This window comes from Anopheles ziemanni, chromosome 3, assembly GCF_943734765.1.
Source record: "Anopheles ziemanni chromosome 3, idAnoZiCoDA_A2_x.2, whole genome shotgun sequence".
NCBI lineage: Eukaryota > Metazoa > Arthropoda > Insecta > Diptera > Culicidae > Anopheles > Anopheles ziemanni.
Genome location: NC_080706.1, coordinates 29,023,206 through 29,311,563, shown reverse-complemented (window position 1 = coordinate 29,311,563; position 288,358 = coordinate 29,023,206). Strand labels below are relative to the sequence as shown.

The window sequence follows — 288,358 nt, the reverse complement described above, 5'->3', positions numbered from 1 at the left end:
GGTAAATTACCGATTCAGACTGAATAGTAGAGTTGTGTAACTCCGATTCAGATTCATGCTCTGAATGACTCTATGTTTCGTTTGTACGATTCATAATTCTTTTAATGAGAGATACACAAATCTCAACGATACATTAATGTTAAACGAACATAAAAGTTTAGCCCGAAACAAGCATGAAATAGGAAAAAAGTACCCCCTTCTTTTTTGGACGCTTAATCCACGTCGATGAAAGAGCCATGAAGATTCGTGAAAGATTCGTTTCGAAAGATTGATCAAAGTTTGAAGATTTGAACCCAAATTTATTAAGAATAATTAGTATTCGGTTTAAATAATCATGAAATAGAATGTAAAATAGACTATTATATATTCGTGGGTTTCTTGTAGTTCTTTTCACCATTCAATCTACAAATGTTCATGCTCTTGATTGAGTATTTCCCAAGACTCCAATACTCGTTCCTATGAGTTATTCTTACAATCCGAAGTTTTTTCGGATGGTTATAATTCATTGCATCTACAAAGTTTTGTTAAAAATATTGTATGTATATATATAAGTATATTTTCTTTTTGTATAACTATCAACAATTATACTACGAACAAAACATAATGATAAACGATAAAGAGAATCCAATGTCTCTGACATTTCCTCCTAATTCACTAAAACACTAAAGAGTAAACCCTAAGGCGTAGTAAAATTCGTGTGTTCTGTCCCTTCCTGGGCCGCGTCACGGGTTGGGGTAAGTTTACTTTTTCGCAAACTTCGCCTTCGACTCGTCCGCCACCCACGACTGCTTGTGGACGTTGAAGAGATGGCCGAGCAGCTGGAACCGGCGCGGAAACCGCTTATCACACTGATCGCACGGAAACGGTCGCTCGCCGGTGTGCGTCCGCATGTGCTCGCTGTACGCGAACTGGCTGCGAAACTGTCGATGGCAGATCTCGCACCCGATCGCTGTCCGCTGCCGTTCCCGCGTCCGGCCACGCGACCGTATCCGGTCCTGGTGTGCCGCCAGCAGATGTTCCTTCAGCTGGTGCAGATTGTTCTGGTCGGCCCCGCAGATGTAGCACGCGTACGATCGCCGCTCGAGCGCATCGATTTCGTCCTCGTTTCCACCGCCACCGCCGGCCACCGGTGGTGGATTGTTGTTGGCGGTGGTGGCCGGGCTGTGGTTGTAACCTGCCCTCGTCGCTGTCGCCACCAGCGGGGAAGGCGCACCGGTTTCCTCCAGGTCGCTGTGTCCTACTGAGCTACGACCACCGTTTGCCAGCGACGAAGAAAGTAACGAGCCTGCTGGTGGTGGTGGCCCTGCTGGGGGTAACGTGGGTGGCATCATGTGTGTTCGCATGTGCATCACCAGCTTCGTCCGTCCCGCAAACGATCGGCCACAGAGCAAACAGGGATACTCCATCCGCCGCCGTTTGTTGCTGCTCCGCGAATCCATCGATTCCGTGCTACGCCGGCGAACACTCGGCAGCCGGTAGTCTTGCGGCGCATCGTCCGAATCGTCCGAGTCCGAGGAGAAGTCAGCAGGCGCTTGTTGCTGCTGCTGCTGCTGCTGATGTTGCTCTTGCTGCCGTGCCCTTATCTCCTGGAACATCGTGTACAGTAGCAGCTCACGCTGATCCTCCGTCGGGGGCGGTTCGCCGTCCGAATCGGAATCGTTTCTTAGGAACAGGCTCCGTATGTAGGACACTTCCGGTTTTTCAAAGACCGCCGCCGCCGCTGCCGCTGCCGCAGCCGCCGCGGACGTATCCTGCTTCTGCTGGGGCGCTGACAATGCCGCGGCTCGATGCTGCAAAAGAATCGATCGTAACTGCGATGCGAGGGGGGTTTCAGTTGAAGGCACTTCATCCTCGGGCGGACACGGTGGCGACGGCGTACCGGTGGCACTCAGTGGCTCGTGCTTGGTCCGCTGATGGCCGGACATCCCCGTCTCGGGGGGTCCCAGCTCTCCGGAGGTATTACTTGCGGTTCCACTGCCATCGAGCAGCATTCGCTTCAGCAGCGATGAAGATGATCCGCCACCGGCGGGGGAGTTTGTGGCGCCCTCGGAACACCCACCGCTGGGCCCTGCCTTAGGAGGGGAACGGGCGGGGGATCCTTGCTGGAGTAACATTTGCTGCAAAAGCGAAGGCTTCACGTCTTCCTCCGGTGGATGCGTTGATCGGCCATCCTCAGCCGAGCCAGCCATGGGAGAGCTAATATTCGCGGTTGGTGGTTGTGGTGGTGGTTGAGGTGTCTGACGAGCCGATTCCGGTTCCGTGTTGGGTGACGATCGACTTGTCGTGGAATCGCGCGTTTGCAAAAGGATACTCCGCAGTATCGACGACGTACCGCCCTCGGAATGGGTTTCGTTTTCGATCGCTGGCTGCTGCTGCTGCTGCTGCGGGTGTATGTGATCTTCCGCACCATCGGTACGCACCTCTTGGCCTCGCTCGTCCCCGTCCCCTTCACCTCCTCCATCGTGGTCTAACCGTTCCACCGAGAAAGCGGGTTCACTCTTGATTCTAATCGTTGGCACTAGCAACGGCGACGGGGACGATGGCTGGGACCGTCGGCGACTACTTTCTGTTTCGACAGCTGTGCCACTGCTACCGTCGTCGTTGTTCTTATGGCCTGTGGTCGTTGTCGCCGCCCGTCGCTCCGCGCGAAGTATCCGATCGTTGTGCAGGCAGCGCCTCCGGTACTGATAAAACTTGTCGAGCGTTTCGACACACTTTTCGCAGACCTTCGCGGGATAGTCCTCCTCCAAGGTTATCTGAAAATGTGTGCATACACACACACACACCCATGTGGGGGGGTAAACGGAGAAACAAAGTCAGTCAGTAAGGGAGCGAGGCAGACAGAGACAGAGTGAATGGGTACGAAAAAGATTGAGCCATAAGTATGTCGAGGCAAGGCGAGCGCCCTGCGCGCTGCGTTCGCGCGCACGCTGGTGGGGGTAAAAAAGGGGTGAACGGTCGAAGGGAGGTCGTCGCACGTATGTACCGTCGTCCCCGATCTCGTCCGCAACCGCATGTTGCACCGCAAACACACAAAGAGAATGCGCGCTAGTTAACCTCGAGCGCGGCGGAGAATCGAATGCGCCGCACGCTCACGCGCTGCACGCTCGTCCTTGGAATGGTCACACAACGTACACACACACGCCTACCCCATGGACATCATGGCCCAGACATGAGCCACCGGAGTGCTCGAAGGTAGGCGAACGTGTGATGCGAGATCGGACCGAATGTCCGGTGGGCCACAGTGGCTCAAAGGGCGTACTTGATGGTTGGCATTAACGAAAAAAAAGAAATTTCACAAAATAAATGCCTCCTTGGATCGAAGGTTAGAAATACAACCTTTAACATACCGCATACCATAGCAACGTGAAAAACAACGGTCTCTTGTATAAAGTTTTAAATTACTTTGTTGAAATTTAAGAAGCCTTTTGAGACATCATAGTATGCTTTAATCATATTAGAGCCAGAAAAAAGGCTAATCGACTGCTTTTACCCACTTGAATGATTTCCCGAGTCGTTACAAAACGTATTTATTTGACTAGAGCTTTTTCTTCTAACACATTTACTAAGTGAAGACAGTTGTGCGGTTTCTTTGTCATGAACAAGATTGAAGAGAATCCTTGACGAAAACTTCACTGTGCGGCCGGCCAAGGACGGTCGACGGAGCAAGGCGATCGATCGTTCCATGTACCCCCGTGCCTCTTCCTGGCGTCCACTCCTCACCTGTATTGAGGTACACTCCAAAATCATCTCTAGCAGCTCGGCGGCAGCCCGGACCGGATGCTGCTGATCGGTCGCCGGATGATGCGCGTCCGGGAACAGGCTGCAGCTAAGTTCGTCCTCGTCCGAAAAACACAGTCGGCACCGCGTTTCGAACTGGTGCGTCGGAGGCAACACTTCTTGCGTCATGGTCCCTCCTGCTGCCCGCACTCATTGCGCTTTGCCACCCGGCCGTAAAGTGAAAACCGCCAAACGCCGGGGCCCTTGCAGTTCCGGTTGCGCTCGCGCCCGGTCAGTCGATTGAATAAAGAAATCCTTGAGACACTTCCTCGTCGGGTGCAGAAGAGGTGCATTCATTCATTCACTCCCAAGACACAGCACCACACAGCCACACGACACATTCCCTTTTCCGCTCACGATCACGAGCACACGATTCGGGATCGATCACCTTTCGCTACGTGCCGCGGAGGTTCACCTGGTTGAAGGTGCGGGATGGCGGTTGACTTTCACTTGGCACACCGGCGGAGAGGAAGAAGAAAAAGATGCACGAACCGTGTGTGCCTACGCTCTAGGGGTCTTAGCCTAATCTGCAACCCGCTCGAGCGGCGGAGGGGATGTTTTCCGCGAAGTTGTTACTGCGCGTCAATTGTGAGGGGATATGCAAAACGCTGCTGCGACTGCTGGTGTCGGGTCACACTTTTTCACACACACACACACACGCGCTTAGACCTAGCGATAGGCAAAGGAAGAGGATGTGTCAAATTCAAATGCGCGACAAACAAACGGCGCCACCGTCGATTGACAACGGATCCAAACAACACCACTACGAGATCCACGACGTCCACGACGAAGCCGACGACACGCAAACCCACAGGAGGCACGCGGGATGCTATGGAAACGGGTCGCCGCAGGCGTTGCAAATGATGTTTTTCTTTTCTACCTTCCTGTGTTTACTGCTTTTGGCACCACACTCTGGTTTGGCGTTCGCGCCGCGCACTCCCGGTTTCGCACCCGAAAACTAATCCCAAAACACGGACCAGCGGCCTTTTCTTCGCTGCGCGTAGTCACTTTCCACGAAGACAGATTACTACTACTGCCTACTCTAGCTGCCGCGCGGCAATGACGACGACCACGACGACGTTCCGCCAGCCTTGGTGGTGAAGGAGGCCTTGGTTGCCGTTGTTGTTGCTGGTTTTGTCCTCCGTCACCGTCAACACTCCGCGACGACGACGGCGGCGTTTGCTTGCTCGCTCTTCGCCGTGCTGTGTGCACTCTTTCGCACACGTGTGCTGACCTCGCCGAGCGCCCTGTTGTTGTTAGTTCATCGCTACTATACTACTACTTCTGTGTTGACTCGCGAAGCCTTTCGTTTCGCCGTTCCAACTGCGGCGTACAAAGCGGCACCGCCGCGACCTTCCGGACCGCAACCCCGACCGCCTCAGCCTTCTTTCCCCCCGCACGCTCACCGCGCAGGTCAATAACAAATAAATGTCAAATTTATTCACTACACCCGCGAGTCACCCACCCTCCCACCCATAGGACGAGACAGGGAAGGTTTTTGTCGGCGGTTCCTAATAACAACACGAGCCGATACGTCACCACAATTATATGCAACTTTGCCTCTTCCTCAAGCACCCGCTCACTTGCGCTACGGCTGAGGCGAATTGCATAGCTCTCGAAACGGTATGCACCACCACGTTGCTCCTCCGGCCCGACTGCCCTGGCGCCGCCAGGTCATCCGCCGCTCGCACAAACTGGCACGACGAGACGCACTTTCCTTCTGCCGTAGCAGCGATGATGAAACACTTCCCACACCGGGACACCGATGGACGGCCGTATATCTTCTGCTTTCTTCGATACGGTGGCCGATACGATCGTCAGCGAGCGGTTCTACGTACACGAATACGGCAGACGTTATGAGCGATCTGCAACGCTCATTTCGCACCTCGAACAAGTCGACTAGACCTCTGTTCGGTTCGTTGACCTCTGCTGGTGTCTAGTGTTGGCAAAGTCAGTAGTCGATCCCTCGGCGGACTCCATCGGATTGGATCCCACTTGACGGATTCAATAAACGTTCGGTAAAACCAGTTTGCCTTATCGTCAGAACTACTGTGAGCATCACAACTATATGCTTTTCTTCGAATTATCAGTTTCTTTACACAACCGTGCTCGTGCCTTCTCGCATTTGCTCTATTTAATGGATTGTGATTTGGATTTTGAAATTTCAGTACACCGGATTTGGTTCGAAAGATTCGAATCCTAGCAGGGATTCGCTATATCCCACCTCTACAGCTGTCATCTAGGATTGTCAAGCCGAATGCCAAGTGTCAAACACAAAAAGTTCCGATGTACCGGTGTGGGTTCAAAACCACTGGGTTCAAAATCGGAAAACATTGGATTTTTCTAGTGTTGGGCAATTTTTATAAATTCAAACTTTTGAACGAAAGAATTTGAATCTTTTAGTGTAGGAAATATGAATCGTGGAACGTTGTTGAAAATTCTCCATAAATTCACATATCTTTTATTATTTAGTATTCACACTTCTTTGGAGAACCATTAAGCTTTGATTAATCGAAACGAAACGTAAATGCAAGAAAAAATCATCAACCTTTGGAAATTGGATTTGTACCGTAGCCGAACATTTTGGAAAACCGACGTTTCGCACCCAAAGTTTGTTAACTTATCAGAAAGTAACAGCTCATATTCGGATAGGAATATTTCAAACAATCCAGCTAAGTTAACACTTCTAAATAGGTTTATTTTCTCCTGCCCTGGTGTTCACGTTTAATGCACATCCGTTCTTCCACCAGCCCAGCGCTATTATTGTGTATTACTTCGCTCACACCGCATGATACAATTAGCTAATCAATGGTACGTGTGAATTATATTATGCTCGTGTGTGTTTCCATTTTTTCCCCAAAACACCTATATTCTACCATTGGGGGTACGGTGTTTGTCGCATTATCAGTAAAAAATAAACGTAAACGTTCTACTACAAATCATCCACGCCACCGTGCGCTTCTGTATGCTTATGTTGTAGCTATTGTTCCTAGGTTGTCTCTAAAAGTCTTACAAGTTTCTTATAGCTTCTACACATGTTGCCTCTAATTCGTGTGTTGAATAAGTAGTATCTGTTAAGCCTGCTCGTTTCGTACGTTGTTGCTGAATTGCGTGTATCTTGGTTTCGTTAATTATTAAGTACTTTTTGGCTGCAGTGTTGACGATCGCAGTTCCTACGATCGCCCGCATGGACTAGAATAGTTGGTTAATCTAGTGAGCAGTTTCATGGACAGACTTGGAGCACAATACTGAACTAGAAACAACCTAACGAGTACTGTATGGCTTTGTAGTTAAAAAGTAATTCAAAATGGAAGCATTCAAACGTTCGCAAACCATTCGCTTGATTTGCACCTTAACTTTCCTTCGCAATCACGTAAAAAAGGACATTAACTTAACAACCTAATCGGATTTTGTACAACGCGCTATGGGAAAGAAAGCGCAGCATTCTTGTAGGAAAACTAGTTTACACTTCGAGTTTGGACCAACGTTCCAAGTAAACTAAGAGACAAAAATAATCACATATCCAGCTGCCGGTCCTGCAACTGTCCCTCACTGTGCGTCGTAGCGTCCAAGGGCTGCGTAGACTTCGGCCCGCTTTTCGTCGATCGCTGCGTGCATCGCCGGACTGTACGGATCAAACTGCAGGATGCGTTTCTTGCGCCGATAGATCCCTTCCTTCCGCATCAGTGCACAAGCGAGCAGCTCCTATGGGGGAAGGGAAAAGATAGGTTAGCTTCGTTATCGGCAAACCTGGCCCAGGGGGCTCACCTCGTCCGGCGTGTGGTTGAGAAACTTCAGAATACTGCGTAACGTTCCCTCGACGTTGGCGACCAGATCGTCGTAGAACACGAGCCGCACCTCGCCGGTAAAGTTTTTCGCCCAGGAGAGGTTCGTTTGTTCCCACGCCCAAAGTTTATTTTTTACAAATTGGGTCCAATCTAGAAAGCGCACCGGAAAAACTTGTTCAGGTGAAATTGGGCAGCGTTCGGTCGGGCGCGCGCCGGCACCATACTCACATCGACCCTTGGTCCTACGGTAGCGGTCGGGCGAGGCAAATCCAACGTGGCCGCCGGACTGGCGGTTGAACTCGGCGAGGATGGCCCGCTCCGGGTCACGGACGAGCAGGATCGCTTTCGTGTATGGGGCCCAGGCGTTCGGGCCCCACTCGTGCGTTTTTACCACCAGCACCTAAGGGGGTAGGGGAATATTAAGTACGAGGGGAAAATTCCAAATTCCTCAGAGGGGTCTGTGGATGCTGAAGCATATTTTGCGAACTGGATCAGATTATTCATGACTTGAGGCGTGAAACAAATGTACGATGGGGAACGTAATTATATGCTGCAAAATGCCCGGATCTAGTTCTGAGTAATTCCTGCATAAACAAGGACAGTTGTCATCCTAGGGCTAGCTAGTTTTCTCAGAAACCCAGATTTGCTCTGCGTTCGTTGAAAATACGTTTCGAATGAACTGAAATTATTTTCTTAGGAAATCCCAGAGAAGCTGGGATGTTAATTGTAGGAAGTCAAAGGAATAATATGATGTCCAGTTTGGTGAATAATTTTGGATCCTAGTTCCAGAATGGCACTCACCGAAGAATTGGCAACGCTCTCCGCCGGGAAGCCACTTTTGAGGAGTCCATAATCTTTGTACACACTTCCTGTCAGAATACCTATGGAATGAGGAGAAGCGGATGAAACCACGACCCTTTTGCCCCACCCTTTCACCCATCGATACGTACCGGTGGCCTGTTGTAGGAGGTACCGCAGCCAGGTGTTGCCACTGCCCGGGAATGACACGAGCGCTGCCAGCTCCGGCTTCGACCTCCGCAGCTGCCCTTCGCTGCTTCTTACGCTATCACTATCCACTAGCTTACCACTAGGCGCGTCACCGTTGTTAGGCCAAACGGACTGCGAGGAACTGCTGGTGACCGGGGAGGCCAAACTGCCAACGAGCGGCACCGCACCTCCCGCCGGCTCGGGTACTGAGTGTAGGTTCTGGTTGTGCTGCTTCCTCAGGTCACCGTTGTTGCTGCCGCTGCTGCTGCTGCTGCTACCACCACTGCCACCCTTTCCCTGGTGATAGCTGTACACGCTGAACTTCTTGACGAAGTGTCCCGGGAATGTCTGCAGTAGCTTGGGCGGCTTGCGGGGTACCCGGGCGGGGGCATCGCGGTAGTGGAGCTCGGTGCACCACTGCAACGGGGGCTTCTTGCCCATCAGGCCCAGGTCCCGGTTGCGCAGCGTCTCGAACTCACCGTACCCGCGCGGCCCATGAACGCCCCGCTTCTGCTGCGGTCCCTGCAGGCTGACGAAGGACAGGACCAGTATGCCACCGACGTACACCAGTATGGTGCCGGCCACCCCAAACAGTCGCCAACCGCGCAGTGCCATGGCCGCATTATCGAATCTGGAAATGGAACCACGAATGGGCGGCGATGTGGTTAATGAAGATTAATGAAGAGATTATCTTAATTACGAAACGTTCGGCTGCCAATGAAGTCCACACGGAATCCAAGATGGATGAAACTGGAACTCCAAAGGGTAGTGCCAGCAGCAATAACAACAACGAGTTAGCTCTATTTAATAAACACTGAAATGAGCTCCACGAACGTGCGTGTGTCGAGTTTTGCCAACACTTTAGCTTTGGCACTGAGAAATAAGACCAGCGTTATCGCACTGAAGACGCTTACCACTTCGCCAAGCCATCTGTCCGCGACTACCTCGACCTCCCACAATGGTCTCCCCACTTTGATGAGCACTTCTTTGGCGCATTTCTGCTGCCCTTAGCCGTCTGCAACCCGGCTGGTAAAGAAATCACGCCCGGACAGAGTCAGTATTTATTGACTATATCGTGGAACCGCTCGTCGATCGCTCTACGTGGTTGTTTGCGGTGGATCAACCGGAGGTGCCGGGGGAGGGTGGGTTCGAGCGCCCGTGGCACACAGAAGGAATGCCAGCGTACGTGCCATCTCGCGGAGTAGTAAGCGCTCGAAGCGATGACCTCATGCGCAAATACTACGCCCTCTCCCTCCACGTGGCAAGAGACCTTCGAGCGACGGTGGCACATTTGGCGTGTCCACAAACGGAACGGCGTTGTTTATCGCTGCACAGTTCACGTGTTTTCCGTTTCGCGCCATACCGAAGCTCAACCGTTTGTCATGTTTTTAACCCTACTTAGGAGTTAGGAATCAAGGTTCTCAGAATAAACCGGTTCGAGTTCGAGATCGCTCTTTTATCCTCGAAAGGGTGCTCGTTTTTGCATGCACGTGTGAGTTTTCAGAAATAGAAGCCAACCGTTTACCGCCGTCGCACAAGCCCTTCGGTGTGCGATCAGCCGGGACCACTTAACCTACTTGTGCTCCCAAACTGAACCCCCGGGAGATACGGTGAATGGGTGTACAATGTCAACAGCCCAGGAGGAGGGCGGAAGCCGTATACAACGGGGTGGTGGGTCGCTGGCGTGAAGACAAAGTATTTTTTACCCCGCCTATGAATAGATCGTTATCTTCCGTTTGTCGTATGGATAATTATCACGTAATGCGGGTGTGACAAATGTCGACAAACAGCTTCGATGACCAATCGGTAAACATTGCGGTGGGCCCATTGTCAGCATAATTGGATGGGTCAGTACGGTGAAGTAATTTATGGTGTCGGTAGAGCCATTGCACGGTTTTGCAAATTATGGGTCATTAGATAGCTGATTAAAGCTACCTCAATATCAATTAAATCATTTTATCACCTCGTTTTAGATCGAATCAAAGCGATTGTTTTAATAAATCATAAAATTACCAACAAGAGGCGCACAAGTCTGGGGTCGACTTTTGCTATTATTAAACGGTTTTTACCGCTGGTCTTAACGCTGGCTTCGTTGTTTTGTTTTCTACTATCATCAAACGAAAAGGCCAACTTGCGCCTGCACTTTGGCACCAGTTTGAAGCATAGTTTCCCGAGGACGCGGTGCCCCAGAAATGCAAATTCACGCGAACAATGCAACCGAGTGGACACCGCCGTCTTTCGTGGCGTTTTGAGTCGTCGAGTGGTTTTGGCAGCAACGACGGCGACGGCGACATTATAGTTTTGAAGTAGTAAAACCTCCTCTTAACCGAGGAAATTTGCTCGTTGGTCTAGATTTTCTTCATCGTCGTAAAATGGTGAGTGTTGGTTGTGAGTTTTTGATGCAAAAGTCGACGAGGTGCATTTAACAAGGACCGGGCTTAAACTGAAGTTTTATGTTACGCCCTTCGTGTACGCTCGGGAAATTGGCAAACACAGCGAAGATGTGGTTGTTTATGTTTTAAAACGTAGAGATTCTGCTTCGGTGCAAGGCAACCTAAACCTTACTCACTGAAGTAGTTAAAATCTACTAGTTTTTAAAATTTATTGGTTTGTCGTTGTTTTCACAGTACTGTTTTATTTACTTAACCCTTTCACGACCAAAGGAAATATTTTTCCCATTTACAAAACTCGTTACTGTTTGTTCAACTATTATCAAAACGATGTTTTTGAAACGAAACATCAAAGAAAAAATTATATCAAAGGCGGTAAATGTCTTTCTGAACGAATAATGGTGGGAAAACCTCACTTATGGTTTAACTGACGATGAGTTTACATTTTCTATAAATATCTAGTTTATTATCAAAATGGTATTTATTAAAATAAACATTTTCCTTCATTAAACTGAGAGTTACAAAATCTTTTCCAATCAGTCAAATTCAACATTAAAAAAGAGAAATATTTTGAATCCCAATATTATGACATAAAAACAGTCTTAACATGCTGATGACTGTCGATGTAATATAAAATAAAAGCAGAAAAGAAAACCAAAATGATCCATTTATGGTAGATGATTAAATTGTTGCCAATTGATTTACCATACAAAGAATGAACGATACAAAAGCGCCCCAACTGAAAGCCAAAAGAAATAAATTCATTAATCGAATGGAATATGAATCGTTTTCCCGCTTTTCCTGTACACGGCCACTTTATTGGAAATTTGATTTATCTGTTCCAAACAGGTTTAGCGAACGGTGCCGAGCGATGAAATCACACACAGACACCCGCCATTTGCCAGTTGGACGCAAGGGCGATAATTAGGCGATAATTTGTCGATCGATTTTGGACAACCCGAGCACCGTCGCTCGTTTTGGGGGGGGTCGGCATCAGCTTTCGAGGGCACTCTTTCGATGGGCCTCTGACCGACACGTTGCCAACCAGCTGCTGCTCTAATGAGTGATCTCTTTACCAACCCAGGGCCACAAGGCTATCGAATGACACGATGGATGCTGGCCCGAGGGCACCAGCATACCAACGACGACGCTGAGGACGACGGCGACGACACAATGTTTCGCATAAAGAACCGGCTAACGAGTGTTAAGTGCAACCTGACAGCGATTTCCATTATAGGCACAGCACGGCATCACAACGCGACGCTGGTTGGTGTCGAAGTACCAACCCTCTCCGCCGGTGCCAGCGGGAGGGGACGACCCTTCGGGCGGTTCATCCTTGCCGGCCTTGTCGGCCGATTCGCCGTACAATGCACCGACGCGGCCACTGCTGGTGGCTTTTATTATCCTCCCTGGCAGCGCATAATGGCGAACGAGAGTTGCCACCGGCCAGTTAAGGAAGTGGATGTGCGAAAGCCGTTTCTTCATGCCGTGCTTCATCGCCTCAGCGCTGCGGGTCTCAAAAAGGACCCTCCCAATAGCCGCTGACACCTACCTCCCCTGGCCAGGGAAAAGTTGTCCCATACACTGTTGACTCTATCCGATGGATATCTTTGACGTGTGGATTACGGTGGCATGTCTAACGGATGTTTGTTGTGCGGTGTTGTCCAGGACAAGTACTGTTTACATTCAGTCCTTCCTTTTGTTCTCTAGCACTTTTTTTTAGATGTGTTTGTTGACCTTCAGTACCAGTGTTGTTGCCTGTTGTTGTGTAGAGAACTCCACTATGGTGCAAGGAAATGCGGGATGTTCTAAAGTAATTGAAAAAGGCCTCTTCGGTGAGAGATGACCATATCACTTCATCATCAATCTGATGATGACTTTTGGTAAACTATATTTATCAAATTTTATCATATACAAAACCAAAACATATTTCACTTGGCTTTTCATGTAGTCCAGCACTCAGTAGGTTTTCGTAAACCACTCTACATTGCATTGTAATACATTTAAAATTAAATTGTACAGTCATAGCTGTCAAACAAATCTATTATAAAATGATTTTTACATTTCAAAATCGGGTCGGCCAAGACATGATGAGCCAATTTATGAGCATTAAACTGCAGTAAACAGATCGTTTTTAGATACTTTTATTGAACATAAGTTGAAGATTCGATAGTATATAAATATGGCAAACCGCTAAATGCCCAGTAATGGAGATGGAAGCATATGAAATATTATTCGAAATTTCATTTTACAGCAATAAACGGGCCCTCCAGATAGATATTAACCAATATACTTGAGTGTTGAGCCAACTATAAGGTAATAAAACATATTTACTTCGAGGAATGACGCATAAAAAAATATCATATAAAAACCGTTCCCCGCCATGTTGTTGTCATCGATGAGTACGATAAAACGGAACTGTTCTTGGGAACCGACAAAGTTTCAAAAATATATCGACGAATGATGGCCACCGTCCGACTACGATACCTTTCAAATAAAAACAGAAATGTGGTATCAAAATTGCAAAATATACCAATTTCGCGTGAGCACGGAGGTTCTTGGAGGACTGGTTCTCTTGAGGATTGATGTTTGGCAACGGTCCTTTTTCTGTCACGCTGTCATTGGGGAGTGTACTGTTTTTTATTGGTTGTGCTTGAATACGCCTGCCTTTGAAAAATGATTTTCCAGTCAAATATAAAGTTCGTTAATAATTGAACACTGACGCAACGCATTGGGAACGCGCGAAGGGAATTCTCTTGTTTCCGTCAATTTACGGTCGTCTGTTTGAGTGATATATTTTGTTTTAGTTATTTTTCTCATGTATTTGCCCAGCGAAATGTTGCCTGCTTGCCACCGGCCCTATATAGACTCTCTATAAACTTTAACATGAACGTCATTTTTCTTACTAATTCATAACTTAAATCTCTTTAGAAAATAATGTAAGTGTTCCCTTGAAGCGCACCCCGAGTTTTCCGAAATTTCTCGAAAACTTTACGTGAAATATTGTGCTTTGAAATATTTTTCGTTTCTAACATGAAAGTAACATTAAATTACTATTATGGCTTTAGAAATACTTCAAACTGAATGAAACCAAAAATCACTCTTGGACTGGAGCGAATTCTTTGTATATCAGGTCCTCTTAAAGTTCGAACTCCTTTCTCCGTGTCGGGTCGAGACAGGAAGCGGTGGTATTCAGGTTGAATATGATTCAAAGTTCCACATTCCTAGAAAATTCTTTTTTCATAACACGTAAGAAATCGGAAAATAAATCTCGTTCTGTGCACATAGAATATATTCGACTAAATAGTTATGAATTACCCTGGAAGTGAATACATTACGCAATCACCTCCCCGGCTCAATCAATCTTATATAAACAGGGTGTAAACTAGAACCGTTCGTTGTATTTTCCCGGCATCGAATTGCCAATGGATCCAATAAATCATACGCCTCCGTCGCTGCAGAAAACTATGCAGCTGGGCCCGACACGAACCGGCATTCCATCCGGCCCACGAATAGGAAATCTGCATGTTCATAGCCGCAGCGCCGGGCATGCTGCCACATCCTGCCAGCATCGAGATAAGTAGCTAGCTTGGCTGCCGAGTGTGCAGATAAGCCCGTGCCTACGTAAGAGAAAAATGGATATCACTTCCAACCACCAACACCACCACACATACACACACACACACATCCCTGCTGGGGAAGACAAGCTTTCAATGTTTCGTCCTATAATATAAGTGTTGCAAACTCGCACATTGTGGGACCCATTTCGTTGAAGAAAATCTTGCTTTAGGCAGCAAGAGAGTGTGAATGAAGCTACTTGGTGGGGGCAGAAGGGGGGTACTGGATACCGGGACCCCGACGGCTGAGATGTTATTGCAAATTGCGTCGGGTACGGAACGACTTATGGGTTTATTGAATTTTTTTCTGTCTGCCTTCTCGCAAATAAATGCAACAGAGGCAGAATGGAGACAAGAATGGCATTCTCGAAGACAGCGGCAATGTTTTCCCGTGTCTCGTTGCATAAGGTAAGTTTTTTTTCCTTCCATTTGTCACTTTTCTCGTTTGAATTTATTTTCACTTCTTTCGGCCACCCCCTTTTCAACGTCCTATGTTTTATGGTTGATTCATGTCCCATTTGTTGTCAACTTAGGGAATTGTTTTGTCGTTGGTGCGACTTTTTCTTGAGAATGCTGTTCGTCTACATTTTGTACGGAAGTTTTTAACTCTTCGGGTTTATTGCGCAACTTGATGGTGGCTCTTAGTAGTTTATTTGAAAGCCTTCGTAGAGAGTTCAACAATAATCTAGGTTTATCCAGGGCTATTGGGGTTTAAATTTAAATAAAAATGAAGAAAAAATCTTAAACTTTGCTGGCTACATTTAAAATGTTGTAGCAATTTTATTACCTACAATCGATCAACCACTTTCCGTTTCGTAGTAGCGTGTATTTCCCCTTTAAAATGAACTTTGCGAGCACGTTCATTCGCAAACATTTTTCCAACCTTCGCCCATGTCGGATATTTTACACTAAAGATCGAACAATATTTCAGCAAAACCGAGCTTTTGATGCTTTTTCGTTGTTCGGTTTTCGGGAAACCATAAACACGACATTACGATTTATTGCTCGGCAGTGCACGGTACCTGTTTTCGATCGTTCGTGTGCTCCACGGCGAGGCGTGCCACCGTTTTCGGCAGTCTTTTGAGAGCGTTTGAGTTTTATTCCCTTCTACCACTTAATAAAAAAACTAAAATAAATAAAAATAAAAAGGTAACCACCGGGTTTGTGTGTAATAATTTTCCCAACACGAAACCGTACCCACACGTGCCGGTGTATAATCGACCAGGCGCCTCCATCGAGGGCACGGCCGATTTTGCCGATTCCATCATCCAAGCAAGCATTCGTTCGGTAACGAGCGTAAAATTGAACACGGTTTCAAATAAAAACTTGTGTATCGTAATGTAAGTATTAGAGGGGGGAATAACTTCACCTTTGGATTCGGACCAAGCTTGAACGTGGGGTAACAGGTTTTGATTTTACGAGATGAAAGCCGGACTTATGAGGTTGGGTTTGATTGGCACGCAGTTAAAAGGTGAAAGCTTTTTTAGATTACTTCCACATCAAACTGTTATGCATTAAACATGATTTTTACCTTTTTGTCCGTTTTAAATTCTCTTTAATTAAAGCCTCATCCTTCTATAAAGTTTGCGTGTCTGTCAAACCCAAAAGTAGCTCAAGCCCCTCTTTGTGTGAAAATATCGTGACGAAGCGTCATTGCGGGATCACTTTAATAACTTAAATCTCCACGAAATGTGCACTCCGGGTTGCCCTCTGCAACGTTCTCTGCGCTGCAGTTTGTATTCTTTATCACCGCTGCACTTCCGGCTATTTATCCCGGTCCCATCTTGACACCAGGTAATTAGAATTCTGTCCAACTGGTCCACCTTCCGGAAAGGGGATTTTTTCACTCCGTCTCGGTAGGTTAAATGGTTACAAATGTCTGTGCCACCTTCGGCCTTCTGCTTTCTCTCCGTCCCATGTTCTGGTTTGCAACGACGTGACCATCGTGGACGGTAGCGCGCCCCTTCCGCCTTCGTGCCGCATGGAAATTTTCGCATCAAAAGAACAGGACGAGCACATTGTTGTCGGTCACAGCTGCCACCAGTAGCGCCACCGAGGACACTAAGCTGAAGCTTTATGGGGCTTTACGACTTTTGCTCCCGCCCGTCGAATTGGTTGCCGTAAACGGTGAAAAGTGTCCGCTTGTTTTTTTTTATTTTAGTGGGTCTGCATTAATTCGCATTTCTCCGGTTTAAATTTACACCGATAAATAAACACCCCGCTGGCAGCTGCTGATGCGACCTGAAATTATTCGTCATCGGGAGTGAGTTTTCTTTTTCGCAATCATAACGGGCTCGGGACGGAAGTGTATAAAATAATGAATATCACAGGCCGGTGCTGATGGTCCATTTAACTGCACGTTTCGATGTCGTATCGGAAATTAATTTTCCATTTTCGACCGCACGGTTCCGTGGAACGATAATTATGATATCGAAAGGCTGTTTCAGTACAGGGGTAATAAATGTAACAATTAATCAATCCATTATTTTTATGTGTCAGCTCGGGTCATATGGGTCGACAGTTTTATAAGCTGTTTATTTTGTAACACTATACTGGAAAGGATGATGCACAATTGATCTTTCAGCGTTCATTATACAATCCACTTGTCGTCCGATTGCATGCCATTTAAATTTTATACTATCCCACCGGGAACCACCAACCAAAGTGTATCACACTCGCACATAATCATTCCCTTGGTTTTCCTTTTCCCTCGACACTTTAGTACCCCACCGGGAACGGTCAGCAGAATTCTCCAAATCCCTCCCCCCGCGGCGGCTTGACCGTAGGAGGTATTATGTATCCGATCGATTTTCCCGACCCTTCCCGCGGATTTGCATAGTTTTGTGGTTGTTTTTCTGTTGGCTTTACATGTTGGCCGAGCGCTAATGGGACTTACTAAGGCGGGGCGATGAAGACACAGAACGGGGGCTGAGTCGGGGCGCTGATTGTTTTAGTTTTTTTTTTCGGGATAAGCTCCGCGAACCGTTCAACTAAGCGCCCTGCTAATCGCCTTAATGTGTTGGCCCTGCGGTAGGATAATGCCGGTCGGCAGGATGTTTTATAATATCGATCCCACCGGGGGCGGGTTGGGCGGATAGTATGCCATCGTCTTCGTCGTGGGGGAAACAGGGAAGAATCTCTTCACACCAGGCAAGCAAGCGAGGGGAGCCCAAAATTGACCGTGTTCCTATATTCCTGCGGTAGTAGCACCTGTAATCTGAAACGCGCAGGGAAATTGCTCGCCCCATGCGGCCAAATGGCACTTTATCTTCCCGAGTTTCCCCTAGGAGCGACTGAGGGGTTTTCATCAAGGGTTGGTGGCCTTTTTTTCGAACTTTGCGCAACCGGATGTTGTCAGGTGGAACCAAATTTGGTTACGGCAGTATCTTGCGGACCCATTTTGGGGGGAGGTGCCGACGGTTTGGGCAAACATTGATTATACGCTTACCTTCGGTGCGGCCGTGAAGCCGTGAGGCGACCCCTATGATATTAATCACGAAGCAATCGGGATTGGAGCGACCAACCTTTTTGTGGGAGGGGAGGATGGCGTCCGTAGTGAACCTTTCACGATGGAACGCACGGATGAATATTGGGAAAATTTATTATTGAATCCAAGATACCACCACCACCCGCTTTTCCTACCCTTCGCACTTCTGAATTAGGATCTAATTTCATGCGACCGGGGTAGTGCTGTGTGGCGATGTTTACGAGGGCACGTACCAATATGGCGCGTGTTTTCCTTCGACGAGGTAAAAGGTAATGCTGGTACGCTTTTCCTTCCCGTTCTTTAACTCCGCACCGAGCGGAGTTTGTGACCTTCGATCGGCGTGCCAAGTACCCTCGCACCATTAACGGCTGCCGAGCGAACAATTAACATTTCCCCACCCCCTCGATCGCGCTGTTTTCCACCTTTCGGGTCACTATTTGCCACTATTTCGTAATAAAAAACGGTATCTTAAGACGGTGGTGGGCATATTATTATTGTTGCCCTCCGCGAAGGAAAGCCATAAGCTAATGATAAACGAAACGGGGGGGATGTAGTGTCGACACGAAATCTGTCCCCGGTAAGGAAAAAAGGACCCCAACCCGCATCGTGGCGTGCGGGGGGAAAAATGGCATAAATAAACTCGATAAGAAATTAAGTATGGTTCGCCCGTTTTTATGTGCTGATAAAATTCACGATTTCTGAATGCCAACGTGGTCGGTGGAATCGGAATGGAGAGCTAGCGACCCTGGGTGAAATAAATAATATACCATTAGGTTAGCATTTTGATAAGATGTTCGCTCGATGCCGATTCTGGTTCGAAGGCGAAAGAGGCACGGCAAGGACTAATCGTAGTTCATGACGATTTTATTATGCTGTGAATGGGAGATTACAATATCATTTTCACTTCTGAGGTTTAACCACAACCAGCACCGCCTTACGCACTGGAATATGTAAATGTTACGTACCGAACTTATGGTGGCCAGCATGGGCTGGAGGTAAAGCAGTGCGTACTGTGCAATCAGGAGCAACTCTTGCGACCTAATGAATACGAACGTTTTGATAAAGAAATGGTACGTTTATGTTTTCGTTTCGTAACCTAGCGAGCTGGCGAGTCTCAATACCGAATCCACGTTTTTCCATGCCCGATCGCGCACATTTTGTCCCGTCGACGACATTGGCCTAGAAAGAGGTTCTCGTCCATAGATCTCTCCGACCGATCTGTTCGACCACCTTTTTCTAACACTAACACGGTTATGATTAATATCTTGTTTGTGCGGCACGCAACACATTCCATCCGCAGCCAACGGATGTGTCAGACCGCGAGACACCTCGTCGGGATGGGGGAGGTTTTTTTTCCCTTCCTTTTTCCTCCCCGGGTTGTTTGTAGGATTCTGAGTTTCACCAGCAGTCATCTCGCTATTTATAACTAGTAGTACACTACGCTGGATATCGTAAGAAAGTTGGAGGTAAAACGAACCAGTGAGGTAGTCTTCGTTAACTATCTCATTTTCAACACTGATATGTTAGTCCAGCATTTCTAGCAACCCTACGGATACTCCCACTTTCTTGTTGCTTAACACTTAATTTCGAATTTAATATCTCAACAACGGTTGGATATTTAAAAAAGGCCTTTCTTAGAATCAAAGCAACAGCTAAAATAAAAATTTAAGACTTTTCTATACAACCAGCTCGGAGAACTAACTTGAGCACCCTTATATTGCTTAGGCCGCCAACATTTTAACCACCCAATTTTTCTTCTCTTTTTTATTTTTTTTAAATATTTGAACCTTTTTTTTAATGACCAAATGGCTGCTTTTTAGTATATTTGTTGACTATCTTTTGGCGTTTTTTTTTATTTTTTTATGCACCTCTCAAGCTCGGTGTAAAGCAAAAATGAGCGAGTTGGAGTTGTTTGCAAACTTTTATATTCATAAAAAGGAATAACATAAATTCAAAAAAGTGTTCGCTATAAATGAAATCAATGAAAGACTGCTCAATTAGGCACAGCAGCAGACGGAAACAAGCTGGTATTTGTAAAATACATAAACAAAATATGTAAATATACAGAACAGAGTATACAAAACTAGAAAAGTTATAACGTCCAAAATAGAGCGGTCAAAATTACCGCTAAAAAGCATTATCGTAAGATTCCAAAGCAGTGTATTCTAGTGTTAAATTTGGAACTAATTTAACTGTTTCTTTCGGTTGCATATTGGATTAAGCCTACATACGAATTCGGTGTTTATAAATTCGCTTGTAAGAGAACATGTACATAATGGTTGGTACCAAAAAGGAAATAAACTCAAACAGTTAACAAATTAAACAGGTTAGTTGAAAATTTCGTTTCCAAAATTAGTAGAACGGTTTTAATGTTCTATTCGATAATGATCTATTGGACTAATTTCGATCAAAATTCCATTGAAAATGTTTAAAAAGTGAAACTCAAATTTGATTGACTTTTTCCACGCAAACTTTAATAGAATCGCAAATTCGCACATCATAATGTAATTTTGGGAAACCAGGCATTTCGTTTCTTGCTGTCCAGAGGTTCGTCCTAGGTGTAACACGTTTGTAATGCGAAAGGTCAAACCCGTATCACGTCGCCTCAACTGATCGAGATTGCGTGCGGCAAACATCAAAACCATCACAACCGGAAAGAATATAGCAAGAAAAACAAAACCAAATCGAACACGCCAAAAAAATAAAGGAAAAATATATGCCATAAAACACAACTCGCACAGAACACACTCGCTGCACTGGTAGTTTTTCCGCCCATAAGTATGCTAGCCACAGTTTTTTCCACCGCGGGTGGTCGGCTGAACATTGGTTGACCGGTGAAATGGCGTTGGGGAACGATACAGAAGGACCGGAGGTGGGATTTAACAAACCGCATAGCGTAGAAAGGATCCACAGAATCGACCAATAATTAAACTAACCCATCATCATCATCATCGTCCTCATCCTCCCGGGGCCGGACATTCTGGTCGAACCACGTCGTGAAGGGATTGAGGGTTGTCGAAGCGCAGCGCCGGGCAAAAAGGGCTCGGCGGAACCGGTTCTAGTTTAGTAGAGTAAACGAGCCTACTACAACCTTCCCATCCGGTCGAACCCCACCTTGGTGGGTGGGGGAGGGGGATTGGAGCGCCGGGTGGTGGGCCGGATTTGGCGATGAGTGTAACCAGTTACGCTTAATTAACGCCGGCTGAAAAAAGGACACCTCGACCGAGGCGGACCGTGGGATACTTATTAATAATCGGTCGAGGGTGATGTGGTTGCGCTGTGGTTTTTCACAAATTTTCGGCCGATTGGAAGTGCCGGCAAAAAGCCGGGTGGCGATGGATGGTGACGGCGTGGAGGGATCAATATTAATCGGATGATCTCTTTCAGGCAATTCGTTGCGAATGGATGAGACGAAATCGATTCGGATCAGCGGTAAACAAGACGAAAAGGCCATCAGGAATGGTTGGGGGGGATGTGTCTAACGATCGATCAAACTTTGCTCGGCCAATATTGCCGGAGAGGAAAATTCATTCGACTACACACGATGCGGTCCGGTTTTTCGGATTTCATATGGGACTGGAACTATGTATTATGTTTGGTGTTGCCTTTGGAGTTCCGGAGAAAACCCGAATGTGTGAAATGCGTACAACTTCTGTCCTGATCGAACACCTCCCCACCACAAGTGCGTATTACCATTCAGTTGTCGATATATAGATTTGCTTCAAAACAGATATAAAATTTTCCCCACCATTCCATTTCCTACTTTCTCTGCCCCCCTTTCATCGTCATCTCCCCGAGAAAGGGACCGTGTCCTGAGAAGAAAATCCATTTTTCATAAGACACCATTTTACTGTGGACGCAACGCAGCTAAAAAGAGGTGAGGGGTACGGGTGCGCGGGGGCGCATGTTTTTTATTGGACTTTGGGGAATGTTTTTATCTGGCCGGCTGCCAAATCGCTCCGATGAAGGGACATCCAGCCGTTCCGTTCGGGAAAAAGGGATAACGAAGCATCCGCCGCGGCGGGACGAGATTCGAATGATGAACTTTTGCCGTGCCGGGCTTGGAAAGCGCCCTGCGATGAAAACAACCGAAAATGGCGACGCCACCCGAAAAGGGCTCAAAGTCGTTTCGGTGGAGGGGGAGGGAGGGGTTTTCGATTATGTAATATTAAAGGCGAAGGACGCGACAAACTCGATGTGACCCTGGTACGTGTGTGTATGTGTGTGTGTATGAGAGCGCCCGAGGTTGTGCAGTTATGTGAGTTCAATTTATGGCTAATTTGTGCATTGGAAGAAACGAGCATGATCTGTGGAAGGAAAACTCAAATGGTGCTTCATTAGAGGAAAGTCATCGAAAAGGAAATTCAAAACTTGGCCAGAGTTCAAAAACACTTCCCTACGAACACTAATTACTGATTGGATGTCGATGAGTCTGTAATTTGAACAAATTCTGACAATTAAACCCTCATTTAAAAAACCCCTTTTTTCGTTACAGAATATGCTTCAGTGAAAAGATAAAGAACCTGACTTCAGATTAAAAACAACATCAGTACCCAATTACATCACTTAAAACGTGTATGAAAAAAGTTTGTTTTGGCGAGAAATGGTCTCGAAAAGCATCTCCTGGCATGGGGCCGAGCGCGCCACCGTACTTTGCCGGCAATTATGGTATGCTTTGATAGTAATAAAAAACATTGTTATACAAAAGTTGCTCTGGTCATCTGGTCTGGTCCGCTGCCGACCCCTGCTCGAGTCCGTGAAGTGAAATTGGAGAACAATGTTCTTTGTTAAAAAAACACAAAACAAAACAAAAAAAAAAAACAAACAAGCAGGAGGAAAAACTCTCACTTCTTCCTTGCTGGAAAGCCGAAACGCCACCACAACGGAAGCTAATGCGCGGCGTGGGCGCTGGCGTACTGTTTCACCAGTCGCCTGCTTTGGCTTAATTGGAATGACAAATGGCTGTCGAAGTGAAACTCTTCCCCGCGTCGACCGACTCGCCGCTACGTTCCCCACCACCGGACCACCGGATGGGTCAGAGGCGGGGCGTCCCCGTTGCCGGAGAAAAGTTCCGGGCGATGGCGGGACGGACTTGGGACGTTCGTTTGCGGTGGATGAGTTCAGCTCTATCACCATCGGCACAAAGTTACCGAAAACTCGCCCAGACTGTCGGACGAAACGGGGATCCAATTAATGAGCCTTCGTCTTTGATGCAGTTTGTGCTCGACAACGACAATGTGTTTCGATGGCGTGGGTTGGATGTAATTTAATTAGGCGCACGATCGCACACTTCCGCCAGGACACTGCTGCGGTTCGGACTGCTTCAGCAGGGAATTGGTAAGCCGCCTTGTCGGAGTCGGATATGCAATCAATGAGAATACTGATTAAAAAATAACTATGCCATATGAACGAAGGAAAAACCGTGAAGATGCTCTTGATGCAATCGAACATTAATACTCTTGTTCCTCTCAAGTTTCATCTTCTTACAGCAACCAAATGGTTTCATCGGATGTTTTGGTGGATTTTAACCGAAAGGAAAGAAAAAACTGGCCCACCCCTCGGAGTGTCATAAACACGAAGCACCAGTTTCCGCTCCGGGGTGGGCTGTGTTTTGCGCCGTTCAATTGCATGCGGCTGTTCAGTGCAATTTAATTAATGCCACAGGGAAACCCATCGGCATCGCATCACCATCATCATCATCATCATCATCGGCATCGTCAATCGGCTCGTTTGCCTCGGAGGAAACGACGATAATGCCATTTCTTTGGTCCCGCAAAACCATCCCTTGCAGAGCCGTAGGTGGCACAGTTTGCAAATTAGTTTATGCTATGCGCGCAGGTACTTCCTAATGCTGCGGAGTGGATGGAACACTAGAGAAGGTGTGGGGGAGGTGGTGGGTTGGTGAGTGAGTATCCGCCCGCGGAAATGGCGAGTTTGTGTGAAATTGGAATTTGATCGCAGTGCCGGAAAAGCGGCGGAACGGAATGTGTGTTTGGTCGTTCGGTTTGGAATGAGTTCGAGATTAGAAGCGATCAGTTCGGGTCCGGAATGTCGGCATAGTTGACTATGTATTTAACCACAAGTGCGGTTAGCACGGCCCGATGGGACGAGAGACCATTGAATTGATTGTTCTGAAACGGTTTTGGGTAGTTTCCGCTGCGAAATTGTGGTTGTGTTCCGTTATATATTCAATGATTCAATGATGATGGCATACAAAAGCGCTTGGATAATTAATAGCACGACGAACAAATTGTACTTGTAGTTTTGTTGTTGTTTATAGTACTTTCCCATGATTACCAACATGTTCCCTTTGTTTTCAGTTTATTTTGTCTACATTTTATAATATTTGCTCAGTAGTTTTTGACTCATTACCATAATGATAGTTTTAGGTTATGAATAGTTTGAGCTGTTCAAATTCTAACCTAATAATTGAAAACAGTTTCATGTTATATAACATAATTTCAAGGAACTGGTTACAGAAGTACTTGATTCGAATGTGTAGTTATGAATTTATTTATTGGGGTATGACGGACGCTGCCGTATTGTTAGAGCCAACATGCTCTAACAGACTTTTTTGTTCTTAGGTAGTTATGAATTTAATCAATTATTTTTTTAATCATTTTTACCTTTGCAGGTCTAAAATATTTCGTTAGAGAGGAGCAAGCTGAGATTTAAAATGAATTCGTCTCTGGTTTTTCTAGCAAATTTTATTTGCTTGCGTTTGCCGTTTACGGTTATTTAAAAACCGTATAATATTTTTTAATGCGGTATATTAAAAAAAAATAAAACATTAAAAACAAAATCTGTTGTTCCAAATAATGGTAGCTAGTAAAGATAATTTTCTTCACTGATTAAATTAATCAGTTTGTCATTTAGCAAACATGATTGGATAGAATTAAAATGATCTTTTGCACAACCTTCTTCCCTTTTTAGTACCGGGCACATATCTTTCCAACGTAGTTAGTATTGAAATAAAATGATGACGTTGATGTCCCGAAGCAAAACATCTGCTAGCAGCGTCACCATCTTTGAAAAAGAAAAAGGAAAAACAACCCGACACTTTGTCTGAGTGAAACCATGACGAACCATTTATTTTTGGGTCCATTATGAAAATGAAAATAAGGGACGTTTCTGTCTAAATAACCTTAGCAAATAGCGGTATAACCTAATTTTTGAATGGTTTGAAAATGAATTTAAAAAAAACATACGGTGCGGGTTTTCTTCGCTTCTTTCCATTAGTCTTCAAAATTTCCTCCGTCATCTTCGGTCCATTATGAGCAAGGTTTTTAGATATTTTTATCACTTCCTTGAATTCGTGGATGAAAAACCTAACTCGTAACTGCGAAAATTGTCTCGTCCTCGGTTTTACCTAATTAGTTTTGATCGAAAGCCTTAGTTTGAAAATGTTTGTTATTAATTGACGGGGTTTCCAGTACCGTGGGTATTTCTACTGGCACGATGAGTATCACGATGGTCATAAAAAAAGGCTATCTATACCGGAAACAAAATGATTGATTTAGGCACATTAACCCAAATTGATTGATGATCGAGATCAGCAGGATGTGTGGGACACATGTTGAAACAAGCAACCCGAGCGGTTTTATCTCCTGCGAGCAGATGGAGATTTCCCATTTGAACATCGCACTGGAGTGTAGAGAGTTTTTGTGACACCCGTAATGTTAGAGAGCGCGTCACTGAAACACTATGGGCTCTAAAAATAACACACTAATGAAATTGTTTTGCTTCCAGTCTCTATCACACGAGGTTGAGCTGGTGTTGTTGGTAGAAAATTTAATCAATGTGAATATAAAGTTTTCCCCTACGCAAAACGCTCCACAATAACATGCACAGGTTCAATAAAGTTCGGTGTGGAGGCTACGCTTCCTGAAGCTGTAGTAATAAATAGATGCTATTCTGTCGATAACCCATCCGTCTGGATGGCAGGCTGGCAGTACCACAAATGGAAACCGAAGCCTTTTCCCTAAGCCCGGCGGCCGGATGCTGTTTTGCTTTTGCGGACATCCGGCCGGAGCTGCAGTTTGGGTGTTATTTCGGTGCGTGTTCCGCTCGCTCACGAAACTCGTTCGGTTATAGGCAGCAACGTTTCGGGGTCGCACGTTCGATATCCCGGCCAAAAACGGCGATAAACGATGGAGTAATTGAATTTCCAGAGCCCATCATAAATTACACACGAAACCACTAACGCCCCGCGCGCCGCCTAAAGCAGAGCACTTACAGCACTTTTGTCAGGGGAAAAAGCATTGGCCGAAGTGGGTCGAGCTTTACTGCAGTGGAAAGGTTCAGTTTTCCGATGGTCGGAATCGGCCGGCCGATCGAAAATCCCCAGCACCTGGACCTTACCCTCCTCTTTTTCGCTCGTACAAGCCGGAGCAGATTTCAGCCGGTGAGCTATGTGTTGTCTCGAGGGAAATTTAATTTAATTACAACTGCATAAACTTATTTTCCAGACCCTTTGTTTGCCAGCTAAATGTGGTGCAAATGGGTACCAACGGAAATTTGTGGTTATTGATGGGGTTTGGAAAATGTCATTAATAAATTAGGTTATTTGCACTGGTGGTACTAGTGTTATAGAATAGCATGTTGGCATAAAACTCCTACTTATGTTTTTCTTTTGTTCGATGGAGGCGCCTTATGTTTCACTGTGCACATTTTGTGTAAACGTATCATTCAACCGCAAACAACTTTATAACAATTTTGGCTTCTCTGTTAATGACGCCAAACAAACAATGCAATTGATTCATGGTCACAAGTTCTAACCTAAACACGATACAAAAAATGTCTCAAGGCATCACAGCGACGGAAATCGAATGCAGCCAAAATACGATATAAAAGTTGAAAAATAAAAACAAATCTTGACGAAAAAGAAAAAAAAACAACAACAAAACTATGCTGCTTTCCAAACACACAAACGCTCCATCGGTTTCCCATTGTGTTGTGGCAGGTTGTGTTGTTGCGGTACGGTTCGAACCATTGTGCCAGTTTTTGCCATCCCAAACACTTCTGTTTGGGTTTCCCGCGCCAAAACCACTGAACCGTGCTCCGCTATCCGGAGTGCCGTCAGCTGCGTAGCCCGGCACAATGGACCACCCCGTCGGAAAACCGGTCGGAAAGAGATGATGGGACGCGACTTTTTACCGTTTCGCGATTGGTGAACAGACACACTACGAAACGTAAAACTGCAACCGGGTTCGGTTGACGTTTCTTTTATGATCTTCCCGAGCCCGATCGGACTTGTTTATGCAACGTTGATGCATACGTTCACCCATCACCACCTTACCAACCATCCACCCACCCCATGCCGTCGAACGTTCGGATCGTTCTGTAACATCTGTTTGTTACGACATTTCCGATTGGATTCTGTGCCGAGCATATTTAATGCCCTGGGGAATGCAAAGTGGAAAAACTGGAAACAACAATGGCTCATATTTGTTCACTCATCCGCGCTAATTTGGGTTGCTTCTTGCATTTGTCCCTTTTGTGAGCAGAAAATTGTGTGTGTATTTTTTTTAAAATATATTTTTCAAACCATGTGAAAACTCACCAAACACCGAGCAGATGTGTTCGACGAATTGCAGCAATATGTGTTTGGGTGTGTGTGTGTGTGTGGGTGGGGGAAATTTATTTTTTGCACTAACCCACAGTCAGTCAGTCATCCTGTCAGAGTTCGGTAGCACATCTGTATCCGAGCATCCGTTAGCATCCGGGCCGGGTGGAAAGGAAAATAAATAAAACACCAAAAACAGAAAAGCCAGTTACAACAAATCAAGAAACAGCACGACACCGTACTACCGTGACGGTTGGTGGATCTCTCATTTTTTTTGCCCTGTCCCTTTTTTCCGATCGACTAACTCCGCATCGACAAAAAAAAACATGTATTGCGTCAAGTTCAACATATGATGCTACCTACAGTTCGTGTGTTTGCCTCCGTAGCCAGATGGCGCGGTGTTTGGAGGAAAAAGTAAAAACAACCTGAATGATTGAAATCTGAAAAAGCAATCGATTATTGACGAGCGGAGATTTTTCTCGCTCCCGATTTGCCAACACACAAACAGTGAACGTGTGCTGCACGGACGCGTCGGTTAGTCACTGTCTAATTAAGTGTTGTGTCACTGCTACGTATCACATTTCCTAGCATCAGTTAGTATCTAACGTTCACAGATTGACATTTCTGTTTGCAAAGAGATAAAGTTCGAGTTAACTCGAAATGATGGGGTTCAAATCGCACCCACTATCGAGTTTCACATTGGTTTTTTGTACATTCTGGTAAACATTTTCATACTTATTTCAATACACTTGTATGTGCCTCGAGGCCACAAAAGGATCGTGCTCGGTAAACGTCTGTTGCAGCCGACATCAACCTGTTCCAGATTACACCAAAACCGTAGGACAACGAGAAACTCTCATCCTTTCGATATGCAACTGCCGCACGAGGGATGATGGGAACGGGACATTCTGCTAGGTCATGTCCTAGGCCTAGCGTCCGTGTGAAACGCACCGGAACTGACATTGGCAGTGTGTCCGTGATATCGTTCAACCATGAAAGCGCCTTCGGGGCCAGGACACCCGGGACCAGCTCCAATGAAACGGGACGCTATGGGTGAATATTTCACAATTTTACCTCCGTCTTGCATAAGCTGCACATGATGGACACTATTCTGGCGGCTTAAACCCGCCGCTACAACAGAGATGAACACTTTTCTCTACAGAGCGATGATTGCACGTTCGGCGAAAAAGTAGTGGAAGGTTTCTTCTGACGATGGAAATGTTGTATCTACCAGAATCGTACCATAAGGATGGGCAGACATGAAAAGATCAGTTTGCAGTAAAAAAGCTTCCGAATCTTTTATAACCTTCACAGGTTTAGTAAGCGTTCAGGTTTGGTTAGATGATAAAAGAAATTTCAATTTAAAGAACCGACAAGTAAACTTGACTTGTTTTTGGAATTTTCATCGAAAATTATGGAACACTTATGTCGATCAAGCAACGCCTGTAATATTTATTTTCAAAAAATAAAAACATGTTTATTAAACATCCTCCTCCTGTCAAGTAGAGTATTAAAAACGATTTTTCCTCCAATGCCATATGTTTCCTTCAAATGGTTACATGGAATTTTGAACTGAAAATATTACAGACCACCCATCCTTGCTTGCAAACATGTTTCGATACAGCCGCAACAGCAAAAGTTTAGTTCATCAAACCAATTGTAATGACACGTACCCCGGGCCCGGGTGCTACATTTGAATTCACCGGAAGAGAAGAAAAGAACATAAACCGGAGCCATCTTCCTTCACGGTGACATTTGACGGACACATTTGCATTGACATTTGCATTTGCGGAGCGCCGCCTGTCCGGGTTGCTCTGATCGGGACGATGAGCTTTTCCCGTTCCGTTTTCGTCGTCGTAGTCGTCGTTGTCGTCGTCGTCGAACGTTCGTCGTTTGCAGCCGGTTCGAGTTGGGCGAGGGGAAGGACATTTGAATGTTGCTGTAAGTCGCAGCACGCTGCTGGATGCTGCAGGACATATTACAAGGACAGTTTTCGTATCTACTCGCCACACACAGGCACATACGGTTCCCTTTACGGTTCGAGTTGTTTTTGGTTCAGGAGTTAAGGATGTTCGGTGCGCGGGGACAGGTTCGCACATGGTACCCAACCACACGCAGCCGGTGTCAGGTAACGGTAGTGTGATTTTATTTCATGTTCAAACTTTGACAGCCCGTGAGCTGCGGAGTGAATCTAATTTGCAATTTATTTCATTTCATTCAAATTAAGTGCAATAGGACGACCCCAAATGGAGCAGGCGGTGGTACAGGCAATGGGTTTCGATGTAACAGTCGCACGAAACTCCGGATGAAGGACACATTTAGGGAATGGCATGTGGTCTGGAAGAAAAATAGAGTAACCTTTTTGGGGAAAAAACCAGCGAACGCAATAAGAAAGGTCTCGGTAAAAGCCTTTTGATGTGCAATTTGATTAACGATGCTGAAGCGTAGATGGTGTTTTATCAATCACATTTGGTCAGGGATTGGGCTTTGGGGATGGAGAATCCCGCATGAGGGAGGTTTTTTCTAGGAAATCCAGATGTTTAGCATAAAGAAATATGCCACGGCATGTCCTTTCTTTCTTTCTTCATGCATTCCAACAGAATTATTATTAAGCATCTTTGCCAAAATACATTGATAAGACAGAACTAGTGTTGTGTCTTATGAATCTTTAGGCGGGATTCATTCATATGAATCTTTCACTTAGGATTGATTCATTTTGATTCATGAATCTTTTGAGTTTCGAATCTTTAAACATTGATGAATCTTTTGAAACCTTAATGAATCTTTCATGAATCTTTCACGGATTTTCATGATTCTCTCATTGGCAAGGGTTTAGCCACCAAAAGAAAATGGAAAAGAGGGTCTCTTCCCGTTTTTCCTATGTTTTTCTTTCCAAAAAGTCATTCAGATTCATGAATCGCAATTGGAATTACACAACTCTAGACATAATACATTGATTATATGTCTATAAGACCACAATCCACGTTAACGAACCGTTTCAGCTAATCTTTATCGTTTTGAAGCAAATGAGGCATCAAAGTACCATCATCAAGTGCCTCAATTGTCTACCCAGCAGTTCCATAACGATTTACATCTGTTCGTTGCCGGGGAAATCTTTCCTTCCACCTTAAGATACAGCTTGCCGGTCCTGGTAGCTTCTTCGTGGAATCCTGACAAACGACACAATAAGAGTGCGTAAGTAGCAAGAGAAAGAGAGAGCGAGCTTACAATATAGAAAAATCAAGTTGTATACGGCCCAAAATGGGTGAGCACTTGAGAGTCGTTCCCGCAAGCTGGATCGGCTCAGATACAACGAGGTAGCGCTGGTTGGATCAAAGGACGTCGTCCGTCACCTGTCGCCATGGTGTCAAAAGGGGGCGCAGATCGCTTCGAGAGGAACCGGTCTTGGCCGGAGTGCTTTTGATCCTCGGTCCCGGTTTCGTCGAAAGTCAGTTTGCTTCGGCGAATGATGAAGTTTGAATTGGGTCGTTAACTGGGACGCGCGTCATCATTTTACATTCGTTTATCGTCCAAGTACGGCTATCAAGTTGGGATCCGACCGGATGTCGTGGCGAGGGCAGTTAGTTCAATCTTTTACGGAGAAATTAAAGTTGTGCAACATTTCCCTTCTCAATCTCAGTTCAAGGTTGTGGCAGCATTTTGCTGGGTGGTAAAATTTCATAATCATCCCAACTTCATCTCACACAATACCACACACATTAATCATGGATGCGTACCGCTGAATCATGAATGACCACCATTTTCCAGTGAACAACGGACAAAAGAGTGATGATAAATTCAGTTCATCATCATCATTTCGAAAATCGAGCCTCAAGGGAGCTTAGAAATAAACGAATCCTGAACCAGGGCGGTTTGTCAGAGTTCGCCAACGAAATAAACATGAACAGATAAAGATTTCGATAGCGTTGTGCAACGTAAAAAATATCCTTCAAAATGTCTCTTCTCAAAAAAGTTATCCATACTTGGAGGATTGCGCTTACCCAGTCTACTGCGTGAAAACGTTTAATAGATTTGCCAAATTAGCTAGAAAAAAATTGAAAACTTCTTTCAAATGACCTCTCGGACTTTGGAAAATCAGTATCGAAAAACAAAAATGCATTACACACACTTTTTGGACATGGCGTTCCACAAACGGTAGGAAAAGCCAAATAGAGCGCAGTATTTCAGGTCAAGTATTCGTGGTGCTTCTTCACGTTCGGAGGAAAAGTCTGTCTGTCCAATTAATTTGCTGACCTACTTCGGCTATAATTGAGCGTAATGGAATACCGCGTAGCTATTAATTTTTAATTGGAATCTGCAGTCACGCATTGCAAAAAAAAAAAATGGAATGCAAAAGAAGGATGCATTGCCACTTTAAAACGCACTTTAGTACAAAGCTATATTGTGAATCTGTTCGAAAATAAAACAATGGTTGCCCCCTAAACAAAGCTTGTTGTTTATATTGTTTAAATGGAAATGAATCAAATATACCCCAAGGCACCCATTGCGCCAGAGAAGCGGACGATGGTTAACAAAATTCTACATCTTTTCATGATACAATGGAATCGAGGAGCCGTAAGATCGTCGTGCAAGCGGACCTGCAAGTTGTTCACCGCCAGTACAGAACCATACGTTGCACGGAAGCAATGGAAAAGCTCAGAAGATGGCTTCGGACTTGTACGACTTTTTCCACGACCGTTCCGTCCTTGACAGCTTCGAACAGTCTTTGCGACACGGATCCCACCGTGGCAGGATAATTTCCTCGCACAGCATGGAATGACATTACAAAGGAAATTAAAAACAGCACCGCCTGGAACAGCATCCCAGCATGCCGTGCCTCCGGTTCCGTTCCGGTGGTCGGTTCTTCATTTCGTGAAGAAAGAAAAATTAAATTCGCACCGTTTCGCAACTCCATGCAACTCCTCCATCCTCACTCTTTCTTGGATCTTACGCTAATGGCGCATGCTAGGTCCTGCGAGAACCACCCCCGGTGTCTTTGGGGAATCGCTCCGATCGATAACCAATCCCGTCGAATGGAACCGAGAATTTTTTTGTTTTCGAGCTTGCGACGTGTTGTAGGAAGGTAGAACGGAGTTCGCAATAGGTTTGGTGATTAAATCGAAAACGGAAATAATGCCGAGTGCATCCTGCCAGGAAACGTCCTGCTGCAGCTGCAGAAAACGGGTTGGAAAGTTTTCTTCTAATTCGAAGTTATCTAATCAGTTCTTTGTTAGGCTCCGCTGGATCGAGCAGATAGGGAAAGAAAACTTTGCCCCGAAAAGGATTACACAAATGAAATGAAGAGCAACGTCAGCATGAATTAGTGGGGGAAAAGGAAACAAAAAACAAGGCGGCAAACTTGCACGAGAAATCCGCAACCTTGTTCTAAAAGGCATAGAAAAGCCGACGCGCGGAAGTATTGAAATCCGGAGCACGTATAAAAGAACCTGTGGGCAAAAACTATCGCCACTGTGGTCTGGTGTGGAAAAACCCCACGTGAATGTAATTCATTGGGTTATGAAACGGCGTTCGAGAATTCCTTTATCTTCCCATTCGTCGCTTTACATTGCGAACAATTGCTCCGGGTCCGTTTCGTGCCATCCGAGTTTTCCACGGCTGGGCAGGAATGGTGTGGAAACGCGGTTCGGATGTATGATTTTTCCGGCTCGCTTGCTCTCCATTTCCACTGCGAACTGACGGTGGCTGTTTGAATTGTGCTTTCTTGTGTTTAACTTACATCCTTTCACCGTAACCCAAGCGTTAAGTTGCACGCCACACACATACACAGCCACACTTAAACAGTACCGCACACATGGTGGTAGTAGTATCTTGGAAAACTTAGTCGCAAGGATGATGATGATGATGAAAAAACTAGAGAAAAATCGAGCGGTGGGTTTTCCCCCTCCCATCTAGTTTGACATCTTTCTTTTTCCTTTCAAGAGTGTAAGCAAAAGTGAAAACAAACACAAACTTTTTCCTCTTACTTTTTTTTAGGCCGCATGGCTTTACTTTTTACACTGCCTTCATTCCTCTGCTATCGTCGCTTGTACTTTCCAACGTTTCCAGTTTTTTTTTTCCAATAGCATATCCATGAATTCATTAGGCGTGCTTCAAAAGTTTATCGGATTGCTTGCTTATTTTCGTCGGTAACGTCGACGCAGCCGTTTCGTATCATTTGCGACGGAGAAGCATCGTTGGGAAGTGTGGACAAAAAAAAATGCAAAACCCAAACGGAATGTTAAACGTGAAATTATGCTGCCATCTTCACTTACCATTACTTCGGCGGTAGACCGTCGTTTCGTTGCTGCGGTTTTCTTTTTGCTGTTTTGTGCGCCTGGAAGTTTCCGGTTCCTACTATTTATCGCGTGTTAGTGTGAGACCGGTACACCAGCCTCCCACCGGCCCACCGGTCCCTTTTGCGGCGACTGATTGATGGGCGATGAATCCAGTGGCAGGATGCAGGATAATCGTTCGGAAGGAAAACAGCTCCAACGAGGATGAGAACGATGTTTCGACCGGATACCGGGAGTATAGAGTTTTTCCCTTTGTCTCCCCCAACCGCACCAGTTTGCTGCCTGTTCGACGCGGTGGAAGTGTGTAAGCTGTGAAAATCACCAGCCGAACCAATCGCTTTAAGGCGGCCTCTACGTATCGCCGGTTAAGCATAAGCCACGAGACAGCTCTCGCCTAGGAACGTTGGTCGACGTTAAGCTGCGTTTTCTTATCTCTTTGTGGTGGACTTGTTCTGCAAAACAGAAAAAAGAGGAAAAAGCGTGAACTACATGGTGGGCAACAATTTTCACAGCAACGCTAAGTGCATCAGCATTCAATGCAATTAATTCATTCTGACGTTTTGTAAGGACGTGCGTACTGTTCGCGTACTCAGGATGGTTGTTAGTCCGAGGCGGAATTGCATTAGGCGGCGATACACCACGGCACAATTATACAGGGAGCGGGTTGGAGGGGTTGTAATTATTTTTTACAACCACTTTACAGTTCCTCGAGCGCGATTTCTATGCAAATGGTGTACGATGAGGATTACATTAAACGGAACAGATTGTGAAACGGAAAGCCGACCATAACAGCCGACACATTTGCTCAGGGAAAAAATGCATACTTTCCTACGCGTTGAGGGCACGGCTTTATGTTTCAGTGTAATGGTAAGCCAGGAATTATGATTGTTTAATTTATTTATTTCATAAAACCCGAAAACAAACACAGAAGCCAACTTGAAAAGGGTCGCTGTATGTTTTCATTAGGGACTCAACTCAACTTTATTATTGGTAACTTTTATTGACTTTACTTGACAATGAGCCTTGACTGTTAAGTAGTTGATAATGACTGTTAAGTAGAAACTTTTTTTTACACACCCTTTTTATAACCTAGTTTAACAGTACCGGGGTAACAGTAAAAGGGTACACCCTATTTTATAACCTATTTTAATAGTAGAACTAGGAGCTAATAATTCTTTTTGACTTATTCAAAAAGGATCAAATTATCCTCATTCAATCCGTCACCTACTCCGAAGCATTCGCAGCTCAAGTATGTAGTTATACGTTCTATTTTACCTGAAGGTGTGTCTATTATTTTGGATGATAATTATCCGATAGGATCCAAAAAAATATTTGTATAAAAAAGGCTTGGTCCGTGTTTAATTTTTTGCAACTTACATATTTTAAATTGCTAGCTAATACACCATAATCTATTATTAACAAGACATCCTCATACTGAGTTGGTTTTTGGTTAACCCAAAATCACGTCGACAGCATAAACCAGTGCAACGATGAAGACGAATCTGCTGTTACGTGCCCTTTGCTTCCCATCTATTTTCATCCACGTAAATTGGCGCTGTTAACATTGCACCGGCTAGCTAACGCACGTTTTGGCGCAAATGGCGGCGTTTCTTTCTTCGTCAGCCGCAAAACGCAAACCGTGAGCCGATCGCTAACATTGAACGGCGATAATGTTTTTGCTTCCCGAATCCATCGCAGTAGGATTCGATTCGTTCGGGGGTAAAATAAACAAACCATCCCTCAATCGGGTAGCAAACTCAACGCCCCCCACGGGGTTGGAGGTTGAAAAATCGAGCGCCACAGCCGGGACTTCGACTTGCTCAAACAGCATCGCAGCGTTCGGTTATCGGTTGTGTTTGCGTTACGTGAATTCTGCGAGCGGGAAGCGGTGGAAAAATCACTCTCCAGCCACCCCCAGGCCGGGTTGCGCGTGATACTTTTTCCCGACTCTGGGATTCTCTCCGCAACCTTGAAGAGGGCGTGTTGGCCAGCACTTTGCGGCGGGTTTCTTTGTCCACCGCTAAAGACGCGGGTGGCCCGCCTCGGAAGGAATGGTCGGGATAAATGTCAAACGCGCTTTTCTTTTGCGTTTGTTGTCTTATGTTTGCTTCGCTGTCTGCTTCGGCGCCGGAGAGCGGAGCCCGCAAGTGGATCCAAGAATCCAGCCAAGGACGCCCCGGCAAGGATTCGCGAGAGGACTTTCGTTGACGTTTAACGCTTCTCACCGTCGGTCGGTGGCCGTGCTGGTTGGCGCCGGAAGTCGGCAAAAACACAAAGCAAAAAGGCGAAACGCGAATCGTGCAACGAACGACGCTGATCCTAACGACGTGCTGCTAGCGCTGTGCTACATAACCAAACATCCGACACGAGCTCGCCCCCTGGCACCCGAAAGACAATAAAACGATGTTTTGACTTTTCACTATCCTTTTTGCCACTCGATTTACCTCTTTTCCGTACAGCTCTTCTGGCGAGGGGTGGAAAATGCAGCCAACGTTCACACGACAACGAACACAAGGGAGAGACCAAACGGGCTCGACGGTATAAACAAAATCTGCACCCTTCCGCGTTTGCGAGCCCTTTCTGTTTTCGATTGTCACCGTCTCCTTTCGGAGAAACAAATCTCACGGCCTACTCGACACGGTTCGCCCGGACTGGCGGAAAACACATTGCGTAAAGCAAAGGACAACCGAATTGAATACAGCGGAATTCACTGTTGCGAGCTGCGACCGTCCCCGAGGTCCTTTTCATTGCCGAACGTCCCTGTAACGCCCTAGTTGGGTGGATATTTGGGAGGTGCACACCACTTTTTCCTAACCTCTTACTCGCTCGCACTGCTAAGTCACAGCTTTGCACACACTTTTTGTTGGCACCGGCTGAATGCAAACCGTACGCATTACAATGTGAACAAAAGTGAAAATAAAAACACTATTACAAGCCAGTACCGACCACTCCCGCAAGGCGCGGAAAATCGGAAAACCTCTCCGCGGGGTTTCCTCGCGTAACGGGGACGACCGGAACCGTGCGCAAGACCGGCGTCGGTCGCTGCTGGCAGAGAACTGAACGCCCGAGCGTGGCCACCGATTGGCAAACTGCTCGGCGGATGGCAAAAGTCTCTCGCGGCGTACTCTAAATGTCTTCCGCGCATTCGTCGCCTTCGGGGGGTGAGTTTGGATACAAAAGGGCCACACTCCGAGACCGCATCTGATGGTGCTGGTGCCGTGAATAAACACGCTCACCAGGGAGTGTAGGTAAATCGCATGTTCGCGAAGCGGTGTGCATGGCACACAAATCTCAGCCGAGCGATGGAGCCGCCTGATAGTGTACGCCACGGCACGCTTGCACAGTGCTGCTCGCACGATTAGCAGTGAAAGGAACCTCGATGGCATTTGAGGTTTTGTTTTAAATATTAGTTGTTAGTTATGATTGTAATTATTTCGTATTTCATATATTCATAGTTAATACAAAAGCTGTAAATAAATAAAAGTTGTAAGTAATGTAACGAGTAAAGCTAAACTTATAACTATGTATGCTTTCGCCACACTCAATAATTTTATTTCATGAATGATTTATTCTCACCAATCTCATTTTTACCGTTTTCATGTTGAACAAATATTGTATTTTAAAAACAGCAACTGCATTTATTCCTACCTCACTGTAGCAAGCCCTCGTTAAGCCGGAAAATTGCGGACCGAAACAGTTTACGCTCGCTTTTCCGTCAGCGTCGATGTATTGGTAGCAGCCAAACTGTTTGCATGCGATTTTCCATGCGCACATTTTCGCGTTCCGTATCGTATTTTGTTTTTTTTTTTATATCACGTGACAGTATTGGTATTGGACACTTGTCCTATCCGTTTTCCATCTCCTCACAATTGTTTTCCACCCGATCACTGTTATCCTTCACAGATACCACTAAGAAGTGGGTACACAAACAAACAACAATGTGTGTGGTTGTGTCGATGCTGGGTGGGGAAAGCGTTACGGTAATGTTACGTACCGCTACATTCAACGGCTTGTATTACGTGTGTACCAATCCGCACCAGCACCGGAAAGAGTTTACATTTTGTGCAATCTTTCATTTGCCATTTTTGACCAACCGACCAGCCGACCGATAGTAGAACGTTGGTGCGCAACGAATGATAAGGCAGGCCAACCGGTTCGGCATTTATGTTTGTTTCTCGGTGGTGTTTGTGGAAGGATTAGGGCAAGATTTCCAACCCGAAGCACGGTGCTCTGCATTCTGATTGCAATGCGCTGCTTAATGGTGGCAAATTTATGTTTTTTTTGTTTAAAATTCAAGTCAGGTCCATGACGGCAGCGATAAGCACAAGTATTGGTGGAAAAAATGTTTGTCTCATTGCTTGCTCACCATGTGAAGCCAAAAGACTGTTCTATTCGTAGCGTACAGTTTTCCACAAGGAAACGCGAAAGAAAAATAAACATGAAAACGATACACTTTCATTCGCCCTCAGTCGCCCCCAAATTCCACCTTCAGCATCCCATCGAAGTGGAGCCGACAGTGACCTACATATCAACGATGCATTACTACTGTATGCTTGTGGGAGAAGGGACGGAACGGGGGGAAGGCGAGACAGAAGCTGCGTGTTCCTTTTTTTAATCTCGATGAGGCAAACGCTGTGATGCAAAGAGTTGTCTAATGCCACGAGATTGAAATGCAAACGTTAAAAAAATGATAGAATATAAAAAATACTTTTCCAATCTATTTCAAATACAGGTATTTTACATCGTTCAATTACAATAAGTTTAAATAAAATACTTTCTTTCGATACTTGAAGCTTAGAATCATTGTTGCAAATATAAAACATTCCACTTAATTGTTTATTATTCATGTATCAGTGATGCGTTTATGGGGAAGCTATGCTTTAGAGATATGAAAATAATTGATAAAATAAAAATACATTTTACTGCTAAGCTGCCATCATGATTTTGATTCAACCACCACAAAAATGTGAACACACACTCTGCTTTCTCTATGAGAAAAATTAGTATTATAAATTTTAAAATAAAAAATTACTCCAATACTGTTCAAAACTGAAATCCACATAAAAATAATTTGGAACTGGGTAGAATTGAAAGGATTACACTTATCCCTTTACCTGACCAGAAGTATCTAATCCATTATGTGATACAACAGCTGCCGTTTCTTCAGTTGATGTTGCTTGCTCTAGGCTAATACAAGTTTTTTCATCATGGCATGGAGAAGAACCTCCCGACTGATTCTTCTGTTGATTCTCAGATGCTCTTTTCGGTTCCTTATGGCATTCGGATGGTTCGTTTCCCGATTGCGGTTCGATTTCTTGAGTCGTTTGCTCGATGGCATGGGACTTGATTTGTTCATCTGCAAATTGCAACGGCATTTGATCAGCTTTCTCCTGTTCTTTTTCAATATCTTGATCGTTATGGCTTCCAATTAAATCATTGCTGGGTTGTGAAGACTTTTCTTCATTCGTTAATTGCTGGCCAATTTCAGTATTTTGCTCGCTGTGACTTTCAGTCGGCTCATATACCGGCGGAACTTCACCATCTGGAACCTTTTGCTGCTGGTCTTTTTCAATGTTTTCCTCACTGTGGCATTCCGCTTCTTCAATTCCGGTTTGTACATTGCTTTCTTGAACCCCTTCCTTTTGCCCAATGTCTTGTTCATTATGACATTCGGTTGATTCATTTTCCAGTTGTAATGTGCTTTGTTGGCCTTCCTTTTGGTGTTCGATTTCTTTATCCTGAATTTCATTATTACCTTGGGGCGATGCCTCCTCAATATTGGATTCACTTGCTTGAGGTGCTTCCCGCTGCCTAGTTTCCACCACTTTGTTCTGTTGTTCGCTGTTGGACGGAGCGGTAGTAGTAGTCAACATTTTTGTTCTTTGTCTAGTTACTCGTCCTGGGAAGAAAATATTGCATGTTAATAATAAATGTGATGTGGAAACAAAAAAAAAGTTATTTGATAATCCTACCTTCGCCAGCGTTTATGATGACACTAACGTCCAAGACTTTCGCTTCATTCTCGAGCTGAATTTGCTTGCGTAGTTCGCGGCACTTCTCAACCGTCGGCTCTCCCTGCAAGCCATTGTCCTGCAGAAACCGTAGTATTGCCTCGGCACGCTCATGAGTGGTGTGGCACCCTTCCCACAGCTTTTGATACCGCATATGCCGAAATCCAGCCGTTTTAAGGAACATTTTCATCGATTGCAATGAGTGGTGAGCGCCTGTCTCGTACCGTCCAGTGTAGGACGACGAAGGTCTATGAAAGGGAGTGTAATGAATTGAAAAATGGCTTTCTTCGAGTAATGTAGTGTTTGACGATCTGCAACATACCGATTTCTCGAAGAAGAGTAGTAATCAGATGTTTTTCGATGTTTCGATACCACCGCGGGTTCTTCGTCTGAAGAGCTGCTGCTTGTGTCGTGTAGGATATGTAGAGGTACTGTAGAAAGAAATAAATCGGTTACAAATCGGAATAATATGTACTACTGCACAATATTGCTACCATCCATGTTTTCAAAATAAATCTCATTCGGGATGTCCTGTGAGCGATCGTAGAAGCGATCACGTGTTGTCTGCTTTCTTTTCAGCACCATGGTTTGTAGCTGCTGTTGCTGATGGGCAGGAAGTTTGAGGCCTGCAATTTCTTCTACTTTTTTCGCCGCGCGACTATTCACTCGCGCGCTGGCATCATTCCGGGATCGTCTGCGTTTCGATTTCGTATCGCGAATGTCACGCAAGTTGTCATCGCTTACGATTTCTTCGCATGACAAACCCGACCCAGAGTCGTTCGATCTGTTAGGGAAGATAGTGTATTGTTGTAAAGCTAGAAAAATACTTGAAATTTAATTAAATCTCACCCATTATTGCTACTGGAAACTTGCTCGGACTTGTCGATGGACTCCTCAGAATATTGATCATCAATTTTCAGCAATTCCTTCTTAACATCCACGATTCTAATTGTATGTATTTTACGCCTTTTCTTGCGATGTCGAGATTGTTGGGGTATAGGAAGGTTAGATGATTCATCGAATTCGTACTTTGTACTGATTACATCTTTCCTTTCCTTTTTAACGATAGAAACATCCTCTTCAGAGCGAGATTCACTTGACCTCTTTTTGCTAGGTTTACATCTACGTACGGAGTTAGCGCACATTCTCTGCCTCAATTCAATCTCATCATCCGTCGAAAGCCCAATCATTTCACCACAGTCAGGCTCAAAAGCTTCCTCCTCTTCGGATTCAGAAAACTCCTGTCCAGTAGGATATTCGTCCATGTCACTGTGCGCCGTCGATTTATTCAAATTATCTGATTTCGTCGCAATGGTTGTATCTTCCGAACCAACATCCTCCCGTGGAGGAGCAATTTCGTCAATAATTTTTGTGGATTTAAGAATGGGCACTTCTAGAGGAACAATTGGATCTATTTTTGCCGCTTCTATTCCATCCAGAGCGTCATACTCCCGACACTCTTCTGTTTCATCGAGAAGCAGTCGGTCCGGTACAAGGGCTAGAATTTCCTGTGGCTCATCCTCCCGACCAATGTCATCGATACATCCACCAACGATCGGCTTAACATCTTCCACCGGATCAGTTTGCTCGAACAAAGAAGCCTGCACAATTACGGCAGTTTTTAGCAAGCATGAAACGTCGCTGGACTCATTTTGTGTCGAGTGTGAAACGGGAGAATGTTCATTTTCGCATTCATTTTCATTATTATCGTTTTGCGGAACCGGTTCTGCAACAGGCGATGCTGTTTTGGTGGGAACAAGTTCTTTTCCATCATCCGGATCAGGAGTTTTTCCATTGCAATCATCCGCTGGTGATTCTGGAGCTAGAATACTTTGCTTAGGAAGAGATTCTTCTTCAACTGTAGCTGAAATCAATGTTTTTTCTTCACACCCTGTCGGTAAAGATGATGGTGTTTCATGATTAGATGCTCCGTTTTCCATAGATGTTGAAGTATCATAAGATTTTGCTCCTAAATCTTGTTTTTCTGCGAATGACTCTCTAGATTCCAATCTAGCTGGCGTAAGTTGTTCTACAACTGTGATTGGCTTTGAGACCGAGGGGACGGTCGCCAATTCAACAAAAGTTTCTGGACTTTTACTTATGCTGTTATCATTGATTATTTTCGAAGGATCAACTATATGTTTTGCAGGTTGTAGCTCAGTGAATATGGGAACCAGTGGTAAATCCATTTCTGACTCAATTGTTGTGCTATTGCTCAAGGAGTAGTCATCGGATTCTACAACTGGTAATGGAAATGGCACAACGGTCATTGGATGCACCGATGCATTATGCATTTGTTCTAGCGACAATGGCACTCTGTCACCATCGTGTGGCACTTGCGGAACATGTGACGCATATGGCTGTGGAAAAGAACCTTCTACAATTGGCGTTGTAAGGGGTTGCAAAGTGTACAATTCTGAGCTGGCAGGCATACCAAGAACACTGGTATAAGTTCTATCGCTTGAATCTCCTGTTGCGGCATTGGCCGTACCAGGAACAAATTCACCGGGATAACCATATGTAGTCGTAGACGATGGTGGTACTATCGGGTTGGTGTAATATGGATGCACTGGTTGGTCTCCATTGACACTGGGACTAATAATGTTCTTTTGTGCATGCGAAATTGTTTCTTGTGGCGGCAAAAGCGAATTGGAGGTATTCTGCACCTGCGGATAGTCTTCCATCTTTCCTTAAACTGTAATATTCGCAGCTGAAAAAGTATGTAAACAAACGATTAACAATTGCCCCAATTCATCCCAGTTCAACTTACATCAATGAAAGTTGGTTTGATTTGCAACTATTTTAAGCACGCAACATAAATTGAACCGTAAATCCACGCTTTTATTACATTTTACTTCGTTTTTAAAAGAATTTTGTCTTTCAGCAATGACTGCGGAGATCTTGTGTGTTTGTAAACAATTATGATTTTTGCCTAGAGTTGGCAAACCTCATCTGGAACGGACTTATGGATTCCCGTGGCATTCCGGAGTAAGTCTATTGATTTAGTTCGTTAAATTTATTTAGAAAATGGCATTAAGCTAATAAGTGTTTTTACTCGTGATAGGTAACTCTATACTTTGAATTCATGCTGTATTGTAATCGATAAAGGTTGAGGGGTAAAAGATTCGAAACAAGGATTGATTTGGTATCGGATTGAGGAGTTCGAGAGCAGCTCTTTTCAATGATTCCACCGGTTTGACATTTGGTAAAGGAAATGCGTTTATACTTCTGGAGGTTCAAAAACATACAAAAAGCTTGAAAAATGAAAAAGATCGTTTATAACTTTTTGTGTGTTTTTTTTTGCAATGATTTTTTTTGTTTATCTACCCTAAATACTTTTACTCATTGAAAAAAACAATCAAAAAAAGTGAAGATAGCCCGTCTCTTTTTCAACAGTAGAACGGTTTCAAAAAGGTTTAAAACAAGAATGAAACGTGATGGCTTTTCAAAAGTAGCTCTCTTGAGACACATGACCACATTTTTCAAAATTCTCTCTCATCTCCAACTTTGTTGGTCTTGTTATTACACATATATTAGAGTGTTGGTAAGGTGATGCAAATGTAGGTGTATGAAATGCATGTGTGTTGGTAGCCAACACATAGAAAGGAGCATGGTGATTCGCCGAAGCGAACCGGTTATTACCGATATCAGAAACGCGATTTTATTTAGTGGTGGGAATGATGAGTTATTATAACTCATTTGCAAGATTGAAATATTGAAAGTTCGCGAAAATTTTTTGGAACGAAATACGAATTATGGAAACATAATGTTTTGAGTCCTTATCAAGCATTTGCAACCCGAAAGAGTGGACGATTTATTCAAAGAGTTATTTGTCACCACAAATTGATTAGAATGCCAACGAGGACGTCCAAATTACAAAAAAGAAACAAAATCTGTAGGTAATTGTTTAAAATTTGCAATCTACTAGTCAACATAAGATCAATCACTCGTCGTACTCAGTAAGCCCACCACTATATCGAACCGGTAATTAAAGGGGAGCTAAACCGGTAAAGAGGTATCTTTCTCTCTCTCTCTCTCACCCGGGCAAAACAACATCGTTCGTTCAGTTTTCGTTCAGTAGTCCTCAGAACGTGATAGTGAAAGGACGTGAGACGGCTACGAGATTTTCTCTTAAACCGAGTGTATCCGCCGAGTGTTGTGGGCTCAAAAGAAAACAGAAAAAAAATAATAAAAACATAAACTCTTCCGCTCCACTACCAGCGATTCCCTCCCGCCGAGTATGCTGCCATTCACTTTGTGTGGCAGACAAAAAAAGTGAAAAACCGCGGTAAACTACCGTTGCGTAGCAGGAGTGAGTTTGAAAGCGACAAACATAAGAAGGCAAGATAAAAAAAAGTGTCCAGACAAAAGTGACGCAGCTTCTTTCTATTTTGTTTTGTGTCGATTCAGTTTCGCTTACAACGACGCGGTGAACGTGTGTGTCAGTGTGACGATGTGAAGGTATGTTTTGAGGTGTGTTGTAAAGCGGGCTGGTTTACCCGATCGACCCCCCATCCCACCCACCTATCAGCTGTTTCTTGGTGATGCGGGGTTGGAGAGGGGGGAGAGGGATTAAGGTGGGCCCCAAGATGTTGTGTGAGTGTGTTTGTAAGTGCGTTTTTTTTGTGCCGGTTTTGACTCACGGAATTGTTGGATATCCCTCCCTCCCGCCCCCTCCCAGCCCATCGACTCATAGCGTCTTGAAGGTGTTCCTTTCCTTGGGACAAGCGACACACTCGTCCGGTTTCTCGGGCTCGGGTGGGACTCGGTTTGTCTGGGCTGGTTTCGCGTCTTATGTTGCAGTTATGCGGCAACCGTGCCCCCACTCTCCCCTTCCCTGCTTTTGCATCAAATTCTTTAGTCTGTTTATCCGTCTGTCGGCCGAATTTTAGTAGTTCATGTTTTGCCTCCGCTGTTTTCTCGCCGTCTGGCATTTCGCTGGAAACTTGTTTTCTAAATCAAAGTTCAACCAAGGACGGGAATGCTTTTATCGCAGCGCAGTGCCAGATCGTAGCCACCAAGCGTTGTGAAGCAGTGTATCTCTCGCTTGGCGTTTTATCAATTCAAATATAAACAAAAGTGATACGAACGTCCTGTGGTCGAAAGTGGTCGTAGTTGAGTTTATCCTCTCTGGTGAATAAATATCGCAAAAAAAAACAACATACCGAAACTTGAAAACTCCCCCTCCCAGGCGGGATGTGTTAATTTAACCTTCTGCATTAGCATACGGAAACCAACGATCATCAACGAGCGCGGGGGAGTTGGGGTTGAGCAGGCGTACCATAGAAACCATACGTCCGTGGGTGTATCGAGTCTGCATAATCGTTTAACGATCCAGATCATTCGTTGCCCCGATCGTCTGATGCTGCAAGAAAGATCAAATTGTCCTATTTTCGGTGCGCGATATTTGGCAGTGTTTGTGTGCTGGTTGTTGTGTGTGTGTGCGTTTATGTACTTTCCTGGTGGAGAGCACATTTCAGCGAGTCGATAAAATTAAAAACAAACAACGATACGGGCGTGTATGCCAAGCCCATCAAACTGTACTTGTGCGCTGATGCTGAAGATCGGCTACGCGGAAAGGTTTGAATTAAAGCGTCTTCGCTGGCCGAGATGGTGGATGCGAGCGAGGGCCAGCATAAGGTTCCATTTAGACATCGCGGCAGCCCCCAACGGACGGAAACTGGTTCAACGCGGATCGAGCATGGTTGGTGGAGGAACCGGTCCGTTCGTTTGCTGATTGATTAATGACTATGTTGCCGGCATCTTCCGATGGCGATCTACTTTGTGGCTCGCGGTTTTGTTGTGTTTTGCGCAACGAATTTGGCTTCACGTGATCGACACGCGCATCATTCGCGCCTCGAATCGATTTTTCACGTGGCGTTTTTCTGGGGTTGGGTTTTCGGTGTGCTCGAGTCGCATGGCACGCTAATGAAGCCGTGGCATGGCCGAGTGGCGCGTTTGGAAGGTTGACAAAATGTTTAGCCTTTTGTGCACACAAGGTGAGACCATGGACCGAAACTAAAACAACCATGATGTTGTGGTTCATTGTTTAACCAGCAAAGTTTGTGCTTTGCCGTGGAAGGTGCCTTTAACGTTGGTTAGAATGTTTCCCATATGGAGACGATTGTGGAATTTTTTTTTCAGAAACTTTGTTAATATGGGTTCATGCATTTTTAATGCTGATATTTCATCATGAACAATGTAAAGCTGGTCTAATATTGTTTTCGATTTTCCCATATCCATCAAAGGAAATACGGTTGGAGTACTGTTAATTCTTATTTGCTGTTATGACCTCAAAAGATTGTTGAAGAAAATTAACCTTTTTTTGTATTTATTAAACATCGAGATACGAAAAAAATATATTTTAGAATTGTTATTGTATTGGACAAAAGAAAGCTTATTTCTACCGTTTCCGAGTACGCTCGTCCAAGGGTATTTTCTTGACGTTCTTAAGCCATGATGCTTGATGAAACCAAGAAAGCATAAGTCCAACAAAAAGCAAAAACTAAAAAGCGCTCTTGTAGCCTTCGAGAGCCGGAAGCCATTGCTGAATGAAAACGATACCGGTAGGTGCAAAAGTGCAAGCGCAACATGAAGCGAGCCAAAGTGCAAGTGCCAAGTGGCAAGTGGCTTGTCGTGTAGGATGAAGAATGGGAGTCTTTGGCCTTTTTTCTGACATACATAATTCCATGCTTCCCGAGGGGGTGGAAATCGTTCGCAACCCTCGAGAAGGCGGAATTTGATACCCGTGCCTGACTGTCTAATGTGCAATTTGTATAATTAAGATTGTAAATCAATCCGGCCGTAGTTTGTCATAACGGGCGGATTCATTAACGAAGTTTCCACTTGGAAAATATCGCAATGTTATTGGATAAGATCATTTTACCTCTCACCCATTGTGGAATTTCGAAGCTATCACTTTATGTTTATGTTAGTGATAGCAATTTATTTTTTATTTCAAATCGTTGTGATATTCAACTTGTTAAATGAAGCTACCAAAAACTTTCATAATTAAATTGCAATGAAATGCATGTCAAATATTTGAAAAAGGCAAAACACAATCATTTCCACTTATCTTTTCATCTTTATCTTCTCACACATCTTTTAACACTGACCTGTTTTGATCTGTAAAAATATAAAATTGTAGCGTGTCTTAATTTATTCTCAAATATGCATTGTATTGTAAACAACATGAGTAGCAATAGAAGTGACTTTTAATGAAATAGAAAAACATCTAATTTTACTAAGAGTCGTCAGAACAATTAAAAAAAGTCGTAAATCTCATAGATTGTTTGTTTGCTGTTGCATTTCACCAACTCAAACAATTAATGGCACAAATTGATGTTTATCCTTTACGCTACCGATTTGACTTTAGTTTACGATCAACGTTCATCAATATTTTCCTATTTCAACGGTTTCTCTATCGCTCCTTCATGCACGATTGCCATCGGTTGGCGCTACGTATCGATTAAATTTGATTTACGATCGACTGCCGGTGATCGGTCGGTTGATTGCGTGGACGCCTTAAAGCGTTATGTTTTTAAAAGCATCCCATTTGCTGCTCGACGAGCCCACCTTATCGGGCGCCACTATCAGGACACGCGGTTAAACGAGCCGCAATAATCCGATGGCTGCTGCAAAGCTTGTCTTATTAGTTGGTTGTGGTTTGGTCGCGCTTGTGTAACGATGCGGCTATTTATTGTTGACAATTTTCTATCGAACCAACGGCTTAACGAGCTGTCTGATGGTTGCACATTGAGTGCAAAATCGGACGGACGATAAGCGATACTGCCTGCTTTTGGCTTTTACTAGCTAGTGGAACATATTTTAACTCCATTTTTGACGTGTAAAATATGTAGTATAGCGATATTGAAGATAAGAACTAGTAAATAAAAAATAGAGCAGTGGAAGAAAGAACAAATGAACCGAAAGGCTTTTGATTTCAAAACCTGTTCTTGTTTTCTAAAAAATAATGAAAGGTTAATCTATCAGGTGTCGTGAGTTTATGTTTGATTGTTAATTAAACTCATTTCATACATATCCTTACTATTATTTACCTTTTAATTGGTATTTGTCTTGTCAAGTTGTTTGTTTTAGATGATTGCAACAGATACCAGATGGGACCTTTTCTTCGCCACTTGTTTATGTAAAAGAGTATAATTGTACACATTATGTTTTGCCGCAGTTAGGTTTAGCTTAAATGCTCTTTAAACTGATTCATGAAGAAACACCTACCAGTAAACCTTTTCTCTAACTGAAGAAACTCGTTGCTGATCCTTCTAGTGGTTCTAAAAATACCTACGTACGGCGAAACCATACCGAGCAAATACGTAAACCACACCTGGTACCCATCACCGATGGCAAAATTACGAAATAAATCAATCTTTCATTATATTTCCCATTTCGAGACGACGCACCCAGGTTGGCAGGGATCCATTGCACGGCGCACATACACACACACACAAGAAGCCCCCAAAACCACCGCAGTCCACCGACGACCGCGGAGTCCTCTGATCAGAGAAACGAAATTTAATGACATAAAGATGGTTTCGGGAAGGCTTAATTTTATTGGTTTTTAATTGAATCCGAATCGATCGATTTAGCCCGACGTTTAGGTGACGTAGTTCGGGGCGACCCCGCGGAAGAGACAGGAAACCGACGGGACTCAAGGAACAGCTTTTCACTTTCGTTCGCGTTTCCTTGGACCGGCCACCTTTGGCCATGTTGAGCCTACATGTGTTGAATTGCTAAATCCACTAACTGATGGATGCTGGCCGGACTTGCGAAGGCTTGCAGGTATCAAAATGTGGGAAGAAAAAGAAAAGCTCGTTGAATCTTCAAAGCTGTGCTGGTCCAGGATAAAGACCAGGAGATCGGCGAGGATAGAGACGCCAACTGTCGGCGGGTTTACACGAGCGGGAAAGAAAGCCCAATGGCCAAAAAGCGAGAGAGCGAGCGCGCAAGAGCCTCTGGCCGGGGTGGAGAAAATTTTGGATTATTTTTGGATCTCTGGCTTCTCGAATTGAAATTTATGACACTGCCCGAACAGAACCGTTTTTCTCTCTTTCGCTTCGCTTTCCCGCCAGAGAACGCCTTTCGAACGGTGGGGGGGTTCTCCACCGTAGCTGTTGGTGAAAGTGGAAGATTTTGTTCCTTCTGTTGTTTTTTTTGGTCTTTCTGTGCGGCTGGCGCGTTTCTTTGCCAGCACTAAATTGATTTGTAGCCCTTGACGAAGAAGAAGAAATCATTTTCCGAACGACAGTCCGCGTGGGTGGATGCCAACCGTACGGTCAGCTTCTACTTTCCCATCTGCTGCTGACGCACTGGGCTGGGTTTTAGGGAACCGGCCGTGCCAGAATGGGTTTCCGTGCGATGCGATGGTGTGTGCTGGGGGGGTAAACAACACCCATGCCCGGTCCTAAGGCCCAAGGGCCCCGAATGCCCCGGGATTGAGTGGTCTATAATTTGGTTTGGGCCACGGTTTTGTCTTGCCCGATGATCGATATGCTGTGTATAAAAATATCTTTATCGAATCTTGCGACTGATAGCAAGCAGCCCGTTGTAGATGGGTGGTTGTTTATGAACGTTTGAATGTGTTGTTTTAACACGGTGCTGTATTTTTGCACGATGTTTTTCGCCGTTGGAATTCAATGCAATCGATTCGTTGGATATTGATATCTTGGTCAAGGGGTTCGATGGTATGATGAATTGCTGCTTACTTAAGTAACCTTTTGACCTAATAAATTTGTAGTATTTTGACAAAAATAAAATAGCAAAATATGTCGACACCCTATTTTATATAAACTTCCCGCTACAAAACAGTTCCACTACTCCTATTCCTACCGCGGAGAGTATTTAAAAGTCCCTTTAATTTGCAATTCCAATGCTCTAAAACTCTTCAGACACACACTTCATGCCCGGCTACGCCTTTGAATGGCAATGATTTATTTGATCTTTTTCTGCTGCATCTTCATTGTCTTCCCGGCAGCTCCTCGGCAGCAGCAGTTACCCGTTATTAGTCAACCGTAATTGCGCGTCTGCGAATCAGATTTCTGCCCGTCATTTGCAGCCCCCCCCCCCCTCCCCCCCCCCTCCGCGTGCTCTACCGCTTAATGGTTCGAAGAGATGGCCGAGAAGATGCTGCCTGGCCAAAAGTGTAATATATCTTTCGGAACCGTGCCGTGCGGCAGCTTAACGCCCATCGGTGGAAGGAGCGATACGGAGGATGACAGGCGCCTTCGGAAAACTTTTGGACGATTCCGCCCGGTGTCAGTCACATACACTCACGCAAAACATACTTTCGCGCCGTCGAAACTGAATTCTGTCACGTCCGGCAAAGCTGGGGGCTTGGGGGAAGGAAAGGGTGGTGGTGGTGCGAGGGTGGGCCTCGATTTGGGTGTATGTTCCCGGAGTCGGGCGCCATTTGGAGCTGGTCGCGTTGGCCGCGCGCTTTAATGTGTATTTTCAATTAGATCCACAAGCTCGGAAGCTTTGGGAGTGGAGAGTAGAATCGTCGTCGTTCGTCGGAAGGTACTGTTTTAGCGATTCCACCCCGTCCCACCCAAACGTTCGTCCCACGTGATGGATGCAGTCGCAAAACCATCGCTGGGCGTAACATCCCGCGCTTCTCTGTGGCGGAGGAAACTCCGTTCGGCCCCTCGTTTCCCCAGTTCCGGCGACCGGATGAGCATTATTTAGATTGGTTGTTTGTGGCCGAGGTCGAGGTTTGTGGCGGTGCGGTTTCACCACTGTATGTGTGGACCACAAATTAAATGAACCACAGGCGCACGCAATTATTTGCAGTTTCCCATCGTCGTTGGGTTGCGGGTGGGGTGGATGCGATTATGCGTCCCCAAATGCTGGGTGATTCTGCCCGATATTGGTTGATTGTCGCCAGGATTTCTCTGGAATTGGTCTCAAATACCGCGCGGTGTCGGTTTCCTTAAAATGGGTTGCCAAGTGTCCATTTTGTTCTCAGCAATGTTACATGGATGTGACGATTCGTCAGAATGCAACGTAGTCCTCCATTGATGATGGGACATTTTATGTAGTGCTTCGAATGGTAATTTTCCTACCACACTGTGGCCTGATGTACGCTGGAGTTTATCCGTTACGTACGACTTTTCCAAAACATGACCCCAGGTGCACCACGCACGGTAAACCAGGTAACGTGCAATCAAGGCGATGAATTGGATTTTTCGGTGGAACCCAGCCCCTCGTTGCCCCCCCCCCCCCCCCCCCCCCCCTTTTCGTCCCCTTTGGGTCGGTGTTAAAGTTATGCTTCGCGCCCTGCGCGCCCAGCACAACAACCGGAGGGCGACGCCGTTCTGCCGTTGACAGATTTAGGTGCGAATGAACAACGGTTTTCGTACGATTACAACATGGTGTACACACATCAACGGATCGACGGGGTGAACGGGAATGTGGTGTGGGCGTTTCCATTTGTACCTTCGAAATTACAATGGGTTTTGGAGGGAGGGCGGGGAGGTGATATTGAGTGGGAATAATTAATTTAGCATAACAAAAAGCACCCTGCGGAAAGCTTTAGAGAGCATAACAAAGATTAATTAATTCACTTATTTTGTTTGTGCTTTTCGTCGACTTCTTAAAGTAAGATTTGTGTCGTTTTGGAATTATTTATAGGACATGTTATGAAGAGAGAATAAACTCTTGACGTTATTGGATTTCTATCTGCACAAAGGAATGTTTCAATAGGTAGAGAGAAAGATTCCAAAAGCGTAGTAGATATTTTCAATCGATAGAGAGAACATTGAAATTATTTTGGGGAATGTATCAGACAGCTGGGGAAATGTGCATACCAAATACGCTCCCCGCTTCATTCTCACTACGACGCATACTTTCATGCTTACTACGACGGCTCTGTTGTTTGACAGAACCATCACAACTGGAAATAAATAAAGGTGAAACAATGTACTGTTTTTGTACTTTTTGTTTTTTGAAAAAACTTTCTTTGGTGAAAACAATCCTTTTTAAACGTTTTACTATCGACAGGAACATCATGTACTAACAAGGATCGGTGAGTTTTGCGAAGTTGGAAGTTTGCTTCCCTAACCGATTGCAAATTTCTCTGGTGGGTTTGCACGATTCCCCTTGCTATTTGTCATAATCCCCTGTATGATTGCAAAGTTCCCCGATGCGTCTGTAATCATCCCCTGCGTCGATGAAACATTCGCTCTACCACTTGAAATATTCCATTATATGGGTCAAAACCCTGTATTCTTAGACATCTATTTTGAAATTCAGTTACAGACTTCATCGTCTTCTTTTAAACGTTCTTCTCTCTATTCTGTTCTATTATTTGCATGAAAAAGATAATACTATCGACCCCGTTTGTCGTTGGAGGGACAAAAAAAATCATAAGCATATTATTTATATGTCTAGTCCCATCGGAAAACCGTTGTTACACCATCCGAGAACCATTTCGGCCCCCAAACTTTCTAAGGTTACATCGTCAGACAGCCGCCGGCGAACGGAGTTGAAATGAAACCGAGAAAAAAAGAATGGACACGGAAATTATGGCGCACGAAACAATAAAAAGCCCGCATCGAAAAAGCCTCACCGAAGGACCGACCGAAGGTCGCAGGCAAATCGCATGTAGTAATATTATAATTTACCCGCACAAAGATGGCCGCCGGCCCGTGGGGTCACCCGGTGGTCGAACGATGGTCGCCGACGACGACGACGATGATGACGGCGGCGGACCTCTTCAGGCGGGAAGCCGTGCACGTATTTGCCTTGTGCGGCTGAAATGGTTCGCCATTCTAATTGGCACCATTTTCTGAATCTCCAAAGCCTCGCACCAGACGCCGGTCGGTTGCGGTAAAATTACCCAAAATGGTATTGAGCAGAACTATAAACCTAGCGTCAAGGAACGTCGGCCACGATGCAGCACGGACCGAGTCCTCACCGAGCATCTTCGGCCCGTCTCAAACTGTACAGTGTGTGTAGTGTGTGACTCACGGCCGCTCTCGAGCGTGACGAATGTGCACCTATCCTGCCTCCCATCGGTGTTGGCGGTGTGGCGGCTGTCACGCGATCGAATCAGTGGCCATCATTTATTATGACGCCAGCGGGACGACGACGACGATGCACGACTCTCTGCGGTGACAAATGATGTAAAACCTCCATCCCGCGGCGGGATGAAGCAAGGCGTGCGGTTCCACACGGTCGTGTGTTGGGGGATTGCCTCATGCCGCTGGCTGGTGGGAAATTAGTAGGAAAACGGTGGAAAATGTTCCAACCCCTCTGCACCCCAAACGCACGTCACTGTCTGCGGTTGGCATTGCGTCAAAGATTTGCGACAGATTTTAACTGCCCGACGTCAGACGACAAGCTACATTTAGGGGGGGCGGCCGGAAAGTATGGTGTGCCATAGTTGATATGTTTATCAAAATACTGCCAATTACATTCGCCTACAAATCCGTGGCGATAACATTTCAACGCAACTTGTTATGCGGTGTGTAACGATATGGGGTGTTGTGACGTGTATTGATTGGCAGATGATTGGGATACAACAGTATTTTCTACAGAGAACCGAACTTAATCTCTCAGTTACTAAAGCGCGTGGTACTTCTCAATTGATGTTAAATTGACCCATCAACAGTTTGTTTTGCGTCACAAAATATTTCTACTACCAGCGTCAACCTAAAGTCGATGGTGTGTTAAATCGGTTCAGTTCTGTTTTCATTCGCTCTCGGCTATCGGTATTGCGCCACCGTTGCTCAAACATCGAACTCCCGCCGAAGCCAAAACGGTATCCGGTCGGGTTTTAGCGCCGTCGAATGTATTTTGCTTGGCCCCGACGGTTTGCCGCGAGATAAATAAACACGACTGATTTTAAACCATCCGTGCGTCCAAAATGATGTCACTCCGATGACAGCGTACCGTTCGCGTGGGGCACCCCTTGACTTTTGGGTGTTTTTCTACTACGAGGGTGGGTGGGTGGTGACTCCAAGGCGGCGGTCGGGGGTGAGCCTCCGGGAGGCGGCCCGTGCTTGTGCGTGTCAACTAATAGTTTGAAGTCCGGTGCAAAACGCCAGCTTTGGCTCGGAAGTGTGGGTGTGCTTGGGTTTTGCACTCCTGGCGCCTCATCTAAACCCGTTTGCCGATGCCTTTTTCCTAGCCCCGAGCTCCCGGCCGAGGTCAGTTCGCGATACGCAAATACTTTTAATACATCCTCATTGACGGAGGCGTGTTTTTTGTATGGCTTTTTGTAGGTGGAGGCGGCCGGATCGGCCAAAGATCAGGCCATTTTGTTGCCACTCGAGACACGTGTTTGTGTGTTTTGATGTGTAATTTGTAGTCAAATGGAAGGCGACCGCTCTCCGGACAGGGCGGCAACGCTATAAAAAGTGATAAACATAATTCGCGAACGGCGCGCGAGACTTTTCGAGATGGTTTTTGCGACGGCGACTTAAAAAAGTTTTAATGGCGTTGGTGTTAAAGACCATCACAGCTAACAAAAAACAGAAAAAAATTTCGTCGCACCATCAACTGACATGTCGGCTTTTTTTCCTGTTCAAATATAAAATGTCACCCACGGAAAATGCGGAATGGAGCGAACAAAACCAAGGAAATTAAACTTGGCGCTAGCGAACTGCTAGCATCGTTGGGAAATTACATACAGAAAATAATCAGCGTCATTTTCTGACCGCCTCTGGAACGCCTTCAGGTCACCGACACCGTTGGTGGTCAAACTATTTTCTTTCCTCTGTTCTCCCGTCGTCCCCTCCCCTCTCTTACCAACGGCTTTGGTTCGCTAGGTTTTCTTATAAAATAAAAAAAACAGCATCAAGAAATACTCACCACTGACGAGTCCCTTGGGTCAAGTGCCGGGGAATTACTTTCCGTACCGTAACTCGTGGCTTGAAATGTGAAGCTAAAGGAAATGAAAGTGTGCAGGCAAAAATGTGCATTGGCGAAGTTGGTCGGCAGAGCGCGGGAAATGAGAGAAAAAAAAAGCCAACCGACGTTGAAAGTAGTGCGGGAAAGGTCCTCCTTTGCTTATCGCAGGGTTTTCCAGGCTCTCCGGGACTAATGAGATTTTCCTCGGCAGCACGATGGAAAATCTTTTTGATCGTTATCAGCTTATCCTGAGCATGCCTGTTGTGTTTGCTTTTTGCGCTGGAATGTGATATGGTGAGGTTTTTTTTTCTCTGTCTCATGCTGTAGTGCCGTTTAATTGAAAGGAGCATACAGAAAATGATTTTAGAATTTAATTCCACATTCCGTCTTTGTTTATTCTGTGGTAGTATGGTATGTTAGTATTTCAATATTTCTATTTGTGCTTGAGAAATATTTTAAAATTATAATTTTGGTTTTTAGTATTTTTTCGTTCAATTTTTCTAGTTAAGTTAATTTTTCCTGCAGAAGTTGATAGTGAATGTAATAAATGTTAGCAAAAATCAAGATCAACAGATTCGCTGCTACGCCAATCATTCACGTGGCGAGCAAAATAAAAACCGTGTTCTACGGACAATAAACTTCTTGCCGCTTCGTGCGTTCCATACTTCTCCCCACGCCTGTTATTGTTAATGGGCCGCAGAAAGTACAACGAGCCGAGTTAATGTGGTGAAGAAATCGGTAAAAAATTACTACACCAGCAACAATCGCCCAATAGATTGCGATTTGCGAGCACAACAGAACGAAGTAAAAAAAAGAGGGAACAAGTTACTCTACTATCTGAAGTTGATGGAGGAAAGCTGCACCCATAAAGCTTACGCCCGTTAGAGACCCCGATTGGCCGCATGACGGTTCGCCAAAGCCAACAAGTAATGCGCCAATTAGTTCTGACGACGTTCAATAATGTGCCCATTTAAGGTTGTTCCCTTAGCGCCGGGCCGATGGGTTTTAACGCAAGCCGTTACCGTTTACGGAAAAGCTCGTCCACACAAAGTGCGTGCGAAGCAAACGGAGCGGTTCAAAATATCCGCCGTGCGCTGCCTTATCGTGTAGGTTTCAGTGTATCCAAAGTTGTAGGGATTAAGCAGCGAGAATTAAACGTGGGTGGGGAGGGAAAATGAATGTTTTCCTGCTAATTCTAAATACCTTTTTTTTAAATAAAAACCACCCCCTCCCTGTTCGAACAACAGTTTCGTGATGATTCGTCCTTGAAGATTTTCCATCCGGCAAGGCTTTGCCGGGTGAATGTCTCATCGTCGGCCTTGGCTGGAATCTGTTGATGAGTTCCATTAACGGCTGATGTTGTGTCTCCGCGTGGGGTGGGATTTCCCCGTGGTCCAGGTATTAGCGCTTCGTTCTTTTCTTTTTCTGCGATTTAAAAAGCAAAAAATATAAAAAATGGTTTTCTTTCGCCGCCGCGCAAAAGAAAAGCAGCTTCATCAGCTTAACTAGGCTTACGGCTTCGGAGCCATCCGGGTGGTCCTCGTACCAGTCCTGTGCACCTAACCGAACGCGAGGTTTCGGCCGAAGTGAAAACTCGTGCAAACAAGCTCGTTAAAGGAACTCGCGGAGCTTGTCGCGGAGGTCCTTGAATCCGCGGTTCGGTGGGAAAGGAATCGGTTCGTTTGAAAACCGAAGCCGTTCTGTGAGCCGAAGAAAGAGTATCGCGGAGAAGCAGAAAGAGGAGAAAAAAAGCACCCCCAACAAAATCCTTGCCAACCGGCGTCGTAAGACTTCGATATAATTTTCCGCTCGATTGATTTTGTTTGCGCCGGCTCAAAAACAGTTTTCACAGAATATTAAATTCTTTGCCAGCCTGGTTCGAGAACCTGTGTGTGTGTGCGTAGGGTATAGAGTGGAGAAGTATACTGAAAGTTTCTCCATTGTTCATTTTTGTCCGTGGGTGCATTTTGCTCGCGAGCTTAACCGAATGCTTCCGAATGTGCGTTCTCTACGATCCTTTGGCCCGGAAGTGGGTTCGTTTTTTGAACGCTCGAGCGAGTTCCACTCCGTTAAAGGATATTTTATCTATTTCGGGTTCGTTTTTTGATGCTTTAATTGGGCTTCTATTACACCTTTTATGGCGGAGCAGAGTATTATAGGCTCTTTGGCCCGTTGAAGGGGAAGGCGCGTCTATTTACATTCGGATCACCTGGCGGTTGAGAATCGTTTGAAGGTTTTCGTTCTGCAGATGTTTGGCCTCGGAATTGTGCGACCGGGGGGGCTTTAAGATTGCGTAACGTGGATGCTAATCCGAGTGTTCAGGTGGGCGAAGCAAAGGAGATGACAACGGTAAAGGTAAACTGGCATTACAAGGCATTAACCGGCGCCCGGGTCTGGAAGGCTAAAAATGTTCCGATCGAGCTCTGGGTCCCATTCTTCACCCGTTCGAAAAATGTTTCTCTCTCTCGCTTTGCTTTTCTCTCTCTCCCGGGAAAACTATGTGAAGGCAGGAATGTCCGGCGAGCTGACAAAAGGACACCCAAATGGTCGAGAAAATACTGCCAAACCGATCCTTTGATGTTTGTTCCGGACGGTTCGGTTAGATTGTGCGTGTTTGTGTTTCGCTTTTAACTCTCGTAACCTTGACTGTTCGAGGGGTCCGGTGTTGGTAGATGTTATTTCGCAATTAGCATCCAGGTGGAATGGTATTCGAAGGGGGGGGGGGGGTGTATTTTTGCGCGTCGTTTTCCGTCGGGTTGAGTTGGGTTATGGTTAGTTTTGTTTCCCTTTATTTTTTTCTTTCGCCCTGCTCAAGATTGTTTCGACAAATATTTTCGACTTCGAACGGAAAGGTGACAAGTTTTACGACGGTTTTATTGGGCGCCCGAAGCCGTTTCCTTAGAGCATGGGCTTCGGTTTATGACCCGAGATTTTTCGTTTGCATGCCGCACTTCGCAGTTTGATTGATCCGAGTAAATATTGTGGCACCCGAGATGTTGTTGGTATGGGTATTTTTGGACAGGTGGTTTTTGATGGTTATTCTGCTCCGGGTTTATTTCTACCGTCATTGGCATTCTGCTATCGTTTTATGTGTTTGAAGGTTTGTTTTTATATTTTTTTTGCAAGGAGAAATGCATGCCAAAAATGGTCTACGCATAAACAACGTTTCTTTCCATAATTCTCACGCAACAGACTCATGTCATTGGGGCTACTGGAGGAAAGCGTATCGATTCGGTTCGGAATTCTTTTCCTTCATCTTTAGGGTAGTCTATTGTGTTATTGTTTTTTTTCCAAAGTCCCATGAAAAAAATTATCCAAATAAAACCGTGTAGATCAAATTAAACTTTCACCATCAAACAAACTCCCAACTCGACGAAATGTAATCCAAGGATAACGGGCCTTCTTCCTTCTCGAGGGTCTTCTTCACTCTCGCCCACAACAAAAAGAAAAAACACACTGGACCCGTAATGTCCTCTGGCAAATATTCGATTACCGCCATCAACAGAACGGGCACCTTCATCATCGTTCACGGCCGCGTTCGGGAGAGTGATTTGAAAGTTTTTCCCGAGAGTGCAAAGAAGAAGAAGAAAAAAACCTCTGTGTATTTTATCAACTTTTAAAACATTTTTTTTCCCTGTCTCTACTTTCCAAAACGAAGCAGAAAACGCGAAACATAAAAACTCCAGTGGCCCACGCACCCATCACGCCGGGCGAGATAATATTTCGCTAATAAATTCTACTTATTCTATTGTTTTTCATTTCCACCGCGGCGTTCTGGCTGTTGCGCTGCCTCGCCCACAACCCCCGGGACTCCAAGCGCTTTGGCCCTTTTGGTTTTTTTCCGTCCCGTGCTTTGGCCCTGCGGCAAATTTTTGATTCATCTTGGTTTTCTTTTTAACTTTTCTCCGGTTCCCACCCCCCTTTTCCGTGCCCGAGTTGTGGACAGGAGCTGTACATTTTCTTCCGGAAAATTCTCTGGCTCCCCCCTCCCAGCCCGTTGTGGCTTAAGGGTCCACTGGCCCAGACTGCAAACGTGACTAGAAATCGAGTGAGCGGAAGAAACACACTGACAGATAGAACGAGGCTCCGTTTCGTAGCCACCATTATTGTAGAAAAGCCGGACACTTTTTTTTTGCATCCCCATTCCGTTTCAATGATCTAGCTCCAAAAAAATAAAGCACTGAAAAATTGACCACTACCATTTTCGTGCTAACATCTGCCGGTCGGACGCTTCGAGTGGAAATGTCTTCGCTCGATGATGTCCGCACGGACGCGTTCGAAACGATTGTTGCCGAATGGAGGAAAGGTGGAAAAGCGAAAGCAATAGAACTGTCTGCCATTCCAACGACAAGACCTTCGTACGCCGTAATAGTAACCGAGTGTGTGTGTGTGTGTGGGAGTTTTTGTTCCATTTTCACCATTTCCATTTGTCCTTTTTTGTTTGAGGTGCCAACGCTAACTGAGATTTTATGTTCGCTTTCGCACCTCCCTTCTCCCCCTCTCGCTGTTCATGGTCAAGCTCTTGGTGATGGAGAGCAATAGAAAAAGCTCACATTTGCACTGCACACCGCACGTACAACTAAACATTCAAACCATGTTTTTAAACACCAAAAGCTTGGTGTCCTTTTAAGGTTAAATAAAACCAGCAGACATTTCCATGGAAAACTTTATACAATTGTCACAGTTAGAAATAAAAAAGCTTGTATTCATTCGCTGTGTCGGTTACAACATCTCTCATCGTGTGCAGCACATACCCCACCCTGCCCGTGTTCGCTTTTGGCTTTTGGTCCACTGCTGATGCAAAGTATTATCGCCATAAATACCGATGACAGCCGTACGATGTTCGCCTGGCGCCATCCGTTCTGGGGGAAAAAAAAGGAAATCCCTTTCATTTCATTTTCCGTTGAGACCGCCAAACAATTTCCAACGACAACAACAACAACCGGCACATACACACACCCCGGGCGGTCAGTTAATCCTTTCTCCGATCGGATAGTGCTGGCGGGATTGGAAGTTCCAATGTAAATCAGAGGCCTAGTTTTCATATTCCCATTTTTTGGTTGCTCGGTTTTTTTCCCTTTTCCACTGGTTCATCTGAGAAAAAGTAATTAAATCGGAATGCACTACGCCCAAAATGTCCTTTCACTCCCTTTACCAGACGAAAATGTGGGCATGTTCCGTGTTTTTGAAAAACCATTCTGTTAATGTATTTTTATTTCCCCCTGCAAATGGCTCTTCCATTGCTCGTTTGATATGTTCGCCAAATGCAGCGAAATAATGGCACCCGCTGCGTGTGGAAAATGCGCCGATTCGCGATTTTCCACCAAACGCTCCCGGCGGGTGTTTTTTTTTATCACATTTTTGTCCGAACGAAAGAAAAACCAGTTTTTTAAATGGCACAAAAATCGGATGACAATTTAAACTCGTAAACTCTCGCATGGAAAAACGATCGTTTTTCCCGTGCCCGTCCGTAGAGGAGTTTTCCGATGCCCGCAAGCGAATTGTTACGTCACGATCGTCATTACCGGTATCTCCGATCGCATCTTATCTCATTAAAGATCGCCAGCTCGCCGGTAGTGTGTTGAGTTTTAATGCATATTTTCCGGCTTTTTCCTTCCCATTTACAGTGTGCAAGCGGTAGCAGTGATTTTCGTGCGGCTTCTCGTGGGTTTGCGCGAGGGCGTTTGGATTCGAGTACTAAAGGTGGCTGTTTGCGCAAAACCCGTGCGAAATGGAAAGTGTGTGAAGCTGCAAGGAAATAATTACGTCGGAAAAGGTGCCCCCATGTGAATGGTGGAAAAGTGTCTGTGTGGGTGTGTGTGTGTATGTGTGTGCGGTGAAGGAAAGAAAAAGTAAATAGCTTCTAGAGTGCGTGGAGTTAATAGAAGAGAGGTAGGAAAAAAAGTGTCCCCTTTGGGGTGTTGTGTAAGTGTTTCGGGTTGCGAAAGTGCGAAAGTGGGGTCGAATTAATTTCACCCAAGCTCACCTCAAAATAATATATATCAACCCTCGAGTAGGTGCGTTTTCCACCGGGCCCCGGGCCGGCCCCTGGCCAAACCCTGGCAACGATTAGCTGCGGTTTGATGGAAATTTATAATGCAGTTCCCACCGTCCGTCCGGTGCGGGTGCAGTGTCGCAAGGGACCGCCGGCTGGTGCAGTCTGAGGAAACCGTAGTAACGGCGACACTGGCCGCGTTGCGGTAAGCCACACCCCGGCGCACCAGAACCGATTTTCCGGGGCGAGATTGTTTTTTTTTTTTCGTTTCTCGCTCGATCTCTCTCACTCGCCACACACCGCAAAGCGATCCGGGTGCCAGCGAACCCGAACGGCATTACACGCCGAAGAGGTAGGTTGACTTTATTTCCTAATGGCGGCGGCCACCCCCGCATACACACACACACACACACACACACTCTTTGCGCCATTGTTTGTCTCTTTTTTTGTCGCTCCGAAGCCCTGGGAAGCGGGGCAAAGGTGACGATTGTTGTCATTGTCGCGCAGCAAGCGTGTTGCGGTTGTCACACGCCGTTACGTCAAACGTCAAATTGGGAGCAAACACTTTTCCGCCCCCCACCCAACAATGCACGTTTCAATTTGCCGGCGGACGATCTTGCCTTTTCACACTAACCCAATTTGGGCGTTTAATTTTCGCCCTTTACGTAATATTCCCAGATGGCCCAGAAGATTCGTCGCACCGTCGTAATTAGTTTAGGTGTGACCGATGTTGCTCTGGAGAAAGAAAAAACCCCTCCGTCAGCTTGAAAGAAAGTCACCGTTTGGCGGGCGGGAAAAACACATTACGCGCGCGGGCTTTTCCGAAACAGTCCGATCGATTTTTGGTGTTAATCCTACCGGGAATAATTTTTCCGTTCCGGCATTTCTATTCTCGACCATCGACCCGGGTGCGTTCTAATCTGTTTCGATCGTAAAACTGTCATCGGAAGAAAAAAGCGCGGTTCGCGTATTAGTAGAAAGTGTCGGATGGGGTCAATTGATTCCGGGAAAGCAAGCCAGGTCGTTAAGGGTCATAAAGGGACGGCGTTTGGTGGGTGGAGGTTCGTTGAACATCCTCTGACCTGACATTCGACTGCCATACATCACGAACAATGATTATAACCTCATCTTGTGTCTTGCAAATGGGTATCGGTGTAGCTCTTAGCCTTATCGCTTAGATCCTGGGAATTACCTATTTTTTGACAAATTTGTTTCGTTTTGGGAACAAAGGAAAATTTAGTCAATTTTTCATCCGAGTTAGTTGTTACAGGGTATGAGTAAAAATGTAACGTCAATCAGACGATCTTGAACAGGCTCAACGTAATGGAATATTTGATCTCTATGTTAAGCCTTTATTGCTCTTCAAAGCGAAAAAGAATACGGATGCAAACTGTTGCTCTTAAACCAACTTTTCTATCCGTTTTACTAATACTTCCATTAATTTTCATTTCATCTGAATCCTGTGATTTGATAGAAACACTTTAAGGAAATTTCATCTGCTATTAATTAGTTTAAATATTATTCCATAAATCCAAGCATTTATAACAAATGTTTTTCGTTTCGGACCTTTCAAACTAGTGTGCTTTTTGTAGGCAAATTTTAATGAATAATATTTAACTATGATTTTGTGTCATCCATCGTATAGCTGTTTATTTTCTTCAGTCATGAAAAGCGAATCTAGATAATTTGTTTAAATAAAGATGTACGGGAAAGAAACAATATAGAAACCCACCGAACCGCACTCTCGTTCGCCGAGTTGATAAATCATGTCACGAAGTCACATTACGGAATGCCGAATAGTTCACACTGATGTTCGGTTGATGGTGCCGAAAGCAGTCCTCGCTGCGGTTTGGCCCATTAATTCCGATCCTTTAACCAAGCGGTGAGGGACGGATCGGGGTTGGGAAAAATATCCCTCCCCCCTTGTCGATCATTTCATGGGAGTAGTAAGAAAAAATAAAAAAAACGATCCCCTATGCCAGGCTCCGCACACAAAAAAACCAACTGGCTACCGGCACAAGAAAAGCACATGCCGGGTGTGGGTGTCGCCCGCAGGCACCTCCTAGAGAATGGGTTGGTGGCACGCTTCGGTGCCGGTTAAATGTCACCGACGACGGAGGGTAATCAATAAAGCATCTTTTCGTGCCGTTTTTTCTTCTCTCTTCCTCGCAAAGGGTGGCTTAGGCCACGACGGTTCGACCTTTTTTTCTCGCCAGTTTGGTGGCCAGCTTCGGAGACCTGCCGGCAAGCGCAACTTGGGCTTGGTTGGTTGCGGCAAACCGTAACGGGAGAAAAACGGCACCGTGGAAAAGTAAGAGATCCAACCTGAAGCCCATACCCGGTCCTACTGTTTTCCCACGGGCCTGATTCGATTAGGACGTGCATAACCCGCTGCTGTTTTAGGGGCTGGGCTGACCCACAGGGCTAAGGGGTGGCTCGATGTTGAGCTTGACATTTTGCCGCCCGAGGACGGAGATGCAGCAGCTGGGGTGATTTCCTTCGTTCAGAACGGTCGGTGCAACAGCGCCCGACTTCGATGCTGGGCAAATATGAATCACGAAACTGGTGAACGGTTTTTTTTGTGCACGAAGCACGCGTGTGTGTGTGGCTATAGCTCGGTGTCTGGAGGGTTTCACTTTGAGGTCGGGGAAAATGGGAATCGGAGATCGATTTACTTAAATCACTGCAACAGGCGAAGCGTCGTGAAACGCGTTTGTGGTGATGGTCACGCGGTGATTCCACACACAACTTTGCCAACGTTAGAGGATAAAAACGTTGGAGGAAAGTAAATGTTAGTAGTTGTTCATTGTAGAGTGAATTATACTCGTGGGTTTTCAGTTTTTAGTTTGGATGGCGATTGACCATCAATGATTTTGAACGGTTTGATTTCAAAGATACTTTCGATATTCAGAAGGAAAAATGTCAACTGTTTAAGGATTGTAAGTATTGTACTGAAAAATCATGTTTTCCATTATAATACTGTCTTAGGTGTTTGCGTAATTTTATTTGTACAATTGTATTTCATTACAAAGCTTCAACAAATCAACGAATATGAATTCCCTTTATTGTTGTCTAGTAAAAATATTATCAAACATTTTCCTTTGACCATGACCGCTGCGATGGAAAACTGTAAAGGATCCAACATATAAAGCAAGGCGTCCATTTCGATCCTAATCTGTGCACTGGCGCGTTCGCAAACCGATGTCCTACAGCGCATTCGAAAGCAACATAGTAAAACGCACGCACAGGCAAAATCGTTACCGGAAAGCCGCATGTTAAAATAACTCAAAAACAAAACCTCTTCAAAGCAACAGGGAGCATAAATCTCCCAGCCATCGTTATTGCCCCCGAGGACGCCGCTTTCCACGCGTGCACGGAGGAGCAACGAAGGAATGCAAATGGTGGTGCGACGACGCGTTGCAAGGAGTTGAGTGAGGGCCCAGTCTCGCCATCCAGTTCGGTGCAGGGATATTCGGGTGAATATTTATGAGGATCGAATGTTTTGGATCGCTGCCTCAGAACTAAGCGTGTAACGTAGGAAAACGGGGAGGGCAGAGAGAAAAAAAGAGAGAGATGTTGTTTATCCCACCACTTACCCCCCGCCCTACCCCGTGCCGGACCACGGGGCTCTGGGACAACCTTATAGGAGGGAAAGGTCGAGCCCGTTTACCAGGCGGCCGGACGCGTGCAGTGAAGTTCGGAAAATAGATTGGCATGGAAAATGCTACACAAGTTGCCGAGGGAATTGACTTTGATTTTTCCTGTTGCTTTCCCAAATTGTGGTATTCCGTAAAGTTGTACCGCGGGCGGCGTTTGCGATGTTTGCGCTGGCAGTGGGCCGGTTTTTTTTTTATTTATTCACCAGGCTGTTCCTCAGGCGGCAGGGTTGGTTTTTATTATTTATTTTCCTCCCTCTCCCAAGCTCCATTCCCCATTTCGCCACATTTTCCTCTTACCATGCCAGTCCTCCGAACTCCGGATTGAGATGGATGATGAAGTTCGCTGCGTATGTTTATGTGTAGCTTTATTTTAGGAAAATTCCAGCGAACCACAGTTTCGATGTTTCCGTCAATCATCGATCGGCATCCGTGTCGGTCGGGGTTTTCCTCTCGCCGGGCAAATCGATCGACGCTCAAAGGCCGAGGCGAAAAGTACCTTCGGTACTCGGTCGAAGGGCGGTTGGCAACGGATGGAGAGGAACACAGCGCTGATGAGAGGGTGGAATATTGATTCATTTGAATATGATTTGCATTTCAATGAGCGAATGCGAGTGGTCCGATGGAAAAAAAGGCGGCATCGTGTAAACGGGTCCGGAAAAATCCGACCAGGTCGGAGCAGACAGCCCGGCGACAGGTTGAAAGATAGTCGTTCGAGTTTCGTGCCGTGAGCATGACAAGATGATCCAATATGCTGACTTTTCTTGCGACAGAACTGGGCAGTAGGCGGAGAGGGTGGGAGGGAGAGTGGGATATCATGTAATGAAGTTTTCCTCCGATTGCTGCCGTTAATGTAATTACATTATTTTTTCTCCTTGCTAATGTCTTCCGCTCGAGCGTTTAGATTTGAATTGAGGATTGATGGAGAGTGTTCTGGAGGAGAAAAAACCTTAATTTATTAAGTGGTGACCTCTGGCCACTTGACGAAGGAAGAATACATTTTCAGTTCCTTGATAACCACAAAGATGTCCCGAATGCGGAACGTTGAAAACTGATTTTTGTTCCATAAAATTCTCCCATCAATAAAAGTTGAAGTTTCATGTTTCGTTGGCCATTTTCCCGTTCCGTTCAACGAAAACGTTCGAGCCAAAGAAACAAAACTCGCCGTGCTGATAGTAGCCCGATAAGAAACGTATTGCAAGGAGCCCCGTTCAAAGCCGAATCGGATCGATTCGGGCATGCTTTCGTTAAATTTATTCATACACCACCCATTCGCCACATAGTTGGGATACTTGAAACGTTACGTTCCTTCTTAGCACTTCTTTTCTTTCCTCGATTTTTGATATCTTTTTCCCCCCCGGTATGTGACAGTGGGAGAGAAAAAAAGGGTTATGATTTTATTACGCACTCGGCGTAGTTTTTTTCCCCCCTGTCTTCCGGTTGGGGTGTTTTTTTGTTTTCTTCTTTCGCCCAATAAAGCGGCCTATTCCGCCCATTTCTCTGTGTATGGTCTGTCACCGAAGTTGCGACTGATGAGGCGGCAATCGAAGGACGTGCTGGTCATACCGATCGGAACGGACCCTATAAGGAGCAAGAAAAACCCCGATGTGCCAAAGTGAGGGGAAAAAAAGCGACGATGGCAAAGAAATTCGAACCGACGCCGCATGGTTGCTTGGGGAAAAAGAGGGAAAAGAAACAGTCGGGAGGATTAATAAACTTCCATAGTGAACGAGAAAGTGACGAAACGGATGGAACGGAGGGTGGGTGACTGGGGGGGGGGGGGGGGGGAAAGGGGAGTTGGGGAGCTTTCCGTCTTGTCCCTTTAACTAGCGAACGGATGAGCACGCCTTGAGAGAGTACGTATACGCATTCGGTCGGTGAAGTGTAGTGGAAACATATCGATTCATAACGTGGTTATGGTTCCTTTGGCCCGAAGCCCGCCGTGCTGTTTCTCGAGCTTGACGAGCTTTTGCGGTTTGCTTCGCATAAGTCGTCGACCCAGACCGGCCCCGGGACCCTCAGCAAACCGTCGCACAAAAAAGAAGAGTGTTTGTAAGTGGGACTGCATAATCTATTCCGGCACCACCCGGGGTCGTTTGAGATGCCGGCTGCTGGGAGGGGAGGACTGTACCATTTCGGAGACTTACCCTCAAATGAATGCCGACAGATAAGGGTGATGTTCGATCTGTTTATTAGAACACTTGAGCCGGTGGTGGTTTTTAAGGGCGAGCATGTTCTCTTTACAAATTGGCTGCAATAACAGCACGATGATGTCGTACGATTTGCAGTTTGTCTGGTGCTGGTGCCCGGGAAAACTATCGACTTTGGTTGTCACCTCACTTAAAGGAAAGTACTTTCGATAGGAGAAACCCGACCCGAACGACATGAACAAACAGTACGATGTTCGTTTTCACTTTTTTATTTGTTCGGGCTTGCAATAGCGGGTTTCGGATCAACAATCCATTTTTCATCATGCTCCGCCGTAGCTAATGTTAACCGACGCACACACGTCACGACTCGTTGCCTTAATCAGTCGGTCGTTCTCTTAATCAGTGTGAGAAAGTGCGATGTTTAACCGACGAGACGTGATGTGCCGTAGAAGGCAAACCCCTCCCGCTGCGTTCATGTTATCCAAAGTTTGGCGTTCCAATCGAAGCCCCCTCTCTAACGGAGTAGGTTGTTGGTTGCCTTTTTTGCCCCGTGAGCGAGTGAGCTTGTTTGAGTTATGCGGTGGGTAAATGTACAGTTTCGTGGAGCGATTGCCTTGAAATGTTTAGACATCAGTGAAATATGTAACCGCTGTTTTAGCCGCTGTATACTTTGTTGATTAATAAGTTATCTTTCTTATTATGAAGCATTTGTTGTTTTAGTTTTTTAATTTTTATTATTAAAGAGTTACACTATTTTTTATTTTTTTCAAGAAGCCATCCTCCGATTGTTCAAGTTGTTTGCAATTCAACAGTTGCTTTCAACCACAACAAAGCCGATTGAATTAATGTTTCAACTTCCGCTGTGACGAAAATCAACCGAGTGTCACACGCACGCACGTGTGTCTGTGTGTTTATTAGTGAGAATGGCGAAAGTGATCGGTGTTTGAACCGGGCAAACCGGAAGTAAAATTCGCATTCCATCAATCCTCAATGGCTCGCGCGGTGCATACTTTAGGGTGCCTGTTTTTTTTCTCATACCTAACCAAATGCTGATATGCTCTGGCGATCGTTGGCGCTTGATTGATTAACATTCATTGCGTGCTGAACGTTGCTTCGATCCCCCCTTCCGGTTTGTTTTCGTCTCCAAAGCACCGCGGCCATCATCTTCGGGCTTCGGTGTCGGTGTTGTGAACCGCCGGATGGTGAAAACCTTTGGAAGGCAATCCATCGTCGACCAGGTTTGGCTTGGGTAGACATTTTCGCCGGCTTTGGCCAATTGGAAAGTGACGCCGGTTCTCGCGTCCGGGGCTTGTGGGCCCTCTTCCAGCGTCCGGTGTCCAAGACGACGGGTTGCTGCTTCCCTTTAAAGGTTCCCGGCGACCGTAACTCGTTAGTTCGACGCACAGTTTCCGCATCCGAGCGGTACGGTACGGCTTTGCGGTTATTTCTCACAAGCCTTTAAATTTTTAACATACATTCCACTCAAGGATAGCGCTCTTTGTTTTCGTTCCGGGAACTTACCCTTACTCCTAGATTGATTATGTGTGGAAAAGGGAAACCTTTTTAAGTACCAAGCTGTCAAGAGGAGATAAGAAACTCTGGAAAAACTGGATGATTGATTCGGTAAAATAGGAGTTGGTAAAGTTGGAATTTTAAACGAACCTAATGGTATACATTTTGTATCTCGCCTTATCGGACCGTGATGTCGATTTTTCAAGCAGTTTTTGTGTAAAATTTTATTTGAGTCAGAAAGGACTGTTCTTCCTTGTTTTCCCATGCTCAAGTCGATTTTTAAATTTATAATCGATTTCAATTCATTTTCAAAGCCCCGAGTATTCTCATGAATTATTCTTCCAACGCAAATACGATAAAAAATTCAATCAACAAAATGAGTGCTACGCAAACTTTAATTAATTTGAAATATGCGTATCGCTTTGTTTCCTTTAAAAAAAAAAAAAAAAACACGAAGGCACCATAATTTACACCATCAAATATGCTCCATTCATGCAATCTGGATACCGTTGTCACCATGAATGTCGTGCTGCGGGTAAGCGTCAAAATTATGAATAAAAATTAAATTAAACAAGTGCTCCAACACGAAATTGTTTGCACTCTTCTTAATCCCCACCGTGCGGTGCCCGGTTCCTCTCCCCCGTGGCTGTGGCTGTTGTTTGTAACGGTTAGCCCACGAGTGGCCGTAAAGTGTTGTAAAATCCGGGTACTCATCGCCACTCCCCGGGCCGGAAATTGATCGATGCTGTGGCGGCAGCACCATCACGCATCCAAACAAAACATCACACAAGAAGCACAGGGAAGAAAAACAAAGTGGAAACATTGGTGGCGAAGTTGAGGGTAATGTGTAAAAAAAAATGTTAAAACCAGCACACATCCCACTGCTCTTTGAGGGACCGCTTCGGAGCTGAAGCACCACGCAAAACCTTCTCCCTCAAAGCCCTGGCAATGAGTTTTGTAATTAAATTTTAATCTGATTTAATCACGCTGTTGCATAATTTAAGACCATATTTACTCGGACGGGAAGCAGAGCAATGTTGGCAAAAGTGTGTTGCTTCTTTGCCGGTGCGGGCGTGCGCGTGTGTGTTGCCGTGCAAATGTGCGAACGCCTTGCAATGCCCGGGGGCGTTGTCTTTGAGTTTGGGTAAAAATGCTTCTGTTACAGGGAGCCCTCAATTTCGGTGAGCTTTTGAGAAGTAAAGCGAACGGAGGATAAGATTCGCACGAAGAAGCTGTATGTAATATTGGGATGATTATGAAAAAAGGCTACACCACCGAAACGTTTACGATGCCTTAAATAAATGAGTGAGAACTGGAAGAAGATGAAGGAAAAATGGTGATGGCACAATAAACTCATCAGCACAAACCGTCTTGTCTTGTGTTCGTTCCGACGGGTTGCGTCCGATTGCAACATGAAGGACAACATCACTATCGTGCAGAGCAGGTTATGAAGGTATCGTTTCGTGTGACGTGAATTTTAATAAAAAGCTCATTTTATTCGAGCTCATAGGCGACGGAACGATTTTTTGGTAGTTTCAAGCGTAATTTGTACTATGATGAGTATTTATTCCTTCTACTCAGCTATTTTTGTGACAAGTTTAGTTTCCAGATTGTGTATACATAGTTATTAGAATTTAATACATGTTTTATAAGAGACACTACAAAATTACACGTTTGTGATGAAAATGTAAAAATGTGTTCGCCCAACCTAGTAGACATATTAGGTTCATGCTGCATTCTTTTATTGTTAACTGAACCGTATTAGAGCCGTGTAACATCTGTTCCATTTTCCATATCGGTCATTGACATTTTCAATCTATGGAGTTATCAATTTAACGTTAGCAATGTCACTTGAATGTTGACAGGGTGAGTAATTTGCAAACGAGGCCTCTTGAGAGCATAATAATCTGTAGGATTACAAAATCTTCTCTAACGTCCGTCCTGTCTTTGACTTGATTACTTTATTTCCATTTCTTTTTATTGACCTCCGCATCATTAATCAACTAATGACGCGGGTGCATTAATTGAAACATGTAGCATAAAGGTTATCTTTCCGCTTTTGATTGATTTGCATTTCTATATGCGAAACATTGCATCGCAAAGATGAACCGTTGCGTCACCACCTGGTGATAAGCCGGAGCGAGCAAACACAATCTGTCATCGGATTACATAAGAATTCCGTGACACTGTCGCCACACCGCTTTACCACCCCAGCCCCATTCCGTTCCATCGTTAGCAAAACTGACCCACTTGTGTTTTCCTCGGTCGAAGACGAGCTAACCGGCGTTCCAAATACCATTACGCACCGTTGACTCCGGAGTTTGCCTCAAACGCTGGAAGGAAACTGAAAGTTTGAATAAATTACCGACGATTGCATCTCGGAGCTCGGGTGAACCGTGTAAATGGGGTGTTTCGTCGCCGGTCGGCTGCAACATCGTTTGAAGTAAACGGTTTTCCTTAGTTTGTTTGGTTTTTTCTCTCTCTTAATACCTCTTGTGGCTTAGGTTTAGTGGTCAGTTTAGTGGCTTGGATGAGTTGGTCAGCTGAGGGTGGTGCTGGGAATGCCTTTCCCCTTCGTCTTTCGAGCGATTGGAACCCATGCAGATAGTGGACCACTTTGTGCTGGAACAGTTTTGCAGCCGAACAATTAGTTCACCTTTACGTACATTGCGTCGTTAGGAGATTCCTACACGAGTTGCTTTGGAACGAGAGTGGACAACGTTCTCTGGCGATCGTCTACAAGACTGCGCGCGTTATGTAACACAAAAGCATGGACGACATGCTTTCCTCATCTCCAAAGAATCTTAATCTGTACAATGTTGTGCTGTCTGTTGTTACGCATGTTAAACTCGTTCGTTGAATCATGCAATCGGTTTGTTCCGCTTAGTTGCTGTGTTTGCTTTGCTTTGGAAAAAATTGAACGAAATAGAATCATGGCAGATTTTATTGCGACATTCTAAAGCGTCACTCACGGCATCCACCCACCGTGCCCCGTCTGCGCCCGACACATTGCTGTCAACTGGCATTACGCCGAAATACGTACTTCTCCGCACCCCGGGAGGTTTGGTTTGGCCTCAGACTCACACGCACGTCGTCTTTAATTCCTTGACGTGCCGGCTGGCGGGAAGCTTAGACGAGAGTGACAGCATTGTGGACCCAGTTTGTCTTAATTATGACATCTTCCATCTTCCGCCGCACATTTGTTTCACCTTCGCACAGCTCGACCTGTCAATTACCACTCTTTTCAACTTCAACCCAGCGAGCGCCCCGTCTTGCGAACCGCAATGTGAAAATCGTGCACCTTCTAGCGACATGTGTTTCCATCGGCGAACATCATACACAAGAGGTTGCTTCTACTTCTAGTATTCGGCCGCACGCCGGCTGAGGAGTGTCTTCCCCATTGGAGGCACAATTCCATAATTGGTTATGTTCGGATGCTGTTGCCACAAGGTGTGGGCCTTGATGCGGAGGCATCATCATTTCGAATGGCAAAGAGGTGAAAGATACCGGATGATATGCACCTGCAGTACAGGCACTTCACCACAAGAAAAGGGTGCTTGGAAAGGCTTCTTTACCATGCCGGCACGCATTAACCTATCCCAAAGGCTTTACATTTTGAGCTCGTTTTGCGCAAAACCACTCGACTATAGCCTTTTCCATCTAAAAATACTGGTTAAACACGCCCAATGTTGTGTTTATGTGGGCCTTTCATGTATTTTTAATCGATTGCCATTTCGATGCAAGTAATTATTTTCGGAATGATCTTTTAGCCTTTTTCGCCCCGAAAGTGGAAAAGGCTCGGAAGAGAAACGTCAAAAAGTTTGCTCGCAATTACTTCACTGTGTGTCCATGAGCCGGCGCAAGCAAAAGTCTACCGCGAGCCGAACGACTTATGCCCTTTTTCTCGAAGAGTAAGAGTGGAAAGGGTACCGTTTTGGACTCGTTCAGTTCACTCGTCTTATTTTTGATTAACCTTCAAGTGGTGATTTTTCTTTTGTTTCGCAAGATTGTCAGGCCCGGTTTAATTGAAGGCCCTTTAACCAACAAACCGAAAACAACGTGCACATTAACGAGTTTGTTTTCACTTTCAAGTAATTTGTAGCGTGATTCACTCGAGGAGAAATTGATTTTATTTTGTTGTTTATCATGAATCGTATGATGTTACGACATCAAGTTGTATGTGAATAATACTTAAACTGATTAAAAGTTGCAGTTGAAAATCAGTTGGACGTAAAAAAGAAACTATGACTTAATTACTGCGCAATAATATCTTAGTTTTGTATCAAATTAACAACAAAACTCAGCATTACTCACTGCTAGATAAAATGGCTACAATCCATATACTGTTGGAAATGATTCTGAATATTCGGTACAGCATCATCAACCCTATAGAAGTTGTGTATAAATTAACGAATCGTTTCACTACTCATTAACATTTCCACCGCCACATGTTTACTCCTCGTCATTGAGCCGTTGAAAATGGGTTTTCATCGCGTTCGTTTCCATACCCCCGGCTACCGAATTACCCCCCCCGCCGGGTGGAGAGAGGTGGCCTTGGCATCAATAATCGTGGGGCCAGAATTAAGCAGAGTAAATCAACATCCGACCGAGGTCCGGGGTCTGCACCGGGAAAGTAACAGTGGTACGCACAAATACGTACGCACTCCACGTCGAGTAGTGTGCTTTCCCAGCATTGCCCCCGATCGCCTGGGGCGGGAAGAGATGATGGAGGCCGACACATATTGCGATCGATTACGAGATGCTCGAAACAGAAGGCGCCCAACCTGTGGATGGTGGCATACACACAGGCACACACACGAAATGGTTTTTTTTAAATCACTCCCGCGAAAAAGAACTCGATTGAAGTGGTGATACCAGTTTTCGCTTCACCGTTCAGTTGCCCTTAAGTGGGTTTAAGCTCTTGAATCACATCGAAATACCGTTCAGACTCGGGCGTTCGGTGGGATTGTTGCCCTCCCTGCGAATCCCTGAATCCCCGTACCGCTCCCCACACTCCAACACTTCGGTGGGTGGCGGTAAAAAACCCTCCACGATCTCGAAAACCCTCCGCCAACCGCGATAAAATCCCGCGCGCTTCGGAAAGGCTCATTTGCTCGTGCTCGAAGTTCGTTCCGAGGCCGCCCTTAATTGTAACTGATCCTTATTTGTAGCATAAACTAGAGGGCTCGGCGTCGGGGCTTATCGCCAGCGTGGCGTATTCGGATCACGAAGGGCTTTACGGGGATGCCTGGATTGTACCAACCGCTTCTGAGCCCGAGGAGCGCATAGTTCAAAGGTTAACAAATTGTACCGCAACTGGTTGCAGCGAAGTACCGTGCCACGGTTTCTTGAGGATGAATTGTGGCAAGGAAGAATTATGTTCTGTTCGTGTGAATTTCCGTTAATATGGTTGGGATGGACGGCGAGTTATGTTTAGATGCACTTGATAAATTTCGAATAAATTCATACATTCTTTGCATTCTAAAATTACAATATTGGTGAATGGCTGTTTTTCGCCTCAAATTACCATTCCTTTCCGAATATTTTGACCTTTTCGTGCGTCTTCTGATGATGAGTAAAAAATAATACCCATTCCATCTGCGTGACTTGACCCGATCCCCGACTCCCGGATCCTCCCCGGAAAGCGTGCCGTAATTGCGTGAGCCATTCCCTTTTGCTTGCTCACGAAACCGAAACCAGCTTTGCAGTTGATAACTAGGTGATTCTACCGGCCCAATTTTGGTGGCCGGTGTTAAAATCGCATCGATCAAAACTTCCCTCCACGCGCTTCACCTTCGCACGCCGATCGGTGAACGGAATTGCGTTACGGATTGGCATTTTCTCGCCCTTTCAGCAGCTCGCCCGGTCTCGATCCGAGTCCGAGGCTCGGTTGCTAAATCCAACCCAATTCACAGCCGATCAAAATTAACCGTTTCCATGCCGGGTGGAGGTATACCTCTTTGCCATCTGATATTCGCTTGTGGTGATTTCAACAATTCTAACCATCACGCGGCACGCAACGGTCAGCACTCGGGGTTGTTTTGCGTTTGCCTTTTCCGTGGGGGGGGCCTTTTTTCTTCGCAAACCGGTGTAATCCCCCCCGGGACGCCGGTAGCAAAATGTGATTGGAGCTAATGAGTCGTTTGAAGGAAAGGCCTACTGGCGCTTGTAAATCATTAGCACTAATCAGATGAAATTCATCTTTGGTTGTGCATAATTTTCCAACCAATGCCAGAACCGAGAACGCTCCGAGCAACGACAACAGTAATTGTTTTCTCGAAGGAAATATACACTTGTCCGCACTTACAGGCAGGGACATTTCTCAAACGTCGTGTAACATTTTTATTTTGCCATGAAGAATAATTTTCTCGCACATTACACTTCATAGCAGCAGGAAGTAAAGGCGACATTGAGAATGATGTACGTGGATTCGTTTCGCTCAGTAACGGCCGCTTGTCACGAGTAATTTGTTGAAATAAACTGCTCAACTGCTGCTTGCGTACTTGCTAACAGATTGTTGAACCTGCCTAGGAACACGTTTTTCAAACGTTGCAAATTTAAAGTTAAACACTCGCGATAGTGCCACAAACATATCGAGCACATATTGACCGTGCCTTGAACCCTTAGGTCAGGGATGTCAAACATGCGGCCCGCAAGAACATTGGATGCGGCCCGCCACTTCTTTGAAACAATACATCGAAAGTTTGGATCCTTGAGTATTGACTTTGGTTTGAATAGCAAAATATGTTTTGTGAATGGTTTTACTAACTGTGAATTGCAAGAGAACTGAACGAATGTCAATTTAAACAATTTCTATAAGAAAGTGATATACAACATTGATCTACATCACGCCGATATAGAGCAGTTGACAAGAGCTTGGATGTTGTAAACATATTTTTGGAAACAAATGAGTATATAGTGTTCATAGAAAAAAAAGTGATGAACTACAAGAGCATTCTAAATAAAATAACAGATGTGGAGCAATAAGTTAGCTATAGTAATAATACACCTATACTTTTCTAAAATCTTTAGCAAAATGCACAATAGTTTTGAACTGGAACATATATTTAAATAAACTTGATTTGAATCCGTTTAAATTTGGTAAACCATTGATCAAGAAACCTTCTTTAACTCGAAATTGTAAATTTTATAAGAAGCAATATAATACAAAAAAAACGTGAAAGTGTAAAACATGATTGACTGTTAATATTTATATTCAACATTGTGGTCTTAACCACACTGATAAGAACATATTTTCATCAATACAATCAATTAAACTTTTTGGCCCGCGAACCTATTTTGTGAAGAAATGCGGCCCGCGAAGCCAAACGAGTTTGACATCACTGCCTTAGGCCGTTAGAATGCGTGTGACATTCACTACAGCGCTGTTAACGGGTAGGTCAAACAAATTTTCACGAAGTCTTCGTCGGTTCGGGCAGTTATCGTCTCGCGCACTTATTTCCAAGTTTGCACTACGTATCATCAAAAGCTTCGCCTCGTGGCTTAAAAATACGTGTTGCTAATTGTTTTGCAGGTTTGTTTGTGCGCTGCATGTGCTAATAGTTCGTTCCATTCGCCTTCCGTACGCTTGTGTATCCTTTATCAAATATCTACCGTCCAGCGAGCCGGAAAGAAGATGAAAAGTTCTCACATCACCAACGGGCTGGAAATGGGCGGAAGCGCACCTTAGAGTGTGAGCTAGAGCTAGAGCCAAGAACGGCAAGACACCGAGGTAATTAAACCGTGCCCGAGCGTGTTTGTGCGTTTGGCTGGCCGGAATGGTTTTATCATATCATCGGCCCCATAAATATTCCAATGACCTCGCCAGCAATATTGTTTTTAGCAGCATTAAATTCCGGCACCATTAGCACCGCGGCGTTCGGTATGTTCGCTTTCAAATCGTGGCCCGCGCTTGGGCGAGCATGAAATCATTGGCATCGCCGCCGCCGCGAGGATGGTCGGTCCGAAGCAGTTTGTAGGGAGCCCTTGATATCGCCGGGTGGAATCTCGGGTTTGGGGGGGTGCGTTGCGACCCCCAGATAAAGCCATTTGCCACTGGTGGTGGTATTTTGGTTTAACTGTTTTCGCCATTACGATTGACGTTGCAAATTGTTACAGCGAATGATAGACGAAGATGATAAGGGAGTAGATAATTTCGGTTTTTGCTCAGTTGTGGTCTTGATTGGTCGCAATATCAATTTGCACATTTATGCTTGAAATATTAAATGTTACCGAACGTTGAATGCTTTTAGAAGTAGGTTTGGTGGCATTATTTTACACATTTTAATTGAATATGACTTATGATACCGCTTATATAACGAAAATTATGATGATTTTTATTTCTATTGCTTGGTTTTTACTTTGTTGTGAAATGACTTGACGTTTTGACTTTTGAAATGGCTTTTCAAAATTATGAATTACAATGAAATCTCAATGAACAATATTCATTTCAGGGCATGGAAATGTTACACAAAGCATGCGATCGTGAAGATCAATGGTACGCTCTTGTTAATTGGGCTTCCCTTGTAGCGCCTTCAAGCGTTCGCAATTTACCCACACAAAAACATGTTCGTACGGTGAAGCAACAGTGGCCATTATGCCGGCCAGACAACCAATTGGAATTCCTCATAAGCTCTTCAGAAGCAACCAGTTTTCCAAGGCCCAGAGTCCCTGGGCCGGGAAAAAGACTCTCTCTCTCTCTCTCACTCACTCGCTCGCTTTCTTCAGGGCGGAAGGAAGTTGGCCGAAGCTTATCCACCCCTAAAACGGAGGAGTAGCAGGTGCTCATGTTCAACCACTTAACCTACAATCCGGTCGGATAATGCCGACCAATTTATGATACCTAATGCCCAAATAATGAACCTGCTCGTCGCAGGAAGCCTCCCTCTCGGCTTTCCCCTCCTCCCCCGCTCGGGGTTGCGATAAGTTTGGTTATTTCTTTCCATTCCTTGCCGAAGGCTCGTCCAGCAGCCGATCTTGGGCGCGAACGAATCACCCGTTGGGTGGGTATGATTACGAAATGGCTCGTCGTGGCTTGCTTGCTTGCTTGCTTGCTTGCTTGGATGCTTTGCGTGAAGATGAGTTTCGTACCAGAGAGCTGCTGGATGACGTGCTGTGCTGAACCGCGAGCAAACACAAACTGGGAAGCTTCCTTCACTTGACTCTGTTTATTTATTATAATGGCGCTGGCGAGATACGCGCGAAAAGGAAACAAACACGATGGAAAAATGTGAGGGCAACTGAGGGGGGCGGGGGGGGGGGGGGTGTGACGCAAAAACACTCAACACATTGAACATAGAAAAAAAAGAAAAACAAACCACTCCCGTTCCGGCAGAGAGCAGGAAGAGGTTTTCCCGGCTGGGGAAAACCGTGTCCGATGCTGCAGCATCTTATGCCGTTCGCGCTTTCAATCATGGCCGCTTCGCCCGGTTGGAATATTCTCGATTCATGTTTGTTGTTGTTGTTTTATAAGTTTTCAACAATAGCATAGCTTTATGCTGGTTAGCTGCGCTCCATCGGTTCCATTTGCACTGGAACTCCACCTTTCTTTCTCCGCCAAATTCCTATGATGTGCGCCCCCCCGGGAGATAATGGCTGCAAGAAGAAAGTAAAATCAACCTCCCCCCCACCCCGCGGCCCGTGGAATCTGGTACAAAGTGCAAACGCGTGCAGACGGAAAGAAATACATGCGGAATGGAGACGGCAGCTGTCGGAAGAATGCAACAGTAATCTGTAACTTTTATTTTCATTATTATCTCACATTTTGTTTTGGGTTATTCGTTTGGGTTTTGCACTTTCCGTTGGCGTCGCCGTCTTTCTTATCTTATTAATCTTGCCTGCAGGGGAATGGGTTGTAGTTGTAAAACCGTCCGCTTCCGAAGGGTTGGGAGGGCGCGTCGTGGAGCCCGATGTTCATAAAATTATCTCGCCCATTTTTCACACCCCCCTCGAGCGCGTGCTCTTCACCGGCGTAAGAGCACTGATTGGTTAATTTAACAAATCTGAAGGTTCCATTTCGACGCATCGCGCATTGGTGCGTGTACTCGGGTGGAAAACTTTTTACAACAAATTTACGTGGTTTTCCCCCATTACGTCTGTTGCTGATAAGATTTTAGGAACGGCAGTTACCATTTTTTTCGGAAAATGTTTGTTTACAGTAAGGTGGGGAATTTTTATTTCTGCACAAACATTTCATTTATAAATTTAAGTGCATCGATTTTAGCAAAACATTAATTAGTGAAAGATGTGTTTCGTAAATTTAAAATTGTCAATATCCTGTGAATATTTAGAGTCAAAATGTTTATCAAACCCTAATCTAAATTTTCGAACAGGAGCATTCCTTTTCCTTTCGGTTCTTGTGTAATGTTATCTTTCCCCAACACTGAGTTGTTATTCTCGGGCAGTGCCGTTTTGTTGAATCACTGTTTATGCTTGCAATTTCCTTTTGATACGAAGGAAGTACCGCCCACGAGCAGCCAACCGACGGGCAACATATTGCATTTTGTAATGCTTTCCTGTCGGCTTCGTCTCCCAAGGCAGGGCTGGTGCACACTCACACGTTCGAGAGGTATGGGAGCCCCAATTTCGCACCTCACACGACCCACTGCCGCCGCCGAATGGGGATAACGCAATTGTTCATCTGCGCGAGCATTGCCTTTCTTTCCGATGCCCCCTCCCCATTGTTTTTACCGCTACCGATTACTTCATCCACGCGGCTCGTTAGGAACAGCAATGTCCCGGGTTAAACAAGCTCCCGCCCCGTTTCCGGACGGATTGTTATGTTTGTTGGAAATCGCGGCGCAGATGGTTCGATTTGCGCGAAATGCGCCGGAAGAGCACGTGGACGCCGCGGGGGTTTTTCTTTTGTTTTTGATCCGCGAGCTTGGCTCGTGAGTTTCGTGTGTGCGGTGTCTCGTCTTTCACTGCAGCGTACGTCTTGATTTGGCCGCAGGCAGGATGGTATGATGAGAAATCGGATCAGCCGCGGTTCGGTTGGCACGTGCGTCGATGTGTGTTTGCTTGCCGAGCGGTACCAGAATCACGAGTGAAAAATCAACTTTCAAGCAACAAATCGTTCAAGAAATGAAAGTAAAGCAAAACGACTAAGACAAATGGCTTAAAAATGTTGAGTAATCGGACCACCACGCATTTAATCGAGATCGCAGATTGTAGCATAAGAATAATGACGATTTCCGGATGGGTCGAGGTTTTGGAATGAAAAATCATATTTTTATTACAGCTGCCACCGATGGGAAATGACTTTTGTTGCTTAGAACAAACGCAAGGGTGCTGAGTCAGGAAAAGAAAAACATTACTAGTTTTACATACATTTTTTAATTTAAAATAATCAGTTTAACAAAATTTCATCGTCAGCAATAGAGTCCAACTTCTTCCAGACAAAAAACAAACAAGGGAAAACCGATCTCGCGTGTTTTGTGTTTTGGGTTTTCCAGCTCCTTTATTGTTTCTCACTCATCGCACTCATGTTTACATTTGAAAAAAAAAAAAAACGCTCCTGAAAGTGCTCTCGCTTAGTGGATGTGGGCATGGATGTTGCTTTGTTTTAATTTTTAACCTTTGAAGGTGTATCGTTTTTCTAAGGTGCTTAATATTTTACACCAGAAAATGTGTTCAAATTATTCCTTTGAAAACATGTTTTATCCGGAATGCTTGTGTAAATAATTGCGATCCATGATGTACAAAATAAACAACCATGTGTTATTGCTCTTTTCCTTGTGCTTACAAATTCTCTTTGGCCACTATTTCCCTGTACCCTGCAGGGTGTGTTGTAGGTGGCCATTTTTCTCCCAAGTTTTTTTTCTACCACCGGAACAGCAAAACTTGCGCCATGGATCATGGGATTTTAACGAGCGCGGGGGAATCCTTGTTCTTTACCTTTTTTTTGCGCGGTATGCTTCTTGAGCGGGCGCAAATTGGATCATCGCGAATAACGAGGGTAATGAATGTGTAGGCGGTGGAAATGTATGCAGATGATGCCTTATGAGTAAGCTTGCCATGTCGGTGTGAGCTGGGTGCACTCGAGGAAACCGTACAGCTGCTTTTCTGCGGGTTGTTGTTGGCCTTAGTGAAGCCCCCTTGACCGATTTACCGCCATCTCAGGCTTTTTTACATTCAGTAATGATGGTTTCTGATTGAAATGCCGTTATTAGCTTGCATGTAGCAATAGAATAGTAGTAGTAGTGGAAGTATTAGTATTTTTATTTCCTACTTGTATTATTCACTTACAATTGTGGATGTTAACTTTAATATTGATGGGTTCAATTTCACGGTCTTTCCTCATTGAATGTTACGTCTGGCAATATAGTTTGTGCAGATGTTTTTTTGTGAATCATGGTTTTCCTGTTCATTGCCATAAATACATTTTTAGTTGAAAGTTTTAGTTCCTGGCGATACATAATGTATTTATTTTGATCTAATCTTATCTTTTTTTCATACCTTTCATTTCAGGTTGGTACACTAAAATTACCTGTTGAACGATTAAAATGTTACTGAACATGTTATAAATAAACATAATGTTTATTCGGGCTGTTTCCGTAAGTCGAAATTTTCTATACAATTTATTTTATTTGACATTTCCTTTTAAATTATTCATCAATTTAAAAGCTATATCGATTAAACCGTTTTTATTATGGATCTTCTGAAACTCGTGTTTAAAACATCTTTGCATAAAGTGCATGAACTTCTTTCAGTGTCTTCGAGTTTTAAGAAGTTCTATATCAACAACAAAGTCGAAAAGGTGTTTTTTAAACAGAGTTATCTGAAATAACACTTGAAAGATATATTCCCATAACTGTGTTACGATTTTCTGTGGGGAAAAGTCCATATCCTTTATCGTTTTCCGCCGCTTCATAGTACATCCTGTGCTTGGAGGTTATCGCAGCTCGATGTAGTAGCTACTTCTCGGATGGAAATTGGAATAAAAAAAACTGTGGCAAGTTTTCTCCATACCTTCGCGGCATGCAGGTAACACTTGCGGAGGTGTGAGTGTGTGTGTGTTTGAGTGCCGATATCACCAGAGTAAACTTCATTGTTATCGTGCTCGTTGTTTTTAACCTTCCGTCCCCGCCCAATCGTTTTTCTTTCCGCCGGTGCTGATGCGCGTCTGCCTTTTGGTGCTTGAGCAGCAAATCTTCTGTCGCGTACTGACTGGCAAACATCAAAAAGTACCCAAGCGCAAGGCGTGAGCCAATCTTTCGGTCGTTGACAACGCAAACGCGAGCGCTAGACGCAACGGCGTCGGAAGTGTTCGACGAGGTCGTACGGTTTAGTCGTACGGTATGTGCTTTTTTGTGGTTCCATTTTGGCCAGTCAGTTTTCCATGCTTGGAGAGTAAGCTTCGGCGGCGGGGGGAGTACCGTTCGAGGGCGTTCTTTGGGAAATTGAATTTGAAACACGTCCTGTCCATGCTGCCTTTGCTGCTGCTACTGCCGATGATAAAGGTTGCGGGTTGTGCTGGAGAGTTTTCCTAGCGTTTCCGATGGATGAGTTGGTACTGTAGTTACGAAGGTAGAGTAACTGGTTGGAAGCATGCTTCACTTACCGAATCCCTCATCGTGAGCGAGTGCCGGTCGGGAGGTATGATAGTGCCTCCTGCAGCAAGGCCGGATCGTCGGTATGCGACCGGCAACAAATAGGCAAACACAGCCGACGGTACGTGATCCCGTGATTCGGCTGTCGAAGGTTTCGGACGGGATGCAACATGGCGATACGGGCGTCGTCGGGCGCTACGCAATGATCGCACCAAGGCGTCAAATGATATTTATATTGATTGACAAGGTTTCAATTTTGGAAACGGGTTTGAACCTCCTTAGCATTCCGGTGCCCCGTCGTATTTGAGCGCTTTGCATTCCCATCCGACATGAGGGGGGTTTTCTTTCGATTTGGCACCGTTTATTGTTTTAGTATTCAACCCAGAAGGTGATCTATCTTCTTCTATCAATGATCGAAAAATAGGGATGTAACCCTGAGCTTGTTGGCAATTTCGTAGGAGCAATGTATTTCATGTAAGTGGATTTTCGTTTCGATCACTTGTTTCGAAAGCGACGTGTTTTGCAAATCGAAAACCTGATTCGTTCATAATTTGCATGAATTTTTCATCAGCTTCAAGAAATGTCATGCATGTCAACATTGTCTTCGAAAAAAAAAAAGGAATATATAAAACTACGAAATGTAAATTTTTTTTACTATTTTGAGTTTCATTTAAAAAATAAAAACTTCTTAAATAAAACAATAAAATTTAAATCATTGTTAAAATATCTTTTCCAATGTAATATGGAAGAGAAGAAGAAACCAAAACGTACGTAGAACATTTATCACCCGTTTGGATTTCATCGACAATCTAGAGATGATTTACCGAACGATCAGATTTGATGAAGATGATTTTATCCGCTTCATCGAAGATTAGCTGAAAACATTCACATATGTATATTTGAAAATTCGGACGCACGACCCAAGTTAACTCACGCGGAAAAGTAAAAGGGGAAAAACTGAGAAGAGATATTTACTCAAAATCTACGTTTTTCGTTCCATTCCAACCACCTTTGTGAAAAATGGTAGCGAAAAGGCCCGCCGAATTGATTTATTTCGTGTGTTTACCTACCACTTGAAGGGGAGAAGTTGAAACAAACACCACAAAGCGGTTCCGGTGGAAATGGTGCATCCTTGCAAACGATACCAACTCTCGGGGGAAGCTCTTTCTTTGCCATCTTAAGTTAAATGTGAAGAAAATCGACTGGAAGGCTTTACCGTCGACCTTCAATCGGTATCAGATTTCATTTTAACTAAACAAAAAAGAAAACGAAGGAACAAAGTATCCCTCCGGCGAAAGGTGGTGACGGGAGGCGGGCGTTAAAACAACGTTGGGGGGAAAAGTGGGTTGTAGACTTTCGTTATTTCGCTTTCGGTCGATTTTAGAGAATAAAATCGCACGAAAAAAGCAGCCAGATATGGGAAGAACGATCCCCAAAAAAAAGGAAAAAGCTGCGCAAATCTGCTCCCTTTTTTCCTCCCATCTGGGGCAAAGTGGAAAACCCAATCCGGCGTTCCGTTCCAGGTCTGTGCACTTGGGGGGTTTTTTTTTTGCTCGCGTATCGTGCGTTTGGACCGTTGGGGATGACTGGCTGGCATACAGTTCGTTATCCTGCGGCAGGAAACCCATCACGCCAACTTTCTTTTCGACAAATAAATAAATAAAATTTGTTCTGTTGCTTCACGCCCTTAAGCCTGCAGGCGAGCAGCGGAAGTACGATTTCACCTTTTCTGATCGTTTGCTAGGAGACGTGAGCCGTGCGTGAGTTTGTTTGGTTACTTAAAGCACGCTTTTTGACGTCCGGAAACTTACTTTTTGTAGCTGACTTGCAATCCAGGTACTATCAGGTATTTTTGAAGAGTGGAATGAAACAAATCAATTAGTAAAGTGTACATTGAAAATGTTGTTTGGTTGCAATCTAAGAAATTTCTTTTGAATTTAACTTCTGATCCACTTTTTGTAATGTACAAATCCTATCTACATTATTAACATGTTGTTCAGCAAAAACTCTTGAACTTCGAACCGTTGTTGCTTGGGAACGAGCCTTGATTCTGGCCGTCTATTTGCGTTTTTTTTTAAAATCGAACAACTTTGCTGACTTCGAAAATAATCCCATTCCGGTAGCGACATGTACGGTCAGTCGTATGTTCCATGCAAAACAAAATCCCCTACGTCAATGGGATTATCGTCGTGGGTGCAGATTATAGAGCAGCCGCTGCCCCACTCCAAGGGGCGATCATAAAGTCAACTTGGGTCGTTGTTAGGAGGACGACAAATCCTTTTAACTTTGCCCCAGAATGGGGCTACACGGCAGGGGCCACACGTGATGTGCCACTGATTTGCCATACACTCCGACGTTCGGTGAGATTTTTGCCGAGCAACCATGCAACCGTGTGCACCGTGGGTGATGCACCGCATCGGTTCACAGTTTGAACAAAAACACCTCGATGGCGCAGAGCATTTTCCACGCCTTGATTGGCGTGTGAAGTGGGAATGAAGTTAATTAATAAAGCACGAAGCTGATCGGTGGTGCGTCCAAATATGCATGATCCAATCGTGCGAGTGTAGGTTGGCGATTGGCTGAGGCATGATAGCATCTAGCTCGGCTCACTTCGGAGCACGTGTCAATGGAACGGAATGGACTCGTTTCCGCCCGCTGGGTTTCCGCTGACAACCGTTGACAAGTTGCTGCTGGTATGCTAAATCGGTAATGCTCTAAATTGATCAACTCGAGCGGATTTGCTTCCCCGTCGAAGTACGTCGATTCTTGTCGGTACCAAATCCTTTGTCACCTCTCGTTTTGAAGAGAAGGAAAAAGGAAATACTTAAACAAGTTGACAGGTGGGACCAACATTTTCCACGAAAACAGTTCTACCGTTCTGCTTCCGTTGGAAAACGATGCTCCAAACACCGTAGACTCAGCGCCGATGGGATGATGATTTCATTTTAGGTGACGAGCTATTTTAGATAAATTAAATCATTCGCGATTCGTTACGATCCACATTCGCTATTACAATACCGTGGTTTGTTTCAGTTGCACAAAACTGTCAACTCTCGTTTTGCTGATATTGTTTTTCGAATCGTTCTTTTCAAATTAGGTTTTTACAACAATCGACAGTATCTATTTGTGCTTGGCCAACAAGTTTCACAATTTTACATCGTCGAATTGTAAGCTTAAATACAATTGAAACCCCTATTCGATAGGGCTAACATTTACATCGTGTTTTTCGATAAAAAAATCAAACCAATCTGTTTGGCGGTATTTATGTGGTTAAGAAGAAGCAAATGATAATAACAGCCACCATTTAAGTTCATTATCAACTTCGGCACACAATTTGAAACTGATTTCGTTAGAAATTGGTCGTTAAAAAGTCGCTCATTTTTACCAACTTAGAAAGAATGTTTTCCCAAACCAAGGCTCCCCACTTCGGGAGTTGAAATCGGGAAGGCTACCGGCTAATTATGCGTCCTTTCCGCAGTACGACTCATAAAGCGAGGCACACGAAACGACCAATCTGGTGCGGAAGTTTGGCACAAGTTTAAACGAGTTCCATTCACGTTCACTCCAATGGCTCCCGGGGAGTTGGAAAATCGGCTGCATCTTCCGTCCAACGCCATTCCGGTGCGGTTGGTGTGGCAACTTGCACAATAGAGAGACAGAGTGACAGAGGAAAAATCCTATGGCACGATAGCGAGACAGAGATAAAGAGAGAGAGTCTCAAAAGTGGAGAAAAAGCAGGGCACTACAACTTTCCATGCAAAAAAAAAAAAAAAAACACCAGGATAACACTTGGCATAGGGATGTTTTGTCCTCTTTCGCCGGCGTCGGTGCTATAAATACCTGCAGCTGGAGTGGAAGGAAGTGTTTAATATGCTAATGAATGTTTTTAAAAAATTCACTCTTTAACAAACACATTCCCGCTGCCGATGAGGCTTTACCGAGACGTATGCTAATCATAGTCTTCATACACAAAGGGAAAACAGGATGGAACCACAAAAATAAACGGCAAAAACAGAGTGGAAGGAACGTGTTTTCAATTACAGAGCGAAATTAAAAACCACAAAGTGAATGGTGCATGCATTTCCAGGGACTCCATAATTGGTTCCTGTCCGCGGGTTCCTCGCGCGTGTTCTGCCGCACGATCTGTGGATGTCGGTGGACGAGATGATTCGAGTGTTTCAGGCGGATGTTTAGAAGTCGAATTTCAATGTGGCAAATTTCCGCATGGAGCCTAACCAATGCCAAAGGCAGTCGAACGTAAGGTTTCATATTTTTGCTCGGTGGCAAATGAAGCGTTGAGGATGTTGCATCGGAAAATTTGCATGCAGTTCCAAGGCATGCGGCTGAAAACATTCAATCGTTTATTCTGGTTTTAGTTGAACAAAAAAGTCATATTAGTTCGTTTGGCATGACATTTTTTATTAATTTAAGTTATTCTTCAACTATTGTATCTTTTATTCGACTATATTCGATTATTTACATGCTTTAAATGTCTGTACCTCTACTTGTTTTACAAGCATTATTTTAAAGTACACGATTCCGCGACGACCAATATTATCGTCGTCAGAATGATTTGTCTCATACAAGCTCCATAGTTCTCTTTCCTTTTAAAGCGTCAAGCGGAGTTTTCTTTTTGCCCGGAAAGACACACAAAAGCCTACACTTCCGGCCATCAGCTAAATGATGTGCTAACGTGCAATGGGGAGGCAGGCTGCATGGAAAATCTGCGAGTGAGGTTAGTGTAGCAACGGGTCGAAGAAAACGTCACCGAAGTGCATCGCAGACGTTGACAGCCTTTTACGCGTCTGGTTGTCTTCGATGTCAATAACCTTTTCCCACGGCTGTTGTCTCGGCAAAAAAGTGTCGATATGCCGTCGGTTGGATGTTGCGTTTCACGCTTGATGTGCATTTTCTTCCATTTCCCACTCTGGTTGCCGTTCTTGAAGATTTTTTTTTAGTCTAGTAAATGGATGCTACCACGTTGACAAAACAGTTCTTTGTGTTTGTCCTTCTAATGTGCAAAGTGTACTGATTACTAACGCACGCCCAAGAGATGTGTGATCTATCGACTTTTCACTGTTAGTTAAAAATACTGGCTTCATTTTTCCAACGGAGAAGGTTGTTTTGATTAATTTTCCTAACCTCTTTATTCTGTTTGGTACACGTTTCAAAGTTTTCGTATCGCAATTGGATGTTAGAAGCACTCGGTTTCTACTTTTTTGTCATTCCCATGTAAGCACATGTGCCAGTTGGACCACCATACCCGACCTGACTGCACTTTGTCGTCCGAGCAAATTATTTCCGATGACCAAACCGTCCGGAGTCGATGGGTTACGTCCTGTTGTGTGGTTAGTGACATAAATTAGGTAGAACCTCTCTTCGATTGCTGCTGCTCGATCGCCCTCTATTCGTTTGGTATGTGGTGGGTTTTAAAAGGGTTCTTTCACCAACCCTCGTGTGCAGTTAGTTTGTGTGATTGTACTCATAGTTCATGGACCGCAAAGGGTCACCGAATGAAAATTGTTACGACCTGCCCTCTTCTGAAGCTTGTGGTAGATAGCATGCTACGTATTCTGATTATATGTTTACGTTCTTTGATTATGCAATCGAGATAAAGTTTAGCGGTAAGACGATGGGCGTTGGAATTTTGGTTCGAATGAATCACTTTGAAATATAATCATGGTTATCTGAGCTTCTTTAAGATAAGTGAGTTTCATTTAGGTTTGTTTTTACAATATATGCTGGCATACATTTTTATGCAGGCTCTTTTCAAACATTTCTCGTCATATGTGTTCGTTAATAATAGATCAGAAAAATGATAGGAAATAACGTTTTCTTTGCCAAATCAAAGTGAGATCAAAAACCAATAAGGTACTTGTTTAGCCTGCCAATATTAGCCTATCGGGGCGCTTCACTGCGCTCTAGTACCTTTAGGTCCGACATTTTCCTGGCGATATAGTCTGGTTTTCTTTCGTAACTGCGAGAAAAAAAAAACCGGACGTTCCAGATTTTGTTTTCTCTACCGGTGTTTTCTCCTCTGATTCGGTTTCATTTAAAAGACTGCCCTGTGCTTTCCTTCGATCTCCTATCTGCTGGATCTCAATCACATTTTCATGACAGTTTTATTGGTTTGTTTACCTTCCTGCCCGGTTCCGTTCCGGACGGCCCGAGCTGCCGCTTCCGTGAAAGACGATTCGCTTTTTTTTTTTTAGGTCTTTCGTTTGTTTCGTTCGAGGCGGGATGAACCGAAGAACCGATATTATCTGTTTTGCCGCGTGTCTGCGCCAAATCGACCGCATTTCCACCGACTGCAGTCGAACGGTGCCTAAGGTTGGCCGGGCGTGTGGTGAAAATATTGCCCAAACTTCTAGGAAAATCTTGCCTCCAACGGAGGAAGCGAACGTCGTATCCAAACGCGATCCGGTTTCCATACGTGACTTTCGAAAATCTGTTCAGGAAGCAGCGGGCACACATATGGTTTCCTTGTGCTTTGTTATAGGCTTTGCCGGTAATCCCTTGGCGGAAGGTTTTCTTTTGCCGCCCGGCTGGAATAAAGGATGTGGCTGCAATGAATGGAATGTCTTCGTGTCTGGTCCAACCAGGTCCAGTGGAATGAGACACCGATGTGTCGACACCGGATGTTTCGATAATCTTCATTAATTGTTTTTCCGCTCCGAAAACTCACCAGATCTTCGGCCAATATTCGCGAAGAAAATACAACCTATCAACACAGGCTGTTCGGTGGACAATTTCCATACAAGAACCTACAAAACCGGAATGAAATTAGTGTAATCATGATGTAGCTGATGGTTCTGTCCTTGACGAAATTGTCTGTCATTAAAAATATTCCTTCTAGACTTCTGATTAATTTACAGTAGTTTGTGTAAACGTTTACAAATATCTTCTATTTTTTCTAAATATTTTAATAAATAAACCCACAAAAAAACGGCTCAAACTGTAGGTCCATGTCAAACAAGAATTAAATTCCAATTGTGGTTCAATCTAGGTGTTCATTGAAATGCATGACAACGTTTGTTTATCCGGTGCCGCGGTCGGAATTGGAAAATTTGCTCCCGTTTCCTCGGGCAAATCGTCAGTTTCGCCATTACACCGGGGTTTGTCGTTTATCATTGCCATCTGGCGAAAGGCGCATTCGGGCTGTCCGAGAGTGTGTGGTATTTTTTTCTTCGTTCCTGTGTTTTGTTGGCGCTAGATGCGTTCCACCGTAAATACAATCCACGATATCAGCTCCGTAAATCCTGCGTACATTTCCTGACCGTTTTACCCGTCCCCTTGCGGTACATAAATCAATCAATCAGCGTCCAGATATTTACAATTCATCGGACGTGCTTTGGTTTCGCTACATCTTAACCCCGTTCTGGAAATGACGTTCGTGGAGGCAGTGGCTTGAATGCGCCTCGATTGGAAACATTCCGTTACTGTGTGCCAGGATAACATTGCACGGGATAAATAGTTGCAAACCGCGTTCGAGCGAATTGTGGGTGCTCCGGAACATATTTTTTTTTTTTATTTGGCACGACATCCCCTAGTGGGACAAGGCCTCTCTCCGAAGAGAGTTTGTGTGACCGAAAGACGGTATATTATAGATCGGTGGTCAGCCGTTCGTAATACCGGAGGGTGCCTGACTCGAGATTCGATCCCACACCTGTGGTGTGGTGTTTCCTCGCGCTACCGCTGCGCCATGGGCACCCCCTCCGGAACATATGGGGTGTATTTAAGGTTGTTTTTTAAACTGTTGATGTGATTGTTTTTCGTAAAGGTTTTTGTTTGATGTTCTAACGGCAACGTTTAATCATTCACATGAATAATGCTTATGTTCAAAAGAGTTGTGACTATAATAGAATATACAAAATATACTTCTGATGTTTAGTATTTTATGATGTTTGAATAGTAAATTGTTATTTAATGTACACATGGTTATTTCTTTTTTGTGTTTGTGATCTTATGATGCACCACATCTGCAATTCGTGCATTTTGCAATCAAAGTTCCATGCTGCTGGTACATGAGAAACATTCAAAGATATTTTTCCCACTCTCTAACGACCCTCCTAATGATTTATCGAGGCTAAGGGACCTTGCAATTGTTTGCTGCAGTCAAATTGAAAAGCACTCAAGTACCGCAAACCACGAAGTACGCGACCATCGTATTACCTTACCCGCAAGACGCAGAAAAAAACCACGATAATTTGAGTGTAATGAGCTTTGGGACCGAGGAGCATTGCATGGGCTGCTTCGTTTCGTTCGGTGGCGCTGCCTTGTGTCCATATGGTAGCGTACCGTGGGACACCACCCGGTCCCGAGCGCCAACTTTTTCGATCATGTCCAAACCCAGCGCCACGGACCTGTGCAAAAGGTGACATCAGAATGGTGCCGGGATGGATGGAAAAGTGGCACACGTAGTGGATGTAGGTGCCTTGAAGTACCTACTTGTAGCAGCCGGTTCACCGACGCCAGTGCAATTTCGAGCGGACACACGTTGCTACCGCGCACGGTATTGGATCTGTTAACGTTAAACAACATTTAAATGCTTGTACACTATCGCCATGCTGCACGTCAGGCATATGTTGCGGTGGTGGGAGCTGAGAGGTGTGAGGGGTTGGGAAATGTCACCGACATTGTATGCAAAGTGCGACACACTTTCAACTCCCGACGGTTTGCTGGATGGACCCTGAGGAAGGTGCGGGTGCGTCCTCAGCGCAAATAATGAAAATTCTTCCCCCGAGTTCCGGCTCGGCTCGGTCGGTGGAAATCGTGAGGGGATTGAAAATCCCTAATGTGGACATCTCCAGCGGTGTTTTGTGTGTGTGTGTTCGGAGCTGTCGGAGCCGCGGTTGACCGCAACCAAAATTGGTGGTTTACTCTGGGTGGCAGCGCGGACGCAACAGTTGCATCCGAGGCGCAATCAATCACACCGTAAGGGAATAGGACAAAACCGTAACCCAAACCGTTCCAAACTTGTATGGAATCATCACGAATGCAAATCGGATTTTGATTTGGTTGTAAGGGAATTGAATTGAATTTTCGGTATTGAATTATTTGCAATATTCAATCATATTTTAAAAAGCCTAAAGCATTTGTTTCTGTGTTGTTTTGAAAAATTACTCTTTTTATTTGTTTTGAATGGTTACAACAATCATGCTTGACTATTATTTAACCCTTTCACGACCAAGGGAAATATTTTTCCCATCTACAAAACTCGTTACTGTTTGTTCAACTATTATCAAAACGATACTTTTGAAACGAAACATAAAAAAAAAACGTATATAACGCAAAGGCGGCAAATGTCTTTTTGAGCGAATAAACAAAAAAGAACTATCAAAATTAATTGCTCCAAAACCAAACCATTTGTGCGTTCAACCAACAACAAAAACTTAGTTTTTGGCAAGTTGATGAATTCATTATTTTTTTTATAGAACTGGCTAAGATCTTTTTTTCAGAATTTTTATTATGTAATTTGTAGTAGAAAGCAAATAAAATAAATTCCGATATCATAACTATACTGGTCACTTATAGACTTTTATGGTTCATAGGGAAAAATATTTCCCATGAAATTATAAAAAAACCTGCTAGGTTTTTCTGGTGATATTCTCTTATTTTACACCCCAAATAGCAAAAATATTGTGTTGTATTGCCAATTTTAGTCTTGAATAGCTTACGGTCCTGATGGGTTAACTGTCAAAAATTACGTCTCTCTAAAATGTGAATATTAATCATACCATTGTCTTCGTTCGATATGTTTTATTTTATTTCATTCATCGATATGTTCGATGATTTAAAGCGCAATGCAAGTATTTTGAAGATTTATTTTTCATGATTTGATTGATGATGATTTAATAATTTATAGAGGTTTTGAGCCGGGAGGCTTCTTTCACCTCTCCTTATTTTTCATGAGTTTTATAATCTCTCCACGTACCGCTTTAAAAATAAATTAAAGAAATAGCTCGTTCAATTTTTCGCAAAGCACGGAAGGCCGTAAAATATGTTTTCGGGTTTTCCTTCCCGCAAAGAAAACCTCACCGAGCCTCCCAGGTACGGTTTTTTGGTGGTGGTGGTTGTGATCAAACTTTTGCCAACCTCTAATCATGTAACCCCGATCGGTTTCGTATAAAGAACCAATCTGCTGCCGATGTGTACTTTGGGCTATGATTTATCATAAAACCTTCCCGGTAACCCATACGTGGGGTGCCTTTTTATGGTTTTCGCTCGTTATTTGTTGTTGTTTCTTCCTTTTTGCGTGCGGTGGTGGGGAAGATGTATGCCGTGCTTGCTGTTTGTATTTCCATTCGCCCGTGTTTGCCAATGGTCTTCGGTTGGGAGGTTCATAAAACCGCCAACCAACGGAAAGTGCCGGTGTAGAAAGGTTCGTTCGTAAAGTATCCTTTTCTTTTACAGAGCCCACCCCATGGCGCCGAAGCAGTTTTCCGCGTGGTCTAACGAGTCGTGTTTTCTCCACCCCCATCTGCCCTCACCCCCTTTCCCTCGCGTTAAAAATGCTTCACCGCATTCACAAATAACATCAGCGGGTCGGGCCGTAAGCCAAGTGGATCCTGTTGCTAAGATTATAGAAGAGAAAAAAAAAAGTTTGGTGAAGCTAGAAATGGGGAAAATACGCTTAGATAGTCACTCTCCCGCCGTTCGCTTCCTTTCGGTCTTTGAGCTGCCTCAAATGTCGTTACTCATAAGACACCTGCCCGGGTGGAAGCCGTCCGTACCTCTTCCACCCTGGCTTCTCATGAATATCAATAGGACCGCCTCCGGGGCGGTAAACTGCTGATTTGGGCGCGATTTTTCCTTCCTTGCCCGCCCTGTTTTCCTCCGCTTTCCGCAATCGAACGAGATTCGCCGTCGTCGTGATAAGCGAGAGCCACCAGATGGGGCAAAATTCTAATCACTATCGCCTCTCTGCCAGCGTATGGATTATGCCGTTGAAGGGCTTCCAACGGCCCCGATGGCACGGATGGGCAGGTTTCTTCTTCTAGGTTTTCCCTGATAAAAATACATTGCCAACACGGATATTATCATCATCATCTTCAGCCTCGACGATCCTTCTCGGGCTGTCATTTAATCTTGGCACACGGACTAGGAAAAACCCAACCTCCTCTTTTCGCTGCTAGCTCAGCGTCGTAGTCTTACGGGTGCATGGACCCCTCCGACACTAGTACGGCCTTTTGGCCCCAAGGATCACCACAGCCCAGTTGGTAAGACATTTTTTGTTTCGCTTGTTGGAACCTGAGACACAAAAGTAAGCAAAAACCTTCTTTATCCAAGTGAGCATAAGACGACGGTCTTCAACGCACCGCCGTGGTCGCTAGGTGTTATATATACAAATTGTTGCCTGAGTGTGAGTCGGAAGTCGGGACTCGGGAAGGATCAAAATGGCCAGAAAGCTGAACGATGGCACTGTGTCCTGCTATTTTTTTTTGTTTTTGCTGCTCAGGTTTTCCGCATTGAATGGAGTAATTTTAGCTTTAGTAAGCACTTGAGATCTTTCCCTTTCGTCACCATGTGTTTTTGTCCTGTTTTCCTCATTCATTATCCTTGCGTGGATAGCTTGGCCCGTTTGCTAAGCAAACAGATGATAATTGTAATAAAGTTACACCGCTGCCTCTTTTCGTATCCATTCATGGCGTCCGGGAAACTCCAGGCAGGCAAGGATGTGGCTCATTCTGGTATCGGTTGCTTGTTTTGCGCCTGATCCGTCGGTGGGTTTGGATAAAATAATGACCATAAACTTCATTTCCAGTACTTATCAGCACTCTTCTTTGCCTGCCTCTGTTGGGAAAAAAACTGGATAAATATGTTACATCTCACATAAAATGGGGCTAAGTTCAGCAAACAAACGAAAAACCACAACGCTCGACTACGATCGCAGTAACGGCGTGAAATCTTAGCCCCCAACGGCTTTCGGCCATTCATCAACGAGTTGATGGTTCCGCCAGAGGATGATGCGTTCGATGTTAATTAATCACATCATAGTTTAGTATTGGTAGCTTACCCGGCGAACGGCATGGGTGTAGAAGAAGAGCTGAGGACGTTCGCGGTATGGAACATCGAGCTGAGATAATGAAAGCATAGATGCTTCTCATTCCATCTCAATCCATCGGTTCGCAAGAGGGGTAAATGCTTTTATCGTATCGTTTATCACTTGATGTGTTTATGAATGGCCTAAACGATGCGAGTATTGGAAAATGTCTGATAGCACTACAATGATGAGGGAGTCTGGATTTTCATCAAACTCGTAATCATGTTTGTTTCGTTCCTGACTAAAATTTTATTAAATTCTCTTAAAGTAAACTCATCTTTCCCAACCTTCCTTATTTTTCCACCAAATCATATTAAATGGTGGCATAAAGTGTATTTTTTCTTCATCCTATCTTTCACTTGCTCGTATTTTTTCGAATACCATCGAACGGAGTAGGTTAGCATGCTTTACAGTTCGTACGATTGCGGTGAATATTTCGAGCACCTTGGATGACGGTTCAGAACCGATTATCCGCAGACATCGACTTGTTTCGAGTGAGCACTTCGCACCGTTGGAGGCGTTTTCCATCGACGATGGTTTTCCCCGGCAATGGATAAATTTCCCAATTGAACCGTAAAAACCCGGTCACAGGAAGAAATGGAGACCGAGTGTCTTACCGTGAGTTGGTTGAATTTTTTTTTAGGTTTTTTATCATTTAATCACTATCGTACTCTACCTTTTTTTTGGTCTAAACTTTTCGTGATTTTTTTTTTGCATCATTGTACTCTTTCTCTTTAAAATCGGCTGCTAAAGATGCTTGGGAAAAAAACCCACTCACCTACACGCATTCATCCACGTCCAGGCCACTGCTTCCGGAAAATGGGGAATCTTGTAGATACTTACTTTTTCATTTTCTTTCGGCCAGCTTTTTTTCGAGTTCCGTTTGCCAGCGTTTTCCTTCGGGATGACATTTCGCAGCGCACCGGAAAAAGGCTCTTTCATCATCGTCCGCCCAACCCGCGAGTGGTAGATCGGATGTCTTTTCCGCCCGTGAGGTTTATTTTCTCGCTTGTCATTGTACTACTCCACCCGGAGTGGTTTGCCGGGTTTTTCCCATTCTGGAGACTTTTTCCTCGCTGCAGGTCGCATTTTTATTGTCAAAAGGTGGTTGAAGGGAAAGAGGAGCACGCAGTGGGGCTGCTGTAAAGATCGAAGGTGCTATACTTACGTGTAGAATTGTGAAAGTTCACGTAGCTTTAAATATTATACGTAATAAAGAAAAACAAATTTAAACTACGCTTTTAACGGAAGAATAGCATAACAAATGTCGAATACATTTTAAAGTAAAAGTTTATTTATGAAACTGTTTGTGTTTCACCAATCATGCAGAAATATTACAGGTTATTTGATAAAAAAGCAACAGATGATTCCCGGAATCTTGGTTAGTGCTCACTTTAATCTGGAATGATTGAAGAATTGAAGTTTTTTTTCATTTACTCCTCACATTCTTTCAATTTAACAAATTGGCTTCGCCATAAGTAAAGTAAAATCCGAACAGCAAAGATGCACTCGTCTCGTCGGAAATCTAAACAAACAAATAAAAAGGATATAAACGCCGTTAACGAGATGCGCTTTGCAAGCAAGTTGGCGAACCTTGCTAACGAAATTTCCTGCTTCTATCAGACACGATGCTTTCGCTTCGGGAAGCGAACGTACGTTCTGTTTTTATCTCGTACGGTTACCCTTGCCATAGCATTGCCTTGAGCTAAACGAATTAGAGTACGATTTAATCTCGACGAAATGAGATTAGTGTTGGTTGAATCGCTACTGTAATAGAAGTCCTCCATGTTGTTCTATTATGGTCTGTGCTTTGCTGATGTTGAAGTTTAAATGAATTTGCATGTTTGGGGAATGTGAAATATTCGTTTGTTAAATCAGGTTTACAAAATTGAGGTACTCATATACAATGAAAAATATTGTCTTTAGAAATGTATCACAAAAGTTTATCATGTGGAATAGTTACCTTTTTCAACTTATTCGCGGAAGGAAATGTAAAAGAAGAAAATCAAAAGTACTATAATCTCTTGCGAATATTTGTTTGGTATTTCGAAAATAGTAAAATATGTTCCTCCCGTTCTTCACTTGCTCCTTTCCAGGATCAAAGCAGTACAACCGGCACTGATTTGACCCACTGGTGTTACTGTGTTGCTTTGATGTACGCCTCCGGTGGTCATAGGTCGACCATAGTTTCGTTCGTTCATTGTAGCGAAGTCGAGAACAATCCTAGAACTGCTTGCTCTCGGTTGAAGGTACGAGCGTTTCGTGGCTCGGCGTGGTGGCAAAAAGAAAACCATTGTACTTTCTGCGTTTACTTTCTGCGGTTAAACGCCCTCAGAGGAGCGCGGTACCTTTTGCTCGGAGAGTGTTTCCATACACCACCAACGGTTGGAAAAACGGCCTTTGATCTTTTCGGGCGCACGGTATGTTTTGCTTTCCTATGCCATTCGGATGAAAGTTTTCCCCGAGACACCGGTTTTGCTGCTTGCTGGGAGGTGATGGTGCTTTCCAACCAACTTGCCGGTTGTTCGCAAATTCACATATTTTTCATTTCGTCCAAGCATGGCGATAGATAAGATGGTAGCGTAAAGCGTGATACCGATCAAGGATGTTCGACAAAGATAAGGATGGATTCATGCTGTCATACTTAAGGTAATTCAAATAAACTAGTTTTAAAGATTTTCGAAATATTTGAGCTCGAAAACACGGAAATTGACTATCGAATGTTGTTGAATTTTTAATACAAATCTCTCCTAAGCTAGCTAAGTTTGGTCTCTCCTAAACTAACTCAATACATTTTTAATTATAAATGATAGTCCTAGAAATGGATATGGACCTAATTCCCAAGAGTCAACATAGTCTAGACACCGCTTGTACTCTCTTGGGAAATAAATCATACTAGACTCTCTGTCATATAATTCCCAAGGTACTCTCCTATTGAGTAGGTTTGTTTGAGTATTCTTTATTCTAATGGAATCTCAAATGAAATTTTCAGTTTAAATACGTTAGTATCTTTAATTTCAGTTGCTTGCAGATGATTTTCCATTATTACACTTTTGTGCCATAATTAAACTGGATCTACTTAATGGATTGCTGCTTCATGGTTGTATGCTCCTTTAACCATTGTTTTACATCACCTTCAAAGTCAAAGTACAGATTATCGAACAGATTTGAAGCAAACGGTAGCAAGAATCACGAACTTTTGAAGCAGCTGAACGTGCTACTCTATGCAATTACTGCACGTAAGGAATTTTGTAGGATAGAAGGATCGAACATAAGACTCAACCAAGCCAACCAATCAATCAGAAGCTTATTTGCTCTGTTAGGTTGGTCTGGCGCACCGAATCAAAGGGGAAAAGTTCGGAGTGGTTTCTAAAGGGCATGATAAGCAGCTGAAATCTCTTACCAGGTAGAAGAAGTTTACGGATAGTTTGGAAGAGAGCGTGCGGTTGGAAGTGAGAGCTATTGGAATTACGTTTTTAACAGCACTTAGCAAACTAAGCGACTCATAAAATTAGTTCATGAAAAGTATTTTGTTGAAATGATTTTAGTGCAACGAGAAATGTTTTTTATGTAAAAGATTATAATAAGTTTTCCATTATTCCTTTATTTTTCACAGCTTTAGACGCTTCGATTTTGGTTTAATATTCCTTTATGCCGTTCTAGAAACTCACATATTGTGTGCCCATACTTCCAACTGCTTGAAAGGTTAAGGAAATGGTTGCACCTCGGCCGTGTTTTCCACCATCGCCATCGATTGAACCGGAAAATTCCATCTTCTTCGATCGAAGACGGGCAGCGCCATTCAGCTTTTGCGCCTGATTGGACGCCTGGTTGGGCTGAGATAGTGCTTTGCGCTGCATTCCTTTAGGCAACGATCCGAATGTGGCGGCTGGTAGTTTCGTCTTGCATGTACGTGAATGCAACAGCGTCGGCTAACGGTGAACCAAATGGTGGCCCTCCCCTTGGGGGAAGGGAGTGGAAAAGTCCCTCCGGGGGACTCCGTGAGAGACGGGTTCTGATGATCGTGTACAAAATTGGTAAAATCCCTTCGCTGAGTTGGCTCCGAGAAATGGTGTCTCTATTCGTGCCGGTTTGTCGCTCATCCCTCCAGCTCTCCGTTTCCGACCCCTTCCTCCCGGAGTGACTCGAATCGACCGAATTCGACGACTGCAGCGACCCGGAATCGATACGACGACGCAGCGACCGACAATGATGCGGCATGATGCCAAGGGCCCATGTTTGGTGGTTTGATTCCGCCTCGAGGCTTGACTTGTGCGCACGGAAGCGACGTGAGACGTGAGGGTTGGGAGGATGAGCCCCGCCGACTCTATGCCGATGTCTATTTTCCGAAGTGCAAGCATAGACGCTGCGGTGCTACCGGTTTTTCCGGCACGCCGAGTGCATTCTGCGTGCGATGACGCTGCAACGGAGCGTGATATTCGGGTTTTTTTTCCTCCTCTCGCTCTCGAAGTATCTCCCATCGGAGATGGTAGCAGTAACGGATCGTGGCATCTACTGCCCCGGGGCTCGGTAGCCGGAAGATAGCGCGGGGCCAGAGAATGGATCCAAACAGTGCGGCTTCACCGATGAATGGAGGCTACCATTACAACATTACAAACGACGATGCAGTGAATTATGATGCAGCGCCGGTGGTCGGCTGGGTTAAAAGATTGGATCCTGTACCAGTGTTGAGGAGGGCTGCGCTGGGTACGGGAAACGGCGAGCGAGAAAGCTAGAAAGTGTACGTGCGCCGGGCGCGAGCGAGGGAAAATTGATAAAAGGCAAGAATGACATTGCAGCAGTATATCAAGGCGAGGCGATGAAATGCATACGGCACAAAATCGACCGGGAAGAAACCGGATAAAATCAATACTCTATTGAAAGTTGCCATGGGATGGGAAAGGGAAAACGCGGAGTGTTGACTTGTTCATAAAAGGTAAAAGGAAACATAGCACTTCATAGTCCGTTCGGAGAGTGCATCGTTCGAAAGTTGATCACTTTTGCGCCGTGCAACGAGTTGCACGCTTGCATGTAGATAATAAAAGCGTAAGGGTATATTTTCCAGCTTGTCGTCTGTGTGATTGGAAGTGGAGGTATTTTTAGCTCCAAAGATTGCCGCTAACTTGAGGTATAGGATGGATTTTTATGTGAAAACATTCCAAAGGTGGTTTAAATCATTATTCCAGAACGAACAATTTAAAAAGAAATACAAATAAACATATTATTTCAAATCGATTCAATAGGGTAGATCCCTCTCAAAAGTGATTGTTGGGAAAAATGCAAAAATCGAATTTTATTCTTTCTACGATAACTGGAGTGCCGGTTACAAAACACTGGCGAAAATTGAACCGGCTCGTTAGTAACGTTACTTCGCGTTGTTGATTGCGCGCTCCCTATCCATTTCCACCGCCAATCATTCGAGAAGACGTCGGAAAAAAGCGATCGTTCCCTGTTCGAAATATAAGCTGGAAAAACTTTATCTTGTCGCGGAACGATTCTGCTTCGAGGCAAATCGGCGAATATTCGTTGCTCCCTCGGTTGACTTCCGGCAGACAGTTTCACCTTCACTTGCGCCCCGATAAAAGGGTGGCCAAAAAATGTTTCCGCACCAAATATTCACCCTAGACTTTTGTTTTGCTTTCGGAGACTTTGAAAAACTCACCACAAAACAATAACTCTTCCAGAAGAGGTCTGAGCACATTTTGCAAACACAAATAATCTGTGGAATTATTTCGCGGAGGTGCCTAAACGGAACAACACAAACCGATTGCCGTGGATATTTTTTTGCGCGGGAGTGCCTTCACGTGGGTGCAATCGTTTTTGGTGCGTTATTTTTTTTTACCATCCTACTTTCGTTCGGCAATTGTTTTCGATAAACGGTTGGCGACGTAAAACTTGACTCATTATGCAAATTCTACCGTAACGCGAAAAACGCGGGTTTGAGTAGAAACGAGTTGGAGAAAATATTTATTTCCACCTCGTAGAACCACGAGGATGCGAAGAATATGGTAGCAAAGTACTTTGAGTTTAAATGTAGCCATAAAAAACGACAAATAGGTTAAACAAGTCCGTCGTATTTTAACAACCAAGTGAAAGTCGGAAGAGTGTTTCTAGGAGATGCAAATTGCTGTTCGGTTCCAACTAAAATGAGACCAAGTTGTGCAGGAGATGCACACGACACATTCATTTTCCCGTTTGCTGCTTGAACCGGATATGCTATTCGTTTCTGTTGATGTCATCCAGATGAGTATAAAATCTAGTTTAGTTTCGTTACACCGCCTTTCACAGACATTTTAATTTAGCAGCTAGACTTAATTTAGTTTTAATTTAATCGTCACGATTTTAATTGCGAAACTTGCTAGTAATTGATTCATGCAGATAATAACAAGAGCTTGCTGTTTTGTAGTATTGAAATTAAAAAATATTGTGAGGAATAGTTATATTCGAAAATATCAAAATTTAAGACAGTAATCAAAGCTGAAAAATAGTGATGAAGTTTTCCCAACGTCTTATCTTCGATCGAATGATCAATCCCGACCGATGATGAAGAAAAACAGGGCCGTTGTTTGGACGGAAGTGAGAAAAATCTGTCTGTCAGCAGCCACTCGAAGCCACTTACAAGACGGCATCTTTACACTTCCCGAGCATGGTTGTTTCGATAAAATTAATGTTCGGCTGCTTTCTTTCCCACCCACTCTTGATGCAAGCGCATGGTCGCCTGACAGCATGGTATCTTCCCCGCCCTTCCCACGGGTCTTGACGTTTCGGATGCACGAAGAACCACAACCAGAGCGTACCCAGAAGCGTGTGAGAATGGATTGCACGCTCGCACGCACGCACGCACGCTCGATTGAGTGCAGTGTTTGTCGGAAGTCGACAGCGTCAACCAGATTCTTGGCAGCGCGTATCTGTACGAATCGATTGGCGTGTTCGGTAGCACTCGCCGGAGGGTTTTTGGTGGGCTGAAAACGTGACTTCCCGCACGGATAGCTTCGCTGGCCCCCGATGATTAATCGCCCTCCGGTGGCACCAACACCGATTGGCCCGCTACCAACTGCTTGACCATTGAGTTTTCCGACGAAAACGTGGTGGGAAGTGGGGGGAAAAATCGGAATATACTCCCAATCGGCCTGACTCCATTTCGGGCGGATGAATGAAAAGCGAGGTTCTGACGGTTGTAATGCGACCCGTTGACGATGACGTGATCGATGAGCTTTTCCTCCCATTCGTGGAATGGAATGAGAACACTATGGGCTTTAGGTATAGTATAATTGAATTATCTAAAGAATAGTTAAAAAATCGTAAATAAAATATTTTAAAGTTTATTGGTATTTTTTGTGGATCTCATCGTTAAATTTTTGTTTCTTGTAGTATTCCATCGGGTTTAAACATTATAAGATAAACTTAAAATTGTGACCAACTCATGAGTCTCTTGCACGGCAGTTCAAAACATACACGGAGTCACCAACCCCCAACTGAGTGCCAGGTCAATGAACCGCTGTTGGCATTCTGCCACTAAAAGGATCCCTTCTGATAACCGTACCCTCACAACCCATATCGATTAGCCGTGGGTCGTTCAGTTGATTCGGGATACTTATTTGCAGATTCCCGCGGGTGTGCTTTCCATGTGTTTGCACTCTTTTTTCTCTCCTATGTTAGGCGGCGGATAAAGATTTATGTGCAACTATGCTACCTTTCTTCGGTGTCCAACAATCCCGAGCTGATTAATGATTGTCTGGTGTATTTATTCTTCCTCATACTACATGCTCGGCCGGTGTAGTATGTGAAGAGCTTTAATGAGAGAAATATTTAGTTTTTCTTTTCGTTAACCCACTTTATTGGGACTGCGTCGAATGTTCATGGATGTTCTCGCTTACCATTTGTAGTTTTTTAAATGCTCTGTTTTTTTATGATGTTTGATTTTGAATAACAAATGGACCAATTAACAGCTATTGAATGCAAACAGTTTTATACAAGTTCCTGGTTTGACTCGTATCAATTGCATCCTAGTCCTAGAATGCACCCTTCCGGTTCGTTGCGTTGCAAAACAATATGAAAATATTCAACACCAACTTTGTGTTCCCCTTTTTTGCAACGATTTTTTTGTTATCGTCTCAATTGAAATCAAACATCGCTTCGTACACTCGCACAGAAATCACTTTCCGTATCAATCACTTCACTCCACTCGCCCAACCGTTTGCCGGTTGCAAGGTAGGGTATGAATAAAACATTTAATCCTTCCCCGTGCAACGCTGAAATAACGCGATATTTATGCTAAACAAATCGGTGCCCGGTTTTCCGGTAACGTGATCGATAAGTGATTATCGAGAACCGTATGCGTCCGTGTGTGTTGCCATAAAACGGCGCGCTAAACAACACGTGAATCCACACTCTAATGTGAGGCTAACATCATGCAAAAATGCAATTTCCAAATGCACTTCGCATAGCATGTGTAGTTCCACCCCTCTTTGGGCTGTTTGCAACCGATATCATCGCCACAAAATCGCAAACTCCGGTGGAAACTCTTGACGGACGGACCAGATGGCCCGCGTCATCCGGTGATTTGTGATCGGTTTGTTTATTTTTCGATCTATCACGCATCGAACAAGCGATAGGCTGTTCCTCCCGTGCGCGGATGGTGTCACAAAATGGCGTTATTGGCATTTACCCAAAAGAGTGCACCAGCCCAGGGACTCGCCCTGTATCACGTTTACTCCAGCTGCAAAGGTTATCTGACCGACGGAGGCGACGATGTACGGTCGTGTCGGAATTCTCCGGCAAACATAGGGGGTTTGATTTTTTGCATTTAAACTACGATCCCGGCCCGGGTGACATCCGATACGATACGAGAATGTATTCTATTGCGCCGGACGTTTCGCCTTTGTCTGGAAAACAGGTCGCTCGGATGCTACTTTCAGTAGAGCTATCTGACGTTGGGAAGCGTTTCGAGACGATTCCAGCGACAAGATACCTCTGCGGCACGTGTTGCTATTTTCGGCTTCCATCCGAGGGCTTGGAACACTGGAGGAAGATTGTTTACACACGTTCCAGTTAATATCGGACGTAAAATCAGCTCGTCTCCCGTCCACGCCGTCGAGTGTGATGTGATGCCAGTGCGCCTCGATATGTCGTCTGTCATCGTCCGAACCCTCTGTTGACATGGTCGTTCTGGCTAGCCTCCTCGTCGGCTCATGTGCCCCCTTGTTCCTTATCCGGTGGCGGTGTATCGTGATGAAGATGTTTTCTGAAACTACCCATCGCCGACACGAGTGATTCCGGCGAGTGATGGAAGAACTGTTGTGTTCTGTTCGGTTTGGAAGAGTGGTGTTATTTTTCGAGCCCGCTGTTGGACAAATTGGGCGCTATCATGTTTCGAAGTGGAGGGGACCCTGCAGGTTTCCCTTTGGATGAAGGAACCAGGCATGACGTCTGGTAGTTTTTAGGATATCTTATCCCCCCGATCAGGGTCAGCTGCGTTCGGTGTTCCGCCGAGAAGTGAGTGAAGGGACCGTAATATATATGGCCTGTTTGAAAACACGTTATGATTTATGTTTGGTTATAAGTTTGTAGATTTTTGTTAATCCCATATTTATGCCGACAACCATAACGCGGAAAGTGTACTATCTTACACGCCGTGTGTTTTCCCACTTCGTTCCCGCTCGTTCCAGGTACGTTTGTCAGCTGGTTCTCATCAATAATGCGTCGTCCCTCCGCGGGCGGGAGCCGTTGTTTGGGTGCGTTTCGAAACCGATAAACGGCCTGCGGTAAGCATTCGGTTTCCTCACCGGCCGACGCCAGAATTTATTTATTGAAATTTATAAACTTGAACGCCACCGCAGCGACGGATTGGTGATTTATCGCTCCCGACCTCTCACCGGAACCGCACCGATTTGGTAAACATATTCACGCGCCGCTGGAAAGTGGTTTATTTTAAAACTGCGCCGTGTTTTACAACCACTCCAAACGGTTAGGGGCGACGAATATTTTGACTGACAAGTATATTTTGTTGTATTGAGTCGGATGGTATCTGAACTTGTTTAGTATGGGAGAAATAAGATTCCAAAATTATGATTTCAGTTTATTTTATGATTTTTCTGGGAGTTAAGAGCGAAGTAAAGTTTATGTTTAAATGAAGTATTCTATATTTTTGTGTCAGCATAATTATGTCACAAATGCTCATTGTGAATGCCATTCCATCATTTCAAACCATTATTTGAGCAGAAATTAAATTCTCTTCCGGGAATACCTACCCCAAACCCACTTCGAAGTGTAAATCATAATTGGATTTCTTTTCACGTGAAATTGCTTGTCAATCAACCGGTCAAAAACTAACAAATTTAATGGATAATTATAGTCCCCTCCCCCCACAAAGTACGGCATCGACGACCGTACGCATGTCCGCATGATTGACAGCTGCTTTCGGTGACTACATTTATCGGCTCAAGGGGTTGTAGGTAGAGACACTTCTCAGGCGAGTTGTGGAGGAATGAAGAGGATGTACACAACCAGCGACATTCTAACAGTACACGACAAAAACGAACAGTCACATAAATTTTGTCCATTCACAACTTGTTCTTCCCCACCCGTTCCCTTCGCCCGAGGGAAGGGGTTTCTATGTCCGGAAAATTGTCCCCGGTAAAACCCCCCCAAAAGCGGCGGGTCTCACCGATTTGACGTTTATTGTTATTTTTATTGCCGCTCGGTTTGACAACCTTAAATGACCAACGGAAGGGGAAGTCCAAAGAGAGGAAAGAAGTGTCTTATGTTGCTTACTTTGGTAAGAAGCGGTAAGAAATCACCCTCCGTCTGCGAAGCGCACAGACGCAAGCTGTCATTTCTGATGTCCGCTTCACCCCGAGCCATGTCTAGCCCGTAGCCCTACGTCACTTAAAAATACACCGATGGGTGGAGAAATGGTACAAACTCAACACGGTTCTTCTTGTAGGACTTTAAAAACCCTTCGTCGGAGCGAAAACGCAACGTGGCTAGTTGTCATTTTTTGTCAACTACGATGTCCGTACTCATCCCGACCCGACAAGTCATTGCTTTCGGGCGACTTTCGAGCTGGCTTCGGAACGCCTTGAAAAGCCGTGTTGGCTTGAAGTACTCCACCAACAGCAAGACACGGTTGGCACGTGACACAAAAACGCGAGATCAAATATGACGGTGTTCCTGTTCTTCTAAAGCACGTTGCTCTCCGGTTCTCAAAGGAAACGAAACGCGCCGTTTCACCGAACACATGTAATGGAAACCGGTTCTGGAGACTTCTTCTCCTGTTTCCCTATTCTACCGCCTTTTTCCCGGGAAGTTTGTTCCATCGGCATGGACCATGGATGTGAGTGTTACATAAATGGCCACTCATGCTAACCGAGACGTCAGCCTCTCCGGTGTCGCCCCAAACCGTGTGCGTTTGACACACTTTTCATTCAATCGCCAGATCGCTCCCCGCCATGCTCAATGAAGTGTCTGTGTGTGTGTGGGTGTATTTTCCCCCTCTCTTACCTCTACGTGTGGAGTTCTTATCGAGAGGAGGGCTCCAAGTGCCCACGAAGTGCTTACGGTGCCGGAATGGTTTTCCGAGGCAAACCATTTTTGGTCGCGTCTTCGACCTGGTTCGCCCGGCATTCCCGACGTTCCACGACAAAAGCTGAACGGCAAAAATACGTATTTGAGCTCGAACGTACCTCCTCACGGTGAGGTGAGTGCCATCGGTGGCTCGCGGTTGTGGGAAAAACGTGCGCCACGAAAGAAAAATATCGTTACACATCGAGCACGGCTTCTGCCGACGATCATCAAGGGCCGGTAGCGATGATCGGTCGAGAGGTTCCGTATCCGGACCACTTAACAGGAGTTCACCTTGATGCACATTCGTTCAGCTTTATCGACACGGGGCTCGAGTGTTTCGCATATTATTACCACAATGATGTGAGATTAAGTGAGTAGCAAAACACACCGGGCTGCTTGAAGGAAGGCAGCGGTTCTTCTGCTCCAGCTTTAAAGTGTTAATGCTCAGCCTCTCTCCTGCTTAGTAGTTGAAGAAAGCATAACAATGTCATTGGAGTGTTTTTGATGTTTGAAAGCTATTTAATGTGTATCCTATCTCAGAATTATGAAATCAGACTGAATTGGGTTGGATTGCATATTCACACTTGGCTTGAAGTCTGTAAACCCCTATAACTCTTGTACGAACTAACTCGGAACGGACGTAATGCACTGACGAGCAGATAATGTCAAGCCACGTGACAAACCGTTACAGTAACGCCCTCTTGCCTCGAGAACAGCACACAGTATTGCACAATCCAAGGAATGCACACGCCCAGCCGGAACCGCGAAGAGCAAACTTCGTTTCCGGGGGAGCGCAGACACCATTAAAAACGGGGTCCACGCGTGGGTCGGGAGTTTCAATGTTCTTCTCGTTTTCACCCCACTGACCGACTTGTGGCGGGCACTTCAGAAAGGTGAAGGTAAGGAGAATGGACCGTAATGTCAGGGAGGGCAAAGAAAAGCAGACCCTGGGCGAATTTGTGCCAGTAGTGACTAAGCGGCATTTTCCGGAAGCCAACGCCAGCAGTTCGAATGCCGCTGCATACTGTGGTATGGCTGTTTTTCTTTAGTTTTTGCGGGTTTGACGAAGGTATAGGCCGGGAAGGAGGAATGGAAGCTGCGAGGAGGAGGATGGAGTCGGATTTCCTCACTCGTCATGAAGTTTTCCCGCTAAATATAGCCCCGGATGGATGGGTGCGACGTGTCCCACTTGACGACACACGGAGGGACAAGAAGATACGCTCGTCATCGGTTCGGTCCGGAATTTTCCCTCGAACGGGCGGGAAAGCGTCCGGGCACGTGACGGGGAGCTCTAAATTGAAAACGGGAGATGCGGTTTGCCTTCGTGTTGGGCGCTACGGGTGATTCAGCTCGGGCAGCTGTGTGGGGATGTGTGCTCAACACCAGGAGGAGTAATAAATTTGTTGCATAACGATCATCGTTTCGAAAGCAATAATATTAGGTCACTGTCGGACCCGATACGGAGCTGTAGAACCAATGTGTTTGGCCCCTTGAGACCATTGCCTGTTTGTACTGTAAAATTGTCTTGCGAATTTAATGTAATAAACTTAGCCTTTCTTATTCGTTTTGGATTATATTCGTTATAATTGGAATTTTAATGAAGTTATCCTTTGTGCCACTTTGATAACATGTGAATATCGAACGCTGTATATGATTTATAGTTATTTATGAACTGAGAATACACTATCAAACATGTTGCTCAATTTGGGAGAAAAGTTGGTTTATTTAAAATTTATTAAACATGGTTATTCACGATAGAACTATTTGGCAACAAGATTTACCATGAACGTCCTTGTTTATCTGTATTCGTCAATAACGCTTAGGACATCCAGTTAACTGCTTTCCGGGGAGAAGGGTGGCATCAAACGATACATGCTCATTACCGCGAACGTAACCATGACGTCTCATTTCAATGGAATCATTTACAAACACTAATGAACTTTTGCTATAATGCGCTCTGATGCATGTCGTGATGATCTGATCCTTGCGGAATGTTTAAACGAGATGTTTGCGAACATGTCAATTAAGCTAGCAAAGTTCATCAACATACCTACCATTTGGCGTATCCTTATGAGTCGTTTTCCCCCTAAAGCTAGAAAATATGGAAAAACTATATGTCGAGCGTTTTGAATTCGTATAACATCTCTTTGATGTTGGTTATGTAGGCTCCAAGTAGAGAAGCCGTGCAATTTGCGTTCGTAGAAAGTTTTTTACACCGAATACGTTTGGGTTGGAAGTACTGGATGGAAGAATGTTAGCGAACAGGTTAGCATTTGGCCGCAAGTCAACCCTCAATGACACACTCATTAGAATACCAAAGCATCCCGCTCCGTGTTCTGCCCTTCCCAACGACGTCGAGCTGAGGTTTATTAACCTACAAAATTATTCACAACGGTACATTGCGGTACAGGAGACACTCCTCGTATTGCTTGGGGTGATTTTTTTTCGTATATTTTCTCACATGTTTGGTGCGGTATCACTCACATTTTTTTGTTTATTTTGTGGTCATATTAAGAACTTTTTCATACAACATTGTTGGCTTCCATAACCATGAAACATTAAAATTGAACAATGAAAAAGCAAGTATTGTTTTACAAATGTAACAGTACCTTATCGAAAGCGGATTTCAGAAGGTCAGTTGATTAATTAGTTGCTATCGATGGTCGTTAGAGCAGAACAACTTACTTCGATAAACTTTCGACCTCAATCCGGATAAGTTTCCGCCGATTCAGCTTCGAAACGTCACTCCAAGTGGAACAGGTCCATAATTTAAATCCAAAAGTGTCAACAAAAAATTAAGACTACCACTGGAGCGATTCTTTCGGTGTCAAATGGTAACTTCTCGATCGTGGTTCAAGTGCGGCCTTCTCGTCCCGCTTTTGGCCCAAACGAATAATTAATAGCAGGCTGTCACTACCGATGGGAGCGTGATTTGTAACGGCGAATGCCGGTAGAACGGTAGCACGGGCAGGAATGTCTTCCCACATTTGTGCAAGACGCAGACAAACACACACACACATACACAACAGGTTGCGAGGCAAGAATTCGCGAGGAGCCTGATTGTTTTATCGCCGGCGCGCGGAGAATGTTAACGGCCCGGGCGAATTTTTCGTCCGCTCCGTTAACTTCGCAATGCGACGCACAACTAATCTAATGTTTCGGAATAGGTGTCAAAAGTGAGTGGGCTATGGAATTTGGCGAATGTTTATTTCATTTTTATTTTTATAAGGCAGGGCGAAAGTCGGGAAAAAAGTTTACTCAAGTGAAATCAGTCACTAAACGTCAAGCGACGCAAAAGTATTTGACAAGTGTTCATTCGCGCCTGTTTTTCATCATGGAATGTGGAAAATTTGTTGCTGTTAAAATTGTAGGAGAAGTATTTTATTTGATACTTTATAGCCAATAGGATCCGATCGGGTTTGTCAAAGATTGTGATTAGATTTCGATATTTTTTTATTACAGCCCTTGCAATTATACGATCGCAAGATGGTATCAACATAGAAATATAACACGTAAATGCTTTTAAATAAAGTAAAGTGAAGTTCGCATATTGGTCGCTAGATTTTCTTTTATATTTGTTTCACCTGTCCATCTGATTCGCGTCTTAATGTGTCACTAACAGTTCACTTATTTTCATCGTTGCCCAAAATCACCTTTTGCTTCCATTCGATCCATCTTTCATTCAATTCTGGCGTCTGTCTGAAACGTTCGTGTGAATCGAACGCGATAAATCATTTACGGAAAATTATCAACGATCAACGATGATTTATGTGTCGCACTCAACGAACAAAACCTTGCCTTGCAACGTACGCTTGGACCGTTTAGCCGAAGAGAAAACAAGAAAAATCTTTTATTGTCGATTGGTTGCGGCGGCGTTTGCGGAACGTGGGAAACACTATGGCCGCAATCCTAGCCCTAAAAGCTCCAACCGTTATGGTTCGAATTTTTTTCTCAAATTTTTGTCGGAATCTTACGTTTCGATTACCGTTTTGTCAGCCGCAAGGCTGCGACATAAACAATCCTTCGAGAAGCTGGCCCACTACGGGGTTTCCGTGCCCGATATCCCTTTTTCGAAGCACGACGCTCACGGAGGAACGGTGTAGGTACAAAATGCATGATTGAAACAACGTCTGCAGAATCTCGCAGAACCTAGCGAACTTTTCCAGTTCAAAAGGTCCGCCCAAGGTTGCCCAAGGTTGCCGAGGCCGGAATCGAAGTGTCGACGGGGGCACGTTGGTCTCCCGGTGAGATGGGATCAAAAGATTACGGTGGTCGGATTAGCTCGGCTAGAACGGCTCAACTTTTCGTGCTGCTGCTGCTCGTTCTGTGTCGAGACGCTGGGAGAGGGTGGTACGACCCTGTTTGGCGGCTTAGCACCATTTCTACCGGCCGTTCGAGGCTGTTGACATTTGATCTGACAGGAATTTTCGGCCTCGTTTGTTGTTCTTTCTATTGCCAAACGGTGGAATTTCGAAACGAGTTTAGCTTGAAATGTATTTCGTAGCCCAATAAAATGGACTCTGGTTTCGAGTCTGCTACTGTAAAGAGTTAACTTTCGGTATGCGATTTTGATTATCTAGGAGTATATTTAAAATAAATCATGATTCTTACAAAATATAACAATACTTCAATTTATTTCAGTGCAGTTTAATTTTATTTCAGTGTATTTCTTTAACTTTATTTCAGTCTGATATTGTAAAGAGTTAACTTTCAGCGATTTTGATGGTCTACGAGTATATTTAAAATCTATTAGGATTTTTGCTTACTACTTACTTGCTTATCTGGTTTTCGGTCGCTCTTTTTTAAACGTCTTTTTTCTATAAATACTTATGTCAAGAATGGAATCTTATTAATATACAAATTAATAAGACACATTTATGTTTCTATTTCTATTTATATGATTTACCATCATTTGGCTCTGATTTCTTATCTTACGAAAGCAGCAACCCAATGCATATACCATTTTATTTTATTGTACCTGCCCTGTTACAGTACTATTTCTTTATTTATCACACTTATCTATTTAATAAAATATATAATAAAATTGGCTGGCAAGGTAAAAGTTTTTCATCTCGCTAGTGCACATTTCTGTATTGCCAAAGTTAACAAAATAGGAGAATGAAGTAAATTTATGTTTTACCCATATTCAAAAAAAGGCATAAATCCACTATTTTATTTGTCAAACATCAAACAATAAGGGGGAGAAAAATGATGAAAACGGTTTATAATGCTTCTGCTCGCAATAAGAGGTATCCAAACAAGATGTTTCAATTCCAACCCACTAACACGTAGTTGTGACCCTGAAATATTCTCACCATTTGTGTTTATTTTGTTACAGTAGATACATCCCACCCTAGAGGCTGCCCTAAAAATGTTATAGATCTTCATGCCATAATGGAACAAACTTTTCACGAACGTTGCATGCAAATGCCAAATACTGCGGGTGAGAGGACACATAAATTCCTTCGGAATACGAGGCTACCCCAACGCGAACTTTCCACACATTCGCTCACTCGCAGCGTTTAAACATATACACAAACACACGCACGATGAAGATGTTTCGTCCCCAAGAAAATGTGTACAACTTCCCGCCGGAGCGAATGGAGTGCTGGGAAAGTCTTTCACTTTGCCTCCGCCTTTTTCCCACTGCCCACCACCAGGTTTAAATTCCTGGCAAAACGAAGAAAACTTTGCCGTTCTTTGCCAGTTGTTTGCCATGGTGAATTAATATCCTTACGCAAAGTTTTCATTCTCCCGCTGCGGGGCGCATTTTTTGGCTCCACTGCCAGCCCGTCCATTACCAGCCCTTATGGGATTCCGCGGATACCTGGTTCGTCGATCGATTCGAGGCATTGGAACGAAGATGCTTCGATGGTTGAGTGTTCGGTCCCGATCGGCGCGGTGGGAGGCGGTGTGCAAAAACGGTATCGCAAAAGTTTCCGATGTTGGCCTCCCCCTCGATTGGCTTGCGTCAGGAAGATGAGGCTGATGATGATGGGCGCCGGGCGACTTTCGAAAGCTCTATCATTCGTCAAAGAATGGTACAAACTTTCGCTGAGCCGAGCCGTCGGGATGGATGGCCAAATCCTTGACGCGAGCGTACCAATCCGAACGCTCGTCACTTGTCCCTAAACGCACCGAGCTGCCCTGGGTGAGATTGGTGTAAAACTTTTCCTTTGGCGCGCTCAGTGAAGCGTCTCTTCGTTGCTTCCGACAAAGGAGAAATGCATGTTGGGTGTTGCTTTTCAGCCGAGCACCATCGTCTTCTACCCTGGGAGCATTTATTAATAGGATCGCACATTTCGTGTGACTTATCGTGAAGGGAGGCGGTGGGAGAGAAACTCTCCGACAGACACCTGGCCCTGCAGGAGTTTTCGGTGAAAAGCTTTAATTGAATGTCGCGATGGGAAATGGCGCTTCCCAGGGACAAAATGTTAAGTGATACACGTTGTTAGGCGGGAAAACTTTTCCGTGCTGCTGCTGCTACTGCTGCCGGATATTGTCTGCCACAGGAAGTAGGCATTATTTGTGTGCCCTACCTGAACGCCTCTGGAAATTATGTGAGGCTTTGCCAATTTTGCCGTAGAGCTCGAGTTTTCTAAATATTTTTGATAGTTTTACTCTGTAACTTGCGTTGTTGAGAACATTGTAATGGTAAAATGCTCACGAAAAAGTAATAATTCCCCCGTCATCTTAGGAGCACTAATAATTTTCAAAACAAAACTAATTCACATTCGTTCTTCCGGGAAAACATAAATCGTTTTAGTATCAACAGTTTTCCACCATTTATAATCGAGTGTATTTTGTATGTTTTATTGAATAAATATCGTGTCGTATGACAAATAACATAATATGAACTATAGAAAAAAGGCAATCTATTTCGTGCTCATCATCGTATGCATTGAATATCTTATAGAATCCTTAATGAAACCTAAGCGCATGCACATCAAATGTAATGACGATTGATTGGACGTGATATTGCCGTCCGATTACCGTTAGCGAACGCGGGTCGTCCATTATTGTGGGCATTAAATTTTCATTTCCGACATGCTTTCATCCTAGAACATTTACGATACTCTGTAACAAGTTGGGACAGATCCTGTTGGGCAGTACAAATGATTACACCAGCCCATATAAAAGGTGCTCTGTTTTATTGAAAATCACCATTTGCTGGCAGAAAATTCAATGACAAGCACTCCGGAGATCAAGCAGTATATGGTTTAACTCTTCCAGAACTGAAGGCGGACAGTGAAACCGAGATATGATAATTACTCCTGTCACGTGTAAACCACTACTTTAGACCATCTATTGTAGAGCTTTCTTGTCAGTAGCTTCACATGGAAATGTATCCATACTGTAAACTTTTACTGTTTATTCCCTTTATTCAGTAACAGTATAACAGATACTGTTTATTCACTTGTTCAACTCCACTACTCACTGCTTTAATGTGAATGACCATTCGCCTCCATCACAAAGTAAATCTTCCTCCGGCATATTCTACGCGTACCTGCGCTGAACCAAAGAATACCGTGGATTACCATCGCTTGAACGTTTGCAATTCACGAGCATCGTTTTCTTTCTCCTGCACGGTAGCTTTACTTTTGTTTTAATCTCTGAATACGGAAGTAAAATTGTGAAAACAAAAAACTAAAATATCGACCAACTCAAGCACCGCTAACGCTAACGTAGGCTAAGGTGAAGCGGCATCGACAAACTACTGGCAATTGCCATGCTGTAGATAAACAATGCTCTGCAACCCGTGTGGAAGAGAAAAGCAGGATTTTCACTCGACTTGATAGCGGAATAATGAAACTTTTACTCTTCGCTCATCCTCGCCATTCGTGACCAACAATTTTGTTCGCCAGGCGTAATCATCATCGGCATTATAATCTTCCCGTTCGCTCACCATGAGAAGAGAGTTGACTTTTGTTCGACGGCTCGGTACGTCTGCTGCTTGGGAGGTGGCTTCATTTTCAAGGATGTAATCAAGAAGCTCGGAATGAATCGCATCGGTTGAGCTTCGTGAAGCTTCAAAACAAAGGATGCTTGAAATATGGAAAAAAAATATATACTGTAATCATATTATCTTCCTTCATAAATTAAAGAAATGTGATGAAAATATTGTTGATGTTAATACTGGCTGCAAACAGCTTTATATAATTATCTGTTGAAACGCAACATTTTATTCAGTTAAGGAAAAAGGATCTATAATGCTCCAATGTTTGCCAGTTTTCCACCTTTAAAATATTATCAGTGGCTCAGAGCTAACTTGCTGCAGCTCATCCATCAGAAACCGCGACGACAAGGACGCGGGGTCGTCCGAAGACCAATTGCATTCATGTCTCAGTGTGAATGCGACTGACAGGCGGAACGCAGCTGTTGCGGGAAACTCGATTCACGTCTCGTCTTGCAAAAGCGGACGTTGTTTTTAAAGCATTTTTCCAAGATCCTACGGAACCGTTTGCGCAAGGAGAAGCCACTCGGCGAACATCTTGGGCTTGCGGTGGCTGCTAAGAAATAAATTTGCAAAGAGGTTCGTCCGTGCATCCAAAGGGGTTGGTGCGGCAAATTGCTGAGATGCATCCGTCAGCCACTTCTGGTGCGCACTTGCTCCAATTCCATCGCGAAGACAGACGGTGTCCATCGTGCTTCGCGTATCCGGTACGGGCTGTGGTTGATCGGACCTTTTTTAATATTATTTTTCCGCATCATCTTTTGTTTTAGTCTCCACATTGCTAAATTCAATTCATTGTACATCCGAATGCTGCTGATTCTTCCACTGAGGTTGCTTAAAAGCTGCAAGGTAATGAACTTATCGTGAGGCACGGTGTAGCGGTCAAAAAAATTGTAGAATGCCGCATCATTGTCCGCTGTTTGTTGGAAAGACTTTTCTTCGCATAGAAACGGGAAGCTTGTTTTTAACGATAAATAAAGAGAAATCTGCTTAAATTAAACTGCTCTAAAGGTACACTAAACTGGCCAGCAGGATTTAATGTCGTCGTAATTCATCATTTCTTATCAATGTTCTCCAATCGGATCGAAACATATGAACAATAAACTTTTGCATTTTTAACTTTGGGTGAGATTGTTGGTTTATAAATGCGCTATCGGGACATCAAGAACAAGTACAGTTTAAGTGAGGGAACATTTTAAAATAATTTGTAGATAGAATCACGACATCATTCCCCAATAACCGACCTAATATGTCTCCATTCTGTTGGGTTCTTTTGCAGATTTTCCTTCACTTGTCTCCGATCCGATAACGACCCGCCAGTCGTTGCCGGGCACGTCGAAAACACCAGAATGCAGCCCGGGCCTCTCCTCAGCACTGACCATCAGCAGCAACAGCAGCAGCACCAGCAGCAGCAGCAACAACAACAGCACCAACAGCATCTACAGCAACACGCCCAGAACCTTCTGTCGGCCCAACAACCGTCGTCACTGACCTCTTCTTCCAGCGCTTCGTCGACGCCACCGATTCAAGACGTGAGCCGCTATCTGGAGACGCTGCAGGAGCAACTGAAGGAAGGCTGGACTGCTCACACGGCCAAAGATGGTCGGCTCTACTACTGCAAGTGAGTAATCTTCAACCAGTTTCCGAGATCTGTGGCGACCCGATAATATCGGGTCCGGGCGAAAACCCTTTCGGCTAGCAAAAGGGATCTATAAGGACGGCAAATGAACAAAAGGCTTTTTCCATTTCTATGCCCAGATCGGGCTCCGCCTTTTAGGGAATTGAATTCGATACAATATACGATGGAATGAAGAGACATAATCCGATTCTTAAATATTCTTGTTCCCGATGAAGATTGCTTTTGAGGGTGTGAATGCCATTGGGTCCACATATTTCAGTTTGCAATCATGGCGGATGATAGCATCGTCATTGGGTTACGAGGATAACTTGTATTTTGTCTTTTATTTGTATTGTTATATTCAGTGGTTGCCTTTTAATTGTGTTTCGATATATTTTTCCAATTTTAAACACGTTGAAAATCTAATTCATGTCCTTGTTATTATTTATCAAAATTTATTTTTGTTTAAAAAAGTACGCTACTGTGAACACCCCGAGTAGATTTGATGTTTTCAGTTTAATCCATCGAGAGAATAGGGTTCATCTGTTGTTTTTTTCCCTTATTTTGCCATTAATCCAGTTTGAATCCAAAGGGGAAGGCTACCCTGAATACGATACGGCAGGTATCCAATGAACCATGCTCTGCTGGTGCATGTCCTTTGCTAACCAACCATCCAATCGCGTAAACCCGTCCCCACACTCTCATCGTCATCCTACCGAAGCGGAAATGTAATCCTCGGCGATACACTGGAACTCACAGCAAAACTCAATTTATAAAACTCTTTCAATTTAATTTTCCTGCCTCATAACAACAGCGCGCAATGGCAGCACAAGAAGCATTCAACCTGCCGTCTTTTCCACTTGCTCTCATATGCATAGTGGAGAAGCAAAACAAAACTGCTTCCCGAAGCTATAACGGGGGGAAAAAAACTTTTGCTTTTGCTTTGTTTAGACACAAATTTTTGTTTTAAAAAATGTGGGAAGAGAAATTTCTTCCACAGCGAACATCCAAGTATTAAAGAAAATTGACTCCTTGCTGGATCCACAGTTTGTATTGAATTGGTTCGCAAGTTTAACATGTTCAACGACATGTACTTATACAATAAATTTACATCTTCGTTGTGACAAAAGATAGGAAACTGAACAAAATATAAATGTATAGAAAATGCATTTTCCTGTTTATGTCCATTCTTCTACTTGACATTTTCGATTCTTGAAATCAACTGTTTTCCTTTCTTTAACTCATCGAACAATGAGTACTCCCATTCGACGAGTGCAAAGCTCGGTGGGAAAGCAAAATTGTAAACTTTCGCCTTACTCACGGCGCTCAAAACGAAAAATCGATCACGTACGTAGTATAGTCGGGCCAAACTCTTCGCTTCTCAGCACATGTTGAACATGTTATTGAAAATCGTAAAATTTATAGTCCTTTCTACTGGAGCATACGGTCCCGTCCGTAGTTGCGAAGACGTATAACATTGAAGCAGCAATGAATCTCAATTGCATTACAAGTAAACGCAAGGAAACGGTAAACACGCTTGCCGATCTGCATTTTGAGTGCACAAATAAATTTGAATTAGCAAACGACGAAGCTAGATAACATTGACTGAGAAGTATCGAGCATGAATTATTTTACACCGTATAGTTGCACAAGAAAGACATAGCTTTAAGGGTGGATTTAATGCTGAGAGCTTTCATTGCTTTATAGTTACGAAATACGAAAAAGCTAATTTATGTTTAAATTTTAAGATACAGTATCAGATTGCCAAACATAAGGCTCAATAAGGCACCCCAACCTTAGTATAGTTTTTGGGGTTTTTTTTACATCCGAATCTTTTGTTCGCATTAATTGAAAAGTTGAATGATTCTTATTGACATTTAATTTATTGATAATTTACATAATTACAACTACATATCTTGTTTCATAAAGTTAAGTATAAGCAAAACAAACGTGTGTTTTGAATTCAAATCAAGCAAAATAAATCTGCTCCGATGGCCGCGCACCATGCGTGCCACTTCCCCCTCGTTCAATGCCAAACACTGTGAAATTGAAACAATCCATCAATATGTTCATTATCCGAAGTAATGGAGGGTCTCATGGTGGTGTAATTTTGCTTACATGTCAACGGAGACGTCTCGTTTCTTTCCCGATCGCTTTTTCGCAAAATGTTGGCAGCTGGGTCACGATGCCAGAAAAGAAAATGACAAACGTACGAAGGTCCTGCGCGGGGTAACCCCAGGAGAGGTTGCCACTCCGGGGACCGCCCGTCGACGGGTGGATATGTGTGCGTGTGCGTGTATATTTTTCTCAACAATCAATTTGGCGCTGCGCTAATCGCACAAATATGACGAGCAATTTTCTGCTCAAGTAGCTAGGATAATACGGAGCACGCTCGTGCACATCCCTCGGGAGTTTCGGTCGAGCGAAAAATCCGCCCCGGCTTTCAGCTTCCGCTGACGACCGGAAGATTTGTCGTTTCCGTCGAGCTCCCACGCGGACCCAAGTGTTTCTGTTCCGTTCTTCATCCCCTCGCAAATGTCCGCTGGGAAATCGATGGGTCGTTAGCTTTAAGGTTTTCACGAACGCATTCCTTCGATTATTTTCCACTTTCTACGTGCCTGTTTTTACGTTCTATGCCATCAATAAAATTAAGCAGTTGTTGGTTGGCAGCAACCTTCAACCTTCAGTGATTTATAATTTTTTTTTCAGAAGACACTTGTTTGACGCTTTCGTGCGTATGAAGGAATTTCAATATGTAATGTTTGATTTCGCTTCATAATCGAAACACGAAGCATTGCTCTAGCTGCATTCATTCGAAAGATTTCCTGTTATGCCAGCGATGGAAACTTGTTTAAGAAACGCATACCGAAAGCACACTTCTGCCTGTCATAGTAATTGATTTGGAGGCTCTTATTTGATCTATGTTCGCATCAATAAATTCACATTCCACATTTGACGTGGTTCGTCACTTCAAAACAACTATCGAAGAGCTTTTGATGATCATACTATTCCATTTCCCACCAGCCACAGATGCGAGCACCTTTAGCTGGATTAAATCAACTATGAACACTTATTGCGATTGGTTCCGGTTCCATCGATGGGCTCGCGTCCGATTGCAGTTGTAATCATCTTCCAGCATCTTCATGTCAATATTGCTAATTCGTCGCAAATGGTTAATTAAGCCAGCTGGACCCATGGGCGTTTGATGCGGTCGTAATCCCGAACGGGACGAGAATAGCCGGCGTCACCATCGCACGAGGAATGTTACGGTTTGATGATAATTGTTATCGCTGTCTGGACGTGGGAGCCGAAGTGCGAAGTGCGTGCTTGGGCAGATGTTGAAAACTGGAAAACTAGTATAGTGTTTAATTCAGTTTAATTTCAGTTTAGTTTGTAACATGGATAAGTTGTGAAGATTTCAAATATCTAAAATAATGAAAAAATATAAACATGAAAATTGAAATGTATTAAAAAATGTATAAACAATTATTACAATACTCTGGATAATCTTTACTTACTTTACTACTATCTCGAAAAGTTATCAAATGTTTGCAAGATATCAAATGTAGCAACAATTTATGTCAACCAGCTCTTGCGCCGTGGCTAACATGAAGCAAAATCCGTCCATGAATGTCCATCTGGAGCTACATGAAACCCATCGTAACAGGCAGCACATTCTACTAATTAAGGACAATGTCACATTGCTGCCGGGATTGATTAGTCACGCAGAAATGCCGTATACTGTGCAACGTACAACCGCCAGAGAGGGACAAACTGTTGCCTGCACCGCAACTAAATTTTGCGGAAAGAAAGGGCTGGATGGTCGGGAAAAGTTCTGCTGGCTAACATTTCTGTCCTTCCGCTCCTTCTTCACTTCGCCATGGGGGTAAACAGGAAGCGGACGGGTATTTGCAGCATTCCGGCCCGTCTATTAGCCTCAATGTTCTTTCGCCATCGGAGAAGGGCAACAAACTTGGCTTCTTCGTGGAAGAACAGGGGTTTTCTATTCGTTAAGAACAATTTTTCTTCAGTTTAAGTTATTGAACTTGATGAGAAATAAGATCGTATTTTGTATAAAATAATCCAAATGCTTTTAAAGTCAATTTGTATGAACTTTAGCTTAGGTTTACAACTTCTCTAAAATCCCAAAGTACAAATTCCACTTCGCTTTTTTCCATTTGTCTTCGTCCAGATAGTTTCTCTCAACACAAGCACAACCAAACGCTAAATACAATCTGTCCATGGCTAAAGAGTTTTCCCTTTCTACCCTTGAGCCCTACTCCCGGAGAAGGGAGAGGAGAGTCTCCTCGGAGACGGGTAATTCAATTGGCACTAATCGTCCGCCCAACAACCGAAACAACCTGCCAACCGGTCGTTCGCAGGTAAGCAGCAGTACGCCCCGATAAATCTCTAATCCTCTGACCATCTGTAGCCGCTTCACATTTCTCGTCGAACGGCTTCATTCTACTTTGCAAAAAGCCGTGTATCCCTTACGAGACACATCGCGCAGCCCCAGACTGCAGATCACTTTCGGGTGGGGGGAAAAAAGGGGTGGGAGCACACAATCGGATGTCCTTGCGTAATTCCTACACCACCACTCTACCAAGGGAAAAAAGGACGCAGCGTGGAGGACGTGTATAGTTTTACGATAATGACGGAATTTTACGACCGTCCTCATCACAGCACGGCCTCCAACCGTACGGCCCCCGGGGGAACCATCAACCTATTCGACCCGACTCCGGCCCGGGCTCGGAGTACTTTTCCTTTTCATTTTGCCGAGAATATCCGGCTTTGGGTTCTACGGGGAAAAACTTCCCACGATTCGTCGTGCTCACACTTTTCGCAAACCGGTCGAAGTCATGTCAAGTTCCTAAATTCTGAACTCCCGGATCATTTAAAGGACTGTGAAGGGGAGAACGAAATGGTAGCTGTGGATGTACACCGTCCTCTGGATTTACGGGATGGATTACAATCGGTAAATCGAATGCACTCCTCGTCTTTCCTATTTCCACCCCCAGTGTTGGCAACGTGCACGTGTTGACTGACCATAAAGCATCGGTGACTGAAGAAGAAAAACCCCGACCGTCGAGAATTAGTATGCACACGTACCGAGGAGATGCAACATGGGCCACCCTTTGCCAGCTCGTAAACCTGTAACGGATTGCTTGCCTTGTATTCGATATATTTTATACCACCGGCGTCAACGTTTCTCCTAATTGAACCAATTTCCGTCTCCCACTGCCGGACACATAAAATCTGCTCGCAGTACATTTGGGACGTCGTCAGAGTGTCAAATCCCATTCCCTGGGTGGGTAGGAAACTAATTGGATCATGTCATCAGTGAAGTAGAAAGAAGGATTGGGCTTGAGGATCGTGCCTAGCGGTTTATGTACCGGATGCGACACCATGTATTAGAGGTCGATATGCTTTACAGGAAATCGGTTTTAATTGATTTTTTTTTTTACGCCAATCAACAATGATAAACATAGTACTAGCAGAAAACCAGGTTCTCCCCTAGCTTAGGTGTGGTTTCTGGATGTCTTTGCTTTTCGTTTAAATTTACCACCATCCTCCTGATTGAACGAACTTCTTTACAACCACCGGCCGGTGCACGATGACAGGAGCTGGTTTGATGAAAATTGGCTGCTTCACGATAACTTTCTTCAGCAGCGGACTTGGAACGGCCAACGCACATGCAATCAGGGCACACAGCCCGAAAACCTGGAAAAAAGGAAAACAAATTGCATCAACGTCGCTACGCGTAGGATTCGATTATCAACCTGCCTCAGAACAACTCGCTAAAGTAGTGCAGTAAACAACTTACCAAACGTGAAAGCATCATTTTCACCGAACAGCAAACGATTTGATGCTAGATGTCTCGCTACTAGCGGTGTCTTTTGAGCTTGGATCAACTCGTACTGACCTAGGGGATGCGAGATGAAACCGTATTTATAGCTGACAACTTCATTCAACTTAAATCAAATTCTCAAGCCAACCACAACGCTCAACGGTGGTAACTGCGTCTGGTGGGGAAGGGATGGTGTAAGTTAAGAACTGTGTCAATGAGAAAAGTCCCTCGAAGACGTGTAAGACGAGACGGGTCTGTAAAAGTGGTTCAAGTATGTGCGAGCGGAAGCAGCAAAACTTGTACTGCACTCAGCAGAAGCTGATGAAATTACTTCCGTCAATGCCAGCGGGGTAGTATGAAAAGTGGCACAGTGTGAGCGACCATCCAAAACAAATCTGAATCGCACAAGAGTTATGATAAGAATATAAGCTGATTAAACAGTTTCAGTTCTCTTACACATTAATCAAACGCTAAACATCTTCTTAAGATATAGAAGTCTAACTGAAGCATTAAACGATTTGCATGTGATTGAAAATCATTCATTCTATCGACAATTTATACAAAACTTTACCTTCTTCAAACCGACTTTACCGTTTGGGTTGGTGCTTTTTTCCACCACTCGGAGCACCAATCTAATTTTGTCTGCTTCCGGAAAAACTTCTCCCAAAGTGTGTCAAGAGCGCTATCACTCGCTTCCAATTTCGTTTGGGGTCTTAAAGTTTTCGCATCGAGTACCGTACCACAATTTGATTCAATTTCGAACCGGAGTAGCGATTGGATCCTTTGCGAAGTTGGTTGGTGTGTACTTAACGGAAGCGGAAACCAGTTAGTCAGATTAATTTCTTTCGAACTGAATTATCTTAACGAAGAGAACTCATATTGCTGAAACAGGATCGTATAGCTATCGATCAAGGTGGAAAGTGTTTTTGATTGAATAAGTTTTCAGTTTATATTACTAATCACTTGCTTTATTGATCTATGATTGGTTTGGCTACATTATGCAAAACTTTAAATGGGATCAAACAAATCAAGATTTTGTGAACTCTTCTTTCCGTTTGACTATATCAACAATAATCTACTAATAACAACCAAAGTCAAAAGTCAGGACTACATTCCCGTCCACCATGCAAAGTTCGTACAGGGCACATGCTCGCCAGATTCCTCACAGTGTTGCATCACTTCAGCAACGGTCATAATGCCGCTATTTACTTCAGAGCAATCATTGTTTCATATCCGGATTAAATTCTTAAGCCACCCATCTGCCTTCGCTACGGACCGAAAACCACAACTGTGCTCACGTTTTCCCAAGGGCCTTACGTACCGGGACGAGTTCGACATTGTTGCGAGTTTAATAAGCGAACGAGTGGCTGGTGGTAGAAACGACCTCGTAGGTCGGTACGATAGCGGATGTTGTAGGCTGGTGCGTGCTAGAGCGTCGAGTAGATACACATTTCGGCGTTCCATGCCAGCCGTCGAAGCCCAGAGATTAAAACAATGAAACAACGGCTCACCCGAAGCAGGTATGCATGCGCGCTCTACGTCAACCGGAAGCTCGGTAGCCACTTATACGGGCGAGGGCCAGAACTGAATGGCGAGCGAAATCGATCATTACGCCCACGGAGCGCAAAGAAAATCCCGAATCCCGAGCCTCCAGTACGGCCTAAGTATTTCATTTTGCTCCCCAGTGATGATGCCTTTTGTTTTTCCCGGAAATCCCTCACTTTTGCAGTGGACGTTGATGATGGGGCGCAATTTCGGGTTACACTTATCAGCAGTTTCAATGAAGAGGACAGACAAGTGGCTGGCAGGGTTGCGCATCGCAATGCATGGATTATTGGGGCAACGTACGAAATAATTTGGTACTTTGTTATAAACCAAGCAGTTTTAACTCACAAATTTCAAAATATTGAGTATAAAGATCCAAAATTATTCATAGCCTAAAAGAACATACTACCTTGTCAAAGCTACCCAAACCACTGGATCCATCATTTTCGAAGCTCGACACCCCTGCCTTACCTTGGTGCTCTCAAAATGGATGCTAAAATTAGCAAAAATCGATAAAAATCAAGGGCCCATACCGAAGGGCCCGACCTCCACATCCGTCATCTCCGATCTCCACCAACCGTGCGGGGTTCCAAATTGAAATCAGCTCCCTCATTCGACGCTGTAATGGCGTACTTCCGTTGATTAAACCATCCATTTTGGCCGTTGCGTTTGATTTCGGATCATTTTTTTCCCTCTGGAGCTGGTCAGTCCTTTTTGATTGCCCGACCGAACCGGTTTCCGGAAGGACAAAAAACCATCAAAAAAAGATCAACGTTGCGTTAGGAAAAAAGTGGCCAGAGTCCTTTTGGGTTGTGGGCGAAAAAAACTGCCCAACCAGTGGTGCTACCTCTGAAGCCATTGGAAAATCATTGGAGTTGAATTTTTACATCCACGATTGTGTGAAAAGCTCAGGATTAAGTGGATAAAAAACAGCTCTCCCTCACTTTCCTAACACACCGTTCGACCAAGCCTTCGGAGACGGAGGTACGATTGGCCCGGTTGATGCGGTCTCCGTGGAACCGGTTCGATTTCGTAATTAGATTTTGATCAGGCTCATGTAAATTTAATGAGATTACGTGATTCTTTTAGGCCGCCCGAGGTGTAGTCCTTTGGCTTGTTCGTTATCGTTGAGTTCTTATCCGGAAGCAAAATGTGACGGAACAACGGAACGTAACGGAAACGAATGCTAGCATCCTGACAAGGAACGCCAACGCACGGAAAGATGGTGGGTTCAAAGGGAACTTCGTCAACAGATTTCTGTGGTACGGTTTGGTGGAATAAAAAAATTTCGGTTTGGTGGAAAACGCCAAAATAACGATGCACAAGGAAACGTTAGCATTTTCACACGCACAAATACGTTGGCACGCACTGGTTTGGTTTGGTTCGAATGGCCAAATGGTCCGAAATGGGCGAACTTTGACCGGAAATTCGTGCTTGCGCTTTCGCACCCAAGCGAAGCACCCGGCGACCGGACTAATGAAATTCAAACATTTTCAATTAATTAATTTTGTCTCCGTAACGAGCAATCGTGCGGGAGTATTTTTTTTTTTGTATTTTCCCTTACCTTATCTGTCTGGCAGAGGAAGCACGAGACGCTGAACTCGGAAAATCTCAAGAAAGTTTCTTCGTGTGCTGGTGGCAGTGGGCTTTCGGTGACATGGATCGTCCTTTTCACTGGCAGACTCTACCAAATGCTCAAGGTCGCTCGTTGTTTGGGCTTTGGTTTTTTTTTTTTTTGGTTGAATCACTGCAACACAAGAAGAAAGCTGCGGACATCCACGCAATGGATGTCAATTAGGCGATGACATGATGCGAAGCGTTCTCCGTATTCCCTCTAGCCTGCTTGCCGATATTCATTAGTGTGCTGTGCGGCTTTGCAAAGCACAAATGAGAACGCTTTACGGCAGATCGGTTAAACAATGTGTTGGGCTAATCTTTCTTTTAGCAGCTCGGGCTAATGATATGGAGCTTTGGCACATATTAAATATATTAAATCAAAGAGGAGAAAAGTGGAGCTAAAATACTTGAAAGCAGAGATATTTTGTATTTTATTAATTGAATATGATGTTTGGAAAGGGAAATTTTATTGATGCAGGTGCTGCGCTATCTTTATTTATTAATTAACTATTTTAAGTATCAGATCATTTTTATGGCTCCCCCGGGAAAATGATATTGCAAGGTTATGAAAACAAGGCAACCTGACACTGCTTGGGAGTGATAAAGCAACCCAATAAACTGTTTAATAAACTCAACCTACCGGCATTTAGCAGATGGTGCCACTTCCCATCGCAGCGGTCACAAAGCTCTGGCGAATGTTAACGGGATCGTTTAACTCCATTTTCCGTGCGACAGCTTTGCTGCACCTGCGCTCATCGATCGTAAACGAGCCGTAAACCTTTGCTAATACAACTAATCACAGCCGGCAACATTGTTGCAGACTTTGCCTTATGTTGCGTCCCCCGCCCAATTTCATCCCGTTCAATCATTTATTAGCAAAACAAACGGTTTTGAATGGTATCCAATTAATCTCCCTCTATCAAAGACACAAAGCTTCGGTGGGATATTTATTTGGGGATGGAAAAAAAACTTACACGCCCTTACTAATACCTTCATATAAACGTGTTCCGCACCGGGGATCTTTGTCTCGAGTGAAGCTTATCGCGCACCACTACAGTAAGGCGGGCTAAATATCCTGTCTCCGAACGCTCACGCATCCATCTCGTACGTCGTCCGATTCGAGGGTGGGAAACAAACTTATCACGAACCGACGGAACGGCAGCTGGACGTACGCTGGTGCATGTGCATTGGACGTGCAGAGTGCAATAAATTAGCTACAGCCAGCCACTATCACACACTCGGCAGGCCTCGGTCGGCCGGTCGGTCGGTCGATTGTTTATGAGGTGCTTTCGGCGGCGAATGGCAGTTCGGGGCCGTGATTATGTGCTTGAGAGTTCGGAGTGCTTTGGAGGTTTTCCCACATGTCCGCCCCTCCTCCACCACGATGTCTCTCACCCTGGCCGCTCCACTACAGACATCTAAATCAAATGTTCCACAGAACGTCGTCGTCCTGATCGTGGCAGCTGTGTTTAGCCCTGTTCGTTTACCCGACAACCTCCAACCCTTAGCGTACGTCGAGACCGAGCGCTTTGGGTTGGGCCAACAGCGAGCGGAAGCGGAAATGACGCTGAGGCTTAGCAAGGGCTTATGAAAATGGAGTCACTTTTGTTTCCGTCATCATTTTGGTCGGAGCGCTGGGGAAGCGTGATTATACTCCGTTCGTATTTTCCCAATATGGGAAAAGCGCATGGTTGCATCTTCTGTCAGTGCTTGTTGTGTTCTGAATATTTCGTTGTGTACAAAATTGCACTTTCCTCAAAATGGTGGGACTTTTGAGTTCATAGGAAGCATAGAAAAATAATGTTTCTTACCCTGGATACGTTCTTTCACTATCAAATGAATAATTGTGTGGTATGCTTGTGTTAAAAAAAAATCTTTCACTGTTTTATTTCAACTCTCACAAATTACACATATAACGATTATTCCTAAAGTAGAATAGTTTTTTTCTATTCGATGTCATAGTTGTTGGGGTTGTGCCTTCCACGTGCTATCACGTGGAGTAGTTTTCCTACTAACTACGTTCCATTTGTGGCATTCACACCATCACACCAACGCTTCACACACTCGCTAATCAACCGACTAAAATTGGTACGGGACGTGGAACAATCACCGGTTGAATTACTTTCTGCACCACAACCGGCGGGCGGTAAATAACTGGGGCACGATAAATGCTGTTGACGGTAAAGAGTTTGGAAAAACAAAACCCCACACACAAATTAATGACTTCACAGTTTAGTGAAAATGTTTAGCCGCTGCTGGCTGCGGTAGTAAACAAACCGTAGACACTTACCTAGGCCGTGCCACTATCGGGCGCACACCACCACCAACAATGACGCCCCCACCGTACGGTCGTCCTGGGGCGGCCAAAATCGGACTGCTGCACCAACACAACACCAGCACGCAGTACGCCACCAGCACCAATACGGCCGTCGGTTTCGCCATTTTGAGCGCACACTAATCGGATCGGATAAAATCGCACGCGCGTAGTCGGCACACACCACAAAATCAAACTCAGCAATTTCGGTCGCTCCTAAGGGGTCCTTTTTTTTGGGCCGGCAAAATCGACCGGCGGTCGTTGTCGCGTTCCGGCACGAGCTTACGGGCACAAATGATACGGTACCGCGAAACGGGCGTGCGATTTATAGTGTCCACCCCGGAGCCCCGGTGGATCCGGTGCCACTAATTGATTGCCTATTAGCACCCGTTTTTGAGCAGCCGTCAGCAAACTTCCACCTCGGTGCCGCCGGAGTTGATGCACTCGGATAGCCATCAGCCAGTCAGCCAGCCTGACTCATCAGCCTGGCCACGAGATGTTGGTTGTTTAGCGAGACACCACCGAGGCAGGGCGGGCCCCGGCCAGAGTCTGCACAGGGGATCCACAGCGAACTGTCAATCAGGGACGATCGAAAGGTGCGGAGTGTTGTTCGCTTTCGGCGATGGTCTACCACGGTGTCTGGAGGGGGATTTTTGGGATCGAATCGGGCGGTTATTTTTGGAATGTGAAAGCTAAACATGGCCGTAACGCAATACCATCTCAGCGTGCGCAAACAAATGGAATTTGCGTTGGATGTAATGTAAAATTAACACCAGGAAATTAAAACCACAAGCTGACCGGACCCGGGTGAAGGACTGTGCGGTGGCCTCAACCTTTCCGATACAGTGGCTAACAGTCATCGAGTCAATTTCTGGTGGCATTGTCACCGTACACCAGCATCCCGGATTTTCATCGATTAGTTTCCAATTCGTTCTCGTTCTCGATCACACAACCAGCCGGTATCTATCATGCGACAGGAATATACTCGATACGGTACTGCCTTTTCTCTAATCACAATGCATAGCTTCTGCAATGTGTATGCATTGCTATTACAAATGCACATGTAAACGTGCACGCTCAAGGTGTGGCTAGTGTTGACTCATCTTGTGTTTAGCTCAAGTGAGCTAATAGTTCTTGGTAATCTACCAACGATGCGTGCACCATCGGGTGTGTAAAATAGTTTTAAGTTCACACAGTTTTATTTAAAAAAAAAAAACAAATTAGCTAGAATTAGAATACATGTTTACACACTGTAAAATTACGCATTTTGATTTGAATTATATTAACACAAAATATCTATTTTCTTTCATTTCTTTACAGGTAAGTTTCTTGGAACCCGTACTGGGAAGTCCATCGCGCCAGGTAGTAGCGATGGTACCTTTAAGGTAAAGAAAAAGAAAACTTTTTGCTGTAATCTTTGAAAGCGGTCTTCTGTAAGGCTTTTCCGCCTGAAAGCATTTCTTCATCGAGTGTGTAGAGTAGAGTGACAGAAGACGCAAAGATACCCCTTGGGACGAATCGCATGCCATCGGAGTACGACACGTATTATTTTCAATCAATCACTGCCAACGATAGTATTTTTTTTTCCTTTGCTCCGTAGAAAGGAAACATTTTTGTTCCATTCGGTTAGTGACACACTTGTCGTATTACTGACTCACGGTGAAGTAGAAACGTTGGAATAGGTCAAACTACATTGAAACTCGCTTTTGGTCCTGGTGTTGGCTCAAAGTGATGCCTTCCGCATACTGGAAACCGGTTTTTTTTATGAGAGACACGTAGGTGTTATCAATTTAAATTTGATTAACCACAAAAACAATATCCGTCTTTATTGATTCAGGTAGTAAAATGATATTAAACAAAAATTATATGGATTAACAAGATTTGTCGTAAATTTTGAATGTTTTAATCGTTTATAATACAAAATAATGTTGCAGTTATCGCATTTTTGTTATTTGTGTGATACCTGTTCCAGAAATTATTGTGCTTAAATCTTTTACCACTCTTCGAGACTCACCCACACATTTAAACCTTCTATTAAACTTTGACACAAAGCGAATCGGTCGCGTTAAGCTTTCAAGCACCACGCTCCATTTGCTTCCAGACACGTTCCCCGTCGTCACGACCAAAAAGAAGCAGAACACTAGAAAACGTTGTACAGACACTGTGGGATATGTAGCTCTTCCCGGCAACATACTTGCTACCAGAACAAGCGACCAGACTGCATTAAACTAGGATTTAAGGGTTTAGCCAGGACACAATTTACTGCTCTGGTTTTCAGTAGCTGGAGTCTGCGGACGATGTTTATTGTCTCTGGGAGCGATAGAAGTAAGAAGGAGAATCTGTTGAATGTGGCTTTATGTGTTTGTTTGGCCTTCCATTCTTTCCTCAGAATGAAGTGCTCAAACTATCTACAAAATTAAACCCCGGCCGTCACCTTTGAGACAAATGGAGGCGCCCGGTGTATGATAATGTGCCATTTCAGAGCAAATGTCTCTCAATCGTAGAATTTCGTCTACACGTTGTTTTGAATCTTTAAGTCGCGATAGATTAAACGAGCGATTGTAGATTGCATAGCCAACAGCTGCCCTCCTTTCTGGATGATAAGTTCAGGAAAGCAAATCCAATATGCTAAACGAAGCGGGAATTAAGCACATTGGAATCATAAAGCGTAAAATAAGGAATAGCGTAATCCCGGTAGCATCTAGTTCATGGGTCAGCGAAGAATTGCTATGGTAGATCATTGTCTTACGGATGATGTTCTTCATAGTTCCATGAAATGGATATGAGATGCAATTGAATGACAATGGTTTGGAAATATTGCTGTACAGAACTAAATCGATTGGATTATATGGAATAAACTTGCCGCAAAACGCCATTTGGTTTTCTGCGTTCTATATCATTGTAAAGAGTAGATTCTGGAAATATGATTTTGGATATATAAGGAGATAGAAGAATGATAAACTATACAAAACATTGTAAAATGTTCGAAGAGCGATGGAGAAAGTTCTTCAGTAAAGAAAATATAACGAGAACATGCCTGAAATAAGTTGTTGCGAAACCGGTTGTATATAAAAAAATCTTCTCCGACATTCATGTAAACTACTCAAACAACTAATATTGTTTTCTCTACAGCTTCATCAAAAATCGATATTTGCCCGCATAGTAAGCATGTTTGATCAATGTTCTTTGCATAAATCTCTCTACGCTGCGGTCGATCGTCCACAAATTTGTTTATTTAGGATGAACGTTATAAAGGACGAACCAGCCTTAATCTATCAGCTACGAACGAAGTATCCTGTCGAGCTACGTAAGAATCGGGTTTATTCTATCCTTCATATGCGAACCGGAAAGATGAAGCAGTTTTCTATCTTACCTATCAAATTAATCACATGTTATAGCGATGATTGATTAAGTTCTTAAATAATGAAACCATGATGGGTGATAATAAATCAACTTAACAAAGGCTACGAGTTCAGCAGGTATTAAAATGTTAAATCCATACATATTTTTGTATATGAAATATAGAGGTATTTGGGTGCGTAAAATACTTCTATGTTCTAGCTAGTTACTAAAAGAAAATTTCATGACTGCAATCATCTTGTAAAAAACTCACCAATTCAGCTCGTCATATTTTGACAGTTTGTAAACCAAACACTCCACTGTGGCCAGCTGTTGTCCAGAAAACTTTCACAAATCATGAATCTCAACTAAGACGAACTGGGTGAACACACTGTCATTGTGCGGTTGGATGCAATCGTCACTTGGAGTGGTACCAGCTGGAAAAGCATGTTCGCTCCTCCAACAACACCACATGGGACCCTTTCCAGGCAGATGAAAAACTTTTCCCATTCTACAAAAATCCTCTTCTTGCCATGTTTGTCGTAACTCTTTTCCAAGCGCAAAGGCCGTATCGAACCAGATCGAATGTGACCTAAACTCGGTGTGAAGTGATTTGATGGTCGAATGGAAACTTCGGAGTGACTTTCAAAGTCGTCTGTCAACTTTAGCTATCAGGTGGAGTGATGTCCAGTGTGGCCGCATTGTTAGATTGTGCCGTTATTTAAGCAGTTTTGAATGACGCAACCACAGATGTTTGGGGGGGGGGGTGTTAGTCTTGAAAACGATAACCACTCAAAACGTTTATGAATGTTTTGCATATCCTTCGAAAACTTTAAATATTTAAGTCTGGAGACTTAACCAAACGATTCAGATAGTTTTTAAACACCATAAATAGTAGAAAAATATTCCAAGGTAAATCTTATCTCGTGAGTGTTTTTCATTTCCTACCAAACAGTAATGTTTTCCTTTATTTGTTTTTGCTTTTTCATATAAAAGAAAAAGAAATATATACTCGAGTTAGTTTTTATCTACAGATATCAATGTGCTACAGAAAATAAATTCAGTACACTGTGTATGTAAGTGTTTCCGTTGGGCTCTAGACGCCGTATTTTTTCTCACCACACAAACAATGGATGGGATGTTTGACATTGTTCAAGTTTCCTTTCTCAAAAGTAGCTAAACCATGCTTGAGGGAAGGAATAGTAAGAACTCCACGCTATCAAGCATGGCTTTGTTAGCGTTGTCCTTTTCTATCGTTTTCCAAACAAGTTAGCTAGTTTTAATTGCCTTTGTTTTCATGTTTTGCTAGTCTTCTTGGCATAAGACGAATTTCTTGAGTAGCGGTTTGGAACTTCTCGAAAGACGAAAGCTGGACAAACATTTCCGGTATGAGGCTTGTGAGTTTTGTAAAAGTTTTTCATCCAACGAAAACCCCTTGCCTCGTACGAAGTTTCCTTGCCCTTTGGTGTGGTTTTTAATTTCGATCCGTAAAAGAAGCATTCACACCGAAAACTGGGAACTGCTTCCAACCACAGAAAACTTTAAAATACAATCTTTATCTACTAAAGGCTTTTGTTTTTACAGGAACTTAACCGATGGAGGTTTGTTCTAGGACAAATTGTAAATAGTATTGGAAGGTTTAGGTAAACAAAACAATTTGGATGTGGATTCAAAATACCTAAAAATGTGCATATGATAAGCATTTTATTTACACAACTTGAGAGGATGACTATGTAGAAAGAACAGTTACAATGTGTTAAAAAAATGCATAGTTAACACCTCTCCATAGGGTGCAGTTTTTATGTTGAGAGTTTCAGTGTGCAAAAACATGTCAAACCCCTTACCTAAATCTGAGAGATCATAAAAAGTCCGTAGTACTTTAACGATTCCAACCCAACAAAAAATTGGTCATTTTACAGTTTAACTGTACAATAATCTACTTTTTTTCCTGTCACCTTTTACTGCACAGCGTTCAACCGAATGTTGAACGAAAAAAGACTACGCTTGCCGAGGGCGTTTGTCGAGGAGGAAACCGCTTGAAACGTTCTGGTGGTAAATTATGTTGTGTTAAGTGGTGAGATTACGTCGCACTCTTGCTGCAGCTGCACTTGTGCAGCCCGCTGGTTCTTTTCACTGCACAGATTTTTGTGCTTTGGATTTTACGACGGATGTGGTAGAGATTTCAGCATCGACATGCGATTATGGCAGTAAGAAGTTGTTGGAAGAATCATGAATTACCTGTCACTTCTTAACCAGCGATTTATAAACCTGATTTTTAATCTGTGAAATAATGTATGTGAAATACGAAATATTGAAGTTTTTTCAGCAGTTACGTGAATAATGTTATTAAAAAAATATATTTTGTGTTTTTCATTTATTAATTTATTAGGAAAATCTAAATAAATAAAACGCATCGGTCGCAAAGAACCGATGACAAAAATATTTAGCTATATTTTCTTTACAAGATTTACACCTTCGTGCGTCTTCGGTGAAGATAAAAATTATTAAACTGTAGATGGAAAACGGTTTTGCCCAAACCGCTCGCTGCCTCCACGGAACCGGATCTCGTTTCCGGTGAATTGCTTCCGCCCATTTTCGATGACAGGCGATTTGCTCCGACAGATTTCTATTACCACAGCAATACGCACGTTACGTCGTAATCCATCGCCCGGCAAATACCGATACCGGCTTTGCCGCAAGCACCGAATTGGACGTGCTTTGTGTCGGTTTCAAAAAATCCCACCGCTGTCAGCTGCTTCAACGTTGACACGATGGGATCGTTTTGTTGCACACCACGAGAACAGCGACCAAGGAAATGAACTGTGAAAAGTTCCCATCCCAAGTGAAATACACGGGAACACAGGAACAGGAAAAAAGTGAATTTTCGGCAAGCCATGGATTCGACATCCCGTCGTTGCCGACCCAACTGTCTAAAAATGGACTTTCCGTGATGGAAAGCGAGAAAAGAGACACGTACACTCACACAGGCACACAATCCACCGCATCCGGTCGGTCAACTTTTATCAATTGATTTTCGCTTTTATTATCCTTGGGGAGGTAGAAATTGGACTGGACCTTTTAACGATTATTGTTATCGTCGGTCCTCGATTAATGTGGGCGATAATTGGAAAATAAATCGAGAAATGATTGATATTAGTCATGTTTAGGGTTTGTGTCCGGGGAGATGATTTTTTTTTTTTTTTGTTGGTGATTGTAGTCAGGAATAGAATACGTGTTTGATACCAAATCAAATATTAATTATAAAAAGCAGGAAGCTTAATGGTTTAGCTAAAACCTTCAGTTGACCTACTTCTTGCTTTCATTAAAGTTCTTTTAATGGTTTCGTGTTTTAATTTCTTTTATGACTCAATCAAAAGGTTATCTTTTTTTTTCAAACCATTTCAAAGCTTCGCCGTTTCTAGTTTCCTTGACCTATAAATCATGTTATTCGTGAGCCAAAGGAAAAAACGCCACAGGTTTCTTCCATTCCTACGCTCCAACGAATGCTATCCCGCAATCATATTGTTTATCACGTTGTGAAAGAAAATGCAACATCAACAAGCATTTGCGATCCTCCTGCGTCCTCGTCGATGCCTTGGCCTACGACCTACCAGTGGCCACGGAAACCTTACGGAGGGTTAAGCAATTACCGCCACTCGGTGGAATGAACTCAAAGAAAGCAACACAGGAAGGGGTCCTGTAGAGGTTTTGAGTTGGTTTTAGACTCACGCCATTAAACCCTGTTTCCTCGCTGCATTCAAGGATCATTATCGCGGAAGTCAATATCGAACCAACAAATTGCATTTCCCATTGGCCTCCGGGTTGCTGGTGGCAACGCGAAACCACCCTTTTTGCTATTGCGTCATGCAACTTTCGGCTCGATTTGTGATTTGTGTGCCCCAGTGCTCCAGTGAGCCAGTTGTCAGTTGCAGCTTGCTCGGTATGCATCACGGTGGAGTCGCTGGTTCGGTGCACCACGACCCCTGCGAGGGAACTGGCGAAAGTGTTGGGCCAATCGATGGTGCTAGTTCCGAATTGCCAAAGTGTCACCGATGGAGGCAGCAGTGCGTGCTGTACTTGACCGTGTTGGCGCTGTTTTTGACCTCCTACGGCTATGACCCCTATCTGCGGGATCAGGAACTGGAGCTACTGCTGGAGCAGGACGAGGACGATGGAGTGCTGTATCCTCACGCACCGTCGAGCTACCATGACCCGGAAGAGACACAGGAAGAGGACGAAGTGGAGTTGCACTTTCATGCCTTGCTCTACCTTCCGAGGGTGATGGCCGTTCTCGCGTTCATGGCCGGTGAGCTGTCGAACATCTCATTCGGTACGCTCCAGAAGATCGTGTCCTTCGGTCATCTGTTGGTCGCCCTGCTCTACACGCTGTTGCATCTGCCCGATTTCTTGTCGTACGAGCTGCGGTATATCGGATGCTTCTCGGAGTTCTTCTGGTCGGCCAAGCTGCACCTGTACCTCTACCAGCTGATACTGTTCTCACCGGTCGCTGAACGATTGCACTTTCTGATCGCGGGCATGCTGGCTATCAGTCTCGGGTCGGCATCGCATCCGTTCGTGGCCGACCTTGGAGCAAGCCACCCGTTGCTGTCGCAGTACATTCTAAATCTGACGATTTGCCTGCTGCACGTTGCCATCTTTCAACCGATGATGTTTTGCAGCACAAACTTGCCAATGCCTCAGATCCCAACCAAACCACCGTCAAAGTCGCTTCGTGTTATGAACCTCTTCATTGCGGAGATCCTTATCCTAGTGGTCGCTCTCAACTCGGTGGTGCTCCAATGGTAATTGCCAGTAAGTTCCACACCGGGAACTCTTCTCTTAATGTCGAATCCCTTATAATTGCAGGTTCCTCGCTGACAACTCGACACTACTGCGACCGTTCCTTCCGTTTCTCTCCGCGGACGATCTGTACGGTGTGTTCTGGCAACTGTTCTATGTAGCCGTGGCGTTTTCGAGTCTTGGATTCCTGCTGATCTTCCTTCGCACGTCCGACCTGATGGTTGCGTCCTTCTGTGCGCAATTTGTTGCCGGTGTACTCTACCTTTACCTCGAGGAATTTCCCATTGCCGCACGCATCTGCCTGGTGATGAACGGGTTTGTGTTTGCGGTGGCACTCGAGCAGCTGCTAAATCTGACGGACGGTGCGCGTCTGACGTCCATCCTTTTGGGAGTCACTTTTGCCCTTATCAACTCATCGGCCTACACTTTCTTCGGCCTGGTGGTGCTGCTGTGGAGCTCACCGGATATTGCAATAATTGTGATCTGGGCTTTCAATGGTTTCTTTGCCTTGATCATTGGCGTGTTGAGAACTTGGTTAAATTATGAAAGTGGTGATAATGAAGGAACTGTCTCGCAACCAACAACGTTCGTTACACAAATAACAACAATCACTTAGATTTTATGAAAGGCGTCAAACGTCTGCAAATGTTGATATTAATAAGATTGGTTGAATAAAATTTATGCTATATTACGTTTTATCAGCTTTTTTTTAATGAGCATATGATACTTGCTTCTATCAACATGTTAATAGATGTATAATGTTGTTAGTTACATCATGGAGGAATTTATCGAGTTGAATCATGCAATATTAGTATCAGATTGTTTTGAAACGTTGAAAGTGAATGGTAGAAAATTGGTGAAAAAACAAAACAGAATACCTGAAATGATTTCTCATTTACGAAAAATTCTCTTTATATAAATTGTTAGTAAAATATGTTCGTCTACTTTTTTTCGAAACATATCTATTGTTTGTAAAATATTAAGGCATTTTTCCCACTTTTAAATGCTCACATTCCCTGTTTACCGAAAAATGAATATATTTATCATACGCGAGGTTACGATTAATGTTTTTCACTCCTTATAAAGTCTTGTATCTGAAGTGCACCAAAGTCAACCGAGAGCTTAGCAGCATTTATTAAACTTTAATCTTCATCGCGTCCCCTCTGAGGGCGAGTGTGCCTTCGCGGTAGTGCTCGGTAAACAGCCTCGGCACACGGCATACATAAACATAAATGTAAAATGTGTCCTGTTTGCATACAAATGGTTTTCTCCCGTGTAACTCGGTGACTATCCCCTCCTTTGCCGACTGGTCATGACTTTCTAACGACCGCAAGCGGTTTTGCACTGACTGCCCGATCTTCCGGTTGCCTACATTTATGGATTGGCAGCTTCACAGCAGCCCTGGGAAGCCGGTAGCTTTGTCTTGTGTGTGTGTGTGGGCGGGTGTGGGAAAAAAGGAGTCACTTCACGGGAAATGGAAATAAAAGAAAACACTAACCATAGTAAACGAAAAAGAACGCGAGGCGTTGGCATGAAGGCAATGGAGGGAGGCGATGAAGGAGATGAAAAAAAAACACACACACACACATACACACACAGATAAACGAAAATTGGGTCAATTACGGATTACATTTATAGCCATCGTCATCCTTTTCATCGTGTTGAAGGGAATCCGGCCATATCAGAAGATGGTCCCTAGGATGACGGATGGTTCGCTAGATGGACGGATGGCTGGATGGATGACTGTATTCCGTATGGTTTGACGACCAGACGTTGCGGATTGTGTGCAAGCGCCCGTCCAGCGACTGACACGCGGCGGCAAAAATATCCCTTTTTTCTAGGGATAACGAGCATACTTAAACCCACCGACCGAAGCCTCGGACGAGAAAGTTACAACCCGGGCCAAATGGAGTGCACAGCTGGATTTCCAACCAATTCGCGCCTGCCCTTTTTTCCAGATCCTGTAAGTAAAACATGGAAAATCATCTCGTCCCAACCCAACGTTTGGATTCGTTGGGTTTTTTTTTCCTGTTCTTTGCTCGCGTGGGATGAAATACAAAAACGGTGAACAGAAATGTTGACGAAACGTATCACGATGATGGGAATGAACTTTCGCGGAGGAAGTACCCACTCTAGAAAGCCTTCCGAACGGTCCTTTCCAGGGCAAATCTAAAGTGAGAAAAAATAGAAAACGACGCAAAAGTTTAGCAAATCGCTAGACAGAACGAAAAAAAAACAAGATAAATCTATCATTTTGATTTGCTTCTAACCCATGGTCGAGCATATTGTTCTCATCTCGTTTTCCACTCGCAACAGCTATCGGTGGCGCTATACGGCTGAAAAAAAAGACTAAGAAATGACATAAAAACAACACGACGAGGTAACCGTTTAAGAAGGCATTCTAGAGGGTTTTTAAGTATTACGCCCTTTCCTCCACTTCCGGATTATGTTGTCGGATTTAACTTTTCCCACCATTTCCTATCCCGCTAGCTTTTACTCTGCCTTTTGGCATCATTATTGGTGCCTCGGGAAGAGCTGGGAGCTTAAAAAGCATTTTATGAGTACCATTTTACTGACAACTTCGGCGAATGCGTTGATCCCGTTCGGGTCTCGGGAGAGTTTCCCGGAAACGAGGTACGGAGTGGTTCAAAGGCCATAAGTCCATTTCGTTGGCCGCTAAATTGATCAAATCATCTACCGGAAGTATTAGGGAAATGTTACAAAATGTTGGTTGATTGAGAATCCTTTCAATATACGGCTTTTAAACAAACGTTATGTCAATTTATCATCACCTTTGTAAATAAAGTCAATTGAATAAAAATTCTCTTTGCATTAAAAAAATAACCGATTATATTTGGCATGGTTTTTAGTATGACGAGAAAGGGATATAATCCACTTGCTTAAGCAGTGGTTTCCTCGGCAAACTGTCCCTACCCTAAAGAAACAACAAAGCTCCAGGGTACCAGATCGGATTGGTTGGCAACGGGACAAAGTTTTAAAATGCTCCGCGATAGACAGATTACCATTTACCAGCAAAACCGGTGAACGGTGTGGGAAAATCTGCCGCCGGAAATAAAACAAAACTCCACCCGACCGTAACACAAGAGTCAGCTAAATCTGCTCCAAGGTTTTTTCCAGCTTTGACAGCGCGCAAACTATTCCTCGCCTCATCGGTAGGTTCGAGCCGTGGACCTATCCAGCTGGTCGAGGAGTTTTTGTTTGCAACCATCTAGTTCCGCCCGACCATCCTTGACCACCACGAATCTGTTTTCGGTGCCCACCGGATCCAAGGCCAACTGTTGGCTTTGGTGGTAGGGATACGAAGGGAAAATACTCCCTCTTAGCTCGTCGCGAACGTGCGCTCTACCGTGCCTGCGATTGGATGTGGTATCCCGATTCGCGGAAAAAGGATTGGCTTGAGTTCGTTAGGGAAAGTGGCTGGCCGGGATCGCTGCACGGATCGCTGATGATGCGCTAAAACATAATCACGTTCGCCAACTGACGGCACCGCAAAAACCGGATGGGTCCAACGTGAGACTAAAGAGTTCTGACGACTAGAACGAGTCACTCTCGTCCTAACGATGCTTTTTTTTCCTCTTATCCCTTCGCTTTTTCACTACGCCCTTGCTTTTCGTGGTGGTTTGCTAGAAAACAAAAACTGAAGCTCCAAAGCAACAATGCGCTTGGTGTTACGCCTGATCTAATGAGCCATGCAAACCGTGTCGCATCAACTCGTCCTTCCGTGCCTGAGTTTTTCCCCCCCGGAAGTGCATCGTCGTTTATCGCCATGACAGCAAAATGATTCAGTTCGAATGTCTGCAGCGCGCTTTTTTGCTGGTTCATCAAAGTGGCGAAAGTTTCTGTTCCGGGGATTTTCCCCATTTTGTGCGGGTTGGTTGTTTTTTTTTGCCGGTACACAAAGGATCCACTATTAATAGTGCCACTTTTAGATGCGGTGGGGTGACGATTTGCATCAAAGTGGATATTTTTGGAACAAAACATCAGCAAAACATAATACTTTCAATGCCATGAATAGATGATGGGTTTTATTTAACAGATGGCTTCACCACCGCCAGACTGAGCTGTTGTTTATAGTCCGTTGATCACAATGAACTAATCAATTTGAGGTACACCGCGTACATTTCTAACATCGGAACCCTGCTCGTAATAGTTTTCAAATAAGAATGCTATATTGTTTCAATTTCATGAATCTTGTATCAAGTGAAAGCAATACTTCAACAATGGAATGCATATTCGTTTTTTCTCTTACAGAACACGTAGAGTTCATTTCACTACATATGTCTATTACTATACAATTAATTCTTCAACTGATCGATTAGTCGCAGAGACTGATTAAGGGCTTAGAGGCTTCAATGAAAAGATAAGATTCGGAAAAAAGAGTGGAAAACTATGTAAACAATTTGAGGTTACAAAATTTGATAAACATAATATTGATGAATTTAATTTACATGACGAAATAGTATGGTGCAGTATTCCAAATTGCTAAAGAAATGACCTGCACATTCCCTAGTGTGAATATATTTAACGCTTGCCTCCGGAGACCGTTCGGTTTCTTGAATGAAGAAGATTAAACATCATCTATAACAGAGGCTAGAAGAAAGCAGGTTTGATAATTTATCCATAATTTATATTGAACTCGTTGGTCGAAATAAGACGAATAGGGTAACTGTACCAATAGTGGTGCACTTAGTAATGTAAATACCAATTAGGTGTTATTAATGAGTGTTAAGAACACAATATTCTACATATTTGAATCAATTATGATCGAAACATGACTTTTCTTCTGAAAAACATCTATTTTCACCGTAAACCATACAAAATACAGGAAAAAAAGCGTATTTTTCTTCCTAGTCGGTTGCTCCTATTATGGTGGTATGGTTCCTATAGTTGTGGTATCGTGTTCCTATAGTGGTGGTAGTACGAAAAACTTGAATATATTTTGACTATTACTTATTTTTTAAGCATATTTAAAATAGAACGGTAAAATACTCCTTGACCAATGCGTTGTCATTGAAAAGACTGTATTGTTTTACCGAAATATGTCCAATTTTAATTCATAAAAAATGCTCTGAATATTACAGCTAAAACTATAGTATATGCTTTATAGCGTATAGTTCGCCCGCTTTCTTTTTTCTGTCCTCTGTTTCTTCTGCTGAGCCTTCTCTCCAGTTCCGCTTTGTTTATTTTGTAGAAACAGCATAAAATCACTAAATTTACCTGATTATATTGGTCAAAAATCGGAATAAAACTAAAATATACTTGTGAAAAAATCTATGGCTATTATAGGAACAACTCTGGTTTTTGTGCCTATAGTGGCACTATGGTAAAAACTATGAAAATATAATAAAATTATGCTAAAATGCACTAAGTTCGTGTAAATCAATTATATTGGAGTATGTAAGTAGCGAAATCATATAGTTTTAATGATTTTGCAGTGATTTATAGCCTTAGGGAAATCATGATATTCGTTATATATTCTTAAGGAATGCAGCATGTTGGGACAACCTGTATTGAAAATATGAATTTTGGAGCTTCTGTATTACGGAATGAGATGGTTCATCTTTTGAACACTCCGCAGAAGATCAAAGAACATTTCATAGAAGAACAAATAACTCCATTGTTTATTTATCGGCGTAGAGCTAGGATTTTATTCCACTAACACCACTATTGGTACTAGCTCCACTATGGGTGCACTTACCCTACTCACGAAATTGTTGGTGAATTTGTTAGGAAAAAATCTAGAAGAAAATTTATAAACTAAATTAATAATAAACTTTCATTAAATTTTAGAGTTAATCAACCAATTTCTTTGATATTTACGGCAACGAAACACTCTTTGAGGGTCCTCGATTTTCCCACAGCTTAGAGCCCTGGAATGGATTGCTCCAACTCTGATTAGCCTAATTCTTTCCAGCATACAAGTAGCCTTCAAGCATGTTGGGGGTTTGGTTATTCATATTTTGGTTGTTTTCCAAACCATCCCTGATTTAACTTTTCGCAACCCCACCCCTAATCTCGCATGCCCGTTCCAAACCGGAAAGGATAATTGAAAGTCTTTCACCGTACACAACCACAACATTCCGTTTAAAACAAACTATCATCACAACTCCAACTCCATTTCATTGCTCCGCTCACCCTAGTGCTCCGTCGATCGCACGAGTTTTGATGTATTTATGAGAAGAACCCGCTCAGCGAGGGTCTACCGTTGCTGCTGACAGCACTCTGTCGGGATGCGATCCGGCTGTGCTTGGTGCTGTTCCAGTGGGCAAACATCAAGCCGCACCAAAGCTTACCGTTGACCCGGCTTCGCAAACAGGGAACCGTGGGTAAGCTGTAGTGTAACGTGGTTGTAAAACAGGAAAACCTCCGAACTCAAAGAGCCCCCGGGAGACCGTTTTTCCCGAAAACTGCATTAGTAGATTGCTTGCTTTATGTGGTGATCAAACATCGTGTGTGCATGGTTTAATTTTAAATTCATCTGTTTAAAATGTATGTTTAACCAGGATGTTTGTTGGAAAAACTGATCTAAGGAAAAGATTGCAATAAACTGTGTCATAAATTGCTGTTTGTTGAATCGTCTACCGCAATTTAGTAGATTCGACAAGCCGTATATTTCCCATTGCAGTCCTGTCTAAGCCCACAAAACCTCTAAATCATGCCCAGAGTGTTAAAATGCCCTCTACATTCACACCAGCGCTTTGTCGAAAACCACAACGATATATTGAAACTCATTCCTTCCGACTTTTTCATCCTTTACCTTTCACTCTTTCTCTCGGTCTTTAAAATTGCTCCCCACAGGACAAATGAATGGGACGTACGTTAATGAATATTTTATAATTTACGATTTTCCAACAACTCGAAACGTCAGGCCACATCTCATCACGCCAGTGTTGGTGCCTCCGTTTGTTGTTCTAAGCCGAGGGAGCTGTGTAGGAGAATTGCATATCAGCTGCAGTCTACAACGAATCTCGTGAGTGTGCAAATTGAGAGCATATCGATTCGAAACATCACCACCACCACCGCAGGCACTGGTTCAGAGTGGATGGGAAAACCCGTTTCCGATTTGCCGGGAAAACGGAGCTTTCAGCACGAACATGTTAACACGTGGCAGCTACGCCGGAATGATAAGGTTCTAGCTCACGAAACTTCCCAGCAGCTACGTTTCGCACACCACCGAAAGTTTGCCACAACTCCTCCGGTCTCGCTTCCACACAACCGATGCCTTCCGTGCTCGTCGGGATGTGTTTTTCTTTCGTAGCTTCTGGCCATCTTGTTGGAGCTGATGCTGCTGCTGCTCCCTCGTCCGGAGTGTGGAAACATAGAGCAAAAATGTTTTACGATGGAAATATTTCACAAGCCCACACCTCTTGCCGGCGTGACTAGATGGCTTGTCCGGGGCATGCTTTCAGTGCTGTCAGTTTTCCCTCGATTTCTAGCCCAAAGCTAAACCCCCTGGGTACGCTTTTTCTCCCAACCTTCCCGTTACAGAAACGCAGCCCAGGTTTTGGGGGAGAAGCGGTGGGAGAGCGCACCGAAAACCGCTGTTAAAGTATTTACACTTCACCCCAACAAGCACGGAACGGAAGTGTTGATACCCATGGTGCACGTTCTCGTCCACATCCGGGATGATTTCCCGACCTCATGACACATGTTCGCACACACTGTTCCGTGCCACAGCCGAGGCACCTTGCTGTGGGGTTCAAGACGAAAGGAAGGATATTGTCATGCCATTGTACCACCGAAGGCGCATAACATCACCAGCAGCAGCAGCCGTTGGCACACTCACCAATATGTTGGATAGGTGATCCCGAACCCAACCAGAACCGGGCCGGGGAGTTGTGCGAACGGGTGGCAACATTCTTTCATCTCCATTCTATCGCTATCCTTTATGTCACTAACGATCACGGCTTCCACTCGGTGCTTTTCCGTTCGCTTTTGCTCCGGCGCGGTGTGAACGAAAAACTTCCCATCCAAAACTCTCGAGAAGGAAGGTGAGGGGGAGCGGTGCGAGGACGCGACATGAGCGGATTTCTTAGCTTGCAAATGACAAACTTCTTTCTCCCAAGGAAGGGCAAGGCATCCCTCCGTACAAATAAGACACTAAGCACACATTCATTAAACCAAATGGTTTATAGTTTGCGCAAGACGCCCTGAGCCGCCCACTACCCACCTATTTTCGCATTGAACCCTCCGGAAAAAGGACGGCTCCCATCCTCCCCCGGGGGAGGGCGGAAACTATTCGCGATTAGGTGACAAAACACTAGCGAAAGTTGGATAAATTTTCTCCGTAATTAATGCCACCTTGCGTAAGTTGCGGCGCCTAGAGCGAAGTTCGTTGTTTCGAAGGAAATACTTACCCGGTTCTATTTAACGATGGTATCGTCTTAATTTGCCATTGAGCTAGTCCACGTTGGGAAAATGTTAAGGAAGACGAAGAATAATTGCTCACGATGTATAGTTTCCTGGTTATTGCATGAGTTATCACTTTGCGGAAGAAAGCTTTTCCAAAAGGAAACTAAATATATTTTAATGGGAGTAAAATTTAAAAACTAGAAATAACACCAATCGTATAACTGATTTAACATTTTAAAAAGTTTTTCTGAAAATATATTTTAATGCAAGTAAAATTTTTCAAACAAACTTAAAAAAAACTACACATAACAACAAACGTGTTACTGGTTTAACATTTTAAAGTTTTCCATCGAATGCGGGAACCAATGGTCCTTTCGAAACACTGCACGAAACATAAACAAAATAAATTTTTCTAAGAAGCGCAACAAATGCTGATTCTCAAGGCCGACAATCGAGGAGGCTCTACATCAAATAATCATGTCTCTCCGTTTGAGTTATGTTCACATCTTGATAATATTTATCTACAGACACGAAAAAACACTCACACACACACAAAACGATGCCCAACGCAAGCAGTTCATTCATCATAGCGTTGATGCTTTTGAGTAAATTTACTTGAGCAAATTCCGTTTCCTTGCCGTCCCCCATCGGCGCTATCTACTTTACGAGGAAAAGCTCTCCCCTTCCCCCCTCCTCCCCCTCATTCTACGCAAGCGAGAGTGGAAAATAAAATTTGATGCTTTGCCATGGTGTATTGCTTTATTACTGGTTCATTCATGCGGTAACTGGTTTGTTTACTGTTGCGATTTTCCACGACAACGGTCGAAGGTGGATCCCATTCCATCGCAGTTGGCACGATTATTATTGGTGTCTAGAGAAACACAATCCACTTTGCCGGGGATGGCGTCTTGTGTCCGGCACCCCGGAAGTGATTTACGGTGTCAGGATGAACAAAAGGGCCTGGCGCAGCTTGGACGCACGAGATCAGCGCTTTCGAAGGTTGCTGGCTGTGGTATGATTTATGTGCAACGTGCGCATTGGCTAACAACAAAGCGCGCCACCCTGCTGAAGGGCGACCCTCCGATCAAACGATGGAGTCCGCAACATTCAAATGGGTCATTTAGTCTAAGGATGCGCTGGGGAGTGATAGGAAAAGATTTTACGACCGTCGTCAGAGGCAATTAGGGGTAAACAGTATAATGGCATCGTTGTGATCATGAACTTTGTACAGTCGGCTATTCTGCTATATGAAGACATGAAGTGTATTTTATAAGTTTATCATCAAACTGCACAATTTCTTCTAGTTCAATGTACATGTTTATGAAAATGTTTTATATAGGGTTTTTGTACTTTTCTACTGTTATTACTTAAGTTCACTTAAGCTATTTCTTTTTTCCGAATGAAGTATACAGCTTCTTATTTTCTTCCTGTAAACGTGTTACTTTCATCAGTCCAACGTTTTACTTTAACGGCGGCCAACCAAGTTCATCCTGTCCCAATATCTAGTCGCTCACCGCCATCTATTTGCTTTTCCTAATGGTTCCGGGTCGTCTTCATCATCAGAACCACTGCGTTGAAAGCCCATCAATTCTGTCGCATTTTCTTCTCCACTTAGTTCACGTCACGCGAAAGCTTTCAGAGGCGGGAAAATCGCCCGCGTCTCTCTGCGATGGCTCGTGAAAAATGGCATCACATCGAAAGGCTACTTATGAGACCGAGCTGCCAACGGGCTCAAAGTTTGCGCAAAGGACAATAATCGTTCGTTTCACTCATACTTTGTCAAAAAAAAAAAAAGAAAAAAGCTAGTCGAAGGAAGGTAGGAAAGGTAGCCGTGCATAACGAGCGATTAAATTAGCGCAATTTATTGCAGTCCCCCGTAGCCCGTAGCACGTTGGAGTATTTTTTTCCCGCCCACGTTTTCACCTGCCGGCACTGAGGAAAATGTGCATAACTGGCGAAAGTCACATCCCGCTTGCCAATCAACTAACCGGTCTCTATAAAAAAAGCCAGGAAGCTGAGGAAAAGTCAGCTCGTGATTCCACTTGCGGTTTCGCAAGTCGTCGTGATTTTTTTTCTGCAGGTTGGTTTAAAGAAACTCACCGAAATGAGGTTATGCTAAGATAAGCGAATTATGGCCTGTGCAGAAGCGACGTGTACTCTAACGCTGGGCAGTGAAAACCATTCTACACAGAAGTGCTCCAGTCGACAAATTAACCCCCGAACAGTGGTGCTGTTTATTTTTACAACATTACTTCTGTTTTATCAACATTTAATTGAATTTCGGTGTAGTATTTGTTTAGTGCCACCCATTCCAAAATATTATCTACATGAGTTCGGTTGTACTTTCCGCCAGTCTTTGAAAGTGTTCGCGCAATAATATCTCGCCGAATTGGTTGTGGTTCAGACACAATGAAAGGATAAAAGAGATGAAAAAAAAAACTCTTCCGCAGAGTAATCTCATCTCGGGTCAAATTAAATGCACAACAAGGCGAAAAAGGTACAAGGTAGTGGAAACAAACGGCACAACAAGCCCGCCGACTCGGGCGTAGTGTGCTTTTAACCCGATTCAATTACCGTCTGTAAATGATGTTACCGACTGTTCGCGGGTTGACGTTTGTGGAACGATGTAACCGTTAAATGGGATGGTTTAAGACTAATAAATATATTTCACCCTTCTCTTCCGGCGCTTGGTGCGGAAACGCGCCTGGTGTGGGTGAATTTAATGAAAAATTATTTTATCCTTTTCATGTTCCGCAAACGAAAGAAGGATGCTCGGAGAGGGTAGATTGTTTTTAAATTAATTTTTTTGAAGTTAATACCAGCGGGTAATTGGGAATTTTGAAGCTATTCTTTCTTTCTTTCTCTTTTATGTTCATAATATCATGTTTTGTATATCTTACACGTTGTAGTTGAGGTTAGGGTTGAAAAGTCATCAACTTTTAATGGATATTCTTCGGCACGATTTTTTGTTATCATGTATAAATAGAAACCCTTTCAATTGTTATTTTATAGAAAACAAATCGTTCGAATATTTTAATGTTTCATTTCAAACCACAATGACTTCCATTTTTACATTTGATTTCGCAACCAATAATCCCAGGTTCGATCCAGACCGTGTTCAATAAAATCCAGTCCCATGAAAATTGCGAGAGACGACCGGAAGTAATAAACATACCCCATACATAAAGCACTAGTATCCGCGTTTTGTGTTTGCCATTGCGCCGGTAGGGTTGTGCAAGTTTTATTTACATAACACTCATACATTTTTTTTTTGTCTTTCATTCGTTCTTGCATACGAAATTTCGTGTGAGCTCGCCAACACACACACGTCGCCTGGTAAGCCCGTTTAGGATGACAGGCTGTAAACATCGTTTATATCAATTCACACGGGATTTAAATGGCTCCCCGCCTACACCAACCCATTCCGTTCCATTGCGCATAAAACCACCACCGTTGGAACGCCGTTCTGCTGAGCTGGTGCTGTGTGCTGAGCGAACGAATTTTACCCGGGCGTTCGGGCGTAATGGGCCCGATGGTATTAAAAAGCGACAAAAAGCAAGCCGTTGATCGCTTGCTCCGGCATGTATCGCTCGACTGATGGGAAACATTTTATGAGCTTCCAAATCTACCTTCCGTGTACTTCCGGACGAGTCACTGCGGCACGGCACGTTGGTCACACAACCGTGCGCTTTCCGTGGGTGCCAAGTGTCACGGATGGTGTAAAATAGAATGCCAAATGAAACGATCTCGTAAAACTTAACCATCGCGAGCGGTGCGGCTGGCGTTGAAAGAGCGACGAACGACGGTGGTGACAGGATCCGACACATTATCAAACAATGTTTCAATCCCTTGTACGAGAACAAAGCGGCTGGCTCATCGGACGCGGTGTGCCAACAGGTACGACCGATGAAATTTGATGGCCGTTTGAGGTTTGCAACGATATAAATTCAAAGTATATAAAAATTTAGTTGAAAATTGATCAAGCCATATCCAGTTGGAAATTTCGTTCTGGTTTTATTTGGTTTTGGATTTTGACGAGGTTTTTAATGTTACGCCAGGAAGGAAACCCAAATTGTATTAGGTTCTTAGCGGATTGGGTAGAATGGTTGTTTAGTTTTTAAACCTTGACAGACTTAGATGGTGCCAACATTACACATATAAGCCCCTTAATATAAGAGCAGAAAAGATGAAACGACCTGGTTAAGAATGGAATTTTATATTGTAGTAACCAAAGCTTTCCATTGAGTTTGCCACAAAACACCAGGCGCCTCCATTTCTTACACTGATGGAGGCGCATGGTTGCTCACAAAGGTATTGAAAACGTTTCCAACCATCCTCGGTTCTTGTTCAAAAGTAACAAATAACAGCTTCGGTTCGCTCTGATTTTCCAATAAAGACAAATAACCTCATTTCAAGCAGAAGGCAAAAAAAAGTGTACATAACGGTGGAACGTTATTGTTCTCGCCAAATCAAGCGATACCACGAGAGGTAATCAAATTACTTCCGCCTCACGTAAGCGCCGGCTGAGAAATGGCGTCCGCAAATGTTCGGAGCTTAAATTAATTTTCACACCGTCCCGTCCGTTTACCTGCCTTCCCCCTTACCTTACCTTCGCTAAGACGCTTTCCTCCCTCGGATGCTTAGAATCGCTGAACCGAGAGACGGCTGGAGCGGTTTCAGAATGATTTGGAATCGGTTTAGCAGTCAAGTATTTGAATAAATAACTTCATCTTCAGCACGCTAAATTAAATTCATTATATGCCACTCATGCCTTACATGTGCCACGCGGTATTCTCACTAGCGCGTCGATCTTCGTTAGCGGCGTTCTCGGAGAATATCTCTATCTTCCCGCGTAGAGTTGCCGAGTGATGAGCCAATCACTTGCCGTCTCTTTGGTATGCTTTATTTACGATTTTACTTCCAACTGGTTAAACTATTTTAGGGTGAGCTTTAACGCCAATCGTTCGTTTGGCACAGAAAATAGCGTGTATCCTTAAAATTTTTAATGAAATTTATTTATGAGTCGAAACAACCATCACCATATTAAGTCTGAAAATCGTTTACTAGACTTTGTAATCATCAAAACAACTAAAATATTTCACCTCATGGTCGAAACGTGTCTAACGTAACTTTGTTTCATCAAGTCAAGCTGCTGATTGTTGATTCATCACGCACCTAGGCACATCATTTTATTCAATGGCCTTTCCTAGAAAGAGCCTACCGCAGGCTAGCAGCGCGTTGGCCGGACGTTGGTTGCGAAGGTTGGAAAATTAAATTTTATCCTTCTCCCACCACAGTTCCCGTCGGTCTTATCCCACGTTACCGATCGTTGTCCCTTTCGAGAACAACCATTGAAAATGGGTCGCGCGAGGGCTGAAGTGTGGAAAATGCTCTCCCCTCACTCCGTCCCATATCGTCTCACGTACCCGGGCGTCGATTTCATTGGCCTGTTACAGTGGCATCTAACTAAAACTTCGTTTAACGCCTTCTCACCTTTCGCAGGCGCGCGATTTCGGGGAGAGTGTTCACGCAGAGCGCTTGCTGCCGATGGTTGTGCGATTGAAAATCCGGAAAATCGAATTAACATTCAACGCTGGCACTGCTGCCACCACGACGAGCAAGGTTACCATTCGTTGTTCTAAGGCAAAGCAGAGGTCAATAATGGATGTGTTTATCAGCCCACCGGATTGGGCTTGGGAGCACACCCGCCTCGGCGCGGTTGGCCCCGGAAAAACGGGATTTTAATTAGAAACAAAATTGTTTTAATCGCAATCTCTTCATCTTGTGGGTTGGGAAAGCCGACGCGCGGTTGGTGCGGTGAATGGAACTGATTTGATTGCGGACACCATCGCACTTTTGCATCCGATCTGGCATTTCGATCGCTTGCGAACCGTGACCATGATTTGATGCGATTGTTTTCGAGTGGAAATTAAATGACGCACATCAATGACCGAAGGGAAAATAGATTCAATGAACGAGCTAATTGGTCATTAGGTATTTTGGCAAAAAAAATGTGCGGCCAAACGTCGTTGTGATTTGTTTATTGCAAATAGGTGTGACGATACGATACAGGGCAGTCTTGATTAACAAACAGAAGAATGTGATTCCACCAACAAAGTGTCAAGTTATTTTCATGTTGAACAAGTGAAATAAAAATGTTTCTCTTATTTTCCATCATTTCGTGGGGTAACAGAGCTGGAGGAAAGAAAAATATGTATTTAAATTCAGCTCACCTGCACTCGGAGCAATATAGCGGGGTGGGTCAATAATTTTCAAATGTTATTCATGGGACATCCAAACACCCATTCAAACAAGCTGTTGTTTGTGAATTATTATTATTGCTACCACACCTGCTGCGCCAGGCGGGGTAGGGCACACACAAATCTGGCAATAACGAATGACCTACTCCACAACTGATTTATTAAAACGTACCTTTTGGCTTCGTTCTTTTCTTTACTAAAATTTTTTTTTTCCTTTCCTCAGCCACATCACCCGAACGGCGGGATGGTTACCACCGATCGAGAACTGGGTGCAGACGAACGATTTGCCCTACGGTTGGGAGAAGGCGATCGATCAGAAGGGTCAGCCGTACTACATCAAGTAAGTATGAGGGAAAAAAAATTTAGATTACTGTAAAAGATTACTGTATTTACATCGTGCCGTCTATTATTCGCAGCCATTTAAACAAAACCACCACCTACGAGGAACCGATCAGACACCATGGCAACGATTCCCCACCCGAGCCGCGCGTCGTCATCCTGCAGCGCAGTCCAACGCTCGGCTTCGGCTTCGTCGCCGGCAGTGAGAAACCTGTGATCGTTCGCTTCGTCACGGAAGGTGGCCCTAGTGTAAATAAGGTGAGTCCTGAATTGCATTAAAACGTGCAACTTAAATAGTTAATCTGTTACTGAATTTACTCGCTCTCTTGTCATGAACACTGTTCCAACAGCGGTTGTGGCTCGGCAGTTCATTGAAGCAAGAGCAGATTAATTCAAAGGCGGTAATGCCTTGGCACACTTGGAATCACTTAAAGGCATCATAAACTTTACACCGAACGATGTACATTGTGCTTAATTTTCGAGTATAATTGAATACCCGTGTAAAGTTGAATAATTTAAGCTAATGATATTTGCATATTTGAAAGCACGTATAAGCGGTGCTCTTTATTCATACCTTTTTATGGCCACCTCGCAATGTGGCTGGAAGGCACACCGGGCGGTCCCTTCCGTTTCGGGCGGTGGGTGGCGTTAAATTCCGCCCGCTTTCTCCATTCGGTGGTCCTCCTAATGCTCTTGGTTTTTCCCTTTTTTTTATTTCGTTCATCTCCCTCCGTTCTACTCCGCAGCTGGAACCAGGTGACCAAATATTAGCTGTAAACGGTGAGGACGTCAAAGACGCACCCCGGGACCATGTGATACAATTAGTTAGAAATTGTGAAACCTCCGTCACGCTGCTGGTATGCCAGCCGCAGCTCTACAACGCAGTCGGGCGGAAGTCGACCCTGCTGTCGGCGGGCAAGAAGGCGAAGCTAAAATCACGCCCGATCCGGGTCCGCTTCGCCGAGAGTGTTTGCGTGAACGGGGCGCCATTATTTCCGGTAAGTAGCACCCGACCCGACCCCCCCCGGCCGTCTGTCGGGGATGGAGACGGCTTTCGTTTTGTTTTATTTTACCTTTAGTTTTTCTTCGTCTCACTCACGTGTGGCTGGATGTGCGTGTGTGTGTGGGTGAAGCCACCGGGAGGAGGGTGGTTCCACTTGAGAGGTGCCCGGAGCGTTTTATTTCTTGTTTCCGGTTCGCTTTCGTGTCGCCTCAGGTTTTCCAACCGGGAAGAAAATCGTGCTGGCACGAAAAGACACGAAAACCGCGCACGGCGCACGGAAAAAAAAGCGAACCACAACCTGAATCAAACCACCCTTTTCCGTGGTGGCCGAGTGCCAATTTGCGATTTCGTACATTTTTACTTACCGCAGCCCAGGAGAGAAAAAAAAACTTATAAAAACTACCACTCGGAACAAACGAACGGTTGAACGGACGGAACTAATTAAATTTAAACAAGTCCCGCACAGGTTCATATTTTCACCAAGGTGATGGTGGTGGAAATGTCAATCCTCCAGGGAAGCCGGGTAACAGGCAGGACAATTTACGAGGCAAACCCCCCGCCGGTGGCCACTTGGTTTTTTGCTATTTATTCGAGCCGGCCACACGGACAGGAAAAGTTGGTCGTTGATAAAACAGTGGTGCCTCTTTTGCCAAAAGAATCGAATTATATTTCACCTTTTCAACATCTTATTTTCATTGAATTGGAGTAACCTTTTCGAGTTGGTACTTTCATACTCTTCTTCCTCAGACATGTTAAATTATTTTTAATTGTTTCATATTTTACCGATTTCAAAAGGTTGGGTTGATTGATTTAGATCATGGTTTAAGAAAGCATTATTTTACCACCTGGTGTTTGCTTCTTTTATTACCAAATGATTTTTTAAAATATTTATCCAAAAATGTATCAGTGGTACAACAATTTCACCGAGCGAACAAATCAAACGGACAAGTGATTCGATAAAGCAACATTTACAAACACGAAACGAAAAGTGATGACCCTTTTTTCGTCGTTGTTCGTAATCGCTTCCGTATTTTCATCCCGACAACCTGCCGCTTTCAACAACTTTCCTGAAGCCTTCCCTAATCTCCATTCGGCATCGCGTCGAACTGTTCTACTCGAAACAATGGTACTCGTGTAGCGCTGTTGTTTTCCTTCAAAAGCCACAACAAACTTTTCCCGCGCACCCTGCGGTCGTGTCGGAGGCAGACACTCGTCAGCAAACTTCTCCGATAGCGATCGACGGGAGGCAAACGGGCAACTCTTGCCTGCCGCGAACCCCGCTGCCCGCGATCTAATCGCGTTTTCCACTTTCACACCGCCGAAAAATCATTTATCACAACAAATTGCCAAAGTTCCGACCCCACGCCCCCCCATTCCCCCCAAACCACATCCGGCCACTATCGCAACTCAATCAAGCAAGCGACTCGCAGGTCGCGCGTTCGGTACCAGAACGCCCACGGGACTTCCGCCCGATCGGCTCCTAGTTGGTGGCTTGTTCGAATGGTAATAAAATTTCCAAATTGAATTAATCATAATAATTTGATGACATGAAGTTTTCGAGCGATTCGGGGTTTTTTTTCCCTTCCTCTTCGTCTTCGGGCACATCTTTTCGTTGTCACAGTTTGTGAGAAGCCTACAGCACGGGGACGTTTCTGGGCGCCGACAGAAATTGTTGCGTTCCATTTCCAGTCATGCTGCCATCATCAGTCAAATAATAAACTGGTGGAAAAGCCCGCACCACCGAACACCGACTGTCTCGGTGCGTTTTTTCCCGGAAGCCAATAACAACGGAAGCCCGTTAATCACGCTGATAATAATGGTGCATGCCTGGGCGCGCTGGCAAACTACCCATAAAAAGACATGGAGTACGTTTTTTAAGACCGCCGCTTTTTTTTTTTAATGGAGGCGCCAAGTACTTTTCTTCACGGGTACGTGATTTTTTGATGGCCCCACTCTACGTCGTTTACTCTCGACCGGGAGGGTGGGAGGGAAGCTTCATTGGTAACATTGTCATCCCTTGCAGCAGAAAGACGGGGACAATAAGTGGTAGTTCGAAGCTTGTCGACACACACCACAACGAGTTCTTCGTGCTCTTGTGCCCCCCCAGGGTTTCAACATAATTAATCATTGAGATAATAATCGATCAGTACTTGCGTCGATGGTTCTTCGGAACGTTTACGCTCGTCGGAGATTATCGTGCAGCATCTGGTTCATCCATAAAATGGTTAATTATTGGCGGCTGTTTTTACAGGCTCCGAGGTTTTCGCTGACATCATGCAATGGGAACATAAGTACTGGAAATTGATTTTTATCGTTCATTGATGGAATTTTATTTTTCCTATCGATTTAAGGGGTTTCATCCAAAGTTAATTAAAACTGACCTATTTTCCTTTAAATTTAAATTACTGCATCAAATTAAAAATAATGCTTTTCGAACAACGTTCTCCATTTGTGAAGTAGTATAAATGGGAATTGTGTAGTTCATTCTGAATTCATTTTCCTTTGAACTTTGTTCATGTTCGTTTTAGCTGGAGAATATTTTGGGAAAGAGTGTTCTAATTACAAACATTCATTCGTAGACAATTTTTATCGTCATTTTAATCTTAACGCATTCACTTCTCATATCCTAAGATAGATGAAAAAAGACATCTCTATCTTTCCATTTAGAAATTGTGCTAGCAAAAAAGGAAATTGCCCAAAAGTGGTTCATTTCCATGGGCTTCAACAGCGCGAGTAAAATTAGCAGCACCATTCGATGGCAATCACGTCGCACAGGAAATGATTTCGCTGACGCAAAATCGGGCAGAAATCGGGATCCCAAACCCTTAAGTGAACCGTTCGTGCCACGGACCCCAAAAGGACTTTTTCGAAAAGTGGGCGTCAATGAATCGCTCCGAGGTTTATGCTTTGCCACCTTCGTGGGTTTAAAAATAAAAATATGCTTCTGCCCCCCGCTTTTTGCTGCCTCTTCATTTTCGAGCACATCAACCCTACTTTATACACAAGAGAGGATAAAATCGAAGGTAAACCTCCGCAAACCTGGCGCCCTATGTATGCGGCCTTCCCGACGGGTTGGCCCACTTCGTGGAGAACTGGTGGAGGGGCGACAGAAAATCACAACCGCACCCAGCCACCATGACAAAACATAATTAGAGCCGCTTTAGCTCGAAACGGCCCTGCATAGGTGGGAAAAGAAGGACGCTTCTACCTCAATCACGGTCGGCGCCGATAGAAAAACTGGTCTTTCTCGTTCGGTTTGCCTCCGGGGGAAGGATATTCTGTTTGCAAAGCGGTAAAAAATGTGATGAGCCCCTTGTTGGGGGGTAAAGTTAACTGCTAGTTAGCTCCACGACAGTTTTCTGTTGACGCAGAAATTAATTGGTTCGTTAGAAATACTGCTCCTCCCAGGGTCTAGAAACGTGGATGGATAGGGAAGATTTTTTTCCTTGTTTGTCACATGATTTCACGATATCCTTTTCTGTTGTATAACCTTCTTTCTAACCGTCCCATCAACATCACCATCATAATCATGGGTAGAGCTTAGCATCGTGTTGATAACAGAAAAGATTAGCTTTGCTTTCCTCTCGTTGTGTAACAAAGAAAGATGAGCAGCACTTTTTAGCCAAGATGAAAAACAAATAAAAAAAAAGGTTGCATAACGTTTTTTTTAAATATTTAAAAGTAAGAATTACTATTTTAAAAATTGAGCTCAATAGTTTAATAGGTTGTAGAGTACACCACTATCAACTCAATGTCTACCTCAAAAGGATTAAACTTCGCTTTCACACCGTCTCATAGCGGTTATAGAGAACACAAGGAAAACTTCAACTACAGCTTGAACGATCCACTTCACATTGATCAGATGTTTCCGATTGTGAATGCTAGAAGTGAAGCTTCGCAGAATAATTTATCCTCACACCGTATAGACCCAGAAGGTGCTGAATAATAGAATCGTTGATTTTTATTGAAGCACCCTTGAGCGATTCTGGCTATTCTACCTTCGGAAGCTAGCGGTCCCGTACTTCGACGAACAGAAAGGTCTCATAACGGATCATCTAATCCAATTGCACGGGAAACTGAAGAGACAACTGTGAAATCGAACAGACAATACAGCTGGCCACAGATTAAACGATTCATTGTGCTTCTAAATTCTCGCTCGTGAGCACATGCCCCGGTATCATAAATTGATGCCATGCGCCATCCATCGAGCAAACGAGAATTCTGCTTTTCGTTCCATTTCGTCTGCCGTGTGATTCATAACTCGTTTTCCAACGATGATGATCCTAGTCAGTGCTTGTCTTTAGGCTGCCAATGGCAAATAAAATGAAAAACCGTCCCACATTCCCGTTCGTTCTCTGTTGACTTTAAAGGCGGTTTTAAAAAAGGGTCAGGATTAGAATTTACTCTCCGCAACCCTATATAAATTATCATCTCTCACACTCGGGCTTGAGTGGGCCCCCGTTTGGGACGGATGGACGAGGTCCGCTACGATGCGGTACAATTCTTCACGAAACACACAAAATTGTATCTCCAAGCGGTAAACCTTGACGCCTCTTGGCAGCTCCAATCCTAATGGAAAGCCTCTGCGGTTGAGTCTGGCTCGGCTGGACAAGCGTTTTCTTTTCTTCCGCCCCGACCCGGCCAGTAGCATAGTTAGGGACGAACCGTAATAATTTACCGTTGACATTAAGTGAAAAAAGTAGCCACGAATATGTCATCCGCAAAAGGGTGCCCCAAGGGAGTGGATGGCCAAATCTTTTCCCACGCAAGAGATTATTAGCCGTTCGTTGGCTGAAGATGGTACGGAGCTTGGAGAATAAAATCAGTTCAAGTCTAGAGAAGTGCTAAGAACGGATGATTTCAGTCGTGAGATGGGTGAATATCATGCTATTTGTGCGTTTTTTCAATCTATAAGTTGTCAGTAATTAACCTAATTATCCGAATCTGTTCCTTACAAAAGGGTTATTTTGAAGTCATGAAACATTCCAATGACTAACAATTTCATTGTGTGAATTAAACACCCGAACAACAGCAAGTGAAAAATGTTATCGATCAAAAATATCTTATCAGTAAAATGTCCTATTTCCCAACCTTAGCCGATTCGCTAAGAAACACAAAATGATATCTAATTTTATCGTCTTGTATAAATTTTTATTGCATTTTCACATAGCCTCGGCATACTTGGACCGTTTTTTTTTGTTTGTTTGTTTTTCGCTTGCGCATCGTAAAAGGAAACGATTTTCTTGTCACTAGCCCTGGTGCCAAACGGACGAACCGGAGGTGCCAACGTTTCCCGGGCGTCCCCGAATGGGGTGTCCGTTCGTACGTTCGCTTTTCTTTACTTATTTATAAATAGATCCATTCTCGATCCACGATTTGCGGACCGCGCCGCAATTCGCAGTATTTTCTCGTCGCTCGTAAACGGCCCCGAACTGAAACGGCACACTCCGGAACCCTTCCGAATGCTAGCACTACTCTGCTGATTAGGTCGCTTTCAGGGCCCGGGTCAGCGTCGAAAAGAGGCAGGTGAGGAGTTGGCATGGATTCACCCTGGCAATTTGCCCAAGACATCGGTTGGGATCGCCGTGCATCGCAAGACGTGGTCCTTAATAAAGTCGACGAAAAAGCGAAAGCCAAGGACGAAATCATCCCTTTGGTGTCGGGGAAAAAAAACCAAAGAGACGGCCAGCAGTGTTTTCATTTACTTCCTAGTCGCACCGGAGTCCAGTAGAGCGTTAGGTCTAACTTGTCCTTGTTGGTTTTCTCTCTCGCTCTCTCCCTTTGAGATCTTTTTTCTTCTATAAACAACTTGTCCTTTTTGGGTCGGTAAAACTCGTGGCCTGTTTCCCCGGACCGGGTTGCTGGTTGCAGGACCGATCGGAAGGTGTATTGGCCAGATGATGATTCGGGCACCTTAAGATTAGCATCCTTGCTCGCTTCGCTTCAGCGTTCCAACCCGAGTGTCGTCTTCGTCGAAATAATGGTCCGGTGTTAGCCGTCCGATTTCGGGTACGGTTGCGCAAACCCGGGGAAGCATGAACCCCGAGATGGATGTAATCATAAGGCACCGCAAATTGCCAAGCGCTATGTTGTTACTACGGTAGACAATTTCGTTTGCGAGGCAACCCTTTTTTTATCTGGGGGCACATTTTTCTTTCCACCCCGTTCGGGGGCCCTAAGTGGCAATTTGTGACGGTGACAAAAAGGAACATCAAATGGATTTCCGTACACCATCCCCGAGGATGGTTGACCTCGGCGCAAAAGGGATTTGCCAAAGGGCAGTAATGGACTCGTAAGCCGGTAAAATAACTACCATTTGAAAAATAAACTCCCCCGTAAAGTACACAAATCTATATAACTCTTTACGATGTGTTGCCGCGTTTCTTAAAATCTGTTTTCGAAACTCAATTGCTGTGTTTAGCTCGAAACTGTTTTATAGCATAACCATTTTCTGGTAAAATGCAATACAATATTCTTTTTGCTACATCCTCTTTTCTCGATCACCCTAATCCAAACAAATTCGTCCTTGGTGGAGTGTATTTCTTTGAAAATATTTCGTACTTTTCTCCGCCCAAACACACCACCGAGCTACATTTTCCACAAACCCCTTTCGCAGAATCTATCTACAGAAAGGAACGCCTAATTTCGGGGTAAAATATTTGATTTATGGTATTTTAGTAATGCTTCCAACCCGCGCGCACCCTCGTAAACTGTTGGCATTCGGATTAAAGAACTGCCTGCTGGTGTAACAGTGGGGGACCATCCCGCTAAAGGTAACAAGAAATTCTCTGCTAATGATGTTCCATGTGCGCTAGTCCCGGTAGTCCATCAATCCCAAAAATTCGACGGGTCGTCCACATTGCGTGAAAGCTCTGTGAGGAAAATAAACAAACCTTAAGTTGGGACTTTTTATGAACAGAGTTTGTCTGCCCTTTCTTTTCCGGGCCCGTAAAGCTTGATGACTTTGGTCAAAACGACCCAACTGGTTGCTTCAAAGGATCGCAAAACCGACAACAAACACAAGTTAAGGAATGCAAATTGTTTTTCCTTAAGAAACAAAAATATTCCGGGTAAGCTTTGTGGTGGGTAGCTCGGTGTGGGCGGGAAAATTTGTTTCCATTTTTCCTCTTTTTGATTTGCCGTTCGACCTTAGTTTGGTACGCTGTACGCAATACGCTTGGGAAATTCTTGTTAATTTGAAAACAAAAGCTCAAAGTATCAACCAAAGAAGTACTTCAAACTTTTTAATGGATTTAATGTTAGAAGCTTCTTTATCAAACTACAAGAAATCATTTTAATGAATGACATTTTATGGGAAAAACCAAAAGAAATTGTATGGAAAATAACTTTTGATAAGAATGCCGAACATACAGAAAATAATAGGAATAGGAAAACCCGTCCCTAAAGCCATGTAACCTTAGAGAGTGAAATGTAGAACAAGAAAATATCACTCTAAGGAAAATGAATATTGAATTTTTCGGAATTTATTAAGAAAATAAATGTTGAGAGTTTCGTTTGTTCAAATTTAGTATAAAATGTTTCACTTTCTTTTTAAACTTATGCTTATGATAAATGCTTTTTTTTACTCCTAAACAGCCTTTTGCGACATTCAGTAATATCTTTAATGCAACGATTAAAATTCACACCTCAGTGAAAAGAATATAAAAGTTTATACAAGTCTTTGAATATTTATTCTCAACTCCTCGAACGGAAACGCCCAAACGGTCCAAAGCTAAACGCAACATAACACTGCGAAGAGAAGGTTCAAGCAAACATTGTCAACTCGAATCGAAACCCCCGGTTCCCGCACAGCCGAAGGTACTCTCGAAATCATTCGTGCAAAAAGGTGGAAAATTTGATTCCCCGATCGGTATCGGACTTAACAAACGACCCGTTTCCGTTGATTCGATTTTTCGTTTCATTTGCCTGCTCTTCGTCGAGCCGAGAGATGATAAGGAGGTCTCCTGCGAAACCCCAACCAATCTTTTCTACTATCGGCATGCATTCGGTTGGAAGGTTGGAAGTTGAGAAGTATTACCGTTTGCAGCACTGCAAACCGTCGGCGGTAGCATGTCGACCTGGACGGACCGGGGTTAATACCTGCCCTACGGAAGAATCATGTCGGCCCCTTGAAAAGTATGATATCGTGGTAACATGTAAAATGGTTCCCTCCTCCGACCTTTCGCTTTGTTGCCAGCAATCCAAATATTTAGTCTAGGGATTGTACGCGCCATATGACATGATATCGGGATTCACGTACTTGTTTGCACATCATGCCGTCTGCCCTCGGTCGGGTTTCGGGAGAACATGCCGGAAGAGCGTTCCTCTGTCGTCGAATGACATGTTGGCGCATCCGGGTGTACATGTTACGTGCGATTTTTTTTTTTTTTTTGAAGAAGACAACCACACGCCATCTTGCGCGGTTTGTATTTCTTATCAGTTTTCTTATCGAGTCTAGCGAAAACATCTTCCGTTGATGCGATCGCGCACGTTGTCGATTTTCTTAAACCCCAACCAAAAAGAAAGGAGTGAGGTCGACAATAAAAAGAAAAATGTTATCTTGCATTAACTTAAACACTTAAATTATTATTTCTGATCCTTCTTTATGCTCACCGTTGGTAAAATTAACCTTACTATACTAAAGCTCCAATAGAAAATAAAATTTATTTAAAGTTGGCTTTTTCTTAAATTTCACCAAGAATCGGTGAGTTATTTTAAATTTTCAACCAACGGTTGTCAGGTTCAAAAGGTTCTACATCGCTTCGATTGCGCTCTTTAATTCGATAAACCATTCGCCACCGATGGCACCCTTCGACCCAACCCGATCTATCTTTTATTTAACCTTTAAGTTTTCACCCAGCTGATGCCGGGTACGCTCTCCCGGTCGCTGTTTCTTTGTGTATGCGTGCCCATTCGCTTGGCGGAGATGTTGCCGGGAAAATCTACATATTCCCAGATCCTGCTCTCGGCAGCGTACCGGCGAAACGAACCAGAATCATCAGACCTTGGAAAATGATACATTTCCAGTATGTGTGTTCAGCGCCTTCCGGTGCTGGCCGGTTTTTTACCTCCACATTCACGCCTGGTGGGTGTTTCTTTGTTGGCAGTGGAAAAGCTTGCTCGGCAACCCTTATCATGTTTCCGATTGTTCCGGCCCCGTGGACTCGATCATCGCCGCCCGGCCCGGCTCCGAGAGAAATAAACGGCGTGATTTAACGTGGCAAAAAGTGATTCCCATTTTCCGCGGTCGGTGGTAGGAAGATGGATCAGTAGAAGCAGGAAAGGATGGCGGGAGGATGTGTTGCAGATGTGCGAACAAACGATATGGAAATTTTTAACCAATCACTGCTGGCAAAGCACGTCCTGTGCCTGATAGGCACGGTAATGATCATAATCGTGTTATTTCGATGGATGTTTTTAAACGAAACGAACCTATTTTGAATAAATAAAATACAAATCGTAGAACAAACAGAGGACCTCCATCGAAAAATTAAAGCAAATTGTTTCCAAAGCAGAAGAGGATTTTTAAAGCATGAGGTAAATTTTTGTTTTAGGAGAGAATAATAAAAACCAAATGTGTTTTTCATTCTTTTACGGACCGGAACAAAACAATCAATAGTTCACAAAACTGTCATTTCCAATTGGAAGAATTTAAAAATAAAAAAAAACTTTTATCTTTCACGAAACATCAGCTAAAACGCCACTAACAAAACACAACCGGACCGGACTGTAAAGCAAAGAAAGTGAAAGAAACCGACCACGACGTATCTCCACCTTCTAGCGCAGACAAGAAGCAGTGTTTAATCCCGACCACCACGCCTGGGCTACCGGCGATCGGTTACTGAATAATTAAGCTGGCAAATTTCTGCCCCGAGAATTATCCTACCTAGTCCACTGCCATCGGTACGCCACACAAATCTCCGGTGGGGGTGTCCTCCGGAAGCTTCCGGTGCTCTGCAGGATGGGGATGGGGGTGAAAAAGTTTTCCCGAAAAACGTTCACTGCCTGTCGCCACCACTATGGAGCGCTGGTAAATCGCACCGAGGAAGTGGAGGAAAGGTTGTTCCGGAAGTGAGAAATAAATGCACCGAAACAATGTTATCAACGTTGCCTCAACACCGGGTCTCCGGGAATGGATGGTCAGAAAGCCGACCGAGTAGTAGTTCATATTCAAAATCCATGCCGGATGAAATCCTCTCCGACGAACCCGGGAGTTCCGGTGGTGACCGGGTACCGGGGGTCAGGAGGTGGTTCACCACAACGCCCAAACTCCCGGCCGGTACGTGTGCGTGTACGTTTGCCGGGGCGCACTGTGTTCGTGGAGTTCGTTAGAGGCGTGGAGTTTAACGATTCGACTATCTGGGGTTTTTAACCCAAAACAATTTGCGCCTGCATTTTTCATGCGCTCGCCTGCAGCCGCCGGGACCGCCGGAATCCGGAAATTAATTAATTTCTCGCTGAAAAATGATTCCACCGAAACCGACAGAAGAGCGTGGGTTTTCGTTTTTAAGGAGGCAAATTATTTGCACTTTGCGCTCGTGCATTACTCTTCGCAATAAATCGTCTCGGTGCGCAAAGACGAGGCGTCTGGCGTGCTTCTTTCAAACTGCTTATTAATGGCACCGTGGGCTCTCGGAGGGATTTTAAAGTTTTCAAAGTTTGCCTAACCTATTAATAAAAACCCGGATACACCGCCCTTTTTGCTTGGTTTATTTTATCAACCATTTTTTTCCTATTTCTCCTTAGCCATCTGCCTTTTCTCTTGGCGATCTGTGCGTGCCACCGATGGCGAACGTGCTGAAGGTGTTCCTGGAGAACGGTCAAACCAAATCGTTCAAGTACGACTCGACCACCACTGTGCAGGTTGGTACCGGAAGCGGATATTTTCTTTCAAATTCCTTTTTATTTTCTTACCACTCCCCGAACCGGAAATTAACAAACCTTCCTATTAATATTAACCGTGTACCTAACAGAAACCCCCCCCCCCCCCCTAACAATATGATACCCACCTCGTTCGCTCATCCCACATCCCCTTATACTATCCTTTCTTCGAGGTCCTTCATTAAGCAAAATACCCTCCCGCTTCATCTGAGCAAAGAGAAGATAAAAAGGGGGCTTTCAAACAAGCCGCCAACTAATTGATCACCCTTCAACAAACATTTATTTTTCTCACCGCTCCTTCCCCTTTTCTCACTCTCGCTTTCCGTTCGGAAACCCTTCCGGAATCGACCTACGCTGCTGGATGCTGCTGGGAACCGCCTAGAACGTTGTTACATCGTTACGCGATAAGTTGTGCCTAACCGCCGGTGAGCACTTCAGTCTGGTGGTGGAGCACGTGAAAAGTTTAAAGCGCAACAAGCTCACGCTGCTGGATCCGCAGGAAACGGTCGCCCGGGTAAGTATCGCATCGAAAAACAACTCACACACACACACACACACACACACACAGAGGCCCCGGGATTTTGCCGAGCTCTGTAGGCAAGGGTAGTTTTGCTTCCGGCACGTGTGCTCCGGTGAAACCGCAGAAACCAGAAGGAAAGCAACCGTTCCATTCGATACCCGACCAGGGGTATCAATCACTCCGTTTTCAATCACTCGGTTGTGAGATGATGGTTGCAATTGTTGTCAAACCACTCTCAAATGGATGAAAAGAAGTTTGAATAAACCATTTTACATACATTCGAGTGTACGTGTTGGTACGTTGCAACAGGTATAAACATATTGCAACTTTAAATTAAAATGTACACTGTTCTAAACGTACCCCAGTTTTTTTTTTTGTTTTCTCCACGAAATATGGTTCGTTAAACTCGACTGTTCCAATTTAAATCTAGAAACTCATTTCATACGATTGCCCGGAGGCAATGTCCCGCAGCTTAAATCTCTGCAAGCTTAAATCTTCTCCGCGATCCGATAGTACAGATTTACGATAATGGCTGCTGGATGGCGTCCGCCGTTAAGTAGAGCCAAATTCATTTCCACGAAGCGACAATATTTGTTTTTTCGCCCTTGTTTGCCGTAAAATCCATGCAACGGATGCCACAGGACGTCATTTGAGGAACAACATTTACGTAACAGATTTGTTAAAACCAGTTTTCGGTTGCTATAAAGCTGTTAGAGAAGTTGAACAAAATTAATGTTGTGCCTTATGAAACTTTTGGCTGGTTTCATTCGTGAATCTTTCACCTAATATTCATTCAAATGGATCCATGAATCTCTGGGGATTCGAATCTTCAAACCTCAATGCATGTTTCGAAACCTCAATGAATCTTCATGAATCTTTCATGGACCTGTCACGAATCTCCATGATTCTTTAGATAATGTGGATCATGCGATCAAAAAAAGGGGATCCCTCTAATCATTTTTGCTCATAACTATTCATCAGTTGATGGATCTTTCGGATTCATGAATCTCTTATTAAAAGATACATAAATCTCTAAAACGCAATTTTTTTTCAAGCCTGAGGTTTTTGAAAAATTTTCCAGGGAACCAAACAATGTCAGTAATAGCGTATGATAACTAGCAATAAGTAATGCCTTAACGGTAAAAGAAGCCATCAGAATCACAGAGAAAAACAATTGATGAACCCTGTAATACAAATGTAAAGTTTACTATGTAATGAATTAAATTGAAGACCAATAAATCACAAATAATAATAATAATAATCTAAAACGCAAAGAATCATTCAGATTCATGAATCTGAATCGGAATTACACAACTCTAGAAAAAGTCAGTGTTTGGCTGCTAACTCGCCAAGTAATAATCTGAAGCATTCCCCGATGATGGTGTTTGCTTCATGCTAAACGCTTACATAAAACCATATTTCATTCGTTTAAATGCCCTTTTCATTCCACCATCACAGATAGCGGCCCGGCCCGGCGCACACAAGCTGCGGTGCTTGTTTCGGGTAACGTTCGTGCCGGTGTCGGCGGCCGGCCTGGCCCAGAAGGACCTCAACGCGCTGGACTATCTGTTCCTGCAGTGCTGCAACGACGTCACGCAGGAGCGCTTCGCCCCGGAGCTGCAGCCCGAGGTCGCCCTGCGGCTGGCCGCTCTGCACATGCACCAGCATGCGCTCGCCAATAACATTTCGCCCGCGAAATTAACTGTAAAAACTGTTGAGTAAGTATGGTCGGTCATTGTTGGGTGGGTTCGCGGGGGGGTGTCTAACGTTAATTATCAACGAGTTCCATTTCAATTGCTCTTCACAACAAAAGGGAAAACGCCAGAAGTGGAACTATTGTTTGCGACGCTTTTGACCGCCAACATCGATGGTCATAACAATGCGCGTACCAAGGGAAACGAATAAGAAAGTATCGCAAGGATGACGGTTTCATTACTTTACTGAATTCAGCTTCAAGATTGAAATGGAATTTGAGGGCGGAGAAAACGAAAAGTTCCTTAACATAAGCACTCATTTTTTTAAGTCAATTAAAACTTCAGACTCTTGGCTCGGTCCATTCTCTTCCCTTTTCCCCACTCAAACGCCACTAAAAGTATTCGGTTGCTTTAAGTGGCTAAAAGCACAAAAAAAAACATCTATTGAGAATAGTGGTTTTTTTGTTTGTGAAATTTCAAAAACAAAATTCTTTCGAAAGAAACATTTTTTCTAACTTTTTCCTCAATCAAATCAATCCCTGAAAACAGCGAAAGAAAAGTTAATTATTTTCAATAAAGAATGATTTCACTTTGTCGACTTTTCCAACGGATTTTGCATACTCGTACGTGACATTAAAGAATGTTGAGCCAAATCAAAACGAGCAGCCATCGGCTTTCGAGCGGCGCATACTTTCATATTCCATTTAGTAACGGATCCGTGACGGCGGGTTTTCACTTACCACTAAGCACACACACACACACAGATACAGACCTCTCTACATACCGGAAAGTAGATAAAAGATTTCACCCCTTTTTCGGAATGTTACAAATCATGAAATGTCTTACCGAAAAACTTTGGCCCACGTACTTCGCGGCGTGTGTTTGTGGAAGTTAGCGCCGGAATGCAGGGAAGGACAGTGACTTGCCAGTATGCGCCGAAACCTCCCCAACTACCACCGCCCCCGGTGGCCCTCGGTGGTGGCAAAATTAGTTCAATTTGTGAAAAGAGTTCCGGAATTTCCGATTTTCGTTTCTTTCGGGGTTTTTCCCATTGTGCATCGAGCACGCGGTATGTCGTTGCTGCGTGTGCGTTTTGTGTCTGTGTGTGGCTGGAGGAAAAGTTTCCCAGGTTTCGCTTTTCGCCCGAACGGCCAGATTTCCGCACGCGGTATGCACCACCACCGCTGACAAGGACAAATATTTGCAAATGCATCCAACGCACCGGGGAGAGAATGTGAAGATGGCCCGGAATGAAAGAATGGTGCAAAAGTTTTCTTCCGCCTTTCGGTTCACTTTGATTGTTCAGTTCAGCGTGTTTGGCTGGGAAAGAATTTGGAAAAACTTCGGCCTCGGAAGTGCGGCGTTGCTCGGAGTGCAACTAATTTTGTCGAAAGCTACAAAAGGCAACTTAAAAGTTCGTGCTAAATGAGTTTCTGTTCTACAGTTTTTGGTTTGCAAAAAGAGGTCCACGAAGTGATTTAATATATGGCACTTGGTATTCCATTGAAATGCACACGAGGGGGTGTTGAAAATAGTTTTCTACTCAATTCCCGGATACGTTATTATTGCAATGAAAAAATATTCCAAAGGCTAGGTTGAGAAAGATTATGCAATTGAAACTGCTTTGAGATGGGTGTTTTCAATTGATTTAATAAAAACACCTGATACTGTTATCGAACTCTTAACATTTTTGGGAACAATTTCAAGTGTATCCAAAGTATAACAATTCGTTCCCCTCTACCCTCACCGCAGACGAGAGTTTGGACTGGATCGCTTTGTGCCTGCTTCGCTGATCGAAGGAATGAAACGCAAGGAACTGCGGCGACTGTTGGGACACTTCCTCAAGCTGAACTCCCAGATGACTGGCTCGTCGACGAAAATGCTCACCCAGCTGCAGGTAATACCTCCCCGAATCATAGCGTCGGAAAAAAGCATCCAAATGTATCGCTCTCCACTTTCTCCAAACCAGGCCAAAATTCACTATCTGGACATCATTTCCGGACTGCCGAGCTATGGAGCGAAATGCTTCAGCACCAACCAACGGGACGGTGTCGAACGTGTGCTGCTCGTGAGTCCCCGGTTCGGCCTCAGTCAAATCGCGGGCATACGAAACACGGTGGTAAGTTTGGCAGCTGGTTTTATACATCTATATTCAAACAGGTTGCTGCAGGTTAAACCCCCTGCCGCAATAAAAATCCCATTAATGGATAGTGACTTTTAATTCGTTTTAATATCAGTGTACTCACTCCACCCAAAATAATTTTACAACGTGAGTTTTCCAACGGGGCGCAATTAAATTCATTAATTTTAACGGGACTTAATCATAACCTGCGTTGGATTCCCGAACATGTAATATGCTGCTTAGTTGGTCGTTCATAAGATTCATCATAAATATACCAAATTAAATCTCGTCCAGGTTATCCTGAACCGTGTATCCCACTGCCCAACGCCCGGGCGTTCGATGAAATGCGCATAAAAAGTTTGGCCCCCCACCCCTCCCTACAAGCACTTTGCCCCTGTCCACACCCACGCGGCCTCAATCTGATTTGCCCGCGAGGTGTAATTAAGCACCGGCACCACGATTCGCAGGGCGGCATTTCCTGAACGTGGACAAGTCTCCGCTGGTAGCCGTACGCTTTCGGTTTCCAATTTTCCTAATCTTGGTTTCGCTTTTCCTTTCCGCGCGTCCAACAGTTGGTGCGGGTAAACGCGGAAACTGTTTGCCCAAGGGGTTGGGGAAAAACGGCGCGCGCGCGCGCGCCAGCGAAACTTCCCAAACAGGACCCGTTAACGAAACGAAAATCTAGGGCAAATATTTAATGAGAATTTATTATCATCTACGCATCGGAGGTGTAGGTTATGCGAACGAATATAAGCGTATGTGCGTGCGTGCGTGTGTGTATTTATGTGAGCGCCATCGCTTTGGAAATTTACTTCCGTCACAACGCCGAACGGTTCCGTTCGACTGTTTAAGTTTCCACCGGTTTTCACCTCCTCCACCAATGGATGGCACCAGGATTGATCGACGAACGCAAACTCCCGGACAGCTTGTTTCGAGAACCGGCTCCTTGAACATAACCAACCACCCCCTTGCCCCCCACCCATCCCGGAAGCTACATTTGTTTGGCTTGGGAAATGGTTGTTTGCCGAGGCATTAGTCTTGAAATTGATGATAATTACAGTCGGTGAGGTCGCGGCGATCGTGATTGGTGATGCTAATCAGGTGAATTTGTGGGTCTCTTTAGGAACGTTCTTCAGTTTGAAGTTCTCCTCCAAACTCCTTTCTGACAACCCGCTTGAATAACGATATGCTCCTATATTATAATCGATTTTGAAATTCATCACTTAAGATGCTACTAATTATTTAATATTTCAAATAAATTATCATGTTTTTGCCGAGATATGTTCAGCATACCTCTGTGGTAAGCATAATGTAACGTTATGGAAGAGGATCAAATCCAAATAGTTGCGAAACATATCGTTATTTTTGCAACATTTCCCCCCACTTCTGAAAAGGTTACAAACTTTCGTGTGTCTTGTGTAGTAACAACTTATCACCTCGTATGTGAATCTTCCTACACATACGTATATTTGTCAGTTCAGCTGGCACACACAAAAAATCCCGCTTCAGTTTTCCATTATGAATACGTTAACAATGCTAAAGTTTGTGCGCTCGTCTTCGGAGTAGTCCCCACTTTCACTTCGAAAAGTTTTGAAAACTTTTCCCTCCTCCAAGCGATACAACACCGGGTGCTGAAACTTGCCTCTACTCGTATAGTTCCGTTTTGGCACGTGTGTACGATTAGTACCGCATCCTGTTGGAAGTTTGAAAAGTTTCCCGATTATGGTGAAAAGAGTTAGTAGAAAGGAATGTCTGCCGTACAGGAGGTTTTTGTCCTTGTCTCTCTTAGGGTTCTATTCTTCGGTCCAGCTAGTTCATATACTACCAACAACCACTGTCCAGAGCACACTGTAAAGGGGAACAAATCAATTCAGGGCCCAAACGGATCGCTCATTCTTCCGAAAGCCGATGACAAATCTGGTGGCACTTATAAATCCTAACCCGGAACCGATGCTGTTGGAAAAGTTTTGCCGAGCCCTCGCGAGCCTTTCTGGTGCTCACGGAACCGTGATTGATCGCTGGAAAATGCTACCGTTAGTGGTAGAAAAGATTGAGGCCGCGCTTCTTACTACGATCCATTTTGGAGTGTAAGGACGCGTATCCGCGAACCGGAACGATCCAAGGTAGAAATATCTGACAGACACCTCATTTATCTTTTGTGCTTCTGTACAGCCGTCCGTTTTGTGCGGGAAGGAAGGCATTCCCTGGGGAGTTGGGGAAAACGGGTAGACCATTGCTTGCTGGAACTATCGAGCATTTTTTTTTCTTTTCAAACCGGGAATGGAGATACGTTATCAGCCAATTCGTGTGACTTGGAAATTCAATGGTCAATAATTGCGCCTCGTATGTTTTTGATGATTATATTAGGCAAACTTGTACACACGATAAGCAAGGGGTAAACATCTGATAAGAAAAGTATAAATAACTTTTATTTTGTAAACAAATACAGACCGACTCACTCGATTCTGTGTGTGCAGATTAATTAACCTTTCGGAAACAAATCAATTTGTATTTTCCAACAGCCACAACCAATTTGCAATCTAGAGGAGTTGATTCGCGTCGTGGTAACGCGTGATGACGACATCTCGAACACCGTGACCGTCTTCATAACTCCCGATCGGGTGATCAACTTCTCGATGGAGGACCGTGACGCTTCGGAGTTTGCCATCGTACTAGCGGGCTACTATCGGTTAATGGCCGGTAAGTGACATATCGTTATGTTTTTGTATCAGATCATATTAAAGTGTATCCACATTTCTTTATTTTTGTCCACACTATAGGTAAAGAGCTGCCGCTGGAGCAAGAACGCGATATTCAAATAGAAGACATTGCACCACCGTACCTATCGCAGCACACGGTGGTCAGTAACGGCTGGAGCTACCTACCGACGGAGAAGCCAACGCACAGCATAGCGTTCCTTATGCCACCGCCGTACCACTCGACCGGGTTCCGCAGCGCCACCGGGTCCATCAGCTCCTCGAGCCGCTCGGACGAATGTGACCGCAACGCGAACAGTGCACGTATGTCGAACCGAAACGTACGGCCCAGTCTGAAGGAGTACGATTTCGAAACGGCCCAACAGCAGGGCAGGGATGTGCGCGCGTCGAAGGATGGCACGATGGTCGGTGGTGGCGTAGGCCGGCTGCCCGGTGGCGTTCCGGAGGCTCGCAACGAGGAGGTACTTCGGCGCGTTGCGGAAATGCAAAAGCTCGTCGAAAACTCCGAGCGCTACCTGAACGAACACGGCGACTATGGGCACGAGTTCGAGGTGAAGCCGGGCGGTAAGCTGAACTTCTGGCGCGAAACGTCCGTCGATGTGGATGAGAGCGATTGCGAGAGTCTGAACAGCAGCAAGCAGAGCTCGACCGAGGATGGGCCGGGTGTGCTGAAGCACAGTGACTCGCTGACGCTGCTGACGGAAACCATCAACCAGGGGCTGGATGGCATTGCGAAGGGACTCAGTTCCATCTACACGGCTCCATTTAGTGAGCTGAACGGGAAGCTCGATAACGGGGGTTCCGGTTCGGCTCAGAACACCCCCAAGAGTCAGCGTAAGATTTCGGGCTTGAGTCAGATTCTAAGCGATCTACAGGCGTTGGGAAATGATCTTTCGCAAAGCGAGAGTGACTCCGAGTCCCTGTACACCCCGAACAGTTCGCCGATTCATAAGACGCAGAACGTTAACCAGTCGCTGCAGCAGCAACAGCAGCAAATGCAGAACTCAACACAGACGGGAAGCCACCCAGGTAACCTAAGGAATAAATCCATCCGCACCAGCTTCGGGCTCCACAGTCCGGACGGTGCGACCGATGGGCGCGATATGAACCTGAAGGACTACCTTCGCCAGCTGAAGGAAGCCAGTAGTGCGTCCGAGTTAGGCACAGATGGTACAGATCTTGCCGCAAAGAAGCTGGGTGACCTGTACGGCTACGAGCTGCTCGGGGACGATTCGCTCATCGAAACCGATCCGGACATTATCGATCTCCGCTCGATTCCACCGCCCCAAACACCGGACGAACTGGACAACCTGCACGTGCTTAGTGTCCCACCGAGCGGGTTTGATGATCGAGCGGGAAAACCGAGCGGTCCGATGGTAGCAACAAACGCCGTGTCCGGTACGGGTGATCTCGAGGAGTTTCTCAAGCAGGTAACGATAGAACCCCCGACCCAGAAGATTACCCCAGCCGTCGAGCTAACCCCGGAGGAGATCCTTTCATACATTATTCCTCCACCGCCCGGGCTCGGTGATCGTACCGATGGTAGCAAACCCACAGCCACCACCACCAACACCGACATTCCCGAACCCCAGAATCCCCCGGTGAATCGAGCAATCGCGACGGTTGCACCGGTTCAGAACCATCTCGGGAGTAGTGTCAGTCAGAACAACAACATTAACACGCTTAAGAACTTGAACTACGCGGTTGACGGTGGACCGATTCCGAAACCGCGGACGGTCAACGGAACCAATGCCGATCCCAGCACGCTACCCGTGGTGGCAAACGGTGCCATCTCCAGTGTGCTGCTTGCAAAGTACGCGTACGATCCGAGTCGGTTCGAGGTGTACTATCCACCGGAGTTGCGTCAACCGAACGGTGGTAATGGAAGCCACTCCAACGAGTATGACCTTTACAGCAACAGTGAGGCCGCAAGTGCGGCTGCGGTGACAACCACGGTGTCGGGGGGAAAGTCAACGAACGATACGAATGGGACGCCCGTTGCCAACGGCGGGGCACCCTCGAACGGTCACGTAATCGAGTACCCGACCGTTGATCGTAAAGGTCCGTTTTCCTGTTGCGCCAAATCCAAGTCCAAAGACAAACAGAATGGCGACGCAGAGTCAGAGCAACAGAAGAGTAGCGACCCACCGAACCTAGCACTCCCACCGAAACCCTGCCCACACACCGCGGCCAATCAGCCCAGCCCTCCCCAGCGACCCCCAAAGAGTGCGGAACTTCAGCTTCGCCTTGGTTCACCCGTACGCTCTCCACCTTACTATGCGCGGATGAACGGCATCACCGGCACCACCGGGAATTACTACGAGATGGACCCACCCTCATTACCGCCCCGCTTCGAGCAGTCCCCCACACCCCCGTCGGTCATACTGGCGACACAGCTGCCGAAGAAACCGCCACTACCTCCGGTCCCACTGAAGCCCTGTATCCTGCGCAGTCCGGTTCCGATTCTAAAGAACCCGCACGCCACATTCAACCACCTCCAGCAACAGCATCTCCAGCATCTCCAGCACTATCAGCACCATCCGGCGCACTCAACTCCACCTCCGCATCTTCCGCATCATCTCCAGCACCATCCACATCACCCCTCGGCCGTGGCTGGTGTATCCCTTTCGGCCAACTCCTCTCCGGTACGGACGGCCGGCATAGGTTCGCCCCACTTTCACCGCAATCCGAACTGTTACAGGGAGATCGAACGGGCCTTCAACCATCACCGGGACGAGCTCGGCGCAGGGCAGACGATACAGATGACCCCGGGACAACCGGCTGCAGCATCGGTGACGACGATGCAACAGGACAACAAGCATCAGCTACAACCGCAACCCCCGAACGGTCACCATCGGTCACACAGCGACTGCCCGCCGGTCTGCCTGAAGAACCCTCCGGCGGACAGTAGGGCACAGCTGACGCTCCTCTGTTCCCCACAAATGTCCCGCAAGACGTCCCTCCCGACAGCCACTGGACCATCACTGCCCACCGGTAACGTTACCTTCAGCAACCCGGGCAGCCCAATCCTTTCCAACAAGAACGGACACGTACTGAACGTGGACACACTGATGGCAAAAACGGACGTGGCCATGGCTGGACTGCTGGTGAAGCTCGACCAAGTGGCGGCCCTCTGTTCCGCGGCCCAAACGGCCGGTGGTGGCACATCGATCGACGAAGATCGCTTCCAGGCGGCCAAGGACGAGCTGACCGACCAGTCGCTCCAGCTCGTTACCGCCTCCAAGCACCTGGTGGTCTCGATGTCCGACGCGAACCTCACCAACCTGCCCGAGCATCTGACCGCGTGTCTGTCGGCGCTGCGACGCATCACCGAGCTGGCGCAGGATCTCACGAGGTACACTTCGGCCCCGCTGCAGACGCGCAACATCGTGCTGAAGATCCACGATGTGGCCTCCAGCTTCCGGGAGTTGGCCTGCGTGCGGGTAGGCCCGGCCGGTGCCGGTCAGCTCGCCCTCAACGCCGAGTGTTTAGCGAACGTGCTCGCGACCCTGCTGCGAAGTTTGCGTGTCTTTTCACCCTAGCAGGAACCACCGGGGAGCCAGCAGCAGGGCGATGGGATCGCATAGGACTAAGGCTCCTCTCGGATGAAAGCTGTTTCATCACCAACGGATATAAAGGTTTCTCATTACGAGCGTGGGTATGCCGGCGTGTTAAGTCCTCGAAAAAGCCCACAGAAAACAAGAAGGTTGTTAATGTAGTCGATAAGATGAATGATAGATAAATTATGAACTCCAATCAAGCATCCACACACGCAGACACGCACACCTACCCGCAGTGGAGTGGCCACCCAGGTGATGAACCGTAACGTATCAGGGGTTTTTTTCTAGCTTCCCATATCATGGTCCTATCATTTTCACAATCTACATATCTAGAACTCGCATATCGTACACGTGCATATTTTCTAGCATTTGATAATGACGTTGATAATTTCCCACGGGCAGAATATGTTATCACAAGGCAAACCTGGTGGCCACTTATACTTCGGGATAGGTTGATAGATCATGCCGTGTAAGCTAACAATAATAACGTCGAGTAATTTATGCCCCCAATTAACTTGTTTCCCCTCGGCAGAAGGTTTGGGTAACACTAAAACTAAAATTCAGCATCGGAAAGGAAGAGACTTTTAATATGTTTAATTTGTTTTGATGCAAACAGATGAGATGGTTAGACAAACGCTCTTTTTTCTCGTGTTTCCTTTTCGGATAACTCGACAGAGTCAATCGAAAATGTCTTACTCTACTTATTGGATTATTTTATTGTGTTATGTGTTTTCGCCTAATTCTCAACCAACAAGGAACATAAGGAAACATTGAGATTACGCTTCGAGCGAGGCACTAAATGCGTTTCAAATACTCAACACGTGGAGGGATAATAACTCAATTTGGAACTCTCTGCTTAAAAAAGCACCCTAAAATACTTAAAACTTCATGCAAATTGTGACTCAAAATTGAATCTTTCTAAAATCCCTGATAGCTGAACTCACATGAAGGACTGTAAATACAAGTAGCAATTGCCATGAACGAACAGCGGTGGGACAACGGGACGAGATCTTCGGCTCACTGAAGGTCGGTTTGTAAAGGACACATAAGAGCGACATAGAGAAGGGAAGTTGAGTGTTAGTTGAAAATGGATTTGAATGATGGCCTGCAGAGGCGGGCCCCTACTCGTTCTGTGTTAGTGTTAAATGTTGAGAATTAGGTAATGGTCTAGTAGCAGTAAAAACAAAAATATACGCTGATAATAATCGCGCTGCAACGGATGCCATTCGGGTTGACCGGTGGTGCCAGGAACCTCGGGATCGAGTACGAAGCAAATGACTCAAATTCGAAGATGCTTCCAAGCGAATATGATTGACAAAACATCTATCTAAATTGCCATTGGGGAAGTCCTAGAGATGTGGCGATCAGTAGAGAAAAAAGGATCATAATCAGCTAAAACTAAACCTACATATGATGATATTGTTGTTTCTTCTTGTGATAGCAAACCGCATGCGACTCGTTGTTTGGGGAGCTTTCCCCAGAACACATAAAACGACGAAGGAGTTTGTGTCACTTATATGAAACGACAATATGCACGAGATTGTCGCAAACCAAACGATAGACCATGGGACAATGTGAATCGGTAGTCAAACATTTAAAGTCACGACTGTATTACAGTAGAATAGAGATGATAAAAAAGTTTGAAATAAAAAAACAGTTACATTTCAAACCATTTTCACAAGGCACACCAGTGAGTACGAGCATCAAAGCAATCGTGGGAGATGGACTGAGTCCGGTTTGCAATTGCTTTTATGCTACATCAGACGCAATCCTCTTAAAGCCCGTCAAAAATGATCATACCATGTCCCATTTTTGTGTGACCTTCTTTTTTTTATTAAACCCTATTATTCATAACGCCGGATAGGGAATTGGTCAAAAGCATCACACGCGCGTGAAGACTCATCTTTCACAGATTATATGTGCGTATAAAATATATTCTGTTACAAACGCTTATGCAAAGCCATCGTTGTTTTAAAAATGTGTTTTTAATGTTTATTACAAATATTTTAATTGTTGATTTTATCTATCTGCTTATAACACCCTTAAGTTAAGGACAAAGAAACCCTTTATTCGTTGCTTTGAATAATAAGGGTTTTGCAACAAGTTAGAGTAAGGAAAGTAAAATGGAAATATGAGGAAGAAATTTGAACGAACTAAAACAAATGTGCAAATGAAAAAGAGGCGAAAATTTACCATATCTAAAATGTTACAAATGAATAACAATATCAAACAGTAAGTTCAGAGCATATCGCAAAAAGGAAACATGCAAACAACAATAACCTTTTGTTTCCAAATGTGGAACGGAACGGTGAAAAAGCCTAATGGGAAGAACGGCAATAAACCCGCTTTTAGTTTGACTTTTTATTCCGATTCACTAAAAGGCAATACACCAAACTCCACAGTCTCGCATATTTGGCTGCTGGAGCTTTAACAAAACATACAAATTCCAACCTCCGTGAAGGGTAGTACTTGTTATACAATTTTCATTTTTATCATAACAGCTAGTCAGATCCAGCCAAACAGGTGTTGTTTAATGTATAAAAAATGGTTTTCTATATCGTGTAAACTTTATTCGCAGCTTTGTTCAAAATAGAGTAATAGTAGTTTTATTCGTTACGAAAAAGAAACGCACAGCATATTTAAAACATCATCAAGGGGTCAGTTTTTTCTACGAAAGTCTAAGGTACAGCCGTTTACTTTATCCTTTCCATTGTAAATCGACTCTGATGCCATTCCAAATCCGCGCGGAACATATCCTAATAAAACGAACAGTTGAACTCCTGCTACCTTATTTTCATCAAGAATATGAAACCTAACTATCTTATTAATTTTTTTTTAAATCCCCTTGAAAACTGCGCTTTTGAGGGAAAGAAACACAAAACCCATGGGCCAGAGTAACAGAATAAAGGGAAATCGGTTTGAAACATCAAAAGAACACGTTGCAAACTCGAGTCAGTAGTTTTCGTGTTTATTTGAAAGTGAAAAAAAATCGTAAATCTTCACAGGATACTAAAAACTGATAGAACCTAATAAACATTCTAACATTAGCAACAATACGGAATACAAGAATGGATTTACAGTTGGAGGAATGTGTTAAAGGAGATTCCTACGCGTAGAACGGATTCTTATCCTGAATCGACCAAAACCAGACAAGAAAGTAGATCGAAATGGAAGCAGAATAAACATAAGCAACCACCATTAGATAATTAACTAATAAAATTAGTTAACATATTTAAAACACACTTCTCTTTGTTCACAGTTGTAAATTCGTCAAAATGTATATCCGAAATCTTGTTAAGTGTTCGTTATTACACACTTCTCTGCTCCCGGATTTCTTTGCTTTCGATAATAATTTTAAATTATATTGCAAAACAAATTAAGGAGCATATAAGAGTGTTAATTTATTAGTACATATCTTGCAGTGTTGTAGACTGTTGGGGTAGCATTAAAATTACGGCTTACACTTAAGTGATGGAAATAACCCACTTGATTCCACTCTCGATGTGTTGCACACGATGTCTGCAAGTCTATTTCTTCTTCTTCTTACCGGCATAATTGTCCACTTGTACCGTTACGTTGTGCACCTTCTGGGATATCTTATTGATGTAAAACAGGGCAGCGATTGAGAAAAGAATACTGCAAAAAAAACATTAGATTACCTTAGTGAACGTTTGCTTAAACCTTCAACAACATTAACTAGAAATGGACTTACCAGGAGGTTACACACACACGGTGTACCATTCCACAGGCAAATAGAGCACCGACTAAACAGAATAGCACTTCCGGAAAGAATTTCGCTTGGAATCCATTGCCAAGAACAACCGCCTCCAGGTTAGACACCGCCTACAAGGAAGATACATTTCTACATTTGTTCACGGTTGTGGCTTGCCATAGACAACTGATACTTACGGTCAGTGAGAGGATGAACAACCATGACCCCAGGAAACCACCGAATATAGTGGCCATTTGTGAGGACGACAGCAAAGGGCGGTACATTTGCATGCCGGAAAAGATCAGCACCGCTGATACCGACGCCAGTGCTAGTGATACCGTGGTTGGTACAGCTGGAAATGGGAAAAGCGTGAGATGTTCCGTAATAAACATGTATCACATTATAAAGTTTCTATTGGTTCGCTACAATACCCATTATTTTGTATATTTATCACACAAAACTCAACAAACACCGGTTTCAGAGACGAGAAAATGTAAACAACGACGTGGAATCGTAATCATCCAATCCTGCCATATAAACGACGAAACTGTCAACAACTAAAATGAGGGCTAATTTCACCCATCGACGAAAATTTTGTAAATTTCACAAAGCAAAACCTCAGAAAATTGAGAAATTAACTCAACAAAAACTACTAGATTTAGTTATCTTTCTAATTATTCAATTTATAAACCACATAACATAAGGATTGATAGATTATTTTCCAAAATATTCGACGAAGAGGATCGGTTCATCGATTTGCGGAAACCAGCCTCGGTATGAAGAGAGGTTGCAGGATATCATGCAATGAATCAGAAATCGTGGGAATATTTTCGAGAATTACTTACACAACTTTTGGTGCCCGTGAGAAATTCCATCGCACTCGATTTCGTCCATATCATAAAAACGAACAGAATTCGTGTCCAATGACTTAGCACGTAGAAACACTTTCGACTGTTCGGGATATGTCCACGAGAGCATTTGCATCACAAAGATATCCGACTATAGAGACTATAACAATATGATCCAACATTTTGCGAATCCTTTATCGTTTAAGAGACTATTCCGAAGATTTTTCTTATAGTGCAAGTATGTTGGTAAATAAATTTAAAACTAACTGTCAAAACAATGGCGGTTCAGAAAAAAGCTTACACGACCTCCTTCTTTCATTGATGTTGTGCGCGAACGTCAAACGTCAGTTCAGCGCAGAAAAAAAATCACACGAAAACAACAAAACACATCAATAGAACAGGTGTAAAATTAATCGGTGGCATTATCAGTTCTAAGCGATTCTAAGCCAACAAGGCGAAAAAATTAGTACCGTGCATTATCAAGTATGTGCACCTAAGCTACCAACCTTTTCCGCCTCGGAAGCTGTACGACGCAAAATTTACAAGTTGATGTTCCTTTGCCGGAAGCTGAGCGAAATCGATAAAATGTTTGGCAAACTATCAGAGGTCCTGCAAACGGCGGCCGATGTGGTAAGTTACAAGACCATATATTGAAATACCCTTATTTGGTGTTCAACCCGAAATTCAAGACTAATATTTAAGGCACGATGAAAATTAAGAATGGTCCATTTCTATCATCTTTGATTATTGTTTTGTGTGAAGTTAAAACAACTGTGCCTTTAAGAACTTATATAATTTTGTTTTTTATTGTTAAAAACATGTTTCTGGGCGAGTGTTATTTCCATAATCTTGATAGTTTGTGTTTCGATAATCATGATAAGATCAGATTGGCGTAGTGGAATAGGATTCTGGACCTTTCTTTACACACATGTAAAAGTACTAGTTTTTTGTGAAAGTTTCATAAATCTGATTGCTTTTCCAGCTTGCTCCCCCTCCAACAGCGTTGCAGGACTTTGACTATCACTACCGATTGATCAAAAACTTCTACATCGCCGACAAAACCCTACCAAAAATCCACATCAACGATACCAACATTCCAACACACCTTGACCAAATGCTAGCGATATTGATACGCGAGGAGCAGCAGCAACTGGAAGCGTACGCGAAAACAGACACCAATGATACGTGTGACGCTCCATCGAGCAGCACAGAAACGCCAGCAAAGGCCACCGAAATGCTACCATCGAAGGCAGAGTGCATGGAGTTCGTCCTCAATAACCGACCCCTCGACGTACTGGTCGAGTTTGCCGTGAACGACACACCACCCGGGGCGCGCTTTATCATACTGAACTGGATTCGACGATTCCTGTCCTGCCTAAAGTGTCCACCGTTGGGGCACGCTAGCATTTTCCAACCCGTGCAACGGTTGGTCGAACTATGCAACGGCACCTTGGCGTCACCGTACGAGCGCGAGGAGATACTTTTTCTTGAAACGGTGGCCGGGCTCGTACGCAAGGATTCCATACTGGTCAATCTGTTCCTAAAGTCACACCACCATTCCGCACAAATGTTATCGAACTGGAAAGGGCTAGGGGTGGCGAAGCCTCCGGTGAACAATCCACTATTTATGAGCACCAAGATTGATTACGATTCTCGACGGATTTCGCTGGTAACGGAAGACAGTGGAGGAACGGTGGCGGCCAGTAAGGGGGGAGTAGACGAGCAACGCGCGGTGAACGATACCGATGTGGAGCGACAGGGAAAGGTTGAACGCTGTGATTGCGATGATGAAGATCATTTTATCCTCTTCGATGCCATCGTTAGTTATTTGGACAGTGCCGTAAGTAAACGCTCGTAAAAGCAATGTTGCTCTTTTGCTAACATTCCACTGATCCATTCCAGGATAGCACAATAGTCGTGCGGGCCTGTGAGGGTGTCCTCATTTTGGGCTCACTAGCTACGCTGCAAAAGTCGTGCAAAGCCATACGCAACACCATCGGTCGGTTTTCCACCATGATGGCCTCACGACTCGCGGCCAACTGCCAGCAAATCCCGGAGGATATGGACACCGGCGACATCGAGGATGCTAACGTCACATGGGGTCTGTTTCCGCGTGATCCCGAACAGCCGCACTACATTGGCCGCTATCAGCTGACGGCTTTCCTGTGCTGGTTGGACTATTGCGATTGCCTCATGAAGGAGTGTCCGCTGATAGTACCGGAGTTGGGTCCGCGCATTCGCGAGGAAATGCTGATCAATTACGTTGAGCAGGCCCTGCTGGGATGTTTTGCGCCGTTCATGCTGGTCCTGACTGCGAAGATTATTAAGAAAACACAATCGAGGGCCCTTTTGGATGGTAATTAATTTTTCCCGACACATCCATTGAAATATTTATACACATCTTTGGTTTTTATGAACAGAAATTGCGAATTGGCTTATCGGAGAGGATGAGCTGATGGATGTTAACAACTGTTTGCTTACGATTTTGATCGAGAACGCCCACGAAAACACGGACATACTTCTACCCACGTTGCAGTTTGTTGAGGTAAGATGGATGGTTCAAAGCACAATACGACATGGTTAAAATTGAAACTGTTAATCTTTGTTTTAGTCGCTTTTGGACAACCCTCATGAAAAGATTCTTCATGGCATGCTGTTCTTTTACATCAACAACCGAGGCTACTATGATGCAACTGCGCAAACCATACAATCGTGGTCGGACGAAGAGGATAACCGCGAGCGACGAAGGGGTAGCGCTGAAGATCCGATCAAGTCGCGTACCCTGGCACCGAGTAACATCCTGCGGGTAATCAATCAGTGAGTGTACACAACTGTTCCGGTAGGAGGAGAAGATATGTTTTTCATTGCAAATGTTCAATTATTCTACAGCTTCTTGTTGCTTTTGCCGCGTCAAATTATCAACGACGCCGGAGGCATTTGCTACGAGGAGTACATGCAGGATGCCCACCGCCACTACCAAACGTGGATCAGCAAGACGCACGGTTTCAACTGGCCTGTCGAGGCCGTCTGGCCGGACAGTGGAGAAACGTCTCCGCTTGCTGGCAGTTCCGTCGAACCGCCCGCACACATCGGCACGATGACGGTCGTTCCGTTGGCTCCGGTTAAACTGCCGAAAAAACCACGCACCCGATACACCGACTCCGAGCGCGACGGTGGCGACGATTTGCGGACCTGCGGCGACAGTGGCATCTCGGAGGAGAGCTTCTACGAGGGCCCACTGCTGAAGTTGCTGTTTTCGCACGTTAAACAAATGAACACACAACCTTACGAGCTGAACCTGGCCGTCATAGCGATCCTCTCCAAGCTGGCCCTATTTCCCCATCCCTACCTGCACGAGATTCTGCTGAACCCCGAGATACCGGTGGCGACCGGTGCTACCACGCTCTGGTCTGTGATGCAATTTCTCGCCCGGCAGCTTCTGTCGGAGATTCCGCGGGTGGAAAACTTCCAGGAGAAGATCAAAGACACTGGTAGGCGGTTGCTTTCGAATCCGCCGCTCTACCACAAGGACTGCGAGGGCGGGGAGCTGGCCGAAAGTGGTGCGGGCGCGAGCCATTCCACTGAAGAGGAGGACGAAATCAACGACCCACTGTTCGAGTCGATCGTCGTGCTGGAGGAGTTTTGCAAAGAGCTTGCAGCAATTGCCTTCGTAAAGTACCACCACGCCACGGAGCGAACGCCGACCGGTGTGTTCGTCGGTGCAGCCTAAGTAAAGACAAACAAGATACATTAGTTCGCATTACGCTAGTGCAATGTGAGAAAAATGAGGATTTATGAGTTACAAGCTAGACTTAAAACGTTCCACAAGTTTAACCTTTCTCCCGTAGTTCAACGAATGTAGTTTTAACGAACTGTGCAAGCTCCGATCGGCCGACCCTCTCCAGAAGATCTCTTCCCAGTGCTTAATCAATGTAAGCGTTCGCTGTTCTCTTTTTTTCCCCAGGTCGTCCAAAACCAATTAAATTAAGTAGCGCAATCTTCGACGTTTCGAGGACCGATAGCTATAAAAGTATGTGGGAGCGGGTACCATGTGGTTGTTTATCAAATTTGTATTCTATCTAGTCGCCAAAATGAAGGGAAAAGAAAAAAAATACAATTGGAACCGATAAGAGACAGAACCGTTTCTTCCATCACGTGTTTTTGATTCTGGCGTTTCACCATGCATGGTTTATTCGAAATAAGCATGTGTTGCTAAAAATCGTATCTTAATTCAAACAGTCGTTAAGTTGTTGCCTATGTCCTTTTTTTCGTTCAGTTAAACAAATGTAATTTTGTGCGCTCACGTAAATGATTTCTTGTCTTTCTAATTATATTTTGGTTTTGATTATATCACTTGTATTACCTTATGCACCATTTTTAATAAGTTGATGAACAATCATATCTATGTTCAAACAGTCCTATGTTAAAACCGAAGGATTTATCTTTTTTGTGTCTATTGTTTCAGTTAGACAACTTTAATTTGGTTCGTTTACATAAAATGTGTTATTTCTTTCTTAAACATTATTTTGATTTTTTTACATCATTACCTTTTACTACTTTTTCTGTTCCGAATTTTCCAACAGAAACAATAACAAACGAGCAACAGTCACGGAAATGAGTACCGACTAGTTTTCGTACCGTGGTATAACAGCATCACGAACGAAGTCGCGGGATGCGCATGCCTCATCCGCGGGCCACTCAGGCCACCCATCGCACCTGTCGCGGCGGGGCCCGCTTGGCCAAGTGGCACTCATGCCAGATCAACTCGCCGTTCCAGGTTCAGTCCGTTACTTTCCTCCGTCGCAAGTGGACGTGTTTTCTCTAGCGAGAAGAAGCTTTCACACTTCTACCGCAATACACACACAGCAGTGTACGTTTCTTCCCACGTTTCCTGTGGTTATAATTTCCACCGCCGATGATGTGCTTTTCCCTCCGTTTGTGAAGGGGGATTTTCACCATCGTATTTCGTATACCACCCAGCGCGGAAACTGGCGGATAGTGAACGAACCGCGGACCGCGACCGAAGCCGAGCTAACGGAAAGAAAAGTGTGCCACATCCGAAAGCGTGCAAAATGGCACGTCGGGTGGAAGCGGTGTTTCAAGCCCGTTCGGAAGAACGGTCGGATATTGGGTGAAAATTCGCCCCACCCGTCGAAGGGTTCCTCCGGTTTCTTGGTGGCTTTCGGGGATTGCGGCGATGAATCCCGTTCGAACTGTGGCCACAGATTTTGTGTGTCTGTGAGTGTGCGGATGTGTGTGTGTGTGTTTTTTTTTATTAATCTGCGGCCGTTGTTTACCCTTCGTACTGTTGTTCCCGTGTTTCCCTGGTGCGTCTCGCTACGGTCGCATGATTTTCCGACGCAGCCCTCCGCCACCATGTGCGATGATGGAGACGCTTGCGTATGTCGTGCGCGCGCTGTTACGCGTGAGTGTCGCGGGTTTTCACGCTTGTGTGTATGTGTGCGTGCGTGTGTGTGTGGAAGGAAAAACAACAACCATCATCGATGCAAGCAATTTTTTCCCTCATGATGAATTTACTGTTCACCCTCTGCATAAATCGCACACCCTCTTCTAGCGTGCACATGGCTCTTCAACCCCACTTCGACGTTTTTCAACGGTTCGCTTATCATACCGCTTGTCCTGTGGCCGGTAGCTGCGTGATGAAATGTTCTACCCCTCGTCGTAACTCTTTAATCAACAGACAAGTTTTGCACGAACACTACTAGTGCAAGCGAACATTGAAATAGAACGAGCGGCCAGTCGGAGTGAAAGTGTTAGAATTAAAAATTACGAGTAACACACCCCCTCAAGGGTGTTGGGGTGAAAATGTATTAAAAATAGTGCTACAGGAACGATGATGATTGAAAAAATCATAAGAAGGGAAACGCTGATCAACAAACACAAACTATATGAAAGATGGGAGGAAAAACGTCGATTAAATGGATGGGCAAATGGAAAACATCTTGAGCTTCCCAGAGGTCATTCCGTGTTGAAATTTGAAACTTTGAAAAATCCCTCCTAGGAATTGAAGTTGGAGTGGGTGGAAACTGACTCTTGTTGATATGTATCGCACCGTGATTGTTTCAGCTGTTTGAAAAAAATCAAATGTACTTGGTGCGTGTGTTTATTCCATCTGGCCAGCCAAATCCCGATGGATTAATGCTTGGAGATCCTGTAAAGCATTTGCCTTATCCCATGGATTTTTCATCGTTCGTCCACAATCCGATTCCAATCATCTGACGACAGCTACACACACACTTGAACAAGCCCAAATCAACGGACTCTGTATTGAACGAATTGTTTTATTTTTAGGATTTTCACGGCTTTTCCGACCGGCGCCGTCCGGTGGGTAACACTGCTCGAGAACATTTATCCACGCCTCCCTCACCCCAAAGAAGACGAGCCGTTGGATGTCGCACGAAATGCGTTTTAGATTTACCTCCTCGGCCAACGCCTTTTGGGCCCGTCGGCATCGAGGAGTTCACGGTTGGGCCTTGAAATCGGGAAGAAAATGCAGAGTCGCTCGGTGACACCGTGGTACCGGAGTCTTTATCTAATTTAAGCTGCACTTTGGGTGGTGGCTTGAAGAACAGAACAGGGGAAACTCGTAAAATTAGATTCAATTGCCATCGTCAACAGAACAGGGCGCGCCTCTCCTCCCTCTAACAGAGGTTGAGTGCTTCAACAGACAGACACGGCAAATTGTCGTAGATCATGGTAAAATGTGAAGGAATCCCCAAATGCCTTGGGACAACATATCGCGCGGTATTATGCAACCGGATGGCGATCACCTGATTCCTATCGTTCTATTTAAACATTTAACAAACTGATTCGAAAAGGGGGACCGCGCTCAATCAAAACACTTTTATTGACACAATCGAGACCATTCAAAAGCATGAGGTGTGTGTTGGAAAACGCATCATTACACCGATTAGATGTTGCGACAATCTACTTCAATCAGTTGATTTCTGTCCCGAACTGATCGGTTGTCGATAACAAAGTTTGCCATCGCGGTGTTTTGCTGGAATGTCGACGATGATGTTGATAATGATGATGTTTTTAAATGTTGATAATCGATACTTTGTGTTGCCTTGTAAACTGCACCGGTGTCTCTTGTGACACTCGAACCCGATTGAGGGTAATCAGAGTGGGTTGATAAGACGATACCTGACTTATTGTACACTTCCGTTTGATGTCCCCGGCATTTTGGAATTTGTTGGATTGATTGAAAATTTATGGAATAATTACCGACAGTAAACCGTGATGCATTTCTTGCTTTTTTTGTTTGATTTTTCATCCCTTCATTTAAACATGAATATTTGGTCACACAACGCCGAACGGTGCCCTACTATTTGTACAGCAAGCTTCACAAGTATCTCACAAATTTCCCTCGATTTTTTTTTCCATTTCACACTTAAGTGATACATATATATAATTTTGTGTTTTACATTTGCTTCCCCCCCACAACACACCATTCCAATCCCATTACAAACGGAAGGTGTTTTCCGCTCGAAATGTGGGAAAAGAAAGAGGTAAAGTACAACAAACGTGTGCGTGTTTGTGTATTCCTAACCGTAGTGGGAATAGACAGTTACACCATAAATATTCATTACAACCCGAATCATGGACGGGTGGATTTGTCGGTGAACCCCTATTTCGAGCCCTTTTGCTTCGCATTGGTTCTTTTGGCTGGTAGAAGCGTGTTTTAACCCTCACATGTTAACGACACGAATTGTCACTGTATGTCCAAAACAAGCACCTCAAAAAGAGAAAAAAGAGGAAGAGAAAGCAAACACATCGATCGATTCGTCCGAAGGGTAACACATTCAAAGTGTCCGTGTTCAGTGGGGAACGAAATCAATGCTGCGTCCCAAGTAAGTGGCTTTAATGAGTTAGCCAAACATGGTCCCGTCGAGGGGTTTCGTTGCTTACCCAGCCTCCCGGAGAGCATCTCTCCTGCCCAAGGTATCAGAGCATCAACATCACCTTTACCATCACTTTTATCTAATCGTTAAACACGCTGCGCCACGTGTTGCGTCAAACGCACAGCGACTTATTGCGCACTCATCACCGTCAGTGCGTGCGGAAGGGAGGGAACTGGCAACCTACCCATCCACCAAAGAAAACCCCTTTTCTTTTCGTCTTGCTTTTTCCGCGGGCCGTTTCGCAGTTCGTTGGCTTTTGTGGTTGCACAGTGGTTGAGCGGAAAGAGTGTTTCTTTTTTTCTACGCAGCGGTTCGTTAGTTAGCATAGTTGGTCGGTGGATTTTAAACCTTTTGCCAGACGTTCTTTGCTTTCCACGTGTTGTTAGTGTTGCACCGCGTTCTTTCCAACGAAAAGTTTACCGGGTTTAGGTTACAACATTGCTGGATAAACTTTGGCGGAAGCTAACGTGTAAAGGAGGTAACAGTTAAGCGACAGATACGTTGAAGAATTTAGATTTTTGTATGCTAAAATTAGTTAATTCTTCGAACACAACAATATTGGGTGGGTTCTATATTTAGTTGACTTTTTTACAATCAAACTAACCAAGTGGCATTGGTTCAGCGTAAACTTGGCTACACTTGTCTATTTAAACTATAGTCATCACCATCTGCGGATAATGGTAATGGTGGTGAAATTTAACACCAACCTGTTGTTGGCAGCCGCTCCGGTCTGTAATGGCCGTAACAAATTGGATCGACAACCGAAACCCCAGTTGGAAGGTCTATCCTTGCGTTCCAGGGCAGGAGAGTCCCTTGAGTCTGCGTCGTCAAATGACCGAACGGGTTCGAAGCAGAACGAACTGGAAGAGGCTATATTATTACATCTCGATTAGGACCGCTCGCGACGTTCTCTAACGTTCTGCGCTAATGGGCTAATAGGTTCGTGCCTAATTTGGCACCCAAAGATTACCACCTTTTGCACTTCGATAATGGCTGTCGAAACTGTCATCGAAGCGAGCCGAATGATCTATTGCTGTCCACTCCCATTGCTTGTCTACACACTGTTGATCTTGACTCCGATCCGGGTGTGGATTTTACGGGGTAATTTCGGGTGCGAATGATTACTGGGTTGTGTTTGTCTGCCAAAAAAAAAAAAAACAGAAAAGTAAACATTTTTCGGTGATCACGCATGAGAAGCTGCCGTTCGTCGGCTCACACGCCCGTTTAATTGAATATCGATCATCATCATCATCAACACGCATCGTTGCAGCATATTCTACAGTGAGTGAAACAAAAGAAAAGAAAACAAAGCCAGGAAAACCCCAGCGGGAGGCCGTGTGAAAAGTGGTAAACAAAAGTGGCACACATCTTGGTGAGAAAACAGAAGGAAAGAGAAAAGTTTGACGATAACAGGCACAAACGCCGGAAGCAACGCGTGGCACAAGTGGTGCGGAATCTAAATATACAGCCCCAATCGGAAGATTGTGGTGGAGATTTTCGGGAAGGAAAACAGCAGAAACTAGTGCTCGTGGCCAGTGAAAGAAATATAAAAGCAAGTTAGCGACCGAAGATGGCATCCCCAACACCAGCACCGGTGAAGAAAGTGCCGATTCATCTGCAGGTAAGACAGTGGGGTTTAGCGTAACGAGCTAACGAGGAGGAATGTGGTGGGAAAATGGTTGAAAATAGATACTCAAATCCATTGAAAGTAAGGGATGTCTAATGGATATGAAACGCTTTGAATGGCAACCGGAATGGAGCAGAAGTTATCGAAATGGTGGACCAACATTAATCAATGGTTTATCCGACGATTCCCTCCGTCGCTTTACTTTGTATTGTTTGTGTATCTTTAACTTTTTCCCAGTTTTCTCCATTCAACTCATACTTAGTGGAATACGTTAGTTGATTTTTTTTGTATGTCTAAAATTCGATAAGAAATATAACATGTTAAGTTAACATTTTTACCACATTGAATGTGTATTTTTACAAAAAGATACATTCATAAAATAAATGTAATACAATAATCAAACAGTGCTCTCTGCTAAAAAAAAAGAACTACTGCTTAACAAGCTAAGTAAACTGTGTTTTGTTCATATCCAATAATACAAACGATTATTGCATTACGGATGCAAAACTACTTCAAAAGAAAGATAGAAACCAGCTCACATGATACCACGGAATCAACAATGTGGAACCAGATGAAATATTAGTCTTGAAAAGGGGAAACATGTAGGCACGCTTTGCAACGAAAAATAATGACAGGAGCTCAGACCCAACAGACTTCAACTGATTTTAAGGTAACGAAAAAAAACCTAGCACTTGTTTTAAAACATTATTTTGCTCGGTGGATGGAAATAAACTAAATAACAATTTGATTTATGTGTGTAGTTGATGAAATCAAGTTAAAATATAGCTGTATCAATTGAAGAATGGATGGTAGTGATAACATGTGCAAAGAAACTAGATACATTTTGTAACAAGGTGTTGAAGCTTTAAACACTTTATATAACTTATTCTAGCAGAAATGCAACTGCAACATCCCAATCACAAAATAGATCTTTTCAACTAAAATAAAACTGACTCAAAAAACTAAATCTCTCCACCATAAGATTTTCTCACACCGAATAATAAAATTTAATCGCCCCTTGAATCCCGAGCCAACGATAAACCTTCGGAGGCATGCAACCTCATGCACCGTGCTACATAGGATCTCCCACTCTCCTCAGGCCAACCTGCGTTCCGTGTTAAACGTTTCGTCTGGCCCTTCTTCCATCGCGGTTGCGCGGAACAATATCGTTAGGTGCGTTATGCACATGAATTATTAATAACTCCCAAACGATGCCAAAGCCATTTGCCGGCCGGCAAGCTATCTGCCGGTAAGGGTAACGCGCCGGCAGGGGTCGCCAATTGAATTTGTGAACTATATTTCGCTCGACTGTTAAATACAAAATCAAATTTAAAGCAGTTAAATGATGAACGCTATATGCTGGAAAGTGATAAAACCGGTTAAAATAAATTGAAAAATAGTTCGTCCATTATCCAATAACATTTACTCTGGCACGCTGCCGAACCACTGCCCAAGGGTTCATAAATATTTCCGACGTGAGTGATTCACAGTCGCGTTTTTTTAACAACTCCAGCCGTAACTTACATCCCTTCCTCTGATCGCAAGGCGCTTGAAGGGATTGGTCGTAGGAAACTATCCAAGAATTTGTTTTTCTACTCCACTGTTTGCATTTATCCTTGAGTTTAACGAACGAGCCTCCTGGTTGGTGCTGGTGTTATCGATTTTCTGCCGGCTCTGGTCTGTTTTCTTCCGCTGAAGGTTAAGTTTCGTTTCGTAGGCATGCTTTCCGTCGCGTCACACTGTCAATTTAATTCAATTGCCACGTTTTTTTCTGCCCAATCCCTCATCGGTCGGTATTAATGAGTTTTCCGGCATGAACGTTCGTTTTTTCCCTTGCCTCCCTGTCAGCTGAAGGTCTCATTTGTCCTATCACTGGATGGGTAGTTTTTTTTACAGTTTTATTATCTTAACCTTTAATGCTAACACTGGCACAACAAACAAAAGGCATAGGCGAACTCTGGATAGCTTTTTCCCCGGCTGAAAAGAGATTGTTACTCTTCGAATAAATTTGTTCTTGTAGCCCTACGAACCCCAAACACTTCTACGGCCATCCACTTGTAGGTCATTTCCTGTTCAAACAGAACAGCAGGAGAATCGAATCGAAACGTGCTGCAGCGGATAGTAGAAAAAACACATCGACCTGGTTTGTTCTTTCCATTCCCGTGCCATCGGACCGGAACCGTGCCTCTTGGCTAGCTGGCCCCGGTTTGGCACGTCTAGGTTTCGGGGAGGGAGCATTATTCTTCGCCTAGAAAAGTTAACGATCCCTGATAGTGGCACGCACGCGGTCACCGATTCGCAATGCACTGAAGTGAAAATCTAAATCGGTTTGATAAATTAAATTTTCCCGTTTCCGAAAACGAGCGTGCGCGCCAACCGTTGCGTCACCCGTTGCCAAAAACGGATCCGGAAGAGTGCACCCGGTATGTGGCACTTCCCGTCCCGACTGTGTGTCCGGGCGTACGATGACCGCATCGGGTCGGGGGCCCGATCGATGCGACGCAAGGGTCTGCCTGCGACTAATTGGGAAAGTGCTGGCGCATTTAAAATGACGACGATGAGTGACAATCACCTAACGCCCCAAACATGGCACCACGGTGAACCGGCCTCTCTGTGCTGTTTGGGTCAGATTGGCTAAATTGAGCAAACGATCACTATCTGTGCCGGGTTTTTGTTTTGCAAGCGACCCGTTCCTCAGATAGAAGGCACAAATGAGTTGGAAAAACGATGCTATGCTGTTTGTTTGCTTTTTTTCTATGTGCCCGACCGCTTAACTACTTAACCGTACGCCATGTCCGACGGAATGTTGCATGATTAACAATTAAGGCCGTACTGGTAGGACAACGAGTGTCTGTCAGCGGACTGGCATGATGCCGTCATTTGTACGATGATTATGTTTTCCGTTAATCTCCGATTGCACGGTTGCAATTAGAAAATGCAACATACATTAAAGTTGTGTCGAAAGGCCAAGACAAATAACGTTAACGATCGTTTTGGAAGGCTTTCGTAACAACTACTATCCATTCTCAATCTGCTGCTATAAACAAGACTTCACTTGGATTTGTTTAAACAGATAATTAAAAATTATTAGCATAGTTTGAATTTACAGACCGCTGAACACCGACATTGAAAAACGGTGCATTTGTTATCTCGTCCTAAGATTCATTTTGAATTTTTGTAAAGAGATTTTCGGAGGCTTAATATTTTAATTTGCTTTTTTCCATTGCTTCGTTTATCGCCGTTCAAGAAACTAATATGCTTGATATTTATTTTTTATGGAAAAACATGAATCTCGCATTAATGCCATGCGATGTTTTGTATTAGGTTTAGCAAATCCGTGTACATAATCTCTTTTTGATGGTTCTTTTGTTTTCTTGGTATGATCTTTGGCTCTTCAAAATATTTGTGTTAATTTGGTGGAAGCTGCAATGAGCTCGCCTAAATTTTGTGGATCACAATAAGCTGCAATAGTCTGGAAGTTACACATTCGCACTACACCCCAGCTTAATGGACAATACTTGATCATGCTCTGTTCAACTTGTTATCTAAATTGAACATTTAAAAATACTTGTACTAAATGGATTGAAGTATTTAAGTAGATTTATATATGAATAAAACAATGGTTATGAGACTGGCATTTCAAGATCAACCCAGAATCAGGGTCGTCGTTGGTGACCGACGAGAACAGAAAATTTGAAGCATTGTTATCGTCGTCGTCGTCGAAAAATAAATTATACTGCATTCAATTGACAATGATTGGGTGAAGCACGAAACAAAACACATACACCCTTCCGTTCTCTGGCCGAATGGGAGATGAAAAAAACCCGTATGCCGCAAGTGCATTGCAGAAGAGTGACACACTCATCCCCTAAAGTGCAGTTCAGTCGACAGGCCGACTGCCAACTTCGCTCGGGCCACTTCAAACTCAACTCTCAAGTGGCTGCTCATTTGCTATCCTACAGCGAGATAGTGGCGCAGGGAAGGTGATGCGGTCTTAAGAACTCTTCCGATGCTATCGGTTTAATGTTGTTGCTTCAGTTGAGACATGGAGTTTCCCCTGCAATGGCGGAGTCCATGAACACACTTCACGTTGGTCGATTATGTGTTAATGCTCCCGAAACATGCTCCAATGTGTTTCCCTTCGTTTTTCCCTACTTTCGCCCCCCCCCCCCCCCCCCCCCTCCTTCCTTTCTCCACCGGGTTCGATCTTTTCATCATACGAGTGGAGCTATGATTGGCTTAGGGTGCGAACTCTCTTCCCCCCGTTTAAAACGAACGCAAAGAATAACCCTTCGCGAGCCCACTGTACAGTTTCATTCTGCTGGTGGGGTTTTTGTTCTGGCTCTATTTCATACCCGGATTCGTTAATTGTTTTTCCTTCGCTGGGAGAAGAAGACGATGCTTCCATTTTAAATACCGTTTGCATGCGGCAGGTACGAAACGATCGTTAGCAAGAAGGGAACAAAAATCAATTACACGTCCCGAAACGCTCGCACACCCGGCCCGCCCGCCCGCCAAATCCGGACCGTCATCTTGGAAACCGGTGGAAAATTGAAACATCCCTATCAACCCCAGTTTCCTCCGTCCGGCGAATCGGATGCGCAGAAAAAGAATGTTTTATTTTCAAACGGTCGTGAGCTAGGATTGTGTAGTTCATTTCCGCGTTACCAAATTTCCATTCGAATGATTGTCTTCCTTCGCTTGTACTTGTTTCTTACCGCATGGCACCCAAACACGAATCGAGATTCGATCGGAAAAAGTGCTGACTAACGAAAGCGTGCGCTGAAGTCCACGCCAGTTTCCCGGGAAAGGGTTGCGTGAAAATTCCTAATTAAGTTGTTGTTATTCGTTACAAGAGCAAGTCGGACAGGAAGAGGTGTGCCTAAATGTACTGAACCGTTGTTTTTTTTAACTACGCTGTCTACCAAACAACGATTGCTCATTTCGATCGATGAAGCCCCACAAAGAAGGGCCCTTTTGGTTGGACAAGAACTTTAACCATTCGGTACGGAGTGCTAGACGTGGCAGTAAAGGGCAGCGCTCAGAATTACCCTTGGATTTATGTATATCTGCCGTGGAGGTCAGAAAATCCTTGAGGTGGCATGTCATTGAGCTTGGAGGTTTAAACTAAAGCAGGTGAATAACCATTTACGTCCGAAGCCACGCAAGGGAACGATCGGAAGGGAACTCTAATTTCTTTGTGGTAAAATCATTTTAAAGCATGTAGAACAACTTTAATTTGGACTCGCGAACAAGATCTCGGCATCATTAAAGGAGGCCATAATCGAAACATCAAGGTCGGGATTTGAAATCTTCTTCCAAATCTCTTCCATCTCAGTAGCCATGAGCTGTATGCCGAAATAATCAAGTAACCATTCTGCGACGTACATCATCATTCTAATCTCTAACCTCAACCCGTTCCGAAGCAGACGACCGTTTACCTTTCCATTCCATTGGTTCCCCGCCGTGACGGTAGTCGATAAGATGTCGGAAGCGGCGCAAGATAGCGTCACCAACGGGGAGGATGTGCCCACCGTGCTCGTTGAGGGCGAAAGCTCGCCCCACAAATTACCCTCTGGTGCGAGCGATAAAGCGCTGAGCAGCGAGACGACCGACACGGCGACCCAGGTTGTCGCAGTCACAGCCGAATCGTCCACCAATACGGGTGAAGAGACAGAGCCGGTCAAAGATATTGCTCGGGGAAAAGTAACCGAAGTGGTTAAAGGCGAACCAATGGAGCCAGAAGTAGAAGTAAAGAAAGAAGCTAAGGTTTGCGAAAAGCATCACAATGATGCAAGATCCAATGATAGACGATGGCACTAGAAGAACTCTCTACTGATAGTAGACTATGTGTAATGAAGTGGAGTGTACTAAACATGTTTTAAAAACTCTGTCTTTTCTTTGTGTCTTTTTATATCCCGATAGAGTGCGCAAAATCGGCTGTACATCAAGCGCGGCCATGTCGTGAACCACGACGGTGTGCAACAAGCGGATGTTTACATCGAGGACGGAACCGTTCGGTAAGTTGGAACGTCGAAAATTGGACACCTAAGAATGCGAAAAGAATGGTTGCCAGCGAGCTCCAGTGAGTTCGCTCGAGGCTAAACGACTTCCCGGCGACGAATTGGCCGCTGGCCAAACATCGATCCATCCAGCAGTGGGTATCGCTAACTCTTCTCACGTCCGAACTGCAGGTACGTCGGTTCCGGTGCGGACTTCGTGGTCCCGGGCGGCTGCCGGACGATCGACGCGACGGGCCTGCTGGTCATCCCCGGCGGTATCGATCCGCACACACACTTCCAGCTGGAGTTTGGAGGCACCGTCTCGGTGGATGACTTCTACAAGGGAACGAAGGCGGCCGTGGCCGGTGGTACCACCACTATTAGTAAGTGAAGTGCCGGCTCTAAATCGTAGGAATGCTTTTTCCCAATTGGATTTGACCCAAAACCTTTCTCCTCCTTCGATCGCAGTGGACTTTGTGCTGCCGAAGAAGGGCGAATCGCTGCTGGAGGCGTACGATACCTGGCGCAGCCGGGCCGACCCGATGGTGGTGTGCGACTACGGCCTGCACGTCGGCATCACCTGGTGGTCGAAGTCGGTCCGGGACGAGATGCGCATCCTCTGCCGGGAGCGGGGCGTCAACTCGTTCAAGTGCTTCATGGCGTACAAGGGGCTGTATCAGCTGAACGACTCCGAGCTGTACGAGGTGTTCGAGACGTGCAAGGAGCTCGGGGCGGTCGCGATGGTGCACGCGGAGAACGGCGACATCATTGCGAAGAACGTCACCAAGCTGCTGGCGGACGGTGTGACCGGACCGGAAGGGCACGAGCTGTCCCGCACGGAGGAGGTTGAAGCGGAAGCCACGAACCGTGCTTGCGTGATCGCCCATCAGGTACGTTGGCGTGCTGGGAAGGCATTCTAAGCAAACCGTTCCATTCTGCACCATGTTTGGTCTTGGACGCGGAGAAAAATGGCACTGCAACATAAGCGACGCGTGGCATGATAAGATTACGTGCGTTGGACCATTGTTTGTTTTGGGCAAAAATTGACATGCGGTGAAAATTTATTGGGCCGTGTCTGCAGGAGTGGACCAACAAACCATCGTCGTGCTGATATTGAGTAGATAAGATTGTTTCGAGTGGAAACAAACTCCCTTTCGAGTGCATAAATGTGCGATAATGCACTTCATATTACCTAAAGACATTTCATTCGGAGATATAACGCTGACTAGGTCTCTGACATGTGGGTCAGTCACTTTTAACCTTTCTCGCAAAAATAGTACTAGTTTTTCGATAACTTTAATTATAACATAAATTATTTTATTTGGTTTTTAGTTCTATTTATTTATTAAACGTTCCAGTTGACCAGTCGTATTTATCCGTTTGGCAAACTTTTTCGCAAACAAGTTTGGCGACTTTCGACTGATTTGTCGTATTCGATATTCCGGTATTGTGGGTCAACTAAAGTTACTTAACACTTATTCGGAACGTGTCCTTAGCTCTAATTGCCCACAATTTCTAGCATTGCGTGTCAGGACCATTCCATTTTTAAACTTGACCCAGTGTCTAGAATGCTCCACAGTCGATTGTGTGGTCATTTTATTCGAGGTCAAATGTTCTCCGCAGGCAAAATACCCCAAAGACACGCAACCGTTTCCAACATGACCTTTGCTTTTCACTTTCTTCTTATCGAAGGTTGTCTAGAGCCTCACTTTCATTTCTATTGATTTAATTCCGTCTTTTTCATACTTCTAACTGCTTCCTAACCCAACTATGTTTCTGATTTTCTATCTTTCTACCACTTTTATGATCTCTACTTCGGTTCGGTATTTCTATCTTCCGGTCCCATTTACGATGCTACTCCCTTGCCTCTTCTTCTACACTCCCTGGCCGCCCCCAGGCTGGCTGCCCACTGTACGTCGTGCATGTGATGAGCAAAGCGGCCGGTATCGAGGTGGCCCGCGCCCGCCGCCGCTACAACTGTACCGGCATCTTCGGCGAAACGCTTGCGGCCGCCCTCGGTACCGACGGTACGCACTATCACGACAAATGCTGGCACCATGCGGCCGCCCACGTGCTCAGCCCACCGCTGAGACCCGACCCCACCACGCCGGAGTTTATGATGAAGCTGCTGGCTCAGTAAGTAGCCGGGGGGTTTGGCGGGGGCCGAAAAAGTCGGTCCCTTGGGTCCATTTGTTTGTTGTTGCTCGTCCATGAGTGTCGCTCTTGCAAACTACTAACTGGCTCATGTCCCTCGCGCCCGAATGTCCTTCGACAATGTCACAGAAACCAAGATAGGGTTTTCGGTTTTTGCGTGCTGCATATATGTTTTCCCCTTAGGACAAAACTCGCATCAACATGACAAACAACTACACAACTAAGTATAACTCATTTCACCCTTCATTGTCCTTCTTTTTTCCTCATGCTGCCGCTTGCACTTTTGTGAAAATCAAATGAAAAACTGGGCTATAATCTAACATTAACTGCCATCCTGCTGCACGTTCTGTGTGGTGTGTGTTCTGCCGTGTTGAAACCTATCCAAACTGCTCATCAACCAATGAAACACATTCCGAAACAAATGTACACACCACGAACCACACACGGCGCTCCCAAAAAACCACACAGACGAAGACACCGCTGTACGTGACCCGGGTGACGAGCAAGCTGGCCGCGGAACAGCTGTCGCAAGCGAAACGGCGTGGGGTCGTGGTGTACGGGGAAACACTGGCCAGTTCGCTCGGCTGCACGATGACCAACGTAAGGCCGCAGTCGCTGGTCTACTACACGACCAGCCCACCGATCCGGAAGGATCCGGAAACGCCCCGGCATCTGCTCAAATTCCTGGCGCTGTAAGTTTGCATCTCTCCACCGTGCCGCTAGGGGGCTCGCTTCTACGGATCGTATTTCGGTTGTTTGCTGCTATTTATGTTTGTTTTTTACTTTTTTTTTGTTTATTTGTGATTATTCTATGTTGCTTTACACTTATCTTATCTTTTCACTTACACAAACTTTTATGATTTATACTTTCTCGTGCGTATGTCTTTCTTTCTTAAACTTTTGTTTTCTTGTTTTCCTTACTACTTCGATATACTTTGAACTCGTCTATTTAATTACTTACTAAAATGGTTAAACTCCATTTTAGGGATGACCTGCAAACGACTGGCAGTGACAACTGCACCTTCAACCGTAACCAGAAGGAGCTCGGCTTGAAAGACTTCTCGAAAATCCCGAACGGAGTCAACGGAGTGGAGGACCGCATGTCGGTGGTCTGGGAGAAGGGTGTTCAAACGGGGCTGATCGATGCGCAGCGCTTCGTCGCGATCACCAGCACCAACGCGGCCAAAATCTTTAACCTGTACCCGCGCAAGGGCCGCATTGCCCCGGGCTCCGACGCCGATCTGGTGATCTGGAATCCGAAGGCCGTACGCACCATTTCCGCCTCCACCCACCACCAGGCGTGCGACTTCAACATCTTCGAGGGCATGAAGTGCCACGGTGTGGCCGAGTTCGTGATCGTCCGTGGACGCGTCTGTCTCGAAAACGAGCACGTCCGGGTGGCCGAGGGCCAGGGTTCGTTCCTGGAGACTCCCGTCTATCCGGCGTTCGTGTACGACGCACTGAACGGGCGCGTCCACACGGAGGAAGACTCGGATGACAAGCAGGCCCGCAACGGACTGCAGAACCTGGACCTGCATCACAAGCCGGGCTACGATAACGACGGCCACGACCCGTACCCACTGCCGGAGAAGTACATCCCAGGGCCCGCCTTGAGCGTCATCTCGGGAGACTCACAGGTCAGCACTCCGCACAGCATCCTTGGGCATCGTCCGGATGGAGCGAAAAATATGCAGGAATCAACCTTCTCCATCAGCGGTAAGGAACAACACACCGCCAGCAGCTTACCTTTACTAATAAGCAATGTTTAATTCGATTGCAGAGGAACTGGACAAGTCGGAAGTCCGCTCGTGCATTCGTGTACGTGCCCCTCCGGGTGGAAAGTCTTCCGGATTCTGGTAGAGCGCGACGGCTTCATCAACGTCGAACGGGCAGAGGCATACAACTAAGCAACGCGGTTCGCCAAGTTACCTCCAACACTAGCAACCTCTTACCTTCCAAAGAGCACACGTACCAAATGGAGCCGCCGGAACAGCAACCACCACCATATGGACACTAAACAAAATAACAAGCGAAGAGCCTAGAACAATTTCGCGCTGTGGAGATTATTTTGTTGGGAAGAGGCCAATAACTTAGTACAACCATATCAAAGCGCCCAAAGCGAAAGAGGCCAGCAGGTTTAAAAATGCGGCACTGATTCTCAATAGTCCGGTGAAAAACAATTGAAACCAATGATTACCTTACAATCAGCTAAATAAATATGTAAACGTTCATCATTGCTGCTACCTATTTCTATCACGATCGCTTCAGCGAAATTATTCTGCTTCATTTCATTTGTAAAATCTAAGTGAATATAAGATGTTTTCGAGCATAGATTAGTTTGTTTTATTTAAGTTGCCTAACATTTGAAGTAACAACCTATGTTACCGTTTCAATCATTCGTGTGGGAGTTTAAATTAATTTACAATTCTCCAATGCGTTTTGTTTTGTAACGGCAAGCATTATGTTTGAACCCACAGTTTCAAAAGGTGACCGCTATTTAGCTGACAGGCAGACTTGAAAATGTGCAATCGATAGGATTAACAGCAATGCATCTCTATAACATGTAAACACCCCTTCGCGAAATATGGACAAGTATTTATGATTATTTATAGACGCACAACGTCTTGATACCAACAAACACGGGCTCGGGTGGCATAATTTGGTGGGGAAAGAGCACAGAAGGTTAACAGGGTTATCTATCCTGCGTTGCGCGAAAACGTTGAAGGTCGAAGCTGTGCATTTCCGTTTCAGGCTAGTTAGACATTGAAAGTGTACCGGAGGTGGAGTAGGGCTAACGAAAGTAGAACTATGCATTAGCAAAGGGGGAACAAATAGTGTGTGTTAAAATTTCATGACCGAACTCTTTTTTGCGATACCTTAATGTGGCTTGGATGTGAACTCATGGTTTTGCCTTTTTGCAATCCTTCGCTTAAAGGGGTTCGTTTCCTGCAAGCAAAAGCTTTGCCTTGGAGCTTTGTTGAACCGAGCTAGAGCTAGTATTTGTTTGCGAATGTTTTTTTTTTGTTTCGTCCCGACTAGCCCCAAATATACACGCAAATTAAGCGACACATTTTCACTCGTACGTAGTAGGGAATAAGCGTATATTAAACCGAAATAACACTAACGAAATTGTGTATTGATCATGGACTAAGGTAAAAGTAAACAATAAAATACTGATGAAAAAGAGATTTGTTTAGCCATTGATCTGTAATCATGTAAAATCATTCAACATTGAACATTTAAAACAACTGGTTTTGAAAGAACAACCTGAAATTGAATGGAACATACCTCTTAAAGTAAAACTAAACAGTAGAATAAAAATAAAAGTAAATAATAACATACTGATGAAAAAGAAATTGGTTTGGTCATTGCTTTGTAAATTTCTGTAAATGCATTCAACATTGAAAATGTAAATTAGCTTGTTTAGAAAGAACAGTCTTGAATTAGATTGATTGAAACCTGCCCAAAAATGGATGTGTGAATGGAATGGAATGAATTTGAAATTCAAGCAAAGCTAATGCTGGAAAGTTACTTAAACTCAAAAATTGTTGCATTTCCTATGGCATACCGATAGAAAATTTAAACTCAAGCTCTCCAGTTCCATGGGATGATAAAGTGTAATGAACATCCGCGCGACGAGCTTTCCGTTCATCGTGGTTCGGTTCGCTCGATGACCGTGAGCGATGAATTCATTCGGACTGCACAGGGTGGTTCTTTTCCGAAGCAGAAAATTTGAGAAAAATGTTACATCCTTTAATGTACCCGCTGTACTGCATTGATTTGTTTAAAATTTTCTAACATTGATATAACAAACAATTCATAAAATAAAAATAAATAAAATTTCTAACAAAAATTAGCATCGAAAGAAGCAAGATGAAATCAATGATCAAATTGGAACATATGTAGTGTGTGAAGCAAGGTTACCTTAATTATTTAAACAATTTGACTCTCCACTCCCTTGCTTCTTTATATCGTCCTTTCTCGAAAAAAGGAAATGACACAACATTCAAAAGAAGATGGGAATGCTCGAGGCGCACATGTAAGCCCGCGATACGCCACCTTTTCCTTTAGCATTCATGGCCATGTTGCGAACGGTTGTCCTTCGATGAAATCAAATTACTGCTTCAATTATATCGCTCTTGCCCAATAAGCCACTCGATTCGCTCGGTACTCGAATCACTTGCTCAAAATGTTGAGAAAAACGGTGAACATACGAAGAGGAAACCTCGAAACTTATATCGGTTGAGGGGAAGCGGTCAGCTTCGGATTCCAATCAACGGAATATTTTACAGTTTGGGGTTGCTTGTTTGTTATGAATCTGGTTTAAAAAACCGCACAGAAACCGGAAAATAGATACGCTACGCGGATTGCTGATACGTGATGATAGTAAACATCATTTGGGTATAGGAAACGAATGAATCGGTTCAAAGCAATATGCATATTCGGTGCGAGTTTCGGTCTCGAAGCAGACACGTCCGAAAAGAATCCCTCCCACCAAAGTCCACCGAACCAGCCCGCCTCGTCGCTGAAAGATGTGCAAACAAGGAAGCGAGATCAAAGATAACAAATAGAAGCGTACACTTCCGACGGTCATCCGTGTTTGAGCGGCTCGCGTTTCGTGCAGCCGATGAGAGCACTGCGCTCATAAATCAGCCCGTGGGCAACCCTTTAGCTGGGCTCGGAACCCTCTGTAGCGCCACCGGAGGGAGGTGTTGAAGGTGAGTCAGTTCCGTTCAACCGCGATCGTGGAAGGTACGAGAATGAGCCGGTCCGCGATCGCAAGCGACACCAGTGAGATAATCAATAAATTCAACCTGACCTATGTGCGTCCTTACCCGTACCCCCCTCTCCCTTCTAGCGGCAAAGGGAGGCTGCGAGCAGCTTGTGCGATCGGAGGCGATCGAGAAATGGACATCTGAGGTCGGGCAAATCAAATATGCATGCTCTCCTTGCCGGTAAATTTGATGGTGGGAGTGGTAGGCCGTCGGTTGTTGAGAATTAAGTGTCATTATACCGGGCGCGGGCGCGAAGCAACGTGACGCCGGTTCGGGCTGAGCAACCCGGCCGATCGATTCTCATGCTTTTGCATCACTGAGCAAAGTTCAAAAACACGTGCCAAGAACGAAGAAACGACGGCGGCGAGTGGCGATGATGCGCTGTCGTAATCCACGCGATCACAATTGCACTCGACCTCTCGCCCATGAAACTTAAGCTGGCCACTTCGGGCGAAAAAGCTCAAGTACTGGTGCACTTCACATGTTGAAGGCTCGCGCCACTTCTGCAGGCGACAGCGCGAAACCGACAAATTCAAAATAGAGAGAGGAACAAAAAAAAAAGCACCGCGATTAAAAGGCAAACCACCTGTAACGGCGTGCCACCATGAAATGCTGTAGCGAAGCCATATGTACACCGTGTGTGCCTGTCCCTCTCGGCGTCTTTCCTTTTTTTTATCTGTCTCTCTATCTTCGCGCTTCTCCAAAACGTGCTTCCGCGAGAAATAATAAACGTGGTGGTGGAGCCGAAATAAAAAGAAAGAAAAAACGACACACCGGTGTAGCAAGGTCGCGGAGATACAGTTCTTCCGAAGGTGGACTTCCCTGACCGGAGATGTCTTCACCCCGCCCCGTGTCCCCGCATTTATACCGCTTTGTCGAAAAAAACTCCCCAATTTGGTCGCACCCCCAAAATGGCGACACAATCAAAGCAAGAACCGTGATAACCGGGAACACGGGGCAGCGAGTCGCAAAACCACTTCGCATGCGTCTTTATCGCCCCTTTCTTCCCCCCCTGCTTGGTACAGTTCTGGGGGGGGTTTTGATTTTGACACTCCCTCTCACCAACCCCCTTTTGCGACGATCTCCGCATACCCGATCAGGACGACGGTCGAGATGACGTTCTGAATAAATTCAAACAAACAAACGGCCGGTCACGCACACCACGGTCCACATCCCATCGGGCCCGCGGAAGTTTACCAAGCGAAAGTGCTTCCCGCAGCGCCCCAACGACCCACCACCACCCCGTCGAAAGGGGTGACGACGTTCGGTTGGGTGCACGAATGGCGGTGGTTGAGGAAGGATACCGGCGCGGCGTAGCACGCGCTAAGTACGCGTTTGCGCGGCCAGGGGCAAATCAGTCTTGGTCGGTAGGTCGATCGGAGAGAACGTCGTCGGTCGTCTGCAAACCTCTGATGCTGCGTTCGGTTTCGCGGTCAGCTAGGCAGGGAACCGAACATACAAAGAAAAGTAATCGTACAAGTATAAAAACAAGTGAGTCGCACTCGAGCTGTTGATATTTACCCCCTTACTGCGGGCTTGAAGATTGTTGACAAGCACGAGGAGAGCGAGTTTACTTGATCTTGGTTCTTGTTTTTCGCCGACTGTTGTTCTCGCTGCTATTACGTGTGGGGAGACCCGCGGTGCTAGTTTGTCTCGACTCAGCGGAAACTATTATGGACGGAGAGCCACCGCACGAACACACACGGTGAATCATCACGGCTTGCTAGAAGAAGTTGTAGCGATAGTGGAACCGTTATATTGCGCCCCTTCGTACGAGTGCACTCGCTGCGTTGCTTGTTGGAAAGTGCGAAAGTGCACTTCGAGCTGCACAAAGAGCGTGACACAGGGACAGCAAAACAGAGGAACGGCGTGGCAAAACGAGACCGCTAGCAAGCGGACTGGTAGCCTTCTTGAAAGGCTCCAAAGATCCGCGATCGTAGCAACCTTCTCCTCATCGGCGATCATCGTAGTACTCCGGTGAGGCGTGCACATCTCGTGTGGTGCAGTTAAAATTGAGAAAAAGTGTTAAATCAACCCTCCCAGGGAAGGGATAGAAAAACCCAAAATTACTAGTGTTCTTAAAATTATTATTCACAACCTTCGGAACCATTCGAGGGCGAAAGTGAGTGTGGTTAAGTTTTGCGAGTGTGACCTAAAAAAATTGTAAACGACAATCGGATTCACAAGGGCAAAAAAGATCAATTAAAGATACACAGTTACTTTTTGTGTTATTGCGCCGAGTTGCAGGTGCGATTAACCCCCAGAGTCATTCTGCCCCATCATCACCAGCCCGAAATCGGTACGGCATATCGAATCCCCAGGAACAAGTGGAAATCGAAATCTTCGATATCTAATCTCATCGCTCCCGCGGGTTGCGAAAGGGGTGTTTTTTTTTAGCCGAACACCAAACCCTATTTCCGCCGTTTGTGTATTGACTTTGTTCGATCCATCTGGGCAGTTCCAGGCAGCTGGTAGCTGATAAATAAAAAAACACCAGAGGCCCCAAAAGAGGGTGCAAAAGTGAGGCAGGCGACAGAGTGCAGTTCTATCAAGTGATCGACCGAACCCCGCCCGACACCTGAGGGTATCACGGAGCGGAATCTAAATTTGTACGTCAACCCTCGAGCGGCTTATCGGAGGCGGAAACCGACCAAAGCATAAGCTTTGGCATAGGCAACCCCATCGCAAACAGGGAGGGGGACGATCCGGACTCTTATGCTGAGCACGTATCGCTTTGTGTCGCACTTCAGTTCAGGTGCTGCTGCTGCTGCTGCTGCAAGTTCTGTCCGGGTGGAAAATCAGACAGCTTGTTCCGCGTTCGGTTCGAACTCGAATGTAGGATGGCGATCACGAAGATGACGCCGCACCAGACGCTCAGCTTTGCTTTGTTCTTCCGCCTAACGGTGGTTCTGCTGCTCCTCGGCTGCGCATCGTCCGGAGCCGAGGCGTACCGGTTGGGCGTGGGACGAGCGGACTGTACCGGTCCACCGGTGGAGATCGGTTTTGTAAGTATATGGTGTGGAGATGGTCATTAAGGGGGTTTGCTACGTTTGGAAATGATAGGGAGTTTTGGAAGAAGGATTTTGTAACTCACTTCCGCTTCGTTTTGAAGCAGGGATTGATTAGTGTTTATTATAGAAAAAATCCATTTCATTTAGGAAAGGCAATAAAAACCATGCTGTTTGCAAATGAAATGTATATTTGTGGACACAATAATAGATTATTTAACAGTTTAAAATGCTTGTGCCGTCATTAAACAGTTTTTTTAGCAAAACTTAAAAAGGAAGGCATTATAAAAACATATATTCTAATGTTATAGAACGTGCCACAATTCTCAGGTTTTGACTTCTTCAAAGCTAGGTTGGTGATTTTGCCTTCCTAACACTAAAACCCCCTTGATGGATGATGATCGCGGCTGTATGTGATTGACATGAGTAATTTCCGTTTATCATTTCCTACTCACCCTCCTCCCAGATGGGTTACGGCGAGTTTTCGCAGCGCGGCCAGGGCATCCATCTGCGGCAGTACGCCCGGGCGTTCATCTTCGAGGACGACGAAGGGTCGCGCGTGGCGTTCGTCAGCGCGGACGCCGGCATGATGGGGCACGCGGTGAAGCGGGACGTGCTGGGATTGCTGAAAGCGCGCTACGGCGATCTGTACCGGTTCGAGAACGTGGTGCTGAGCGGTTCGCACAGCCACAGCGTCCCGTCCGGCTTTCTGATGTCCTACCTGTACGACATAGCGTCCCTGGGCTTTGTGCCGCAGAACTTCGATGCCCTTGTCGAGGGCATTGCGCTGGCCATTGTGCGGGCACACGAGAGTGTGCGCGAAGGGCGCCTCTTCCTGTCGGAGACGACGGTTCAGGAGGCGAACATCAACCGCAGCCCGAGCGCGTACGAGAACAATCCCCAGGCCGAGCGGGAGTTCTACCGGGACTACACGGACAAGAAGCTGGTCCAGCTGCGGCTGGTCGACAGCGAGCGGGGTCAGCTCCGGGGTGTAATCAACTGGTTCGCCGTCCATCCGACGTCGATGAACAAAACGAACCGCTACGTCTCGAGCGACAACGTTGGGTACGCTTCCGTTCTGCTGGAGCTGGACCGGAACGGGGTGAAGGTGCCCGGGCGGGGCGACTTTGTCGGTGCGTTCGCATCCACCAACCTGGGCGATGCGTCACCGAATATCATGGGACCGAAGTGCGAGAAGACGGGACTGCCGTGCGATATGCTGACCTCTTCCTGTCCGCAGGGAGCTGGAGCGTGCATTGCGTCTGGCCCGGGCAAGGACATGTTCGAGAGCACGAAGATCATCGGTACAAGGCTTTACGACGCCGCCTCGGTGAGTACGCAATTGATGGTCAAGGTTACGCGGAAATTGCGCGCTTCAAACTCCTGCTAATCTCTTGCCGTTTGGTTGATTCATGTTTTCGTTTCTTCTCTTCAGAAACTGTTGAGTGCTAATGGAGGTCGTGAAGTGACGGGACGGATCCAGTTCGCCCACCAGTTCATCGACATGACGCAGATGAAGGTGCCGTACGTTAACCCAAACACTGGCGAGGTGGAAACCGTCCACGGGTGCTATCCCGCCATGGGATACAGCTTCGGCGCGGGTACAACCGACGGGCCCGGTGCGTTCGACTTCCGTCAGGCCACACTGACGGATTCGTCCTTCTGGAACACGGCCCGTGACATCCTGGCAGAACCGACCGCCGAGGATAAACAGTGCCAAGCGCCCAAACCGATTTTGATTGCGAGTGGTCGCGCGAAGTTTGGCTACGAAGCGCAACCCAAGATTGTCCCGACGCAGATTTTGCTGCTCGGAGACTTTGCCATCGCGGCCGTTCCCGCCGAGTTTACGACCATGTCCGGAAGAAGGCTAAGGGCCGCGGTACGCCAGGCATCGCTGGATAGCAGCGGCGAGGAGCTGACGGTGGTGATTGCGGGACTTTCCAATATGTACACCAGTTACGTGGCCACACCGGAAGAGTACGCCATCCAGCGTTACGAAGGCGCCTCCACGCTGTACGGTCCGCACACGCTCACCATCTACTTGGAGCAGTTCGGAAAGCTCATGCACGCGATCCGGCGAGGTGAAACACTGGAACCCGGCCCACTGCCACCGTTCGAGGATGATAAGCAGATCACCCTGTCGACGGGGGTGGTGTTCGATGGCCATCCGTTCGGGTGGTACTTTGGTGACTGCAAGCTACAGCCCCGGGAAACCCCGTACCATCGCGGTGACACCGTGCGCGTCATGTTCATCGCGGGCAACCCCCGAAACAATCTGATGCACGAGAAGACCTACTTCACCGTCGAACGGTTGATACCGGATTTCGAGGAAACGAACAGCGTAGATCATACGCATCAGCGACGGGACACTTGGGAGGTGATCGCGACGGACGCGAACTGGGAGACGAAATTCAAGTGGCACCGCCGCTCGACGCTCTTCGCGTACAGTGACATCGAGCTGGAATGGGAAATCTCGGATCAGGTCGAACCGGGCACGTACCGAATACAACACTTTGGCTACTGGCGCTACATCTTGGGCGGCATCTTCCCGTACAATGGCACAACGAGAAACTTCCACGTGGAGTGACCACCGAAACAACCGAAAGCCCAACGATAGACTGTAGGATAACGTTGTGCCAAATTGATCACGTTATGACAAGTTAGTACTAGTTTCACGATGTAAAGCTGGCTATAAGCACGCCGTGCGCAACACAAAAGTATTCGTTCAAGTATGGGGTAATTTGGGGTTGGGAACTTACTATACTGTACTGCAAGGTTTGATCGCTTAGAAGTTACGAACGACGAGATTTTCTATGTCCCCCTGCAACAAACTTTGATATTTATGCCAAAAAATATTAAGATTTCATGTTTCTCTTACGCTACATGGCCATTTTTTAGTATAAGCGAAAATGTTGTATGTGAAAATAAAAAACGACTCAAGAAATTGAAAATTAAGAGGTACTTTTATGTTTATGGCTATGTTTTTTTGTGTATCGGTAATTACGTAGCTAGGAATGAATTTCGTAAAACGACAAACACATACCACAACTAGTGGGAGTTAAATTTTACAATGCCGTTTCAATTCTAGGGGGGAAACCCTTGAGACGCTAGCAGCCAACAATGGCAGGTTCCCCTCTCGGTAGTAATATAATCCAGTACCGTCGGCATTATAAAATTTTGGGGTCTTGTGTCTTTATGTAGAGTTAACAAACGGCATTACGATTTTCAAAACATCATTCCAATATGCCTGTCACGACGGGGCTATGAGCTCACCTTTCTTCGTTTACTATAGGTACCTTCCTGCCATTACAGCTGTCAGTGCTAGGAATTTGCTGTGTAGGAAAACAAAGTTTCTTTCTTCAAGAAAAGCATAATTTCCAAACGAAAAAGTTGGTGCTGACTTGGTGTAATCGCTGACTTTGATCTCGCTGAGACGCATTTCATTAAGATGTATCAGGCGCTGCTCCAGCAGGCGATCAATTCGCTTCAAAACCTTAGCTCTGACGAGCTGAGAAATTTATTGGCCGATGAAGAGATGCTTGACGAACGGGTCAATGAAGTGGTAGGTGTTAGGAATACTCTCTACTAGTCTCTTCTGTGACTCATCCCCATTGAAATCGCACGTATTATTTGCAGATTAAAACTATTGATTCGTCAAAAGACGCGGTTATCAACGAAAATAGAAGACTGGCGGAGGCTAATCTGGAGTTTGAACCAAAGATGATCGAACTCCGATCGCGAGTGGAGGAGCTGGGGGAAGAAGGTCGACAGGCTGGAGAGGATGTAAAAAAGAAAATAGCTGAGCTCAGTAAGTTAAAGTGCCTCCAAACATTATGATCAGTTCATGCCAGTAATGAAAATTATTCTTTTCATTTAGATGCGAAGGCGTCGAGTTCCAATGCGGATACAGTGATGGCTCTACTGCAGACCGCCGCTGCTGAAAGTGAGGAGGAATCGGAGGCACTCGTAAAACAGTTCTTGGACGGTGAACTATCCACCGACCCATTTTTGGAACAGTTCATGGGCGTTCGAAAGCTAATGCACACTAGGAAGCTTAAGGCGGAAAAGATGGTCGATTTAATTATTAAGACAAAAGGACAGAACTTGGACATTTCTACTCCCATGCCTGGATTTCACCTTCTAAATCTGGGACCGTACACACCTCCAGCTCAAGCATCTCCAGCAGGATTTGATCAACCACCATCTTCTTCTGGCTCTCCTGCGTACGTGCCGTATCCAGTAGATCAGGGCTCGGTCCCGTATCCGCTCGCAATGTTTCAATCTCCAAGGTTCTAGACGAATTAAAAATAATGCCTTCGTTTGTGATTGGGTAGATAAGGTCTTCTAACACACAAAATTGGCGTGTGAAATGTTACACTAAGCAAGCAGGAGGAACAAATGTTTGTTGGCGTGTTCTGCGAACTCGATATAATCGTAGAACTGCACAAGTTTTGTAAGGATGTGAATTATACTGCAGAGTTTAATTTATTAAGTAAGCATGGTATAGCAGACAACATGATGGATCATCGAGCAAGTGAATAAAGTTAAGATTAAAAGAACAAAAATAGTACAAGTAGTATTGAATGTATTTGGTTGTATGTATGACACTTTTTAATGGGTTTTTATGCTTCATATTTTGATTTTTGAAATATTTTTTGTTGTAGCCGTTATAATGGGTATTGGACAACAATCAGACAATAAATAATTTCCAGCTACTGTTCTTTGCTCCACAAGGAGCCTGGGTAATGTTGACAAAAAACCGCAACCAGTTTCCGAACCAGTTTCGGGACTCGACTCCACAATACTCCGGGGTCGGAGCCGTCTGGTTCTGTCCGGAGACACTAGTCGGCAGCCGGAGTCGTCCGGAACCGAGGTCGCTAGTCGGCAGTCTGAGCCGTCCGGAGTCGTCTGGGTCCGTCGGAGCATTCCGGAGCCGTCGGAGCGGTGAGTGCTGTTCCGAGAACCCACCACTAAAGGAGACTAGATTGACACACCTTCTTCAACTACAACTCGCTAACTGTCAACAGCTGTGTTTTGGAAATTTTATTGTTTCAAATGTAAACAAACACACGTTTCCAAACGAGCAAAGCATTTTCGTTGAAAAATGAGTTCAAAAAGAGGCGAATCGCGTCGTACTCGACCTCAGAAGCACCAGAATACGTTTGCCTTCAAGAACGATCTGCACGATAAGCACACGCCGCTGATCAAGCTTATCAACAACTTAAATGTGAGTGAAGTGTGTGAACATTGTAAGAGCGTCATCGATTGGAAGATCAAGTACCGGAAGTACAAACCGTTAACACAGCCGAAAGCGTGCATCAAATGCGGTGAACGGAAGGTCAAGCGGGCATACCATGTCCTGTGCCGGGACTGTGCACTTGGTAGCAGGTGCTGCGCCAAATGTCGCAAGTCCGCAGACGAAGCGAACATCATTCCACCGGAACCAACCCCGCAGGAACAGGTGAAACTGAAGGCGGAGATGGACCAGCTCATCAAGTTACTGCCGGAGCGGAAGCGAAGGACGTTTTTGCGCTTTATGAACCGTGGGAAAAAGAAGAAGTCAAAGAACGTAGACTCGGAACAGGAGGGATCGGACGATGATGAGACTGGTGCTGATGGAAAGAAGAAAGCGAATGCGCCCGTGCCACGCACGAGGGAAGAACTTATGGAAAAGTACGAACAGCTGAAGCTGGCCGCTGGAAAGGATGGCGAAAAAGATGATTTGGATGAGTTTAGTAGTGGGGATGAAGACTACGACGACTTCAGTGATGAAGATTTCTCCGATGCATCTGATACGAAATAAACCCAAGTGGAATGTATTCGCCTGTAACCATTTAGAGTTCGTTCAATTACGTTGACACAAAACGAATATAGAATATAAATGTTGTTTTATTTACATATACTGTAATACGTAAAACAGTGAGTACAGGATCAAACCAATTTTGAATGTACAGTATAAAAACCCACCAAATAGTATACGAAAAATCCATTCCCCAGTTTGTAGTAGTTTGGCTCGACCAGGTGGAATGCCTTTGCATAGACTATCTACTATCACATTGAAATACATGATCCCGCTAGAACGCAACGACATTCCGTTAGTCTATCGATAGCGAACGTAGCATTTTTTCCGTCGACTCCTCCCCTTTGTTCGGTTCTCCGTTGCGCTGGCCCTCCTCGGATAGAAAATAGTTTCTTTGCCGCTCAAACTCCTTCATGTGGTCTTGGTGAAGCTCATCAATTGATTTTAGATCTCCACCCAGGTCCGACGGCAGACAACTCTTGGGTATCCATTCGTCGTAGAACTTTTCGAAATTCGCGTTGGATGTGTGAAGGTATAGCTTAAAGTAGAGTCGATGTATAATGTTAAAAACATTAGTCAACCGTTTAGTTACTGGAGGGCTTACAGTTTCAACTAACCATGTTTAAAATTTCAGCATGAATGAAGGGTTTGATGATGTACATAATCTTGTCGAAAAAGGATACTACGTTCACCACGTGGATCGCTTTCAGTTTTGCCGGTAGACCTTCCTGCAGATAGCTGAAGAATTTGCGCACCGAGCTCATGTTGATTCTGGTCAAATGCATCAGACCGACGTTTTTCATGTCGAACAGGAAAATGATACCCGGGCGTGGTCCCTGCGAGTACAGGCAGGAATCGATGGTCATGAAGTACGTTTTGATTGCCTCGTCGAATTGGTAATTGGAAGCGCGCGAATTTTTCAAACGATGAAACACCACCGAATATCCGCTGGGAGTCGTTGGCAACGGGAAATAATCCCTGGAAGAGAAAAGTAAAGACACTTTCAAACTGATGCTAACGTTGTCCCAGCCCTCCATAATACTCACTGATTTTGCAGACATTGCTGGATCGGTGCACTAAGTGGATCGCGGTTGCTGAACAGCTCTGGGCTGGTCTTACGAATGTCGTAGTAAATTTTTAACACCTTCCTCGTTTCATCGATGTTCTTGTCACACGCGTCCAGGAAGCAGGCGAGCTGCTTATCGGTGATGGTGGTTGGCACTCCCTCGATCGGAGGGTTTCTAAGGGCTTTCAAATCTTCCCGAGAGAGTCCTTCGCGCTTCAGTGCGTCCTCTAGGTCGTAGCCCATGTCATGCTCCATTTTGCGTTCCAGCGACCTTTACTGAATGTCTGCTAATATACTGAAAAGTAAAACCGGATGTTTTTTATTAAATAATGGGTCGGTACACAGGTCAATTGCATCATTACAACAAAGGATACAGCTCCCATAAAACACAAGGCTGCATATCGCTACAATCATAAGCTTAGAACAACTTTCTGACCGGTTGGGGTCACAAGCACTTTAGCGAATCCGTAAAAAATAAAAACTTAAATAATATTTTGTTGAAGAAATTGCAGCCAACAGCACGCGCTATTGACTGCAGCAATGTAACAATTTCCCAACGGCTCATAGTAAGTGTTGTTTGGTGCAATATTGACGCATGTAATACAGCCAACTGCGCCAATTAGCATAGTCGTCAAAGCGTTCTAGTCTAGTGGGGGGCTTGTTGGAATCGTTTCCAGCTTTTGCCTTCGCCACGCGACGGAAAAACAATTCAGCAAACCAGCTTTACTGAAAGATCAAGCGATGCGCCTTCCGACAATACACATCGACGCTAGCGCGTCACAACGTAATTCGTAATTGTCCACCTTAGGTCGTAATCAACGTAGCCTTCCATGAAAGCCACATCTGATGACCGGTGGTGTAGCTACCTATCTATTATCAGCGTGAAAATAATTACAAATTCAAATGCACACGCCATACTTCCTACGTTTCCGATCCTAGGCAAACCATGATCAAGTTCAGGTCAACACGATCCCTTACGCTCGAGCAAAGAAGGTATCGCATTGTTGCTATGAAAATGACGACAATAACGTATCGGCGGAACCAGTGCTGACGCATGCCTCGCCGAAGCATGTTCATCTTCGCGCCACAAACGTACGTTAAAACGAATCATAGAAGTGTAGGAGCTCGACCGAGACTTTGCCGTACGCATTTTGCGCGACTAAAAGCGGTTTCGCGTTAAGGTCAAACTTGTCTTGGTCTTGGAAGAGTTGACGAGGTTTTGGAACGGTTGAGTGAGTGCGCAACTGTTTTGAGGGAATTTTAAAACTATCTTATCGGTAGAAAATTACCAATGCAAATGAGCGAACCGGGGAGGAAATGGAAGACACTGTGGTAAACAAAGCACCAAGGAAATAAATTACACGAGCAGTGCGTATCATTTGGCGAACCTTCTTTATATCCGACAAATCAGGATAACATGGTGCCGTTAAGAAAAATTAACTGACATTTCTGTTGAATTATTCCATTTTTCATCGTGACTATTTTTACCTCATTTGCGTGAGAGACGAGTTGCAAAGAGCTAAAACATTTAGGGAAACGTTATTCTAATCACGTTGGGAGCCACAAATAAGGTAACACCTGCTTAAACAAACCCAAACTTGAATAAAGAGACTGAAATGAATAAACAAATCCCGCACACTTTTCTAAGTTCCAACGATCGACCAATCGGAGATATATGAAGATTGGTTGTCTTAAAAACGTTCAGTTAACTCGCTAGCCATCTTTAAGGATCTTATTATTCATCTCCACAATTTGCAATTTGAATTAGCTCCACAACATGCTTTTTGCGAAATGAAAACTATGCTCTAGTCGCATCGACGGTCTGTGTGTAACACTTTCGCGTCTCCATCGGCAGAACGTGCTCTAGGAATCCGCCCGGCCCTAGTCAGCTGTGGTACGGAAATTATGCAACACTAAATTATGCTGCTCTAGCAAACCGGTTGGCGCGATTCGCGCAACCCAGCGTGAGCGCTGCAGACCAACCCGATCACCTCGGCGTCAGTCCCCTTCATTGTCACCTTCGTCCACTGAGATTTGGCACATCTAACCGTCGAGTTCATCTAACGGGCCGATGGAGGTGCAGAAGTGGTCCCAAAAGAAGCAAATCGTCTTGAGAAGCTTGGCGGCAATACACCAACGAAATCCCATGGATGGGCTTTTGTTTATTTTTACAATTCTCACCCGTCGTTCGGGCAACAAGCATTTCGCCACAAACCGTTATCTACCAGTGACGCTGGAAGACCTACGAAGCTTTCGTTGGAGAAAGATCAGTTGCGTTTGGTAGACGCGGTTCAGCTCTATCACCTGACGAGCCTCTGGAAAGGGAAAAGCATTTAGCAGCAGTTGGATTGAAAGCAACTGTCGCTTTCTGTTGGCCCACTTTTGCCCACACGAATAGTCCAGCGTCGAAAGGAACGGCGAAATGTTACGGTAGAAACGAGTTATATGTAATGTTTGTGGAAACTCGATACGCGACACGTTACTTTAATCATAGTATCAATAGTAATTTCACATTTCTCTATATATTTAAATTAATATAACGGATGCAAATGTGGACGCATATTTCATAAATAAGATAAGTTTCCTCACTAAACGTAATTATAAGAGAAGACTCAGTCTGATCCCCATCGATATTTTTGTGATTCACTTTTTTATTTCTCCTCAAAAATTCCTTCTTTTGCACTCCCATCTATTGAAAAAACTGGATCATAAAACGTACGTTAGCTTGATGATCAAAATCGCCTGAGTAATTCTGCAGCCAGAAAAAGTAGATATGAGCAAGAGATTGGATGCTTTAAAGACATTCGATTGCGCCAAAAACGTACGAGGAGTACAAATGGGACTGGTTTAACCCGTCGACTGCAACGCAAGTGGCAGATCGCAAACGAAAACTGCGCAAGCTGAACAGAACTGAAACAGAAGTTAAGAATACGGGTATGCACAAAATAATGCAACAGGTTCAGATGAGAAACGGAACAAGTTTTTTTTTAAGATACGGTTTTAATATGCAAAAGTTAGAATACACGAAAAAAATCAGATTAGAAATACCCATATGACAGGTTTAGCAAGCAACAGTCTACCAAAGGACCTTGATTCCTAAGTTGATCTGCTGGCGCAACAAGAATTGAGATCTGGTCAACTACCAGGCAGAGGTGCTCTCGTGGTAGGCTGGGTACTACTGGAGAACTGGACAAAAAATGGAGGCGCATTTCCTGAAAACGATATTCATTGATTGACAATCGAGGAACCACACACTAAGGTAAAACCATATCAAGCTAACAGTTCATTTAGAATTCAGAAAATAAAAGTAATAGAGCGAGAAAAAAGTACTACTAAACGTGACAGAGAGATGAGAACAGACTAAGTAAGTGTCTAGAACTACCAGCAGAACAAAATTATGCTGCAATGAGTTGGCCTTCAAGACTGAGTTGACCCTTCAAGAATCTAAACACATGCCAAGTACGCAAGATATTCCTCAATCGCAAGATATTCCAGGTGTAAAAGATTTGAACTGAGGGGGTTTCAAACGGTTTATTTTCGTACATTTATGACCCGTCGATAGAAAAACCAATCTCTTTCAACCAAACGGAGAAGAGTAAACATGAATTCCAATGCGCAGACCCGCTCCGGTTGGTAAGACCATCAATGCAACCCTCACGTAAACAAACGCTCACTTTCGCACGCGTCGGCACCACGATGTTCTAGATCCTACACTTTTCCTTCCAGGATGTGCTTTCCATCCCACAGACCGGCAGACTGGCTGGCAATAAATTGTTAAAACCATTTCTGCAATGGCAACATTTTCCACTCCTCATAGATCCTCCCGTGTATAGCACGCGACGTCGGGGAACACCGGGGCGGTGGGGTTAATGTTTTTCACGATATTTTTAGCATCAAACACTGCAAGTCACACTGTTCCGTCTGTGCGTTGCCCCTCACTGAAGGTGTCGGCAATTCGGATTCGAGAATTTGGTTGTATCGTGACGCTTTCCAGCTGTGTTTATCTTCTTGTTGGGGCCATTATCGGGGCTAGACTGCCGCGGGTGGAGGCTGCGTGCAATCGGTTTGGGCCATTTGTGGATCTTGGCGTGTTCAAAATACCGCACCCGGTGACATAATACGCAAGGTGCACGAAGTGCACAAATCGTGAGAACTAACCGATGTTGCTCGAGCAGGTAGCGATGGGGCCGGAGGGAGGGCGAAACAAACACTGCGGCACTAGCGCGGGAAAGGAGGCAAAACCGAACCGAAACCTGACCGTACGATGCGGCTGTTGGAAGCAAACTGAGCAACACGCCGATCGATGCCCGACTGCACACCGTCCCATGTGCACGGAAGTGGATGGACGGATCACAGGCGTGACGTCACGTTCGTCACGGTGTCAACGGATCAACGGTGGGAGCTGTACATCGCCGTGCTCCGGGGGGAGTTTCTCACTCAATGAAGTTCTTCTAGTGGGACGTTTACTCACCCAAGCTTCACACTCACTGCGCTCAAGGATGTTGGGAAGGACACAAGGAATGACATTGGAAAAGGCGGGAGTTCTGGGAACAAGGAAAATCCTTTGTTCGCTCCACCGGGAGGTCGGTCCTTAGGGGGGCTACCGTGCCCCCGTTGTCTCGTGCGTTGCTGTCCTACTTTTCTCCCACTAAACACTTCAAGGATAATGGAGGACCGTTTTTAGTTTCCCTCTAATGACCCGTCGCATGCCCGGGCGAGCGATGTGTGCGAAAAATGTATGCAAAGTTTCGACCCGTTTCGCGTAACCAACTTCTGCAACTGCGCTGCTGGTGGGGATGTAGTAAAATTTTATGGCCACTTTATCGCGATTGCTGCAGCTCGGCTTGCACAAAGAGCATCGATCAGCCCCCGGCCCGAGGGTGGAAGGAAAAAGGGTTGCCAAAGTGGTGCCGTTGCAACGGTGTGCGGCGGGATATAGTGTTCGGTTACTACCGGTTGCGCGGTAAATTTCGTCGTCCAGCGTGCGGTTGATGCAGAATCGACGTTTCGTCATCGTTGATCGGCTCATGTTGTACGCTGACGATGAAGATAATGAGAGAAATCACTGCAGCAAGTTTGTTCGTGTTATTGGTTCAAACAGAGGCATGTTTGTCTTTTGATGCAAAACTAGCGTTTGAAAGCGAAATAATCAAAACCCATTTTGACGGTTTTACAAATATAATGTTAAATCAAAACTGTCGTTGCATTGTCGTAGTTCTCATTATGCTCGCGTTGACTTCTCGAATCGCTTGCGCTCGTGACGAATTCTGCAAAGAAGTCTCGCATATAAAAATAGGGATGCTCATCACGCACTGTTCAACTGTCACGTCCGAGCTGCAAAATAGGGAAGTGATTCGATGGAAGTAAGGTATCTTGGAACTAGCAAGCGATCGTAAAGTAAAGTTATGAAGGGTAGGTATGTTTCTTGATCAGGAATTCTAGTGGGGCTTAATGTTTTCGGTAAAACTGTTACTTCAATTTATATCGGTTGTCTGAAGGACGTACAATGCGAACATGTAAAATGGGTTCGAAATGTATTTGATCCACAATCAACGCTATGGAAAATAAACTAGTTTGAGCGCTTCCGTAGTGAAAATGCATGTTGCTCCCGGGGATGCAATTTTCTTAGTCAAGCAGGTTTTTCGCCCGGTCCAAATATACTTGGTGACCTTCACAAAACATGGTCCGTTCAAATCTTTATAATCAACAGTTAATCTATTTTTTCGCTGTAGTTTATAACATTTCCCGGAAACGACGGAATACAGAAAGTGTTTTATAAGAAAATCAACGAGATTGCGAATATTTAATATCACTGATTCTGAAAAAATCAAGTTGTTCAAGAGGGTAACGCATGTTTGTTCAATTAACTAAATAATAAATAAATTGTTGAAAAGCCATGCTGTTGGCTGTTTTATAACTCTAAGTGTTATGAAAATGTCAACTTGAATGTTAATTTACTATCGAAGTTAGTTTAAAAAAAAAACATACAAAAATGCAAACCTGCCAGTTATACCGGTTCGTTTGAAAATAACCGTGTCGAGCAATTGCATAAATTCAGGCTCTCGTAATGTATGCAACATATGTCATCAAAGGTAAATTGTTCAAATTTAAAACCGCGCAAATTGAAAACCGATTTTAAACTTTACATCGTTTAAATGATTGAATCAAAATATAAGAATTAAGAAAACTAAGACATTTTAACATGTAGAGGAAACAAGGATATGCAACATCTATACATAATGAAAGCTAGTTGTTCTAGCTAAAGATAAGACCAGCGAATGGCACAAATAAAAAACTGAAATTCTATCGAGTTTATGAGAAAAAACCTTGCTATATTACTACCATCAATTCTCTCACCAAGAGGAAGAACAAAACAAAGTAGAGTGCATTTCAGAATATCAGATAAGGGGGTTTGTTTTTATGTTCTTTTACTGTGTGTGTTGGGTGTGTTTTTGTGTTCTAATACTGCTCGACCCTTGTATCGTTCCGTTATTTGGTATACTTTGGATAATTGGGTAAGCTTTTCCACCCCTCCATCGTTGTTTTCGCATGCCAAAGGCCCGAAAAAGGAAGCGTAACCCAATGGCGAAGGTCAATTAAAAATGTAAATTGAAGTTAATTGTTCGACAAACACTAGTCGGTAGACGATAAAGGTTTTTACTGCCCAGCTCAGCATGTCTTGGTTTGGTTCACGCGAATCGAAACGAAACCCAGAGCACGGGGAAGTGAACCGTGCTGCCTTAGATAGATGGGAGGGCTGTGGGGTGGCAATGAGGTTGTTTGCTCGGATGGATACCCATTCTATGCAGTGGTATGAATCGGTCATTACTGTAAACATTAATCGAAAGTGGTTAAAGGGACAAAGATTTTTATCGTAGCCAATAAAATGGATTGTAACACTATAAATGTGCATTGATAAATGGGCAATGGGTGAAAATTACTAGTTTTCATGCTACTTCCAAAGTATGCTTCTTTCAGTGTTATCTTAGTCCTTCTTCCTTATCTTCATTTTGGAATTTTCTCACACACAACTGTTAATCTATAATTACTCCCCATGCTTTGCCAGTATCGAATAGATCGGCTGCAAAATGCGGGAATACTTGCGCGCAACATTTTTCGACGATCGTGATCTACGGTGTCGTGTTTGCATTTGATAGCATGCGATAACACCACTGCTTATAAACTCCCCGTTGCTGGTGTGAGTGTTCCTAGGAATGATACTAACGAGTAACAACTTACCACTCTTTAAAACCACCATTACACCTCTCACCATAGTTACTACTTGCCCAGTTTCGGTGCACTTGCCGTTGAATTCGTGCATCTAAAAACTACGATGGAATGCAGCAAAGTGCAAATGGAATAATACGCCGCCGAGCGGCCGCAGGAAAACTGGAGGTAACGGGGCAGCCAAACCTGATGTTTACACTTACTGCAGTCTGCGTGTGTGATGGATTGTGGATGCAGCATGAGAAAAAAGAAAGATGCAATTTTGATTTTTCTCCTACAAGAAACACGTTGTTTAAGGTACTGGACAAAATTTATTTGAGAAATTACACAATTTCTCGCTTTTGGCAAAAAGGGTTGAGCAGTCCAATAAGTATTTACAAGTGTTTCAAATTTAAAAGAACTACGAATCACTTTGAAATAACCCGTATCGCAGTTTAACTATTTTAAACCGTTTGTACGAGGTCGAGTTCGTCGCTTACACCTCACGGTTTCTGGAGACTTGTTTCTTCGCAATTGTCGCGTGAGGAAGACGACATAAAAACATGATCAGATGCATACCTACACACATACACATAAGCGCAGGCCCATCCAAACACGTGTGCAGATATGTTCCGCATTAGATCCCGTACCGGTGTGGGTACAGGGAAGCTCCAGCACGGTGGAATCGTCGCCTGAGGAGGGGGGGGGGGAGTTTTCTTCATTTGCCCGCCGCATTCCTCCGCTTCCTACACATCCCTAGGCTGAAGCGTTAGCGCCGGCTCCCTTCCACGCGCCAAAGCAAAGCGGCCGACGCAACAACATCAGCGTGCAGAAGCGTTTGCGTGCGCCGCTAGAGGTTCGCAGTTTGATCGCGTCCAGCAGCGAAACAACATCGCGTCGCCTTTTCTGCCATTGAAGTGCCCTGAAGTGGTGGCGTCTTGCGCTGCCCTGCGGTCGTTGCAGTGTGCGATCGGTTTTGGAAGCCCGTAAGTCGAGGGCCCGGGGGGGATTGGTTACGGGACGGGATGGATTGGCGGGTCACCGGAGCGTGGAGAAAAACCCACCGGGCGATACAGTGTGAACAGTGAGAAGAAGCGGAAGAAGGCAACCACCACAGCTAAGTTGGCGAAAATGCATCGCCCGGATCGTGCCCGTTTCTATACTTTCTCCGTGCGCTGCACTCACGGGCTGGGAAGTGCAACAATCTGGTGCAGCAAATCGGTGCAGTGCTAAACAATGCGGGCGGACTATGGACAATTTTCGTTTGTTACGGATGCCAAAAGTTCCCAAAAGTGTGTGAAAAACATTATAAACAATAAGTACAAGAAAAGGCTCGCAAATTGTGTGTATTGTTGCCCAAAAATCGTTCAATCATTCTCATGGTGTCAAAATTCAAAAGTGAATGTTACTTACCGAACTACCTTGAACAGATGAAACGGACAAGTTTTACTTAAGTTTGTCGACCATCTTAAATCTATTTTCGTCAAAAAAATGCATGCCAAGGAAAGAGCTGCGAATGTGAAGTGAATGTACTGTTGTCGTAAATTGATTATAAACTTTCCTACCAAGAGCAAGAAATAGCTGTACAGTAAACCAACGGCTTTCGCTTTCGAATGGTCGCCACGCTTCCGAAAGAGTCGCCTTTCTTTCTATAGCTTCAAACTGATAAAATATTTAACATTCTTATCGTGGCATAACTATACGTAGTTTCGTCACAAGCTTAAACAAAGCTATTTAATAAGCATTAGAGTAATGTTCCAATTTCTTGTGTGTGTTGAATACTTAATAGCATCCACGTTAAACTGTAATAGTTTAAAATTCATTGTACCTTTTAATCCCCGATGCAATACAGTTAGATGTTGCAAGAGTTGCCCGTAATGGGGTAAATTTTCGCATTTGCAACAACGAATTCCATATTCTCCAATTCCAAACATGCATTCCTTTTGTGCATCTCTTCTCTGTTGGCCGCTCTGCAATATCGTTTCCCAATGGTGTTAATCCACCTGTTTGTATGCACAAGCCACAGTCTGACACAACAAAGTAATATCATCTCGAGTCCAATTAACGAAACACAAAGTATTAATCTTTAATTGTGCTGCACCACATAGACTTCCCACCGATAGAGTGTTGCGAATACATGGCAGCTCTGGTGAAACCCACGATAAGATTACTACACTTCACCAGGCAGCTCGGGTGGTAGATAATTATCACTTGCTGGTGGGTGTGAAGGGGGATTCTTTCTCTATAATCTTCCAATCAAATTCCCCTTGCGAACGATCCTTATACCGCGTCGTTAGCGCTAATTGGAACGACAATAGTTTAGCGGTGGATTACTTCCCGTACTGATTAGAAATGGAAGGATTCAGAACGTAAATCATTAAGCAAAGGTTGAAATAGTTGTTTTTGTTCACCACTGATGTGGAAAATTATAAATTTTATTGAGTGATGTTTTTGTTTTGACTGTTATCACTGTAAATAACTGTAAATCAAAAAATGACAGTTTGAATCAGAAATTAAGCAAGCAAGAATAAGCAAGCAATAAGCAATAAGAATGTAAAGGAAAAACTTAAACAAAGCAAGAAAAATATGACTCGGGTGTCTCAAGCTACGGTTTTGTCTGCTATGAAAAGAAAAAAGTACCTTGTAAATCGTTCTTTACCCAATCTTCACCTACACAACCCTTCCGTAAGGGGAAACACGCGATGAAACATCGCAAAAATAAACCGAACGATCACAACCGGTACTGGGCTCGATCGGAAAACCTTGAGGAGACGAAACACAAAAAAGGAGGCTCCACAGGGCGTACGGTTTATCGGGCCGACCTTGTCGATCTTGACCAGCAAACAAAAGGGGTTGTCCGTTCGGGCGATTATGCAGCCGGTCGCGATCGCGATGCAACGATGCAACGGCAGCGCAGTAGTTGCTAACCTTGTTCTGGGTTTGTTTACGTCGAAAGTCTTGGCGCGGGGCGTTCCAAGACGTTGCATACAGAGTTTTTGCTGTTGTTCCTTTTCTTTTGGCTTGATTTCCAGTCTTGCAGTGATGCAATTTCTCTTTCACATACATACGCACGATCCTGTGCACTTGCAACTTCATGCTGCTCGCCTTATCGCGAATGTGGGTCAATGTTGAAAAGGTTCACGTGCAATTGGTGATGTTTTCCTTTTCTGACCGCTATGGTTTTGAAACACAAAGGGACTAGAATCGATTTATAAACAATTGTTGATCAATGCAATGTTTCTATTGCCAGTCCAATACTTTCATTAACAATTTATACATATTGCTATTCGTCTTGAATTTAATTCCCATATAAACTTCTCTGCCAATCTCTTCTACCATTTTTAATTCAGTACAATTATTCTAAACTCTCCTTGACACTTTGCTACTTGTAAGATAATTACCTATCACTGCAGCTCAATCTCACGTGTCCAGGGCTTTATCAAGAGCAACTGGTTCTAGCAAATGCAGCGTTATATTCTGTCGGCCACTTCCCGTAATTACCATCAAACCCGCTATTATCTGAACCTGTTTGGTGTACTCGATTTACCAGCATGTATTTTTTGCAGGCTTTTGAACATGGCTCTTACCAATCTAATGGCGTACTTAGAACGATCTCAATATTGTTCCTCTCCTGTGGGGAGCGTGTGACCTGAGATCAAGGTTGTAATTTGACTTGCACCTTACGGTCCGGGGGTCTGCGTACAGCGCGTATCGACCATTACCGTCGATCTTCGGATGAGGGATATCGGCTCGAGAAGGCATCGATTTGCGTCAATCGAGCGAGTGAGCTGTAATGCGCGTGGAAGCTGTTCAGCATTCACAATGACCGCTTGGGTTGGGCGCGTCATGGCTGTGCTTTAGTGCTGTTTGCTGGATGGTTGATTCAAGATGAAAGCAACTCTCGGCGACGCATATTTTATGATGCTCAAATACTCGGTTACGTAATCCTAATGAAACGGAGACGGGCAAACAAAATGTTAGAAATTCTGTAGACATCTTCATCTATTCCTGGGAGCTTTGGAGAGCAACCCTACTTCACGAAGACTTCAGAGGCAAAGCAAAACTAAAAATCACAAAAAAATCAAAAAGAGACGTATGGTTATGTCTTTGTCGATCGCCCTTAATCGGGCCATTTATCTCTGTCCGCGATATAGGGGCTTTCTGCGTCACTACTTTTATCGCGATATAGGAGACGACACTGTCGGGAAGCAAGCCGAGATGACCATCGGTGGCCGATGACTCGGGACTTTGCCTAACACTGGATGCCGAAAGCATGTGGAAAGTGGTGCATTCGTGCGTTGCATAACTCTCGTTAACACCTTTTTTCCCTACCAAAGCCATTCATCGCATAGCTTTCGGGGTCGGCAATGAGTGGAAAGGGGGTGGGGGGAGGGTCACGGGAGGGGTGAAGTATGAAGTAAGAAAAATGAACACGGAACAATTTGAACGCGTACTCCGCGAGCGCCATGACGGCCGCTGGTAAGCATAAGCCGCTGAAACATTAATTTTTGGGTCAACAAAGAGTACAGTTTCATTCATTCGCTTCTCTCCTCGTTTTTTTTTGCTGTTGCTTTGGCCAGATGAAAACGATGTTGAGGATGAATTCGGTCACATAATCTTCACCAACGGTGGCAAAACCGCGAGCCTCTGTCCGTGTACCGGCGGAGAAGTACGTTCAATCATCGTAACATGAACGGAGTTTGTTGAGGAGGGGATTTTCGATGTTTCAATCGATATTTGTAGACATTCTCGTGTGAAGCAAGATGTAACGGGCATTGGTTTTATTCATTTTGGAAACCATTTGTTTCTCGTCTAAGGTTGAGGCTGTTTTCGGTTTCCTATAAAGCAGCATTATTTTTATCTTTTTACCTCTTAAGTTAATTGCTGAGGATTATTCTTGGCATATAAGACAGTATAGACGCGGAAGGTAATTTTTTACGTTAGTTGAGCATTTGAATGCTCAGAATTGGGAGAAAAAAAATGTAAACCTGTTTTCTACAAGTTTAGCGCCAGGTCTTGGACGGCGTCGAGATTTACAAAAAGTTTAGTAAGTGCTTGCTGGTATGATTTGCATGAACTCAGTTTCAGTTAAATTATCCTCGTCAAAGACGTCACATGCTCGTAGGAGGGGGCTCGACGGTGTTATCGACGGATCCGTGTTGTCTCTTAGGGTTCAAGAGTTGTTCGCATAAAGGTAGCCATTACGCAGATGGCTCACGGTACGTGCAACTACAGTTGTGCCATCCCCCACCAAACGTGAAAAGCCACCCGGGGCTACGCTGGGGAGTTTTTGTAGCGTGGCGTGCACCATCTCTCCCAAAACCATCATGCAAGTACCCCGAGCGTACGGGTTAGTGCTGTAGTGCCCCCTTCCCTGTCTTGGCTGACAATCGCCTCGCAGACACATTCCGGTGTTGGCGCTGGAGATGAAGAGAAATGGAAAGTTTGACTGTTGCCACTCCGGCGTACGCAAGGTAATAATGAAAGTAACACTTATGGAAATTATGCAAAGGCTTACCTGCTGCTTCGTTGTCTTACACCCCATTCGCCCGACGAGACGAATCTGAACAGCTGCTGGGGGCTGCCTTATGCCATTCCGTTGCCAAACAGGTTGCTGGTGAGGTCATAACGTTCGTCTCGCGGATCCGATTCGCCAGCGACCTTCGCCAACGGAAGGTTGTTAATTTTTTAGTCAACAAACATAGGGGCTCGTTTTTACCTTTGTTGGCAGTGCAGATCTTCAGCCCATCTTTCGAACGGCACGTCCAAAACGGATGCAAATCTATTGCCTAACTGTGCCGGTTCGTCTGCATTGTCTTATTTCGTGCTATGCTAACTTTCTGTGCGACAACCGTGAGATTAATATGCTTTTGGAAACAAACATTTGTGTTGCAAAATTTGACGCCATGGAATGTTTGCCGGGGAAACATTTGGCTTCTTGGTAGTGGTCAGCTGGCAACATTACCGAAGGCTGCGAAGGCTGTTTCCAAATTTGTTCTCACAACGTTTTGCACCGCCCAAAAAAATGTTCGTTAGCTTCCAACCCTAAACAACCGGTTTGAATCGGCTCGAACGGTCCGATAGGTCTGCTAATGGTTTCTTGGAAGGTCCGGGGGGTCATGCTTAAGGGCCGGTTAATGGTAAAGGATGAGCATATGCTTGGAGCGTGGAACAGGTTGAGTTGGGTGGACGCACTGTAAAAGATCTCGCATACAGTCTCAGGGGAGTCGCATTTAGGAAACTTCCATGTGGTTTTTTAATACGTAAAATTATAGCAAATTCTCGAGAATGTTCAGAAACCCCTCATACGCATATCAGGCAGGGCTTGTGTGTCCTTGAGAGTTTCAACTTCCACGCCCAAGAACTCGCATTTCTGAGAGGTCCGACGCTTTCGAGTAGGTTCTCCGCAATTTCGAAAAAAATTAATATTCAACCTTCGGGTGTAAAGACACTTGCCCGCTGTTGACGCATTCCTTCGGACTCGAGTGGCTCGTGAAGTACGCCGAACCTCGCCGGCGCTGGAAGCAGATCGAATGCAAACAAAATCGAAATAACATAATCCAACGCCGGGCGACGACAACGAGCTCGACCTTCCGACTACGACACGCCTGCGTGAGCTCTCGATGGTCAAGGCTGGCCGCGGTGTGTCGCTGGGGTTTTATTTTGGTCCATCGTTGGACGACAAAGAAAACCGAACGGTGACCGTGGTGACTTCGAAAAACGCCGTCGGTTTATGGTGGGGATTCCGCTTGATTCGCCGGTCAATAGCCTCACAGGCTGGGCGTGTGAGAATTGGAATTTATCAGGCCACCGGCTAATGGCACGGTTTTTCCCATAAACAAAACAACGGAATTAGGCGGTCCAAAGGATCTTGATAGTACGGTATGATTTATGTTTCGGTAAAGGTTGGTGCGGGGAAGTCATGCAACATGTTGGGAAAAGATTAGTTACTGCAATAAACAAAAGTAATTGGGTTCAATATGGCCAACCGTTTGGTTTATTTCGCAGTTGGTAGAGTAGTAGTATCAAAACTAGAAATTACCGTATGCGTGATAATATTTGCACAAGCGTTTATAATGTCGCTTTTATAACCCGGTCGCCCTTATCTCGTCATTTCCTGATCGAGGCTTGACAGATGTCAATTGTCATCTGTCACTGCAGTGGCTCCAGCGGAGCTTCACAATCTACTATACACCTCCACAGTTACATTTTAACCCTTTCACGACCGTAAGCTATTCAACCCTAAAATTGGCAATACAACAGAATATTTTGGCTATTTGGGGTGTAAAATAAGAGAATATCACCAGAAAACCCTAGCAGTATGAGTAGGTTTTTTACAATTTCATGGGAAATATTTTACCCTATAAACCATAAAAGTAAATAAATGACCAGTATAATTATGATATCGGAATTTCTTTTATTTGCTTTCCACTACAAATTACATGATAAAAATTCTAAAAAACAGATCTTAGCCGTTTCTATGAAAAAAATAATAAATTCATCAACTTGCCAAATACTAAGTTTTTGTTGTTGGTTGAACGCACGAATGTTTTGGTTTTTGGGCAATTAATTTTAATAGTTCTTTTTTGTTTATTCGTTCAGAAAGACATTTGAGGCCTTTGACATAATGTTTTCTTTGATGTTTCGTTTCAAAAGTATCGTTTTGATAATAGTTGAACAAACAGTAACGAGTTTTGTAGATGGGAAAAATATTTCCCTTGGTCGTGAAAGGGTTAAGGACCTGTTGTACGTTTCGTTTAAAACTGTGAGACGCATCTCGCATCGGAACAAAATAGAAATTTCCAAAAACAAAATCGTAGAAATTTGTTTGAATCTTTACATCACTGAATGATGCAAATATTATCACGCATACGGTACATAAATTTGAGGCTTTCACAGCCTTTTGCCTTTGTTAGATATGAAAGTTATTCTTCTAATTAGTAAGCAGTTACACGCAATTTTTCCAACGCCCTTGTTCCCGCGATTGATTCGTCCGTTTCACGTACGTATTGGTTCAGCGAAGGTTAAGGGTTACGGTAGTGTTTCATTAAGCTAACCACAGTCAACAGTACATCGCGGATGGATTATGCAAACCATTTAGTATACCAAGTGTATCCCGGCCGGCAGTTCGTGACCGGTATAAATTTCCGACCTTCGAAACGGTCGCCAATATTTATAGACAACTACATGCAGACACCCGGCGGTGGTAATAATGTTTCTGTAACGTTCATTTCATTTCCATGTTTCCCTCCGCTCCCTCTTTTTTCACCCCCTTTCCACCGCGTCCGACAGTGAAAGTTAATCGCCGGCGAACTGTCCCCGGCACGGCATCGGCCCAACCAAACCCAGTCGTCCAAGTGTCGGAAGCGACCGATTTCATTGCATTTGGCATCGCCGGCAGCCAGTTCAGTTTAGTGGTGGAACGCGCCGTCCCCCGAGTGCCAAACAGCAGTGCGATGACCACCCTGTCGCATCCGTTCAAAGACAGCCCGGAGCCGCTGGAAGTGCCCAAGGAGCACGTGGCCAACGTGGACACCCTGTTCGAGTGGTAAGCTGGGGGAGGGGTGGTGGTTGGTAGAAAAGTGTAACGATAAAAAAAAGGAAAAAAAGGTGCCATTCTCACATCACTCCGCCGCTGCGATGGTGGTGCATGGGATTTTTCTCTCCACCAAATGACTTCATTTGCCTGATTAAATACGGAATACGTAAGCAGATTGGAACCTTTACAAGAGCGCCACTGAGTATTGGGTCGCCTCATGAATCGCTCAGCGTTTTGGGGTTTGAATTTTTCCCAAAAACCCTCCCGGAACGAAGATCGATACGGGGTGGACGGGATTTTGCATTCGCAATTCTCGCGAGGCCGTGCACCCTTTTGGCCGCTGTCGAGGCCGTTGAATTATTCAAATTGCGAACCAGACCGCGTGCGCAACGTTGTTTAATGCGAATGTGTGTGTTTATGTGTGTGTGTTTCCGCTTAGCGGATTTAGGATGGCCTTGTTTTGGGATCCGACCATTGGGACGGGTTCCATTGTGTCGCGCGGTTGACACATGTTTTCCATAAACTGTGAACGTGAACCGTTTACACAGTAAGTAATGCAAGTCAATGAATAAAGATAATAAAAAGTGGTTGGAGAAAAACTATTACCGAAAAGACACATGGTAGAATAAAAGTTAAAAAAAAATACATAAAAAAGGTTTAAAGTAAAAGAAGAACACACAGTAGAATAAAAGGATGAAAAAAAATAGATCAAAAAATCTTCTGGCCTTCGATAAAAGATTGGTCCCAAATAATGACCGATCTAATTTTAATCATAGTATAAAATCTCTTTGGCAAAGACATTAAAAGTTGAGTGAATTAATCAACGAACCTTTTACTTTTCTTATTCGAAGGATTAAAGAACAACCCCGGTTTCCGGCGTTCTCGAAAAACCATGCCCACCTGTTTCTGCACGCGTGCCTCTGGAACGTGGAGGACGCGAAGAAGGCGCTCCAGAAGTACTCACAGATCCACGCCAACTCGCCGGAGATCTTCGACAATCGGGACATCATGAGCGCCGGCGTGCAGATGACGCTGAACGCCACGTAAGTGTCTAAGCTGCTGCCAACTGGACACCATTTTTAATCCTTTTCTTTGACGCATAAATCTCTCACAGACACATGGTGGCGCTTCCACGGACCACTCCGGAGGGCTATCGGCTGCTGTACTACCGCCTGTCCGACACCGACCCGTCGAAGATGAACTTTGCCGAGGCGGTCAAGTCGTTCTGCATGTTCAACGACGCGCAGATCAGCGTGGACGGCATCATGGAGGGCTACATCGTCATCTTCGACATGAAGGGCGTCCGGCTGGGGCACCTGGCGCGCGTCCAGTTCGGGCCGCTGCGCGTGTTCATGAGCTACATCCAGGACGCGCATCCGGTGCGGCTGAAGAAGATCTACATCGTGCACACGGCCTCGTTCATCAACCAGGTGATGGCGCTGGTGAAGCCGCTCATCCGGTCGGAGCTGCTGGGGCTGCTGCAGTTCACCGCCACCGGACCGGAGGAGATCGTCGGCGTGGACTACCTGCCTAAGGTACGACCCGAGCGACTTCCCCTGGGTTTTGTCTACATAACCTCCCTTTTCCCTTCTTTCGACAGGACTTTGGAGGTCCGTTCGAGGAGGTGGCCACGATGCACGCCGACCAGAAGAAGCGCCTCGAGACGGAGTACCGCGACTGGCTGATGGACTCCGGTGCGCTGAAGGAGGCGCCCAAGCAGAAGAACGGCAGCACCAGTGCCAGCTCGGTCAAGCCACCGGTGAAGGCATTTCGGGGGTTGGAGATCGACTAGAGTCCGTGAGGAGTTCGGGAACAACAGGGCGCTACGAGTGATATTATTGCGCTTAGGTGGACCTACGAACGGAACCATCATTCGTCGACGTGGAGCGGGGAAAGGGGAACTTTGTGGACTTTGTAAAACTGACGCAACGGTGTGAGCGTTTGGATTTTTGTTTTCTCTTTCATCGGTTTGCAGTGGTTGTGCAAGATGTGTATGGCTTTGCATCAGTTTGCTATTTTAATCGCTAGCGTGTAAGGAAGGTTTGTCATATTTTTACATTTGTGTTTTTCTTCGATTTGTTGCTCGAACGCAATCTCTGAGCCGTATCGGAACCACGTTCTAGTTGGAATTGTAAATAAAGACAACAAGGCAAGAGCATCTGACCGATTGCGTTCCTGTTTGCGCCGACTATGGAGGCAGTTTAAGCGCGACGTCCAGTGTTGAGAAAGAGTCACCTGCCAAAAGAAGAATGTTATTTATTACTAGCGGTTGAGGATAGGTCAATTCCAAATAGCTTACTTAATAAAAATCCTTTTGGCTGCATTAAAAAAGCAGTGAACTTTGCAACAAATCAAATTATTAACAAACATTACAAAACGGGCCGAAGCGGGACCGGTTTGCAGGGATTATCCTTCCCCCCGAAACACCTTCACTGTGCGCGTATTATTTCCCCCCCCCCCCCCCCCCCCTGTTCCCTTTCGTCCCTGTTCCCCCTAACCAGCTCCGGGTTGTCGGTTCTGGTGGTTGGAAATTATTTGTGTTTTATCATCCCTTTCGAGGCTGGCGGACCCTGCATCAGTCTGGCCGAAAATCGCTTAACCGGCCAGAGGAAGGGGGAGGTGGGCTGAAGATGCTGTTGATTAAAAGTCTAATCGTGTTTTTCTGGGACCAACCGTCGTCGCCGTTTTTGCCCGCGCTGCGCCACCGTTTTTCGGCACGGTTTTTGGCGGTAGAGAAAAGTTTAGCGATGAAGAACGCTGGAGAAACCCGAGACAGGGAAAACCCAGCCGGCGAGTGAGGTTGGAGGGGGCAATTTGTTGCTTAAACTAAAACCCCAACCCTCGGCCGGCGGATGTGGACTTTTCGGGCTACCTTTGGGTGTGTTGTGCGTATGTACGTGTGTGTGCGTGTGTGGGAGCGTGGAGAATGGATGTTTCAAGGTTTTCGCTTGTATAATTGTGTATGGTTTTTTGCCTTCCCCCACCCTTGCCCCTTCCCTTGCCATTTGTTTCCAAACCCAGGTAAATCAAGCCGGACCTTGTCCCTCTGCGCTGGAGCGCTGGAAAAGCTCGGAAGCGGTAAACGTCCGGGCGAGGATGTGGTTCGAAGAATGAGCAACGTTCTTTTTTGTGCTTTCCAAAATACATAATTAATAATGAATTAACATTTAAGGCACACGAAGGTGGCCTTCGGTAGGGCTAATCAACTGGCCCAGACCGAGATCCAGATTTTTTGCACCGGTAGTTTGCGTAATGGAAATCCCTTAAGATTAAAACAAACAAATGAGTACGATAATCACTCCAGATTGGCTAAGCTTCAAAACCGGCTGCTGGTAAAGAACAGCTAAATAAAAAGCCGGTTGATTTTATATGATGCATGATGTCTTTCAAAACTTCAGCTTGCCATAATGTAGATAGTTTGGCAGATGTAAAGGATGTATATACATAATTAAATCAACAAACAAACATTGTACAAAATAGCTGAAAATTCCCGAACCGTTTATATTTAGTTTGGTTTTTCCAGTTTGCAATATTATTAAAAATGTTTTTCATTTCGAAATTTAAAATGTTCGAAGTATCGTGATTAATACTTTTCTATGCAAATATTTTCGTGCAACACGTAATGTGTTATATTGGTTTTTAATACTAATCAAATATTTTTTTGATAAAAAATAATAATTTCCCTATTGTAATGCTTACGGTCTATACCCGCGCCGGCTAAAAGAAAGCTTATTTTTCATTTGAAATAGTATTTTATCAGGGGCAAAATATTAGATTGTAGCACAATACTGCTTAATTGATTAGTTTGGGGAGCAACTGTTATTGGACTGTAATATTAGCAAGTTTCTCCATTGTTTATCAGTTGTTCGCGAAAGTCAAGGAAACGATCTATAGAGTGTCTGGTTGAAGTGTTCATTTTCCCCCATCTGTTTTTTACAAAATAAAATGGAATGGCTAGTCCACTGTACATGTGTTATTTATTTTTATTTAATGGTTCAAATCCTCAAGTGTAACCTGTTCACTCTAGGATAAGTAAAACTAACGCTTCACACTACGATGGCTTAGCATTAAACCATTTGCGAAAGAAGCACCCTGTTTCGGGAAGCTTCCGGCGAAGGAGCTGCACGGAGTTTTTCGCCCCTACCGCCGGGATCTCTTGCGAAAGCTTTACACTGTCGCGAGTGCCTATGTTTGGCATTCGTAGTATATGCCATCGTTATGCTGCGAGTGGCGCCTCCATTATTGTTCCGTTGCGTACGCTATGCTTTACGGGGCTTCCCATGCCCGTGTCGCGGCCACCGAAGGCAGCGTAAAGTCGGACCGAGTGCGCCGACGCACGCGTCGTCCATAGCAGCCTCGGCGAACTGCTCCACCAAAGGCAACGGTGGGAGGCGACGGAAAGCGGACGGTCAAACAGATTTGGGCCGGATTGTGCCTTCTTCCCGCTGCCGTCCTCCGATGGGTTGCATAACACCCGTTGTGACGTGCAGCCGTCTAGGGGCAACGATTTCCCCTCCCCACTCGCTCCCCCATTCGCGTGATCAAGTGCCATCTCTGGACACCAGAGGGCGCCCCGGTCGGTGGCACATTTGACACAGCCAAACAATGGTTTGCCGATGAAAGACCGAAGGAAAACTCTCGCCGACCAGCGAAATTAGGCGTCACGTTGAAAGACGCCGCTCCTGGCGGATCGATCCGGCGCTCAGACTCGCTGGTCACTCACGGCGCAAGGAAACGGCACCGACCAGAGCCGAACCGCGTCGCGACACGGCTCAGAAAGAGTTGTACAGCGACAGCGGCCAGTAGTGGTGCGTAGAGCGTGTGTCTGACCCAAATTTCGCTCCAAACGCCAGAGCGATTCCGATCCTGGCCCAGAGCTGGACCCGAGGCTGAACCCAGTGCGGAGCCGTTGGTTTGTGACATTGTTTTTTCCTTTCTTGTTTTCGTGGTGCCATGTGAGGCTGGTGTGGAAAACTACTCGAGACAAAGCGAGCGACCCGGAGCGAAAAGCGACGGAGTTTGTTAAATCAATCAATTTCTCGCATCCCCGTTCGGTGTCTTTTACGATGGAAAGGGGGAGGGGAGCGGTGATCTGGCACGAAAGTCCAGTCTACAGTTTCCCCAACGCCCCACAGTGACGGTGGACGGATTGTTTGAAAAAAAAACCCCAGCGAGCGAATCCATATTGTTAACCACGGCCGAGGGTGGAAAATCGAAACGAGCAAGAGAAAGAAATTCACCTACCGTGCAGCGCACTGTGCTCGAGACTGTGTGTATGTGTATGCCAGGGCGAGTTGTTGGAACATTTTCCAGCCAGTGTCGGTGGGAAAACTACGGCTCCTTTTCCTTCGGTGCAATTTATCACGGGAAAATCGACTCAATGGAGGCAGTTCAACTGATTCCTGTCCAACGCAGGATACGGTGCCCTTGTGTGTCCCCGTCCATTCCGTGCGCTTTTCCTGCAAAGTATCCGCACACAAGCATGACCACATGCACACACACACACACACACCCACACACCCAGACTTGACCTGTCATATAGCTCTGTGATAAGCATGAGGCTTTCGAGCTGTTTTACTTCCTTCAAGCGTGAGTCCTTTTCGTTTCCAGCAAGCAATAGAATGCTGAGGAAATTGTGCTGAAAAATTCACGTAAATTCCTCCCCTCCCCCTCCGAAAGCCTGCTTGGGTTTTTTCCTTCAGTCACACTGAAAATGGACCAAACTGCGACCGCGACAACGATGTGAGTGCGACGATGGCGGTGGAGCGCACGCGTCCTTGGGTATGGATGTGTAAGTGTTAGTGTGGGTGTGTGTGTAACACAAGGTGGAAAAGGGGGAGCACGGGTAGGATAGAAAGCTCATTGTACGCGTTCGTTTGGATCGCGTGAATATTGCGAATGGCGGTAGACCGTAGCTGGTTCAAAGAGCTCCCAAACTTCTGGTGACCGTTTAGGACCGAAGTGTGTGTGGGTGTGTGTGTTGGGTGCCCCACGTGGCAGTGTGGGTGCAGTGCGGATGCGTAAGAACTGCGTGACCACACACTGTGTGTGCGTGTGTTGGTGTGCTTCCGAGCGGATCGTCTACCAGGCGACCAGCAAGCAAAGGCAGGAAAACTCATCGCCAACTGGCAAGCGGATGATAAGCAAACCTTCCTCGAGCAAGGGCGGGGGGAAAAGCGAAGCCCAACAATGGGGTGATGCAAGAACGCGACGGACAGTGACACCACCAGTGGTGCGGGAAAACCCGGACAGCGCTTTGTGTCGGTTGTGACGGTCCCGTTTGAGGCAGTTCGGGAAAGCAACAGAAGCATTCATCCGTAGCGAGCCAGCATCGTTTGGAGTGTGGTGACGTAAAACTGCAACCTCGGCCGAGCCAGCCAGTGGAAAATCGGTTGCGGGAAAACGCAACAAAAAAACGGAACAAAAAAGCAAACACCAATCCAGTGTGGTTACGAATGCTCCACACAATCACAACCGGAGTCGAATAGTGTGCCACGGAAAAACCACTACATAAATTTCCACGAAAACCTATCGCTTGCTACGATGGATTGTGTTTTTTCCCTCCTCTTTTACGTTACGACCTGAACAGTGAAAACGGAGAAAAAGTGTTTTACGAGGCTTTTCCGAGTGTTCCATTCCGAAACGGTGCAACGATTATCTTCACCTCTTCCTAGATCCAAAAACCAATGAACAGTGGGATGGTAGGGGGGATGAGTGGGGGTGCCGAATGCATCGGAAAAACTCATCCACCAGTGCCATTTCTGCGCTCACCGGATCGGTGCCAATGGGAAAGATGATACCGTTGGTTTTGATCCCACTCCGGAAAGTTATAAATCTTGCCACAAAATGGCGATGGTGAAGTGAAGCACGGCGAAGGAAAACGAGTGTCCACGAACAAAACTGAACAAGAAAAAACAAGATGGTGAAAAGAGAAGCAGCAAGCAACCACGGATTGCAAAAATTCATACACTCTTTCATTGCAGTTAGTTCCCGGAATGGACGAAATAAAAGTTAATTAAAAGTTTTCCATTCCCCACTGATTTGTTGCACAGGGCTTTTTTTCGGGCATACTTTTAAGTGGCGTTGATGGAGTTTTTAGGTGTTTCTCACTGAGCCTTTTGGGCTTTCCTTGTTCATAAAACCATGAATCATTAAAGCAGATGAAAAACACGTTAGATATTGGTAAATTAATTGCACAATTGGTGTACAACTAGTACGGTTCGATGCCGATATCCAGATTACAATGGAGCTCAAATTTAAAATAGTGATAAATGAATGGATTTTTTCTACTTCAAGAATGAATGGACTTTTTCTTCTTCTACTACAAAGAATCCGCAAGGTTATATTTCCTATAATACTTGCTTTCCACTCCATTACGTTTTCGAACCTCTCAACGTTTTTCTTTAAGTCATCTCGTGCAACAGCATTATCAACTCAAATATGTACTTTATCGTTTTGCAGGGATGCCGGTGCACAAGGAAAGTGTGCCCGATAGGTGTGAGTGAAAATTAAAATAAACCACGCACCCCGAAAAGAAAAGTGTACATCGAAATCGTTCCCCACCGGGAGTGCGATTTTGCACGAGGGAAAGAAAGAAAGTCGTCGCGAGCAGCGAAGCGAATCGTGACCGCTTGTGAATGTTTTAGTGTCACGAAGCACGGGAAAAGCCAATCGTTGCCAGCGCAGCATCAAGCAGCAAAAGTTTTCCCAAAAGGAAAGGACGATGGATGCCGGGCTGCATTTGTGAGTGAAGGAGAACGCGAGTGTGAGAGAAAGAAAGAGAGAGTGAGAGAGAGAGAGGGGTGAGATAGCGACGATTCTGGAGGTGTTGCTTGCTGGCGTTATTCCTTGTGTTTGTGCCTATCACCGTGGTGTTGTGTGTGGCTGTGTGTCTGTGTGTGTGTATGCGTACGTAAGAAGGTTTGAGTACAGTAAGGGAACAAACACAAAACAAGTGCCCTCGAGGGTGGAAGCGCAGCGCTAGAGCGAGTTCAGTACGCGTCTGCAATCTGCCGGATACTGAGTACTCGCTGGTCAGGAAACACTCTTCATCAAACCCGTCACCCGGCCAGGCGTTGTGTGTGTGTGTGTGTGCGCGCGCGTGTATGCGGCGGCTGAAGTGTGTGCCTTTCCCGTGAGGAAAAGCGACCCGAGCATCCAGCGTCGTCCTGCGGCCCAGCGTGCAGCTGCAACAGGACCTCGCGCGAACGGCTGGTAGCACTCCAGAGAATGGCCACGAGACACTCTCGCTGAACTTGGAGCAATTTGGGACGCAGTGCAAATCAATCAGGTTAGTAGTGGGGGGGGGGGGGGGGCATGTTCTGCCGTGACTTTCGAGCAACGCCAGCCCACGTGCCTCACGTGATGCCCATCAGCGCTCTCCATAAATTCGTGCGATGATTGCAGATATTCATTCGAATTAACTACCCTTCAACTGGTTCTCGTCCTTTCGGGTTCTGAAAATAATCAACGCTGACAAAAAATACCAACAAAGGCAACGGGTGATAACGGTTCGAGCACGAGCACGGTCCGACGCATTACAGTCCTGCGTGCGTTCTCGCATCGTCTCGACGACGGGCACGACGACAATGACGACCCCATTTGCATGTTGCAGCTGCACCCCATTAATTTTGCACACTATCACCCCAAAAGCTGTCACACTCGCCGTCCATTCGTTACTCCCAACCCCATCCTGGCAGGATTCGGCATCGGGGAAAACCGAGCTTGGCTCCGGTGCCGTGACTATTAGGCGTGTAATTTATGTGCTGGTGAAATTTATGTCCAGTGCGCTGGAAATTAAACTCGGCCAACATACATACATACGTACCCACACACACACAAGACAGTGTGAGATATGATGATGGGTAAGGCATTGCGTGTTCGTGGGTTGGCGAAGGGAGCTGGGCGGATGATCCTTATCGGTACTGAAAATTAAAAAAAAGAAACAATGTGAGGGTTGGTGGGAAATATGTTTTCAAATCTGCCACAGACCATTCTATCATGTAGCATGAGTGAGGTGGTTTTTTTTCAATCTATTGATGATTTACTCACCGTGTCATTAATGGCGATGGACAGGAAATCGCACTTTTCAAGCAACATTGTAACAATCACCCGCTCCTTGCCGTTAATCAATTATTTTAATTACACCACAATAAACACGTTATTTAAATCTCCATTACGCGCAACAGTGTGCGATACGCTCGATGTATGGTGTGGTGGAAGGGGACGAGCCTTTTCCGTGGTTGGAGTGGCATGTTGCCCGTTTGGTGACGATGAATATTTTTTTACAACATTTGAATGACAGTATGGCACAATAGTCCTTTTAAAACCTGACTTGCAATGTTAGGTTATGTTGACTGAGTAACGAGTTGGAGGGGGCTCGTTTTTTTTCTTTCAAGACACGCACTTCCAACTGTCCATGGTGGTGTTTTGAAACTTTTTGATTCGGGTCGTACCAAAACAGCCACCTTTGAAGCGTTTTCGTATGTAGCGAAACTTCTTCTATTATCTTCAAGCTGGCTGAATCATTGTTCGTCGCTATAGTAGTTTGGCGAAAGGATTCTGAGAACGGTTTCGGATTGCTCTCCCTGCGGGGTGGGCACTTAACCGTGTGTTCATTCAATTTTACCGCATTAAACTTTACCCCGCTCCCCTTAAAGAAGTTTGCGCCCGAGGCTGGAAAAGTTGCACACCGTTCCGCGATGCGATGGAGGCGCCTGGTGGTGGGACGATGGAGGCGCCCGGTGGTGCGCTCTCGTGCGCAGTTTCGCTAATCGCTGTCAAGTTCGCTGGAACAAAACCATCTGTCAAAAAGTTGTATCATCAATCTCGCATCGAGCTTAGGTGCGTCCGGTCGGTGTCAGGGAGCTGGAGGAAACGCCAACCGGAAGGCACAACCTCGGCTCCACTCGAGGTGAAAATCAATTAAATCTCTTCTCATGCCCATCCAACGCGGGTGTCAACTATTCCAAATGCTCGAGCTGCGATGCACACGATGTTTGAGCTTCTTTCAGTCGCTCGAGAGATGGTGGTGCACGAGACGAGCACTTTACTTCTTGGCAATTGGCAAGGGAAAGCTCTCGCTGTTTAGCGTCGAAAGTTGAATGAAAAGCTCCCGCACGAGACGAACGAGTGAGTAGGTACATGGAGCAGGCCGGAGGGTGGATGCACGAGGGCGCGTGCAGAGTTCAAGTGGACGGATGGTTTGTAGTTTGGCAGCGGTGGTGGGGCGCCCTCAACTATCCGAAGCTAGTGAGTGCCTGCTTGGATCTCACTGGTGAAGCTTTCCAGCAGCTTCAGACGTTTGATAGGACGAGAAACCGTGTGTCGTGCCATCTCTATCCCTCCTTTGCTGGGGGATATATTTTCTCTTCCTATCTCACGGTTTCGCACGAAGCACGATTGTTTGCGTGTGGGTTAGGGAAGTTTCTTCTTCTGTGGTCGTTAGACGGTGTCCAAGCCTTCAGTCGTAGCGCCGTTTGGCGTGTGGTTAGTTACTATCTGCTGCCAGAGTCCTCCGACACACGACCAGACCAGGTCCGTTCCGTACCGGGAAAGGCAATCGTCCCGTCCGGGTTTGGCCGATGATTTCCGGCACAAGGGAAGGCCACCCTCGGCTATCAGGTGACACAGGATGGGCTCAGGTGTCGTCGGGAAGGGCTCACAGTGAAAACGGCTCGTGTGTTGACCGGGTGCTTTGTTGTTCGGCGCCTTCATTCATCGTTCGTCTAAGCAGAGTGTTTTTGTTCGTGGTTGGTTACTTCAACACTTTACCTTACTGTGATACACCTGACCCAAGGGACCCTCCGTCCGCACACAAACACACATATTAAAAAGATGGGATGCACCGTTTGCCCTATTCTCTGTAGTCCGAAAGTGGAGTGAAAACTTTCTTCTCACTGTCGCCACGAAAACCTCATCGAAGCAGGCATAATTCTTCTAAATCGGTAAATAAACATCCTGTTGAAGGCAGGTTCAGCTAAATACAGCACTTGAAAAATCAAACGAATGCTAGAACAACCCGTATCAACATCAGCATCAGCAGCAGCAGCAGCAGGTGACCACCGTTCATCGTGCGCCATCTTGAATTTTCCATACGTCATACTTCACGTGCGTGCAACAAGGGAGGAGAGATTGTTAGAAAAGGTGGCAAAAGGAGGGAAAAAAGAGACAGCCAAAAGATAGATAGAGAAAGAGAGAGGGAGAGAGAAAGTGTGTGTGTGTAAGTGTACACAACGAAGGGTCTGCTGGTAAGGCGATCTTCCTTTGCGGTACCAAAAGCGCTCACGTGAGAGCTTTCCCGATGCGAGCGCGAGCGTGACGGAAAGCTTATGAAGTGCTGTGTACGGAAAACCCTACAAAACGTCGTTTAGTTTTCCACGGCATACCCGTAAACGAACGTATCGCGCCGTGTGACATGCTTGGCGTTTGAGAAAGTTGCTTCTAACTCGGTCCAAGTGAAAAGGAAGGAAAAAACACGAGACAATGGTCCACCACACGGTACCGACGAGCGAGAAAGCGAGCGTGGAAAATTGGTGTGAAACTGGATATTCTGCGTGTGATGGGTCGGTGTTGCGGCGTGTGTGTTTTCCAATCTCCAACACCCCGTGAGCAGAGCGTCAACCGTGCGAGAGCGACGGACTAGCGAACGAAAGAGTCAAGCGTGTTTACGAGGGCATAGAATCGTCTCGCGGACGCTGAGAGAACGTTTTCCCGAGCACGAGAACGTTGCAAAGGATCCTTTCCCGTGCTGAAGCTTATCGTCAAAGGTAGAAGTGAACGAATAATAATAACAACAAAGTATACCTGCAAGCGGAAAAGCAAAGGAAAATACAAAGTTGATTCAGGTGAGTCGGTTCGTGGCTCGAGGCGGGAAGACTCTGATGAATAGGAGGTCCTTCGGTGCGCTCTCGACGGGCTTTTGTGGTTTCGCTCCCAGAAGAGCCTCATTTAACCTCTTGATCCACCCTCGCTCGTCCCACCGGCGGCTTTCGGGACCTAGCCCGCCCCTCCCACCATGGTTGAGGGCAGTTGGGAAATCGAAACACAGTAAAGTAAACAAATATTATTAGGCAAAGCATTCTTTGCTCGTTGGGCAACCGAACGTCGTCGGGTGGAAACGAATAATAAGAGAACCTTTCATTTTGTTGAGCACCTCGGTTGGGTGGGGAAGGGTAATGGGGATGGTGGTTTCTTATCGTTCCATTTTTATATTTATTCTTTTTACGCCAAGAAAGCTCGCTAGGCTTGTGGTTAACTTTTGGCCTTTCCACTATGCCGCACTGGAGAGGATAATAGAAATGTAAGCTGAAAGTAAACATGGGAAAACATGATAAAAGTACGAAGAGTGGACGTTTTCGGTCAGCCAGTTTGCAGCATTTCATAACCACCTCACATACACACGAAAACCAGAAATACAACCATTGTAAGCCACCACCACCAGGCACATAATGGACACAGCGGTAACGTGCAGTACATAATTTGGTTTGCAAAACATTACTTTGCAATTGTCCTTAGCTTTACCGCACGGTCAACGGTGTGTTTGAGGGGCGATGTTCGTGTCTGTGGGTGTGAGTGTGGTTTTTTGGTGAAGAATATTTCGAGCTTTGGACCGAGCACTGCAGGGACAGAGCTCTGAGCAGCAGGACATTGAGCCACCGGTACTCTACAAGTACGGAACAAATCCACCATAGTTTATTTTTGCTGGACGCAACCGGTCGCAAGCCCGACCCCGGGTTTTATGAACTGCCAGCATGTGGTCAATGCAGAGCAGAAATAGTCGAAGCACTTTTCCGACCTCTAATCCACAAGCTCTCGTTTTATCCTAACGATTGGACCGACCCGTGGGAAAATGCTTTTGTTACGGGGTTGTTTTTGCCTATTTTATACAACCTGCAAAACATTCTCACATGAATCCTTGCTTACTTAAGGAGTTGAGTGTGGTTTGTTAGATACATGTTTCGTTATTTTTATTAATAATGTACAAAAGGAAAGTAAGAATTGCATAAGCTAGTGTGTTCATACATTTTTGAAGAAAACTTTTATTTCGGCAAACAATCATGAGGAAATGTGAAAGATCATAACGCTTTTCATAAGTAGTTTGTTTCTAAACGTTTCTTGGCAGAACGTCTGCTTTCCGGCTTTATCGTCTCATCAACGGAACGGGGGACATTTTCCGAATAGCCGTCTCATTTACCGGGGGGCGGTCATCGAGTTAAGGGAACGGATTTGCAACACGTTTCCGGGCCGTAATCGCCCTGCGTTAGAGGGTGTTGAAATAAAAACCGTAATTAGTGAAGCATCGGGCAAAGCACTTTTCGTGAAACCCATCGTTCCGCGTGCTCCCATCTTTCCGTATCCAGTTCTTCCGGCCGTTCGGGCCGCTTCCTTTGCCGGAAAAATCAATGGCCACCGGAGGCAAAGGCCGGACCCGAGTTCGAGTTTCGGACTGCAATTAAATCTACTGTTAACCACTTTTTCCATTTCCGCACTGCAGCAAGTGGAGGCTCTCGGGCGGCCGCAAGTTTTCCCACCCGTCGGGGCTGCCGGGGTTTCTGGGGATGTCCCTTATCGTTTTCCCGGGCGGGCAAAAGGGTACGAACGAAGGAACGATACCGATAAATCCGACCCAAACCACCGGAAAAATGCTGCGTTAGGCCAAAAATGTTCGTCCTCGTAAGCGTACAGCAGCATGTCGACTGCAGAGATTGATATAAGGAAAACATCGCTTAGAGTGTGTGTGTGTGTGGGTGTTTGAGAGAACGAGAAAAACAGAGCGAGCAATATTCTTCGTACGTACATTATAGCCCGAGCACATGGTCCGGGGCCGAGTAAGTGGGCCATTCCACACTTGATTGCATTAGCAAAGTGCAACACCCATTTGTGAATTTTCCGGGTGAATCGATTATATTTGCGGTCTCGGTGCCAAAGGAAAGGTTCTCGGGTGGTTTTTAACACCATTCTCAGCACTTTTTCCATTCGTTTTCAAATAATCAGAATTGTTAGCAGTTTGCGAAATTATTTGAAGGGAATAATTATCATTTGGTTTTTAATTAGGTAGTTTTATCGTGCCACAATTGTTCTCCGAAACAAAAACTAAACGAAATTGATTTTCCCAAGGCTGCGGAGCCACCTGCATATCAAGCTAAAACAACTATTTAGTGCTTATAACATTTCGCTGTAGCGCCATTAGTTGGAATAACTATAATTTGGCACTTTTGATTGTGCATTTCTTTGGAACACAATAGCTGAGTAAGAGCTCCCACAATTTTAATTTTCCAATCCTCCAACAAATAGTTTCCTATGCTCAAGCACTGCCGCACGGGCAGCGGTCTTGACGAAAGTATTTCTATCTCGACAGGAAAAACTGTTCGCCACGGTGCCGTTTTCCACGCGCAGAGATTCACCAGACTGAGTGCAAGGAACCGTAATAAGCTTGTTTCTAACCGTAGCCTACACAAGTGTGACAGGCCACTGCTGCGGTTTCCTATTCCTTGCGAGGTTTTGTCCTATTAACGCACACAAACCCAATCTATGTCTGTTCGTTCCAGTTACTCAATGGAAAATCCAAAAACCCCGGGCACCGACCGGGAAGAGGTGAGAACGGAGGGAACAATCGAGGGACACCATTACCATGACGAATGCGCCCGGCGTAGAAGCGCACGCGGTATGGGTGGAAAGTGTGGTGAAGCCTGACCACTTTAGGCTTTGTGGTGGCTCGAAAGGGGAGAAGAAATTGGGAGGGGAAAAGCGATGGAAACACACCAGAACCATCCTCGACTCCCGACACGCTTCTGGAAGGGTGTTAATTGATGCTTACCGCAGTGCGCGCCCGCGTTCGTGTTTGCGTTTGTTCGGGGGTTGGTTGGCTGTATGTTTTATGGTTCCCGCTTTTCCTCGCTTTTCTTTTTATCATTCACGTCGTTCGTCATGGTTGTCAGGATGGGGACAGGGCTATTTTTATCCCCTTTCGGATCGGAGGATGTTTGTTCAGCGATTAAACCGCCGGGTGTGGAATAGGGAAAGCTTAGAAAACCGGCTCGTATCGGACCGGTTTAGGTTTTTTTTTTTTTTTGTGCAGGAATAAACTGCATCCTGCCGAACGAGCGATGGTGGCTTGGCGATTTGACTTTCGAATTCAATTTTTCTGCAAATCAAACACCCGTTGCCGCGTAATCCTGAAGCTCGTTCGGTGTTCTTTCGATGTTCTGCTTGTACTATTTTCTTGTTTTTACTCTGAGTTGCCTATTTCCGATTCACTATTGAACAGGAAAAATAAAAATAAAAAATAAAAAAAACAGTTCAAAATAGGTGGCGAGCTGTCCGCTGCGTTATTGGAAAATGCAGCCCCTCTTTACCAACCGAACCAGCAATAATGATCCGCTGTCTCTGTTCCTCCCACGGCGCTGCGTTTGGAGTCACCATTTTCTGCTTTCTTCAAAGCAAAAAGTAATCCTAAGCCACCGAGGTCCGGAATCGACCTCACCGACGTCCATATTTTCCCCCGTCCGGTGACGGTGTGGTTGACTGGTTGACTGAAATCGATGTGTGTGATGAATATTTCATTCGCCTCGGTGACGATTGAGGCCCGAGTCACCACCGGGAACCTTTTTGTCCCACTCCGGGGTTCGTTCGGTTGGATAAATTGCAAACGAAGCTTGCTCATGAGCTTGAATTGGCCCGAGTTCACAGTTTTCCTTTTTTTTTTGTTCGCCGTCGTCCTGCTCGTGGTGGTTTCTGCAAAACCCCCGTTTCGGGAAAAGGGTGACTTTTTTAGTCTCCTTTTTTTCTCCTGCACGATCGACCCTTAACTAGGCCAACCTCGAAACGAAACAAGGTTCACCAGCGTGCTCGAACGGCTTAACGCTCTAATTAAATGCGCTGGGAATCGTTCGTTCGGAGTTTTGTTAGAAAATCACGCGTCGCAAGGTGAGTATTTTGTTTGGAGCGTTTAGCTCGAATACCCGTTTTCGATTCGATATTCAAACCACCTCCTGCGCGTATTGGTGACGGAGCGGTATGATGTGTGCGTTCCTCTGATCGTCCAACGTTGTGGTATACTCCAGACTTGATTGCGATTTTTAATTAAACGAAGGGGAGTTTTTTGTTTCTCTTGCTCCATTTCTCAATTATTCTCTGCCCTCCCTCCATCCCGTCGAACGAATGGGGATAGCTGTTTTTTTCCCCACTGTTCTTGCTTCGCTTGCACCTACGGTTTTATTCATGTATAAATAATTAACCTCAATTTAGCGTATCGATTAAATCCTCCATGTAGTTGACGGTGTATATTTGGTGTTTTTGTTTGCAGACTTAAAATGGACCGTAAATTAACAACGGAGACGGGTTGGGATAAAGCAGGGAACGAGAGAGAGAGAGAGAGAGAGAGAGAGAGAAAGAGAAAGAAAAAACAACTACACGCTTGCGAAAGGCAACAACGTTAATATGCTGATGATTTATTAAAATCAGCATTTAATATGCGGCAATTGATGTGATAAAAATCGCACCAGTCTTTGTCGCTAGCGATGGACGAGAAATTGCTTGCAAATGGAACCGTTTTCCTTTCGGGAGCCGTAAAAAAGGTATCGATCGAAAAAAAATATCCATTTTTACCGCTTTCTACATTTTTGTAATATTTTCACATTTCTTTGTATTCCTTTCATGTTTCAGTACCATTCGCATTTGCACTTCAAACAACAAAAACAACGTTTTTATTTTTATGTTGGTAGTTATTTTTAAAACCAAGAATAATACATAGTTCCTGCTCGGAATGTCCAACAATTCATTAATCCTATATATGTAAAAAAGCGTAGCTATCGAACTCCTCCATCGAAATGTTTTCTCCACCTTCATCAACTACCACGAACAATAATCTTCCCCAAAGGCTCAAAAAAAAAAAAAAGGGAATGCCAAAAAGCATTCTCATTCAAGTTCATCAATTACGTAGAACGTGAAACGCCTCATCTTATCCATCGCCGATGGCAACTTGAGCTCGGCGTCTTCCACTTTTGCCCGAATGCATCTCATCGATCATCGATTTCAGCCTATTTTACGGTGTCCTCTTTCCCTCTCGGGGCCGTTCCAGGAAAGATTATCTTTTCCTGCTCGCATCGTTCGGCCACCGGTTGGTGGGCGGGTGGGCTACATTTTTCCTGCCTGCAGGTGGCGATAAGAAAAGATTTGTAGGAAAAATATTAAAACGGTTGCAAAAGAACACCAAAAATGTCTATCGGATGGTTATTATATGAATAAGGTAATGTTATATGTTTTTCAACAATACCATTTCTTGTTGATTTTGAGATGAATTTTCTCACTTTTATTTATGTTAGGTAAACATGTTTAGTGGGATAATTTATAACGATAAATTACACACACATAAATACCCGCTGCTATTGTTCAGAGCGAACGGTAAAAGCGGTTTACGTAACTTTTCCGAAATCTCAAACGATGGAGCACGAAGACGGGGAACAACATGGAAACTCGTTTGAAACAAACGGTGAAGTGCCTATCCCCGAATGATATAAAAACTTTACCAAAAGCTCCGTTTTCATCGACTCAAGTGCCAGCAGTTTAGGTTAATTCTTGCAAACTATAAATTCATACCTTAAATCGCTAGCTCTGGACTTTTATTTAGCCTTTCAAAAACGGCCCTCGTTGGGTAAAATGCGAAGCTCGCAGCCTCGTTTGTGGAGCTGGAGTAGAAAAGGGGCCGAAGCAAGGAAAAAAAAGAAAAACGGAAAAAACCGCACTGGCGAGCTACGGCGGGAGCTGCACAAAGGGAAAGGATTCCGATGGATTTTCGGCGAAACCCAGATTCCTTGCCAGCCGCCCGGCCCGCCCTGGGGGTTTATGTTTCCGCATTCGCTTTCCGTGCCGTGCAGCTGCCTTTCCCGGCCTCGCCCGGCCGCCTGAACCGTGCCGAGGGACGTCAACGCCGTGCGCTTACCGGTTTCATCCTTCCGGTTCGCGTTTCGGGGTTGGCCCCGGTGGGAAGAAATATTGTATCGCGGCTACATTTATTCCCGTTCTTTATGATGCTGCCCTCGGTCGGCGTCCCACCCGCTCTGGTCGGGCGGTGGTGGATCGGTTTCGTGTGGAAAACCGACCGAGAAAACGATTCTCGGTCCCACCAAAAACCGACGTGCGCCATCGATTTCCAATCCCCCAAACCGGTCCAGATCGGTGCAGGTCGGTGGAGGAGTTTGTTGATGCTGGTGGTGGCGGTGGCGGGGGAGCGAGAGGCACTGGTTTCGCATCTATATTTAGTCAATTTGAGTTGTATCTTTTCGAACAGGGAAAATCATATCTACGCCTTGAAAAACGGACCTCCATTTCCTTCTGGTTCGCGTTAGTTCGGTCCTAAATGTCGCTGTCCTAAACACATCGGCACGCACGAACACAGATATAATGGACGTCCGTTCGGCGAGCAAGAGAAGAAAGAAAGAGTGAGAGTAAGAGAGAGAGAGAGTTCCGAACTCGAATAACAAAGAGAAGACGACGGGCGAGTAGCAAATCAAGCAAACCACCCGAGCTTAGAGAAAGAAAATAAAACGACCAAGTCCAAGGGCCGGTTTTCCACGGCAGCTTTGTTCCTCGTTCAACGACGTCCTTAGGCTGTGTTGGTTGCTTCGGCACACATACACACACCCACACCAACACCGATCACGGAACATTTCGGTGCAGAAATGGTCAAATCTAGGGCTCGGGCAGCGTTTTTGAGGCAGCTGCCTTTTTCCGTAGGGCGAAACATTTTTCCAACCATTGGCGGCGCGGATGGCAGCGCTGTCCGAAGGGCAGTGGCATGGAAATGATAAATTTCTGATATATTACCAAACGTGAGCAAAATGTCTTATGCCGATGGGTGGAATGGAGGGGGCGGTTTCTCGAGGAAGCAAAAAAGGAACAGGTCCGGAAAGATGCCTTAGGGCCGGGCGAGACTTTCGATTAAGCTTAGACGCCGCTCGTACGCCGTGAGACTGCGAAAGCGCAAAGGGACGGGGGAGGAAATGAAGGCAGAAAGGACGTGGAATTTATTCAGCAAATGTCTTGTCTTGAGATATTTTGTCCCGGGTTGGTTTTTTTTGTGTTTCGCTTTTCATTTTGCTTCGCTTTATTGTACTCCGTCACCAGGCCCGGTTTTTCCCCGGACCGTACACCATAATCTACAAAAGAAAATCACTCCGGAAGGACGCGTCGCTGCAAGCTGTACAAGAACCAGCTAGCCGGTACGAACATTCCGCAAAAATAAACCACAGAACAATGCGCCTCCAGAACAGGCGGATCGAATTAGGATGCGGCGTCCCGGGGGAGCAGTAGAGCGGGGCGGTTCTTTTTCCGGACCCAGCCGAAGGGAACAACAGGCCGGCCGTAGGGGAACGGAGTGCGTGTTGCTATTTTGCTTGCGCTTCGGGGCCCAGCCGGTCATGTAAGCAACGGCAATGGGAAAGCACCCCGTGGAAATGGCAAATGGCGGCCGACCACGGAGCGATGATTTCATCCACAACATTATGGTACTTTTAATGGTTTTGACAGCGATGGTAAAATCATCACCCCGAGACACCCCCGGAGAACCGGTGCTCGATCGGTGTGTGTGCGTCTATGTGTGTGAGTTTGTGGCAGCGAGCCAACGCCATTTTCCGCTTCCCCTCAGCGCCTTGCGTGGGGATAATGAAAATTATGAAAGACATAAACTATTCAATAAACCCCAATTCTCCGTTTACAATGGCGGTGCCAAATGTGGCGCAAAAACGTTTCATCCGTGAAGCGGTGAAAAGCGGGAAATGGGTCTGTTGTTAAGGCTTACCGAACATTTCTGAATGAGTTTAGTGCACCTTGTTGATCATGAGTTACCTACCACCGTCTTAGAGTGTATTGGAGTGAGATTGATATTGGAGTATTAGAGTGTGTGAGTGTAGTTGAGTATATTATTATGACTGAAAGAGTTTTGCTAAGACTTAATCATTTGTATTTATTTGGAGGATATTATATTTGAAGTTGTTTACCAATTCAATTTAATTCATGTTTTTATTTCATGATACTCTATTATGAAATTCACTTCTTATTTTTTAAATTATTTCCTTCTCCATCGCTCTTTCACCAACTTATTCACAATGTTTTTTTATTGCTATCGTGATTTACATGAGCTTCTTTGCCACCCATCGAAGCGGAAGGATTTCAATGGATTACTCACGTAATTTAGCTACAGTTTGCCTGTCAATTTCCTACCAACAAATCGCCGCTTGCGTTGGAGATTTAAAACGCAGCCAAATGGACGTCGCACGCCATCTGCATGAGACTTTCCACGGCTTTCCGAAGGCACACGCTGCTCGCGCTGGAAAGCCATCTAGCAAATTGCATGACTGCTAAGCCACACTTGAGCGGCGGGATAAATTTCCGACCAAAGCCTTCCAGTTGCGCTGCCCCTTCGGTTGGTTTGTTGCAATTAAAGTACCGATCGGTTGAGGGGAAGCGGACCGTTCCGATAAAACCGATCCGGTTGACAAACAAACGGGAAACGCCGGGTGATGGCAACGGTTCCCTCAGGCGACCGAAATCCTTTAATCGGATGAGGTACAAACGAAACTTTTCGGATAAGGGGAGAATGTCGGAGGTGGCAAGTGTGCAAGTAAACATGGAATATGTGCCACAAATGAATGTATCGATCGATAAGGTGATGGAGGTGGTCGGGATATGACAGAAAGTACTGCGTGAACCAATGCAAAGTTTTATGATAAGTTCCGTCGCGCATACCATTCTCGATGGCTTCTTGTGGAAATGATACGAATTAAATTCATTTCAGTTTCGGCGTTTCCCATGTGTGGCTTCAACATATTCCAGTGAATTGGAAATGTAACACATTCTTACTACTAAGGATCAAGATACAAGTTGAATATCATAGAGAAATGTTTTTCTAAGGCATACCATACTTATCCGTTATAAATTAATGATTTTCTTGTTGATATTTTCAACATACAACTTACCATTTTGATGAAAATATTAATGATTTAAATATGGGGAATAAGCATAACGATGTCACACCGGGAATGGAATTCCATTTGTTAAAGGCTTACGATGATATATTTTACAACGAAATGCTGGTCAATATTTGCGGAAACTATCACAACACCCTTAAGCTGCTGGGAAACGTTGCTCGGGGATCAACGCTCGTTTCGATCCAATTGTATCGCTGTTGCTGATGTTTGGGATGGAAAATAAACAGTTCCCGCGAAGACGCAAACAACCTCATCCGAGCTAACGAGTTTCGGATCGTGCTTTAGCGCTGTACAATCGGAAAAAAAACACAACGAAAGCGAACAAACAAAATCGTTCCTCCTACAATGTTGGCTATTGATGGCCATCTTGGGTGAGTCGAGCTACTAAAAGAAAAGACAATTGTCATAAAAAGAGCGAAATTTTCCACCAACAGCTCTGGCAGGATAATTCGGTCCGTCCGTACCGTAACGCGCAGGACGCAAACGCGAGGGAAATCACTCACGAAACTAAATGGCTGGAGCTAAATAAAAAATATGTATATCTCCCGCCGCATCAGAATGACTCTAATTGAAGGCTACCCAAAAGCAGGGGCTCGAAAGCAGTTCGAGCAATCAAATGTACCCCCATTTCCGTTTTTCCTTCCCATTTCTGCAACGGTACTCAGTCCGGGGTTCCGAGAGACTTCGGCTTGCCGTTGAGCAAAGCACTTACGGGAACTTTAACATTCATTCCGGCCTCGTTTTATGTGCGTTTACCAACAAAAATAAAGGGAAAACAGGGGAATCCATCCATCTAAATCACTAAACACGAGCATCAAGCGGTCGTTCGTTCGTTCGATTTGTGGCCCCGTAGCAAACGCTTCGGCAATGTGGGCCGAATAAAAAAAAAAAAACGGGAAATAAACGGTTCTGTCAATCGATTCAATTTTAGCTCGATTGTGTACAGAAAGTGCACTTCAGAAGGTCAACCGAAAGGGTGGGAGGGTAGAAAAATGGTGACTCCGTTGCAATTTTATCCGCCCTAGAAAAGCACATCCACATCCGGCCAGCCGCGCAGCCCGGCACGAGCACCATCACTCAATCACTCTAATTGAGTGTAGAAAATAGCCCTCCGTTCTTTTCCATCTGCCATGACGAGAAAACACATCGAAATAATAAAATAGAAACATCCAATGAACCGAAATGCAATGAAACTCTTCCCCACAGGGTCCTTCGGTAATGGTCGGGGATGGGGGGGGGAGGGTTGAAGGAAAATCAAACAAGTTTGTTGCCAATCGATGCCGTTGCTGGCCGTTGCTGCTATATGATAAGTGCACACTCGTAACATATGGTACCGCCGCCTCGAAAACACCTCCAGCCCGGGGCATGGCACATCGAGAAACATCAACGAAACCCTTGTTCGAGATGGATGTATGTGTGTGTGCTTTCCCCCGTCCCCTTTCGCACGTAGGAAAAACAGCAATAAAAAGATACCGATAGCAACGTTTGTTGCACCACGAGGCAATGAAACATTATGTTTGGACAAGAGGCATCATACTTAACGTCAGTATCGATTTAGTGCCTTCGCTCGCCTCGCCGGCGGAAGCACACCGATGAATAATGCCGTTTTTTGCCGGATTGATTTATTAGTATTTTTATCGTATCACCACTCACCGTGCGCACCGAATGCAGGCGGAAAAACGGCCACCACACGAGCGCACATTAGCCGAGGGTTGGTCCACCATTTTTCTCACACACCCGGGCGTGTGTGTTGCCCGTGCGCAGCAATATGTGTATTGGACAAAGGGAAAACTGGTCGCACAGCGAAAATCGCGGGTGGATTCATTTTATTGCGAAAATAAAACACGTCATTTAAGCGGTTAGATAGACCGTAAAACGTCGCTGGCAACTTTGACGACCGTTTGCTTGTACGCCTGTTCCGTAGAGTGGGAAGAAACAATAGTGTCCTCGAAAGTAGTTGTGCATTTGCGGGATGAGTTTTACCTCTCCATGAAAATGAAACTCAATATAGTCAAGCATTATTTTATTTTCTCCGATGTTCAGAAATGTCGTACAAAAATTAAAGCCGGAGTTTTCCATGTGTCTGCCGGGGAAAGTATGTATAAAATCCCAACCAAAACCAGATCAGCGTAGGCGGATGACCTTCAATTATGTTCACCGATGATTTTATTCCACCGCCATATTGTCAGCCCACACCTATCCGAGAGTGATGAGCTAATCAATCTTATCACTTTCACTACATAAATATCATTGAGACGTCACGCGGTCGCAATCGCATGTGGGAAGGAGTGGTACGGGGGGGGGATGGCGAAAAGCTTTGAAAAGACGAAAAATAATCCCACGGAAGACCGGAATCGTGCGTGCGGCTGTGAGGGTGATTTTCTTCTAGCCGATTGCCCTCACTAACACGCAGCGCCGCGTGTATGGGAAAACAGATTCAAATGTTTTTCCCTCCCTTATGCGATTCCATCGTCGCCGACGGAGTGACGCAAGGCTCCTGGGGGAGAGAATGTGAAGATAAGCATTCTCACACTATTTATCTTACATCATTGACGCTGACGATACGTTTTGTGATTGGCAAAATTCGAAGGTGAAAAAGAAAGTATTTACCATTCGAAGGAAACTAAAATTGATATGGAAGTGATAATGCAAAGATTAATGATAATCTTTAAAAAAAACGGCAGATATTAAAACATTTTTCTACCGAGCTTTGCTTAATACCTGATATATTTAAATTGGAACTAAATGAATTAGTTTCAATGTGGCATATAAAATATTTGGCAAAATGGTTAACCATATTTCGCATGGCTTAATTAGAACGACACTATACAGCGTCGACGTGAAACATACTGGAAGCATGGCTCGCATTAATAAAGATTGCTATCACAGCTCATAATCTTAATGCATGCCATCTCCCCGAACACATTTATATACGCACATTAAACCCAATCGGAAATGGTTTCGGTACACGCGGCCGCAACTACATTTGCCTCGGCACGTGAAGTACGGCCGGATGTATCGATTCTTGCCCCAATCCCCCAAATCCGGAGCGACGGTTTCACGCCGTGGCCATTTTCTCACCACCTCTCTGCGATGATACCATTACTTATCGGAACCTTTTCCGGCCCGATATTGGGCATATCGCCTTGAGCCGACGCGGGGGGGCCATCGCTGGCGATTCATCGCACGTATCGTTCGTACCTTCGTTCGTTCGTTTGGCGCTTATCGATAGTTTTCCTTTTTGCTTCTGTGTGTGTGTGTGTGTGCTTCCGCCCCGAAAGATGGTTCGGTCGAGGTGGTCTAAGATAATCACTATCAGTCCGTCGGTGCCGTCGCCCAGACGTAATGGAGGTGTTTTGCTTCCCCCCCTTCCCAACCGAAATCGTCTCGGAAAAAGGGTGTGAGCGTTTCGTGCCTTATTATGCCGCCGGTGTTTTCGCTCACGTCGTCCCATTTGTTCGATCGGCGAGATGGAAAACTTTCAACCCGGCCATGATGGGAGCATTTCAAATTACCTCTATCTTACATCGAAATCCCGTCTGGTACAGCTGAAAAGCCCAATTCTTGGGGCCTGGAAATATGATGGAAGCCGAATTTTCCGAATGACGCATCGTGTTCATGAAACGTGCCTTTTTGCCTTAATTGCGTTTCGTGTTCGAACATTCACCGACTATCGGCTAGCTGTTCGGAAATATTTTGAATTATTTTCCCCGTGTACAAAAAAGAAAGAAGTCGATGTCCCAACGAACGTCTTGAAGTTGTTGCTTGGTATTTTTACCTCTGATTTTTATCGTTAATTTCTTTTTATTACTCACTTACTTTCTCCGATTTATCATGGCGTTTTATTTCGAGTTCACACAAACGTAATCTCCTGGAGGGTAATCAAAGTTTTTTTTTAATTCACGTTTTTACTAGAACTTCTCTAACACATGTAATTTATCTGGACTCAACAATTTCACCTCTTCAAACGTTAAATTCTAACGCTACTTCACAACGCCTCGCTGCATCTGCGAGGCGAACCACAGACCACGGTTGCCATTGGCGCTTCGGTTTCGGTTTGAAAGTTGTCCCCAGGTGAAAATGGTCACCCCACCCAGCTCCCCGTTCCGCTTACATCCCCCACGAACCCGGCGCATTTCCCGTTTGACGGCGGCTGCCCGCTGCCAAATAATAAAAATAACACCACCCATCAGCGGGGCAGCTACGATGTTGACGGCCATCGCAGGCACGATGGCCCCGGAAAACCCGCCACCCTTTCCCCACCACCCACCGCTCCTGCCCGAGAGATTGAAAAATGAAATTCGCCGAGCAGTGGGAGGCCGCTTGCACTTTGTACAATATTTACTTTTCAACCTGTTTGTCCTTTCGGATTCGCGTGTAGGTTGATCGCGTGGGTGGACATAACTAAGTGTGTGTGTGTGTGTGTGTTGGTTTGGTTCACGTGCACCTCGTTTGAAACCCCGTCCCGGGCGGAAGGCGGAAGTCGTTGAAAAACATGCTGTTTTTGCTGAAATTGAAGCACAGGGAGGTGGTGCTGCTGCCCGGGACGGAGGTTTGAGGTTACGGTTGGACTTTCATCGCATCCGTCGGGTACTCCTCGTGCTGGGGCGGCTATTTATTCCCCAGACTGGGAGCCCGGAGCATTGCGTTGGAAAATCCATTCGCTCAATTGTCTATAAATTTGTGATGATGTAGGCGGAAGTTGATGAACCCACACGCCGGGCGGTTCCAGCTTCGTAGGTAGAACGTCGTTTTGAACTTGCAATGGCAATGGCTGATGGTGAAGGGAAAGGATATACAAGCGGAGGAAAGTGATGGCGCAAGGGTGGTTTCGTTCAACATGAAACAATTATTTCAGCATGTTTCGTGTCCTCCGGAAGCATCGCAAATATACTAAATCGAGTGGAATGTTGGTTTCGCTCTAACGAAGTGGTTTTAACAACCTCATGCATGACCCATTCAGAATTTAGATAAGGAAATTTTAAGACCAATCTGAAGAAGTTTTAGTAACTTGAATATGTTATTTGATCTGGGTTATCTGTTCTGTACATACGTATTAGGAATTATCATGAAAGGAATTTTACAACATTACTATTTCAATGCATATTTGAAAATAGCCTTGAAATAAATAATTGTCCGGAATTGTCCTGCTATCCTGTTGGAAGTGTGTGTCTGACCATCAAGTGTGCTGCACTGTAAAACCACACGACGGTAATTCCCTAATCAATCTTCTTCCGCCGGAACATCTCATTTATCATTCCAACATCAGCAAAAAGTGGTGGTAAAAGTGGGGTTAGGTAGACGGACTCTCTCTTGGTTAGGGTTGTTGCTGTTGCTTGGAGAGACGGGTCTCTCTCTTGGTTAGGGTTGTTGCTGTGAGCTTCAAGAGATAAGGGAAAGTGTCACTAGTGTCACGATTGTCACATATTAAATCCAACCAAACAACCAGCTTCTGAGGGGATAGCTTGCGGCGAAGCGAAAAGAAGTGCCCGGCGTCCGAACCCGAGGCTTAACTTATCACTAGCGCTGCCTCGGGGCCTCGAGAGGATGGTCAGGGACAACAACAACTACTCCAGCAACAACCGATCGCTACTCCGATGCACATTTTCGTTTCTGAAAACTGTGGCGTCGGGAAAATGGCGCTGGCCGGTCCTAGTTTCTAGGTTAATGAGTAATAATTTATAACTTAATTCAATTTAGTTCCGATCCCCGGCTGTCGGTGATTCCGGTGGTGTGGGTTCGCTGCGACGGCGTCATCCTGCGCTCGAAGCACCCGGCGGAGGGACCGCTTCCGTCTGCAAATGCCTTCGCGGCAAGGGTAGCAGTAATTGAATGCAATTATTATCCTTAATTTCGAGCCACCAGCGGCTCTCCACAGACCACGGGTTGCGCCAACTGCTGACCTCAAGCTCAGCTGCTCGGCATTTAGCGGCAGAAAAGAGAAAAAAACAAAACACAAATCAATTAAGAGGACCTACTTGGTGGCAGCGGTGGACTCCGGGTTCGAAAATGTCACTACTCTTGCACTCCATGGTTCTGACCCTGACAGTAAACTTAATAAAAACGCTGTAGTGGACAACCAATGCACATAAAAACGTTTACAACAAATAGTGTAAGTTTAAACAGGATACTACATTAGGAAAGGAGAACGGAAAATTGGTTGTTAATTAAATTTGTTTTCTAACATGATACTACCGGAATTTCAATTAATTTATAAAGGGATTTCAAACGATTTCAATAATTTTTAATTGAATTTAGCTACATGCTTTTACACTTTTTTTTATCAGGCAGGAGAAGCTAATTTCAAGTGAATTTGATTTCACTTTGTAGTACATTGTAGCGAAACTATTACTCATCCTTTCTTCATCGGTGCGTGCTGTAAAAGTAATATTTCCCAGCGGTGTAAAAAAAGGAAAATCTTTTTGTGAATAAATACCTTTCCTTCTGAATGCAACGCCCACCCATCGGAGATACGATCAATCTGTGAAGTGATGAATATACAACGCCAAGTGCTACACCTTCATTGGCACTAATGCACGAGTGAGCTTACATTAACTTCAGTCCGAAGTGGAAGCCAACGTTCGGCCGTGCTCTCGGGACATTTGAAAAACGATCAAACTTTCATGCATTCCTGCACGATGCAATTACTGCTACCGAGCGGCCAAGTTTCAGGGGAAAGCCGTAAGGTACTCCCATCGATTGACAGCAGGAATAATGTTTCCGTGGATAAAAAGAGACAATCTCGTGCATCAGAAAAGTGTCCGAGTTGTTGTTGTCTGTGGCTCGTGGGGACGTCCGGGGGGTTCCGAGCAAAGGGTGGACAATCCGACCCGATCGGAGAACGTAGATGAATAAAACATCATCCCTAATTTGAATACACCCAGCATTTCGTGTGGCAACCGGAGCGCTTCGGCCCAACAGCACAAAGCGACCAATCGAAATTTGATTACACTTGATGGTAGATAATTTCAGGCCCGGCGATGGTTCGTCCTTGGACCGTCGATTAAGTGTGCCGGCAACATAAAACATAAACATAAAAGCACGGAAAGAATTATCCTGTGAGCTAGATGAAGGCGGTTCGGTCGGTTTCGACCAGCGAATAAATTCTGCTCGAATTTCAAAAGTGCTCCCGGTTTATGTTGATGTTGTTGGAAATTTGTCATTTTGGAAAATATGCACTAAACCTGTTAGGATTGTGTCGACTTGGCAGTCGCGTTTTCCTTCCGTTTGATGTTCATCTTGCGCGGTGAACGTTTGCTCAAGTTCGCACCCTTGCGACAAATTTCGAGGCCTGTCTCAATGACGCCCCTTTCACGCGCAGCACCACGTGGTTTCGAAATTTTCAACAACGACAAGATCGGCACGTCTGCTTGGACACCAACCGAGCGTGTCTAATTAACATTTTCCCCCGATGGAAAGGCAGGGAGCTGCCGGTGGGACGCATGTTGTGCGTTCCCTTCGGAAAACTAGGCCAGCAGACTGCGATTTGGGGTTGGTTTTACGGGAAGGAAAATTTATTTTCCCAGCCCGGCCCGACAACGCCCGCTCATTGGCATGCCGTTTTCGCCCCGGTTTTCGCGTAATGGTCGCGCCGTGGCTTTTATCTTCCCTTCCGACGCCAGCGTTCTGGAGCGTTCGTTTGCTTTCATACGCAGAAAAGTCTTTCAAGCTTCGTGCCGGAAAACCCGATCCAGCTTTCCTTCCCCTGCCGTGTGATGGTGGCTCTATGTGGCATAAGAACCCTACATTTGCGGCCTCCTATCGTAAGAAATTCTTGACTGTTTTTTTCTCCCTCCCAGCCCGCTTTATGACCGTCTTCTCATCTCCATTCAGCACTAAATGCTCACGTTGGTTTTCCATTTTCATGTAACAATCGTTTATCAGCTACCGGGCGTCTCCATTTCGTAGCGAAAACGTCTGCACGCCGGCAACCGACGGCGCCTGAGCGAAATGGGATGCTCGTAATGCAGCAGATTTGAAGTCATTTGAAATAATTTACATTTCTTTTGCGCGATGGGTTTGGGAATTTTCTTAAAAACACTACCGTTTCCTGGGGCACGGAAAAGAAGAATTGTATGATGGTGGAGGGTTTCTGCACAGCCGTAGATAGCATTTACAGCATTATTTTCGGGTGACTCGTTATCGCTGAGAATTTCATTTATACTTCCTCTCTTTGTACTATTTCATGTTTTTTCCACACTTTTATCCTTGCAGACGATGTCCAACGACGCACTGTGGGTGTCTGACGCCATGTTGGACTCACTCAGTATGCAACTTCGGGATGCCGAAGCTCGCCGAGCGGAAGCAGAACGTGCACACCAGGTATGTCACGAGCAGAATGTTCCATAATATTATTAGTTTATATTTGTGAGATGTGTATAATTATGAGAATCTATTTTGTATACCAATGCGGGTGACCACGATAGGAGTTGATATTTCAACTACTCGAAAGAATGGGCGATATTTTCGATACCTGTCATTGCTCTTGTTCATTACTTCTCCATCGCAACTGCTTTATTTCTATGTTAATTTCCTTTAAACCAATAACTTACATCCTTATATAAGGATAAACATGTTCTTTGGGAAAATGTAAGACAACCCAATCGTCAATCGAATTTTTCAGTAAAGGTACACGATTGTGTATTCTATCCTATCCTAAATTGATGATCCAATGATGGGTACTTTTTACACAAACAAATAACGGAAAAAAAGAAATATTATACAGTATCAACTTTTTCGTATTTCATTGCTTAAATTAACTTGTACCATCAAACAGCACACCGACCGGAAAAGGAAAACGAAAGCAAATTAAATTAAATTTATCAAGTTCAATGATCCATCCAAATGGAAGCATACACTCAAGACCGTTTCCGGCGGCGTGGGACAACCAAAAGCAAAAAAGGGTACTTCAATGGTGAATTTCGCGAAAGTTTGCTGAAGGTGAACGTGCCCAATATTACCATAGAAAACTCGTTAAGCTCGAGGCAATCGGTGTTTGGTGGAGATCACGTAGCGCTTTGCGCTCTCCCATCTGTTGAAGTTGAGGGGCAGTTTTGCTTTACGGCGGGTCGAACGGTTTGGTTAACATAATTAACCCGTTTGTTCGCTTCATTATGTTTCAAAATTAGACGGATTAAAATAAATGACCGATCTAAATGATCCGCCACCGGATATATTATGTATACCTGCTTGCAATAATGTTTGTTGGTTCAACAAAACTGTGAATAGTCATTTGTGCTATCCCAAAAGGATCCTTAGTCATAGCCTTAACGTCGCAAGTGTCACGTGAGAAGAATGATTTGCTAAAGAAAAAATACTCTAACACACTTTCTAAAGCCGAATAAAAACTGTTACGAGGAGTAACTTCAACCATCGTGTGTTCAACAATCCATCCTGTTTAAATCGTTAAATGTTTTTTGTTTTCATTCCCTGGTCCACCTTTGCAATCCACTGTATCATTATTCCATGGGAGTTTTAGCTTGAAAGCTTTTAATTAAATTTACCATCGAACGTTGTTGCTCCAGCATCATCCGTTGCGGTCGATGTAAATCAAATAGCATCTCTCCTGCGTGTACCCCCTCAGAAAACCTCCCTTTCAAACAGTGGACAACCCTCAGTTCCCTCATATGTACATGGTTCGAACCTTCTGCTGGCAGTTGCCAATTATTAAACCTTGTTGAATTATTTTGCTCCACCGACGCACACTAGCACTTACACCCCCGTAAAAATCGTTTTTAGCTGAACCGATGTTGGGCAAATCCAGGCTTTCCCGTTTCCACAGAAAATGGAAAGTTAATTATAACAAATGTATGGACGCTGTAGAAAACTGTTGGACTCGTTGGTCGCCAAAAGGGGGCCCCGAAAATATTCAATTCAGCGTTTCACTCGTGCCAAAATGGTCCAATCCATACGCAGGATCGCACCGAAAACACCAACAAAGTGTGTGTGCTTTTAATATTGCCTCAGATGTGTGGTTGATTAAATGTAAACGTTCACTCTCCCTCTGTTCGGAGGTGGAATTGAAACTCGATGTGAACAAAAAATGCGATGTTTCTGTGCGAAAAATTATAAGCAAATTATATGCTTCGGTCCCTACCATCCACGAGGTCATAGTTCCAATCTGTCAATATGCTGACCTCAGGCAGTCTTACAGATGAACCAAAGTCGGTGGCCGAAACCGTAATTGATTTGTTTGCAAATAGTTCATGTTCACGCCAAGCAAGTGAAACAAAACGAAAACAAAAAGACTTCCGAATAATAAAGGGACCCGTCAGCGCCCCAAGAGTACATAATACTTGTAAATGTTGGACCAGTCCAATCAGAATTGGGGAAACATTTTAACCGTCCAGAGAAATTGATTAAGTAACGAAAAGTAAGTTGTAACCAACGTAAACTGGCACGTATATGAAATGTATATAAAACGAAACAGTACACGAATACGAAACGATGTATATCATTGGTTCGTTTTTACTAATTATTACGTTCCGGCCCTCCACTCCCACACTTTCGAATTCAAAGACACCTTGAACGGTTATTCGCGTGTTCTGGGGCTCAATTCAGTTCGCCGTTGGCTTCGTCTCCACCATAACTCAGCCCATGATTTTTGCTGATAAGAGATAAAGCAATTGCCCAACAGCACGCATTCCGATTCGGTGGTGCTATACGTAGGTGTGTACTTAGGTTAGGCTTGGTTGATTTCGTGACGGCGAAAGTCCTGGCGAAACGAAATGGAACCCGGCTGAACAAATGATCCTATATTTGCCTGACATTGGCGAATGACTTTCAATCGATTAGCTGTTTTTGCAGCGGTCGAGGGTAAAACTGTATATATTATTTAAAAACAACATACCCACGCGTAAAATAGCATCGAATCATGTGCAAAAAGTAAACCATGCAGAATCGTTTCTAGGAAAGAACCTTAAGCAAACCGCATACTTTTATTTATTTTATTTTCTACATGCTTACGATGTAGAGTTTCTTCGAAACTAAACAATACTCAAAAACATTCTCATTTCAAATTAATTATTTTTATACCGTCTCTGCAGGATAGCTCGTTCTAAGCATTTTCATTTTCTACCTGCAACTGATTGCTGTGAAAAAAAGGAACCTTCGAAAAATGGGGTATGATTATTTTGGTTGCGAGTGGAAAACAAAACTTCACCTGTAATTGACTCGGATCACCTGAGATGCTCCGTTCACATCACTGAGCTCGTTCTGCACAGCCAGCCCGATGTCCATTCCAAGCTATCCGACATCGACCCGCAGGGCAGGGGCTCCATCTACCTTTGCAGTGCTCGGCTGTGGGTCAAAGAAGCTGTTTGTTTTGATTCTCATTTCGTCGAATGAAAAGCCAAACCGGAGCCGGACTGAGGATCCATTTGGCAATCATTGGACCCCGAACCGTCTGCAACATCGTCCAATTAGTGGCTCCTCTTAGTCTTCGGAGCGAGGGAGGGAGAGCAAAAGTTTGCCAGTATGAAGAAAGAAAACAAAAAAAAAAGTTGCCCTCAATTTTCCACCAGTTGTGGCAGTACGTGAGGAAAGAACGCTTTTCGCTTCGAACGTTGGATGTGGAGTTTCACTCGCTGCTTTGGCTTTAACCTGCTCGAGGCCCGGTGTATCGCTTCATCTGCCCGAAGCATCCCATCAGCTTCAGAAGAAGCGTTACGGATCACCGGACACGAACGTGCCCTTGCCGTTTTTCCTATACCACGGAACGTTCGGTAGGCTTGCTGTGCTGAACACCGAATCAATCTGGTCTGGGGTGCTGCCTAGCTGGCTCGTGGAATCCAAACAATCCACTGAAGAGCGCGGCGGAGGTTGGTTGGGGGGGCAGTTTTCCCAAGTACCGTTGCTTACTTTCACAGGAAATGGCTGAAAATTGAACATTCACCATGCTCTAAGCCCCAAAAATACCGGATACTGGTTCGTGTCTCCCCTCCCAAAGCGTCACCTCTCCCTGCGGCGAAAGTGTTCATCCTTTACCGAAATCGCCTTCGTGTGCGTATGTGTGCCTGAAGTGAACCGTTTCCATGATCGGAGAAGCTTTCAACTTCGAACCCCGGATGCGATGCCCGGATTTTACGGCTCAACCTACGCAGCGACCGGCATGTGTAGCCCGTGTGTGCCACCCCCTCGTCCTTCCCCTGCCGAACCGGCCGAAAACGTGGCCGCTTTCCACCGAAGGAACGCTTGAGAAACCCTCGACGATGAGTCTCAGCCGATCTGCTCTGCTTCGGTGAGCAGTTCGTCGGCAAAGATTATGTGAGCTGATGTTTTATGCAAAGCCCTCCACACCGCTCTCGTTGCCCCACCGCTTTCCATTTGGTTTGGGGAAAGCTGCTGAAAGGTAGTTTGAGTGTGAGTGATTTTTAGCTGGGGTTTTTCTTTTCTTTTCTTTTTTTTTTTGTTAGTACCCTGGAGTTGCTTCTCCTTTTCCATCCGACTGAGGCTGCCGAAACTTTCGCGCACGGAGCATCCGCAAGCACTTATGGCCCCTACGGGGCATGGGAACCGGATGCGCCGACAAAATCCCTCCCCCGGAGGTCAAAGGATGCCTACGCTGACTGGGGTCTAACAGACCCGGGTTGATTTTCCAGCGGTTTCGAATCGCTTTGAGGTCCACCGGTATCCGTTTAGCGTCTGCAAACTCTCCCCATCTCTTTCGCTTAACTTTTTCTCCTTCATGTTTCTTTCTTTTCTTCTCCATTATTCTTCTATATCGCATGTGTGGGTGTATATGTGCAGTTCTAAGTTCACCCACCCCACCCCTCCCTAAATTGTTGTTCCACTACTTATCTCCTCTCGTGGTAGGATTTTCATGACGGCTTCCCAAAATTTACTGGTGGCTTTTCGTGGAGCGAAATGTTTAGCTTCCAAATTTGTCAGATTCGAAATTTAACGACCGTCCCGCTGTTCGAGAGGAAAGTCCTATCGCATGTGCACTTTTGGCACTTATTATACGACGGTAAAACGACGACTTTTAATGGCACAACACGAGTGGCGAGGATAATTATCTTCAGTTTGAGTCAAATTTACAATTGTTTGTGCATTAAAATTGTGGAGCCAGCAGATCAGCAATTGATGCAGATGATTTTCCTTTCGATGTGTCATTCAATATAAACAAACTGGATTTAATTTGATCGTTTTGCTTACCTTCGAATATCAAATGCATTTGTTTTTGATCAGATAAATTCTACGGCCGGCAGTAAAATCGTTATGATATAGTTCGAAGCTTAGAACACTCTTTTACGAACGTTCACTTCAATGATTTCAATCATAGGGTTTTCCAATAACAAACTTACATTTTTAGCGCAACCGATGCCATGTACCACAACGTATCGAATCATTCGTAGTAATGATTTGCAAACCATAATTATGCAAATCGTTTCACCAACATTCTACGGCCGACCAGTGGAAACGCTGCTCGATTGGGTCGGCTAATCATGCCGGGAAATTCACGACAGCGAACGGGTCATGAATAAATGTCCCGTGCCAAGGAGCCTACTGCACAAAGGTCCTCGATGCTGTCCGCCGGCAGACAATCCGGCAGACAGGCAGACAGACAGACAGACTGGCAGACAGGCGGTGCCTTTACGTCACGAACACGAAAGTGTCCGGATCGGTATTGTGCAGAAAAAGCAGCAACACTCATTCGCAGTTCGTCCAGGAGCTCGTACTGATTGTAAATGCGTACCCTACTTGTGTCAATCTTCGTTTCGGTTGGTGTATCTGCTTCCCTTCGAACTCGTTTTTCTCGACCTCAAACGGCCGGTTTACGAAGGGCGATGTAAATGGCATGTACACCTTCCTTGTCGAGGAAGAAAAAAGGGTCCACTCGGGAGGGTAGAGGAAAAACAGATTCTAGTTAAAGCGTCCCGTTCAACAATTTGTATCGATTCGACGGTGGAAACCATTGTACCATTTTATTTTCGTCAATGTTTTTCCCACGGAAAAAAACACCAAAATCTTGTCAGCTACGATGTGGCCTAGGGAAAAGAAACCCCTAAATTGCGAGCGAGCCACTTTTGTCCCTTCCGTTCGATTCACCAAATCATAATTTATCCCTCTAATCATGACAAGACAATTGAAAAACGGTTTGCACAGCCAGAACCGCGTCCCGCGGAGCAATGAGGGACCGACGACCGATCGATGGCGCTGACGTTGGCATCATGGCGAAAAGGGGAAAGCATATTTTTAGACTTCAAACAACCGTACGAGACCCGTGTCATGCGAGAGCAGGCCAATCCAGCGGCGTTCTTAGGAGGAGAAAAGGCTTTCGGCGTCCTCCGAAGTTTGGTTCTGCTCGCTTCGATTCACGTAGTTTTTATTTTTGTTTCGTCGCAGCCCTTTTCGATACAATAAAGCAGGGAAGTAGCGAAGAAAAATGCTGAGCTTCGATTATTTATGAGACGTCGGCCGTAACTCATAACTCCTCCGGTCGGCCGGTTCGTATACCTTTTACCTTCGATTCTGTGCACAATCGAACGGAAACGGCTGCCAAACACTGCGCGGCTGGCGCCATCCAAACCTTTTTTTCCATTCGAACCCACACAGGCGACCCTAAAGTCAACCCAAACGCACCACTCCGGCTGCCCGTGGGCTCCAGCGTGGGCTTCCGTTCGGGGTTTTTCGCAACCATCCCAAGAAACTAAGTTATCAAAGCGTGCCCGTAAGGCGTGGAGCAATGAAGCAAACAGGGGGAAAAGAAAAACCTCCCCAAGCACGAAGGAAAAGCTTCACCCGGCGGTTGGACAGTAAATTTGGACTCAACCAGGCTCCGACGAAGACTTCATGTTTGCGCTGCCGCCCGCGGGCGATAGAAAAGTTGTGGCCATGGGGGAAATCTTCGCCACAGTCCACCTCCAGGCCCTCGCTTCCCCCTCCCCCTGGACGGAGCATGGACCCCCATGTGCCGAAAGTATCAATAATTTATGCGATTTCAACACCGCAAGCCGATAGGGGTTTTGGGCCCGTGCCGGTAGCAGAAGTATTTCACTCTCCGGCATGTGAAACGTTTTATCTAATGCTACTCATGTTTGATTTATCGTCGGCAGCACTGCACAAGCAACAAACCACACGTCCCAGTCAATATTTTACATGGTGTTAGAGTACCGAATGAGCTATATATTGATTTAGACGTAGGTGTGCTAACACAATATATACCAATAAAACAAATAGACCCCATGCTTCATCGTCTTAAATAATTTTAATAAGAAACATTTAAGCAGAAAAATGCGCAAATTTATTGCGCACATACCATAACTTCAGATATGTTAATGAAGTGAACTAAAGCAAACATTCGATAGCTTTACGGTTCTTTGAACTAAAAATAGCTTTTTTCATTGTTAACAAACATGGATCGATAAGATCAACATTCAGATAAGATTTGACTACATAGAAAGAAACCGAAGAAAAAGCGGAAAAGCGCTTTAGAACATAATCTCTACAACTGCACCGTCTTATTCAGTGAGAATCCTCACTCCTTTTTTAGCGCCTTCCGGCAAAAAAAAAGCGAGAGAGATAAAAAGAACTCATACCCTTTTTCGAATCAAAATCCCCGACACCGAACCATAAGCATCGATTTCCATCATCATCTCCTCGCAGACAACACCCTGCAATCAGAATCCATTTGTGTGGCGCTTTTTTCACAGTTTTTTTTTTCGAAATACGCTCGAAGAATGGCGATGTTGCTGGATATTGCCAAATATGTCAACCGAACGCGGTACGCTAGGTCCTTGAAGGTTAATCCACACGGACGCTATGAGCCGGGGAAAAAAAGGGCGATGGCTTAATAGATTACCATAAAGAGCGTTTAACGATTATGGTTTTCCTGCGCCAAAAGAGGATTTAAAAAAATAAATGGAGCGCTACCCACGTTGATCGTGTCAAAGGTTGACTGCTCAATGGATTCAGATACCAAACTGAAGGATGCAAAAATCTCCGATGTCAACGAGGGCAACAAACTAAGAAGCTTAATAGTAGAATCTCTGAAATAAACATGCACTTGAAGAAAGTTTTAAAGCTGTGTTTAAGCTAAGATTCATTTAGGATTTGAAGGATAAAGATTCATTATTTTAATATAAACCTAAAGTCGTATTTTATTTTAAAATGTATTTTTTGGTATGCATTTTAAACTTTTTAAACAGTTCACATTTAAATAAAACTAGGAAGGAAGTTTGCTTGATACAAGAACTTTAAATGAAATGTACAGCTCTGTAAAGTCTTGTCGTTGCATTGTTAAACAACTTTGTATCGCAGCATCCTTCAGCTACAGGACAAAGAAGCTCTGCATTGGAGACGAACCAAGTGAAACTTGCCTTGCAATAATAGATCAACCAACGGCACGGCGACTCCGCTGTCAAATCAATTAAGCATGGTAAACTTTTCGTCTACTTTTTATCCGGCAAGACGATGCTTCGAGCAGGAGTAGCACAAATCAGGAAAATAATAATTATAGTGAAACACAATTTCAAAGAAAAACTTCTGAACTGCAAGCATGCTGTTGGGTCCGGGGGAAAGTTTTCCGGCAGCAACGTGACTTAAGCAGAAACCGTCAAGACCGGAGGTCAAGGGTATGGCGAGGGGTAGAAGGAGTGGAAAATGTGTCGGCAAAATCTGGCGCTCGTAATATTGAGCCGCCCGATGGGAAAAGCGCTGCAAGTGCAGATGATTGAGAGGGAAGCGAACAGGAAAATTGGATCAAGCTGGCCGGGGCCTTCGTACGCCAAGATGCTACGAGTTGACGCGATTCCGATCTAAAAGCGTCCTTCAGACGACCACACCGGAAGGGAAACTGCCGATGGGGGGCTGAGAGGATAATCGATACGACCGAAGCCTGCAAGTTTCCGCAGGCCAATAAAGTGCGCTCCGTGGCTCCGAGAGGAAGATGGTCCGGTCTGGTGGCAAAATAGTAGCGTCTTGTTTAACTCTCTAATTTTAACTATCTTTAGATAGTGCACGAGCCTTTAGCAGCAGTCGGGATTTATTTCGCCCCGTTGGAAGCAAAAACCTAAAGAAGGAAGAATGTCCGTTCTCAAAGGTGTTTTTCTTTCTCGTACTCTCATTCTTTACTTTCCCGTTTGCGCTAAAGCGACGCCCTTGTAATCCACGCTCGCCAGTTTGCATTTTCGCTTCGCTGCCCCGTCCATCCCCGACCCCGAACATCGTTGTGTGTTGTCGGTCATCCAGCGGTGACAGTGGCTCTAAATAGCGCTGCTATTAATAAATCGGTCACAAGCGAACACGGGACGCTATCTTCCGCCGACCATGTCATCACCCGACGACATCCAGACTGATGACGGTGGTGCTTAAACGATAGCTCGGAGGGGGGGGGGGGGACTTTTTGCGAAACTTTACGCTGGAAACTGCCGTCTAGAGAGTCCAGAGTGCAACCGGCGTTATCTGCCTGCCATATTGCGTCGTATCGTATTATCTACGTTCGAACGTGTCCTTTTGCGGTACATAACGAAGGCTAGAGTGTCGCCTGTTTTCCTACGGTATGCGACACATAACGGGTAACGGATGGCGCAGATGCACCCGGGAAACTGTGGGAAAAATAAGGTAAAGTTGTTGTACAAATTTTAGCTGAGAAATGTTTCTCGTCAACCACAACACGCCAAGCTAAATCTTCCTGACTATCTTTGATTCTTATTACTAAAGTATTGCTTCTTATTTGGGAGTTTGAATAAATTTATGACTCTAAGAACTCGCAGACATAAAGCAGCAAACTAATTTAAACAATGTGCGCCTTCTGCCTTTCGACTGAACGCAACGACCAAACATTACCGACCGGGTGCTCTTCCTAATGGAACATACTTTATCCATTATTACATACAAATAGACACGACACGACATGTACGGACATTTTCATTTACCGAAACCACTTCCAGGGGCCAGGAGCAGAGGTATCGAGAGTCCCCGCCAATGGAGAGGGCGCGCGCTTATGACATAAGCGATATTACTTTTTGCCATTCGATTATTATACCCACATAAAAGCGGATGTCCCCCGCGTGGAAGGGGTATCCCGACACTGCCACACCTCCAGAGGGCGTGCACGATAGAGCTCGAGTGTCAAAATGGCCGATCGAAGGGGGGCGAGGTGAAGCAATGATAGAGCCATTTTGCCCATTCATTTTGGTTCACCACTATACCGAGCTTCTCCGATGGCACTTTACGTGAAAGGATTTCGAAATTATACTCATCCATATTTGAACAATGTTAAGAACATGTTTATCAACGATGGAGAAAGACTCTCTCAGGATACTGCCGATTGCTATCAACTGTGTTTTGCGTGGTCCGTCGGCATGGCGATTTGATAAAAACGAAAGCTTGAGAAAACTATTTACGGATCAAATTGCTTCAACAGCAAAACGTCTCGAATTATGAATATGAATTACTATGAGGCAGATAATCAGCTGAAGAAACGTCCGAACCAAATTCCGAATTATAAGCTCTAGTAAGTATACGTTTTACCCGTTCATATAGATTTATCTCTTTTACTAGTCCACTAGAACAAACAAAATATAATGCACGGTTTGATTAAAAGGTTTTGCAATCAAAGTTATTTTCTACTTTTTAATAATCCCGTTTGCCCCTTACTTACCTTAATATGCATGAATTTGCTAGTTTTTCCCTTCATAAATACCGTCGATTGGAGCTTTTCGGTTTGCTCTGCCGGAATCGAATCGAAAGGACTCGAGCTGTCGTCGCACAAATCGCTCATTTCATGTACCACCAAACACCACAAACTCAGTCACATTCAAAGAAAACTATGCGAGATAAACCAGTCATGTCTTCGTCACATTGTAATTGTGTCATCGAAAAACTGTAGAGGAGTTACTTGGAGTTCTTTTATGACGGCTCCGACCATCCCAGCGTGAAGTATGCGAATTTATCTCGGGTCAGTACCTTTGCTGGATCCAGTTTTGGAGGCACTTTGCGCACTCATTGGCACGTCCGAAAGCTCAATCCCCGTCTGCTCGCAAGCTGTGACAAGCGTTCGTTCGTGCCATGGTGTGCGTCTAGCCGACCTCCGAAATTGACGTGTCATCTACGCCATATTGGCTACAAAAAAGATTTACACGGTCATGACAAAGTATGGCTTACTCTTACTTTAAAACCGGCTTTCGTGATTTGGGAAATACTACAAACCCAGACAACATAGAGTTTAATAGAAGAGTCCTTCAATTATTCTAGGCTGACATCATCATAAACCATCGACTAAATACATAATTTTATCCCTATTTGTGTAATAACTCACACCACGATTGATCGACCTCATTCAAAGTGGACTACCGCGTTAATGCGTAACGGTTGCTTGTTAGCAACTTTATTATTAATCTTTGTGACGCGTTTAAAGAAGACCGTGGTGTAGGTATCTTTTTGTCATAATTATCATGTTTGTCACTTTTGGAAGGAGCGAAAAAAGGTCTTACAATCAAAAGGTTCCAGACGAGCTACATTATGCGGCGCAAAAGTCAGAACGAAGCTGGCTGGTTTCTTTGGCCATTTTGCTCACGTCCATTAGTGTACCATCAGCCGTTCCATCCATCCAGCACACTACGAAATTATAATCGTACAATCATCGTTCTTTTCTATATATCGCCCTCATTTTTGTTTACCCCATCTCGGTTACTCGCAGCGTCTCTCACTCTCTCGTTCATCCTCGGCCTCAAGGAACCGACGATTATCTCCAACGGGAGCTGGCGGCATTTGATTGATTATTGCCATTGTCGAAGTGGAGTGTTTTTGGTGTTTGATTGAACCTTCGGTTTGACTTTTCCTTTTCTCTCTATTATCTCACACACCCAATAGGACCCTTTGCTCCCCCGTTTCCGAGTTTCCTCACACATCGTTGTCTTTGCTCGGGGGACGTAAGTTTTTATTTTCATTCTCATTTCAGACCAATTTTAATTCGTTCATTTCCATGCACTTTCCTCTTTATCAATCTTCCCGGCACGAAAGTGGAAAGAAATGAGCTCTTGCCGGGTGCAGATTTTTCTTTCCATCGTTCCGTGCTACCTTTGTTCGAAGAAAGATATCGCGGTGCTCTTTTTTAGCACCCCGGCCGAAAACGCGAGGCGGGAATGGACGATAAGTGGAACGAGACGCTGATGGTGTGGAAAAAATTAGTCTTCAAAGTCAACTCAACCCGGTCCTAATTGCTTTTCCATCCATCTTTAATTATCTATTGAAGAGTGGCGTTTGGAAAATGGACGAATTGGTTTTTGTTCTGCATAGGAAAAGGTTGGGTTTTAGTCTGAAGTTAATTCTCCTAACCAATTTGCCTGCAGAAACTGTTGTGACGTTCGTATGTACACTTTTTTTTTTTATAAATTCAATTTGAGATTTCCAACCCAATTGAAGCCGGAACGCGTCGAGAAGAATGATTATTAATGAGGGCTACAGCTTAAAAATAATTGCTATCGAAAAACGTTAAAATTTATCGCCACTCCTTACGCGGCACACCGAATCGTGTCGCTTTCTTTTTCCATTATCCATTTCCAGCTTTTACGCCACGGACCGGAAACTCATTTCCGCTCCGTTTCGAGTTGATTAGATTTGTCCCCTGCCACTCCTCCCCTCTTTTATCCGCTGTATGGTGGAGTACAAACGTTTTTAGAGCATCACCACTTTCGAGGTCACCTCATCGGATCATTGAATTTTCATTTCATGCTGCTTCGAGAGTTCTTCTCTCTTAGCGAAAACAAAATAAAAATAATCATGCCCTCCCAAACTGGCCCCATTTCCATGCATTTATGTAAGCCAACACAGCCGACGTTGAGGGTTTTTGGGGGGCTTCTGGGGTGGAAAAGTGTATCACACTGGCGTGCCCGAGCGCTCCAAACACATTCCACTCGATAGTCTGCGCTCCCGGGAAGATGTGTTGGACGAACTCGGCGCGACAGCCTGGCGAGCAAAGTCGGTGCTTCCTCCTACAGACAGCTACAATCAACCACATCCTCATCAACTCACACCGTTTCTCATTGATTCTCTCTTCACACGGTCCATTTTCAGGAAGCTCTGGCACAGCTTAGAGGTATGTCGTCCGGCATGGGTAGGATAGGTGAACCGATAGAAACGCTGCAGTCCAGAGCACGCGAATTGGAGAAAAAGGTCTGTGTTAACAATTTTCTAGATTAATTTCCCTCCCTCCTCGATCCTCCATCCATTACCATCGCACACGAGCTAATCACACACCAAGTCGGCAAACACTGTAGCTCATATCGTCGATACAACAATAAAAATTTCAAACCGTGTGCAGGTATATGTAGACTTGTTCACCATCAACAAGCATTCCATTAAAACACTTCGGCAGGTAAAAACATTGTCAGACTGGAGCCATAAACATAATCCTACAAGATCCAGAATAAACTGCCACATGCTTGCGTACTCTCATTAACAATCCTACGCTACCAATGCGGGTCTTTAATCTATAGTAGAGTTTTCATGTAATACGATAATTAACTAATTTACCCTCTATAGAACTGTTAGATATTTGTATGCTTTCATTTTATTCGATTAAACTTTTCCCTTTAAATTTCATTTTATTTATTTGGTTGTTTGTTGTTGTTTTCTAACGTATTACAATATACAATTGATTCTTTCATATATTCTCTTTTTAAATGTTTCTTAATTTTTATACTGTAGCATAATATTTGTTGCTGTTTTATAATTCTTCCAAATAAAAGAAAGAACGTAGTTATTTTCGGCTTTCTTCGCGCTTTACTTTTGCTTTTTGTTCGAGTAAGTGACGTTCGTACGAATGTGTTTCTCTATGTGATTTGATCGTCTGATTTGTTAGAGAGAAGATAGTTTATAGAGCAGCTGTCTTCCCTGTTGTAGTTGAATGTTTTAGCCCTGTTTTTGGGAATGAAAATTCCGAAAGTTTTCCATGGTGTGCGAAATGAAACCCATTTCGTCGTCGTTGCTTTAGGCGGCCACCCCTGGTATCGTTCACACATTTTCAGCTGCTTATCTTGCGGCGTAGGCAGAAGAAAAGCAAAGCTAAATGTTGCGTGGGGGCGCCCGGTTGGTGGAAAACTTCCGTCGCCATGGGATGCTCGTGGAGTGCGAGCGCGTGTCTAGACTTGTTTCGCGTGGGCAGGTTTGTGATTGTGTTTCCGTGGGTTGTCGTTTTTCCTACGTCCCTGCTCGGGGCGAAACGCAGCGAACGCTTGTCAAAGAGCAGCTCGCCCGTCTGGCTCCCAGTAAGGTAGTCTGCTTGCCTTTCTTTTTTTCCCCCCCGCTTGCACCGATAAGCGCGACGCCTTATCGACTCGTCCGCTCGACCAGGAGCAGAAGGTAATCACCATTAACGCCGTGGGTTTCCATTGGTTCGCCTCGGTCGCGGTCGGAGCGGTGCCAGATGTGGCGAAGCGAGGCTTGACAACTTTCTTACCCCAAACGTTAACCGGAAGCGAGCACCACGTGGCTTAACGAACTTCGAAGCGGAAGAAAAGCACAATAACAACAACAGCAACAAAATTGTATCCCAGACTTTTCTTCCCTCTTTTTTTTACCTCCCCGGAAACGGGCCAGAAATCCGGCGCGCTCAGCCAACCGATGACACCGAACACCGCAATGGCTTCGTGAAGCGTTCATTTTTCATTATACAAAAATGACGAAGTAATTAGCGGAAGGACTCACCGGGTTTATTGGAGGAGACCACGGACGTGAGGGAGGGTAGGCGGTCGTACCACTCGCTGAGCTAATCGTTGAGCGCGTTACGGAACGGGCAGGCCACGCCCGCTTTATCAGCAGCTTGTTATGCAATTAAAAGTGATAAATTGCAGAGAAATCCTCACGGATCCAGTTTTGTTTTGTGTGTATCCGTATCTTGCCTCGCTGTTCCTTCAAGGTCAAAGTGGATCACCGAGGACACTACCTTCCGAAAGTGAGCAAGGAAGCGATCGAAACGGAATACAGCTGCTACCGGCCGTGGTCCGGAGGTTCCTCCATTTTGTGCGGCTCATTTTTGGCACACGGCTTTCGACTATGCATCGGTGGGGCGTGAACAATCCCATTGTACCAAGCCTACAGTTAGTCTGCGAGATACCAGCGGTCCGCAAAATAGGCCCGGCAGACAGGTGGATGATGGTGTAACAACTGGCAAGAGAGCGAAAAACAAAAACGAATCCAAATTTTTGGCACAGATTTACTACGACCCATCATTGACCTCCGTTTTTTTTTTCGGAGCACGTTGAAATATTTCACACAGGTACACATAAACGATAAAATGGCAAAGAAAATTCACAAACTCGAAGCCTGCTTCGACACGAATTAAGAAATAAAAAGAAAAAGAAAGAGAGAAAGAAAAGAAAAGAAATCTGCACACATATCCTTGATTTGAAAGTTGAAAAATACTTTTATAAAGATTAAAATGATTTAATGAACTTTGATTTGTGTTAAGATTTTTAAATAGATCTGCTCAAGTACACAGAAGGCAGGCAAGATGCAGATATCAATTACTTTTAAGAACAGAACTCAATAGCAATTTTAATCACGATTTTTTCATATTTTGCTCGTCATCTTTGGCCGATTTAATGTTAAATGGATGAAGTTTGGTCACCCAAAACCCACCAGGTGACACCACTTCGCCGCGTTTCCGTCTCCACGCCCGGCTCATAAATTGTTGGTTGATTTGTTTGAACAACGTGGCGCATTTACTTCCGGAAACGGGCGAACCGGGACGTGTGTAAGCACCGCTGGGCATTTTAAAGAGTGCTCGAAAATTTACGATTTTGACGGTCGTTTCCGGGTGGGTAGGGGTCGGTTTTAGAAAACCGCTCAGCAAAACCCTGCCCACGGCGAGGAATCGATGCGCAGCGGCAAACTTCTGACATCCAGCCTACAATTTTATGCTTGAAAAAGTCCCCTGATTGGGTGATAAAACTGTTTGCCTTTTCTGTGTTTGCCATTTGCCACCGACCTTGCCTGGGTGGAGTAAATTAGGTTTGATGCATTATTTTACGCACCGCCCGTCTTATGGCAACGCGGACGTTGAGAGAAAAAAAAGTACTATTCCAATCAAAATCCCCTTACAAACGGCGATGGCCGGAGTGGAAGAATATGCAAACAGATTTTGTGGTTCTTTTTTGTTCGGTTGTTTTTGTTTTCGGTGTGGTTTACGATGTCGGATCGGCTCGGTTTCGACCTAATGGAGACGCCCGGTTGTCGCATATCTCGCCCAATTTAATATTCACCGATCGATGCCATTTCGGCTGCGGTTGTCCATACGGGGTCAACTAAAATATGTGAATATTGCATTACCATTTTCCCTCGCTTCTACGGTTTCAACGTGGTTTCTTTCCCACACTCTAGAAGTATCGTGCTACGCGGTATATGAATTCATAAAATTCCTCTCGGTAACATGAGTCGTGGAATGTTCCATTTTCGCTCCAAGAATACTCTTTTCTAGGCGTGTATTGGGTGGGTTTCCGAATTTCATTTCATAACCGCAGCCACTGGAAAGGATAAAGAAATTTGGTTAAATTTCCCAAAACTACCAGTGCTTAAGAATGCTGGTCACGATTCCTTTCATTAGGAATTTCTTTACCAGTTAGTAGAAGGGGCATTCATTCATTTCTAGTTATGTTTTTTTCATAAGAAAGGCACACAATATAAGACAAAATTATGCTCTTGTGTTAAAGATGATAAGCTGGAAGGACTATAACATTTTCTTAATAATAATTCAGTTAAAGCGAATGACTGTTAATGAAATGTTAATTAGACTTGTTCCTAACGCGTGCAAATCCATAAATCAAAAAACCAAATTAACGAAAGACACCCAAACTTTCAGATTATGTTTCTTCACCTTCTATCAAACCAAGCAGCCGAAGAAGAGTGCTATCGGTTGTTCACTCGATTGTTAAACTAAAAAAGACCCGCGGGTCGTGGGTTGAAATCGAACTTCACGCTCGCTCGTCCATGGTTTTAGTGAAATTTGCCTCCTCGTGCGCTCCGGGCGCAACGGCGCGCGAGATTTATGACAAGTATGCCTGTGAGGTTATGTGGGCATATCCGTTTTATTACCCCCAAAGAGGCTATTCAATTATGGAAGCCAGAGAAAGTACCGTCCACCGAAGGGGGCAAGAAAATACATTAATTTTACTTTGACGAGCGGTTCGGTCGGGCGACATCCGTTTTCGCCCGCTTCACTTTCGAACGAGCCGTTCGGTGCTTTGTTTGCGGAGCGATAACGGTTAGAACAGTGGAGGGTGAGAGAGCTTTTTTTTTTTTGTGCGCACCACTAGCGAAACCTCTTTTTCTTCGCCAGCGCACAGCCGAACTTTGTTCGTAATTGGTTAGGAGAAAGTGTGAAGCTGAAACGGAACGCCCGCTGCGCCAAGCAGGACGCTCCCTTCCAAAACAACGGCAAAGATTTGTGATGTCACGCAAACAGGACCTTTTTGGTCCTGCACACATTCGTCCGGTATCGGGCGATCGACGGCGGGGGGTGAGACCTTCACACCGATTGCGCTTCTGGCAGCTTCCAGGGCCGTAATTTGTTTCCTTCCGCCAGTCGGACACTGCGTCAACCGAATCGGTTCGCTTCCTTCCGGGCGGCCCGCCAGATAAAGATGCCACCCAAAAGCCGTATAGAAAAAAAACCCAATCAACGCAAACTTCTATCTGCGGCCCAACATCGTTCCGCCGGGAGTCATCAACCCGACCCCGGTGGACCCGAAACCTGCGCCAACTAATGACATAAAGTAGCCTTCCAAACGAGACACGTTAAGCGATTTCAGCAACACTTGCGAACGATCTTCTCGGCGAGCAGCTTTCTTAGCCGGCTCCGTGTTGGTCTTCTTCTACGCTTCGGGTCGGGTCCTTCAATGCAGACGAACTTTCACGCCACGCCATCCCGAGTCAATGCGGATGGACGGGATTCCATTATTTTTCGGGGCACTGATTCCCAGCCATTAGATTAAAGCGAGCGTAGATCGTATTTGGACAGAAAGATCGTTTAATTAATTGATTTCCTACCGCAGTCGGCAGATTTACTAAGTCGGCTGTTGCGGTGAAAGTCATGGGAATATTTTTCACATGTGTTAATGTTAGCTTGGATCAATTAATTTAGATAAAATAAAAAGAAATACTACAAATACTATTCATGCTCACACGCTTACCAAATAGATGGAAATGGTTTTATATAAGCAATATGCAAAAACATTTGGATCTTTTAGTAAACAATTAGATTTGCGAATGAATGCTTTGTTGTGAATAAATATGTTACGTTCGTACTTTGTTGAATGTCTTACAATAACAGCTTTTCATATTACTGTTGCTGCTGTTGTTTACTATACTGTATCACTTACTATATCGTAGCTTTCTTGCTCTATCTTTCCTAGGTGCTTATGTTATATCATCTCAAGTTGAAAACCGTCGTTTTATTCATCTCCTGTCTATTTAATGTTTTCCGTACGCTATTGCCGTAGTTTTAAAGTTGTCTTCATGAACTTAGCTATTCAACTAAGTGGTTTTCGATCGTAACAAGAAAGCCAACGACTGCATTCATCTCCCACTGCTTGATCATGTTCATAGGGTATACTTTTCTTAAAGCTTCCTAAAACCTATCATCTCTCTGATCCGACCCATCCATTAAACTGCCTTCGACTTGCTGTAAATAAAAATATTACCCTCTTACGTGGGTTGACCCCCAGTGAATGTTGTAGCGATTTCTGTGTTAAAGTGTGTAGTAATGTGCCTTTTCAACTGAGCGTACGCACGCCCTTCTTATTTCTGTTAATTCAATTTTACCCTTGAAACCTACAACGAAAAACATCATGCAACCATTAACCTCACGACTCCTCAGTATAAACGCACAGCAGAACAACTTTCACTAGCAAAGGGAAGCAGGTAAATGCGCCTTGATGGTGTAGACCTTTGGTAGCACGAAACATGAAACAATAACACAGCCACACCTTTTCCCTCACAGCTAGAAACGTTAGGAAACGGAAAAGGTGTTTGATAACATTCCCACTCAGCAGCAGCCGTAAACCCGTTGGTATTGTTCCTAAAGTGGAGCGCACAACAACACAAGCAAGCAATAACACACTACCCCTTCCCCCAACAATTCCTCGCCTGGCCGCTGGTGGGAACACACACACACACGAACAAATTCCCCCCCAAAAAAACCCGTGCAACCCACAGCAAAAGAATCATCCCTGATTGTGTTCTATTTCTTCCGGCTCCGGCCCATCCACGCAAACCGGGGATCTCGGTGACGAATTGGCCATCTCCACCCCCTTTTCCAACCCCGACAATCGAACCTTCCTCGCGCTCGCTGGACGCCCTCCGCAGGCCGCTCTCGAGACGGTCCGGTGCGAGGAGCTGCAGCTCGAGCTGTCGGCCGCCCTGAAGTCTCGACCCGGTCGCACCACAACCAGCTCCGGCTCCTCGGGTGGCACGATGCTGGGCGGCCTTAGCAGTGCCCTCACCGGTGGCACGATGACCGGTGGCAGCAGCATGGGAAACAGCTGCTCCGGCACGCACACATCCGCGGCCACCGCCTCCACCCTCAACAGTATCGGCGGCAGCGCCTACGGCCACGGCCCGAGCAACAGTGGCGCCCTCGAGCGGTCGCTAGCGGGGTACGGCACGTCGACGGGCGGATCATGTGTGGGCAGCGGTGGCGGCATGGGACACAGCACGAGCCTCGGACTGAGCAGTAGTAGTGGCATCGGCACCGGCGGTGGCAGCAGCACCGGCAACACGGGCAGCACCGTCACCTGGGCGCCGACGCCGACCGGCGGACACCAGCAGGGCACGGAGATTGATAGAATAATGGCAAAGATCGAACAGGCACGTTTATCCATTGCTAATGTATGTGTGTTAAACTAGAGAACTTCAACAAACTCAACCCTGCATTCACGTGTCGTTCGTTTGTTTGTCTTCCGTTTGTTTGTGATTGTTTTCGGTTGGTCATGTTTTCTTTTACCCACTTTTTGGTTAGAGTTTTCGAACCTGATTGTTTTTCCAACTTGTTTTTCCAACCCCCACGCCCAACAGTTTTCACTTCTCTTTTTCTACTCTACATTTTTTATTCTTTAAACTTTAGCCAAACAATACGCCAGGCCTCCATCGCCATCGCTCGCCAACCCCCCACCGGTCCAGATTTTACCCCGAGCGGATCACGAGCCCTGGATGGCGTCCGGAATTGAAATCCGTTTTGCTCTTGCGTACACCGCATTGGTGACTCGCTTTTCCGGAATAGTTCCAAGCTCGACCGTTTTACGTCTTTCTCTTACTCGATTCAACTCGTTGCACCTCAAACGGTCGTCCATCCAGGGCGTGTGAATCCCGGCGGAGTTGGCTTTCGATGGGTGTCGGAGAGATCGGAAAAACTTTCTCCAAATAGAATAGCCAAAGAATAGAATAGCTGTGTACAATCATAGTGTTTGCCATGGTTCATGGTTCGACCATCCACGTACGGATAGTTTATAGAGAATGAATGGTGTTGTCAGTTTTGATATTTCGTTTTTTTATCTACTTTAACTCTTGCTCGTCCACGCAATAAATAGAATAGAATAGAATTTTATTTGTTCGTAGAGAGATCGTACGGGTTTTGTGTGCCAGTGAATAATTATGGAATTTCTCAACCATCGACCGGATAGCTTTGAAACTTTTCAATCCCTTGCATGTGGCACAAGTTAAGAATCGAATTAAAAAGTTTTTCTTCAAGTTAATGTTAACAATTTTATTCTGGTATCGATTTAAATTTTAGCGCTGTATTTAACACAGCTTAAGTGTAAGGTTACGAGATACGTAATTTTGTACAGTTAATTATTTTTAACTTAAAACATTCTTGATATTTTCCTAGAGTAGCTACCATAGAAAAAGCTAATCAATTTCAGTCCAGCGCAGTTCGTCGGTAAAACGAACTGCTCCTTTTTATCTAGCTGTTTTTTTTTCAGTGTTTTCATGTGCGGTTTACTGTTCTGTTTGTTTTTCTTCACACCGTTTTCATTTCTCATGTTTAACATAATCGCGAGCCGTTTCGCTTGTTCCTTCCAATGGTACTGAAGACAGGAAGAGAATGGAGCGATCTTCGTTTTGTTTTCTGTCCCACGTTGTCCCACACGCACGGGGAGCCCAACATGTCGGCTTGGGCTTTTCATAGACGATAAAAGTGTCCGGTCCGCGTCGAACCGACGGCGGCGTAAGCCATAAAACGAAACCAAGAACCGAGAACTGCTGCCTCCTGTACCATCCGGATCCGGACAGCGAAGCGCCCAACCGAACCGCACCCGAACGGAGCGCGCCTGCGAACCTGACAACTGATACCCTGTCCTGATCGCTCGTTGCAGGACAATCGCATACTGGCGGAGCTCGAACATCCGCGCACGACCGGCCCGATCATGTCGTCCGGGCTGGGCACTAGCGGGCTGTCGAGCGTTTCGACCGGCCTGGGCCTGTCCTCGCACCAGTCGCACCTGCACCATCAGGCCGCCCCCTCGAGCCTCGCGTCGCAGATCACCACCTCCGCCATGCTGGGCGGACTGTCCGGGCTGACGGGCGCCACCGTGCCGACGGGGCTCGGCATGAACGCGCTCGGGGGAGGAGCGGGCAGCGTGGGCGTCAGCTCGGCCATGGCCGCCGGCATCAGCTCAATCACGGCCGGCGTCGGTTCGATGGGGGTAACTTCGAGCGCCAGCAGCCACGCGCTCACCGACGGCCAGTACAGCGCCCTCACGTCGTCCACCGGGGGCAGCAGTACGAACCACTACTCGACCAACGCCAACGTTTCGCCACTGCCAAGCCGGGCCAACCCGTTGAGCACTACCATGCCACCCCTCTGCCAGGTGCCTCACTATTTCTTTTCTCTGTATTCACACCCTCATCCATCGATGATCATTCATGTCGTCCGGCGTGGCGCGATTCATTTCATCCTTCATGTGCTATCAAAACCTCACTTTCAGTATTCACACGTTACGACTCCTTGATCTCAGCCACTGGTTGGAATTAATGTCCGTAGAAAATTGAAGTCTCTAAAATTATTATTCACCGCCATCAGACCAATTTCTATAAAAGGATGTCTTTTCTCACTTGTACGAGATACCAGGCGCCTCCATCGGACACACTTATGAAAGACCAGGCGCCTCCATGCTCACTTGTACGAGCTACCGGGCGTCTCCATATTTCTATTAATTTGTTTTTTCGTGCATTTGGTAAACATTTTTTTCTGGTAAAAGAGTAAATGAGGCCCCGGCCGCCATGTTTTTGATCGTGGCTACACCTCTTGTGGACGTTTAAACTGAATGTATGCAATTGGTGATACATTAATTCGTTAAATTCAACCTACGAGTATTTGAACCGTAGTGTGTACCGTTAATTTCGGCTACGCAATCAACCTAGGGGTGCGGTATGAGGGGGGCCCACGGGCCCCCCTTATTTCTCAAAACTATAACAAACTCTCTTTTTCGGTAGACCTAGCGCAGTCCGCTCGCTTCGCTCGCTGCGGGCGCGCCGCCGTTTCCAAATCATTTCTTCGGCTAAACTCATTGTTTCATGCTGTCCATCATGTGTGGTATAGTTTACTTACTAGTAGCTTAACATGTAAAAGTATATTAACCCGCATTCAACCTCCACTGCGTGATTAGTTTAAACCGTTATGGTCTTTTAAGCGAACCGTTAGCGTTCAAAAATTCGAAACGAATGCATGTGTCGCGCTTTGCATAGCTTCAGGCGCTAAATGTGAACCAGCAGGAAGAGGAGAATCTAGCCCGGGGCCTCATTTACTCTTTTACCTTTTTTCTTAAATTCACCAATGCCGACAACAAACCAAACTACAACTGGGAATAGCCAAATTAACATCATATAAGTTCTAACTATCTTCACACAACACACAACACACACAAAACCACAAACAGTGACAATTTCATGAGTAGAACTATTCGAAATGACATCAAGCTATAATAATCTATGAACTCTAAAACACGTTTCATTTTAATTTTAAAATTCTCCAATCGGATTTTTAGATTGATATATTGCGCGCTCTTTTATTACAAAGCAGCAAAACTATGTCTCAAAGAAAAACAGAGTACCGTTCGTGCTCTCAAATCAGGCGCAGTAGAATATAACCTTAATTTATCGCACTAGATTTTCCCGCTAGGAAGTTCAAAGTACGTAACCTTCCGTAGAGTAGCACATTCTTTTACTAGATACCGTATTAGTCAAAACAACTGCATGTCCAAGTAGCAACACCATGTAAACAGTAGTTTTAATTTCGGTATCCAAGTAGAGTGAGCAATCCTTTGGCCAGCATAGAAAATGATCAAGGATTCTTTTCTGTTGGTGCAATCCAGATGCGAATATAATTAAGTAGTATTTTCATACATTTTGTTGCCTTGGCCAAACACATAGAAACTAAAGTCAGGCGATAGTCACGCGGATATTAAAATTTCTCCGTTGAATCTAATAAAATTTATCAAAGAACGAGATTCCGGACTTCAGCTCACTGCTTCCAATAATCCAATATATTTTGACATCATGCTTCCTTTGCGTGGGTTCCTGTTGAAAAATCTAACTCATTCTAGTTCCATTCGTCTCAATTAGGAGCTTTGGGTTAAGCGAAGCAAACAAAGGGATGCCTCAAGAGACGGAACATACTTCTGTGAAATCGCGAAGCAAATTTCTATTGCCGTTGGTTTCGCAAAATGCTCCCCAATCGATTAGCATCCGATGGCGCATGCTTCCGCTCTCGAAGCGTGCTTCCGGTTTCGAGTCGATGAGCGAGAAAATTACCATTCTATTGAACCGAGGCTAGACGATTATTATCAAGGCGTGCGCGGCGTTTTAAATATTGATAAAATGTTGAATACATTAGATGTTAGTTCGCTTTAAGCGACAATTTAGTTTGAAAGTGTGATTGTGTGACCCGACCAGTCCCGGTTGCGATCAAGTGTGCAGAGGAAAGCAGGCTTCACAGTATTTGCTGGAATAGAAACAAATCCGACCGGTTCAGATATTTTAACAGCTCATTTCTTTTGAATGCCGAACCAGCCAAAACGACCAATAAAAATTCCCAACAAAACAAATACGCAAACTGGAAATATGTTGCCAACATTACAAATGGAGCCATCATAAACTACAATCTTTGTTCATTAGCATCGGCTAGGCATAGCACAAGTGAATGCCCCCCGCTCGGTTCTTCCAATTGTCCTTGAAATGTCCCTTAACGGTGGTTGTAAGTATGATATAAGAGCACACTGTGATGATGTAACTTCGTCCACGGCGCCCATTCCCAACCCGGCCGGGGTAATGCAATACTTTGTAACCGTATTGTCGGACCATCCGCACTGTCTTGGGTCTTCACTAAATGCCGCCGGAACAATCGAACCGAACTATACGCCCGTGGGGGGGCATCATTTTTCATTTTCCGCCCGGCCCAAACTAGCGCTCAACCCTTTTCGGCAACGGCTGTCCCTCAATCAAGGGGAGAAGGGTGGTCGATAAAAGTTGTTTGTTGTTGTGGTAGCGCTTTTGGAGTGAGGTGAGGTGGTGGGATACAGGGAAAGGAGAGCGGGGGAGAGGGAGGGGGAGTTGAGAAGGTCTGTGATTTATCTGTCCTCGTACTGGCGGCAAATATCGTGCGCCAGCCAGCCGTCGGCAAGCCACTTCAAAAAGTGAACCACTTGAAACTCGGGCCTCCGTCGAACGTGTGCTTGTTTGTGCATATGTGTGTCTGTGTGTGTGTGTGTGTGGATGGATGGCGCCGAACTGGAATCGCTTTCGGTGTGTCCTAGGACGGTTAGCGTACATTCGGTGGCATCGGAAATACTGTCTTCTACCCAGGCTCCATCCCGTTTGGTGCTATTTTCTGACGAAATAGTTGGAAAATCGATTAGGTGACATTGGGAGACACCGTTTTTCCACCACTCTGGTTCACGGTGGACCTTCGGGAAGACCCATTCCAGCAGGAACTGAAACGCGCCACATTCCACGAACGACGGACGCTCACCGGCAGCTGTTGGCATTTGTCTGGAATTGGTGTAGCTCCACACGAAGCTTGTAACGACCCACACTTCGGGGCACGTTGGAATTCTATTGATGTTTTGAGTCCCTGCCGGCGGATCAAGGGTGATGGAAAAAGATACTAAAATCCGTCTTAAAACATCCCAGCCTCGAATGTTTCCTATAAGATGCTAGCAGAAAGTTACTCGAACTCGATGGATTCCGAGAGTCCGGATCACTAACAAACGTAACGTTATCGGTCCGCCGGTTGCGACCCTTTGCGACTGCTTTCAAGCACTCTCCGGATCCGTCTCGTCCGTCATTTCATAACTTCTTTTATTGTTTACTTTATCGAACAAAGTCAACCCCGGCTCGGCATCGATCGGCATGTTGTGACATGGCGGGGACATAAAATAACCCGCCGACGAGCGGGTCTAACTTGGCGTTTAGTCACGTTTGAAACTCGCTTTCTAACCCCATCCAACCAATCGGATAGTATATACTAAGAACGTCTCGGTTCTCCACTAGAACAGCACCCCGCCAGCGGGGTGGATTTTTGGGTGCTGATTCAACACATTTTGTCGGACACAACGGCACGGGCAGGATTGGTTTTAACAGCCATCCTTCCCACAAACATGCCAATAGCCTGTCGGGGCAAAGGGACGGTGGGCTCGAACGCCCCAATGACGTACAGACCGGCCGATTAAAAGGCCCCTCAACTGTTAATGAGCCGCTGATTGCTATTAAGATTTCGCACCGACAGGGACCGCTTGCGTCTAGCTTTTTAATGGATGCTGCTTATTATTTTGACAAGCCATTTGAGGGTACCTATTAATCTCACGAAAGGCTGACGGTGGGTGACGAGCAGAGGAAGCGCTGGCTGGAAGTGGAGGGACGTTAATGGCGTTTGAAAAAAGCCAAACATTTATCAGCTGTCAGGGTTTACAGTGGTAACAACAGTTCATTATGAAAATATCGAACAAGAGAACAAACTATAAGAAAAAACCCAAAATATATTCTCAATTCACTTTATATTGTGAAGAGTAAATCAGCGAAAAACATTTTTGGTTTTGCCAAAACCAATTCACCAAACGTTACAAAATGAACTCGTTTTCTTTGTAAACTTGAAAAACTGGAAACTTCTGGGATTTACCTTTACCAAGTTTTGTCAGTACTTTTCACGACATCTGAGCTGGGATGCTACTTTTTTAAGTTCTCTTTGTCATTACATTACAGCAGAATTTAATATTATTTGTTTCGTTAGTATTAGTATATAATAAAAAATAATTAGAATAATTATTCACAATTGTTGAGTCGAATTTCCCTTACGATATGCATTCAACTAGTTTTAATGTTGCTGACAAGAATAGATTATTTCGATTATTAAATCTACGAAAAGCGAATTCGCTTAATACATCATAAAACATTTGAGGAACAATTACCTTGAAAGAGGGGTTCGAATAAAAACAAAGAATCTAAAACTGGTCACAGTATTGATTTTAATAGTGTAGGCTCAACGTGGTCAGAGTTTTCAGACGCCAGATCTCGCTAAGACAACAGGAGGATTTTTCCACTGTTCTTTGTTTCGACGCCATTATCTGTATGCATCTCTCTCGCTCCCCTCAGTTGTCGTCCGAGCTGCTTAAAGCTGCGGCAGTCAAATTTTCATTCGGTTGCTCCGGAAGGGGTTGTAGAAATGGCCAAACAAGACGATACTGTCGCCACACACACATACACACACTCACGTACATACTACGAGCCCAATGACGCACTACGTACAGTGTCGCATGGGAATGAGCCGTCGCCGCCGAACGAGATGCACCGTTTTGTGCCAGAAAGAAGAGCCGATGCCGTGGAAAGGTCTCGTTCCTTCTGCATCTCCAGCCCAGGGGACAGCATCAATGTCACGATCACTGAACGGGGGCCCAAAACTGTGCCCCGGGTCGGGAAAAGTTACCCGAAAAGCTCACCACATGCCAGCAGTCGCCGAAAAGGCTTCCGTCCAGCCAGTAGGGTGCTCCTGTGTTCCGGCTCGGAGACGGAGCCGCAAAGTGAAAAATCCTCACCGCGGTCGTGCAGGGGCGGAAAAGCGTACGCAATAATCGTCGACGTGTTTTTCCGTTCCGGACCTTTCCCAGTCCGCCGGCTCTCCCTACCGGGCACCCAACATTAGCGAGTGATTTTTGTCGGTGAGCAACATTTAATTAAGCGCCCGCACCCTCAATCCTTCGTTCTCTCTGTGTGCGTGAAGGTGGTGAAGGTGTGGGGCCACTTACCGATCGTGTGTACCAAGCGTGACGAGCCGGAAACGGTGTGTAGTGCGTGCGAAAGTGGTTCCGTTTGATGAGTTTTCCGCACGGCTCGGGAGTTTTCCGACGGGCTGGTTACACAGCGCAAAGCTCGTTTGGGTGTTCGTCCGCCGTTTTCACCGTGCATTTCGTTCAAATATTTGCGTAGCAAATATTTTCACCTTCCCAAAGCAAGCCGTACCGGTGGGTGCAGTCGGGCACGAGGGAATACCAAATGAATTTGCTAAATATTTCTTTTCCTCGGTGGCTGGTGAAATCATTTCCCATGGAAAATGTCGGTGCTCTTACTCACGTTCTGATGATTTTCCACGACAAGATGTCTTTTAACACAGCAATAGAAAGAATTACATCTTATAATACACCAATTTGACGAAATTTACTTTGTCTGGCAGTTCAAAAAGAGTTCATAAGTTCCCCCGCAATAATAAAGAACAAACATAATCATCTTCCAACCCGTTTCAAAACGATTACCCATGGTTGACGTACCGTTCAAATGTCAGAACAAACATAATCATCTTCCAACTCGCTTCAAACTGATTGCTCACGATTGAAGTACCGTTCAAATGTATTTCCTTAAGACAATTGTCGATTGGAAATGGTTCGTCGAAGCAAAGGGTTTAATCTCGACGACGCCGCAAGTCCACAAGTGAGCGAGTGTTTTTCCATCCGCCCGATCTGGTCGTTAGCCAGTCGATTGCACACCACCACCACCACCACGGCCGACGGCCTTCACCATCCGCCAAATGACTGCAGCTCTCGTCGGCCATTGCGCACATTTGTGCCGTTTGCCGCTCGGAGTCGGAAGCGAAGCTGCCTTTGTGTGTGTGTGTTGGCCTGGGCGTTCGTTCTGGGAAAAAGGGAATTGTCCATTTTCATTTTTTTTGTATGTTTTGTTTAATTTTCGTTCCGCTAGCATCTCCGCACCGTACGCAGCGTGCACACACACGCACACACACACAGACACACAGACACTTACATTTCCATATTCATGATATTCGTTTCGGTTCGCTTTTATCTTCCCGTGAGCTTTTCGGTTGTTTCATGCTCATTTCAAATTCAACCCAAGCCCCACGTATGCGTGGAAAGGGGTTGGGGGTGGGGTGGCTGGGAGGGTGGGAAATGTCGGCCAACCGTAAACATTCTTCCATGTCATCGACGTTACACACACACACACATCGACACATACACTCAAGCATACACACGGTTGCCCCACGTGTCGCGAAAGCGTTCCGGTTTTTCCGGTTAATCCCACTTCGTTCGCTTCATCTCATCATCCACCGTTCATGTCGCCATAAGCTCATCGGCATCATCGTCATCATCGACGACAGTGCGCGCGTCAGCGTGTCGCATGAGGACGCGCCAGACGTTGTCCGCATTCCGGGCGATTGTCCGGGCTCGAGAGCCGGGCTCGGCGTGATCCTGCAGTGTTTTTCTCCCACTCGCTTGATAAACCTTTGCCCCGCGCCGTTTTCCTCCTATGTGTGTGTGTGTGTATGTGTGTGTGTATTTGTCCGTTGTTTGTACTATTACCTGTTTTTTGTTTCTCTTTCTCTCTCTCTCCCTCTCTTCTCCAACCCACCCGCCGCGGAACGCACAGAGTACGACCATGCCCGTCCTGTCGCTACACAACACCCACTCGATACCGTCGGGCTCGGCGAGCTACACGCTCGGGCTGAGCGTGGCCCCGGTCGCGTCCTCCTACACCTTCCCGACGCACTCGGCGACGACCGGCGGGCTGGCGAGCGTGCTCGGCACGTCCGGCGGCGTCACCGGGGGCGTCCACTCGGGCCTGAGCGGGCTCGGCGGCGGGCTCGGCACCGGCACCGGCCTGAACCTCACCTCGACCAATCCGCTCACCAGCACGCTCGGCACAAACCTGACCAACTACAACACCAGCTCGTCCTACTCGACCTACACCAATCCGCTGCTGAGCGGCACCGGCGGCCTCAGCTCGAAGCTCAACATGAAGCCGCTGGACGAGCTGGAGCTGCTGGCCCGGTACGGCCAGCGGGGCGGCACCCCCTGCTCGCCCATCCCGCCCTCCAACTGGGGCCTAGATAGCTATACCGGAATCGATGGAGTCAATCCCGCCTTCATGCACACCCAGAACCGCTCGCTGATCGGGATGGAGCTGGACGGTAAGGGCGCCGACCCTCGGAGGCCGGGGAACAAACGCAACCTAACCCACTTCTTTCACGACATCGCAGCACGATCGCACGGGCTGACGCTGAACGGCACCGGGGAACCGCAGGTCGACATGCTGGACATCCCGGGCAAGGGCAGATGCTGCGTTTTCATCGCACGCTTTTCCTACGATCCACCGGAGTAAGTAGCGAGCTTTCCAGGAGATCCTAGATGTTATTTCCGCTGCGGAGTAGGTGCCCTTAAGAAACGATCACTCCCTACCAACCAAGGCCACATCTTGTGCTTCTAGATGGTAAATGGTAAACGTTTCCAAAAAAGGGCCAGATGATGAAAAAGAATCTGAAACTAAGGACCAGCTACCTCAAACGATGTTTTAATGTTTTGATGGTGAGATTAAGGGTACGGGGAACAGTCTGTCAAAAAGAATTTCGGCTTTCCCATCCTGTAATAGCATGCGAAATCTTGTCAGAACGTAAACAAACGAATCAACAGTTCATTCGATCGAGAATATTCATCAACATTCTGTGATTATCTATCGTAGGTCTTGTATTTTCAACAATACATAACAAAATAATAGCTGTAGTTTTAAAAAAAGTTGCAACTTTTACCAAATTGCAAAACAAAAACAAAGCGCAGATGACGTTTGGCGAGAATATCGACGATGCACTAGGGACCAACCATGGAGTTTTTGGATGGAGTATCAGTTTTCTTCTCCGAAGAGAAGAATAAACAAAATATTAAAACAATTTCAAAGACTTACTTTTCATCGTAAATTTGGATACTTTTTTCGTTGAATTTAATACTTTTCCAACATATTGTTCGTTTGTTTAACTTCAAATTAATTTGTTCCATTATATTACAAATTAATAACTTACTCAAATTGCATTTGTCTTACTCTCAGTTATTAAAATAACACAGGTTGAAGAAGCTTTAAATATTATGAGACTTTTTTTGTTTTTTGTTTTGTTTAATGGTACTGAAAAATGTATTCCTCAAAGTAGTTAATGTGGATGCAAAGTAGACATGTTATTTTACCATTCAAATTTCAACAGACATTTTGAGGAAGGAATAAGTGTGACAGGGTATACAAATTGAAAAATAATTCAGATAATAATTTGTTGTGTGTATGAGGGTCTAAAATTTTCTTGAGGACCGGATAAACTCAGCTAGCAGACCGGACTTTACCGACCCCTGCTCTCGATAATTCCATCATCTGATTGTGCGATTGTTTCGTATCCTTGTTTTTTTCTCCAAACGGCGTCACAGCGTGGAAGGTTCGGAAGGTGAGTTGGCGCTGTGCGCCGGTGATTACTTGTTAGTCTGGGGCAACGGGGAGCCGCAGGGAGGATACTTTGATGCGGAGCTGTTAGACGGCAGACGTGGCCTGGTGCCGGCGTCGTTCGTGCAAAGGCTAGTAGGTAAGTGACTACCAGACTCCTTCCGGTTCCTACGACATGCGGAGGTTACAAAAATCTCTCGAACGCGCTCATTGCAGGTGACGATTTGTTAGAATTCCATCAGGCCGTCGTGTCCACGTTGCGCGACGCCGACGACGCACCGATTCCGCTCGATCCGGCGCCGCGACCTTCGAGCAATCCCCTCATACCGCACACATCGGAGGACCTGGCGCGGATCAGCGAAACCCACACCGACCTTGGTCAGGACCTGGACGACGAAGCCGACTCAGGTAAGGCGCCTGGACCTGGGCCGATGGTTACCCTCCGGAGGGTCTCCTGCACCGTTCGCTTGCGTCCAATGTTGTTATAGACAGCCTTCTGCCTGCTCTGTTCCATTTCTCGTCCCTTCTGTTCCATAGCTCGTCCCTTCTGTTCCTTCTCTACTGTACCCTGCGTGTTGTGTTTTCACCGGTCTCTGTCTTTTGCACCTTTTTCCTAACGTTCTTTCCGTAACCACAATTCAGCTCCCTTTCTCTATCTGTAAATATTTCCTACCGCCTGAACGTATGCATGCTATACCATCGAATGGCGAACGACCCAAAAGCTCCACTGGCGACGTGCTTGTTTTTCGAACTCAAACGAAACAGTTCGCAGAAAGATGCAAGATACACACCATCCAGCAAATTTACCGAAACCCACGCGCTCCGGACTGAATACCACTGGATTAACATTAACCCCTCCCCCCCCCCCCTCAGCTCTCCTGCCCCACCGCCACTGCTTCCCTTCTCATGGTTGCTCCAACCTTCGCAGACCGTCCACCCAGTCTCTCGCTCCGGTCAGACCCGAAAGAGGTTCGAAACAACAAACGGAACAACGGGAAAAGGAAAGCACACGTAAGGTTCAGCCCGACGCAACGTGAGAAGATAAGTGAAATGAATACGGGCGCACAAACACAGACGCACGTAAAAGGAAAATAAGGAGCGCACGTAATAATAACAGCACAAAATGTCGCCCAACTTTGGGAACGAAGGGAACAAAACGTCGGATTGCCGAGGAGCTGTATGGCATTTTAAGACAAATACCGACCTTTAAGGATCCCGTTGTTGAAAATTCATTTGGAATTTTCCGTAGCCTACTCTTAGTTTTCCAACAGCCATACAATCGTTGGGCTGTGATCTTAGTGTTTCAGTTGAGCGTTTGTTTAAAAACAAGGCAATCCTTGCCATTTGATGGACAATGGGAAAGTTGCCCGACTTTTTACTTCATCTTCTACAATCGCTAACTGAGCGAAAGCATTTGTCGTTTCACTCTCGCCATCATCATCGACCCTTTAATGCAAACGGGTTATCCTTTTTCATGCCAAAGATCAAAGCAGAAAGCTTTTCGGTATGTTCTGCATCATACACTGCATCGAGTCTAGGGACTTTAGACATTTCCTACAGTGTGCAACACAGCCTTGACCCTGTTTTTTCGTAGTTTGGTTTTCCGGATGTTTCCCCTTTTGTCAATAAAAACGAACCGATAAACCGATACAGAGGTTTGCTGCTCACTTTCCCACGTTACTTCGAAAGTGACGGACCGTTTTTGTTCTTCGACATTCAAACAGTTCAAAAGCGATTCAAGGTTTAATTCGAACATACCACACATGCGACAGCCCACCGCCCAACACAAAGAGTGAAGCGTGCTCCATCTGCGAATGCTCCATGATAAGGAGCCTACAATTAAGCCTAAAAACACACCAGAAGTTGCCGCAGCTCGGTCGGGGTTGAAAAACTGAGATTGTAGCGTTCGCTCCACCAGCACGGGATCCACTTTGGTTACGCACCCTAACACGCGAAGGGCTAAAGCTTCCTCTCCCATTGACATACACCATGCCGTCAGCGGCGCAAATGCCACCGAAAAGTAAATAACGCCACGGATTATGATGTTGGCATAAAACCGTTTCATCTCAAGATAAACATAACGGTGGCTCGATTTTCCGTCTCGAGAGAAAACGCCCAATGGCGAACAGACGGCTCCGACATGGGGCGCCATTAGCGTACGCGTGTACCCTCATCCATGTGCATGTGCGCGTGAGCTCGTGCAGAAAGGACATGGCGTACGTGCGGGTTTGAGATCATCCCGCGATATTAACTATTAATTTTAATGAAGTTTTAAGCTAATTTGTGCTGTCGACAAAAAAGCTGAAACTCATCCGTTTGGAGAGGATTGCTGGTGACTTTCACTTTAAAGGTGGAAGGAGAACGAGGGCGGACAGTGGAAACGTTACACATTTCAAGATGTTCAGATTGATGATGGAACCAATTTTGGGAAAGCTTCTACATACTCGTAGCAGTGTAAGCAGTGAGGGTAAAACTTTTCTTTTGTTTGCGCTCAAGATTCCTTTTATTTTCGAATAAGTTGATGGTAAATGTGGTATTATTTTGTTGTAAAATTTATTATACCAGGTTATTGCTGGAATGTATATAGAAGTGCATTTAATTCGTCGCTCGTCGTGAAACCATTTACGGTGTTCGCATTGCTATGATCACTTGACAATGTTTAACACCTGATAAGAGAGGCTTAATTTCCATACGAGCGACAGGAAATACTTATTGCTTGCAAGCAGCCCGATGTACGGATGCGATTACATTTCGGTGTGGTTTACAGGAAGTGCATCCGCTTCAAATCCTCCCACCACTCCTCCCTCCCGTCCGGCACATTAGAGAAAATGGCGTCCGTTCTGTCGCTTGATTCATACAAGTTAACTGCATAACACGTTCGCTTTCTTCGAACTGCGCCAAGTCTTCAGGATCGCTTGCGTGTCGAGCACCCATTTGAAGGCTTCCAAAACAAAAGAGGGCGTTGCAACAAGCTGCCAACGGCTGCAGTACGTTTGCCCGTGCTGATTATAATCAACAGTTTCATTCCGTTCGGAAACCTGCAACCCTTTGGAAGCAGTCCTTCCTGCAGGTAGTTGAAAGGACCATTTAAGACTTTCAGCGTTTCGGAAGATTTATTGTACATATATTCTCATCTGAAAATTACGTGCGATAATTGTTAGGAGGTTGCACATTTCTACTTAATATTTTAAACCGTTCAGTTTCGTGTTTTATCTAAAGTAGAAAGTATGATCCATTAAATGTAGCCAATTCAGAAAACACACAAACTGGTTTTCCTTTACTTTACCTAGAACCAGAAATAGAATCCTACTGAATATTACATGACTGTTTTTACCTTTCATTACCATCCTCGTGCAATCCATCGGAAACTTTGGGAAAGCTCATTTTTCCGACGCCTGTCACTCCCTGTACGGTACGAACGACGGCACTCTAGAAAAACATGTTTTTCTAGTGCACTCCAGCCCACATAAAATGCACTTTCGAAAACTTTGCAAATATGGAACGGCACTTTGGTGGAGTTATTGTTTAACCGGATTGATTGGGAGGAGAGCAAAACGCAAAAAGAAAATACCAACCAGAATTCCACCTTCCACAACTCATCGCCGGTGAGGGGAAGGACGGAAAAACTTTAGTTACATTTGCTTTTTGGTGGTGGGCCAAGTTTTTGTGCATCTCTGGTTTGCTTCATCGCCTAACTTTCGCTCGAGAAAAGTTGTGCTTGGTTCTGTGGTTACTTCACATTTGGCTATCGATAGCTACAGATGATAAAAGGATGTTTTTCTCTGCAACAAGATTTGTTGCACTTTGAGCTGTTTTTGGTCTAGAGAAGTTATGGTTAGTTGATTCATTTTGAGGTCAGTAATAAATTGTTTCTTTAAATTCAGCTGATCATCATAGAACAACTTGTTGTTTTCTTTTCGTGCTGAGTCATATAAGCTTTTTGAAATTGGTTCTGAAATCAGATCTATGTTTTGCGTTTGAAAACTAGTTCGTCGTCGTTTAAGTTTCTTTTACATATTACATCAGCAGTTGTATCCTGGTTGGACGATAAAATGCTCTGCCAGCTAGACATACTATGTCCCTCCAGATGACGTTCTAGTTGGCGTTCCTTTGTTTGCAACTTTCGCCAGGAAACTTCCAATGCTTTGGTCGATTGTAACCGCAGCAGCACGAAAACCACTCACTCTATCCACCCATAAGGAAGTGTTCTTATTAATTTAAATCCCACGTGACAGGTTCCGACGTTCAACCTCGAGGCCA

At 45.0% G+C, this 288,358-nt stretch overlaps 13 protein-coding genes across 14 annotated transcripts in view; 8 read left to right on the top strand and 5 right to left on the bottom strand.

Annotated features, from left to right (window-relative positions):
• Positions 1-516: 516 nt before the first annotated feature.
• On the bottom strand, positions 517-5,162 carry LOC131289579 (ras-responsive element-binding protein 1-like). Its single transcript, XM_058318867.1, has 2 exons — positions 3,724-5,162; positions 517-2,756 (listed from the first exon to the last, which is right to left on the bottom strand). Exons 1-2 carry the CDS (start codon positions 3,907-3,909, stop codon positions 741-743), a joined length of 2,202 nt encoding a protein of 733 aa, XP_058174850.1. The 5' UTR covers positions 3,910-5,162; the 3' UTR covers positions 517-740.
• A 2,167-nt stretch (positions 5,163-7,329) lies between these two features.
• LOC131284489 (WSCD family member AGAP003962) lies at positions 7,330-9,170 on the bottom strand. Its single transcript, XM_058313349.1, has 5 exons — positions 8,519-9,170; positions 8,370-8,449; positions 7,797-7,968; positions 7,549-7,718; positions 7,330-7,485 (listed from the first exon to the last, which is right to left on the bottom strand). Exons 1-5 carry the CDS (start codon positions 9,168-9,170, stop codon positions 7,330-7,332), a joined length of 1,230 nt encoding a protein of 409 aa, XP_058169332.1.
• A 29,839-nt stretch (positions 9,171-39,009) lies between these two features.
• Positions 39,010-42,602, bottom strand: LOC131284488 (uncharacterized). Its single transcript, XM_058313348.1, has 6 exons — positions 42,353-42,602; positions 40,768-41,644; positions 40,413-40,702; positions 40,241-40,349; positions 39,880-40,166; positions 39,010-39,806 (listed from the first exon to the last, which is right to left on the bottom strand). Exons 1-6 carry the CDS (start codon positions 42,600-42,602, stop codon positions 39,010-39,012), a joined length of 2,610 nt encoding a protein of 869 aa, XP_058169331.1.
• Positions 42,603-114,557: 71,955 nt separating this feature from the next.
• On the top strand, positions 114,558-171,740 carry LOC131288158 (uncharacterized). Its single transcript, XM_058317271.1, has 11 exons — positions 114,558-114,829; positions 149,146-149,262; positions 149,339-149,519; positions 150,008-150,259; positions 161,011-161,127; positions 161,528-161,659; positions 163,124-163,383; positions 165,112-165,256; positions 165,329-165,478; positions 168,004-168,181; positions 168,262-171,740. The coding sequence occupies exons 1-11, from the start codon at positions 114,558-114,560 to the stop codon at positions 171,738-171,740; spliced, it is 5,283 nt and encodes a 1,760-aa protein (XP_058173254.1).
• Positions 171,741-175,140: 3,400 nt separating this feature from the next.
• Positions 175,141-175,817, bottom strand: LOC131287246 (protein KRTCAP2 homolog). Its single transcript, XM_058316279.1, has 3 exons — positions 175,668-175,817; positions 175,471-175,601; positions 175,141-175,394 (listed from the first exon to the last, which is right to left on the bottom strand). Exons 1-3 carry the CDS (start codon positions 175,758-175,760, stop codon positions 175,286-175,288), a joined length of 333 nt encoding a protein of 110 aa, XP_058172262.1. The 5' UTR covers positions 175,761-175,817; the 3' UTR covers positions 175,141-175,285.
• Positions 175,818-176,816: 999 nt separating this feature from the next.
• LOC131287056 (FHF complex subunit HOOK interacting protein 2A-like) lies at positions 176,817-180,368 on the top strand. Its single transcript, XM_058316071.1, has 6 exons — positions 176,817-176,948; positions 177,301-178,158; positions 178,221-178,674; positions 178,739-178,863; positions 178,930-179,135; positions 179,208-180,368. The coding sequence occupies exons 1-6, from the start codon at positions 176,868-176,870 to the stop codon at positions 180,046-180,048; spliced, it is 2,565 nt and encodes an 854-aa protein (XP_058172054.1). The 5' UTR covers positions 176,817-176,867; the 3' UTR covers positions 180,049-180,368.
• A 5,271-nt stretch (positions 180,369-185,639) lies between these two features.
• Positions 185,640-195,886, top strand: LOC131287463 (dihydropyrimidinase). Of its 2 annotated transcripts, none has more exons than XM_058316512.1 (7): positions 185,640-185,864; positions 191,796-191,890; positions 192,065-192,255; positions 192,341-192,762; positions 194,495-194,718; positions 195,012-195,742; positions 195,807-195,886. In XM_058316512.1, exons 1-7 carry the CDS (start codon positions 185,814-185,816, stop codon positions 195,884-195,886), a joined length of 1,794 nt encoding a protein of 597 aa, XP_058172495.1. In that variant the 5' UTR covers positions 185,640-185,813. The 2 variants fall into 2 exon arrangements, with proteins under 2 accessions (XP_058172495.1, XP_058172494.1); XM_058316511.1 differs by lacking the exon at positions 194,495-194,718 and adding an exon at positions 193,770-194,008.
• A 5,755-nt stretch (positions 195,887-201,641) lies between these two features.
• Positions 201,642-204,396, top strand: LOC131284487 (neutral ceramidase-like). Its single transcript, XM_058313347.1, has 3 exons — positions 201,642-201,806; positions 202,276-203,139; positions 203,245-204,396. The coding sequence occupies exons 1-3, from the start codon at positions 201,642-201,644 to the stop codon at positions 204,394-204,396; spliced, it is 2,181 nt and encodes a 726-aa protein (XP_058169330.1).
• A 791-nt stretch (positions 204,397-205,187) lies between these two features.
• Positions 205,188-206,350, top strand: LOC131287863 (vacuolar protein sorting-associated protein 37B). The gene is made up of 3 exons (XM_058316950.1): positions 205,188-205,371; positions 205,446-205,617; positions 205,687-206,350. Exons 1-3 carry the CDS (start codon positions 205,258-205,260, stop codon positions 206,103-206,105), a joined length of 705 nt encoding a protein of 234 aa, XP_058172933.1. The 5' UTR covers positions 205,188-205,257; the 3' UTR covers positions 206,106-206,350.
• Positions 206,351-206,870: 520 nt separating this feature from the next.
• On the top strand, positions 206,871-207,655 carry LOC131287671 (uncharacterized protein C9orf85 homolog). Its single transcript, XM_058316742.1, has one exon. It carries the CDS (start codon positions 206,914-206,916, stop codon positions 207,610-207,612), a length of 699 nt encoding a protein of 232 aa, XP_058172725.1. The 5' UTR covers positions 206,871-206,913; the 3' UTR covers positions 207,613-207,655.
• Positions 207,656-207,904: 249 nt separating this feature from the next.
• LOC131288154 (alpha-tocopherol transfer protein-like) lies at positions 207,905-208,930 on the bottom strand. Its single transcript, XM_058317267.1, has 3 exons — positions 208,656-208,930; positions 208,227-208,587; positions 207,905-208,147 (listed from the first exon to the last, which is right to left on the bottom strand). The coding sequence occupies exons 1-3, from the start codon at positions 208,928-208,930 to the stop codon at positions 207,905-207,907; spliced, it is 879 nt and encodes a 292-aa protein (XP_058173250.1).
• Positions 208,931-224,337: 15,407 nt separating this feature from the next.
• On the top strand, positions 224,338-226,212 carry LOC131288071 (alpha-tocopherol transfer protein-like). The gene is made up of 4 exons (XM_058317170.1): positions 224,338-224,429; positions 225,272-225,463; positions 225,535-225,955; positions 226,021-226,212. The coding sequence occupies exons 1-4, from the start codon at positions 224,338-224,340 to the stop codon at positions 226,210-226,212; spliced, it is 897 nt and encodes a 298-aa protein (XP_058173153.1).
• Positions 226,213-253,624: 27,412 nt separating this feature from the next.
• LOC131289439 (uncharacterized) overlaps positions 253,625-288,358 on the top strand; it is a 59,906-nt gene continuing 25,172 nt past the window's right edge. The window contains exons 1-8 of the mRNA XM_058318697.1: positions 253,625-253,729; positions 266,426-266,524; positions 272,714-273,235; positions 274,720-275,214; positions 282,272-282,812; positions 282,882-282,999; positions 284,086-284,237; positions 284,315-284,506. Coding sequence (XP_058174680.1) covers positions 253,625-253,729; positions 266,426-266,524; positions 272,714-273,235; positions 274,720-275,214; positions 282,272-282,812; positions 282,882-282,999; positions 284,086-284,237; positions 284,315-284,506 — 2,224 coding nt within the window. The remainder of the gene's footprint in view (positions 253,730-266,425; positions 266,525-272,713; positions 273,236-274,719; positions 275,215-282,271; positions 282,813-282,881; positions 283,000-284,085; positions 284,238-284,314; positions 284,507-288,358) is intronic.

Excerpts from the sequence above, each read along its gene's own strand:
- LOC131287863 (XM_058316950.1), top strand. The coding sequence starts at position 205,258 with ATGTATCAGGCGCTGCTCCAGCAGGCGATCAATTCGCTTCAAAACCTT. Across the intron at positions 205,372-205,445 it reads ACGAACGGGTCAATGAAGTG|ATTAAAACTATTGATTCGTC; the intron begins GTAGGTGTTAGG and ends TATTATTTGCAG. Across the intron at positions 205,618-205,686 it reads AAAGAAAATAGCTGAGCTCA|ATGCGAAGGCGTCGAGTTCC; the intron begins GTAAGTTAAAGT and ends CTTTTCATTTAG.
- LOC131288071 (XM_058317170.1), top strand. The coding sequence starts at position 224,338 with ATGACCACCCTGTCGCATCCGTTCAAAGACAGCCCGGAGCCGCTGGAA. Across the intron at positions 224,430-225,271 it reads GTGGACACCCTGTTCGAGTG|GATTAAAGAACAACCCCGGT; the intron begins GTAAGCTGGGGG and ends TCTTATTCGAAG. Across the intron at positions 225,464-225,534 it reads CAGATGACGCTGAACGCCAC|ACACATGGTGGCGCTTCCAC; the intron begins GTAAGTGTCTAA and ends AATCTCTCACAG.
- LOC131284487 (XM_058313347.1), top strand. The coding sequence starts at position 201,642 with ATGGCGATCACGAAGATGACGCCGCACCAGACGCTCAGCTTTGCTTTG. Across the intron at positions 201,807-202,275 it reads CACCGGTGGAGATCGGTTTT|ATGGGTTACGGCGAGTTTTC; the intron begins GTAAGTATATGG and ends CCCTCCTCCCAG. Across the intron at positions 203,140-203,244 it reads GGCTTTACGACGCCGCCTCG|AAACTGTTGAGTGCTAATGG; the intron begins GTGAGTACGCAA and ends TCTTCTCTTCAG.
- LOC131288154 (XM_058317267.1), bottom strand. The coding sequence starts at position 208,930 with ATGGAGCATGACATGGGCTACGACCTAGAGGACGCACTGAAGCGCGAA. Across the intron at positions 208,588-208,655 it reads CAGCAATGTCTGCAAAATCA|GGATTATTTCCCGTTGCCAA; the intron begins GTGAGTATTATG and ends TTTCTCTTCCAG. Across the intron at positions 208,148-208,226 it reads ATGCTGAAATTTTAAACATG|CTATACCTTCACACATCCAA; the intron begins GTTAGTTGAAAC and ends CTCTACTTTAAG.
- LOC131287246 (XM_058316279.1), bottom strand. The coding sequence starts at position 175,760 with ATGCAAATGTACCGCCCTTTGCTGTCGTCCTCACAAATGGCCACTATA. Across the intron at positions 175,602-175,667 it reads TGTTCATCCTCTCACTGACC|GCGGTGTCTAACCTGGAGGC; the intron begins GTAAGTATCAGT and ends TCTTCCTTGTAG. Across the intron at positions 175,395-175,470 it reads CGTGTGTGTGTAACCTCCTG|TATTCTTTTCTCAATCGCTG; the intron begins GTAAGTCCATTT and ends TTTTTTTTGCAG.
- LOC131288158 (XM_058317271.1), top strand. The coding sequence starts at position 114,558 with ATGCAGCCCGGGCCTCTCCTCAGCACTGACCATCAGCAGCAACAGCAG. Across the intron at positions 149,263-149,338 it reads GGTCAGCCGTACTACATCAA|CCATTTAAACAAAACCACCA; the intron begins GTAAGTATGAGG and ends TATTATTCGCAG. Across the intron at positions 165,479-168,003 it reads CGGGCATACGAAACACGGTG|CCACAACCAATTTGCAATCT; the intron begins GTAAGTTTGGCA and ends ATTTTCCAACAG.
- LOC131284488 (XM_058313348.1), bottom strand. The coding sequence starts at position 42,602 with ATGGAAGACTATCCGCAGGTGCAGAATACCTCCAATTCGCTTTTGCCG. Across the intron at positions 41,645-42,352 it reads AACTTATACCAGTGTTCTTG|AACCGGTTCCGCAAAACGAT; the intron begins GTATGCCTGCCA and ends CGCCTGTTGCAG. Across the intron at positions 40,167-40,240 it reads TACTCTTCTTCGAGAAATCG|ACCTTCGTCGTCCTACACTG; the intron begins GTATGTTGCAGA and ends TCCCTTTCATAG.
- LOC131287463 (XM_058316511.1), top strand. The coding sequence starts at position 185,814 with ATGGCATCCCCAACACCAGCACCGGTGAAGAAAGTGCCGATTCATCTG. Across the intron at positions 185,865-191,795 it reads AAGTGCCGATTCATCTGCAG|AGTGCGCAAAATCGGCTGTA; the intron begins GTAAGACAGTGG and ends ATATCCCGATAG. Across the intron at positions 192,256-192,340 it reads CGGTGGTACCACCACTATTA|TGGACTTTGTGCTGCCGAAG; the intron begins GTAAGTGAAGTG and ends CTTCGATCGCAG.
- LOC131287671 (XM_058316742.1), top strand. The coding sequence starts at position 206,914 with ATGAGTTCAAAAAGAGGCGAATCGCGTCGTACTCGACCTCAGAAGCAC.
- LOC131287056 (XM_058316071.1), top strand. The coding sequence starts at position 176,868 with ATGTTCCTTTGCCGGAAGCTGAGCGAAATCGATAAAATGTTTGGCAAA. Across the intron at positions 176,949-177,300 it reads TGCAAACGGCGGCCGATGTG|CTTGCTCCCCCTCCAACAGC; the intron begins GTAAGTTACAAG and ends TTGCTTTTCCAG. Across the intron at positions 178,159-178,220 it reads TTAGTTATTTGGACAGTGCC|GATAGCACAATAGTCGTGCG; the intron begins GTAAGTAAACGC and ends GATCCATTCCAG.
- LOC131289579 (XM_058318867.1), bottom strand. The coding sequence starts at position 3,909 with ATGACGCAAGAAGTGTTGCCTCCGACGCACCAGTTCGAAACGCGGTGC. Across the intron at positions 2,757-3,723 it reads TGGAGTGTACCTCAATACAG|ATAACCTTGGAGGAGGACTA; the intron begins GTGAGGAGTGGA and ends ACACATTTTCAG.
- LOC131284489 (XM_058313349.1), bottom strand. The coding sequence starts at position 9,170 with ATGGCACTGCGCGGTTGGCGACTGTTTGGGGTGGCCGGCACCATACTG. Across the intron at positions 7,719-7,796 it reads CCGTAGGACCAAGGGTCGAT|ATTGGACCCAATTTGTAAAA; the intron begins GTGAGTATGGTG and ends TGCGCTTTCTAG. Across the intron at positions 7,486-7,548 it reads TCAACCACACGCCGGACGAG|GAGCTGCTCGCTTGTGCACT; the intron begins GTGAGCCCCCTG and ends CTTCCCCCATAG.